The 288,358-nt window shown below is 37.3% G+C and overlaps 6 long non-coding RNA genes across 11 annotated transcripts in view; 2 read left to right on the top strand and 4 right to left on the bottom strand.

The window, feature by feature from the left end:
- LOC147654139 (uncharacterized) overlaps positions 1-3,180 on the bottom strand; it is a 4,356-nt gene extending 1,176 nt beyond the window's left edge. Inside the window, exons 1-3 of the long non-coding RNA XR_015284523.1 lie at positions 2,892-3,180; positions 2,058-2,182; positions 1-1,133 (exon numbers count right to left, since the gene is read on the bottom strand). The exon at positions 1-1,133 is cut by the window's left edge and continues 1,176 nt beyond it. This is a non-coding gene — a long non-coding RNA (uncharacterized LOC147654139). The remainder of the gene's footprint in view (positions 1,134-2,057; positions 2,183-2,891) is intronic.
- Positions 3,181-27,307: 24,127 nt separating this feature from the next.
- LOC147654138 (uncharacterized) lies at positions 27,308-29,375 on the bottom strand. The gene is made up of 2 exons (XR_015284519.1): positions 29,023-29,375; positions 27,308-28,082 (listed from the first exon to the last, which is right to left on the bottom strand). It is a non-coding gene; the product is annotated as an uncharacterized LOC147654138 (long non-coding RNA).
- LOC147654137 (uncharacterized) lies at positions 29,320-36,622 on the top strand. The gene is made up of 4 exons (XR_015284522.1): positions 29,320-29,407; positions 32,266-32,523; positions 35,506-35,573; positions 36,200-36,622. It is a non-coding gene; the product is annotated as an uncharacterized LOC147654137 (long non-coding RNA).
- Positions 36,623-59,036: 22,414 nt separating this feature from the next.
- LOC111926885 (uncharacterized) lies at positions 59,037-127,467 on the bottom strand. Of its 3 annotated transcripts, none has more exons than XR_015284520.1 (3): positions 127,257-127,467; positions 122,285-122,396; positions 59,037-59,096 (listed from the first exon to the last, which is right to left on the bottom strand). It is a non-coding gene; the product is annotated as an uncharacterized LOC111926885 (long non-coding RNA). The 3 variants fall into 3 exon arrangements; XR_015284521.1 differs by lacking the exon at positions 59,037-59,096 and adding an exon at positions 69,415-69,520 and having other exon boundaries at positions 127,257-127,465; XR_002863260.2 differs by lacking the exon at positions 59,037-59,096 and adding an exon at positions 117,830-118,386 and having other exon boundaries at positions 127,257-127,455.
- Positions 127,468-127,488: 21 nt separating this feature from the next.
- On the top strand, positions 127,489-194,412 carry LOC111926283 (uncharacterized). 3 transcript variants are annotated; one of them, XR_015284518.1, is made up of 15 exons: positions 127,505-127,635; positions 138,018-138,060; positions 158,880-158,937; positions 160,716-160,866; positions 162,164-162,319; positions 163,613-163,738; positions 174,836-174,917; positions 175,336-175,396; positions 183,976-184,103; positions 186,047-186,301; positions 186,534-186,794; positions 187,585-187,784; positions 189,589-189,761; positions 192,756-192,880; positions 194,225-194,412. It is a non-coding gene; the product is annotated as an uncharacterized LOC111926283 (long non-coding RNA). The 3 variants fall into 3 exon arrangements; XR_015284517.1 differs by lacking the exons at positions 138,018-138,060; positions 158,880-158,937 and having other exon boundaries at positions 127,489-127,635; XR_002862828.2 differs by lacking the exons at positions 138,018-138,060; positions 158,880-158,937; positions 192,756-192,880; positions 194,225-194,412 and adding an exon at positions 191,248-192,486 and having other exon boundaries at positions 127,489-127,635.
- A 49,326-nt stretch (positions 194,413-243,738) lies between these two features.
- Positions 243,739-263,588, bottom strand: LOC111926268 (uncharacterized). 2 transcript variants are annotated; one of them, XR_015284516.1, is made up of 4 exons: positions 261,311-263,297; positions 251,654-251,819; positions 249,613-250,509; positions 247,900-249,444 (listed from the first exon to the last, which is right to left on the bottom strand). It is a non-coding gene; the product is annotated as an uncharacterized LOC111926268 (long non-coding RNA). The 2 variants fall into 2 exon arrangements; XR_015284515.1 differs by lacking the exons at positions 249,613-250,509; positions 251,654-251,819 and having other exon boundaries at positions 243,739-249,444; positions 261,311-263,588.
- Between the last annotated feature and the right edge of the window lie 24,770 nt (positions 263,589-288,358).

The raw sequence follows: 288,358 nt of genomic DNA, 5'->3' as shown, positions 1-288,358 counted from the left end.
GCACTTCATGCTGAGAATGACAAATTTCTTGGTTGGCTTCTGCAGTACATGTGGTTTTTTGTCCTTTGCTCTGGTATAAAAAGCATGTCAAAGTCAATGTTCCCTAAAATCTCACTTGTCTGAGGACTTTGGAGTAATGGGATCATGTAGCAGCTATTATCTTTTACAGCTTTGAAAAATTCTGTGATTCATCTTTAATGTCTGTCATCAAAACTGGTTGCCCATTGTTGTCACTCCACAACTCTTATTTATTCTGGCACAGCTCTTCTGAGAGGCTCTGAAATACAGCTTCAAATCATGAGCAGCAGAGTGTCCTGGTGTGTTCTTCAGCATTAGTCTGGAGTCATGAGGACCCCTGTTAACATTCCTTTTTTTTGCTGATGGAGAATGGATCATTTTTGTGACTATCCATTTATCTAAAGTTGCAGAAAGCTGATGTAATTTCCAGAGTCCTATTCCCCAATCAAATATACCACTCATTTACCATAAAAAATTAAATAACACTGCAGCAAGTTATCAGACCCCTTCCTTTAAATCTGTCACACACAGTGCTTTTCTGCACTTTCAGAAAAGTCAGCCTGTAAGGATCGTGTCAGAAGCATGTGTAGAGGGCATTCAGATAACCCATTTGTTTTATGAATAGCTGTGAAGATTTAAGATATTTTCATCTCTGAGGTGTTTGCTACTTTATGTTTGCTACAAAGTCAGACTCATTTTTTGTTTTCATTATTCTTGGACTATAAACATGCTGGACATAATTAGTTTGTTTTGCATTATGGCAAATCTAGAAGGGCACTGTCTGCTATGGCACAGCCATTTCCAGCAGAGAAATGCTAGCAATAGTACGCAATCGGGAACATGTTAAATTGCTCCAGCTGTAACTTTAAAAAATGCTTGTCTATTCTCTGTGTTGTGTAATCAGAAGTGGATTCTGAGGCCAGTTGCAGCTAACATCTTCAAACAGGAGGGATACCAAGGAGATCCAGGAAATATGTCACCCTCTGACCAGTTCTTTGCAATAGTGTGATGGCTGGAACCAGGTTATCCAGTTTATCCAGTGGTTTTACAGATGTTACTGTGAATTTGAGCAGTGTTTGTGTTGTATTGAGTTTGGTAATTCCAGGCAATCTTTCCTGGCAGAAAAAAAGAAAAAGAAAAGCTGCAAAGCAATAGAGATGATTGTAACAGTGCCCCAACTTTTCCTGGCTTTTTGCTGCAGACACCTGCAAAATGGCCCAACTGTTGTTTTCCCACTGAAGTATTTTGTCACTAATTCACCACTCAACAACTTCAGCACTTCTGAGAATGAATATGGTAGTTTAATATAAGGTACTAGCTTATGAAAATGATATTTTATTTTTTATTTTTTACTTCAGTCTTTCCCTAAACATGCAGAGTTCTTTAAGTCCAGAATTTGCAAAACTGTATTTTAATGAATTTTTTTGAACTTCAGAATAATGTAAGAGAAAAACAATGCATTTCCTGTGAGTATATGCAGCAGATACATCTGTTTCTTTCAGGTTTGCATTAACTGCATTGAATTGATTAAATTCAGCTGACATTTGAAAACCTTTTTTGTTAGAAATGTGAAAAAGAGTAATTTTGCATTCTGTTAAAATATATATATATATATATATATATATATATATGTATGGTATCCTTGGCTCAAAATCAGAGACCTCTGGAGTGAAGTAGCAACCAAGGCATTGTACATGGCTCCTTGCAGGACCAGGTATTTGTCAGAAAGATAGAAAAGATCCTATAGATCTAAATCAGTCCCAGATCTTTCTTGATTTACCTCTGAAATCTGTAATCCCAGTTTCTCCAGCTCTTCATTGCAAGAATATCTAACAAAGATGTCAATAATCAAGTAATTTTTCTTCTTGTCTGTCATTGTAATGTCATCAGATTAAAACAAAAGCCTCCCACCCTGTTTTAGTACTTTATAATAGCTTGTCAGATGTGACTTCAGTGACTTTAGAGTGCTTCTGGGTATTAGAAAGCTGAGTGAGGAAACATCTGTTTCAATTCAATTGACAAAAAAAGTGAAGTCCTACCAGTAAATAAAGATCTTGATTTCAGCAAAATTCCTGCAATTGCATCCTGAAGGCAGCAGGTTTTAGATCCAGCCTTCTATTTTCTGGGGTGACACTAAGGCAGACTTACTTACAATTCTGTTTTCCTGAAAGGAACCAGAGTCTTGCTTACTGACAAGTCTATAAATGAATCATTTTGTCAGATATCCTGTTAACTTTTCTTTTGGTAACTGTAAAGAGTATAATAAAGTTAGGAATAGTTGAGGAATACATTAATTTGTTTAAAGTTCTTGTAGGAAAGCTGGACTGCTGTATCATCTGTGCTGAAATATATGGGTAATTAATTTGCCAAGTGCAATGAAGAAAAATCAAGGACTATTTATATCTGGCCTTGGTTTTGATTTACTTGTAAATGTTCATTGTAGAAAGTGAAGTAAGAACTTTGATCTTACAGTGTTCTCCTGAATAAAAAAAAAAAAAAAAATAAAAATCCCAGCTTTCACTGGATTTGAAGACTAAGGAGGCAGCCTCCAGTGTCAGTATCTGAAGACCTCTGTGCTCAGAGCTGCTACTGACTTCAGTGGGAATTTTTCCTAAGTACAAAGAGATGAACAGGAGCTAAGAGTAGGAGCAGAGGCAATGTTGCAGTTTTACCTGAAAATAAAGCTTATAGCGGCTATAAAGTGTTGTAGGTTTATTTTTGTTTGGTTGCGTGTTTTCATTTTTTTTTTTAATGTAATAGACTACAGGTATTTTAGATTCAAATTATACACTTTTAAGCTGAAAGGAGAACTGCACTTAATAACTGATAACTTAATAACACATCTAAATGTGTTTTAAAAGACTTCAGTTTACCTATTAAGACCAAATAGACTGTCTGTTAATTTGACAGAATATCCATGTTCCGGGAACTTAGGGCTATAAAAATTGTTCATCTGCTCAGTCACAGGCCATTTAATTTTGGATGCATCATTGCCAGTTGGTTACAGTAATTAGCATCCTCTCTATTGTAGCAGCTTCCCTGAAGCTATGCTAAGTAGGGTTACACTTCTGTATGGAAACATAAGCAGCCTTGTGCAAATGAGCCCAGCCACCCATCTTAGAGACAGAAGCCCTAGCTACAGCTTCTTGGCTCAGGGTGCCCTATATGCCCACCTGCAGATCTTATTTACTGGTTATTAATGACATGAAGTGTAGGCAGCTGTGAAAGGCACAGCATGGCAGCTTAAAGCCTCTGCTCCAAACTATTCTCTCAGCCTTGTCATTTCTTTGAGTGACACTTAATTTCCTTTTTTTTTAAAAAAAAATTTTCCCCTTTATACTCTCTTTTAATGAAGTTATAGGACAGAAATAAATTCTCTGTGTGTAAATATACATATATATATATATATATGTGTATATATATATATAAACAAACCCGTGAACTGAGACATAGCATTTGCTAACGCACTTACTTGCCACTTATAATGTGGGTTCTCAGATAAAAATGTCTTGATAAATCCTCTGTTATTATGAACATATGCTGCAAATATTTTGGTTCAGTATGTTTTTCCATATCTCCTAATGCCTAAAGTAGTGTTTTTATTGTATTTGTAATAGAGGCACCAACTGCCAGCACCAGATTATGAGTAGTGCTGAAATTGTTCTTTTGTAAAGGCGAGAATAAACACTAAAACTGCTAAAACCATAAATAAATTAAAAAGAAGTCAAGAATTTTTCCAGTTGTTCTTCAGCCTATGCACATTTTCTTGTTCTGTGTGAAATGTCTACACTTTCTTTTGGTTTCCTGGGAAACAAGTGAGGGGTGGTATGCACTGCAAGATGTACTCTAAGAATAATTCTTCCCGTTTAATCCACTCTGATTTTTACTTCTTAATATACTGGAAGGTAACTAATATTTAATACCATGAAATGTATCTGTGCATGTTTAATGATTCAATTAATCAGAGAGAAACCTTCTTTATAATTAAATATGGATAGGCTATAGTCTTTTCTTCTCATTGACTGATGCTTCTGAGAATAAGGGATAAGAATAATTTTATACCATTATTCTGTGTGCCTTTTATTAGAACTCTGAACTGTTTGGGTGTAAAATCAATGATAGAAGCACTTTTTTTTTAGACTTATGCACTCTGCAGGTTCTGTATTCCATAAAAGTCTAACCATATGAATTTAGATACCAATACCACAAAGACTTTCATGTGTTTAAGCACAAGAGAAGTTCAACTGATGCTAATGTGATTACTCACATTAAGTTTAAAGACTGTGCTCGAGCCTTTGTAGGACTGTCTCATTCGATTTCTGGAAGAGGCCTGATGTGAGCTTGGAAGAGATTGCATATGCTTGCTCTGTAATTCTTGATTTGATGGTGACTTTCAGCCATGGCTCATTTCCTTATAAGCAGCCATTCTGTTAATCTGGTCATGGACCCCTCCTGACTTGATTACTTAAAGAAAGGTTACAAACCCCAGTGTAACTTATGCTTCCACACTTCCATACAAAATTCTATAAGTGTAGGCTAAAAAAAGCCAAGTGTTGTTAATACAGTATGCAGATGGAGGACATCTATTGGTAAATTAATAAAATAATGATGTACATACAGGCAGATTTAAATATGGAAATGGAGATTTCCTGATTCTTGATTTTATATAAATTGTTGAATATATTTGTTTAATGATTTATACAGAGCTTCAAGCCATAGCAACTAGGTGCTGTTTACAAAAGTTGAAGCATAAGTTACATGCACAGCCTACAATGGGCTTCATTAAATGACCACTTATGCTGCCAAGGGTACCATATGTTAATAGCCATGTTGTGAGACCACTTTTCAAGTTTGTCAGTGCTCATATTTCACATAGTCATTTTTTCCAACATATGTACCTACCTTTTTACTAAGAGGATATTTTTCATTATCATTTTAACAGGGAAAAAATTAGCGAAAAAATCAAATGACAAAATTTTCCCTTATAAGTAGGCTAGGTTTACAATGGGTAATAGGGAACCTAATCTGAAGAATAAAGAAGTGGTTATACTATTTCTATAGCACTTCAGTCAAGAAAGACCCATTCATTTGTTTTTAGGGTGAACTTATGCAAGAAAAATTAGTATTTTGCTCAGTTAGGGTTCAGGTGTCTGGTGTGTATTATTTGAATGATTCTGTTGAGACTTTAGAAACTCTGGGCAAAACCCTGGCAACCATGGAATATCACCAAGATTAGACTTTCTTTCTTAGGGACAGTAGCATGCTGTATTCAGGTGTTCATTAGGAAGGTGATATTCATTGAAAAGAAAACCTCTGGAACAAGAAAACTTCTCCGGAAAAATAATCCAGTCAGTATATAGTAGGAACTGATGCCAGCTATTACATTTAGAACACCTTTGTGCCTGATCAGTGCTCAAGGATTAAAGCACCTCTTCATTGCTGATGTCCCAGTTTCCTTGACTGGAATGAACAGCTGAAATGTGCCATTGGACAGTAAAGGGCTGTTGATTTTAAGGGAATTCACTTGTACAATATATTATACAGTATATTATACAATTCATTTATAGTGTTTTAAGCAACATTATTTACAGTATGTTTGAACCTTCTTGTGTTGTGAGGTCACCTTCAATAGCTCTTCTTTGAGTGAATGTGTATCATTGCATGACCTTGAACTATGACACCTCATCACACTCCACGGTAAAAAACATGTAAAATATTCCCTTGAAAAGTCAAGGTTCTCCTCTTAAAACTCCCATTTCTAGCATGAGCATGTTGGGAAACTGTGCTTAACACCCTAACATTTGTATGCACAAAAATGTTGTCACTTTAAGATGAATTTTTCACATTTTACTCATGGACATTTGCAATTGTGGTACAAGTCTACTTTTGGTGAAATTTTTTTTAAAGGCAAATATTACACGATTGACTATTGCCTGTCACATGGTTGTGCAAGTTAATACTGCCATATATTTGACATAGGGTATACAAATACCTTTTTGTTAATGAATATGAAATGAAATGTGAAGGGTAATCAAGTTAATTTCTTTCTGGGTCCCAACCTCAGGGTACTCTTGCTCCAGGTTTTCAGAAAAAAAATGGAGTTGTAGGTAATTGGGTACAGTGGAGAGAGAGAAGTAGTTGAGATCCAATATTAGGTAACATTGAGTGCGAGATCTTTGGACTGTGGAAGAGTTCTAGAAAGAAGACTAAGTTTCATGGTCTTGCACTTGGGTCACAACAGCCCCATGCAGCACTACAGGCTTCGGGGAAAGCGACTGGATGTCTCTCTGACAGAAAAAGACCTGGGGGTCCTGACTGACAGCTCTCTGGACAGGAGCCATCAGTGTGCTCAGGTGGCCAAGAAGGTCAGTGTTATCCTGGCCTGTATCAGGAGTAGCGTGGCCAGCAGGGCCAGGGCAGGGATTGTCCCCCTGTACTCGGCACTGCTGAGGCCACACCTTGAATGTGTCCAGTTCTGGGTCCTTCACTGCAAATAAGATATTGAGGCACTGGAGAGTGTCCACAGAAGGGCAGTGAAGCTGGTAAATGGTCTGGAGCACAAGTCTAATGAGGAGCAGCTGAGGGAGCTGGAGTTGTTTAGCCTGGAGGAAAAGGAGGTTCATCCAGGAAAAGGACATCACTCTCTACAACCCTGGAAAGGAGGTTGCAGTGCAGTGAGGTGGGGGTTGGTCTCCTCTCTCGGTAACAAAGGACAGCTCAACAGGAAACAGCCTCAAGGAGTGTCTTAGATTGGATAATTCTTCAATGAAAGGGTTGTCAATGATTGGAACAGGCTGCCCAGGGAAGCGGTTGAGTCACCTGAAGGTATTTAAAAGATGTGTAGATATGGCACTTAGGGACATGGTTTAGTGGTGCTCTCACCAGTGCTGGGTTAATGGTTGGACCTGAAGATCTTAATGGTCTTTGTGAACCTGAATGATTCAATGATTCTATGATTATAGTTTGGATCCAACTACATCCTGCCGGGGCAGCAGTCTGGGATTCCTTATATTGAACTGAAAGTAATAATAGCAGCATAAAAATGTGTGAGACTGATGCATGCAATGGCCTAGTGCTCCCAGTGTGTAGCTGAGATACAGCCAGAACATGTCCCTGGACTTTAATAATGGACAATGCTATTATGGGTAGTGATTTCTTGCTGTAAGTTCTGGCTTAAGCAGTGTAAGGGCAAACAACCTGAGCATGCTTTTTTCTGTGGCTCCAACTCCCTTATGCTACTTGCTGTCTTTGCACACTGCTTTGTAAGGGGCTCTAAAGCACGGAAATTGAAACTGAAAACCCTTACACTTTCTTGTCTACAACATGAATCCCAGTGACTCGCAGTTCTGGCATTTTCACAACAGCAATATTTTGAACTTGATGCTTCAGCCTTTGAATTTGGGATTCAAGGTTGTCCAAATTAATTAATGATTATGAAGGATTTTAATTCAGTGTTGGTTGTCACAGGGTTCCTACAGTCTCTTTCTGGATGTAACTCTGTAGCCATGGTTTCCTAACCTTTCCTTCACCGTAGGAGCACTGTTCCATACACCAAAAGAACAGCTCTAATTTGAGTTCCTGGATTCTGCAAACTTGTGTTTGGGTTGCTGTAAATTCAGCTGTTTGGATCAGCCTTTTGTGCCCTTACAAATTATTTTATTGATAACTTACCTAGGACCTGCCACTGTTTTTGTTGTCTGTCTGAAAGTAGTAAATTGGCTCCATGTGGTTCCACTTCCAAATTTGACACTTTTTATTTCTGAGTTATGGTTGTATGAGTTGCATTCCTATGTTTCCTCTTTGGAAAGACTTATATTTCCATTCCTGTGGAATGTTATTAGTTTTGGCCCTCCAGTGAATGACATTTCCATCACTAGCTTCTCCTCTGCCTTTGAGTCTCCAGAAGTAAATTAGACTTGCCCCCTAGAGCTTTCTGAGACAGAGGTAATCCTCTGGTATATTTCAAAGTGAGGTTCTTATATCTGATGGAAGGCTTTAGTTGTGACAACAAAACAAATAGTGAATAAATATGCTTTTAGGCTTGTAAGTGGATGTCAAGGAAAACAACTAAGAAGCAAAATCACCTGTGATGGCAGTGTCCCTTTCATTTTCACTGGGAGACAGGGAATCAGAGGAGGGAAAACTCTGGAAGCAAAAAAGAGAGCTGAGCATCTGTAAAGACCTGCATCTGTGTTAACAGCTTGCCAAGAAAACCAATGCCTGTACATTAATCTGAATTATCACAGTCAGTTTTCCTTTTGTAACCAGCTCAATCACAGCATCACGATATCATTCTTGAACTGGAGGTGAACTGAGCACAGCATGCTGACAGCATTAGGAAACCTAGAGAAGGAGAGAATAAAATTTACTGATACTAGACAATTCAGAAACAGAAAAGATGGTGAGACCTGACACAGCTTTCTTTTCACCTAGGTATTAACATCATAATCCTGCTTTCTTAAATTCTCCAAGTTCTCTTTTTTCCAAAAAAAAATATGCATCTTTGGAATATCTCTTATGTCAGTTTTTCCTGGCAATAATGCTTATTTTCCTCTTTATGTGATCAGTTCTTTTAAAATGTTATCACTAACTTTCTATCTTGTGAGTAGCAACTCACAAATCTTATCTTCCTAGACATGTGTGTGAATGGTGTGTTATGTTCAGAAAATATAATCCCTTGGTTATATTCAGAATCATCCAAAAGTTTTCAAGAAGACAGAAGACTATTCGACAGTGCAAATACTGAAGATAATAATTGTATTTTGTTGTTTTTTTTTAATTTTTAACCTGCTAAGACTCATTGATTGGTCCTGAGCTATATCCAAAATAATGTAGGGATTTTATTCTTCCAGGATGAATATGTACTTGTCTACTACTTTCTTTCTGAGTAAAAGTGGTAAGCTGGCTATCCCCAAAGTAGTAACAGGATTTGTTGGACAACTATGTTGAATGGCTGAGCCCATTGGGAAAAGTAGCAGATCCCAGATTCTTTCTCAATGCGGAGTAGAAATATTTATTCCTACTTCCAGAAATGTTTGAGTTTTTTGTCTTTTTGTTTGTGTGTGGATGTTCAGGTCTCCTTTCCTTAGGAAGACACCTGGAAAAGCTGGAGAAGCGGGCCCATGGAAATCTCATGAGGCTCAAGTCCAAGTGCAAGGTGCTGCACCTGGCTCTGGGGCAATCCCTGGTATCAGCCCAGGCTGGGGATGAACAGATGGAGACAAACCCTGCTGAGAAGGGTTTGGGGGTGCTGGTGCTGAGAGGCTGGACATGAGCCAGCCATGGGCACTCCCAGCCCAGAGAGCCAAATGTGTCCTGGGCTGCATCCAGAGCAGCGTGGGCAGCAGGGCCAGGGAGGGGATTCTGTCCCTCTGCTCTGCTCTGCTGAGACCCCACCTGGAACCCTGCATCCAGCTCTGGGGTGCCAGCACAGGAAGGACATGGACCTGTTGGAGTGAGTCCAGAGGAGAGACACCAAAATGATCAGAGGGCTGAATGAAGCAGCTCTCCTATGAGGAAAGGCTGAGAGAGTTGGGGTTGTTCAGCCTGGAAAAGGAAAGGCTTCGTGGTGACTCAATTGAAGTCTTCTGGTACTTAAAGGGAGCCTACAAGAAAGATGGAGAGGGACAACTTACAAGGGCATGTATAGGACAAGGGGAAATGGATCCAAACTGAAAGACTGTAGGTTTAAATGAGATATTAGGAAAAAATTGTTTACTGTGACGTGGTAAGACAGTGTTTTCCAGAGAAACTGTGAATGTCCTATCCTTGGAGGTGTTTGAGGGCAGGCTGGGTGGAGCTCTGAGCAACCTTATCTAATGAAAGATGTCGCTGCTCTAGTCTAGGGACTAGATGATCTTTATAGTCTCTTGCAACTCATAAAATTCCATGATTCTATGACACTCAACAAAAAAGTTTTCAGCATCAGGTCTGCAGCCACTATGGAGTATCCAATCTCCAAATGTGCTAGGAAAGCTTTAGAGGTATGCTCCCTTCATCTCATGGCTATTGAGTAACTCTTGGCTGCATATGTACATGTTTTTGCTTTTCGTTTTTTGTCAGTGTCCTGTACTATTGTGCCATCTAACTTCCTCCTGCAGGAGTGAGCCAGCATCTCAGCAGCATCTGCAGTTTTGAACCATTTGGATTGGTGGCAAATATTTTCTGCTGACTTGAGGCAATGGACTTCATTACGCATGGAAAAATACTTGCAAAAAGGCACTTGCGGACAGCTCATAATACAGGTGGTTGGAATTTTGCAGAGATTTGGAGCTGGATTTTTGAAGGCACTTTGCACACCTCATTCCTACAGAGATTTTCCAAATCAACTGGAAGTAACAGAAACAGGCCATTTGTTTTACCTAAGTTTACCTACTTTACCTAACTTTACCCTCCTGTCTAATCAGCTGGCTGACTAGACTTTCTCTGCAGAGACATGTGAGGGCTTAAAGAGAACAGTTGCATGTCTCAAACACTGTTAAGGCTGCAGAAGGAGTTTGCCATGAGACAGGCACAGAAGGGAGTGACAGGATGGTGCTGATTCCAGGCCTGGCAGAGGTGAGATCTGGTTAGCACTGCCTGGGTACTGCAGCCAGACAAACATCCCCACTGTGACAAAATTTGTAAAGAAGCAGCTGCTCGCATCACAACACACATCACCAGTCAAACAAAGATCAACACAAGTTATGGGACAGATAGCATCTACCTGGTGAGTACCACCAACCTTTGAACTGTGCCCCCATCTCCTGACCCCTTCAAGTATGCCTCTGTGGATACCTGGAACTTCGACTGTAAGATACCACAGATAACATAAAGGTGATAAAATTCTCTGAGTGTTATCTCAGACCTAGGAGGAGGGTAACAAAACTCGGGGAGAATGCATGGCTGATAATGGACACAAAGAATGTGGAACTTATGGGCCACAAGGAAAATCAGTTCAGCAACCCTGCTGAAATTTGATCAGGATGGGTAAAAGTTAATTTGCAGGGGGAGACCATGATCACCAACTCTCAATCCATCTACTCAAGAAATCCACCAACTCAAAAGAAGGGAAAGGCTGAACATGCAAACTGATTAACATTAGAGTAAAGGAAATGATTTAACCAATAGTGTGAAGAGAACTGTGTAGGCAATGAGCATTAATTTCTTTGTGTGCTGAAATGTATAAATAGTGAGAAGTTTTGAACAGCCTTGGGACCCCCATCACTGAGAAGCCCAGAGTGAAGAAGAGCCAATGGAACACTGCTGGATCCATGTGTGGTGACAGTCTTCTGCTAAATCTTTCTGTCTCTCCCACTCTATCTCCTCTCTTTTCTATTTCTTTCTCTCTACCTCCCATTCATGGTTAAATTAAATCCATACTATTGACTTTGGCCTATAGTCTTGTTCGCAGTTTAATTCAGGCAGAGGCATCTCTCAATAATTCTATCTTAACAAGAGACAAGACCTTCCAGATTTCATCCCAAGCAAAAGTAGCTGCCTAAAAGAAATGGATTAGACCAGTCTCTAGTCCCACTGGATGACAAAAATGAGACAAAGTTAATTTGCAAAAACCCCACTAGTATTACTGCTATCAAGACAAAACTATGGAATTATGGAATTGTGCCATGCCTAATATCAATGAGTATTTCTAGTTGAAGGAAAATGCAAACACATGTAAATTCAAGTTCTATGGGTTTTTTAGGTTGGATTCATAAAACTATCTGACATAAACCACATTTTTTTAAAGCTAGCATATATTTAAGTTACATTTTGTGAAAACTCATCTTTTTCTGTTATTTCACAATGACATATCATAAAATTTTATTTTTTTTTAGGTGAGTGAACAGCAAATAAAGCATGAATGCTTTGCCAAGAGCTGTAACCCGGTTTTAGACTACTGTTTTGAACTACTTACAGTAGCTTTGCAGGATGATAACTATTTTTAATATTTTTATGGAGGTCTCACTAACCTGAAAAAAATCCATTACATTTATTTCAAATATGAGCAAATTGTGTTAGTCCTACATCTGTACTGGTAAATGTCATTGGAAATATTTCTGCCCATAGTTCTGGCCCATGGTGAGTTATGCTTTCTAAAATTGCTCCTGGGGATGATATGGGAGTTTATGAAGGGCATCTCTGATTCCCAGCAGACAGCTTGGATAAGAAGGCCACCTTGTTACAGTGAATAGTAAGGTTTGGATTTAAACTTGGTTACCTGGGCTGTGTGAGGCAGCTTGACCACAGTGCTAGTGAGTGCACCACAGAGTATCTGATTTACTGATGGACCTTTGGCTTCACAGCAGTAAGTAGTTAACACAAGCCAGAGAACAGAGAAGGAAAACCTCCCTAAAATGATATTCAGTCTTGTAAGAGCACAGATGAATACACAGATGAATCTGGTGGCAAGGTTATATACTTAGCTACAGTGGAATAGCTGAAACTTAACCAGGTTTCCAGCTCATTCTATTGTAATAAGTAGGGTTTATTTAATTTTTGCTGCCATGTCTTATTACAGATAACATAATGTAAAGAGGCATTTTAGAAACCTAGGTCTCAAGCTGCACTACATGAAAACTTCTCCTGATGGTGAGTGCCTTGGACTCCAAAAGCGCATTCTTTCTGGAGTTTCATGTTCTTCAGTTTCAGTGGTTTTGTGAGGGGATATTGCTCAGGTCTGTCTAAATGTGCTTTGGCTGTGATTCCTTCTTTCTCTTCCATTTGTGTGGAATATTCTCTACACTGTTTAATCTTGGCTAGTAGTTTCAATATATATTTGATTTTGTTTAAATTTTCTCCTCATTTGAAATTTTCCAGTGTCTTCAGTTAAGGTCCACACGGCTGGCAGACTTAATGAATTACCTCGTTCATGTGACAGACAGACAGGGACTCTCACAAGCCCACCCAGTCTAAGTAATGACTTCTACTTTCAGACAACAAATTGAACTCTTTAACTTACTACTGTACACACCCTTCAAGAGCAGTTATTGAGCTAAACATGCTCTTGTTACTTCTAAATGACTTTAAGAAAGGAGGCAAAGGAGATTAAAACAGATTTTGTAGCATTAAATAATCCTCCCCATATTTGCATATAGGTATGTAGGTGAAAAGTACTTTGAAATTAACAGGATTGTGTTTGCATAAACAAAAACTTTGTTTTGGAGCAGGAAGGAAGGAAGGAGTGAGATGGTGACTGCATTAAAAATTCTCCTGGTTGGAGCAGCTTCTGTCTCTGGGTGTCTCCCACGCCTGTGTCCTCTGAGCCTAGAGCTCATCTCTCTTCTGTGAACTTGCCACAGTCATTTTCACTCTGCTTACATAATGGTTTATGGTTACACAAATCTGCTCTGTCCAAAGTATGTTAGATTAAGAAATATACCATATCTCTTTGGTGGATGGTATATTCTGAATTCAGGCAGGAGGTATGACATTTTCAGTTTGAATACTGTTTTAATACCAAAGATCTTCCATCTTGAGCACAGCCTGCAAAATCTATGATCTTATTGTGGGATCAAATACTATGCATTTGAGTGGGAATATATCCTCTAGTAGGAAAAGAAAGTAAAAGAAAAACTTGTTTTGTTGTTAATAGAATTAAAATGGTAAATAACTCTTTGTCCTACTTTGATAACCCTGTTTTGAAAATGCAACTCTGACCCATGACTGGTGCACACAGGTATTTTCTTTCTTTAGAGAAGGCTATTTTTAACATTTTAGAAATCTATCACAACATGGGACTTGTTTTGAGCTCTGTGGTGTGGGTGTGACTCTTCTGTTTGAATTTAATCCGAAGGGGTTCTTGGGTACAAACTGAGTTTGAAACTGAAGGGCAAAAGCATATATTAGGTCTTTGATCTTTTACATGTGTCTTCCAACTACTTTTTCCCTTTATTTGTTTTAAAGTCATGCTTTTTTTTTTTTTTTTTCTTGGAAAGTTTGCTGTGCCAATTGCATGCCTTTCACAGAGATGGGCATTTACTTCCCAATTAGTCCCACTGAGCCAGCAGGACTGTTTGCCTGAGAGCCCTCATCACCATGAAAAAACCCCAACCACCCAACAGGAAACAATGAGATCACAATCTGGCCCTTTGCAATTAGCTCAACACTGTCAGGGTTTCACTTTCCTGCTTAAATCCCATAATGAGCAGCCATCAGAAGAGGAGGTAAATAAAGCTGTCATGCATATTGACAGTAATACAATATCGCTGCTCATTTTTTCCCCCAAAGTTAAAATTGCAGAATTAGAGTGGCATGTGATGTTCTCCCCTCTCCAGCAAAACACATACCAGCTGCAGTCTTTTAAAGTCTCCTATCATTTTGTTAGCACAACTGCCTACGTGAGCAAAAAAACATGGAAACTGCATCCTACCACAGTTGACAAGATTTTTTATTTTCATGATTACTTCTCTGCCTTTTTTTATTTTGCCTGCAGGCAAAGGTTGGCATACATGTCAAGAGAACATTCTCCAGCTGGGGCCTGCAGTATAGAGAATTGTATACTCCAGAGGGCTCATGGGACCTTAGGCAGATTATTATGGTAATATTGGAGACTGCTGTCCTTTCCCTCCCACAGCTGGGCCGCCTCTCTCATTGTAAGTATTGAAGCAATATGTTTTGCAAATTATACATTGGGAACAACAGGGACTTGGGAAAGTGAGGGAGAAAGAGAAACATGGCAAAATGTTGCTTTTAATATGATATTTTTCTTGTTCATCAAGCAAAAATAAATTAGAGCTTTAATTTTTTTTAATTAAATGAGGATCATATATTGGGAAAAACCAGCTATAATAGTAAAAAGTTAATATTGATTTTATTGAGTGAGAGTTTTAAGAAAACATTGTTTATTATAGGGAAATTTCACACAGTAACCTGATGCAAGAGAACTGGAGTAAGATTACATAATAGCTTTTATTACAGATTTCAGAAATCCTTTTGAGTCCAATGAAGCTGGATTAACAAAAACTGCACAAAAAAAAAATATCATTTTAATTAGTGCTAATGTGATCTCGTCATGGTCCAGCTGTTTCACACAGGATGAAATCTGTGTTGCTTTATTAGCAATTCACCCTCCAAAATAATGTCACTTCTGATTTTTAACATTTCTTATTGATGTATATTTTAATAAAATAGCCAAATGATTTGGTGACTCCTGTCATAAGGCAACTGAGGGGGTTCTTGACTTGCTTGTTTTTAAGTAAAAAAGAGTTGAAAACATTACTGGTAGATAAAGAAATAATTATTTTTTTTACTTTTTTCCAAATCATTACTATAAAAATCACATTAAAGTTTTTATGGTTGCATTTTAAAGAGTACTTTTTATTTATAAAACTAATAAGAAAAGGAAAGATTGCTAACTTGGTAACAAGTTGAAATTATGTCTTAGATGGGCCAGATGCTTTTCCTTAAAGATTTGGTTTTGTATCTTTTTTAAGTAATCATGAGCTTCAAATCACAGTCTTTAACCAATATTCCACTATTCTGCTAACCAATAGTAACTTTAAATTTAGATCTCAGTTCATTTTTGACAGGACTATTTCGCAACTCAATTCCATTTGGAACTAACTTAAATTTTAATCTAAATTACTTTCATGTTAGTGAAACTTACTTCTTTGTTTACACGTGAAGCTGTAGTATGTTGTCTTATATACTTGCCCGAATTCTACATTAAAAATAATCAAATGTAAAAACCTTCAGTACTCACAGCTCAATTTTCTTCTCCATTATTTTTATATGCTTTATTACAGTGGGGACCCCTTGCATATACCATTGTAGAAAAAATAATTATATTTTAGTAAGTTTATTCCTTTTCCCTATGTTACTTAAAATATTTCTTTATGCACTGTTGGTGATAATATATTTATCAGCTCTCTAATTTACCTTAGACTTTGCTAATGTGTACAAGGATTATGACCAGTTCTTGTAATTTTTCTTAAACATTGTACAATTTCTTTTTTTATTCTTAGATAGTGATTTTATATTAAACACTTTGTACATGGAAACAGTTTGCAATCTGGTGGCAATTGTTGTAAATTAAAGTCAGATTAATATATATCAGTAGCGGTTTTTTAATTATAATTTTCAATTATTATAATAATAGAAGAGGTTACTAAAGAAAGTGGCATAAGAATTGTGTTGCACTATATTGGTTGCTTGCCTTGTAGAGTCTCAAAAAGCCCTTGATGATACCATGACAGCATTTCTCTTTCTCCCCTCTGTAGGCTAAAACAGCATTAGCAAAGCCAACCTTTGCAAAGAGGGAAGAGCCTCCAAATAACAATGAGTTGGTTCTACGTGTCTCTGGGAGCCAGACACTTGCTACTCTTGAGCTCATACAAAGGCTTGTATTTCACAACATTTGATGCAAGGTTATGTGCAGCAGGATGAGGTGAAAAGCAAATTCTGAGTAAAGGATGTTGTTTTGCAGGATAGAGAACTCAGTGGATTAATGTACTTCAGATTTTTTGAAAGACAGAAGACTCTTAGACCTGAACTACCTTCCACATTTCCTTCTCTTTCCTACCCTTCTTTTTCCTTCCTCTTTCCAGGCAGCATATATTGACTCCTACTTTTCTGGATTATGGTAACTCAGTGTTAGAGGTATATTGCTCCTGAAAATTGCAGCCTTCTCTTTCTTCCTCATTATCTTTGTGTTGGATAGTTTTGCCCAATATACTTGAGGTTTCTCAGCTGTTTTCAATAGCTGTTCTTGCATTCAGCATTGTCAACGATAGACTGCGTTTTGCAACCCAGTGTACACAGTTTGCCTCACACCTCTCTAACAGAGAATTTTTCTCCCTAACAGAGAATTTGTCACATGTGACCAAAGTGTGGCATTTAAAAAAACAATCCAAACTATCTGGCTTATTCCTATCTTGTCTATGATGAAAAGCCCCAGTGGAATGAAGAATTGAAGAAATTCTTATTTTCTCCATTGGAACTAATATCTAAGACTAAATCTCCACTGCCTGTGCAGTTGTTGGATAGAATACAAGAGACTTTGATGTTGTCAAGGGTTGCTCTAAAAAGGCAAAATAGAAATAATTATTTAAGGGTAATATTAAACTGTGTTGTGGGGTGAAGTAAATTCTGCATATTTCAGCAGATCCCATGATTTAAACATATTGAAAAATTAATCAGTGCATAACTCCTTTTGTCAAAGTGTCAAGACTTAACCAATATAAAATGAGAAATCCTTCTACAATAACACCAAAGTCCAGATTAGTATTTTCATCCAGGATTTAAGTGGTGAAACCCTAACTCTCTTCAGGTGAACAGTATTTTTCTTTTCTATATTTGCCTCAGAGACAAGACTTGGTGAATGTTCTGCAGAAGTTCACTAGGCAGTGATGGATACACATGCTTTTCTGCTTGTGGTGTCCAGTGCATGTTCAGTATTTGTTGCAATTACCTTCTCCCTTGAATCTCTTTGACTTTATTGGCAACCAGGCCCTGGCCAGTGAGATATGATGGGGAAGACTCATTATAATACACTGGTTTTGATGGCAAACACATGTATATTTTTTACCATGATATTTTTATTCTTATGCAGCTGAATAACCCCAAATCAATTCTGTATCTCCAGACTTTTAATCTCTTATGAAATTAGAGTTATCTTGCTTATTAGCATGTGGGAAGCTGGAGGTACACAAACACTTTGACAGCAGATGCTGAGATGTCATCATCATCAGAATGTGAAGGGACACTGTCTCTAACTCTTGTGAGCCCACATGTATTGCATTCATCAGTTCATTAAGAGCACACAGGAGCCAATGTATAATGGACAGTCAGGGAGGAACCATTTGTTCTGGAACAGGATTATCTGCCTTGTCCATGTCAGCTTTGTGATCAATTTATTTTTATTTCCAAATTCTCTTCCACCCAAGGAAAGACAATGGAGTACTTGAAAGCTTCTCTCCCACAGATAGTTTTTATTAGGAGGTTAGTAAGCATTTATAGTAAGGAATTCCCTCTGCTGTCACGTGCACTTTTCCTCTGAAATTTACTTCTTTAGTCCTCAAGCTTTGTGAAGGTCATTCCGAGAAAAATTTTGTCACTTTTTTTGATAAGATTCAGAGTCTTACTGTCTTATCTTACATCATTTAGAATGATGATATTTGATTGGAGTTGCTCTTTCTTGTATTTGAAGGCAGACTATTAGGATAATCCAAAGTGCATTATGTGGTTAAATTTATTAGCAGAATTTCTTACATATTTAGGGATTTTGTGATGAAATTTCTAGCTACTTTTACATACACATTTTTTTTTCAGAGAGAAAGGGTATGTAGGATTCATTTCATCTGATTTTAGGGGAAAAAAAACAACATTAAAATATTATTCAGAGTTTTAAGAAATCTTAATTTAGAAAAAGAGAAGACCAAAAAGCAACTTGAACCCTTTTAATGGGTGTTGCTGCTGATAGAATGTAGCTTCATTTTATTGACTTCTAGTTCACAGTAAAAGGGTTGATCATATTTCTGTTTCTTTGTGCTGGTTACTTCATTAATTATATTTAAAATGTAGATCTGAAAGCTGTCATTACCCTTTTATGCTTTGAAAGTGGGTACTGGTACCTTATCTTCTTCAACCAATAGTCTATTTTAAGGATTTCATCAACAGATATGAAGACCTACTAAATTAAACATGAAAATGCTGCTGTAGGTAGTTTGCAAAATTTTATTTTTTGTATAGATTGGAACCTCCATTGGAATATATATGAGGGATTTTCAGTAGGGTAAAAAAGTCTGGAAACTGCTGCTGTAGAAAACCACATTCTCTAGATATTAATCTTTAAACTAAAGACAGGCCCATCTGTGTGTACCACTAAATTGGAATTGGGAGATATAACTCACGGGTAGGCCTCATGATACTCATCCAAAGTGTAAATGTCACTTGTTTCCACATTGTGAAAACAACATTTTGAACATTAAAGGAAAAAAGTGCTTTGTTCTATTGAAAGTCCTTCACAGGCACTAAATAAAATAGAAGTCAAAATATTGAGTTTGAAGAGCTTAATAACTAACATTCCATTTGTAGTATTTTAAATAATATTTAGGATGAAATGCATGATAATTCTAATACGTTTGTCTGTATAAAAATGCTTAAAGTTACATTTGTAGATAAATATTCACTTACTATAGTGATGCATTTTATTTATAGTGAGTAGTCACTTATTAGAAATCTTGCATTCCTGGACACAGGAAATATAATTTTCAGAGGACAGTTAATCTCAGTCACCTTTGACATCTACTTAGTAAGGAATGAATATCACCTGAAGGTGCTTGTGTTTCTCCACTGATAATAGACAAAGCCTGGAAAAGCATCTTAGATAAACAATGTTTTAGGTGAGATTCTAGTCTGTTGCTATGGGCTCAAGTTGGTCATCCAGGTATAGGTGCCTGTGACCATTGTGAGTGCCCCAAAGTATCTCAAACCTGTACAGGGGGCTGGCAGATGTGACACAGGGATTATGAGAGACTGGTGACCCTCTGTAGTAGTAGCAGAAATGCAGGTAGAGTGCCCTGCAACATCTCTTCAGGTGCAAATGGATGTCTTCAGGTGCCTGTGGAGGGTAACTGACTCAAACTAAAGGGATCACCTCAATTTCAGTGACGTAAACTGATAACTGGCCATTCACTGAAGTCCTGAACAAATAGAGGTACTTTCTGGAATTCTGAGAGCACCAGTACTGTTGCTCACTGGTTCTTCAAGTTAGTCTTTCCTGACATGCAATAAACCGGATTATATATTTAAGATTTCTTTAAGTAATTCTAAATATGTAAATGCTACCCCATATTCCCTATCATCCCAAGCTTGTGCCAGCAGCAATGGCTCCAAGGTCTGCATGCAATCCTACGGGCAATGTCTCTTACCTGACAGTTGGCATCCTAACCAAAACAACAGGATGGTGTAACCACATTACAACACCTCTGTAAAGCTATGAAACATGTTTGGGTGAGCACCTGTTTAGAACCCAAAATCTGTCTGAGAAATGATCTTGTTAAAGTTTCTTTTATGGTCTTTAACATAATTTTACTGATGCTGGATCTGAGTTAATGGTGCTTCATAAGAAGTGCTGATCGTTAACTTGTTCTGTAAAAATCTGAAACTGTTTCATATCAGTCTGTCTTGTAATTGCAGAAGAAAGTGAATTCTTGTTTCCTGATTCTGAGGCTTGGTGATCTTGGAGGCAAGCTGGAAAGTAACTTTCACAGTGCATCTGCCAGCAATATTCTGGAAATCACAGAGACATAAGATATTAATAATGGATAATGAGGGAATCTTCATGCTGTATGGAGTCAAGTTCTTTCCACTGCTAACTAGCAGATTGTTTTGCAAGTCCTTATGTTTGGTAAGTGTCAGAAATAGTGGACATGTTCAGCTTTGCTCACCTATCATTACTGTGAGGGTGTATTTAAACCTATCTGTGTTTAAATTTGCAGCTTTAATGTTACATTCATGTTGCATTTCATTATGGATGCAGCAATGACTGAGGAAACAGAAAGGAAACTGAAGAGGCCACACTTCTTGGTAGCAGCCTAGGAATTAAGATGACAGCATTAATTATTTATGCTGTAAAACATCTTCGTTGGTAGGTGGTGGTGTGAGGAAAGGGGGGAGGTCAAAAAACACATCTACTTATATTATAGTGAAAAAGCAGAAGAAATAAGTAGCAAGCAGTTAACCATTGCATGTGTTTGAAATCAAGGAATGGAGTTGCAAATTGGTTACTGCAGTTTGCTTGTGCCACACATAACAAAGTACTGTGGTCCTAAATCTAAAATGGTTGTATTTGAGAACAACTTTTAAGGCAAAAAAAAAATTAAAATAAAAAGACCTAGTAAGGACCTCCAGGGAACATCTTAGTGTTTAATAGGTAAAAAACACAGGATGTCACTGAAGGTGGCTGGACTTTCATGGATTGCTTTTGTCCTTTGAACACTGCCATAATCTTCCAAGCAAGATGGAACAATGCCATGAAGGTGGATTTTTCAAACTGTCCTGTGAAATAATGATGAAAATACATACAGATAATATATTCCATCTGTTATTACAGCTTTTGTTTCTTTGTAAGAGAGTCTCTGCTTTGTGCAACTTAAAAATAAGACAGTGAAAATATGTTTTTTAAGATATTTGAATACATCCTTGGTAGATAAATAGATAGAAAATGTCATATAGATAGAGACAATAAAAATATATGCTGTCAGTGCTAATACAAATACTGCATTTCAGGGGGAGAATTATAATGTTATAAATTGTTTGAGAATAACACCTAATTTAAGGAATAACTGTGAAGAATAGAAATACTTCAGAATACTATTATTTGCTCTTTGTATCACAATCGTGTCTAGTGGTTCCAGCTGAAGATACTATATCATACCAGATGTTGAATAATATAGGCAAAAGATAATCTCATCCCAGAAAACTTAGTTTTCAAGCAGACAGGCTAGAAATTGGTGGGAAGACAGCTAGCTGCAGCTAGTCTAGGGCTACACAGCAGCAGTTTGTTCATTGCTGGCCTTGTCAAGCATTCATAAAATTACATTGCCAGCAAGTTGAACATACCTGAGTTGTCTCAGTCTCAGCATTGTGTGCAATGATCTCTAAACAGCTTTTGACCTGAAAATGTAATATTCTTTTCCTTAATGACAGAGGAGCTGGCTGTTGAATTATTTGTTATTTTTATGGAGTCATAGAATGGCTTGGGCTGAAAAGGACATTTAAGGAGCATCTAGTCCTAACTCCTGGTCACTCACATCCTTGTCCCCTGGCAGGGATGTCTTTCACTAGATCAAATTCCTCAAAGTCCCATTCAATCTGGCCTTGAGAACTTCCTGTGATGGGCCATGTACAACTTTTACTGGCTAATCTGTTCCAGAGTCTCACCAATATCATCCTAAAATTTTTCTTCTACCGTCTTTCAATTTAAAACTGTTGCTTGTCCTGTTACAACAGACCTTGGTAAAAAGTCTCTTTTATAAGCCCCTTTAAGTTTTGAAATGCATTAATTAAGATCTTCCCAGAGCCTTCTCTTCTCCAGGGTGAGCAACCCCAACTGTCTCAGACTGTCTTCATAGGAGAGGTGCTTCAGCCCTTTGATAATTTTTCTGGCCCTGGCCCTCTTCCAGACCTGCTCAAATAGGTCCATATCTTTCTCATGCTTGAATCCCTGAGGCTGATTGCAGCTCTCTGGGTGAGTCTCACAAGGGTGGAGAAGAGGGGCAGAATTACCACCCCTGACCCACTGGCTACACTGCTTCTGAAACATCCCAGGCTACGGCTGCCTTTCTGGGCTGCAAGTGCACTTTGCTGGCTCATGTCAAGCTTCTGCCTCTCCAGAGAGTGATCCATAGTATTCTAAGCCATGTCCTTGTGTTGGGTGTCCACAGCAATGTTCTGGAAGCGGTGTTTTTTTCTGAGAATGCACCAGAAGCTGCCTTCAGTGTCAGACAGAGCCAGTCCCAGCTGGCTCCAAGGGAAACATGTTGCTGGCCAAAGCTGAGCTGATCAGTTGATGTTGGTGCCTCTGTAATAACATATTTAAGAAAGGGTAAAAAAAGTGCTGCAGAACAGCAACTGTGAGAGTGGAGGGAGAAAATGTGAAGCAGTTCTGCAGACATCAAAGTCACTGAAGGATTAGGGGAAGGAGGTGCTCCATGGTGGGGCAGATAGCTGCTGCAGCCCATAGAGAGAGCCATGGTGGACCAGATACCAAACTGCAGCGTGTGAAGATCCTGGGCCAGAACAATCTCTTGGCAGGAGCTGCACCTCATGGAGAGGAGCCCAGACAAGAGCAGGTTTTCTGGCAGGACCTGTGCCTTTTTGGTGGGACCCACAGTGGAGCAGTGTGTTCTTGAAGTACTGTACCTCATGGAAAGTACTCAGACTGGAGCAGTCCTCAAAGCAGTGTAGCCTAAAGGAAGGGCCCAAGCTGGAGCAGAGCAACAGAGCGAGGAAGGGGAAGAAAAGAGAAGATGTTTTGGACTGAGCACAATCCCCCTTCCCCATCACCCTACTTGGAGTGGGTGGAGTGGAGCAGTTGGGAACGAAGGTGAAAACTTAAGCCTGGGAAGAGGGGAAAGGAGCAGGGTGGTTTTTTTTAATCTTCCAACTCAATGTTTATTTTTATTTTCCATAATTGAGTCTGTAATGCCCATTAAGGTACTTTGCAAGTGATCTCCCTACCTTTATCTCAATCCATGAGGTTCTCATCCTGTTTTCTCACCCATTCTGTTGAGGGGGGCTATGGAGAGAGCCAAAAGACCAAGGTAAACTAGTGTTGAAGATACCAGTGCAGTTAGAACAGGAAATCAAATTCCCTTTTTATGATGTTCATCTCTCCATCCTCTATAGTACTCAGGTGGAATGTAAAATCCAGTTTTATAAGGTGTTTTTAATTTATTAATGAGCTCACCTGAGACATGAAAAATAACTAAATTTCTTTAAAAAATATTTTGAAATCTCTTCCCTTTTTTGCACAATTGGAAATATACCTGTCCATGTACACATATGTCTGAATTTAACTTATATCCTTATCAATGTCAGCTGTGAATGTGCATCCTCATCTGCAGACACACCTATAAAGAAGTCTTTCATGTTCACATAGAAGTTAACAGTCATGCATAGTTAACCAGAAGAAACAAAGAATTTTCTTGTTTAAAGAAAAGCTCGGCTTATGAGGATTCTGAGCATTGTTTGCCCAGGCTTGAATTATATTGACCTCTTCTCCATTTGAATAGCCTTCCATTCCATGGAAACTACTTCTGGTACCATCAAGCTGTACAGTTTACAGATTCTGTAGCAACCTATAAATGCCATGTTTTCTAAGAAGTAACCTTACTTAATTTCTGTTTCTCTCCAGTTGTACTGTTTGTGCACAATTACCTATATAGAGGACAATTCAAAATAATTTGTCCATAGCATAAGCCAGTTTCTTACTGGCAAGGTAATAAATAACTTCTCCATTTTATCATCCCAGTAAAAAATGGTATCATATTGTCTCATTTTGCAAATGAAAATTAATGGCCCATTAGTCACAGTCAGTCTTATAGTCACACACTGCCTATCTTCAGAGATGAGTGAGCTCTAAGGAGAAAAGTTTTATGTCTTATTCACTCCCCTGGGAGGTGTAAGGCTATTTTTTCCCTTTCTGTGCTAGGGAATGCTCCAGCTGTTCCAGTTGTGCTCCCCTTCCATTCCATGATGCAGATTGAGGTGTTTGCACTTTTAGTTTTATGCAGTCAAAAACATCTTCACCAGTAGATTGAACAGGGCCAAATTGCAGGCTCAAACACTGGCATAGGCTGAGCCCTGCAATTAGTCACTGGTTGATACATGTAATTTCGAAGCTGTGCAAACTAGCCCTCTGCTAGATGATGACTGGGTGCTATTCAGGAGACAGACTTAGGAATGGTTACTAGTAGGTGTTTTGGAAGGAAGAAAAAGATGAGTTTGGAATACAGGTACCCGCTCTGCTCTACCACTTGAATCACAGTCTTCATTTTCTAATATAAGTATAATCTTAGCCAATTCTACTCTCCAGTGCTAGACTGAGGTTGTCAGTGGTATGTTCCAACCTTCTCATACCTGCCTCAAAAGGCTAAGATGGACAGCATTGTCCATTAGTCTTCTTCTTGGAAATTATGTAATCTGATTAATAGAAAGTGATTTACTGTCCATCTAAAATATTTTGAATGAAGGTGCTAAGAAAATTTTGTCAAAGAAAGGGACTGTAGCATAAAACCAAAGAAATAGTAGAGATTCCAAAACACATAGTGGTGAGTAAATTCAATAATTTTACAGGCCTGAGTTTCCCTACCATACAAGTCAGGGTGCAAAGGAAATTCATCATTCAAGAGGTGTTTAAGATGATTGCTATTTTATAAAAAGATGATTGAATTACTTACCTTAGGAGATTTTTTAGCAGCAATTGGAAACTATTTATCTACATTCTGACTGAATCATATGCTAGGAATCAGCCCAGGCCTTATGAAAATGTTAAATACTTTTAAAGAGCAGGATTATATCTTCAAGCAAAGGCACATCTCTTCTACCTGCTGTGTACAATCTGAGTATTTTAGAGTTTTCTATCACAAACCGATTTTTACTTCCTCAAGGAGATGACAATAATAGGTGAGACCTTTTATTTCTACCTCCTGTTCCTAATGAAATATATGTCACAGAATGTTAACAGTCTCACACTGCCATATTTTGTAGATCTGCCATTCATATTAGGCACAGGACAAATTATTACCGGAAATAAGAAAGCCACACCTGCAAAAAACATGTATGGAAAATTCATTTAAATCCCTTAACTATATTAATTTTCAGTAGAAAGGAAGTATGGAAGATTGAACTGCTAAACAATCTTGTATTTTGTGTGTCAGATGCCTGTCTAAATAACAAGACAGAATCAGGTAGAACAACTGCATTTCAGAAATCATGAAGAGAAATTAAAGAAATGAGTGTTGAAGTGTGACAGAAAGACTGGATTTAGAGAAGGAGAAGTTAGAGAATATAATTTCTAGTTGAAACAAGAGGAGAAAAGGAAGAAAAATAATCACAAGTTTCATAAGTAGAGTAGAAGCAAGAAAATAGACAATAGAAATTAACTTAATGATAATAACTAAATCAGTAAATAATTATGTTAATTGATTTGGGAGATGAGTAATGTAATGGAATTAGATTGGTTTGGGTTGAAGGGGAGGGACCTTAAAAATCATCTAATTCTAAACCCTTGATGTGGGCAGGGACACTTTCCGCTGGAGAAGTGACAGTGGTTTTAAATTGGAGAGCAGAAAAATAAAGAGAAAAGTTCTGAGAGTAAGGAACGTGAGGGAAAAGAATTTAGAGGGATAGTTGTCAAGAGGGAAAAAGTGGTACACTAAAGAGTAATGTAATTTAGGTGACACAAAGCTGCTGAACTTGTAAAAGAGTCAAGATCTTTAAGTCAGAAATTATTGTAGGAAATATAATTCTCCATACATTGTAAATGCAATCTGTATATGAAGTGTGAAGCTGGCTAAGATATCTAAACCTAGGGTGTTTTCTTCAGTCATTGTGGATGATGTAGCTGCTGCACCACTGGTACAGTTACCAGTTTCTATTCTGCAGTGCACTGCTAATCATTCCATGCTTGGTTGGCAGACTGAACGAACCAGCTGCCAAAGAGACATCTTTGCATTCCCTGTGCTTCCTGAGCAATGGTAGAGAGGGGAGTTTCTCCAGTGCAGGAGCTGTTTAACCCAAGCACTCCCAGTTCTGCTAAACTTTGGATAAAACAAATTGAGAGCTAGGAATTAGAAGCTGAGGTTGTTAAATATGCTGGCAGTTGTGTTAAGAGCCATTTCCTCAGCTGGTTTTTAAACATTTTTAAAGGAAGGCATAAAAATGAGCTTGTTTTTACTGCCATCAGGTGTGCAAGAATGCAAATATAAGCTGTTCTCACCTGCATCCTAGAAAAGTCAATGGCAAGATTCCCTTTGCTCCCAGGGCCAAGGACCCATTGAGTTACCTGGTGTGCTTTGTCTGTGCATTATACAGCCTGCCCTCTCTCCAGGAAATCCTACATAAATAGGTGGGCAAAGCAGAATAATCCTAGTAAACACCTACTGAATCCCATACATCCTGTATAGCAGCAAAATGTGTTTCCCTTTTCATTTGCATGCTCTAGTAGTCCATAGCTGACTTGGGTTTTAACAACAAAAATTAAAATAGTGAGAAAGATGACCACACGTTTGTGAAATTAATTTGTTCCAACAGTGTTGAACTTTTCTGGTGGACACTGACAGAGAAATACCTGAGAGAGAAAATGATGCAGATATAGCTTCATAAAGGAGTGTGAAACATCATACCAAACCCAGGACTGGTAACCGCACTTCTTCCAGTGTAAGATGTCCAGCTTTGAGGAGTGTCTTGTGTTCCTAAGCTACCAAAAGCTCAGGGTGATGGCATCCCTTAAATCTGATGCTATGTTTGCATGTATTTCACTGTATTAGCTGTGTCAGTCCTAAGACTGCTGAATCTTCCCTAAATAACCTAAGAGAGCAGCAGTAGAGGCATCTCTCTTGCATGTTTCCAGCGATGCACAATAAAAAGCTCGATAAATTAGAAGCTTTTGTTAACTAATCATAAAAAATACTGATGCCTATATATTTATTAAAAGATCTAAATATATTTGAACAGGTTGGTTTTACCAGAATAATATTTGAAAAAGCATGCATATCTCCTAAACAATTGTATTCTGGGTAGATGATGGAGAAAAAATAATTGTTTCTATAAACTAAATAAATCTGTTCTTGTGCCAAAGCTACAGAAGACAAATCTTTATTCAAATATGTAGTGAAATAATAAACCTGTTTCAGAGATAAATTTAATGGGGTTTTGGTGACTATATATTTTCAATAATTGTTTATATTTTTATTTTAGTAGCAGTTTTACAAAAAGAATTTTGTCCCTTAAAAAAATCTCGTTAATTCCAGCAATAGAGTAAAGAATTACAGTAGCATTCCTTGTGGAACTGTTCTTCATATTTGTTTTTGTTTCAGAATCAAGAACAACACAGCATGAAATTATGCGGCAAGGACCATAAGCAGCACATAGAAGAAGAAAGAAATAGAAGAACTATTTAATTTGATCCAGGCATGAATTTCTAGAAATAATGGTAAAAGTCATACCATTTGCTGTCATTTGCAAAAAGAGAACCAGGGCTATCCTATTATGTTATCTTTGTACCACACTGAACATAATAACAGCTTGATTAATAGCTGTCTCTTGTAGGCACAGTCACAATGCAATTAAGCATGAAACATCTTATTATTAACTTTCAAAAATAATTAGCCACCTTAGTCCCAGTTAGAAAAAAATTACTTTAGTAGTTGGACAGTAAAACATTAATTCTGTAACTTGTGTTCTCTGAACCACCACACAGTGTGCAGAAAATGATCACAGTCTGTTAATTCTGGGTGCTCAGAATCCTATCTGGTTAGGTGCTTTATGGTGCCTAAAGTAGTTTGTTATGGACTGACACCTGCATTCCTTCAGGAGCCTTCCTGGACACAGGGTAGAAGCATCATTCTTTGTTCCCTCTGCAGACAGTAGGAAAGAGATATATTACTTAATAATTAATAATAATTATTTATTAATTAGTTTATACTAATAATATGTTCTCTCTGTATCAGATACAAAACTGAAATGTGCTAATCAAAAGCATATGTCAGCAGATGACCTCTCTTCTACAGAAAGCACATATCAAACAAATCATGTTATAAATCAGTGAACTTACGGATTTTTATCTCATCACCAAACTTGGCACTAAATGTTATATGTATTGGTGTATTTGAACATTGTCAGTATTCAAGTTTTGTAGTTTGAGTTATGGTGAGGTAGTGAGTGATGTCAAACCTCTTCAAGCAACTACAGTTATATAGCAGTTTTTATGACAGTATAGCTTATGTTACAGTAAAACACCCCAATACCTTGCAGTAAAAAGGGTTTCTCAACAGATATAACTCAGCTACACTTCTGTTTTACCAGCTTAGTGAAAGAAAAAAAATGGACTTTTTTTTTTTAATATTGTTTTATATATTAAAAAAATCTAAAAATGTGTAAACTTGCATTTTATGCCTCTGTATCTGACCAATCACTATGAAAATAAAATAAAAGTTCTTCAATGGAGCAGTTTGATTGAGCAAATCTATGTATCTGTTTCAAGATGAGATGAACACAGAATACCAATGCCTATTTCTCTCTGCTGACCAAAAAAGCACTTCAGCATGTGCACTTGCTGTCAGATTCCTGTATTGTACCTGAGGAATACCATGTTAGTTATGTAAAAATTAGATAAACTGTCATCTAGGCATAATCATGTCATCTCCATAATGAGGAGAGGTGGTCACCTCCAAACACTGCATGTGTTCCTCATGTCAAAGAAAAGCAGGGAGAATGAAGAAAAAAGAGAGAGAGACACAAAGGGAGGGAGGGAGGGATATGCTTTTGGTCAAACATGAGATATACATCTTCAAATACCTCTATGCTGATTAATCCAAATCTTCCTTCAGCTCTTCATGTTTTTGGAAGTAGTTTCCAGGTAGATTCCATTACTTTTAACAGGAAAGATTTGAATCTTATCAGCCTGTTGTTCCCTAAATCCTCCTTCCTGAGGTTAGAAGAAATTCTACCTTTCTCCTAGTTGTCAATAATCTCCCATGACTTCCATGACCTGTTTTAAGAGGCTAATCAGCTACTTCATCACGGGTGTATCCCATCAAATCTGATGGAGTTGGGTGTCCAGCTCGTTTAAATGTTCTCTGATCCTCCTCCAGCGATGCTAAGTCTTTCTTACTGCATATCTTCCCACTGCCTTTGGGACCCTGGGATTGCTAAAGATAAGTAAAGAGTAAAGAAATAGAAGGTATTGTGTATCTCACCCTTTTCCCCATCTCTGCCCCAGTCAGTAGTGGGCCCTCATTTTTCCTGGTCTTACTTTTGAATCCCTTCTGGCTGCCTTTCATATCACTGCCAGATTCAGTTCCAGATAAGCTTTTGCTTTCCTTGTTCCATACACCCCTGCCACCCTAGCTGGCCCTACCTAAAGAGCTTTTATTTATTCATTGCAGTACTGCAGCAGTGTGTGCTATCCCACATATCTGTATTTCAATAAGATTGTTACTCTACAACTGCACACAGCTCTTTCTGGTTTTTTTCCCCATGCTATGCACACTGTGTATACATATTGCAGGAACACACAGTTGTACTGATGTCCCAGAAAAGGCCTGGGGATTTCTCCCATGATGCTGTCCTGTAGTCACTCCTGTATTTATGTACATGTGGTTGAGGTGGTCACCCTAAAGCCCTATTTTGATGACTGAAGTTTCTTCTGCTCATCCTTTGCTTGCCATGCCCCTCACTTGATTGTGAAATTATTTTTTTTTCTATTTGTCAAAATAATTTCCTATTTTCTCCTCATTTTTCAATGAATCAAAAAATATCATTCTAACAGCTTCAGAAGGAAAAAGTAAAATACAAACCCTGCAGTTGCCTATAGGGAATTTTCTGGGAATGATGGCTTGGTGACTCCCTTTCTCTTGTTTCCCTTTCCTCACTGTTGCCTATCTTTCTTCACATTTTGTACCTTACCCACTTCCTTTTTTCTCTTTTTTTAACATATCTGAACTTTTTCTGTGAGTATTAAAAACAGTATTTTTCTGAGCAATATGCAGTCTGAGGTTTTGATTTCTTAAAATATTTGTCCTGGAGTGGTAATTAACAAAATAATGCTTCTCTGGCTAGTATGGAAAGAGACTTGAGACAATCATGCTAATATGCATGGGGAAAACAACAGCATTAGGAACTGGAATGAGCAGGGGTTCAACAAACTCACAGTTTTCCAAATATTTAATGTAGGAAGTTTCCTCAAAGTCGATCAGCACTCCATAGGCAAGGAAGCAAAAGACTGTCTCTTGAAATTACAAATGCAGTTGATTAATGCCATTGATTTTTGATTTAAACTGATTCAGTAATTTGTGAGAAAAAATGAATTGCTTCCTTGGTGTTACTTTCATGCATAATGCTGTAGATAGCACGATATCTGAGTAATAGGCACCAGAAACAGATATCACTGATGGCATAATTATGCATTTACTGTAGTTTCAGATTTATCAGCCTATAAAATACATGGATTACTGCATGCTCCACAGTGTTAACGCAGTTAGGGCAATTTGATTTCATCTAAACATATTAAAATCAATGCTTAGTGTTTGGTTTAATTTCAAGCATAAATACTACCCAGGGTTCTCAAGATGTGGAAAGCAGTTTCTTAGTGAAATGCATATTTCATAGCATGTGTCACTTATCCATTATTTGGCTGCAAAGAGATGTATCAATTGAGAAAGCCAGTAACGAACCACAAGTCACTCAATGAAGCATCAAATAACGGTAAATGAGAATTTTTTTGCTGTCAATTCAAATTCAATCAAAAGCATCTCACTTTATTATTTTGCACAAAGTTGTGAAACAGCATTTGGAATTTATTCTCTTTCCTATGACCTTTTGTGTTATTTTTTTCTTTTAAAATGTAAATGACTGTAAATGCTGCTTCCAGTTTCAGGACTGTTTAACTGAATACTACTATTCTAGCTACATCAGAAGATTTTTTTTTAATGCAAATGCTTAATATCTTCCATGATTATGGCTTTTAGTGCAAGTTCTATCTATCGCTGATCTTTCCTGTTCTGATTTTTGTTATTTCCACAACAACTATATTTTTCTTTCCCTGTTTTTTCTAATTACTTTTCTGGTAATCTCCATGCCTTTCTTCTATTTTTATAATTTTCAGCTCTTGTGTGTCATTGACCAATCTTACTTTCCATCTTTTATGTCACTATCAATACGTGTACCTACCCTTCTGCTCCTTGAAACAGTTGCAATGACATACATTTTTGCCTACTCAAATATTGCCCATACATAAAAAGCATTTTATAGGTCCCTCATCTGTTATGTCCTTCTGGCTCAGGTGTGTGTGATATACATTAATCTTTTTTACATTATTTCACATCTATATATGTTGAGTGTGAGTGGATTTCCACTGTCTATAATGTGAAGAAGCAAAGTGCATGATGTTCCTACTGTTCCTAGAAGCAGAAGTAGCTCCGATCTCTAAAAAGAGTTGAAGCTTGGAGGAGAAATGAACAGTGGCAGTTAGAATTAAAATGTTTGGGATTAGGCCATATATTTGTGATATTTAGCCCTTTATAAAATAATTGTTCTATAAAGACTACCTCCTTCAAAACATTTTCATTTCTAGGATATTTTGGTGACTATGGCTGTTGTGACTTGGAAATTACTGATAATTTTTGGTATTAAAAATACTTTAAGCAAATAACATTTGAATAGGTCAGAGCAAGTAGAACAGAACTACTGTATATAGCAGTTTAATATCTTACTTTGTAATGATTGGTTTGGCATTCATGAAGGTCTCTGTTCAGAGAGAGAAGAAATTTTGTAGTTGTTTTGAAGTTTTTGATGCAATTAACATTCTCTAAATGAAATTCAAAGTGACTAATGAAAAAAATGGCAGTGTTAAGAGTTGCATGGGCAGAAGGACTGTAAGGAACTGATGGCACTAATTCACCCACCACCTCTCAAGTTTAAAATGTGGGGAACCAGGGAATTTACATGTCATGGTTTAAGAATTTTCTGGATATACTATGGTTTTATGTCTAGAATATGTCATGACATTTTTCATGATACTCTTCTCGTTTCTGTTCACAGAACAGTGGAGTAACCCAAGTTGGAGGAGGTGCTCTGGTCCCCACTCAACGCAGTTTAGCTACACCAGGCTGCTTGGGGCTGTGCTCACTCAGCCTGGGTAAACTGTCTCGGCCTCCTCTTTGTATTTACATCATCTCCAAGCCTTCAGCTATCTTGCTGGTCCCTCACTCGACTTGGGCCAACATGCCAATATCTTTCTTTTACTGGGAAGTCCAAGGCTGAAGATTACTCCAGGTGCAGGCGGAGAGGTGTCTAAAGGTGCGCAATAATCATGTCTTTTGACTTGCTGGCTATAATTTTGTCAATACATCTCAGTATGCATTTAGTCCACATCTCTGCAAGAGCACGGTGCTTGACAAATGATCAACACATTTTCTTCCAGAATCTAGGTAATCTTTTGCAAAGCCACTTTCTAGCAGCGCTTTCTAGCACTATGTACAGATCCATGGAGTTATTCTGACACAGGAATGGGACTTAGGAGTTTTGTTTACTGAATTTTGTGACATTTCCTTAGGCTCCTCTCTCTAGCCTGTTGAGATCCCTCTGAATGCTGCCTTCCAGCAAAATGACTGTGCTTCCAGTCTTGAGATCATTCATGAACTTGCTGAGGATGTTTTCCACCTCATTGTCTGGGATGACAATCAAGATGTTATTGGGCCTTAAACACAAAGCCTTAAGGAATGCTTCTTGTAACCAGATACTCCTTGGCTATTGCACTCCTGGCCACTGCTCTTTGAGTCAGGCCACGCTTAATGTCCAGTTATATTTTCATGACCAAGTCAGTACTGTACTTCACACTTCTGATTTGGAAATATTTGCATTCAGAATTAGGCATGTGTAGGCTTTAGGATGAGATTCGTCAAAGCTTTCCCATAATAATGGAAGGGAAAGAAACCTATTTATGAATAGCAGCCCCAACTCAGAATAAGGCAAATTCACTCTATAGCACTGGAAATGTGGCGTAATTCCAATGAATGACCATGATGTGGGGGAATTAAAGAGGAAAAAGTATTTTGTTTGCACTTCTGCCACAATATGCTGTGCATCACAACAGTCATTTTCTGCACATTAGCAGTGATAAAGTTGTCACTGCTTTTATTACTCTGAAAATTACTGTCTGATTTTTCTTTATTTGTGTAAAGCTTTTCTGAAAATGGTGTTAATGTTAGAAGCACTTCTGTAACACTCTATAATGCTGAGCTGTTTTCTGCACAGCAACTGTTTACAGCACTTAAGCTTTTTCCCTTATTTTTGATGTAGGAAGTAGCCATATTTAAAGTGTTTGTGTCAATGATAGATTATTTTTTGTTTATTTTGCAGTTTTGGCCATGTACATATTCTGCAGTGTTTCAGCATACACGGTTGTAACTCAGATTTGTTAAAAACAAAAAAAAGTTGCTACAAGACAAGGAAGCACAGGACTTCTACATCAGTGTCAGGCTGAGCACCAGGATTGCCTTTTGAGCTCTCTCTCAAACCGTGTATGCAGCACATTCATGCAGTGAATCTGAGGGCAGGGTGCTGAAGCCCAGGTGCAAAAAGCACAGGCAGTGCTCCTGCCTGGGAGGAGCTTGGGAAGGGGTAAGGCACCAGTGGCTGGTTTTATATCTGCTCTGCCAGCTGAGGGCATCTGGGGAAGCACCCAGTCCATCACTGTGCTTGAGAGTCCCTGTGGATGGCCCTATAGCAAAAGACCATAGGAGAAACTCAAAATTGCAATGGCCTCACAGTTCTTCCTTGCAGAGATTGTCATCTACCTTTAGTAGGGAGAAAAAAAAGCAATATTATGTATTTTCAGTTTCTGAGCTACATACTCTGCATTTTTCTTATTTTTCAATGGGCAACAGTTCACATCCTGCCAGGGATGTGTTGGCTAAATACTATATTTAAAACCAATTTTGTGGAGATTTTTCCTTTCACGTTAATGAGGGAAACAAGAGCGAGATCCAGATTCTACCATTTTTAAAGTACTAGTGCTTAGAAGAGACAGTACGTCTGTGGCGTGTTATTTATCAAAATATATTTTATGATTCTTTTGTGTGAACAAATCAAAATTGACTGTTTTGCCAATATTAATCCCCCACTGGTGCATCTCAGTGCAGTGTCTTCCAGGGACAGGCCCAGTTCCTCAGGGAAGTAAATAACTCAGTGATTTACTGATAAAGCCACCCAGTACATATATCACCTATGTCTCATACATCACTGTCACAGGCAACAGCTTGCTTTGCTAAGTGATTCTGTGTTGCTCTTTTTGGACTACTTTCTCATGTAATCAGGCCATTCTACAAACTCCACATGGTTTTGCTCCTGCTTATATGAGAGGATTTAAAGTGAAATTCTATAAACTTGACTATAACAGTGGTTGTGAATTTATAGATGGACTATCTATGTAAAAAATGTTGATAACCACCAATAACTGTGACATGGATTCTTCTCATGTATTTCAGGGTGGTTCTCCAAATCCTTTAGAACATTTTAAGGTTTCTACTCTGATAAGACAGTTTCAAATACAAGGAGTAGGATTTACATTTTAAAGATTAGGAATAAAGCATGGATGAACTAAGTCTATATATAAACTACAGATAAAAAAGGGTCAGGTAATTACAAACACATAAACAGCTTCAGTTTTGAGACTACTCTTGAAAAACTCCATGGACCAGCCAAAGATGGTTAGCATCTTGTCAATAGCTCTTGCAGTAAAAATTATAATCAAGTTCAGAGAGATTTCCACATTATTTATAGTTCAGACTTGCTTCAAAGAAATGCTGCCCTAAATTTGAAAGGGATTACAATTGCTGATCTCAGCAATAAGGCTTGGATTCATAACACCTGAAGGCATTACACTGACCTACAGCAAGAGCAACCTAATCAAAATCCAGGATCTGAACCTACTTATCTTGAATTCTGCCCTCTGAAAACAGCAAGGATGAAGGGGGAGTGTTTTCTACTTAATTGAATGCATTCAGCATTCTTAATTCATTGCATCCAGGAGTGGTATCCTATCTAATTCCAAGTATTCCCTTAAAATGACTCAATTGAGAGTGTAGTCAGAGGCTTTTTACATTGTGAGGTGGGAAGTTGAGCCCCCCCAGAAGGAAATTCAGATAATTTGGTCTATGGTTACGGCCATAAGAGCTCAGAGAATTGGTGTAAGGGCCTCTTCAAGACTTGCACACTCTTGTCTTCATTGGGAGTAACAATACCTGGATTGCCTAAATGAATTTGGATTTGTTTTTACAGCCCCAAGGAACAGTGCTGGTAATCTGGGAGGAACACTACAAAGGATGGTTCAAGGCCTGTCTTTTCAGGTAAACATATCAAACATCCTAAATAATTTGTGTTTACCTGATTTTACCTCTTGTTATCCTCATATATCATTGCTTGAAACTTGAAGAGGGAAAGTTTTACTTTTACACTGTAGTAGATCCTTTATGCTGCCTTCCCCATCCCTTGAGGAACCCTTTAAAGAACCGGAATTGCTTGACAGTTCTCCTGAACTGCTTAAATTCTAGGGCTGCTTTAGGTCTTTAATACCAGATGTTTTGGCACCTCTTTGGATATCAGGGTAATAAAAGATAAATGAAGGCTGAGAGACCAGGCTAAGGGTGGTGCCCCCCTTGTCTACCCTGCTGAATTGCTGGTATGTTCCACAGCTGTATTTTGTGCTCCATGGGTGAGGTCTCTCCAGCCACCTCTGTTCCAAGGCAGTGTGTGTGAGCAGCATGGGATGCAATCTCTCGGTGTCATTTGACCTTGAACCAGGGATTGCTCCTTGGTCTCCTTTTTTTAGCAGTAGCAGTGATATGTGTGTAGCTACTTATGACCCCAAAACATTAAACATACATGAAATTCAGGCTTTCTTCCTTCCCTAGCCCTGATAAGTATGCTCAGAATGGCAACACTTTATCTGTACATGCATCAATGTTCTTTACAGGGGAACATGTAGCACCCAGGTGACCTGTCACATGCTGTGCTGGCTCAGAGCCACCTAGACCTTCAGTGGAGTAACATCCCCATAATGCTGAGAGTCAACAGAGTGGAAAATGAGAACGTTTGGTGGGGGAATATATTTGTCCTTAAGTTGACATTTAACCTGCTTTTAAGGAGGAAATGCTTGATTTTGTTATTTTTAAAAGATAATCAGCTGAAACGCAGAGGTTCCTACAGGGTGGTAGACATTTTCTGAGTGTAGCTCGTGTTTTGAAGTCACTTATTAAACTGTTTGTGACTCGTTTATGGTGCTTTCTCTTGTGCAGGGACATGTTCTCTGTGGATGATTTCACTGATGTCAGAATGAAATAAGGTGCAAGTGAGAGCAAATAACAGAGCAGTATTTGTTCCCAGTCAGAAACTTCTACATACTTTGCTGTCTAAAATCGATGATACCTCTAAATCGGCAACAACAAAAAAGGGAGCAAAACTGATTTCTTGCTTTGTTGAAGATTACACAGAGAAAGTAGTAAATCCTATAGGGATGCTTCTCATTTGACTGACTGTTAGATAAATAGAAAGCTTTCAGTCTTCATTAAAAAACCAAAAATAATTAAAAAAAAAAATAAAAAAACAACAAAAAAACCCCCACCACCAAAAAAGCCGCAATGTAAAAAGCCCCAGACAGTTTCAACTGAGTGGGTGAGTATAGCTTGGTGTCAGATGTAAGCTGATACTGGAAATGTGTTTAGAAGGACAAACAGAAGGGCACATCTCTCCAAATAGGAAAAGGAGCTGAAGTTGGGTTTTTCTTCAAAAGATATCTTTTTAAAAGCAAGATATCTAGAGATGCTTAAAAAATATATTTATAGCTTGAGTTCATGTGAAATCCATTCCTGAACATGTCTGAAAATGTATTTTTTTCAAGGTATGTATCTTTCAGATAGGCAAAAAATTCTTTTTGCAGCATATTTTTCTTTAAAGGGTTTTTCATTTCTGCATAAAAAGCTTATTAATTATTTGTAACTGCTTGCCATCGTATTCTGATAATAGAGGCCTGGTTATGGATAACAACTACCACATCCCTATTTTGGGTCATATAGATTATATATATATATGCATGTATATATACATATATACATATACAATTCCTGGTGCAATATTACCCAAAGCATCTCCTTTCTCCCTGTACACAGGACCAAAAGTGCAGGCACATCATTTATTGATAAGACAAAAAGAATGTAATGAAATTATCAATGTTCTTGAATTAATTATGAACATGATTAAGAAAGCTAAAATCTCAGGAGCCAGGATCTCATTACCCATTCAGTCTTAGGGATTGCTTTCATTCAGCAAGGCAAAAAGGCTTTGAGCAGTCCCACAATTGCCTTAGTCTCATTTATTTGTGGTAGTATTAAGGTTTATTTGTTTTCTGGTTTGCACTTCTTCTGAAATTATTTCTCTTAGTTTATTCATTTAACAAAATGCTCCTTCCTGTGCCACAGAAGAGAGTGCCTATAAGGCCTACACAGGTTCTTCAGTCTGCAAACCTCCCTTTGAGAACATTTCTTTCAACTCACATTGCTGGAGCTCCTAAATATCTTTCAAGGTAAGTCTGAGAATGTAGCCAAAAAAGTTCTTTCAGATTTATGTCTGCAGCTGTACTATGGTACTGTCTGATTCCCATTCAGCTCGGAGCCTTAATGACATCATTATTACGCTGTCTGAACCAGATTTAACTTGGAGCCTGCACTATATTGTTACTTATCTTCCTTCCTATGTGGAAGATTCAGGGTTACTTTGCTTGAAAAAATAATAATAAGCAGGCGATGGTGTTGCAGTGTTTCAGATTCCAAACTTTCAAAAACTGAGGAGACAGAATCAGTGTTGGGTACATGCAAGCATGTCTATTTTAAATTAATTTCTGAGCCTAAATGATTATAAAAAGGTAATGCTTTTCTTGCACAATTGTCTGAATGAGAAATGTGATGAGCACCTGCTTTATTTAGGGAGTTATAATGCACTGTGTTACTTAGCAATTTTGTCTTTTTCTTTTTACAAGGCCCTTCTGAATTTCTTGTTATTGCAGGGTTTGCCCCCAAATAAATGTCGGAATGATGGGGCATAGTGATTAAATCCTGGCAGTAGCCCTGTAAAAATAATGCACTTAGGATTTTTGAGAATGGAAATAAAATCTAGTTGGCTAAGAAGCAGAGATCTAACAGACTACAGGGTTTTGGTGGGGCTTTTTTGTTGTTGTTGCTCTGTTATTAGAAGTTTGAGATATCTTTTTCTTTTTTTTTATTGTTTCTGGTTTTTTATGTTCAAAAAGAAGAGAGGATTCTGTAGCCCTATATTTGGTACAAGCTATTATTTACCAGAATAGACCAAGGACAGCAAAGAATATATTTTAGATTTAAATAAGTGGTGTCTGTGACAAACGAAAAAGATTGATCCTGGTTGTTTTCTCCATAATGCTTTGATATAGTGTTTTACTGCCTTTCCTAATCTCAGTTAATAAATATAAGTAAAATTCAAAGCAATTAATTTGCCCAGAGTATGTACATCACCTAAATGGGACAGTCAGACCGAAAAAACAATGATAATGCCTTCCCTCCCTCTTGGTAACCTTGAAATGCAGGATTACATTTACAGCCTGGAACAAAAAGCCTGTACAAATACTGCTGTTCTTCTGTACCTGTAGGTCTGCAGACAAATGGCAGTGTCTTTAAAGAAATAAATGTAGAGGAACTTTAGTTAAAACTGACAGCTGAAAGTCATTCACACTACTGACATATGCATTCTATGGCAATTAGAAAACAATATTCCTGTGCTTTTTTAAGATTCAAGGATGTGGTTTCTTTAAATTTATGTCTAAGTGAAAGTTTTTGCCCTCAATACAGTTCTTTGCTGTCTGCTTCAAGATTTTATATTTTATTTGAAAATGGCTATTGAAGATAATTTGACACTCTTAAAACTATACTCTATTGCTCTGGGCCTGCTTTTAGCTTTCGTTTTGAAAATGTTAAAGCAATATACGATGTAAAGAGCATAAATTTTTCCCTGAATCAGATAGAAGAAAAAAAGGATTTTTCTCCTTTTCAAGATTTTTTTTTGAAAGGTACTGAAGGTAGAGCTTTTTAATTTAATCTTTTTCTGAAGAACTGAAAATATCTCAGCCTGTTTTGATATTTCTCTTCCATACCAGCCTTAAAAAGCAATATTCTGTAGATGCAAGAAATTGATCAAGTTGCAGAACAGCTTCCAGTGTTATCAAGAGAGAGAACTTCAGCAACATATTTTAGGTGCCATTTCTCCCTTTAGTACTAGGATATTTTCTGATGCTCAAGCAAAATAGTTTGGAAGATCAAATTTATTGTCTAATAAGAAATACACAGCTACCAGTAAAAGCAGGAGTAAATAAATAGTTTGTCACCTGTATGGTATGAATCTTGGAAAAAACCTTATTTCTTTAAACTATATTACCATAAGAAAATACACTGTTTTGTTTTATTAATGTTGCAATATATTTCTAATACAAAATTCATGCTGATTTTGTTATCTCAAAGAGTTCGCGTTTGCATAAAGTACTGCAAAAGCACATACTGAACTAAAATTACACAGTTTAATAGGAATTGTTTAAATCAAAGAATCAGTAAGTGTGTAACCTTTTGCATTTGTGGAGAATACTAAATTACACTAATTAAAATAGTTCATATGTGTAAGGGTTTTCATTTGGTCTGTGAACCTTTGTAATTCAGACAGGAACAGAAATGCTGACTTTTTGTGTGTGTTTACCCTATACAATATTTTTAAAAAAAATTCTGGTAGGGAATGGATTTAGACTAAGGGTAGGAAAGTATGTCACTGGGGAAGGGTTATGGGAAGATTACAAGGTCATGCTTTAAACAAGCTCCAAGAAAACTGGGATAAGAATCAAAAGGCTTGTTTGGTAGAATCCGAATTTCTTTTTCTTTCTTATTATTATTCAGAGGGATAGTTCAGAAATAAAGGCGATGTCTCCAAAATAAGTCACGAGGGAATCCAAGAAGTTCGAGCTCCTCAAATTACGCATGCTGATTATATGTCACTTCGATCCCATTAACTCCTAAGACACGAGGGACTGACTGTTGCAATCAATAATTTAGCTCAGACTGACTTTGGAAAGAGCGGGATCAGGCCCGGGATAACGGTGAAGGTGACCATTTAGTGTGTCCAGCTGCTTGAGCTGAAGTTAGCAAACAGTGAGAGGGTGTGGGCAATGTGTGTTTGTGTGCCCTCGCAATCTCTGCGAGCGCCGTGTTTGTCTGGTGGGCCTCGCCCGGCCGGGAGCGCATTGGCATTTCCCAGCTGGCTCAAACTGAGTGCAGTGGGATTTTTGTCTTTCCAAACACTAATCAAAAGGTAATGCTTAGAGACCTCAGTTATCGAATTACTGGCCAAATTAGCAAATCACCGTTTAAACGAATTACGTTTGGAATGTTTAAAACCTGTGTTTAACCCCTTACTTCATAAGAGATATGAAAAAATATAAACAATGCTTTTAAAGATTTTTTAATTAAAACTTGGGAGGGAATCTCCATTGACATTAACTGAAAACACTAGAAATTAAAATAGCTGTGACTTGCTAACTGCTGTCTGATAGCAATATTTTATTTTCATTTTACTTTAGGAAAGTCAAGAAAAATTACAATTACATTTTCCATTGCAAAGAATAAAAATATCTTTACAGGCAAATAGAATCTCAAGACTGCCTTCCAATAAATGTTTTACCAGAAAATGGTGCTGAACAGTGTTTCAATGTTAACTTTTATAAAAAAAAATAGATTTTCAGACAAATTGACAGCAAGATGATTTTAGATAGGCTCAGCCAAATTAATTCCTTCTGCATACAGTATCCTAGTTTAGTTCAAATCAGAATTTTCAAGAACATCAAATTTTGCTACTGCAAAGTACTATATCTTTGCAGAGTGACAAGGGTTTAATACAAGTTGTTTGTTTTTTTTTTAAGTGGCTTATGCTGCAACTACTTCTTAGATTCAGTGTGTGTCACATCTGGTAGCATAGAAACAGTTTGCATTACTTTCAGAAGAAATAATCTTGCGAGGAGGTCAGCTTTGTTCTGAATGGGTTAATCAGAACTACCTGCTTTGGATTGATTTAAATCAGTAATGGATCTGCTCATAAAGCTGCTGTTACTAGATATTACACTGCTATCTTAGTCCTTTGATAGCCCTGATAAGAAGTGCTTACCACAGAGGATGCTCCTAAAGGACAGATATTGTTTCCTGTACCTCAGGGAGTAAAACGCCATACTGCTGGATCAGGAACTTTTACTAACAGCAAGTAAATTCAGGCCTTATCAAGTTACAGCACAAACTGCACTCATGTTTTATTATTCTCATTAGAGATTTAAGGACTAATTCCAGTTGTTAGCACTTAGCAGTTTAATGTTTTCCATAGATAAGAATTAAGATTCTTCTGGGGGATTTTTTTTTGTTGTTGTTTGCTAAAGCTTGCAAAATATAATGCAGAAATGCACTTAATTTGAGGTAATACAACTGGATTTCCTAACGTTTTTAGGACAGGTTTAAAAAAAAAATAAATCTCATAACTGAATTTTTCAACTCCAAAATACATTCCTTTTCAATCAAACAGGGGTTTAGAGAGCTAAAAAAGGGCAAATTTTGCTTTGAAAAAAATACGATACCAGTATTTTTAGTACTTCAGCTTTTCTATGCATTACTAATGCCGATGCAGATCAACAAAGTTTAGAACTTCAGTGTGCAAAAAATTATGAATTGAAACAACTTACTACAATCCCTTCTTCACAAGCAATGAGGTTGTATTATTGAGTCAGAAAAGGAGAAAATAAGGGTTAACTAGGTTCCTAATGAAATTACATGTTCAAAGAGTTAGTAAATCTTAAATTTTCCATTCATTAATTTCTCAAGAAATTAATGAAGACATGAAATTGAATTATGTGAAACAAACTGTGATATATTTGCATTAGGTCCATGAAGGTAATGATATCAGAGGAATGAATCTGTATTTTTGCCCCATAAGGTGACTTGAAACTGAAGCTGGAGCTTAATTACCTCAACTTTCTAAGTTTAATTTGGTTTGAGAAATTAAGATTTGGGATTTTTCAGGGGTTTTTCAGAGTAGTGCAGTGCCACTAATCCCAGCCATAGCAATGGCAAACAGTTTTTGCTCACAAAACTCTGACGTGTCTGGTCAGTGTTTAGAAATTAGGCATTGGCTCCCCCATGACTTGTCAGTCTCCATATCTCCCAGTAACTCTCTCAAATCATGGATATTGCAAGTACTGCAGGCAAAGTTAGAATAATACTACATTTTAGGAAGTTCTGTTTGGGTAATTAAGTCTACTTATCTAAATAATGAGTATAATTTACTATAATCCTCCTGCATCCAATAATCATAATTTCCACTCCTCACATGTTATGAAATTTTGGTGTGGGTTCTTCCATTTGTTGTATTCTGTCTGGGCATGGTTCTGTTTGATTCCTTTTTAAATTTCCTCTCTAACTCATTGGACACATTCTATTTAAAATGTTTTCCTTGGTTGATATTACCTCATAAAGGCAGGTCCTATAAGAGCATCACAGTTAATCAATAATAACTGTTGTTAGTAATTGATTAGCTATGACATTGCATTTGGAAGACATTTTTTCATGGAGTAGCAATACCAGGAATAATAGCAAAAATCCCATTGACTCAGAGGTGTGTTTCTAGAAAAGCTTCTAAGTAGGAGTATTTCAGTATTGCTTTCAGCTGGGCTATACAAAAGCTAATTTCATGAACAGCTTACCTTCTATAGCAAAGTGAAACTTGCTATTGGTACACTTCACTACCATGCAAAATCGTTTTCCTCTGGTAGCTTCCTTTTGAAGTTTAAGGTTGTACTTCTCGCAGTCATGTTATTGGGTGTAATCCTTCCCCATATAAAAAATAAATTTATTATGAGGATTTCCCACTAGATATCTTGGAAAACTTACATATAGCTGTTCTGTGTCCAAAATGCTGTTCAGTAGATTTTCCAAAGCACCCAGGTAACAGCTGGCGCAGGCCATGTGCCAGCCTTGACAGCCCATATGCTCTCTTTAGTGCTGTAATTATCTCAACACAAAACTCTGATAACCCAGTCTACAGGGTCCAGTTTCACTAGGTTAAATTGACTCAGTGGCTTTGTTAGTAAGTTCCTTTGGCACAGTAAGAACTTCATCAAGACTTTAAGTATTGTGGCAGGCTTGGAAAACCAATATGACTGCTAGTTTCAAGACAGGTGTCTTATTAACCCTAGGAGATTGTAGGTTTGAGTTTATTATAGCGGCACCCAGCAGCACTGCTACAGTTAAAGGTCTGTTGTCATTCCCATTATATGCCCTCCTTTTCCAGAAGACTTCCCGATTCCTTTGGTTTAACCTGCTTTGGGCTATACTTTGGCATATGACTCCTCAGCCTAAAGGCATTTTTCTTTATCAACAACATTTGATCACATTTGCTTTATTTGTTGGGTTATTTTGTTGGTTGTTCAGTTTGTTTGTTTTGTAATTAGGATAAGAGGAAAAAAACCCCACTTTTTTTAGTTTTTATGCTGTTTAAAACTTGAGAAGGTTATGAATATTTCGCTTTCTAAAATAAGCACACTGAGTGTCATGACTTTGTGCAAATTTCTTAGGCCAAAAAGGACCATAAATAAAATAAATTAGGTTCTACTGTATTACAAGTTGTATATGAAGAAAATTGTGTGAAGATCAACTCAACAACTCTTTTTCTCTTCAATCATTCTGTATGGACCAGAGGAGAGTATGTTCAGTTGCATAAAGTTATCCAAAGTTCCTTTTGCAATGCCTAAGCCAAAGTGCATGAAGAGACAGTAACAGACCTATGATTTATGTCTGACTTGTGTGCTACCTGTATTGGTTCAGTTCCTTGTGGACAGATCCTAATGCCACAACTGGATCTTGGATAGTCCCCTCGTAGGGGCTGATACATGTGGGTTTCGTACAAAGCCAACATAAATCAATGAATTCTTTGCATTAGGCTTTTGGGTTGGCATTTAGTGCAAGTGATTAACTAGGTATGGTCCCTGTGATTCAAACAGGCGAGGGGTGAGCATGAAGAAAAGTAAACTATTGCCTGCATAGTGAAAAGTTGGGTCAAAAGCTGCTTGCCTTGTATACTCAGAGCCCTCACTGATTCTCCCAGGGTGAAGAATCTTCTTCTTCTTTACACTGGTGAGGTACATTTACAGCTCATAGCTTGGTAAGATGATAGCTGTCTGCAGTCCTCTGCTGAGCAGTCTAGCCTTTTTCATTAGTGCAGAAGTATAGAACAACTTTAAAAGCTCTATGAATTGTTTGCTACCAGTTGATGAAAGGAGGCTGTTGAAGTTAGGAAGTGGTCAGACTCCAGCTTCACTCTGCTGGAAAAGAAACATAAGGAGTCTCCTTATCAGGCTATCTTCCACAGGTAGTCAGGCAACTAAAGTCATCATTTACATGTTGTCAGGAGAACTTACCAAATTTATTGACTTGAACATTATTCTCTGAAAATAAGTTCTAGCTGCTCTCTTCATATTATAATTAAAACGGCAAAGATTTTAATCATTCATGAAATTTTAAACTACATACTGAATATAAATGTATCATTCAATGTGATAGAATGAATTAAATTCATCATTGTCAAATAAATGTATGAAGGATGAAATATCTCTCATCCCACATCATTATCCTATGGAAAGGTCTGTTTTCCAAAGCCGTAGTAGAGCATGTGGTTTGTATCATATTCAGTGCATTTGCAGCAAATGAGACTTCCAAAATACCTTTAAAAAGTACATTTTTCAAGATTTGTGTTTTTAATAACAGCTAGGTTAGGCCAAAATCTGATATTAGAATACGGCCAGATAAGGAAGCATTTGTTCTTTATAAGTACTGAGAGCAGTGTCAACCACCAAGTGAGTTGGGTGGAGCCTTTCATTTATTACCTAATGGAGAGGTTTCTGCCACTCCCATGTCTTTTATGTGGAAAAAGAGATGGTCTGTTCTTTGTCTTTTGCTCTGCTGTCCCACTGAAATTATGTTATACAGCAGAAACTTTGAAGCTGTTGCAAGTGGAGGACAGGTTTGGCTTGAGGGGAAGCTCCACCATCAATGATGGAAAAGAGGACCCAGCACAGCAGCTCCCATGAAGTCACATTGCTGTAACAATAGGAAAAACATCTCTCTCTGAGAGAAGTTCCCTCTGCTTTCTGTTGCTTTTATGTGGTCATAAGATTTGAAAGTGAGTCTAGAGATCATTCCATGAGGTCATACTCTTGTCAGAAAGACTCAATCTGAGGAATACATTATGGCAAAATATCTCATTTGCCTCATGGAGCTGTCCCTGAAAAAAAACCTCATCCAGCTTCTATTAGCCTTTCTACATTTCACAAAAACACCTGAAGACCAAACACAAGAAAAATCTTTCTAAAGACCTGACTGATACTGTTTTTGAAACTGTCATTCCTGCCTGGAACTTTTTGTTTCCTGAGATGTTAAATTCATAATTTTTCTTGGAATCAGTTTATTGCTCTGCATCTGACTCCTGTAAACTCCTGTGAGTGTGTCCTGTCTTCTCTGTTTTCCCAGTGACTCCTGCAAATAGTCTTGTCATTACAGACAACCAAAGGGTGAGGTACAGTCTTGAAAACTGAAGCAGCACTTCTGGAATCTTGGGTTCCAAAAGTGCATAAAGTACCAATATCAGAGAGCCCGTGCCTACTCCAGCATCCTTCAATAGATGGGCAGTTCTCTTGGGGAGATGGAATGTGACAGTGCCTTTTTTTCCCAGTCAATTACTTACAGATTTAAACTTATGCATGCTGGATGCCCATCTTTATAGAGGAACTCAAGATGTAGAGATCACTGAACAATCATCAGATGGTGTAATTTGGACCCCTGATTGAAACACTAAATTGCCAAAATGATTCTGCAGAGGGGGCTGGATACAGTCTTAGTTCATTTCAGATGTAGATTGTATTCAAATCAGTGACCTACAATTTATTCTGAGTTGACAAATACTTAAATTAATGAAGCAATCAGTCTCTTGAATAACACCAACAATATATTCTGAATTCATGGTTAATATGCCAGTAGAAAGAAACTAAGAAAATAGAATGTATTTAATGTTTCTCATTTGTGTTAGAGTCATCGCCCTCCTTTTCCACAAGTAGCATAAATTAGATGCTTTTCACTGTACATATTATTTGTATAGTATTTGGCCATATATCAGGATGAAATACAGTTCTCTAATTAGCTCCTTCCAAGTACTTACAGTTACCCCAGGCTGGTGATCATCCATGAAAGCAAATGCGGTGCTGGCAATTGTTTGTACACGCAATTGTATGGCCACAGTAAAAATCTTTCTAAAGCTTTGTTGTGGCTCACAACCACAGTGTGAACAGTAATTGTGGGAGAAAATTTGTAAGGATCAGGCAGTTTGCTTGTTTTGGTGAAGAACATATAATGAAAAAAGGCATTTGAGGTCTAGTCCTATCTTTCTGATAGCTTTATGGTATGGTTCCCTTATACTGAAAGATTTTACTGGCTTGGAGATATAATTTTTATGAAGCCTTAAAATAAAGAGTAGAAGTAAAGTACATTTTCTAAACACTTTAAATTATTTTTTCTCTTGCTCCCTAGTATTGTTTCAAAGACTAGAAGGTGATGTTGTATTTAGTGTGCTGTTTAAAGTCAGGATCGGCAATATTTAGCACATGCTTGGGCAGCCGTGTTTGAAATCCGTGCTTCCTCTCTCTGGTGTTCTGATGTGCCTTTAGGGGATGCTTGCCTGTTTGTAGTTTGTTTTCTTTTGTTTAAGGTTTCAGCTACTGCATTGACTAATGATTATATAGCAGTAAACTCTCATCCCTGCTAAATTCAGAGGTAATGCCTCAAAAGCATTTTTCCCCTGTGTGACATAAAACAATAGAAGAACTTGACAATCCCCTTTTTGAGAAAAAATAATCCTTTGTTTAAAAAAAAAAAGAAACAAGCATCTTCTTGATGCCAGAGGGCATAGAACTCATATCAAAGATTAAGTTAATTGATAAAAATAAAACAAATGTCTCACAGTATAATCCTCTTTAGGCAGAGCTAACATTTTTTGCATTAACCAGCCTCCAATGTTAATCACCTATGCTATATTAGTATTACAGTATACTTGATTTTGAACTGTGCAATATCTATTTGATACAGAAATAGCATGGAACACACTGAATCTGAATTTCAGCTTATCTGTAACTCAAAAGTAAATTTCTGTCCTTCTGAGTAATATGACCTCAGTAAAGAACTGATGTGACCTTGGAATTCACAGAAAAAAATCAACTCATTGATCAACTCTTTGCTAATAATTTATCTATATATGTTTCATATATTTAATATAGTAGAAATATATATTTAAATTTTTAATAAGATTTTGTAAAAAAACTGAAATACCCCTATTGAGGCATTAATTTCTGCATTCTGTTGACTTATTGAGGAATTTATAGGAAAGTTCTAATTGTTCTGATTAGCTAGTCCCTTAAAGTGGGAAAGAAAGAAAGAAAGAAAGAAAGAAAGAAAGAAAGAAAGAAAGAAAGAAAGAAAGAAAGAAAGAAAGAAAGAAAGAAAGAAAGAAAGAAAGAAAGAAAGAAAGAAAGAAAGAAAGAAAGAAAGAAAGAAAGAAAGAAAGAAAGAAAGAAAGAAAGAAAGAAAGAAAGAAAGAAAGAAAGAAAGAAAGAAAGAGAGAAAGAGAGAAAGAGAGAGAGAGAGAGAGAGAGAGAAAGAGAGAAAGAGAGAAAGAGAGAGAGAGAGAAGAGAGAGAAAGAGAGAGAGAAAGAGAAGAGAGAAAGAGAGAAAGAGAGAGAAAGAGAGAAAGAGAGAAAGAAAGAGAGAAAGAGAGAAAGAGAGAAAGAAAGAAAGAAAGAAAGAAAGAAAGAAAGAAAGAAAGAAAGAAAGAAAGAAAGAAAGAAAGAAAGAAAGAAAGAAAGAAAAAGAAAAGAAAGAAAGAAAGAAAGAAAGAAAGAAAGAAAGAAAGAAAGAAAGAAAGAAAGAAAGAAAGAAAGAAAGAAAGAAAGAAAGAAAGAAAGAAAGAAAGAAAGAAAGAAAGAAAGAAAGAAAAGAAAGAAAGAAAGAAAGAAAGAAAGAAAGAAAGAAAGAAAGAAAGAAAGAAAGAAAGAAGGAGGGAGGGAGGGAGGGAGGGAGGGAGGGAGGGAGGGAGGGAGGGAGGGAGGGAGGGAGGAAGGAAGGAAGGAAGGAAGGAAGGAAGGAAGGAAGGAAGGAAGGAAGGAAGGAAGGAAGGAAGGAAGGAAGGAAGGAAGGAAGGAAGGAAGGAAGGAAGGAAGGAAGGAAGGAAGGAAGGAAGGAAGGAAGGAAGGAAGGAAGGAAGGAAGGAAGGAAGGAAGGAAGGAAGGAAGGAAGGAAGGGAGGGAGGGAGGGAGGGAGGGAGGGAGGGAGGGAGGGAGGGGAGGGAGGGAGGGAGAGGTCAATGTGGTGTTTAATTATGTACTGCAAAGAGGTTCTGAGATTTTGTATAACGTGTAATAAATTCAGTACTGACAATTGAGTTCAGTTGTTTGCCTAAAATATTAGCAGCTAAGTATAAATGAAGAGTTCGATTTGAAAGAAAAGCTTACAGCAAAGAGAGGAAAGAGCAACATGATTACACTTTGACTCCAGCCATGGTCTGCAGTTGTTGAATACATTTTTAGTGGACATTACTTTCATTAGTAGAATTTTGACAGCAATAATTATTCATAGCTTCATTTTTAGCTAAGTAATACTAGAGCTTTCAGAGAGAAATTTTATATTTAGGTTTCAGTAGACTTTTTTTCCTACCTCTTTTCCTTTCCTTCTGCCTGCACTTCTGGGTTGCAGTCAATTACTAGCATAAAACTGAAGGTGCAATTAGCCCCTGATGCAGATGCTATTGCTGACATATCTAAATAAATACAAAGTAATTATAGACTAGATATCTAGGACTGCAGTCTGTCACTTTTTTTATTCAGACAGCTTTGTTGAAGTGGCATCACTGCCACTGTGGTAAATGTGAACCCTAATAAAAAGTAGACAGTTTGTGTTTGCAGGCTGGAGTGCTCTTGTGTGCTCTTTTGCAATTGATTATGTCCTGGGTTGACAATGAACGCAAATACAATGTCTGGATTGAGTCTCATGGTAATCTGAGCCATTACATGAGCCTAATCCAAGAGGCAGACCAGGCACCAGCCAAAAAATGGCACCAAAATCAGATATTCCCAGTTTGGGCATCATGTTTAGCCTTGTTCACAGTGAAACAAAATGAACTGCTTCAGACACAGGTGCAAAATTATAGCACTGCTAAGGGCAAGTGCTTCAGTGTGTGCTGTGTGTTCTGCCTAAAACCACGGCTTCCCTGTCTGCTTTCAGCATATAAACCCTGCTCTCAATGGGGGCACCTGTGTCAGGACCAATGGGGAAGAGGGATGCATGTTGCAAACACCATCTGCTGTTTCTTGCTCACTGTAAGCATCACCCAGGTTGACCCAAACATGCAAGAATGACTGACCATAAAGTTACTTAAGAAGAATTGCCCAACTTCCATTAGCTTAATGTTTTGGTGGGGAGGCTGAAGCCTATAAAATGTTCATATTCATAGAAATTAAGCATCAGAGTGGCCACTACATTTTCTCTGCAATGAGTTTTTAACATTTTGGAGGTTTGCTCTTTTGCAAAACCACATACTCCACAAAGGTATAAAATATAGCACTTAATGGCAATAGTACATTTACTCAAGTGCATTAGACAGTTCTTCCTTCTCCTCCTCTTCCTGCTTGATTGGCAGCCAGAGATCCTAGATGCAGCACTACAGGAGAAATTGTTTATAGCCAAAGCAGCAGGATCTGGCACCAGAGAGGACTCCACAGGCATTTGTATTGACGGTGGCTTTGCAGTTGCCTCTGGGTCTTTCATGTGGCTGGTCTGATGAAAGTTATCTGGGCAGTTATATGCTCTTGGAAACCATTTCTTTTTCCACTGACATTTTAAATGGTTGTGGTGATTAACTGTTTGTATGCAGAGAATTTTAAAACCTTCACCATGGTAAGCCTCTGCAGAGGTTGCTGGCACATGGTGTATGTCTATATTTCTCTTTTCTGCCTAAAACTCCTTTCAACTATTGGTGTGAACAATTGTTTAACTGCAATAGTGCATGTTGGCAGTGGAACTCAGTGGGAGGAAATCTGAGGCTCTAGATACAGCATGGTGTGACGTTTCAGTCCTGGCTTCAGGACCCCTCCCCTGAAATTGATTGGAGGCTCCATTCTGCACATCTCAAGATGAAAAAGGTGTAGTATGAGAACATTCCAAGAGCAAATTGTATATTTTGTAGCAGATAAGTAAAGCTGTGGATAGGCCCTGAGCTTTTTCCCTCAGCCTCTTCTTGTATCTTGTTACACAGATTGCTTAGTGGGGGGGAGAAAAAGGCCCACAGTGGTGTTCCATTGGGTAGTCCATCCAAAAAGCTGGGAACATGGTGCTTCATGGTCTTACCTGAGATCCAAGCACGTGCACTGTCCTGGGAAAAAAGTACAAGGGGTTTCATATTTGGAAATTTAAAAAAAAATCCCAGACCCAGAGCTTTTATTACTCTTCAAAGCACCAGGAGTTCCAGCCTGTGCTGTACCTTTGATCTCAGGGAATGTATTTCTCTGCTTTGGTGTTAACATATGCATAAGTTTGTGTAGAATTAAAGCGTACATCTGTTAAATAAAATGGTCAGATAGCAAAACAATGTCATATAAATCAAATGTTTTGCTTTTCATTAGACAAAAAACTGTTTTGTGTGTGATTGTATTTGAAAGGATGACTTCAATAATTCACAGACATTTACAATATTCTGGGACTGTTACAGAATGCGTGACCAAATCTCTACTCTACAGCTTTTTCTTCAGATAAGTATTTAGCTTATGGACATTGGATTTTACAGTCATGTGAGCCAAACTTTAGGGCAATATTTAGCCACATTTTCTGCTTTTGCCCAAGTGACATCAAAACTATCAGAGACAAGAATTTAATCTTTAAGAGGCTGAAGATTTACTTATACAAATGTAAGTTTTGTTTTGAAACTATATTTTATATTTTAATGCTAACTTGTGCATCATTAAAATTAAACTATGTTTAGTGTTATTATTTCTAATTGTTTTGGTTTTTAACAATTAAAAATATTTTTATAAAATGTAAAATACGTGAGATCTCAAATCCACAAATCAAACCTGTGAAAATATGTTTGCAGTTCACTGGTGTTTCTGGAGCTTTGGACAAGCTATGTAACTCTTGAAGCTAAGCTTTTGAAACTGTAGTCATACAATATATACATTGTGATTTCACTAGAATCATGTTGTAGGCTTATATCATGTCTAAATTTTTCATAAAGCATTCTGTACTTGTCAATAATGAGCAGTTATTAAGGTATTCTTAGCTGGATAATCTGCAAATTTTTTAACAGTTAAGTTCCTCTAAGAAAACTGAGGAAAAGATTTAAAGAAAAAAAAAAAATCAAAAAAAAAGAACAAAGAGGGGTGTTCCAAATACTTGTGAACAACTGTCCCTCAATTAAAATCACCATAGGGTGTTCAAGACAAACATTTCACTGTATGTTATGGGATTGCATTGGCTCTGAATAATCCTGGAAAAAATCCTGGTTTGCTCTATGTGGTAGATGGTTTATGGCAAGCATCTTGAATTCTTCCTGTGGCCCTGCTGCCTTCCTTCCATCTCACTGGAAACCAAGGCTGCTTCATCTCCGTTACAAGGGATATAATGGAAGGAAAGGGAGAGGAAAACACTGGCAGACAAACACATTGAGAAGAAAATACAGGAAAATCACATTTAATGATACAATTATTTCTCCATACAGAATCACATTTTGCTGGGGCAGGTCTCTTAACTTCCGCATGAGCAGACTTAAATGCAATTAAAGTGTGGGCTGTATACTGATCTATGAAGAAAGGTTGGAGATCTGCAAGGGACAGATTTACTTTACAAATATAGTGGTCATTTACCTTGCTGGCATTTTGCTAAGTTCCCTCACTGTTATTCTTTTTTAAAAGTGCTTCCTTTTAAAGTGAGCAGCTTTTCCACCTCTTAAGTATTATGGTGACATTTAACAGCAACAAACTAACTGACAAATTTTTTTGTTAGTTTTTATTAGGACTCTTTTGCAAATTCTATTGAATCATTAAAACTTCATTATGTTGGATCAGGCTTCTCATCTCAATTTGAGCAGAACTCCTGCAAACTTGATTGGGAATTATGACTGAGAAAAGTTTTGCACTTTGGCTTACTAAAACTCAATCAACACCTCATAAATTATCCTGATACCAAAATATCAACCATATGACTCCCATGAAAGACCTATATGAGAGAATAACCTTGCAGAAAAAAGTCTGAATTCGTCAAAGTGTATTGGTTCCAGTGATAGCTTGCTTTGAAAAACAGTAGGAAAGACCTAATATTAAAAAATAATCAAAGTCTATATATGTTTTAGGTGAAATATAGTCAAATTTTTGTTTGTTTCCACACTTTGTTTTAGAGGTGTTGCACTTTATATTTTGCCATTAATTTCTATTGTGTTGTATTATGTGAAGGTCTATATATTTTATTTTGCTATTCAAATTACTCTTAAATAATATAAACTATATAAAATCTTGTTTTTCAAAACCTAAGCTGTCAAAACTTGCTCAATTTCCTACCTCTCACAGTGGGAAAAGCAAAGCATTGAAACATTCTTTTTAAGCTGCTAATTTTTAATTTAGTTTTTTAGTTTAGTTTAAGGTAAGTTTAAACTTTTAAATTTAAAATTCAGAGATTCAGTCATGTATATTTTTATCTGGGATATAAGGTCAATCCACCTAGACAGTGTAATCCATCATGGAAGAGAAGAGACACAGGAAAGCACTAAGGCTTCTGAGCATTTCTTCAGCTGTCCAAGTCTTAATAAATAGCTCTTCTTACTGAGATATTTTTATGACTTTGCCTTAACTTTTCCTTTGGTGGTAACAAAGTCTAACTCCAAGCAAACTTCCACTATCCATCCAAGCTATGATTTCCTGATTTTAAGCGGAGCCCTTTGATCTGAGGTGATCTTTAAATTTTCTTTACTACTGAATATTTTGTCTGTATAACTTCATTTAAAAGTGGTGGAGAGCTGAATTTTTTTCTGTTGTACCAGTTTCTTCTGAATTAAGTTCAGGTCTGAATTTTTTTTTAATTTCTTACCAGTTTCTACTGAATTAAGCTCAAGAATTTCTCCTTGTTTGCAAATATGTGCTGGGAGTGGCTTTTCATGCTTTGTGGTGATTTGAACATGTTTTTGAAGTTCTGTGTTCATGAAATACAGTGATACTGAAGTTCAGCTATATATATATTTTTTTCTATCTCCAGGAAAACAGAGGTTTGCATCCAGACAGGATAGAGATGTAGCTAAATGATTCTTTAATGGAAGTCATATACTGACTTCAGTATATATCTAATTTTTTTAAACCTAAAATTTTAACATGAGATGTTCCAAACCTACCTAGACTTTGTCAAATTCTGCTTTTGTATAAGACACTGGAATGTGGTCAAAGCTTGTATACAATCTTAGTTCAAGTGTCTCCTGGTGCCATGGAAGCTACTACTGTGTTACAAGTTGTGAAGTATGCATTGAGTGAGTAACTCTGGGGGAAATTAATATTGGGTACGCACACAAATGTGGTAACTCTTTTCAGCAAAAAAATCACAGAGTTCCAGAATCAAATAATGGCTGAGGCTGGAATGGACTTCTGGAGGACATGTGGTTTAAGGCTCCTGCTCCACCCTGGTGTCCAGAACCATGTCCAGACAGTCCTTGAGTATCTCCAAGGATGGAGATGACTCCACAGACATTCTGAGGAACCCCTGCCAGTGCTCAGTCACCCTCACAGTAAAAAAATGTTTCCTGATGTTTGGAGGGAACCTCCTGTGTTTCAGTTTGTGCCCATTGCCTCTGGCCCCGTCACTGGGCACTACTGAGAAGAGTTTGGCTTCGTCTTTAATATCGTCTTTCAAATATTTATACATATTAATTAGAATCTCCTGAGCCTTTTCTTCTCTACTCTGAACACTCCTGACTCTTTCAGCCTGTCCTTATATGAGAGATGCTCCAGTCTCTTCATAATCCCTGTGGCTCCCCACTGAACCCTCTCCACTATGTCCACGTCTCTCCTCTTCTGAGGAACCCAGAACCGAACACAGCACTGAGTTATGGTCACACCAGTGCTGAATAAAGGGGAAGGACCTGCTGGTAACACTTTTTTCTAATGCAGTTAAGGACACATTTACCCTTTTTGCAGCAGGTGCACATGGTTGCTTCATGTTCAGCCTAGTGCCTATTAGGACCTTCAGGTTGTACTTTTGCCAGTCAGCTTTCCAACAGCTATGCCCAATGTGGTACAAATAAATAGGTAATAACTCTCTTTTTGGTGGAAATACATTGTTACTAAAAACACACTGTGACATAAAATGTTAGGTTTGTGGTTTGTTCTTTGTGAGTTTTTTACGAGATTAAAGGACATTCCTGTCCCTTTCACTTGCAGTTTTGAAAATGTTATTCAGATATGGTGTAGTTCGATTTTCCTGATCTTTCAAATGGAGGGGATAATATGAAAAAAAAAGCAGTCACCTCAAATTCCTAAAAAGAAAGAAAAGCTAAACTCTCACACTCTGGAACATTACAAGAGGCTCAGGTATCTCTACAGGTGATATGGTTGAACATGTTATCATTGGTCTTAACTAGCTTAACTAGGCTCCTGTCATAGACATTATTTCAAAGAGGTCCAGCTGAAATGTACATGCAAGGCACCATCCAGATCTACTTTAGAAAGTTCATCTTTTGTTAGTTGTGACTAGTGAGCCATTATAGAGACACAAAGGGGATTTCTGATCATGATTTAATTTATAGTTGATGAAAAATGGCACAAGCTCAATGTTAGAACAAAAAATAATCAGTCTCAGCACAGGCGTTTTCCTTTTCACTGGTGTAATTTTGCTAATTAGAACTGGGCTGCAGAACTGGGTAGATCCTTTTACATACACAAATATTTTGGTCATAGGTAGTGACCAGATGATCCTAAATAGGGTAGAAAACAATGTGAATTTATTGTATATTTATTTAAAGTGTTTATGACATATTCATTTAAAAAACAGGGTGAACTGACTGTATCTAGCCACATGGGTCTGAACTTGTTTGCCTTATCTCTAAGCTGAAGTTCACACGCTTACCTAATTAAATCTATAGCTGACCTAAAAATGACTAAAGATGTTATTGCAGATTCACCCCATGTTTAGAGGGCTAACTCAGAAAAGCACACTAGTTGAAGTCAATTAAGCTGTATGATATTTCAAAGTGTTCCTGCCTAGAAAATGCCAAATTAAAATAAACTTTTGAACATTGTTTTCAGACACTATTGCACGATAGTTATTCTTCCACCATGCTTTTTCTCTTTGTAATGTTTTCTGACATGATCTCACAAATATTTCTTGGATTTGCTGCAGTCAAACCAGAGTTGGAAAACAGGAACTCAGATTTACCTGTGGAGAACCAAATCTCACTGTTAGGGAAATAAAGTGAGAAGTCAATGTGTGACAGAAGGAGGAGACCAGGGCTGAGTTTCTGATTTGCACTCTTGATGTTGCATTGTCCAAACAGCCAAAAAGTCACAGAAGTAGAACTCAATTTTGCCTACTTTAGCCATCTAAAATCTAAGGCTGATCTCATCTTTCTGGGCTTTATGGATTACCAACAAGGAGAAGCAACACCCTCAGAGAACAATTAACCTCCTCATAAGAGGCAAACCTGAGCTGGGTTTGCTTTTGGAAGTCGATTAATTTTTCCCTGATGGTTCTAAAGTACCATACCTCACTGGTTTGACTTAGACATTCAACATGTAGACATCCTGCCTGAAAAGTTCATCAGAAGTAGTTTTACTGTACATGACATTGACATATATATATATATACATATATATATAATCACATACCACTGTGAAGATATATATTCCACACACACACACACACACATATATATTTATATATATTCTGAGTGTATATATATATTCTGAGTGTATATATATATATTCTGAGTGTATATATATATATATATATATTCTGAATTCAATTTTGGAGAACAAGAAAGACATTGAGATGTTGGAGAGAGAGTCCAGAGAAGGGATACAGAGCTGGTGAAGGGTGTGGAACACAAGTCTGTTGAGGAACAGCTGTGGGAGCTGGGGTTGTTTAGCCTGGAGAAAAGAGGCTCAGGGGACACCTAATCACTCTCTAGAACTACCTCCTGCAACTAACTCCTCTGTAAGGAGGTTGTAGCAAAGTGGAGGTTTGTCTCTTCTCCAAAGTAACAAGAAACAAGATAAGAGAAAATGGTCTCAAGGTGCACTAGGGGAGATTTAGACTGGATATTAGGACAAAAACTGTTTTTGGAAGGGGTTATCAAACATCAGGCTGCTCAGGGAAGTGGTTGAGTCACCATCCCTGGATGTGTTTAAAAGATTAAAAGATGTGTAGATGTGGCACTTAGAGACATGGGTTAGTAGTGGTGGACTTGACAGTGTTAGGTTTATGGTTGGACTGGCCAATACTTCAGGTCTTTTACAGCATAAAGGATTTTATGAATTTTATAATTTTTGGCCCCTGTGGCATCTGTACATGCTGTATTTTAGACTACATCAGCTTTAGGAACAAGGAACCTAAAGTCTAAAGTAGTAAGCTTAGTGAATCAGTGGCTCTCCAGTCCCTTGAATGAGTGGCAGAGCACAGTTAGTTCCTCTTACAACAGGGAGAGAGCAGTCTTGGGCTGCAGCTGTTCCTCAAATTGTGTTCAGACATTGCACTGGCAGGCCCATGCATTAGCCATACCAGGAAGCACAGCATCAACTGTACAGCACCAGTGCTTGAACCAATGATCCAGACACCCGCAATTTTATGGTATATAGGCTGTGTTGTTTTCCAGAAAGGCCCTGTTGTATGTAGGCTCTGCTGTATTCCAGTAGCTTGGAATTTCCTGAAATTTTGAAGGTCTAAACATCTCACAAGAGAGATTAAGGAAAAAGTGTCCTTAATCTTCTTTCACAAGACTGAGGTTAGACACTTCTTTTGTATTCTCCAGCTGCAGATAAAAGAGCTGTTAAGTCCCCAGATCCTCAGCCAAGCTTTAACTATTTTAGCTATGCTCATTTCTGATTCTCTAATGGGGTTTGATTTCTCAGTGGAGAACAAGAATAATTGATTGCACTCCTCAAAGTATAAACTGCTGAAACTCTCTCCTGTTTTTTCAAACCATCAGTATTTCACAGTGGCTGCTCTGGCCCTTTCAGAGAAGAAGGGAACACTCTGCTTTGTGGTCACCTGGCAGTTCTTACTTTGGCTCTTCTCTTTCAGTATCATGATGCTTTGGCTCTGCAAAGTAGCCCAGCTGTAGATTCTGGCTACTGAATACTGATGATCACTCAGTAGCTGTGTGATCACCTCCCTCTCGCATCTTTCTTTTGCAAGCTCCTCTCTGCTCATACAAATATTAATTTTCAATACCCAGAGCTCTTGTTTAACACTGCTTATTTCCAATTTCAAATTTATTTGTCTCCTTATTTTTCTCTTTCACCTTCTCAAGGATGATCTTATTCCCCCTGCCCTAAATACTTCTCTAAGTCTTGCTTCTCCTGATTTTATTCTGAAGCAGTATAATTTTTAATTTGGCTAATTTTATTCTAGGGTTGCAAAGTAGAAGGTTCTTTACTGCTGTCTCTATTCTCATCCTACCTTTACAGGGCTTTTGATGCTGCTGAATAATTAATATTTGCTAAAGTCCACATTGGTAATGCTGAAAAAAGGTTAAAATATGTTAATAAACCTGGGAAAAGTACAGAGGAAAGCATACTAAAATGAGCTATGCTAAAATGCCATTCATATATCATGAAGTAGTCTCCTAAAGAAAGTAGATATAAATGGAGATAGATACATAAAACTGTCAGTTTTATGCCTAAATAGTCTGTGATTGTGGTCTCTCATTCATTCCAGTTTAAAAATATGTTATAAGTTTTCTTAGAAGGTGTAAAAAGATTACAGATTATTTTTGAATGCTGTTTTTTATTAGATCTACTGATTTATAGCTAAATGAACAGGATTATAATCTTCTGTAGGAATAAAATTAAATTTTTATTCTGTATGCTGGTGATGCAGATGGTGATATCATCTACCACTAATTTGGTAATTAAGAGTTTTACACTGTTAACCCAGGACTTTCTATCCCTGTAAAACCATTTTTTTCTATGTAAAACTATTTCTTTCCATTTCCAATTCAGGCACAGTTTGCTAAGGTACTGCCAGAATCCGTGGTCTCTGTGACTGATTAAATGAGCTTCCTAAATATAATTTAGGGCATTAATGATAAATGAGTGCTATTTCTATCTGCTCCTTCAGAAGTTTAAGTTTTTTTTTAAACAACTAAGGTGCCAAAAAGGTCTACCTGGATCCTCTTAGGATCAAGATATTTAGAGAAAAGTCTCTAAATCGCCAAGAGAGTTTTTCATTTCTAATGTTGCACATATCCTAATTACCTTCCCTGAGTCTTTTTAAACTAATTTCTCTCTAAAAGACAGGCTCTTTCTCAGAACATTTCAATATGAATAGGCAGCTATCAAGCAGCATCTGTGCTATATCAAAAGTTATATCCTTTGTAATTTTTCAAGTGCTATGATTTTTTTTAGGCAGTCCTTAATCACAGGTTCTCACCTGGATTAGCAGGCATTATGGCATGGATTTGGGATTGTGCTGGTCCCTTGTAGAGTTTCACTGTGAAATGAGAATAGTGAGAAACATGTCATTTTCTACAAAGATATCATTTAAGGATATTGTTTGACAGCTCCTTCTGTGGAAAATCTCTTTAGCTTTAGCGTCCCATTTACCAAAAGCATCTTCTCAGCCAGTAACAATTTGACTAACACCTACTTTTTAATTAAATGTTGTAGCATTTAGGAAGATGCATGCTAATCTGGGCCCCAGATCTGCAGCCCTCAGCTTTACAAGATGCTGCTCCAGCAGGGGCCGTAAAGCTCTCGATAAGAGGGGTAAGGAGCAAGGTGCAGGTCCCACAGCGATAACCTCCTGACTCCAACATTATAGGTCTTTCTGCTGGAATTGAGTTCTACATCTTCCTCGATTGGTTATTGTCACAAATGAGTAATGGATGCACCCTGCCTGCGTCCCCAGGTACAGGAGCCAGTCCATCAGGCCATCGGGAAGCGCAGCTGCTGGCCGTGGGGGCAGGCAGATAACAGGCAGACCCCGGGAGGGATGTTAAAGGCACCGACAGCACCGGGACAGCGGCCGAGTGGCTGCCCCTCCTCGGGTACCCACCCGCCTGTGACCGCCCCATCCCCTGCTCCATGTAGGCATTAATCAACCTGCTCCCTGGGACCGTGGAGGGGAACAGATAAAGTGCAGCAAACAAATCAAGAGCAGGGAGGCGGCTGGAAAACGCACAGTGTTCAGGCCATGCTCAGTTAATTTTGGTCTATTATTCCGGGGGGGAGCGTGTTCAGGATGCCTTGTTCACACCGGGAATTACTGTTAGAAATGTACATACACACATGCATATGTATATCTATATATACACACTAAAATATAGTATATACTTACCATGTATTATAGTATTATATTTCTTCTTATTAATTATTATTACATGAGAAGATATAATAATACATAACATATATATATATATATATAAATTAAACTTTGCAAAATTGTCTAGCTACCTGCTGAGCTGCAAAATGCACTTGTCTTTTTTTTTTTTTCCTCCTGTCAGTGATGATAGCAAAACAAGTAAGTGGTATTTTAGTAAACCTGTCAGGGAATCGACTCATGCTGACTGAGAAGTGAGTAAGTAGGTAAATAAGACTTGTGTTTTAATTTATTAAGCATGTTGCTTTGAAAGTGGTGTGATTTGCATTACTATCACTTGCATAAACGCTTGACTGGAGGTTTCCTAGAGCATACATGATAAAGAGGGTTTTTGTTTAACATATCAGGTAAATTTGAAGGTCAGCTCAGTTTCTAAATGCATCTAACCTAGACAAATGATCCACATGTCCCTCCAGAGGAGGACATTTGTAGTATTACCCCACTTAGCATAATAGTAACTTTATCTGTAATTCAGGAAATTCCATTTTGTTGTCATGTTATTTGGTGGAATAATAACAATTTGTAATGAAAAGCTCCAGAAATATCCTTCCAAACTGAATTATTAGAACCCACATTGAGGACAGATTTTCTAAAGTACTTAACTTCTGATTAACCAAATCAGTAGATGCTGGTACAGTTTCCAAGACTGGCTGGAAGCCAGTGTCACAGAGAAAAGCAGTAAATAGAACCTGTGCTGTACTGAGCTCCTTTAATATCTAGTCATAACTATTACTGTGACTATATTTGTAACTATATATGCAATTCTATATTTCTGTAGGATTTGATTCATCCCATTTGGCAATGCCCAGATTTAATAGAAAGTCTTGTACTTTGTCACACAAGAAAACAGATACATTGTATCACAGAAAACACATCTGGTATTCCTCTGGATGAAAATGGCAGAAAGATTTTTTGAATACAAGGAGGAAACTCCCAAATTTTCAGGGCTGTATACATCACAGATTTAGGAGCTATATATTCTGTGGGGGAGAAAGGCTAGTGAGAGAGAAGGTGGAATGACAACCAGAAATTGCAAAAGTTACATAGTAGAAAAATATTGGTATTAGAAATTTCAGAATCACAAAATAGTTTATTTATGTCTTTTTTCTTTCTGTGGTGGCTCAGAGAAATTCTGCACTTAGATATTTCCTTGAAGCATTGTTTCAGAATAGCTAAATGAAAATAAAGTAATTTTCAAAGCTCCATAGCTCTTTCAAAGCAGAGTAATTCAGGGTGGAGCTCTCATGATCATATACATCAAGTTCTGTGCAATTTTCACTCATGAAAGTCTTTGTTCAGTGCATTTTAATTCATCTGCTCTTTGACTATTTAGACTGTTATTTTCTATGCCATATTTTTGCCTGAAACAGAACTGGTTTAGAAAAAAATAATTGGAAAATATTGCTCAGCATTTTTGTGACTAGGTTTGATGATAAAAAAGTAGTATTTTGCTAGAAACAATATATTTTCAACCTTGTATTTAAAAGGTCAAGCATCTCAGAAAAGAGAGATGCTGCTGAAACTACAAATAATATTTTTCACCATCCCTATTCAAACCTACCCAGTCTCAGCCAAATTATAAATCCATGGCTTGCATTCTTTTCACTTGCTTGGTAGAGATTGGTTTGGCCTCACAGAATTGCTGGGAAAGGGGACTGATGTTTGAAGTCAGCACCAAGGGTCTAGATCCTCCTCCTCCTCCTCACTGAGAACCTATAGGAGGCATAGAGAGAAGCTTTGTCCCCCCAGCGCTCTCTAAGCCTTTAACAAAGCTTTTCCATTTTATCAGCCAAGGAACCACAGAGAAGCTTGCTCACATTTGTTTTCATCCTTTTTCCTAGTGACACCAAGACTGCAAGAAAAGAAGGAGCAGTTTATCTAGGAACATGAGTGAGGAGAAGGTAGTAGTCCACAGTGCCAGGTGGAATTTTAGAAGAGAGGCTGGATATAGGCTGTAGGAAGGCAGAAAAACAGGATGAATACACAGCAAGGGAAACCAACATACCAGAGGCCAAGAATATAAACCCCCATTACCTTGAGTTTCCACCTTGGAGTGTCAAGTGCAAACATTAACAGATACACCATGGTGACAATGGGTATGGATCGTACTGAGTTAATGGACTATCTCACCTTCTAAACTTTTCTTTCTTAAGCACCTGGGTGCATCAAGCCTCAGGCATGCTGAGGTGAGCAAACTGAAACAAGCACTGACACTTAGTCCCAGAGGTGTCCATCTCCCCATTGGTCCACCTGCAGTGACTGTGCTTCTTTTCAAGGTGAAAAAATGAGAATTCCAGAATAAAGTATGTTCTCAGATGTGGTTGGTATCTCCATGGCAGCAGCGGAGAGAAAACCCAGTGTGCTACTCATCTGTACCTTCGCACTGGAACAATATGAATTCTTTCTCACCATCCCTTGAGTCATTTCCTGCCCATGTCCCTTCCCACTTCTGCATCATGAGACAGAGGATCTCTGTGAATAGCACCTTCCTGCAGGGAACATTCGTGTTTTGAACACCAGCTGTTGTTGGGCATTAAAAAGTCTGGCTGGTCCAAGCTTGGTAAAGTAGACTCGAAATTTGTGTATCAAATTTAGCCTAACTCAAATTTTCAGCTGTTTACTCTTTTCAGGATGCTGCTGGGTGTCCTTCACTCTGGCCCTTGTCCCCAGTAAGTCACAATACTGGGGAAAATAAGATCAAGGCTGTTAAGGATATAGGCTTGGGGCTTGATCTGGCTCCCAGGGGATCCACAGGAATAGTACTTTAAAATTACTAGGCTGGTGGTCAAAGTACAGGAGGAAAAAGAGCATGACAAATTATTTAGAGGGACACCTACTATTTTTAAAGAGTAGTTAAGCACATTTAAGACAAAAGATATTACAATAGACCATGGTTAAGGGAAATAAATAAAGAAAAGAACCAATCGTGTCATATCCAGCTTTATTTTCTAGGAGCTGTATGATCATACTGAGATTGATCCAAAACTTTCTGAGGGTGTTTCCCTTAATGCAGCTATTTTTTAGTCCGTGTTTTAAACAAAAAAAACAAACACCCCAGCACCACCCCCACACCCCACCCCTCCAAAACAAATTCATCTAAAATCAATCCAGTGAACTGAGTCTTTGGAAAAGAAACTCCAGAAAAGCAGCACTAGGCCTTTAAAAACTTGAACTACTTTCCATCTTTTCCACATAGTGGGAGCTGACCATTTCCTGGACCTAAGACTTGATTTGTGGCGAAGGCTTAGATTCATTAGAATATGTTACCTTTCAAACAGAGGGGAAAACAATCACAAGGGGAAAACACAGAATGAACCCTGTTTTGCAAGAATTTTTGCCAATCACACCACCTTCCTCATTGGAAAGGTATTAACAGATGAAATGTTGTTTTCTGCAGAAGGCTGCAGAAATTATTTTTTCTCAGCATATGGAATTTTGTTCTGTGTATTGTCTCTTCAAAGTGTGTTTGCTTTAGTGTTTGACATACGCGAAATTCAGCCTTGGTGGTTATATTACAATCTTAAAATAATAATAATGTTTACCCCTACCATGAATTCACTTTTTAGAGTTTGCAATTGCCTGGGTACTAACCTCTCTGCTGTGCTTGAAGTGCAGCCCCAAAGAAAGTTCTTGTTAGAATTTAAGATGTGAAGATCCATTTCTGCCTAACAATCTCCTACTCCTGCATTCCCTGAAGTGTATCCCATCTGCTTTTGGGAGCTCTCATTGCAATATGCAGTGATTGCAGGATAAGCACACCATTTTCCTGTCAATACTTTCCTATTAGCCTCCTGGATCCATACATCATCGTCTTGCTGGCCTGCAGTTTGCTTATCTTTGTCTCTGAGGCTGCCTTTGATTTATCTAACACCCAGGTTAATGAGGCATGGAGCCCAGGGTGGCTCCAAGGATAATGCACTCCTGTATAAAAATGCTTAAGGAAGGATCAAGTGATAATCCATTCCAGACTAAAAGGCCTAGCTCTTCAACAAATGTTGTATTTCTTAATCACTAAGCTAAGACTATAATAGCTCCCTGTTAAGCTACTGCCATCAGTAAAACTAAACCCGCTAACTATATGAATTTACAAAAGAACTGAAAATTAGATTTTAATTTGTGTTCCAAAAAATACAAAAAAAAAAAGTTCATTTCTTAGGAATAGTTATCACCATTATTTGACAGTGTTCTTATGCAAAAATAAGTTAGCTTTAATATTTAATTTACAGTAATAGTTTTATATTCCCTCACTGGGACCTATGTTTTTCTAAAGACAAAAATAACAGAAGCTAGAATGTTACTGTGGCAAGGATAAATCAAACTAGCTATTTCAATAATGGAGGTAATTACAAAGTGTATATATCTGAGATGTACTGAGTGGTTAGGGGTTGTTTAATTAACATAAAAATTTCAATATCATCAGCAAGAGTGTTGGTATCACAAAAGCATTGTTAAAAATGCATCTTAAAATAGTTATGCCTTTCTCTCTTCCTAGCTTGTACATAAGACTAATATACATTAACTTCCTATTTCTGCTAATTACCAACTTACACAGAAACACTTTAATGAAAGCAAGGTAAAGATCCAAATAAACTTTCAAAGCTTTATTATCTGTTTATTTTAAAACGCTCTACTGCATATTACTTTGATGTCTGTTTTGGCTTCCATTTTTGGTTGTTGTTTTGTTTTGTTATGCTTGGTTGACCTTCATATTACAAATCTGCTGCAGGCTCCTGAAATATGTGTAACGTATAGCCATTTAGAAGATGACATAGCACCAAATAATGGGATCATTCCTATGGGATGACATGCTCATGTTTTGAAGCAAAAGCCACACACAAGGAAGGCGTTCACCAATTGGCCCTCCATAGCCCCCAAGGACTTGACCCAGGTAATAAGTCCTTTACTGGTCACTAACCTACATTATTGAGATTTAGTTTGGATTTTGATGACATGACATTGTAAAGGGTTGTTATTGAGATGCAAATGATCTTCCATTGGGTTATTTAAGACACGTGAAGGACCTAGTTTAGAATGAAAATTGGTTATTGATTATTCCGACAATTAACCAAATAAATTTTAGCACTTATATTAACATTTTTAGAAGCCTTAAATTATTTTTTGTTCAAACTGACCTAAGCAGCTAGATTGATTACTTAGCAATCTTTAATATGTTTATAAAAAGGAAAACAAAAAGGTAAACAAATATTGTTGTGTTCTTTGTGTAATTCTGTTTTAAGTCTATTTTTTTCTCTTATATCTACTAGAGATCAGTAATATGCGATGTAGTTGCCTATACAGTTGTGCTCCATAATGGTCTAGCATTAAAGACAAGCTTTGAGCACATACAAAAGTCATCATCTTTGTTCCATCTTCTTTTTATGAAACTTCTATCATTAGATTAACATAATTTGTCAGTTTCAGAGTTCATTTTCTCTACTCCCATTTTTTCATAAGAACTTTGATTCTCCTGATGTAAAACATCCTGAGATAGGGGCCAGTCCTTTCAGATGCCTGTTATTATTTGTAAGCACCTTGTAATGGTATTGATAGCACAATTGTATGAACAAAAAACATTTCCCCATCTCACTTAAAAGTGGAGAGTGTATTACTTTAACCCTAGATATTTTAACTGGAGAATGGGTTTCTTGCATTTTTCAGATGGAGTAGTGCTGGGAAGGCTTTAGAGGCTGTTACACCCGACACAAGGTCACATGGCATGTGCCATTACGTATCTGGTTTAGTGGCAAAAATCAGAGAATATATCATATGAATATATAACTAACTCAGCTTAGTCTTGTCTCTTTCTGTGCTGTGAGATCCAGCAAATGAAAGACATTAGGCACTAAAGAGAGACGCATGCTTTCTTTTTATAATTTCACTGTTGGCGTCCCAGTGATACTTTTATATATAAAATATTTAGGTGGGGAAATGGCACAAGCAGCTTGACTGGACTGCTAGAACTCATTACTTAATGTGCTGTCTGTAGATGGTACTACTGAACTCAGTGAAACTAATACTGTGGTCATGTGCTCTCTTTTGTGTTGCTGTATCGTCTCAGGATCCTCCACACCTCAGATAATATTACATGGAAAATAAGCTGCCTCCCCACTGCAGTTTGAACGAGGCTTTCAGAAAACTCTTCCACACAGAGACACTTCAGTTTAAAAGTCCCTTTCAAAATTAGCAGCTAATAGCAGAGGGTTGGCATTTTCCAACATTGACTTTCCTTAATGAATTCTCTCTGTCTTATTACACACTTTTTTCCTGCTCTCTCAGTTCTGCTGGTCAGATACAGGCAAAGTACCCACAAATTAAAATTAGTTTTATGTCCTCTTTTGGTCCCTGTCATCATTTCAATGTCAATGTTGTATCATCAGAAATTATACTCAGCTACTACTCTTTGACATGACAGACTGCATTACCTCTGATCATAGTGGAGAATTTCATGAATGTGTATTTACAACAGCTTTCACATCAGTGTCTACACCCACTAAACATATAATGCCAACTTGGGCATTTTTGGTTCATTTGGTTTTATGTTGGCTGACCACTTGCATTAGAGATAAGCAGCAAGTCCTAGCATATGACTCTTTTAAGCTTTTCTAGCATAGGGGTTAAATATTAGTTTCCAGTCTTAGTATTTTGATACACAGAGAAAATGTAATGGTGCCAATAGATGTTAAAACACAACAATAATCAAAATACAAGCATGGAAACTTTGCCTTTGTTGTATTTGAAGAGTATTTGTCTTTTAGATCTAAAAAAGGAAGATATATCTGCCAAAACATACTAACAGATATTTACCATTAAAAAGGCTTTAAAGAATAAGATATACAGCTATAGCTGCCATGAAATAAAGTAATGAAAAGAAAACAAATATCTTCTGTTTTCACTATTGATTTCTTCAGATGTTCTCTTTCATATAGAACTCTTCTAGTATATCTTCTGAACAGCAACAGAGCTGTGTTCTGATTTAGTTTCCATCCAGCTACTGGTGAGTTTTTCAATAAACCAGCTGGGTGAGAAGCAATCACCTGTATGGTGAGTGCAGACAGACATCCAGCTTAAGAGGTGAATGATCCTTTGGAAGTGACTATTTTTGTCCATTAATTCACAGGACTATGTACTCCCAGGTACTGATGTAAAGGTGAGATTTCTGTGTCTTTCAGATGATCTTCCCAGCAAGCCCATCACTGCTTTACTTATAGAGGTCTCAGCTCAAGTGTCTGTGGCAAGTGCAACTAGGGCAGTATTCTGAAGAAATAATATCTTGAAACCAAATGCAGTTAATCAAGAAAAGAACATAAAAGGTGTCTAAACCAATTCTATAACACATCCAGAAAGACAGCAGCCACTTAAATTCACCAACCTTGTTTCCCTTATGTCATTGTACCTGGGGTCACATTTCATAAGCGAGGATCACTTTAAGGGCATTTTTTTTTCCAGTGGGGGTTTTCTCCTGATTTAGGAGGAAACCTTTACATTTCTCTAGACAGATTTCCTAATGGGGCCAGGAGAAGCAGCTAGGCAGCACAGCTAGGCAGCACAGCATCCCAGCTCCATCAGGCTCCCTTTCTTTCCAGACATGCATTACCAGCACCAGCAGAACCACATAACCTGTCTTCAAAAACACACTCCAGTGTGTTTACTGACCTCCGATTGCAAGCAAAGATTATTCCCCTCAGATATTCCCATAATGGGGTTGTGTATGATTTGCTGTTTGCATATAGAAATGTGTGAAGCTGGAAATAGGAATATGCTCATGCACTTTGGTGGCACTGGAGACAGGGTGCTGTGGAACAGCACATAGATGAGCACATAGTATGAAACACAAGTTTGTGTCCATCTTCCTGTTGAGATACCAACCTGTGGACTGTGAGGGCAACATTATCTGTGTCCCTTTCTTGAAATAACATGTGCTAAACAAAACAATTGCACCTGCAAATATCACCTGATACAACAGTTTTAAGAGAGATCGGTGTATCTTGCATTAATAATAAATGTGAAGTAAAGCCTGATATTTTATTTTATAAAGATAAAACACAAGACTGTATACTCAAGAAACATTCATAATAAATGTCAGTTTTAGGGGAAAAAAAAGCTGTAATATTGTTTAAAGTATTAAAGGCGTGTTTTGCTTTAGGAATTGCAAAAAAAATTTCTAACCACTTTTGATCCGTGGTTGTTCCTATGGACATTCTTAGCTTAAAATCTAGCAAATCTATAGAATTCACAGCATGCTTTACTATTTACAAATATGATTGGTAGGATGTGGATAACTGGCTGTCATGACTGAAGACATTCAGGAAAGTGTCTGAGGAGAAAGGTTGTGGAATAGATCTATTCCTATATATCTAACCCTGGCTTCTTGTGGGCAGTGGCTCAGGTGGCTACGCAGGCAGGTAATTAATATACGTGCATGATACACCTCTCCTCTCTTACCTATCCTTAAAGCAAGAGGTGCTGTCATCATTGTTTACATTGCTGTGCTCTGTTGTGCTTTGTGCACAACACAGTCACAAAACCTCACCAGATTTCTTTTGCAAATATAACTGTGCAGGTTTAGATAAAATATTGCTAGTGAGTAATTGTACATTTGTGTATCCATTCCACACAGTGTGCAAGCAGATGAGATTCTTCATGCAAAGCAGTGAAATGCAGTGCACAATCAAGTATTTAATTAGAATTTGGCCTAAATTAAATACACTGAAAATAACAGACAAATCCTTACAAGAAGAGAGTCTATCTAGCAGTAATCTAATACAACTTCTTGTAGCTCTTATTGCTCCATTTATAAAGTAGTTTGGAAGCAAGGGCACCACTTGGAAAAGGAGAAAGTAATTTAAGAAGTCCAGATCTTTAGTAGGCCATTTCAAAGAGAAATTGCTTGGTTCCCTAGGCAGTTCAAGTCCTGCTTTTAGGGAAAAGTGCTGAACTCTGTTCTGCCAACTGTCATACATTTGGATTACCTCTGATACTCTATTGCTTGGCTTAGTGAGCTCCTAGGCAGACACAGTCAAATGCTAAGTGTCAACCATGCAGGAGTAAAGGCTGAAGAATTGCACTTTCTTCACTAGCTAGTAAAGCCCATGGGATCATGGAAGAGGAACAGGAAACAATCTGTGCACCATAGCCTTACTTGGGTCAGTCTTTTTCTTGTCTAACAACACAGCAAGCAGTACTGTGGTGAGAAAAGGGTTAAAGACATGTTTTTTTTTGGTTTTTTTGTTTTTTTTTTTTTTTGTTAATGTGAATAGATACATTTGCTGACATCTACAGCTGAGCTCTGTGAAGGGAAGTGTGAGTCTAAATGATGGGATTTGGATGTGCACACAGATTTTGTGGTAGCTCAACAGTTTCTGAAGTGAGGGTACAGGGTTTTGGTGAATTCTTCCTTGGAAAACACAGTAACTTTCTTTTCTTGTCTCACCTTTCCTGTTTTCCGCTTCTCTGGTTTGGCCCTTCTTTAGCCACAGTTATCTGCACCTTAAGTATAGAAGGGTGGAAGCTACTGTGTTAAAGCCTGAGTTCTCCACCTACACAGAAAGATATATAAATCTAAATTACTGAAAATACTCTTTAGCCAAAAACATAAAGTCACACAATAGATGAAATCCTGAAACCTTTACTCAGTCCTTTCTCAAAAGCAACCAGTATGCAAGTCATCAAGAAATTTCAGTGAGGTATGACTTACATTTGTTTTGTTTGAGCGAGACAAGGCGGAAGAGATAGTGGGAAGAGAAAAGCTAGGTCACTTTTCTCATTCCTCTTTAATCAGTTAAACCTGACAAATAAACTGAACAGCTGAACCAAAAGAGTTCCAAAGCACTTTCATGGCAATGAAAACAACTGTTTTTCACAAATGGTGATGTTTGAAATTATTTTTAATTTTCTAGTGAAAACAAAAAATGAACATAGGCACTTTTGTTAAATGAAAGTTATATACAAGACCTTCAGGTGATTGGTCATAAAATACATTTGTACTTCCTCATAATTTTTTCTTTCTCCCTCTTTGACAAAATCAAGAGCAAGAAAGAGTGATGAGATTTCAGGGATGAGGAGGGAATGAGAACAAAAAGCAAAAGATCTTTTACAGTTTGTTCATTAAAAATATTTTCACAACATTTTTGGCTGAATGCAATTTGAGTGCATTTTTTATTTACTAGTTAGATGGAATCCCTTCCCAGAAGGGATTCCTTCAGTCTTAAGGACTGAAATGGAAAATGTGTAGTCAAAGCACTAGGGAAGCTTTTTTCTTCTGTTGAATACACTGTGCCCCTGTGTGCCAATGGTAGACCCAATGTGTACGAAATAGGGTTTTCTAAGCTGACAAAAGCACATTGATGTGGCTTGCTGTTACCCTGGTTCTGAATCTCTCTCTCTTTAGACACCAGGCAGCTTCTAAGGGTTTCTTGTCTTCAGCTCTGCCACAGTATGGAACTGTATCAACTCAGCTGCTGTAAATCAGAGCACTAAACCTCTGTTGTGTCATCAGACTCTGTTGATTCAAAGACTGACTGTGTCATGGAGTTATGCTGGGCAACTCTGTTAGCTTGGTGCACAGGGGTCTGAGCAATCAGGTGAAAATACCATTGTAGAAAACATTGGGTTCAGCAGTCATAAATGTGTATTATGGTGTGAAAGCAAAGCAATTCCCTGATTCTGATAAATTTGATCTCTCCTTCTCCAATGTCAGGAAAAAAGAAAATTCAATTTTCCCCCAGTTTGAGAGTGCCTGGCTTTCTTGAAACCACAGAATTTGATAAGCACACATTTGAATTTTTTTGAAAGCAGCTCTGCTAAACTATTCTTTATTTTATTTTCCCTTTTCCCTTTTTATATAGCAGAGCATCACTAAATGGGTGTTCTCTTCCTTTTTCCCTTCTGATCCTTTTCTCCACTTCCTTTATAAGACCTTAGAACAAGTATTTTAAAGGTGATAATAGTCTGGTTTTAATTATTAAGAACAACAAAAATAGGACACATCAAATTTATCTTTTTTAGGATGTTTCTAACTGATTTAAGCATTATTTCTTTCAGCTAAAAGTAGATCTATATAGCAAAATATTTAAGCAGTCAGAGCTGTTTTTTTGGTTTTTTTTCCCTAGGAGCTATTTGAACTAAAATGTTAAGATCCACGGTAGGCATAATGTAAAATAACAAAATCTGTGTCTAGATTAAATGGGCTGCATCCTGGCAAGTTTTATAGTTAGAACAGGTTAGGAGCTGGAGTCATGATGCAGAAACTATTATGCAGGCTAGCATAATGCAAAGGATGTTATCTGTAGCACTGTATTATCTTCATATTCCCACCAGTTAAGTTATCCATCTGATTAGTCTGAAGATGCCACATTACCCAGAAATGACAAATATACATTAAAATGGGGAAAGCTGTGGGCGTGATTGAACTGTGATAGCATATGGTTTGTACAGTCATTGGCCTCCTAAGAACTTACCTTCCAGCTGGGATCTGTGTAACATAAGAAACAAGGATATCACATTTCCCCCTCTCTGCTTCTGGCAGGTGTGTGCTAGAGACTGACTGCTAAATACTTTGTAATTAGTATGCCTTGGAGCAGTGGCTGTCATCTTACATCTGTAACTGGAGTGAGGGCACTGTTAGCATGACTGTGTTCATTTCTTTAGTGTCCCAAGCCTATAGACCTATACAAGGCAGCCTGAAGGATCAGTGTTTGATGCATGAACCATAGGCAGACCTCAGAAATGTATCTAATTATACCAGTATCTGACTTCACTATTGTAGCAAGATGTATTATTCATAGGTAAAGATGAACTGCTATTCAGGGATAGAAAATCTTGTATATTCTGCCAGTTCTAAAGTTCAGTGTCTAATTGAAGATTAAATAGTTTGAGACAATCAATAGCTGTATTTTAGATTTTCAAAACTATTCCTGCACATGAACCATTGTCATATTTCCCAGGGTACATTAAATTGTTGGTATCATCTTTCAGAGTGGGTGGGAAAGAGAGAGAAAGGCAAATTTTCTGCTAAGGTATAAAGTCAAACAATTTTCTGAAATGTGTAGGAGTAAAAACATTTGAAATGTTTACAGGTAAACATTTCAGCTGGATCCTCGGCTTCTTTTATTTTTCTTTTTTTTTTCTTTTTCTTTTTTTTCTTTTTATGTGTGTGTTGCTCATAGTTTTAGTTTATTAAAAAAGACCATTGTCCCTTGTGGTGGGAGGACAACTCAAAGCCACAATAACTGCTTTTGGCAAATTGATAGGCTTTATTTTCTCTCAGTTAATTCACAGTACCTATTTTTAAACCACCTGTACCAATCAGAAGTTATATGCCACAAATACATATGAGCACTTAGCAGCCATCCCTCATGCAAAATCCAGAGGACAAAACCAAGTGTTTTTCAGAATATTTGAAGGACTCGCCTAATGGTTTGTAAAATTTAATCGCTTTGTTTAGACTTAAAAACGCCTCAATTTGATATCTAACTTGGATAAGATTTTTTTGTTTTTGTTTTTTTTTTTTTTAACAGGTAGGCTAAGTTTCCATTAGGTGTATCAGTTTGCTAGCTATCTCAAATCTGATAACTGGAATAGTGTACATGTAATTCCTGAGCTTTAGTTAGTTGAATAGACCAGGTCTATTCTTTTACTCCAGAACATACTTACCTCTAGCTCTGAGAAATTGGTACACTTCAGTTTACATATAAAGGACTTTGTCCTATGCTTGAAATCTTTTGCAGAAGTCTTTTCCCTATGCTTGCACTTTTATACTTGTCAAACAACTTCTTAAGATTCACCTTGATATACTAAATAAAAGGAGTATCTTGGGTCTCTAGGGCAGGTTTTCCAGGCCCTGGATGTCTGCTGCTGAGACAAGATGAGTGCTTTAACATGGGAGTTGGAAATACTCACCATGTCTCAAGAGGCAGCTTTTATCAAAAAGATTCCTTTAATGGTTCTTAAATGTTTCACATCTCAGAGTTCATTAGCCTTCTTAAGAGGAGCTGGCACATGTGCCTGTATATTTAAAGAATGCTTTGCATTAAATAGTCAATATTTATGTAAATGTCTGAGACAATATCTGATAGCAAATTGACTGTTGGGCTGGTAAAATTGAGGTGGGTGACAGACTATTTTTGAAGTTCCAAAAGAAACATCTAGTAAACACAATAAATGATAAAATAGTTCCAATAAATCTCTGAATGTGGTGTGCAATATCCTTCAAAAAATTATGGATTGGATATTTCCATATTCCATATGGCATATGGAATAGGGAAAGATAAAAGCAAACAGGGTTTTAGCCACCGCAATTTTACTGTACAGCTGCTTGAAGATATTTTTTGTAGAAGAAAGACAGTATCTCTCCTCCAGGCTGGACTGAATTTACTAATCAAAGGTCTGGCTTAGGGAAGTATTCCCACAAGTTTGTGGGAGAGGTGAAGAGCCAAAGGAGGAACCTGCCCCAAAGCTTCTCTGCATTGCCCTGTCAGGAACCTTGTCTGTCTGTACTGGCTATAGAAATAAGCTATGGAGATGCATCTGCTCTGAATAATCATAAAGAAAAGAATAATCTTTTTATTCATTAGTGACTAGGCTGGTGATTGACCACCAGTCTATGTAAAGGACATTACAGAGTTGTGCTGCCTGAGGCTACACTAAAAGACACTGCATCCACTAGACTGAATCCCTCTCATATTTTCTTCCTAGCTGAGTTGTCAAGGTGCTGTTTCAGCCTGGATTCATCCCAGGTTTTTTAGGGGGGAAGCTATGCTCCCCTCTAGTCATCCCTCTGTACTTCATGGTAGGAGGCAGACAGTGCTGGAGGGGACACAGAACTTGTCTGTCCCAGGAGAATGGGGTGACTTGATTCTATCTGTCTCTCTATTCTATCCTTTCCAACTAAGTGAGGATCCTGCTCTGAAACACCTTCTTAAGGAGATCACTCTGGCAAAGTAGCATCAAAACAGCTGATAGAACATGGAATAGCAAACACTGAAGTGCTTATAATTTTCAGAATCACATTTCCACTCAAGTACTGACACTTTCACTGTTTGCATATCTGATCCCCAAATTAACCCTATCATTTAGCTGGGGGAAAAAAATAAAAATCATGCATGGGATACACAAGCCCTTAAAGAAAAATGTCTTATGCAGCAAAGTTTGTTGATGGTATCATGGCCATGTTCACCAAGCAACATTTTTATCTGGGAGATAAATGATAATACGTGGCAAGTTCATATTAGTTATTCTTTCATTTCTTCTTTCTTTCATTTCTTGCTATTATTTTCTTTCTTTGCTTGTAGCTCCTGCTTTAAAACTGTTTTTAATTCCTGACACTTTGTGCTCATGGGAGTCCCTGCATTTTGAGAATACTTGACATTCAGGAAAATACACTTTATATGTTAAAAATCAATGGTGACACAATATTTACAGCCCAAAGGCCAAACATTTGTGCTTCTTTATAGATAGTAAGTGCTTGGAGACCAGCTTTGTACTGCTAAGCTATAGACATCAAAGAATAATAATACCACAGTCTTAAACTCAATGTCTTGAGTGGGTTCCAGCACAGTTAAGAGAGGGACTAGCTGTTTTTAATGGATTTTCTTAATACAGAGATGGATATAAACTTTATTATTTTTTTCCTGAACTGTGAACCAACTCTCTTTGTCTAAGAGGTCATCAGTTCTCTGCTAAAATATTCATATAAAATCTAAAATTATAGGACAATACTTTCGCCTTCTTATGAAAAGGATGGATTCTCAAAAAAGGGTATTTTTGTTGAAGTCTCAGTTAATTCCTTGAAAAAAAATCCTCTTGAAAAAAAAGGTAATAATGTGATAATGCTTCCTCTTTTTCCCACTGTTTATATAATAAATATGTAACATTTCTCAAACCTTGATTTTTGAGCTGAAATAAAAGTTATTTTAGAGATTCAGCTTTTCTAACACAGGAGGTAGTTTGTCATTTTAGAGCTTTTTATGAAGATTTGTTTTATATTACAGGCAAGATTTGCAATGTTTTCAATTGGCATATTTTACTCTAATAGGCTTAATTTTGGTGCATGAGACATAAACACTGCAAGGCATTTATGACATCATTAGAAACTGCACTATGTACCTAGGGAACGCAGTGTCATTTGGTTTGTACATTTGACCCCGGCTTGTTATTAGGTGCACTTTACTAAATCAGCAGAAGGAGATAGGTCACTAACGACTATTACCAAGCTAATAATAATTATAAGGGGAAAAAACTGTTATTTATGTTCCAGACATTGTTCCATATATGCTGTTCCTGAGACACTGAATTGTGATTTGCATTGCTAGGAATGAACTTTCTTTGACCTGAACCTTTCATTTGACATAAGTTAGACTTTTCTGACAGTTACATACCATCCTTTCTATAGGTGAAATTATTGTATTTAAATGTTTTAATGGATTTTTGAATTATTTTGATTTTTTGATATCTCTAGAATCAAATAAAAATAGAGGAGAATTAGAAATAATACACATAAAAAACCCATCTTGATAAATAATAGGGGTGTCCAACAGAATTTAGACCATATTTTGAACCATTGAAAAGCTGTGTTAATCCTGAGCAATACACATCAAAGAAGTTTATCTATCATCATCTCCCTCTCACTCTGAACATTATACTCCATGTGTGTAAGCATATGAGGAAATGCAATGACCTCAGCAGGGCTTGTGCTTAAGGTCAGGTTCTCTGACCTGTGCAACTAGAGGCTGTTTTACTGATTGTGATGGTCTCAATAAACCTGATTACCCTGAATTGTGTGAAAGGAAATAGATTGGACAGGTTTGTACTTTGGTACATACAAAGTTGTTTCATTCTACCTTGTGGTACTATTAAGTCAATGAAAGCACATCTTTTCTGAAAGGGATTTGCAATATGGACTTTCTTGTTAATTTTTCTGTATCTGGAAATATTTAAACTTTCAGTCAGAGGTCAATCCTTCAGGTTCGTGACATAAGTGAAGCAGAAAGTTTATGTTTGCTTTATACAACAATGTGAGTTTCTATTTGCTCAGTAGCAAAGAGTAGGTTTAAAAGAGAGAAAAGAGGTGCTTATTAGCTGTGGAACTACTCAGTGAATGTTGTATAAATATAATTTGTTTAAAAAAATGCATGAAAGAATGGGAAAAAAATCTACCCCGGGCCATCAGAAAGACCTCCATTAAGAAATCCAGTGGTGACTGAGACACTGTTCTGGAGAAGTTCTACCAGCTATTGATCCTGTCATAACATGGTTATCCACTTCTTAGATCACCACTACTGGCCATCTTGGAAAACAAGATATTGGGCTAAGTGGGAGTTTTGATCCAGCAGATGCTGCAATTCTCTTGTTCTTATGATTATTTGTGTCATAAAATAAAACCTTACAAAGCCATTTATTTCTATAAATTTTCAAATTTCCATTGTGTTGACTTCTTCCTTCTGTCTTTCCCCACATCCCCTGAATTTCTTTGAAGGCCCCAGTGCCTTTCATTCTGGTGTAACACCACATGCAAGTGTATATTTCTGAATATATCACGCTGGTTTCTCATGGCTTGTCTTCTCTAGGAAAAAAGCAGACAAGCAGGGCTTTTCCCACATGTTTATAGTTGTGAAAGTCCAATGACAATGAATGAGATTTCAGAGAACAGCAGTGTTTCTGTTGCCATACCAAGAAAAAAGGATGTATTCTCAGCATGTTAGTGAATATGTGGTAAAATCCTAGGGAGACAAAGGCAAATCTCAGCAGAATCGAAGTAAAAACTGTTTATCTATTCCTGCTTAATACTTTTCATGCTTGCACATTTTCAATCCAGAGGTGACTGTGGATTTCACAACATTTCAATGGGAATATGATGAGAAGACAGAGGAATGCAGTCCCCAGTATACAGATAAGGGATCTTGGCATAGCTGTGACTTACCATGCTGGATATAAAAGATAATGCAGATAAAGAATCATAATGCACAACACAGGTTGATGGTGACTAGGGAGGGGAAAAGAGAAATGCCAGAACTGACTGAAATTTCACTTCATTTACACAGCAAAACTCCACAGACAAGTATAATTTTTTGCTTGTTTTGTATCACCATCCTAGATTTGATATTGCTCTCTGTGACAGGTTGCATCATTATAGTGTACCTTTAAAGCTCACATCAGAGGGAACATGTGAAAGGGAAGAGTGTTGTGTTTCACACACACAGCAGATTTTTTTTTTCCATTCTCATGTGTGAAAAATGCATCTTTCTGCTGAGAGGGAAAGGAAATATTAGTTAATTTACTAATTCCCATTCCTCCGGGCATGGACCAACATTTTGTATCTTCTCAGTCTCAGGTGAACATGCTGCCACTGAGCCCCACATACTCATCTGCTTGTTTTCCTTCTGCCTTCTTGCCATTTCCATGTGTTCCATTTCCTTCTCTCTTCCCTGCCCATGGTTCATTGATGAGCAGAAAATATGCTCCCTAGAAATACACTGGCACTCTCTTCCCACAGGATTCCTCTGCAGCAGGGCAGTATAGGACTGCAGCCACCTGAAGCTGGGTGTTTCTTTCTGGCAGGAGACCTCTAACCACAAGGCTATTATGCAAGACAGGTGCTATACCACAGTCAGTTAGAAATGGTTGACGCAAGCCTAGAAAATGAGGTTTCCCCAGAGGTATGAGTGCAGCAGTACACACACTGGTACTGAAGGAGCCACAGGTAGGTTATAGACAGACACCTCCCTTAGTCATCCTAGAGGAAAGGATGCTACTCAGCATTTCAAGAAACTCAGGTGCCCCAGGTCAGGCAGGAATTACACAAATGCTTCTCCTCTGTTTAGCCATTATCAAATGATTAATTGTTTGTTGCCAGGATCAATTAAGCTTGTTGCATAGAGTGTTTGCTCATTTTGAAGTATTTTTAAATTATTTCCTTTTTTTCTTAATTCAACCTGCCTTTTATCCATTTTCAGGTGCCTGCTAATGTTATCTCTCTTCTTTCAGTTAATTTGGGGCCCAATGGACTAATTTCTAAACCCTGGCTTCTCTTTCCTCCCCACAGCAAGTGAAGGAGCTGGCTGAGGCTTTGAGTATGCCAGAACTGAAACTTGGCTGATGTGCAATTAATGTTGGGAACCTGATTAAAATTCACAAGAGCCAGGGGCATAAAAGGCCAACTTTCCAGCTGCCTCCAAGCCTGCTTCTGAATTCACCCACTTTAACTTCATATTTACAAGGTGAAAAGGAATTTGTGTACAACAGGCAGACAGATGCAGCATTAAGAAAATAGTTGCTGAGTATATAGTTAATATATTCCTTTACCAAAGTTGTTTTGCATATTGTTGATTGCAGACTGATTGTGCTCTGGGTTATACATAAAACCTCCCTCCCAAATACACACACGTTTTAGTATTTTTTGTAATAGAAAACTTAGTACTCTGCTTCTTAATGAGTGGTGCTGATGGGAAATGACCCCTGCTTTCCTAAACACACAGCAATCTAATTTGAACCTGTGTGCCAATTACTGGCCTCTGTGGAGCACTTTGCTGTGAAACAATCAAGTCACAATAGGATTAGAAAGCGTTGCAGGGAGACCACAAGGGAAAGCAAACACAGGCCTAACTGCAGGTTTATTCCTTTAAATTGTCTGTAAATAGCACTGATAGCTTCCTCAGTGCCACCTAGGTATTGTTTCTATAAATCCTCTGTAGGTACAATCTAAAATGAGTATAGACAAGGAGTCTTTTATAGCATACATACCTTACTCACTGAGCTGGTCTGTCCTTAGGAAGATTGTGGGTGTTTACCTAAGCACCCCCTTAGCAGAAAAAGCTGGACAGATATCTTAGCTGCCTCAAAGACATATTTTTTTTTTTTTAATTCAGAGAATATGTTGTATTATTCTTGTTGCTAAATGAAAATTGTAATTCCTGTGAGAGCCCCCATACTTCTATCTAGATGTGCATGTATAGACCTGGCAGATAGACAATATGCCTTTAGTTCACCTAAATTAATAGTTCACCTAAATTAATACCTTGTTCCAATCATGAGCCAAAGTTTAATAAGTGTGGCCAATCCTGCACAGCTCAGTGGAGGCAATGTCCTGCCCAGTGTCATGAACTTACCCTGACTTACCTTGCTAAAATGGGAATGAAGCTGCATCCCCTCTCTTGTGATGTGCATGAGCTCCTTGGTGCTACTTCTCTTGTGCAGTGGCTTTAAGCTTATTTTTTGTAGAGACCTTTTCTCGAAAATTGTGCTAACAAACATGGGATGTACCCACATAACACTACTTACAGTTATTTCTAAATAGCCTCTGTAGGTGAGGCAACTTGATATGAAGATATGAGGCCACCTAACTCTGCAGACTGTTATGTCCCAGTTTCAGGTGACAGTCAGTAGGATCAAGCCAACTAGTAGTTGCCAATATTGTCTATGAATAATAATCACTGTGTAGGTGGCATGGATTGTGGCTTTCTCTGTGGGGAGGTTTATTCAGTCCAGGTATACATAACCAGATGTGTGACTTGATATGTGCCAAAATAATGATAATGTGTCCCCAGAACTTATCCTTCATCATCCTTCCACCACTGCACTTTAGGTCTTACACCAAACTACTTTCTACTGTATGTCCACAGCAACTGTCTTTTAATGCTTCATAGTTCTGTGTTCAATCAGAAGCACAGGCTGTAGCCCTGGCTGAATCCTGTGAAAAACCTTTCCAATTGCAGGTGAGTCAGGGAAAGAAGCTGTGACAGATATAGCAACTAGCTATTTTTGTGCTGACTTCCAAAACTTCGAAGGATGCTATGAAGAAAACAGAGCAAAACTTTTCATGGTGTTGCGTGATGAAAGGACAAAATAAAGTGGGCATCAGCTGAAGAAAAAGAGCTGCTCAGTCTTCATATAAGGAAGTTCTTGTTTCCCATGGGGACAGTGGGGCAGTGGAGCAGATCTCCCAGAGAGAGAGAGATTTTTATGATTTGTCCTTGGAGGTTCTCAAGACCTGACTGGACATAGCCCTGAACAACCTGGTGTTCAGACCTTGGAGCTGCTCCTGCTTTGAGCAGGAATTCAGAAAAAAAAGCCTCTGAGGTCTCTTCCAATATGAATATGTCTGTGATTCTGTGCCTGGTACTTATTATATTGACTGTCTGCAAAGTAGTAATTCCAGGTTAGTCTGTGATTCCATATGGTTCATAATATGTACATGTCAATACCAGACTGAACCTCAATTAACCTATCTGTTCAGAGTGGTGTGTACTAATTTCCTGTCTATCTTTGCAAATAATAATATTATTGAAATAAAGACAGCTCAGCTTGGAAAAAGTCAGCACAAAATTGATCATACACAAAAGTGATCTTGCTGGGTTGAGTCTTCTAAAACTATGAATATTTGATCTCTTAATTGTAGCTGTGCCTTGAATGACACTTAAAACCTCTGATTTTATTAAGTTTCATCTTAATAATTTAATTAGATAAAACTAAGATAAGAGGTTTAGTAACATACATTTTGAAATTAATGAGCTGAGTGCCAGAGGATGAACTATATTACCCACTTCAAGTGCACATACAACATTAATTAATGTAGTCTAGCTTTGTTTTAAGAGCATTTGATAGTCTGCTATGTGCAGTACTTACTGCTAGTTTAAAAAGAGGAGCCAAAAAAAGAAATAAAGAAGTCAAGTTCATGCAGTCAGGATTTTTTCATAAACATTTCAGGAACAGAAGTAATATAAGCCTCAGAAGTTTAGGAGCAATTTTAATTTTAACCTGAAAAGTAAGTTATGACTTTTCTGTGGAATATCACTCCTCTTTGAGGGGAGACACAGAAGAAAAAGAGCAGGAAAGGCATTTTTGTAAAAGATAAGAGAAAAATTATTTCAAACTGTTTAACAAAAAAATAAGAAAAGAGGAAAATTATTAAGGCAATTTTAATGAAAGAAAATTAAGTACTAAACATTTGGGTAAACTTTGTAGGAACTCTAATGAGAATGTCTATATTTCCTCATTATTTTATGCTGTGAACAACTAGTTACATCATTATGACAGCTTTTTTTTTGCCCAAAACTGTTTTTAGAAGCCCCTCTGGTATCTAATTTTCACCAAATGAAAATATATAGCTTTATTCCTATTATCAGTAGTAGCTATGTTAATAGGAATTGTTACAGTACTGTTTAAATTCAGTAGCACAGAGGATGATGGAAAATATAAGGCTTGTAATTTTGTCATACAGTTCTGGAGATGTGAGTATTGGAGAAAGGATTGTGGATTTATTGTAATTCTGAGATGGACTGAGATCCTGTATAGTGAACCTTCCTTCTCTCTAATATATGGATCTTTTAAAAAGTACTTATTCTTCATCTTTTTATAAATGACGTATTTTTATACATATATACACACACATACAAATACTTCTCTTAAGACTGTTTTACAGTTGATTTCCAGATCCTACTGGTGTCATTGATTATATAGTGGCAACATCATAACTCAGCTGAGAAACTTGGCTGGGAGGAGTATAATTTCATCAGAACTATGGTAACAGTGTTAACAATAAGGCTCTGCTCAATTGAACTGAGGTCATCTTTTCCACCAAAGTAAACAAGGAGTCAGAAGTCAAAAAAGGAAGACAGAGTGAGGATACAGTTAATGAGGAAGTTTGTGAACATTCACACCGAGCCTGTCTGAAACCTCCTTACCTTTCTCACTCTGCATTCAGTAATGCAGGTTTTACTGCTCATCTCATAATGTTTCCCCCACAAATGAATAAAATAGCAGCTTTCATAAGAGAACAAAACCCCTTGAATGCTCAGAATTAATGCCAGGATTATGTAAACTATGGCCTTTGTTCCTGTCCTTTTTTGATGTTATTGGTTATAATCTAACCTGTCAATTAAAGCCATCTGTCAACAGGGCACCACCATTCAGTGAACTGACTCCAGAGGAGGAAACAGTGTAGATGTATCCTTGCAATAAAGAGTCCAAACTCATTAAGAGGTCACACTCATCAGTCTAATTTCCCAAATGTGTGGAAATGTGGCTACCCAGCTTGCAGGCCCTGGTACATATCTACAAGTGCCCACTGTGTGCCTGGACATCTATCTGGGCCAGCTTGGCATCCCATTGTGTCATGTGTATACAGCTTTTGATTTTATGCTCCACAGAGTACAGATGCCTCTTTTTATGTTTTCAGTGAAGGACTAAAAATGCTTGTGGGTGCCTTGAAATCAATATTTATGATGGTAATATAGTATCAAGTCTACAAGTTTGAAAATTGAGCCCTGGATTGCATGAATAATATATCACTTTATAACAACAGTACTGGAACTGGAGATGATAGAACAACCAAATGTTAAAAACTTGCAGATGGATAGCCAACATGATGCAAATGTTGGTAAACTGTGGGGCAAGAATGAGGAAATCAGAGAGAATGAGATGTTCTGAAGTGTTATCTCACTCAGATATTATGGGTGTGCAGCAACAGGGGAAGGAGAAATAAAAAACTGATCAGCATGGCATGAACCTTCTGAGACCATGAAGAAGCATATCAGCTTCTGATAGAAGAGTATCACTGGAGGTCACGTAGTGACAGTCCCTTTTTCCTTCCCACACTCCCTGGATTATGACTCAGAACCCAAAGTGGTTCTTAATTTGAACAGAATCAATCACAGAATCATTGAATCATTGAATCATAGAATTGCCTGGGTGGGAAGAGACAATAAAGATCATTTCCAGTAGGTCCACGTCCTTCCTTTGCTGGCACCCCAGAGCTGGATGCAGGGTTCCAGGTGGGGTCTCAGCAGAGCAGAGCAGAGGGGCAGAATCCCCTTCCTGGCCCTGCTGCCCACGCTGCTCTGGATGCAGCTCAGGACACGTTTGGCTCTCTGGGCTGGGAGTGTCCATGGCTGGCTCATGTCCAGCCTCTCAGACACAGCACCCCAAAGCCCTTCTTGACAGGGCTGCTCTCCATCTGTTCAGCACCAGCCTGTGTTGATACTGGGGATTGCCCTGACTCAAGTGCAGCACCTTTCACTTGGCCTTGTTAAACATGAGATTCCCATGGGTACTTCTTGAACATGAATACATGTCCCTCTGGGTGCCATCTCATGCTTTAGGTGTGTCAACCATCCCACTCAGCTTGGTGCCATTTGGAAATTTGCAGATGGTGCACTCTATCCCTTCATCTAAGTCATAAATGAGATATTAAATAGCACTGGTCCCAATATGAAACCTTGAGGGACACCAGTTGTCACTGATGCCCATTGGGACACTGAGCCATTGACCACCACCCCCTTGATCTGACTATCCAACCAATTCCTTATCCACTTAACAGTCCCCCTATCGAACCCATGTCTCCAAATTGAAGAGAAAGGTCTTGTGGGGGAGTGTGTGAAAGACATTTCAGAAGTCCAGATTGATGGCATCTGTAGTTCTCCCCTTGTCCACTGATGGAGTCACTCCATCACAGAAGGAGACCAATAAATTGGTCAGGCAGAACTTGCCCATGGTGCAGTCTTGCTGGTTGTCTCAAATTCCCTTTCTATTCCCCATGTGCCTTAGCAGAACTTTAGGAGAATCTGTTCTGTGATCTTCCCTGGCATAGAGGTGAAGATTAAAAAAGGTAGAAAAGAGGACTCTAGGCACCACTGACTTTAAAGATGGGTACAAGGTTTCTTTTTTCCAGTCATCAGGAACTTCACCTGACTGCCATAACTTTTCAGGCATCATGGAGATGGTCTTGGCAACTACATGGGCCAACTTCCTTATGACTCTGGGATGCATGTCATGGGGTCCTGTAGACTTATGTACATTTAGGTTCCTCAGGTGGTCATGAACGTGACCTTTAGGTACAGTGAGGGATTTGCTTCTCCCCTCCTCATCCTGCTATTCATCTACTCAAGAGGTGGCAAGAGAAGTGGCCATTGAAGAATAATGCAAAATTTCTGATGAGTACCTGAGAATTCTCCTCATTCGTTGTTGCCATTTTTCCAGCATTGTTTATGGATGGGGGGAATACACCTATTTGCACCATTCCAAGCAGGATCTGAAAAATGCATCAGACCTCTCATTCTTGTGTGGACTTTTCCACAAAAAAGTAATGCCCAGTAGTTAAGGACAGCCTGTCATTTGCTTACAAGCATCTTCCATGGCATGATATTCCAATAGGCAGTCGATTTACTTTTTATTGCTTTGCATACTTATGAGAGAACATTTAATTGCACAATTTGGCACACATTCTTCAAATCCTCCAGTATATGATCCATGAGCTCTTGTCTGTGTTTGACTTGCATAGGAAAAGAAAGACAAACTCATATTTTTTCCCCCCAACTGTCTGAACAATAGGAAAGAACACTCCTCAGTAATGTGAATTTCAAGATGAGGGGAAAACTCTGTGTTAAAGGTTGTTAATAGAAAATTACAGTTCACTGTTCCAAATTAGCACCACATTATCATTTTTCTAATTTTCTAATTTGGTTTTAGATGGAAAAGATGGAACCAGCTATGAACAAACTTATGACTCCCCAAATATGGGGAGTGCTAGTTTTCAGCAGGATTGCAAAACATTTTCTCCTCCTCAAGTAATGAGGTATTTAAAACACTAAAATCAACTTCTATAGAAAATTATAGTCATAATAATAATAATAGTAATACTACCAATAACAACAATAACAAGAACAATAATAACAATAAAAACAGCAGCAAAAATAATACATTGGAAAAAAGAAAACATCATCATAATGAAAAAAAAACCTAAGCTGATAGAATGTATTTTATATTTTATAAATTTTTACAACAATTTGGAAACCCCAAAAAGCTAGGCTTGTAATGGAAGTGCTGGCAAACCTGTAACTGTACTGGTGTGAATGGAGCTGCTGTAATGAGAGAAACTATTGCTTGGAACGAGGACAAGTATATTCTTCTCTGAGCTTCTACAGTCCCTACACCCCTGGAGTACCATTCAAGACAATGATGAACCGTGGTCTCAATTCCCTTATTAGCTGTAAGACCTAAAAATTATATGTGCAATTAAAAGGCAAAATGCTGATATTACTCATAAGAAGCACTTTGTACATTAGCAAGGTACAAAAGTCTGCTGACACTTTGCAACAGAGAGAGTCAGCAGGGCAGAAGATTAATAGAGCCTCATAAATTTGCAGGGTGAAAACAGTGGATGGGGCAGAATAAGCATGTTGTGTTAGAGATAAATAAAGGGCATGGTCATCATGACAAAACATTTAACAAGGAATACACTCCCTTCTTTTAGACAATTTGCTGGCCTAGCATTAGGCTGCTTTATGTAACTACATATAATTACCTCACAGCAGTTCCAGCTAGTATCACAAAGACCTTCTAGCATTTCAGGCAGCATAGTGTTGGGAAAAATCATTTTAAAATTAAATGTGTTGCCTTGTTTCTTTATTTTCTTTTCAGCAAAACATTTCTGTCATCTCTTTCTGGTCACAGGTTTGTCCAAGGAAATACCAGTCCTTTCATATATTTTTGACTGTTTGAAGCAAAAAATCCTTTTGGCTTTGCATGTGCGAAATGAGAAAACAAGCAAATTATAATAATTTATGTGTAGACTGTATCTCTCCTCGAGTCTAAGAAGGCCCGTTTTATTTTGAAAGAAATACTGGACTGAGAAATCTGTGACACTACTTTACCTCAAGCTATCCTGCTTTCATTCCCAGAAATGGAGGGACAGTCTTCATTACATGAAGGTGTAAGCATTCATAAATGAGCACAATAGGAATTAAAAAACAAAGTATGAACCAAATGTCACTAGTCAGCTAAACCTTTTTATGTCAAAAATGTGTTCTGGGTTTTGGTAGCAACTCAACCTGAATATGTTCAAATTTATGTGAAATATCTGAAATATAATATTCACAGTGCTTTTTGCTTTCAGACTGACTGAACTGCAGCATTGAATATATGCATAGGGATGAGGAAACAACAAGGGAGAAGCATTAAAGAAATCAGATTAAATACAAAAACATAAGCAAACATAATAATAAATAAAGATTGTGTTGTAATGACAGATACATCTCCAGTGAGATGTCAGCTGTTCTGCACCAGTAAGTCTAATGGGGAAAGAGAGTAAATGCCCCTTGTGCTTTTGGTAGATTGCTGTAAGTGGGATAACTCATGGAGAGATACTTGTTTTTCTTCTTTCCTTTTTTATTTTTTTTTTCAATGAACATGGATGCAGTTTGCCCATTCCTTATGTGTTGCTAGAAATCTGGAACTAAAATCAAAAAGGCAAAATGAAAAAGAGGGACAGTCTTATTTTTCTCGTATTTTCATATGTGTAGTTTGTATATTCTAACACACACACACACAAACACATACATCTGTTTGTCTCATTATGTCAAATACTACCCTTGATAGCAAGATGTTTCACACCTAAACTTAATATACATGTAGGAGCCACCTATAGCTTTTATGGTATCTGTAAGTGACAGGAGATTTGTACCACAAACTATGATTTCTCCACAATATAGATGTTAAAAGTGTACTTTATAATATTGTAATTTTGGTCCAATCCAAAGGAAATTTTAATATTCTACTTCACCTCTACTTCCTTGTGAGGTATTATGTTAGTAACTGTATGAGAAAAAGAAGGTCACACATGGGATAGGAAGTCATCCACAGGATTGTGTGAACACCCACTGAACTCAGTTCCCTGCTTGTTCACATTTTCAGGAAAAAGTTCATGATGAATTGTGTTGATAACCTGTCTTGATAAGTTATGATGGGGGGGTAAGAGAAACTTGAAAAATGCTTGATTGTGTGTGAAATTTAAAGGAATTGTGAACCTGAGTTCCATGGGCTCTGTAAAATGAAGGTTGGCCTAATATAGAGAGCTTCCTCCTTGCAGAAGGGATCCTACTGCTAATCTTAAAATAAGTTTATCCCATTGATAATAGGGTAGAATTCAATCTCAGAAAAATGCATTGGCATTCTCAAAGGAATCTACAGTCTCACAAATTTGCAAAGCCCTTCCATACAAGAATTATAATGATCACAGTTTATTATAGCAAAATGCCCATTTTGCAAAACATAAAAAAGTGAAAAGTGCTGTCCTGAAACAAGAGAATAGGGCATATTTTTATTGTATGACAGCTTCTGTTCCTTAGTGATGCCCTTTCTCAAGGTTTTGAGGAAGCAGCCAAAATATTCTCTGACTCCTCTTTTATAGAGTTTTTGCCTTAAGAGATGTTTAAAACCACCCATCCCGTCTGCATTTACATAAGGAGGAGAGCATTGACTGTAATCAAATATACGGAATTCACTATTAATGAGACCTGCTAAACACCTATGGAGAGGAAAAGCTAGACATGGCAAAGTCTGTCTGGTTTTAGGTATTTGATGTTATTTCTTTAAAAGGAGGAAATCCAGTAAAAAATTTGCAAGAAATTCTGAAATCACAAAAATAAAAATAATATTGTCTATTAACCAAGCCAGAAAAAAACCTTCCTGTTTTGTAAATTTGCTCTGTACCTGTATTTACCATTATTAATAAAGAGTAAACATTTTTAACGACTTTTTTTTTAAAAAAAATTATGCACTAAATAATGCACCCTTTCTTGGGGAATTAATGTAGTGTAGATTTATTACAAGTAACATTAAAGGAAAACTATAACGATTTACATTTTAAATAAGGTTGTTATGCTAAATATAATTAGAGCAAATGTTGATCTACTTTTTCTAAACACTGCCAGCAAAAAGCCTCCCTGAAAAGTAATAGGACGTTCCATTTTAGACAACTGAGTGCTTTTCTTTCAGACAGAGGATGTTAATCAGGAAAAAAAATTAGCACTAGATCTCCTGAGATGCTTCAGCTTCAATTGTTAAGTGGATAAAACATTTGAATAACCAGATGATGTTTGGGAGCATACAACTAGGATTCTAGGAAATGTCACCAGGAAACTTCCTAGCTTGGTACAGCCCTCAGATTATTATCCATTACTGCTCTTCCATGTGGGTGGTGATGAAGACACAACACCCTACACAAACTTGCAGTTGTTCAAGGAATTAGTCAATAGGTCTTCCTGAGAAAAAGCCCTCAGGAACAAGGGAGAAGAACAGAGCTGGCAGATCTTTAAGAATAATTTCCAGGAAGTGCAGAAGCTCTTGATCCCTAGATGTAGGAAATCAGAAAAGAGAAGTAAGAGATCAGTATGGCTGAGTTGAGACGCGCATCAAACTAAGGTGAAAAAAGGGCACAGCTGAGCTGAACTTGGCAAGCGATGCAGAGAATAACTAGATGGTGTGTCAGGCAGAAAAGGAAGGTCAGAGAAAGTCTACCTCCCTCCCTCATGAGCAAGGCTGGCAAACTGGTAACAACAGGCAAGGGGAAGGCTGAGGTGCTCAACAACTTTTTCATGCGTCAGTCTTCAATGGCAACCTCTCTTTCCACTTATCTTGGGTGGATGGACTACAAGGCAGGGACTGGGGAAGAAAAGTCCCTCCCACTGTACAGAAACATCAGGCTCATGAGCATCCAAGGAACCTGAATGTATGTAAGTCTGTGAAATCCAATGAGGATGCAATCAATGCATCCTGAAGTCCTAAGGAAATTGGCTGATGTAGTTGCCAAGCCAGTCTCCATGTTGTCTGAAAAGTGATGGCAGCCAGGTAAAACCCATGGTAGTTAGGTGAAGTTCCTGATGACTGGAAAAAGGGAAAAATTTTCACCCATTTTTAAAAAGGATAGAAAGGGTGAACTCAGCTCCTGGAAGATCATGGAACAGCTCCTCCAAAAGTTCTGCTAAGGCATATGGAGGACATGGAGGTGATTCAGGACAGCCAGGACAGCTTCATCAAGGGCAAGTCCTTGGTGAAGTCCTGCCTGACCAACTCAGTGTCCTTCTGTGATGGGTTGAGACAAACCCTGCTGAGAAGGGTTTGGGGGTGCTGGTGCCTGAGAGGCTGGACATGACCTATCCATGGGCACTCCCAGCCCAGAGAGCCAAACGTGTCCTGGGCTGCATCCAGAGCAGCGTGGGCAGCAGGGCCAGGGAGGGGATTCTGCCCCTCTGCTCTGCTCTGCTGAGACCCCACCTGGAACCCTGCATCCAGCTCTGGGGTGCCAGCACAGGAAGGACATGGACCTGTTGGAGCAAGTCCAGAGGAGGGCCACAAGAACAATCAGAGGGATGGAGCAGCTCTCCTGTGAAGACAGGCTGAGAGAGCTGGGGTTGTTCAGCCTGGAGAAGAGAAAGCTCCAACAAGACCTAATAGCAGCTTTTCAATAACTGAATGGGCCCTATGAGAAAGCTTGTGACAGTCTTTTTAACAGGACCTGCAGCGGCAGAATAAGAAGTAATGTTTTTAAATGAAAAGAGGAGAGATTTAGACTAGATATAAGGAATAAATGTTTTGCAAAGAGGGTAGTGAGGCAGCGGCACAGGTTTCTCAGAGAAGCTGTAGAGGCCCTGTTCCTGGCAGTGTTCATGACCAGGCTGGATGGAGCATTGAGCAGCTCAACCTAGTGGAAGGTGTTTCTTCCCATGGCACATGGGGTGCACTAGATGACCCCTAAGGCTCCTTCCAATCCACACTATTATTCTATGATTCTAACTAAACATCAAAGCTGAGTGCCAACTTCACTCAACTTTTCAGTGTTTAGGAGGTAAAGAACAGGTCAATACTGGCTATACTTGAGTTATCACTAAAAGAGGATTCTCAGATTTTCCTGTCCTGTATTCCAAAGTGTAGATTAAAAAACAATTCAAAAATTAGAACAGAAACACCTATTTTTTAGAATTCCCTCTACTTTTTTTTTACTTAGTCTCATCCCAATTATTATTAAAACACTTAGATCTTTTTACTCATATAAACAACACTATATAACTAATTTCCAAAGCAAGGGAAATGTTTTTCCTTATAGATGTTTGTTGTAAAAAAATGTAACTGATAAACACTTTTTCTTGGGTGAACTGTTTCTGAATATATTTTTAAATTCAGCTATTACCAAATAACTAAATTCAGCTATTTCTTGTGCTACTTAATGTACACATTATTTACATATATTTACTGTTTCTTGATCAGCTCTAACTGTAAGAATTTTGTGCCAACTCTCACTTAAGAGAATTGGAATAATAAGTAAATAAGTTTAATTGCTGAAAGGACTTCAAAGAAATAAAACAAAATTTTCAGTCTAGCAGGGAAAAAGATCTGTCTGTATCACACACTCAGCTCTGCAATAAGCATTCCCTCTGATACTAGAAAGAATTAACTTTGCAGTCTAGTTACAGTTGTCTGAAGTGACCGTAGTGATATCAGTTGAAGACACCAGATTTTTTTCGGGAAGCACAAATTTAGATTAAGTGAAACTTAGTCACAGGTGGAAGTCAGACTTAAGTGGCAGGATTTCAGGATTTTCTTTTTACTCTTATGTTTGGAAGAAAATCCAAACTATTTTACGGGTCACTGTCAAAGTTTTGTCAGTGTTGCTGGATAGTAGCAGCAAACGTGAGAACAACCTTTGCTGGATGTTGCTTCCTGATCTTTTTGGCAGATCAATTTTACATTCAGATGAAACAGGAATAACTGTTACTAATATCAGTGCAAACAATTCCAGGTTATGCCAGGGCTGTTACTTGATGCTCACCATTTGGTAAAGTACTCAGACATTGTTTACTTTTCCAGTTTACACTTATTGCCAAATCAACAGAAGTTATATTATTTGTACACCCCTTTGACCAGCTACCAACACCATTTACATGATTGCTATATTTGCCACTGTGACTTCACTTCTGGGTCAGTTTTCACTTCTCTGCCTTTACTGAACAATGCAAGAATAGTAGTTACCTTACTATCTATTTGCATATAGATTTATCCATTGATTTGCCAGAGGTAGCTGGCAGGAGGCAATCTCACTGACAGGTTAATTGAATTAGTCCTCTATAACTCAACCACACAAACTTCTTATGTGGCAGGTGTTGTCACTTTAGGCAGTTAGGGATTTTATTGCCTTTTGCCATACTTTGCAGATTTCTTGTATACCTGTAGTTTATCCTTTATTGCATGAATGAAGTTTTCAGTGTGTATCATCAAAGTATACTAGTATAATACAAAAGCATGATAACTACAAAAAACCTAAACAGACAAAAAAGAAATGTAACACTTACAGACTGGTTAGCAAAGCCTTAATAATACCTGATTACAAGATATCTCTGTACAAATACTGGGCCAAATTTCAATATTTGCATCCTTTTCTAGGTTCAGCTCTCATTGAACAAAGTGTGTTTTCCTTGAAAAAGTCTTTATGGCTAATTGAATCAGTGCCTTCCAGCAAGTGATCAAGGGCTGACAAATTGGTTCTAAAGAAATTAATGGCTTACCTTCATAGGGAAAGAAATCTCTTCCCTCTGTCTCTCATTGTCTGTTGTGATTAACCAGGCTCAATATGTAAATGGGAAAAAGGTGAAGCACTTGAAGATATTAAGGTGATACAGCTGGGTCACAGCCGTAGCAGTACCAACACAGGCTGAGGATTGAACAGATTGAGAACAGCCCTGCAGAGAAGGCCTTGGATGAAGGAAGGAGGTGGATGAGAGGCTGGACATGACCCAGCTATGGGCACTCACAGCCTGGAAAGCCAAACACTACACTGTTGAAACTAAGAGATAATGTACTTTTTGGTGAAACTGGAGGTTCTCATTCAGAATTTATCAAAATTAAATTGCTATGTGGAACATATTGGTGCAAACCCATGCAGACCTAATTCCCATTGAATTTAGAGATGTCGTCAGGACCACTACATTGAACTTGGTCACAGGCATTCCCATCTCCATCCTCGTATTTTGTGAAACAGACTCTGTCTCATGTCTTTTAGCATCTTTAGTTGACACTTGTGGGGATGACCCAAAGCTCAATGAAGCTGATGAAAATAACGTAATAACTTTACTCAGCTCTGTGTTGAAACTTTGAAGCTGATATTTGTTCATAGTTCCTTTTCAAGGTGGGAGACAGCTATATTCCAGACAGCTGTGATCATGTTTTTTAAGGCAGACATAGATTGATTGATTTGAATCTACTAGAGATAGAAATTATCAGAAAGAACCAGAGGCAAAAAATTAGAAAGTCCTGAATTCACTCCGAAAGTGAAAAAAAACTCATAGTTTTTAAAAGATTCTAAAAAGCAGTAGATATGTGTTCTTAATGGTTTGATAATTTTGAAAAGAAATTAGTTATTTCTGTAAGCATAAGTGCCCACAAGGTATGTGACTTAGAACGGTTCAGAACAGTCAAAGCTCCTCCCAACTTTGTAATGAGGCTATGAATCCCACATCCCAAGGAATCCTCATCACCTCAATTTTGAACCTTCTAAAGTAGGACTCACTAATCTCTTTGATAAAGTTAGAGTATTCTGCTTTATAAAACTAATAAATTGTTTGGTGAACCAGAGGCTTCAATGCTTGTCTCCCATAACCCACCTGAGTTCTGTAAATTCTGGATTGTAGATCCATGCTTTGGCTCAATTAACTTTTAATTATTTTTTGAACAAAACAAACCATTTTGCAACCAGTGATCAACCTGACTCTGCAATACTTTCATCAATATTTTCATATTGCTCTTACTGATCGAAGAAGTCAGGTAGAGAACAAGCTATAATTTTTGGTTGTTTTGTGGAGGATTCTAAGCAAAGAAACTCCAGTTTTTAATAAGCTTCTTTTACAGGAGCATTTATACCTAGTGAAACACTGCTAATAACATTTGGGCTTCAATCCTGCAAAGACCTGGCTATTTGCCAAGTCCTGAAGACATGAAACAGGGCTAGTATGGAAGAAAGTCTGTCTGTTTTTTCCAATTATATCTGCAGTTCTAATGAAAGATAAGACATCACATTACAAACTTTTCCTTGTTTAACTTTAGGCTTTGAAAGTAGTCTCCTTGGGTTTAATTACAGCATGTAAATTTGAGCACATATCGCTCTTTACAGGATCAAGGCCTTGGCACTTACCAGGGCAGGTCAGGTATTAAGAATTGTTGTGATTCCTTAGAACAGCTCTGAAAATGTGTTGACGTGTTCTCTAGTATTTTCACGTGTAGGTATCCAACATCTTGTGAGAAAAGGAAGTATTCTCTTTAGATGGATTAATGGGGAGCAGGAAAATTAATCCCAGGCTGACACAAGTGGAGTACAGGTGCCAGACTGCCAGTCTGAGCCCCACCCACTGTGGGTGGGTGCTGCTTTTTCAGACCCATCCTCTGCTCTTCCAGTCTTCCTTCAGAAACACTGGCAGTCCTTAGACTCAGCCTTAAATGTAGGCTTTCAACAGCTGGCACTTCTCCAGCTTAGCACTCTTTTTCACACAACAACTCTTATTTTTAAGTATTGATGTGCAGAGTTAGCCTCTCTGGTGCCAGCTCAATTCCTACTCAATTCCAGCTATTGTATTTAAAGCTTTGATTATAGTCAAGGGCTATTGAGGGTTTCCGGTGAACCTGTAAAAATCCTCTTAATCAATCTGCTCTGGCTGTACATTGTTCACAGCTCTGATTAAATGCACTGCATGTGTATTGTTTGAGTACATAGCTGCCAATCCATTTGTCTGTCTACAAAGTACACCTGTAAGCATATTTTTACATACATACATGGGCATATGAAGCACACAAAGCATATAAAGGCTCATTTATGACCTCAAGGAACATCACCTTATTGCAATAGAAGTAACAGTGTAGCTGGTTCTGTTAAAACAGTCAAAACCACAATGGTCATCAAAATTAACCTGATGGTTCCATTCTATTTCTATTGAATAATTGTCTAATAATAGGATTCATCCAAAACATTTGTCAGACTGCTGGCCCAATTCCACTGCTCCTAGCAGTCATCCTTCTGTATTAGGACACATTTGAATTAGTTTGCAGACAGTCAATACTTACGTTATATGATTTTAAATTGTGATAATTTCATTTTGGGCTCACTTGCAGATCTGGCAGTACAGATCAATATATTTGACCATTAGTTCTCATCAAAGCACTCTAATTCCTTTCTATCTTGGAGAGACTAAAATAAATAATTAGCAAAAGATAGTTCAGCTAGTATTATATATACTATTTTGAGGTTAGGATTGTTTCACATTGAAAAGTTCAGATGTTTTAGGCCAGGAAGAGCACACAAAAATTGAAATTAAAACTTCCAATTTCTTAGTTGTTGCATTTCTCAGTTGTGACATTTCCACAAGTCTTTCTTTTATACTGTGGACATTTCTTTCACAGAAAAATAGGGAGTACATAATGTGTTTTATACTGGCACTTATTAGAACAAAGGGACAGAATTTAAATGCCTGGAACCCACAGAAGAATAATTTCAGCTGGATTTCTGGACTGTGGGTGTCTATTTTTGCCTCTATGTCTCCTTGTCTTAACACTCTGGGTGCACACTGATAGACTGGTACATGGCAAGAGAGATCACTGGTAAAAACTGCTATTGCTTTCAGCCATGTGAGGCTGATTGTTAACAATACAGTGGTAACACTGATAACATGCTACAAAGCACCCTGAAAATCTGATTTATGGTGTTTATCATTATTGTTTCTAGACACTAATTTAACTGTAATATTCAGAAAATCTCCAGGTTCAAAACTGCTTGTTGGTAACCAGATGAAGTTCTTTTAGAGAATAAATTTTAAAATATTTAGCTGCTATAATTTTCATAGATGTATAAAATATTATATTTATAGTTGATAGTAAAAGAAAAATACTACATATATATATTCTTATCATATTGGCCTTATGTTCAGTATATAAACCACATAAATGAAAATATATCTTGTACATTTCACAGGCAATGTGCTTTGAATTTTTTTATTCTTCTTAATGAAGAATATTTTTAAAGATTTTATGGAACCTGTATTTGAGATTTCAATGCTAATTAGTAAAAGACACTTTGCACAAGGTAGATATTTACTGAGGGTTGATGGGTTGAAGATTTTAGGAGTTTTACAATTATTGATCCTAACTGATAACTGATAAGGATTTTCCTCTGAAAAATGAATATAGGGTTGTAACTTTATTCTTAGAATGTAGGTGTAAAACACACAGGGTGCCTCTACAGAAAATCTGCACATAAACCCAACTATGTAAAGTGTCACATTTTGAGGGCATAGTTGTGTACATGGGTAGGAAAACATCACCTTCCGCTGAAGAGTTTGCAGTTCATTAGTTGTATGATCATTTTAGAGTGATACAAAGTATCTCAATTTCACATTAGGCCACTTTATTGAACCATTTTTTTTGGCATGATGTTAATAGCTTCCATTTTCTTAATAGCTTTTAGCAATCCAGTAAACTCTTAGCAGCAATATTTTGTCCTTCAGTTTGCAGTCTTATGGTTTTTGCTGTCATCATGTAAAAACATAAAAGATTCTTGCTCTTTTGAATGTCTGTTTCTTTCCTGCAGCTTACAGATGGGTGTGCTCTGTACATCAGGGCAACTCACCACGATGGGGCCAGCACTGGTGCTCGCAGGGCTGGGAAGAACTCGAAAATCTTGCACCATTTTCACACCACAGGTCCCTCTCTAGCCAGTGGCAGACAGTTTAGCTGTTTTGCTGGCCTATTTAATAATCACATCAATAATTCCTTGAAAAAAATTACACCAATTTTCTGGCTAGGATGACAAGCCTGACTGTGACAATGACACAGATTTAGGGCTATTAACACTTTAAGCTTCTTTAACTTTAAACTGGAATAACCACTGGACTATGACCCAGTTCTTCTTCAACACTTCTTTAAAATCAAGGCTAGCATGGTGAAAATTCCACAGATATTGTTAAGATAAGGTAGTTAGGTCCAATAAAATATTTTAGCAGTCATTTCTATCCTAAAATTTAGTGTAAATACAATTATTAAATTACAAATTTCCTGTTGAATGGCAGTTTTGCTTCTGACTCTCATTCCTCTATGAAGTTAGGGGTATGGCCCTCTGCAGTGATACACTGTTAGTGGTACACCAGAGAGAAAATTTTCATCAGGTTTAAGAGAAGCCAGTTATGCAGAAAAAACCTTCCAGTTTTGTTCCATGATAATTAGTGTATTTTCAAGTTCTCCATATATTCTGTACTTTCATCAAACATCAGTTATTTGTGCAGTAAATTGCTTTCATATCTTGGCAAACTAAGATTTATTTTTTGTTTAATATGATGTTTAGGATTTAGTTCCATAATATATATATTTTTTTTTAGCCATTACCAGAATTCATATTCTGGATTAAAAAGAATGGAATTTATTGTATTGGAACTGAAGACTCAAAAACGTGGTGGCTTTCACTTTGGTTAATTATTTTAGGGAGGAAACTTAGTTACACAGGAATATTTGATTTAATTTGACAGGGAAGATCTAATCAGATTGTGCATTTGCGTATTTAGTTTTTATTTTCCTATATTTAAAAAACCTTAAAGCAGAAGCAGGGTTTTTAGGCACAGAACACCCTCAGGTGAATTTCAAGTGTTTGATGCATGGTGAGAATTATTAAATTTTTCAGTGTTTGTTACAGTTCTTGAAATTTCCTGCTATAGACATAGTATTTTTTCAGTAGAGTTTTGCAATCTGTGTAGTCTCTGAGCTGTATTGGCTTAACCCACTGAATAAAAATAGTTTAAACAGCTTTTGTCTCTCCCTATTAGCAATTCAGATTCCAAATCCCAAGTATATACATTTAACTTGAGTTTCCAGCTTAAATGTACATTTGGCTGTCACAAAACCTTCTCTTTACTTTTAGAAAAAATAATTTATCTGTCTAGGATCACCTCTCTCATCTACCTCCTTTCATTTACCTTTCAAGTAATTATGAAATTGATATAGTTGTAGGATATGATCTTCAGCATAATAGTCTAGCTACTGTTATTTTTATTGCTAAAATTAATCATTATTGTCCTCAGAAGTCAAAATATGTCCTTCTTTTGATTTTTCTTTCAACTTCAGGATAACACTGGTTGATACTGGAATTCTTTGGGTTCCTGCAGTTGGGTTTCTGTAGTTGGAGAAGAATATCTACCCGAGTGTAAATTTCTTTTAAAATGAAGACATTTCTCTTATTCTCCACAGTTGTAGGTTCTTTTTTTGGGTTTTTTTGTTGGTTTTTTTTCAATCAAAATATCAGTGGAGTGGAATTTCAGAAGTCCTACAGTGGAGGTGCAAGTTGCACTTACCTGACACTTCTACTTGGGATAAAAAAAAAAGTAGTAATTTTAGAAAATTTTGGTTAGAAAGATCTATCTTACTTCTTTTGCAAAGGATAATTCCTTTACAATGACTTCTCTGATAGACATCTCAGAGCTTATTCAGTTGAACTTTTTCAGAGCATCAAATTCCAGTATGTAAAATCAAAGGGCTCATCACTGTCATTTTTCATGACAGTTGTACTCTATGGTTTACAGCAACTTGCCATAGTTAGTTTTTTTTTCTCCTTAGAGCTCAAGTGTTGGAGAAAAGTAAAGTATTGTAACAAGAAACAATTCATATATCTATGCAGACTAAGCCAACAGCAAGGATTAGGCTATTTTCTCTCACTTTGTGAAAATATGAGAGACTGCAGAAGTGTCTGTCCACACAAAGATTCTCTCTCCTTGCTGCATCTTGGAGTTCAAGGACACAATTGCAACAGAACTGGATGAAGGAAACCAAGCTAAAATGGCATATGAAAAAACTGGACAATTTTAATATTTTAGGGTGTTTCCTTTGAGACATTGTCAGTTGATGGAATATCTGCACCTACAAATTGGAAAAGTCACTTTACAGTGCTCACACTGCACACTCTGAACTCATTCTGGCCATGAGATTGGATTCCATATATGTAGAGGATACGACTTTCACAACATATTGTGGATTTTTTCTGGTTTAAAATATGTTTGAACTGTTCAAGTAGTTAGAAAATTCTGTGCTTTGAAGAAATTTACACTTGTTCAAACTTCACCAGAAGTTTCCAGGTGTCAACTCCAAAAATGCATAACCTCAGAGATATAGAGCCCTCTCTAATATCCTGAGCAAGTCCTGCCTGTCACATGCCATGCTTGCCCTTCTGAACAGTAATGTTTATATTCATGCTTTATTTTCTCATTTTCAAAGCTTGTAATGCTCTGACTGCAAGTGTTTCACACTTGAACCATGGCAAGAAGTTTCTATTGCAATGCTTGGCATACTGGGATTGTCTGCAAACTTCTGTGCAAAAGTCTAGCACTTTCATTTTCAGCTTTCAGTTCCAAATACAAGTTTTTAAAAAAATGTCTTTATTTCTAAAATAAATACACACAGTATAGCACATTTACCTAGGAATGTGACATATCATTGTATGCAGTCTTCAAAACAAGAGTAGATGTCTTGCTAAAAAATAAGCTACAGTTTAACTTGCTGGGTTTCCTGAAGGAATCACTATGTGTGCAAAAGGTCACATTAGATGATTATAATAGTCCCTTGTGTAGTTAAAAATCTATGACTCTAAAAATATACAAATATAAATAATAGATACACATATGTATGCAAATAATTTTCAAAATCTTTTCCACTGAGGAAAGGAACGAGGAAATAATTACACATAAGAGAGACACTTGTGATGTTGTGCAACAGATCACCAAGGTACCGTAAGCCATAGTGAGGATTGTTGCATGTGTTCTCAGCATGACAGAGTAATAAATGACTATCCTAATCATAAAACAGACCAAATGCAGAGAACAAGTCAAGAAGCCTTCAAAATAAATAGTGCTTCTTACTCATGTTAAAAGACAAATTTTGTCTGAGGAAATCACAAAGATTTTTTTTTAATGTTAACCATCACTGTGTAATGAGCTTAGTGCCTGTTAGGGAAATCTTTGTTTCTTGTGACAACATCACTGTGGGAAGACTACAGGATGTAATACAATTGTGGAGTAATTTAGTATTGCAAATCCTGTGTTCCTGAAGAGGACAAAGGGACACTTATTTTAACAGGAAACAGAAAACTAGTCAGAAATAGACCTTGAAATGAAGTTTCTTACACTTTTATGGGTATTTGAGAATTTGATTCTTCAGCATTTCCATGGCAGGTGTGTCAGTAACAAAAAATTATCTTCTTCATTAATTTATGCTTCAAGATTTTAATGCATGAACACATTGTAGCTAACAAAAAGATCATTCTTGTAAATGCAGTTAATTTCACATCTTTACATTATCCATGCTATTAATGAAATACAGGTTACTGATTTCCACCCAAGTACTTCTGAGGAAGACTTTTCCTTTTAAGTTCCAGAGGCACAAAGTTGCTGTTATTAGTGTGTGGTGACCTTGTGCACCAGTGGCTCTGTTTTTGTAAAGTGCAATAGGTTTTCCTAATTGTGGCATCCAGAGCTCTGGGGTGTGCCCCTTGACACATCTTGTGCTAACTTGATACTGTGCAGAGGCACTGGAGATTGATGAAACTGGAGATTGATGATTTGTTTTAGGCAGTTCTTTTAAGCAACCTAAAACATTCATTCACAACAGAGAAAAAACAGTAGTATCTAAATCTTACACTTGTGATCTCCACAAATTTAGATTAAATAGGTAGGAAACTTTTTTTTGCAAATCATTAAATCTTTCTCTCTTTCTCTCCTTCTTCCCCTCTCTCATGGAAGTAGACACAGTTTGACCTTAAACTGATGACTTCTGGAAGGCTAAATTTGGGTCAAGGTTAATACTACCCTGGCAGCATCTGCCCCTATGTCTTAAGCACTTTCAAACAAGCATGCATAGCTTCCATGACCCACCTGCAGCAACAACCTGTCCTTGATGAACCAAATACATTTCATACTTGGTCTTAGGTCACTTGAGCCCCCCACATTCTGCAAAGCTGTAACTTTCAATTCATGGTCTGATGGTTTTTCTCACTAATGGAAGCTCTCTCTGACTTTCACGTTAACTTTTATTTTTTGCATTTATATTCACTTACTGAATTCTCTGAGTGCCTAATTTATAGTTTGGCCTTCTCAAAAAGCCCACCATTTTCCAATTCTTTCTTGGCCATTTAAATAGTCTGTTATTTTAGCTCATTTTTCTTTGTTTCATTTCAAGCTATTTTGCTTCATTAAAGGGGAAGGTTGGATTGTTCAAAAGCACCAGCTTGGACCTTAATTACCATTCCTATTTCAAATAACATGTTAGATCAAAGATTGAGGTTCATCTTGTCTATCTTGCCTGTCCCCTAGTTACTCATGAAGGTCTGTACTAATTGGACACACTCCTTTTATAGTCAATGAAGAAAGATATGAACTTCTAGACAATCTAAAGACAGGAAAAATGAATCATAAAACATTAAATGCTATCTGTCTTAAACACCTATTTTAGGCTGGGAGGACAAAGAAGTCTCTCTCCATTGATTATAGAATCAGCCTAGAAAACCATCTAGGATAACACAAATAGGTTTTAAATGGCTAAAGTTAGAGGAGATGAATCACACAAGATATTTGTGATTTATTTGGAATTGTACTAAGAAAAAAAGAATGAAACAAAACCAGAATTTTTTCTCAATAACTTTGTTTTCAGCCATTTCTCTTAATCTAATTCTTGCAATCCCAAATCTTCGGACTTATTCTGCTACATTAAGAATATATGCAGGTTAGCTCATCTCAGACAGATTTAATGAACAAAATATTGCCTCTGAAACTTTCTAGAGGTTTCTTATGCAGATTTTTACTTATGATTTGGAAAGCAGACATCTGAAGAAATAAAGACAAGCAATGTTCCAACTGGTGAAAAAAATAGCTATACATTGTACTTGGGTTTAGAGGATAGAATTCTAAATTATGACTTGAAGCATAAAGAGAGTTGGTTCTTTTTTCTTTATGGAAGCCAGCATCTGAGTACCTAGAAATTGTTAGGCTTTAGTCCAGATGAGCTCATCAGAGATCACACTAATTTCCTTACTAAAATATAGATTTTAATGCCTATCCTGAAACACACAGGTTAAAAATATTGCATTTAAGTTTCAGAGTTCTTCAGCTCAATGGAGCAAAACAGAGCAATTCATGGAGGAGACTGATAAGAAGAACTTCAACTACAAGCTGTGAGCTCACCACATGGGAGAGACTGAGAATAAAGATCCGTGTGCTGCTGACTGATCGCTCAATGTCTGTGAGTCACCAGCTGGCCCTCCCTGGGACAAAGCCAAGCAAGTATGTGGCAGAGATATTCCCCACAGGGAAAAAGAACTGTTGGGTCATCTATACAAGGTACTTGTGAGACAAATGAAATATCAAATGCAATTCTGGTTCCCCCAGTTTTAAGAAAGAAGAATTCAGCCAGTTAGAAGTGCAAGGTAGTCGGTTAGTGCAATGAGGAGAGTAAAGAAGGGAAAAAATATTAAAAAATACGGACAAAGACTAGGGAGATGAAAGGGGAAATTACTGTTCTGGTTGTATCAGGAGGGCTGGTAAGGGAGATCTTTTTGATGTAAAGGACAGTGTTTTCTAAAGAAGGTGTGCACTGAGAGTCACTCAGACTAAACTTAGTCAGAAATTAGAGAAAGTTCACACATTAAAACAAGACACTGGTACAGCTTTTCAGCACAAATACTGGTGGGGAAAGCTTTAGCAGTTATAAAACAGAAACTTGATCCACTTATCAAAAGGCTGATATCAAAAGTATCTGTGCTGACCCAGGAAGTGTATTCCTCTCATACTCATTTTTTTATCCTTCTAAATTGAGCCTACATATGTGTCAGCTGTTCACTCTCCTGGCATTTTAGGACTGGTTTCCATGCTTTTCTTATCTGCTTTTTCTTTTTTTTTTTTTTTTTAAGTCAAGCCTTTTACATTTGGCATACTGATCCTGTTCCATTTGGGAAATAAAGATATACCTGAATTATGGAAATATTTTAAAAGTATTTTTAGTTTTATTTATTTTCCTTATAACTTTTTTTCCTTGCAATTAGAGCAGTATTTTAATTAAAGAAAGCTTAACAGTTATAAATGTGAGTTTAAAGATGCCAAGAAACACTCTCCATCCCAGAGAAAAGGCTGAACCGTATCTTATGAAAAAGACTGAGGAGTGGGGTGAAGAGAGAAAACTATAGAAACCACTTTAGCTAGGAGCTATTAAAAATCTTTAGCAAAGAAGTGCATCCTTGTAGTTGGAAATTACTACATCCTGTTCTAACAGAACAAATGTTATTTTTCAAGAATTCACACGAGGTATCCAATAACATGTGTTACATGACTGCCACCTCTAATTCGAATTAGTATAATTTTAGTGGTAATTAAACTGTGATAAATTAACGTAACTTGAAGAACTGAATTAGCTCTCTAGAAAATAGCTAATTTGTCTGTATTGAAAGATTGTCATTGCATTTGCAATAATGGCTAACCCTCAAGGGGTATTGAAGCTCTAGGGATAAACTCTACTTTTAGATCAGTGTATGTTTCTCAGCAAAGCCTTTTCTCTCACCAAGACAAAACTGCTGCATCACTGTATCCCTCTCTCTCTGTCTGGTGTAATTTTAAAAAAATGTGAATAATACCAAATGGATGTATTAAATACTCATTGGCAGACTACCAGCAGGCTGCTTGTTGACCTCTCACCTCATATTGATTTATTCCTCAGTCATTTTTCTTGGTGTTTTTTACTTTTCCTTCATGCCTTTTAGGACAAGAGATATTCCCTGGCTATTGCTATTGCTATTCCCTAGCAATAGGGAATCTCTGCCATTCCTGCAGAAAAGCACACTAATTGTACTCAACCGTAAGGAATATATCACATGAGATATTTCTTTCCCTTTCAGGATTTTGTTGGTTCAGTATTCTCCCATGAAATAAAAAATTTTGTCTGTTCCCCAGACACATATACTCCTTAGTTCCTCCTTCTTCTGATAGATAAGTTCCTAGGAGGATATCTTTAACCTAAAGAAACACAAAAATATGCTCCCAAGATGTTAAACATGCCAGAAACAGTCTTGAATAGATAGCAAGGATTTCCCTGTCTAATCACCTCGAAGGGCTCAGCATAAAAAGAAGCATCTTACCATATTATCTAAATATCTTAATAGGATTTGTACTTAGATGGGTCTCTAGAGAGGACAGGTTCTTGATATGTGAGAGCAGAGGTGATGGAGCGCCCTACCTCCAGGGCTGACGGACAGCCTCACGGGGTGGAAATGTGCCCTACTTGCATGAGGGTGATAGAGCTTCTCCCATTTCCTGTGGGGTGTTATGGTGCCCAGTGTCATATGCTAGGCCTGAGGGATTTGAACCTATTTCATGCCTATTCATAGCCCCAGACATTTTCCAGGAAAGAATTCAAAGTTGTCTTTACTGTTAAATAAACAGTATCTCTGGTTTCCTTCTTACAGTAGTTAGACTTACAAAATAGGTAAAAATAACAGAAATAATCATAAAAACCTCTGCCATGATCAGACTTACAAAAGTCCTTTGAAAAAGTACATTAGCTGTCTTTCTTTCTGATACGTTCCCAAATTTGCTTTTTAACTGCCAGTGTGTACCTATCAAAGGAGACTTGTCTTTCAAGTATCATCCTCACAGGATCATAGAATCGTCATAAAATGGTTTGGGCTGAAAGGCATCTAGTTTCAACCCCCCTGATGTGGGTGGGAACATCTTCCACTGGATTGGGTCGCAGCTCTAATGCTCTAGTGACATTCCACTTTGGACAATTATGTACTGACCAGATCAAAACAATTCACTGGTTTCACAGATCAGTTTAATTCACTGACATGGGAAGATCTTGCATCCCTAACTTGCCTGCTTATGTTCCTAACTGCTAAATGCTTATCCACCATTTTATTCTACAAAAACTGTTTCCTGTCTCACATAAACAGCCTGTTTACATGGTCAGGGGTGTGCTAGAAAGGTTTTACTGCACCTCTGAAGGAAGTATTATGTTTCATCCATCATGGGCAAATATAAAACCAGAAGAGAGGTGTTAAACATTAAATATGTTTTTTATGTGACTATCACAAATCTTAAGAGTACAAAGAAATTCAAATTGCAGTTCACTTTTGTTTGAATTGTAGATATTCAAACCTGAGGTGATTTAATTTTTTAAAGCTTTCATAGCTGAGCTTGTTTGACAAACCCAAATGGATTAGGGTTTATAGAACTTGAGAAATTTGGACAAATACATTCCCGAAGGCCTTCATTTAACAGAAAGGAGGAACACTGAAAGGCCACAGAGTGAATTACTCCACCTTGCTGGCCATGCTTTCTTTTCAAATTACTAAAGGTCTGAAAGCCTGTATCATTTTACAAAATTGTGCCAAACAAACTTATTTAATAACAGTGTATGAGCACTTAGCAAACACCCATCTGAGAGAGTGATTCCAAGTGGCTATTTCTAGATTCATACTGGTATAATCAGAGTGCAGCAGAATCTGTGAACAAGCCCTAGGGGGTTTGTTGAGCTGATGCTACAGCTGATATCTCAGGCCATTTTTTAATTAAGCCTGCTAATTATGCAGAGTAATGATCTCTCCTTCCCATCCTTTTTTTCCATAATGCAAACTACACGAGTCCAGTCTGAGACCATTGTTTCATGACCTATCATAGATTGTGTCTCAGAGCCTGCTAAGTGTATAGAAATCATTACTTTCAAATTAGTGTTATAGTAATTACATTATTATTTCTTTAAAAAACAAAACAAGAACTAGGGAAAGAAAAATGGTAAAGCAAGCAAAGGATGGTAAATTGTGAAGATAATTACTCAAGTCGGCTATGTCAAGTGGTGCAGGCCACATTATTTATTTTATTTTGCTTGCCAGCTGATTTGCATCTAATTCATCTAAACATGGAAAATACTGTTTTTGTTTAAGTGTTCTGTGGTGCTGGGCTAAAGCCTGTCCTACCGCCCTTCTGTGCTGGAAGACAAAAACCTCTGATTAAGAATGACAGACACTTTCAGTGAAACAGTTTTTTAAATAGCTCTCTTCCCTCAGCCAGGGCTGGTATAATTTCAGGGTATTTTATTTCCCCATTCACAGAGTCGCTAAGAACAGGAAGAAATATCAAGTTACGCAGCAGCCAAAGGGACAGATCTGTTTACTTGACAAAGCTAATTGATTATGCTGAGTTCACTCCAATACAGGGTCATTGAATAGTTCTCTTATTGATGAAATGATACTGTCTGCTGAGGATATTAACCTCTTTAGCTTTCTGCATTAGCATTGCTGTAAGGCCTTGCTTCAATGTAATATAAATTCCTTGTGCTAAAGAGGAAAGCAACCAAAAGATTTAATTATCATATATGAGCCTAGACCTTCATACATGACTACTGATGCACATGTGTATATACACACACATTTTTATATCCAGAAAATGCTACTGAACATGAGGGGCTGAATTTCTTAGACTGAAAGTAGCTAACATTTGAGTTGTCTTAAATTTTCTACATTTTCCATATTTTTGTCAATGTTTTTGGGATTTTTTTCCTTTTCTTAAAATGGTTTTTGGACATTACAATTAGGCAAGCATATATTATACTTTCACTATGAGACTATTAATAAACCTTCTCAGTACTACTTAAACTTTTCAACTATCTAATGTTCAAAATCCCATATGAAGAACTCTTTCCTTGTTTTAAACATTGCCAAGCATCTTCCTCATAAATGTCGAGTATGTTCTAGAATTTATAAAGCCAGTCCAAACATTCAGTGTAAGGAAATTATTTTGGCATCTATATTTGTTGCTACTTAGTTAGATATGAGTAAGAGCGAGCCATTAATTTTGCAGAAAATGGTATTTAAAAACACTGAAATTCAGTTCAAAAATTATACTCCATTTCAGAATCATGTATTGTAAAAATAAAAAAAAAGTACAGCAGTCTAAAGAAGATACAAAATGAGATTTAGGGAATCTCATATAAAAGCTGAAGTTAATCTTCTCCAGTACAGTTTCAGTGCCTTTAATTTTGTAATTGGAAAGGAATTCTCTTTAAAATAAAAATACATGAGATAAATTCCAAACTGGAACCGGAACAAAATGGCCCACCTCTGTTGAAATAAAATATTTCCATTCGTGCACATTGAATCACTGGGATGAAATGCTCTTATCTAACTTCAGCTTTTAACAATTCCAGTTTATGTTTGTCACTGAAATATCCTACTGCAGGGACAGAGAAATGTGGGCAGCTCCAAAAGCAATTCCAGATAATATGTGGACTGAATTGCCCTCTGACACCTGCAGAAGGAAATTCATTTCTGCTACTTTCTCAGGTGCAATAAATGTCCCTCAGAAGATGCTAGTGTCTCTCCATTTTCTAAAGAAGGATTGCAGATAATTTAGCACTGAGACCCATGGGGTGGATATACTTGCAGTAAGGATTTGTGCAGTATAATCTGAATTCACACCCTCCTGTACTGAGCTTTTTCCCCATGCTGAGATGTTTTGGGTCTGACACAGAGCTATAAACAGACACTCAGGCAGAGGGAATTGTATGCTTAGCTGGAAGTACAGATTCAGTATGTTTGGCTTGGTAGTCAACAGTGTAGGAATGAGGGAAACCACTTTTTTTTAAATTATTTGTTACTTGTTCTAGTTTTGATATGAGAAAGAACTTCTTCACTGTGAGGATAACCAAGTACTGGAACAGATTGCCGAGAGAAGTTGTGGAGTGTCTTTCACTGGAGATATTCAAGACCTGCCTGGTCCCAATCCTGTCCAATGTGCTTTGGGATGACCCTGCTTGAGACGGGAGGTTGGACCAGATGACCCACTGTGATCCCTTTCAACTTTATCTATTCTATGATTCCGTATTATGCCTGAAATCTGCTCCAGAAATTGCTTCTGATTTGTGGAACCCTTCCCAGACTTCTGCAAAATATATTAAGGGCATTAGGTTTACTTTTCAATTGTCATTAACTGGATAATTTTGTAAGTCTATTTCAGTAATTATAAATTTAAAATATATAACTTTTTAAATATATCTATTTGTGTGGGTTTGGCCTTTCTTTTTTTTCCTGATTTTTCTTTTAGTTCTTTTGTCTCGTCTCATCGATATTAAATCTATAATACAGAGTAAAGTTAACTGTGTGCATTTCCATCCAGACTTTATGTCTTATATTCTCAGTGATCTAGTTTTATTGTTAGGACCAGGAAAAAAAAAAAAAAAAAAAAAAAGAGGAAAAAAAGGAAAGAGTGAATGATGCAGTGAAAGTTTCTGGCATGCATAGACTTTGACCTCTCGCTATGGGGTCCATATGAAACCCAGGACCATTATCATGCCACAGGAGACAGTAATTCAGTATCACATTTTAACTGGCAGTGCCACGTGTCACACACATGCTGCATTGTGTTGTGATAACTCTCCTTCTTGCAGACAGAGCTACTGGCAACAGCTACACAGTATGTTTACCCTTTGTCATCATGCCACACTGTGCATATTTAATTGGACACACTTCCATCCTTCATGGGTGCATGCCATGTCTTTGACAAAGCATTTTTTTCCTATCTGCATTGGAAATTGCATGACGTTTGGTGACAAATTCCCTGGGGAGGATGAGCATTAGCAGCCCTGTACTCTCCCCTAGAGACTCTGTCTGTGTGACAAGAAGAGCTCTGAGATGTGAGTGAGTAGGAAGAGCTGATTTCAGTTGCTTAATCTCCTCAGCCCCGGGCAAGTTTCTCATTGAGAATATGCCTTGGAGTTACTTTTGGCTAGTCTGTAAGCAGCTGCTTGTATGTGAACTGGAACTTTCTCCTTGGCCCAAGGGGAACACTGCTGGAACAATTGGTGTTGGTGTAAGCTGCACAACAGCCAGGCAAGGAGGCAAAAGGACTGTAGAGAAACGATGTCTGCTGTCTCTGTACAGGTTTTCTGTCCCCTGTTTCTGCAGCCTAGACAGTTGGGATCCTCTCTTTGCCTAATGTCATGGATGGTAAAAGCCAAAAATCGAAATTCCTGAGAATGAGGCAGTAGATGGCAGTTGACAGAACTGTCCACAAGAAAATCTGCCCATAACTCGTAGATGTCAGGGCTATGAATGCATTATAAATTATTATACTACATCATTCCATTTACAAATTAATGGCTGAACAGAGCTTGAAGTGTCTCAAGTTCAGAACTATCAAAAATATTTTGTGGTAAAGCCAGTCACTACAAAGTTCTTTCTAGCTAAACTCTTCCTAGAGAGTGACTAACATACAGTAAATATTTCAACATACTGCATCTGTCAGAGCAGTCAAGTCCCAGGATTTTTCTGTATGTGATGGATTAGTTCTGTCTGACACTGAGTTGTTTAAATACAAAATTCTGTAACCCCATGACTTTTGATTGTGTAGAGTAGGTACAGCTGCTTGAAATGGACTGATGAGGACAAAACTCTAATGTGGTTGAATACCCTGGTGCACAGGAAAATCAGTGTAATGCATTGCAATAGGGTGCTGTCCTCATTTAAATCTAACCGTAAGTACTCTTCGGGTGGCTGTCATTTCACTGTCTTCCGAAACACCGCATTAGTGAAATGTCACTTTGTGTTAAGCTCATCAGTGGCCTTTGCCATGTACATTCTTCCATGTTTCTGCACAGATAGTGAAGCACACCGGAGCCTCAGCTCTAGAGATCGATTTCTCTTCATGTCTGGTATTAACTTACATCGCCAGGGCCAGGGTGGGGTGTGAAAGAGGTGGGAAGAAATGGTGTTTATTCACTGAACCTTGAGGTAGAACTTTAGCAAATGGCTGAGCTGCTTTGAGTTGCTGAAATGACTGCAGTTTTGGTACCTTTTTAGGGTTTGCAATGATAAGAGCAGATCTCTAAGGAGTTGAATGTCTGAGTGATCTAAAACCAGGGCAGTCAAGCTGAAGAGGATGTGTGCACTAACCTGTTTGCACTGAATAGTCTCCATAAATAATTTACAACTATGACTGCTAGCTATTATTACAAAAATACCGGATTGCATTTTGACACATGCAGCCAGCTTGTAAGTCAATAGATACATTGTGTATTTATTAGTACCTGCCTGGGAATAGTGATCATCCAAGGATTTGATCTGATTAGCTGACTGCTCTTGTTTGACATCAATCATGAATTTATGAATTGCCAATCCAGCCCTCACATTTTCATTAAGGAAAACCTTTTTCTTTCTTCCTCATTATGACTATTGTGTCATGTTGTTATACAGTGAAACATAGCAGAGGGAGTATGGGAGAATGGGAAAGAAGCGAGAATAACTGAGGGGATAGAAATCTGGAGGACCAGACATCCCCATTTTATTTTGTCCATGTAGAACATGTCCACTGTGAATACACAGGGTTGCTCACACAATAAGTGACCACAGCAAACTAGATGGACTGTTACCTGAACAGCATGTGCAACAGGCAGATTTAAGCATCAGGTCACAATTTCATGAATTCAAAGTTTATGGCCACTCCTCTCATTTCAAGCATTTAACACACCCAGCATGGGTTAACTCTGCCATTTACCTAGACAATTTTTGCTTCATTGCTGATGAATTAATTTGCCTTTGTTTAAAGAGTTATAGAAATAGAGATGCTTGAAGGGCAAGATCCAGCTCACAAACTAAGTCACCTAAGGTCCATAATGTAGGCGTCTGTGTATCTGACTGTCTAGGTGTTTAAGTCCTTACTGATCTCAATGGCAATTTAGTCAATTCAGTCAATGGAGTTAAAGAAGCTCTCTGGCTCATCCAAAATACACATACATAAAGTCATGAGATCAGCACACTAATACTATTAAGTTACCTTAAAAACTTACATTTTAAGTAAAGTGTCACTAAAATATGTGTCTACTGTTTTACGGAGGCTCTAGAGTGTCTCTTGGCCACCAGATAACTTCCCAGACTATGTTTTCCTCCTCTCAGTTCTGTTCAACATCTGTCAACTTCATGAAGTTGTTTAGGATACTCAAGTACATCTGAAATAGTAGTGTTGTGTCTGTGTTTGTGCAGCTGAATTGAAATCTCCGAACACACCCTTACCTAGATGTGAGCATTTTTAGTAATATTTTAATTTTGTAAGGTTCGTTTAACTTGTATTTTGTATCTTTTATATTGTGTATCTTTTTTCCAAAACACACTTCAACTTCTCCTGGAAATAGCTCTTTCAGTCTTTCACAGCCTGAAAACAGCTAACAGTTAATATTTTAAAGGACCTATTATTATTCTGGAAAAAGGTTATTACCGTTTTCTGGATTAAACCTTCCTGAAGTCGTAAGAAATCTGAGAAACTAGCGGAGTTTATCAGCTTGTATTTTGACAGTATACTTCTGTGTGACAGCCCTTTGTTTCATGTTGTCTCCCCTGTACTCAGCTGCCCAATCTTAAAGAAATTTAAGTGCCAAAAGCGGTTAAAAACGGGCGCAAAATTATCAAAGCCGGAGTTAAGACAGATGCAGGCACACAGTATGTGCACATGAGTTTCGTTGCCTTAGGAACACAACAGACTTCTAGTGCTCATTTAGTTCAATAGGAAAAATTCCTTCCTAATTCATAATGGAATGCCAACCAGATCCACAGTACAATGCAGGATACTGTTCCCTTGAATAACTGGTTGGGAGCAAGAGGTTTCTGAAAACCCTATTCTGGATACCCCAACATCCACACTGACTGAAAATTGAGAAATCATTTCATTGCTATTTGCATTCCACTGCTTTCTCCAGAATGTTAGCTCTATCTTGATTCTTTATCTTCTTCTGCATGGGTATTTGGACTCTATGACTTCTCAAAGCAGGAACTTAGCAAATTGGGGCGTGCTTTTGACTTCTGCCTAGATCCCTTTGCACAGTCCAGGTAATGTAAATGACAATCAAATTTATGGTAAAAAATAGTGTCAACTTATTGGAAGTAAGGCAATGAATTCAATCAATCATCAATAAAATATGAAAAAAAGTACTTTTATATCTAAGTCACCATAAGACCAATAAAAAACCTGAAATCCTTAACCTTGCCCATTAACTCCTACTTACTACAGTCTTCTTCTAAATGTCTGTTTTTTCTTGGGATCAACAACTATATTTGACATGTTTGATAAATGACTACAAATAGTAATGCATAAGGAACAGTAAACTGAGGCAACCAAGGGAAAAAAACATCCCTTTTTTATAGTTTAAACTATAAAAATAAAAAAAACTATACTAATACTAACCTCTAACTGGCCAGATACTTATGAGAATTTGAAATTTTAGTTTCATGCATCCCAAGAGTATTGGCTTGCAAGGCTGAAGAAGGGACTTTATAGAAGAAAAGTTTCAGGAAAAGGCACTTTTATAGTATGACTCTGCTTCTTTAAAGGTAAAGAAGTTCCTGAAGCAGCTCTGCAGCCTCCAGTCCATACCAAAACAATATTGCTTGGCTCTCAGTAAAATTACACAGTTCTGTAAAGAACAGATCCCACAGTATCTCATTTGCTCTTGGCTTCTGGGTCGTCTTTTTCAAGCAGAGCCTTCAGCATGAGTAGGTTGGAAGGGGATCAATAATCTATAATAATCAGGAAATTGTTCAGGTTCTTTGATTCTCTCTAAGTGGCAAAACAAGACTCTGCAGCTGGCAGAGATACAAACTTAATTGGGAAAAGAACAGATCAGAGACAAGGCCGTGGTCATCCATAGGCATACCTGATGGATAACGACCAGTGCAGCATTTTCAGCTATCAATCTTTAGTGGGAAAAGACTGTGATAGCTGGATAACATGTCTTGCATCAGCAAAAAACAACCACACAGCAAGGAAGGAGAGAATGGTTCAGTTTGTAAACTCAGAGGTTTTTTTCTGATTTCATATTACCTCTATCCTAATTTTAAACTCAGTCCAGCACATGAATGATAAAATTAATAAAACTGTAAAGAAACCTTTTACTAAGATGGTATGTGAGGGGGAAAAAACCCACTATCCTATTTACCACAAAAGATACATGGCAAAGAGAACTTAATGATTAACTCTATTTCAGAAAGGCTATCCAAAATATTATTTAATTTTTTTAAGAAATACTTACACTAAAGACATTTCTGATTATATTTAACTATGGTCCTCATTATTAATTAATTTTGAGTGATTGCTTTTACTGAAAAAGAAAGAAAATTTTTTATCTTTCAAGAGGGTCTTTGAACCTTCCCTCTTCCATCTGTCAAAAAATACCGGAGAACAGACACATGGTCTGTGGTTGACTCTGGAGACAGAAAATAGGCAAATTCCAGTGGTTTATTGGTAAGGAGTGACTGCTTAAAGCTATAAGGAACGAGCTCATTAAATAGATGTATTCTAACACACTATTTTGCTCACTCTTGCACAATCAAAATTTATAATAAAGCCTAGCTTTGGATAAAAAAGAAATGTAGATCCTTTGCTGTTTTAGGACAGTCATTCAACTAATTTTTATCCTCTAGGACACCAAGATACACATACACCGGTGACCTAAGTGGATTTCCTTTATTAGATCATCATTACTACTATTATTCATTGGTGAACTTACAGCACCTCTTGGGAGATGTTCTATGATGCTTGTCAAGAAGTGGCAGGAGATGAAGATAATTTCTGTATTATTACTGTCATGAGATGCCAAATATAATAATAGAAATAATAGAGATAATAGAATAATAAAATATGAATAATAGAAACAATACAATAATAGAAAGAATAGAAAAGGTCAGCTAGAGAGATTTTTGTTCAGGTTAGGGTCAGAATTGCTTTTACTCTGCCACTAAAAAATGTTTGGGGAAAGGAATAGGAAAATCTCACATAGATATTATTGCATTTTTAACATTAGAATGCCTTTCTAAAACAGGCATCTATAACTCCTTGGTCAAATGTACTTTTTTTTAAAATTCATACATACAGTCTGTTTCTTCATTATTCCTAAGAGCAGGACTCCCATTCAAATAAATGGTGTTAACCCTAAAGGATTTGTGTGGAACAGATATGATTTCACAGAATAAAGTATTTCCAGAGCTGAAAAATACTGTTTGCAACAGGTGATCTTATCCTTATTTGTGAAGTGGCTTCTATTAGAAATTAATGTCCACGTGACATTATGTTGTAACGTGAACACATTCATGATGCCACATGATCATGAGTATACTCCTAAATCCCTGTGGTTATGTTCCACATGTAAGAGATTCTGAGACCCTTCAGAGCATGCTGTTCAGCTCCTAACCAGCGTCCAGTTAGAGCAGGGTTTTACCAAATAGTTTAAATTATTAAATGACTTTCTGCTAAGAAAGGAAAGTCTGCTTTGTCCCATCTTCCATCATGAGCCATAGGTTCATCTCCTCCTTTCTTTGCTACCAGGTCCGGTGAACATGTGGCTATGGTATTTCAGTTCAGGAAGCTTACCCACTGTGATGGACTTTAAGTGAAAATACTTAATATCTTCAGCATAAACTCATTATTCTAGAAATCCTTCCCTGTATGCTTTGACTATAAAAAGAAGTCTAAGGTAAGGAGATGAAGTGATGAGCGTACACATAATTCCTGCAATATATGTTCAAAGATTAATGATTTGAATACTGCCCTGTTGTGACCAGATGGAGAATTACTGAAAATTGTTTTGATTACGTAGATATCTCACCAAATTTCTGCTCTTCCTTACATGACCATGGCTTCAAAATTCGAAGAGACTACTCATATGTCTTGGTAATCTGCAAATTGTTAGTGCTATCAACAGTGACAGAGGAAGTTTGCCAAAAATTGTTTTCTTCCTAAACCTAAATTAAAGTTATGCTGAGAAATTCGAAAGGAGGAGAAAGTTCTGCTTGCAGATGAATGTGGCTCGTTAAAGACAAGATCAAATAGCAAAAAGGAATTGTGACCTGAGACACTAAATGCTTATGTGGGTTTTGTCCATTCAGAGCCATTCAGAGCCATTCAGCAGCCTATGAGAGCAGGAGGGCAGGAGTGTTCCTTATGGAAACTGAAAAATTTCTATTGCTTTCTTGAAACAGACTGTAAAACTTAGTAGAAAACTATATTCCTGCTACAGAATTTTGATGGGTGTTTCATATGGACTAGAAAAGCCTATTATTTGCTATTAGTGTTCTTTCTATGTAAGAATCTCAGTAGAATTCATTCTGTTCAATCCTAAATTTCATAGGGTTTTTCCTTGAAATATTACTAAAATACCTTCAGTAAAGAGACACATGCAAATATTGCTCTCAAACTGCTCTCCTGCCCTCAGGTGAGCTACTCTCTTAGGTCTGTTACATGAAATAATATTTTGCGTGTTGCTTTTTATAATGTTTACTGCATGATCTGTTACTCACTTTCATGAAAGGCAGCCTAGTTGCATGAACTTGCAAAATGCCAGCTGAAATAAAAATACATCACATTATTTACTCCATTCATAGATTTAAAATGGAGGAGTCAGGGGTATAATAAAATAAATGACAGAAAGAAATGTATCCTATTTAATGTAAAGACCGACAACCAATTGCTTCTTTGGTATTTTTGTCAGAATAACAATTCTTTTTTCTCCTCTCCTCTAAATAGACAGTGTCCTTGATACATAATAAGATATAAGTGGGGCTTATTCTGTTGACTTTTAAAAACAATTCTTAATATTGCTTATAAAATTCTGCCAGAAAGTACTCATTTTAATCATCAGTCAGCATTTTTATTATATTATAATCCTTAATTGATTGACGTTTAATCACAGTCTTTGTATTTTACTATCCCTTGTCTCATAAGAGGCAATTTTCTCTTTACTGTAGTTTAACAGCTGATGAAAAAGATTTAAGGAAACCTATAAACTTAAGATTGGTTAATGGTCCCTTATAAAAGAATATTACACTTCTAGGATCCATTGCACAGATGTGATACTCAATTGTAGAAATGTGCATGGGGTTTATTAAATTACAGCACAAATCTTCGGTCTTCTGAATTATTGTTCATGTTGGTATTGTTAGGCAAATGGGGAGACACATTATTGCTTCCAGTTGTTCGCATTACTGTGGTGGAATACAGTCAGAGACAGCTGGCACATTGCTCTAGGCAAATGCAGAGCTAGAGCAGCTGCAGAGTTCTGGGCCCCCAGTGAAGGTCCAGCACCGCTGAGTCAGTACTGGGTGGCTCATCAAAAGATGGCCAGAAATTAAAAGAAAAAGTTGCTCTTTCTCGGAGCTAGTGTGTGGAATTTTGCGCAGCTAATTAACATTTTGCTGTATGGAAACCAACGGGCCTGTAAAAGTGCTAGCAAACCCATTTCTCCTAGTTGTATTGCAGGGGGTGGGCTGCAGATAGTATTTGCTTTACTTATGAAAGCACAACCACATTTCTCAGCTGTGGCACGAAGAGTCAGTGTTTTCACCAGTTTTGAGTCCTACTGACTGATGTTCAAAAAAGAATACACAGGTGTAGGTTACATAGGGCCATGTGAGAATGTCACCTAAAATCAAAGATTTTATTAATTAGGTCATAGACATTAGATTGTGAGACAATATATCCCCATTCTTCATGGATTTAAAGATCACAAAAAAATCCTTTAAATAACTAAAATAATCTACTCTGAATTCTTTCATATCTCAGCTTCATGTATTTTACACAGCCGATCCAAATTCCATTGATTAAAAATATCTTCCAGGAAGGCAATGAAGACTTCCATTGTTTCACAATTTCACAAGTCCATTAGTAACTTGTTAAAATAGCTGCTACTGAAAATATTCATCTTTTCCACTTTAAATTGCTGTTGACCCAAACCTTAGTGTTACTTGCTGGAATGGCAAGAGCTATCAGGAGCTCTGAGACTTTTGCTCCTTTTTAGGCAACTAACTGGAGTGCATTTGTCTTCTGAGTGGAATCTGAAACTTCAGCCTAAACTACTGCAGACAAGGAAGAAACTGCCACAGAGCCATCCAGGTTGCTGGACCAGAGCTAGCACTACTAGACTTCCATTTCCAACCTGAAATTCCTTTTGCAGGACCAGATATTAGAGTTCCTAAACCAGGAGGACAGGCTTTGATCAATGCAGTGTATGCTCCAATTTTAACTCAGATCTGTTCTCATAAAGCAATTATTACTAAAAGACCATATAAATGTGTATGTTCTTAATTTTAAACTGGTGCCTATCTCATAAGCCACTTGGATATTTTGCTATACTCCATAATTTTGCTTAGAAACACAGGATATTTGATTTCTTCCTAATCTGGATTATGTGAGCAAACATCTAGAATGGTGCCTTGGGAAAAAAGGAGCTACCACCAAGAGCTTGCCAAATCGGGCAAGATGTAAATAATGATGGTGCACTCAAGAAGAGGCAAAGAACTATTAGAATCTTTACAAGAACTTGGTGTGCCTTTGCTTCCATTTAGAATACAAAATTAAGTGATTGGTTGGATCCTCCATCAATTTTTGAAAATCATTTTGTATACACAATTTGCCAATCCTTCTTGTCAGCTGTGACTGGCTAAGAGACTGCAGCTTTTCCTTTAGACTGATACTCTGGAAATTATTAACCAAGCTTTGGATGCTCTGAGAGCTTTTGCTGCTGCCTGGTTTAGACTGTATTATTACACTGAAGTTGCACGAAAGCTAAAGATAAGGCAGCTTTGGAGACAAAATGTAGCAGTTAGATTTCTGGGTAAAACTTCTCACTAAAAATATTGTACCAGGACTTTGGAATTGCACAGTCCTCCATAGCTTAACACATTAAAAATTGCCAAGCCTTTAGTACTGAAAATTATCCCGAATATGATGGGTTTTTTATTTTATTTTTTTTTATTTTTTATTTTTTCTGTGTTTACTAGGGTTGCTGCCTCTGGTCAGCAGTTGATGCCTGAATTGATTTCCCACTTATTCCACCATGGAGGGGCAATTGGGTACTTTCAGGGTGTCCCTAAGACTCTAACACTTCAGCGTCCTTTTTGGCACAAAAGAACTCCAGAGTTATCTCCAAATCACACCTGTTTAATAGCATTCTTTAACAGGGCTGAAGGTATACTTCCCACAATGATAAAAGGTTGGAAAGGAGTCTCTGTAGGATGCTATTTGGCTGGGTTCCTGTTGGTGTGATTATTTTCATTCTTCTGGGATTTTATTGTATTATTAATGGTATGTGAGGGAGTTCAGATCCTTAGACAGGCATCTTTTTAATTATTTTAATCTAAATAAATTAATTGTGGCTACCCTTAGGAAACCATGTCAACTCACTACAAGCTTACATGTTGGTAAAAGCCTGTGTTCAGATCTCATTTAAATTATTTCCAAACTTTGCATTCTGCAGTGACCACAAGAAATACAGAATCATAGGAATAAAAGAAGATAGGCTAGCGTGTCTGCAGGGTCCTGTCTTCTCTATATTTCAGACCATAAAGTCAGGGCAGGAACTGTCTCTTTTGGCATCTTTTAGGTCAATAGGTCAGATTATCACCACGTGGGACAGTAAGATATTGCCTGGTTGTTAGTATAAGTTTTATATTCCTAGGTCATGCACTCGGTGAATATCCACATCCTTTTGCGGCAAAGCAAACGTGAGCAGCTCTGAAATACTGCTGAAGCAAATCTGCAGATTTTGTTCTCACAAATGTTCTCAAAAACCCCTTTCTCCTATGCTTTGCTCCCTACCCTGCAACAAAACATTAAACTCTGTGAACAAAGACAAAGAGCCAGAGCAGTGGGGTCGGTATTTGGCATGCAGGCTATTCAGCAGGTGCGTGCTAAATTGCATTAGACTTAACACCAGGAATCAGATCACTAATTGGGCACCAATGTGAAGAATTTTTCTCATTTGGGACCTGAATTGCAACACTTATATCCCTTTAGGCAAGACATCACAACCTTCCTATCCCAAAGCAACAGCGCTACCGCTTGAGCTAAAGCAGAATCTCCATTAGCTAACAGTAGCAGCACTTACTATATATCCTGTTTCTAGGCTGCAAGCCACAATAGAGGAAAGTCATTTTAATCCTTTAGTGATTTGTAATCATTGGGATTTTAGGGCTCCATTTTTTTTCTAACTTTCCATTTATTTTTAATTCTATGTGAGATTCTTTGGAAGAAATAAGCAAAGATGGCACTGGTTCTCAAAATTCAGACAAAAGAGATTTTCACTTTTTAAGGAGGGTACAGAAATTAGGAATGTTCTGCAGTTTTTGTTTTTTGTAATTTCTTAGCTCCCTCATTCCTACTATTTCAGAACTGTGAAATCTTTTCCCACCGTTTCTTTACTTCAAGGCACTAAATATTGTGAAAAGAACCTAATCTTACTTTTTTAAAAACTGAAAAATAAGTTTCCCCCTCAGGAATAACAGTGCCTGGGGGTGCAGCTCTTTCTCAAGGCTTTCTGTGATGGGTTGTAGGCACAATACCTTGGTCCGAGGACAAGTGTTGTGCTCCTTATGAAATCAAACCACCCAGTTCTCCAGTTCTGAGAGACTTCCTGACAGGAAGCACACACAGCTGAAGGATCCCATCTGTTGCATGCCAGCTGTGAGAAGTAGATGGTTATAGATTCCTCCTCTCTGCTGAGATTTAAGTGTCCTGAGCCTCAAACTGCACATGGTCCTCAAGTACTTAATGATCTGTGCATAATGACACAATGAGATTATATACAATCCGTAACATTAAAATCACCTCTATTTCTATTAAAATCACAGTGCTAGACACAACATTTTCCTTTCCACACAGACTGTTGATACTATTGTGGAAACATTCATGGAGTGTTCAGATTTTAATTTTTAAAGGCAGCTTGTCATGTGGGACTGTTTCCATAGCCCTATACACTTGTCTAATATTGCTTCATTTCCTATTAATTTATGTTTTGCTAGGTTAGCTGTTTTCTTTCCTTGGATATTTTTACAGAAAGAATTCTATGATATAGTGTTTATGCTATCTGGAACATAAGAAAACACTTCAGATAGAAGGAACTTTATTTATTTAAAGTATTTTACATAGTCTTAATTTAAAATGCTACAAGAGGATCCCCAGCATGATTGCACGTGCTCTTTTGAAACAAGATCATAAAAAGCAGCAGAGAAAAATCATTTTATGATCATTATTTCCTCATCAATTAAAAACTGTATTCTAAATAAATGTTATTATTACTAGACCTTCCCCTGACTACAAATATATTTTTCTCCTAAAACACTTCCAGATATAATTCCTAAGAAGTCCTGCCACTGATCAGTAATAGTTGAAATTACAGAATTATCCTGTAAGGAATTATTATATTTCATTATCTTTCTCTTTCCAATTCAAATGAAAAGATGGAATTTAAATAATTTCCTAGGAAATCAGACACTCAGGAAAATGCAGTCTGAAATTCTATGGAAACATATAATTTGAAAGTCAAAATTATAAAGATCAAAATGAAGTGATTTTGCTCTGCTGAAGCAAGTACTTTAATTAGCTCACTTCCAGGAAAGGTTTTGGGGGTTGGAAGGAATGGTTGAGGGTTTTCTTGGGTCAGCCAACTAGTCCTTTATGATAGAAAACTCTTCTAACAGGATGATTTTTTTCTTATTTGTAGTTCCAACTGTATTAGCCAGGACAAGGGAAGAAAAAAATGGACAGAATCAGAACACAAATGTCTTTCAAATCTAAACATATTTTCACCTCCTCCAAAGAAAACTCCTATGCTGATCCAATTCTATAGATTCAGGTTATTTCTATGGGGTTTATTTGTCACTCACTGGCAGCCAAAACTTAAGCTAACCAGGAGGGAGTCTGTTAAAAAAAGAATGTGTAGGATGGTATTAGTCCCTCCTGGTGACTGCAAAGTCCTTCACAGAAACTTCCTTAGCTCTGAATGCCCAGACGTTGCTCTTCGTAACACATTCATCATCAAATACTATTGCATAAACAGAACATAGAAGTCGTTCTCTGAATACATCATTTCTCACACTCATTATTGATGAGTTAAAGGTTATCAATAACTCCGGGAAATACAATAAATGGCCTATCTTTTGTCAGACTGCTAGATATCTTTTGCGTGTCCTGTAGCTGCAACTAATTTCTGAGGCTTGCTTGCCTTGATCTTAGCTTTTATTATAACATTGTTATATACCATGCATTGAAAAAAAAAGGCTACAATCAGCCCAAATTCAGTCATGGCACTCTTCATAAAAAATAGCTAACCTCACAATGACTTTTAATTTAAAACCAGTAATTCTGAATTCTCATTTTTGCCAGATTGAAAAACTAGGGTTACTGAATACATTTAATGTAAAGATGCCTACAGTGGATGCCTACATATAAGCACCACCAATGGAAGGAATGCACACTCCTAAACTGCAGTTCATGCATGCTGTTGTGTTTGTTTCTGTTAGGAAGAATTGCTTCACTGAAAGAGTGCTTAAGCATTGGAATGGACTGCCTGGGGAAGTGGTGGAGTCACCCTCCCTCAGAGAGTTCAATGAATGACATAGAAGTGGCACTTAGTGATATAGTTGTTATGGTGGTAAAAGGTTGGACTTGAAGATCTTGGAGGTCTTTTCCAACTATAACAATTCTGTAATTCAGAGGAGAGGAGCTACATGTCAGACCCACCCTGTGTTCCACAGGTTTACCCTTAGGACAGTGTCCTGGGAGGTCTGGCTTGAGACAGCCCATGTCTGATGAGATGAGTCCCAGATGTAGTCAGTGCAAGCAGTAGGTGGAATCTCCCCTTTCAGAGCACAAATTTTCAGTTGGTGTAACTTTTTCTTTATCATATTCACTTAGCAAAATAAAACCTGACATATTTTGAAAAGCTGCTCAGTGTTTCTCTTCTGCTGCGGTATTATGTGGAATAAGTTCTTCTCAGAGACACTCATTTCATTTCTTAACATAAAGATTTCTAGTTTTTGTATGTGTCTTTCTTATCAGATCTCTCCATGCCCTTCTTTGGTACTTTCTTTGATATCAGAAGGAGGTGGTAGTAGATGCTCTTTGAATGATGAAAGAAGAGGATGTGATTTTATAACAGCCTATGTTCATTCAACATGCAAAGCCTGGACATGTCTAGCATAGGCACTATCTGCTGATTATAGTTGTACACTGCTGAATCCTTTGAGAGTCTGTTTAAGTGCTTAAATAGAAGTAACTCTTATGCACAATGACCCTGCATGCTTTGCCCTGCACATCTGTCCCAGCTGTCTAAAGAATTAAGCACAGAAAATGTACTTTCACCTGCCCACATTCTGAGCTGAAATCACCAACCATCTTAGACTTTTTTTCCTGTGCCTCTTAGAAGAAAAGCAGCATTTAAATCAAGGAGCAGGCACATGCAGTAAGGAGATGCATTTATTACAGAGGGGGAACAGAGACAGAGTAAAATCCCGCTGTGCTTGTCCTTTTTGTGGTACACGTGGAGAAGCAATGTTAAATCAGAAGAGTGAGGAATAATTAATGCTAGTTTGTAGGGGATAACTAAAGCAATATCACTGAAATCTCAAATTGCACAGAAAACTAACTGTGTAGTTGGGAGGTAAATAAATGTCTTCCTATGCTCTTCTCAAAGAATAGAGCAGTTTTGACAACTCATCCTGTCTTTCAAATGTCACTAATTATTTAGGTGGAGGTAATGTTTGTTTTTTGTGGGCCAAGAAAATCTGGTTTGCAAGTCTCAGATGCTGGAAGCACTGTAAAAATGTGAAATGTGAATCCCACTTTATAATACATCAAAACATGCCTTCCAAAACATCACTTCTATTTGTGAGGGGTCTGAATCACATACATAATAAGTGTTTTCTGGATATATCAGGTGGAATTGCACATCAAAATTTATGTTTCCAAAATTAATTTATATATCTGTTGTACATGTTTGAACACTTATCTTCCATGGAAAAAGACAGTTTTGTCTGATGATTATCTTCTTATATATTTTGTCTCAGTCAAAGCCTCTTAAAACCAACTGTGAACAGCCAAAAATGTTAATGTGGAAGTCAGCAGTATTACACAAAAGTCATTGTTTCATAAGAGAAAAGAGATATTAACTTTAATAATTTAAGACAGTCTCTAAATTAACAAAGAGGAAGTGGACAGTGTAACCATGCTGTACCTTGATGGATGCCTTTTCTCCTTTTTTTTTTTTTTTTTTTTTTTGCTTTCCAGATTCATAGTGGTGTCACTCAAGTTTCAAAATCCAGCATTACCAATTGCCATCATTACATACAACCCCACATGCCCAGAGCAAGACACTAAGGCTCATAGCTGCAGCTTTGAGGATGAAGAGCTTTTGTGTCAGTCTACACTAGATAATTGGACCCCTGTACAACTCAGATCAAACCCTGACTTTTGGAAACTAATACTGTTTTAACCAGGAGTCTTGGGGTTGAGGAGGCATACAGGTAGGTGATTACTAAGCACCAAATCCGAATATGGTTTTATTATCCTAATGGGACAAAGTAATAAAGAACAGATGTCAGATGTCGTCAGATGAGAATTTTTTTGTGTATGAGTTTGTTCTTAACCTGTTAACTTGCAGAGCTGTATCCATACCTCCATACTTTCTGCAGTCCGCAATGGAGGTGCAGGGGTCTGGGAAGCAAAACACCATGACAGGGATCTTAGAATCATCTTGATTTTTCTTTTTTGTCATCAATTGATTCATCTATGAAGAAGCAGCAATATGGGAAATTACACAGTCAGTGAGTACCTCAGTACTAAAATAAGCTTTTAGTTTGTTGTGTACAAGCGCATTCTGAAAACTGATATTTTGTTTTAACTTGAAAAAGACGTTTGGGCTATTGACTATAAGGCACATATACAGATCAAAATTAATATTCCTTACAAATAGTACTGTTGCTGTACTGAAAATAACTTGGCATTCCTGATTGACTGACAAGATGCTGTGACTTCACATTATAGTTCCTTTAGCTAAGGGAAGCACAGGCTGTCTAGTGCCAGAATGGAATATTTTGCCTAGTCATCCAGATAAGTCATACAGACACAGCTATAATGGCTTAGGAGAAAAAAAAGTTTTTTTCCTTGTTCAAAAACATTATGGACCAGAGATTTGTTCTTGGAGAGGAAGATATGAATGGCTCACATTTTGGGGAGCCAGCCATATCCCCACTTTCTGAAATGGAATCTCAGTGGTGACTGACTGTCTGTGTCAAGAAGACAAATTTAGGAAAAAAAAAAGCAGGCAGGATGGCAGCCTCCCCTGATAGTTTTCTTCTCTTCGAGGACACGTACTTGGAAACTCGGAGGCAGTGAGCCAGTTTTCCGTTTCAGCTTTATGTGCTGCTCAATCAGTGCACATACAGTTTTTAAATGCAGGTCTCCACCTTGTCTGAAGGGCAGTAATTAAGTGGGGTTTTGGTTGCCCCAGGCAGCCAGATAATAGGAACTTTCCTATCTTGATGAGCAGTCCCAGAGGATCTGTGCTTTTGGTACCTCCTGACTTGACTTCTGCAATGCACTTGATACGCGGTAACCTTGAAAACTGCTCAGGAATGCCAGCGTCTGTGGCATGTGGCAGTCTGCTCACTCAGCCATGTGCCACGGGCAGGGGATTTCTAGCTGGCTTTGGGCTGAGTTATTCAAGTGACTTCCTGCATCTTTTGTCCCAGCAGCAGCAACTGGCTAAGGACGCTCCTGTCTTCAGATTTGGCTTTAGAGGTGGTAAGTGGAAGAGAAAACACATCTCTGTTGAGAGCTGGTTTGGGGCTGGTCCAGGGACAAGACTTGCCCTGCTGTATGACAATCATTATTTCACTGGCTCATCATAGCTCAATAATTTTGTAATGGGCATAATGTTTTAACTCCAGATTTCTAAAAGCAAGTTGTTTGACAACTATGCATTTACAAGGAGCAATTATTTTCTGTATTGATTTTATTTTTAATTCAGTTAAATTGTGTTAACTCACCCTGGAATTATGAGATTATACTAATTGCACAGTGCATTGTTACAATCAAAATAAAAGTTCTAGTTTGCAAACAAATGGAGAACACAGCTGGAAATAATGGTCAGCCAGCTTTAAGGAGGCACTGTCATGAAGAGGATTTGCTGATCTATAAGGCTTAAATTAGTTTAACTTTGTAATGCATTGGGATCTTGCCTAAGCATCTTAAGTTAAAAAGAAATGGTAAAATAGTATTTTAAAAAATTATTTCTTCCTTGTCACACTTAATCCAGCATCTGATATTAAAGAAAACTTTATCAGCTATCAAGGTTGTCATCCCTCTCATGCTAGTAATCTGACACAAATGGTAGGGTAATGAGAAGAAAGAGACATGTCAGTAATATTCAATACCTTATTAACTGTAAAATCTAGTTCATTTTCCAGGAATAAGACCAAACAGCATCTAGGTGGTCAGAAGTTTGTGTTTAACAGGGATTGCAGAGAATTTGGAGATGCTACTGTGAGACATTGGCAGTCCTGATATTTATTCATTGCAACATTTTTAAAAACCCATTTAACTTAAGCCTATGTATTTCACAGAAATTCTTGTCCAATAATTTCAGTGAGCAGTTTGAATTTTGTATTAAAATAAAAGGTAGGAACCTGAGTTGTCCAAGAGACAGAGACAGGAAAGACAGCTCAGTTCATTACCCAGCTTAATTTAGTTAATCTGGTTTCTTATATAGAGGTTTTTTCACTCCTTTTTTTAAATAAAAAATGTCCAATTGCTTCCACTTCACAGTATGAACCCTCAAGATTTATTCACAAAGCACAAGAGATGTTTTCCACATGGAGTTGCTTGAGGGATTATAGGGGAAAAAAATGGTACTTTACTCCAATTAAGCCAAGCAGAGCTGAAGATAAAGGACTTCTGAATATCTGACTTAGTGCCTCATACTTTTAAACAGTTCTTCTCAACAGGCTGTAGAGCGAAACTTTTACACGGTATAAATGTAAGACTTTCTTAATCTGAGTGAAACAGTCTGAAAGTGCATAACTCAGGCTTTTACTTGATGTAGATACTCATGCTTTTTTTTTTTTTTCCTAAAGAGCTCATATGGCAAGCATTGCAATTTCAAAATAAGAATTTCAGACTGTTTATTTTGAATTTACAATGAAGTTTTATTTAACTTTTCCTTTCTTAGGTCTCTAATAGAGCCAGTAATTGTGAAAATAGGTGTGTAGCATAATTTTGCAAGACAACTTTTTTAAGTCATTCTATCACAGAGCCATAGAATCATTTATGTTTTAAATGACATTTAGGGTGAATCCAGCTGTTAACCCAGCACTGCCAAATGCACCACTAAATCATGTCCCCAAGGGCCCCAAATACACCTTTAAATACCACCTGGGATGGTGACTTCCCAGGTCAGTCTGTTCCAATCTTTGACAAAGTATTTCAGTGAAATACTTTTCGTAATACCCAGTTAAAACCTCCACTGGTCCAACTTGAGATCACTTCCTCTTGTCCTATTGCTTGTTACGAGGGAGAAGAGACTGACCCTCACGTCACAACAACCTCCTATCAGGGAGCTGTAGAGACTGATAAGGTTCCTAATGAGCCTCCTCCTCTCCAGGCTAAACCCCCCCAACTCCCTCAGCTGCTCTCAAAGGACTTGTGCTCCAGACCCTCCACCAGCTCCATCGCCCTTCTCTGAGCACTCTCCAGCACCCCAATGTCCTTCTTGCAGTGAGGGGCCCACAACTGGACACAGCACTTGAGCTGTGGCCTCAGCAGTGCCGAGTACAGGGGGACAATCCCTGCCCTGGCCCTGCTGGCCACGCTACTCCTGATACAGGCCAGGATAACACTGACCTTCTTGGCCAGCTGGGCACACTGTTGGCTCTGTTGAGTACTTCAATCTGATCTAAGATCTAATGTAAATCACCTGTGTTTTATCTGCTATTTTCCAAGGTTAAATTTTGCCTTTGAGGCTATCTGAAGAATAAAACAAATTTTTCACTGTCTTTCAGCACTCTATTAGCAGAGTGGGTAATATACAGCATATATGTAGCTGCCAGCTGTTTTGATGGTTATATTACCTAAAATTTCAACATTTAAATTTAAAATTAGGCCATGCGCTTTTAGTTCAGTGGAAGAAAAAAAAAATGCTGACAAAATCTCTAATTTTTTTATTTATCCCTCTCTATTTTGACAAAAAACTGAAGGAAAGAAAGTCAATACCAGAAATTCTTAGAAACATCTATTTAAATAGTTTGGGGGGGCAGTTTAAAAGGGGACTTCACTCTCCCATGTTTCTACACAAAACTGGAAGGTTCAGGGCAGTTCAAGAACTAGTGAAATGTGGTTTGGATTTCCAGTGTAAGCCCTTTCAAGTACTCTCTGCTTGGTTAATTTCTGTGATTACTGTGTGCTAGGTCTGCATCCAGTCCGTACAGAAAATAAATGACAGTACTGGTGACTACTGCCTCTGGTACCTGCTAGCCAAGCAAAGAAAAAGCAAGACAGACATTACTACAAAACTCTTGGGTAACTTTTTCCCATTGTTATGAATACTGATAATGAATTACAATTATTTCCTACATTTAAAGGCCTTTCCTTGGCAGATTTTGGCTCCATGCTGAACTCAGTGCAGGGAAGTCCTCCAGCAGCAGTTCTTCTGTGCAGCTCTTAGTAAAGTCAAGGAGGCTACATAGAAATGCTGGGTCCCTGAGCTTCCTCTGCTGTCTGCCCCTTGTGCCGCCTTTCCCCTGTCCCCACAGGTGTGAGAACCTGTCTTCTTTCAGGCAGACCTGGGCTATGCCAACAGCCAGGGCAGAAAGCATCAGTGAAAGGCACAGAAGTGTCTCTTGTTGATCTAGAGACACAATTATTAAATTAAAATGGTGACACTCAAAGAGTTCTTCCTGTAAATCTTCTAATGGATTTACAAAAAAAAAAAAAAAAAGAAAATAAAAAAAGAGAAAAATCTAGAGGAATGATCCACAGTCCTCTTGTTGTAGATTAACTCTGTAAATGCATTATCACATTGCATTTTCTTTCCTTTTAGATGGTCTATGCTAAAGCATACAGGCTTATCAAATTACTTAAGTGCAGTTAAAGAAATCAAATTCAGAGACAAAATGAAGTAGCCATTCCCTGCACTATACTCCTCTTACATAAAGGTAATATTTCATTGAAAGGCAATTTAAGAGCAAATTAAAAGATCCCTGTTTCTGTAGGAAATAGAGTGGGCCATTGAACACTCAGCTTGATTTGTTTTTAAACAGCATACTTTACGTAAAATTCCAAAGGTAAGAGAAGAAAGAACTACAAATGTAACTTTTTACACCCTAGTCATTGCAGGGAGAGAAAAGGGAAAAATGTGAATGTAACTGATGACAGATTTCAGGAATCAGTCCTTAAATTTTCTGGGAATACATGAGACTGACAAAAGGTAACAGCCTTATTACCCCCAAGTGAGCCCTCTTAGATCAACAACATAACATAGCATAACATAACATAAATAGCTTGGCAGTTCCCTCACAAAACAGTCCCGAATTTGAAGCGTACAAAGTAAAATAGATTAGTACGATGTGACTCTAAGACTGCACCTAACCACCTTGGGACAGCTGTGCAAAATTCCTGCTGACTCCAGAGGCCCAGGATCAGGTCCATAATGACTGAAAGGCAGCGTGGCTCAATTAACGATGAAAGACAATGCTGATTATTTTGCTCTGCGACGAAAAATAGAAATGACTAAGCTCCGAGCAGGAAATTAAGGAGAGAGCGCGCCCGCCGCCTCAGAGGCCTGCTCGGGCAGCTCAATCCGCGCAGGCACCGCGCCACCTGCTGGCGGCTCCGCTGCCGCCGGCCCGGCCCGGCCCGGCCCGGCCCTGTCCGGGCCCGAAACCGGCCCTGCTCTCCCTTCCTCCTGCTCGGAAACGACCGTCAGCGACCGCTTCCCACTGAATGCCTTCCCACACCGTGACAGACAGACAGTGTAAGGCGTTTTGTCTCGGCCGAGGGATGGAGAGATGGAGTATTTATTTTCTCGGTCGCGGAAGTTTGCAGAGCTGAACGTTGCCCCAACATCCCCAACATCTGTTTCTTGTATTCAAGTCAACTAAACTGGAAGAACTTGGCGTGGCTCTGAATAACGCGACAGTCCTGCTGTGCTAATCCGCCGGACAAATGTTAAATATACATTTCTCCTCAAATTCCAAGTCGAGTAAATTGCATTTGAGCTTCCTCTCCTCAGATTCCAAGTTGGGTAAATTCCATTTTAGCTGCCTAATTTTCCATAGCTATTCTCTAATAACAAGTATTGTTTTGTAGAAGCAGCAGGGAAGAACAGATGCTGTGTTTTTTCCTAGAAATAAATGCATTTTTTCTCGCAGAGGCAAATTACTTAAAAAAAAAAAAATCACATCGGCCTCAACTATTTGTTCTGGTAAGTGATCCTAAGACACGGTAGAATGAGGTACAGATTTTGTTCCCAAAGCAGAAATTCTAAGCTGAATTATTTGGAAAATGTCTTAGGGACAAATGCACTTTTTTCTGATTTCAGTCGAGAGGATTCTAAGGCAAGAGAGATACTTTATGCATCATTTCAAATGGGAGCCAGACCAGACCTAACCTTTCTTTCTCTTGAGTTCCTTTTGTTTTCATGCTGCCAGGCTCCTCAAATCCTAGTTATTATTATGCTTATATCAACCAATCAGTTAAGAAAGTTCTTCTGTCGGTCTTGATCACCTTTCTCAGCTCTCATTGCTGCATTTTGAGATGTTAGGAACCCCTGGGGAAACACAGTACCTGTGCATGTTACCACTAATTGACTTCCACATTGCTGTCTAGTGGTGCTGCCTACTCTTATGTGTAAGGACTGCATGAATGGATTGTTATTAACTCTCCTCCTAGCCAATATAGGCAGGAGATCTAAATAAAACTCAAATATTTAAATCCACTTGGGTAATTTGGGTTGCAGACTCTCGATGTAAGTTCCCAAAACACATCTTTGCAATACTTATTTCCCATTTATTTACCATCCTTCTTCTCTGGACCTTAATGATGCAAGACAAACCATTGATCTGATTTGTACAGTGCTAAAACATAGCCATTGTTTTCAATTATTTTTCACGTTTTACTCTCTAATAATTTATTTTTTTTATGCTTAGTTATGCTAATTAGGATAAAGACCTCTAGTTGTAAGCTGTATTTTTCTTTCACAGTGTTTGAAATTTATTTAGTGTAGGCTGTGACAATCCATGTGTTTATAAATTAATGGGGTATAATCTAAATGGTCTAGCCAGCAGAGAATAAAACAATAATGGTAGGTATTTTTTTGAATTAAATTTTAGTGGGAAAAAAATTCCTGTAAGTACAGAATGGAATTTGCATAACTAACAATTAATTAAGTAGGGTAGCAAACAAAATACTGAAAAGATGTTTAAATAACACATCCCTTTCATTAGACTTTCAAAATTGTTCTTAGTCACATAAAGATGAACAATTCTTTCAGCTATTGTCCCAAAAATATATCAATGAAGCTAGTTCTTATCAAAATTTAAGTGATATTTGCATACAAAAAGATATTTCCTGCTCAGGAAAATGTTGGATCCAGTAATGAACATACAAAATTGTAGAAAGTTTGATAACAGAGACAATTACATATGAATAATTGTAAGTCAGTATTATGCATTTTTGTAGTGTCCTTAGCCAAGGTAAAGAGGTTTGCTGAGGTAACTGTATTGCTGCATAGGTGTATGCAATTCTAAGTTGTATTTAGAGCTAAGACTTACATTTATACAAAGCCATGAAGATCCGCCTAGAATTTGCTTGAAACAAGAGTTCGTGTCCATCATTTAAGATGGAAATGACTCTCCATCATTTAAGATAAAGAATCATAACAAAAGTCAGAACATTCTAGCAAATACACCTCTGTTATAATTTTGAATATGGAATCAGGCTTTGCAGACTTGCCCTGAAATGCTTTGTTTCCAGTTACGTGAGATCCTACAAAAGCTGGAGATGTCTGTAGCTCTCCTAAACTCACCAGTATCATGGATCATAATGTATGCACTTTAAAGACAAGTAATCAGGGTGAAATGCAAAGAATGAAAGATAAACACAGGGACAAAATGTGTCAATTCTGCTCACGCAGCGAATCATTAGATCAAGTATGTTCATTTAACCTCACACTCTTTGATCTGCATCTTAAAAATAGCCGTGGAGGCCTGGTCTCTCTACAAGAAAAGAATAAAATAAATTAAACAAAGTTTTTGAAATTATTTAGTTTGTAGTCTCCCCAGATTTTTAAATCTCAGACATTTTGTGCCTCTCCATGTGGTGCCAGTGGCTACAGCTTTCATTTCCATCAGTACATCTCTCCTTGTACATGGGACTGGCTTTTTTCTTTATATATACTTTGAAGTCCAAGTGTCCCTGAATGAGACTTCAAAGTGTTACTGTGCCAAGTGGGTTAGGCTGGGTTGCACATTTGCTGGGAGTGATGGAAGGCTGCCCAGTGATGCTCACGATACTGGGAGAAAGCCTTCAGCAATCTGCCTAAAGAAAAGCTGCAGGATGCATCTTCAAACATTGCAGGACTTCTCTTAAGGTAACAGGTAAAATCTTTTCAGGAGGAAAAGCGGAAATCAGCTCATGAATCTTGGGTCATTGAGGATACCAATGGAGGTGACAAAAGAACTCAATTTTCCCCATTTAACCAGTCTTGTATTTGTTAAATACGCAGCAGAAAACAAATATTAAACCCCCAGCATGACAAAATGCTTTATCATGTTTTTCACATCACAACATAGTGCAGTATTATACAAAGCTAAAACATGCTTACATGGATTATCTTTGTTTTATCTTTTTTCATAGGTTTTTTTTTTTTCCTTTTTTTCTTTTTTCTTAAAACGGAAACAGTTCACTCCCCCTCCTGTCCCCCCCACCATTAAAGAAAGAAACCCCAGCTCTGTCATGACTTTTTGATTTCCAGGTGATCTGTGACATTTGACAGAGCACTGTAAGAAAAGGCCAGAAAGCAGGCAGGGATTAATGACACTTTTGCCAAGTGATGAATTCTGCGGTCCTGGAAATCTGGCATTTTGCATTCCGTCAAGATCAGAGCCGTTTTTAAGCTGTTTAAGTTGTGATTATTTTCTCACATCTGTTTCCTTGAAAACTAATTGTAGATCTGAAGTTGCCTTTTTTAAATAATTCATAAAAACATAAATCCAAAGGAGAGTGGCAAAGGTATACAGAAACCCAGTGAAGTACAAAGAAAAGGGTCAAGTCAGCTGTAGTTATCTGAGCACTTCTCTGACTCCTGAAGTACTTAATTAGGCCCGTCTGACTGTTTGGCCCTGGGTTGATTTTTTCTTTCAAGAGAGCTGTTGACCTGATGGTATATTAAAACACACTCAGCTGTAGCTTCAAAATGGTTACAGAAAACATTTGTAAATGCTGCTGTTTTGGCAATAGGGAAAAAAATGTAGGCTAGCTAGTGACATTCATGCATTTATAATTTATTTTTTTTCATGTTACTGAATAGCCTTTTAGCTCTACCAATTACACAGATCAGCTAGACAACATCATTTAATGTAGGCAACAAAATGCCCAGAAGATCCTTATCTATGAAAACAAGAGCTTCCCCAAGTTTTGGAGGGTCTCCCAACCAGGCAATTAATTGAACTAATTCAAACAAGCCTGTATAAAGTTTATAGCTTCTGGAATTATTGCTGAGCTTACAGAAGCATTTTAAAGATTACATCCTCAAAACTTTTAGATCAATTATTTTACAGTAGTAGTAGATCTCTTGTTTTAAAATGCCTCTTTGTGCTGATCCATCATTTTTCCTAATATAGGCTATTTTTGCAGAACTAATTAGTAACTTATGCCCTGGAGAAAATTCTGTCTGTTGGTTTGTCCTCTTCTTAGAAAAGAGAATTTTTATACTTTTATTCATTGGAAGAAAATCCCCTTCTGTGAAGATGGAAGAAATTAAAAAGAAGAATTAAAAAGAGAAAAAAAATCCCCAAACCTAAAAAACAACCCAGACTCAACAGAGCTGTAGCCACAGCTGTTTTCAGAGGGAAAAGGGTTTTATCTTTTGCTTATTTGCCAGTCCAAGGCTTTCCCACTAAGAGCTGTTCAAATGAGCAATCCTGTGATTACTAACACCCTTCTCTTAATAATTTGGATGTGACTTTTCCCTTCTTCCCCACAGCATGGTACCAAGCAGGCTCCCGTTTTATATTTTGTTGTTGAAAGGGAGGCTGTCAGGGTTGACATTCTGAAATATCCATCTGGCTCCTTAAATGCTATCATGTCTCTTTTGTTTTCCCAAGTCTCCGATGAGAAGATGTTTGTCACTTAATTGCTGCTGAGGATCACAGATGATGGTTTATAGGTTTAGGCAAATTGCAGGCAGCACTTTGTTAACAAACGGTAGAGCACAATGGTACTTCATAATTATCCTATAGAGCTCAATTGGCCCTTAACGGCACCTGCATGTACAGCATCAGGGAGCCTTGTTTCAACACAAAAGCTCCTTCTTGTTAATTAACCTGTGTGCACTTGTTACAAATGAAACCTATTTGTTTCCACTTAATATATTTGCAGCTAGTTTAAATATTCATTTATTATTATGCTTGTTAAGTGAGGAGTGGAGAAAAATAGTTTGGATCACTTTCATTAGTATGCATTGAGCTTAAAAGAGGTAGCAAATAGACCAATATGTCAAGTGTGTTCCTTTGTGCTTTCCTTCTTCCTGCTTTGTAGGTCCCCAAATTAGGCTAACAAAGATGTATATCCATTGCTGATTGAAATAATACAAAAGGAATGAAAAGTATAGGAGCCTCTGTGAAAAAATCAACAATTTCTCTGAAAGAGGCTTTGTACCAAATGACAAATGCAACTCATTCTAGCTGAAAAATGCCTTTAATGGCACATTTTATGTGTATGTACACATACAGTTTTTATTTGTGTGTGAAAAGCTGTGAAATAAAACTGGATCCAGTGTATTTGACTGTTAAGTCTTTATTCATGCAGTTCTAGCACAGATGCCCTTTAATCTTTAACCAAAGATTAATTCTTCTATATTATCCTTATCAGCAAAGCAACCTTTTCTTTTTAACTGATAGAAATTAGAGAGAAGCTGATAAAAACAGTCGTGTGCTTAATAGAGACTATAAGTACTTATAAAAGACCATTAATTCAACTGTATAAATAGATTAATAAACAGTGATTGTTATTGCTACCTTGCATTTTTATATAGAATATGTCAAATGCTTTTATTCCTGTTACTGGCAAAACAAATAAATTGATTGTGATTATTTGTTTCTGTTTTTGAGCAGCTTTGTGGTCTGAAGATTTTCAATGATTTTTCAATGTGAGTAGTCACACAAATAGTACAGACTGCAGAGGAGGTGCAGCTGAGCACCTCAGTCAGGAAAAGCTTAAGTTTCCTCCTTCTTTTTGCTTGACTTTTTAAAGTTATTTCTAAAGGATATTATTACAAGAGAATCTTATGCAATACAGCAGAGTTCCTTCTGACACGAAGCACAAAGGACAGTCATCATTTCTTGATTAACCAGTCTGAATCCTGAATATTCCTGTTTCCTTCTGAGTAATTTCCACTATCAGCACTGATAGTAGAATCAAGTCGAGAGAATTGAAATTTCCCTTTGCATGTCAGTATCAGCAGATAAACATATTAAAGTTAGGTGGAGGAGGGAGGAGCAAAATTTTGGCTGCAAATTATTTCTTGTAACAGCACAATGAGCAATATCAAAAATACACTTATATATTGATGTGAGATGTGTTCTAACAGCTGCTGATCTATTTCTGTGATACTTCTGTTTAAAATTAGTTGAATAATGCATTTTAGAATAGGCTAGTACTGCCTCTTATCTAGAGCAGTATATCTAATTTCTATCAGTTCATCATGATCATGTATTCTGGCCATTTTATTCAAAATTTCAACTTGACAAGGGGAATTATTAACACAGAGAAAATTATAAGTTACGTGTATGCTGCACTTACTAGAGATAGGAGTCAGTGCAGCTCAATAGTGCAACACCTAAATGGGGAAAGGAAAACTATAAATTTAGTTTTGTATGTGTGTGTGTGTTTGTGCATAGTCATTTTATATATGTGTTTATATTTTAATTTGTTTAGAAGGGAACTCAGTATTTATATGACAGGTTGAGGATCAAAATGGTATAAATACTCTATAATCACAGAATAAGCATGAGGGATTTTGTAGCAGAGGAAGCTTCAGCATATCATTCTCTGAAACATATTGTTTTTTCCCATAGTGAGAATATATTTAAGATTCAAATGTTATTATTCTCTTCTTTTAACCATGGCTTCAGTGCTGAGGTTCCCAATATGTAAATGCAGAAAAGGCCCCTGTGATGCACATGTATCTTGTAGGCTATAGATGGCACTAAATCAGCAGCCACTTTTGGTTATTATTGATTTGCAATGGATTTCAATAGTTGTTTAGAAGTGAAGGTGCTTATCAGGTCAATGAACATTCAAAGCCCTAATGAACTCTCATTAAAACATCTTTCATTTTCCAGGGCCCCCAAATCATTGCAAGTCTCCAGCATGACTTCTTCACTTATTTCCAAAGCAGTTGGGAAACCAAGGCATTATTTTTGCTGCTTCTGTGTTTTTGTGATATTCTTGTATCTCCTGGCAATTTGTAGAGTTACAAAAGCATGCAAGATGCCGCTGCTACCAGCTTATATGGCATCTGTTCCTCTCAGCTCCACAACAGAATCTGAGAGAAGCAAAACAGCACAACTTTCAGCAGTTAAAAGTGTGTCTACTGCTGTTACAGCAAGCTGCATTTTAGACTCTTTTCATCTCTCCAAAATGCATCCAGCTAGTGAGAGCTTTCTCAGTCCCTCTTTAGATATACTTTTGCACAGTCCCTAGACTAGATCACTGGGCTACAACCCTCTGTTTTTCACCTGTGAAAAAGCAGCAAATCCAGCTGTACTTCGCTCCTGCAAGGTTGCTTCTTCAAAACAGGGCATTATTTATTCATTGCAGAGTACACAGCTTTCTGAGAAGGGAGATAAAACAGTGTGAGGCCTATTTCTGAATCTTGCTTATTCCTGGGAGTTTTGTTGACTTTTTCTTTCATAGTGGACACCCCTTTCCTTGCCTAGGAGATACAGGCAGTTGCAGTGTCCCCTACTTTCATTACCTCCCTGATGCATTTTGTTATAAACACTTCCTTCTTTAGCCAGGGATTTATTTTTTTTCTAAACAATTTGGTTTTCTTTTTCTCTGAAGCTTTGGTCAGGCAAAACACACCTGTTAGCCTGGTTGGAGACAAGCAGGTGCCTGTCTTGCAGTTAATATCTCCCTGCCTTCTTCGTTGTTACTTGGTTTTTCTCTGGAGATAGATCATCTTTGCTGTTGTTTTGTTTCTAGCTTGCTTTTACCCTAGAAGCCTCTTTGATTTAATTCTCTATAGTCAGATGGAATAACACTAAGTTAGAAAATGTAGGTACCTACTGCATACAGAGAAAATAATACTTCTATCTCCCTCATTAATCTCAGAGGAGTTTATGACTCAGAAGATAAAAGAAGTGGAAAGCACTTACAATAAACTGTGTTCCAGAAGGGGATTGCAAGGCAGATTTTTTGCTAAAATGAGGGCCTGCTGTCCCCTACATAGGTCACTAGTATGTATTCCACTACCAGGGGGGCATGTGAGTCTTCATCTCTCTCTTGCTTCTGATTCTTCTGTCCATAGCAAGTTGTTTTCTACAGTGATGACTGGTATTTTGCTCACCTGCATGTTGTGATTTCACACCTTCAGCATGTGCAGCTGTTTACATCATGTTCACTGCTATAATCAGTGATAAAACCTTTCTAGGTGTCTGCCACACCAATCCCAACATGTCCACAGTCTCATGTGTGCTTCCTCTGTCCACCAGCCTTGTTTTCACATTAGGAATGATATGTACTGCACTGTCTGTTTTAAGCATTTTCTAGCCTGTAAGGGCTGCCCAGCTGACACTGACCAAGGAGGAATCTCTTGACAGGTGGTGATGCAGTATGAGTCATTGAGAGGCTGGAAGAGAGCTAAAATGCTGCATATCCTGTTATGTACCAGCTTATTTTATGACATGCACAGCCCCTATTCTTTTTTGTTGCTGCATCTCCCATAAGAGCACACACCACTGAACTGTGCAGTCACTGAGGTTAGAATTTGAGTGGGCACTGGGAAGTGTGCTCTACCTTCTTGCAGAACTTCTTGGAGTCACTAGATGCTGGATGGAACAGTGCCCCTTAGATTTTCTTCTGCTACCCAACAAGCACACAAACAATTGTATTACTAAAATTGACATCTCACTCTGCTCCAGATGGACTTTCTTTACTCTAATGCAGGTCTTGGCTCTTAAAATCTTTATATGTTCTGTTGGTATGGGGATGCCCATACACACACAATATGTACTGATAAAAGCGAGTGCTTCCAGAGCTGGATTCACTGCTGGTGATCTTTCCCATAGTATAGAATTAATTTTGGAAATGTAAAATTCAGATATATAAGAGCTTTAAGTGAAATCCATAGAGCTGTTTTCTGAATTTAAACCCCTCCAAAGTACCTGAACAACGTAAGGTATTTCATGTCAACAGTGTGTTCAGAACAAAAACCTCCAGATCCATTTTGCAGGGGATCACACTTCTCTGGCTGGCTAAACTGAAACATGTAGAAGAGAAATATGTTTTATGTCCCAAAAGCTCAAGGCCCTACTCAATGAAGAGCCAACATCACCCTGAACTCGTAAGATAACTGCATGATATCACATTCAAAAATCAGTCTTTCTTGTAAAATGTCTTCACAGTGCAGGATTCCTGTTCAGTTGCTAGAAGACCCACTTTAAAGAAGATGAGGATTTAATTCCCCTTTCACTGGCAGAGGTTCAAACCCACCGTTCCCACCTCTCAAGGGACACCCTAATCAATGAGCAACCATCTGTTCAGGGTAAGCAGAGGAGGGCTTTCTCCACTTCCCTTCCTGGTGTCTTCCCACTACAGTGGAAGAGGATGTCATGACTAATCGGGCTCAGTAGCTAAATCACCCACCTGAGAACAGGGGAGACTCTGGTTCCTCCTCCTGGTTCAAAGGCTGCTTCTGAAGTAAGCAAGATGCACTTCATGTGAATCCATTCCTACACTTTAGGTACTTGAAGAGCTGTAAGCAGAGTGAAGTCTGGGTGAACACCCACAGATCCATATTTATGCATGCAAGGGTGTTAATTTAATGTCTGTATATATATATATATATATATATATATATATATATATATATATATATACCCTTGAATTTTTTTACATATAGTAATTATGACAATAGACCACTAGACAATAATCCTATTAAAAATCACAGTAAAAAGATTTGTGAGAAAAAAAGCTATCTGTTTTTTAAGACATCACTTTTTCACAGAAGAAAAAAAAAGAGAAAATATCAGGTTTTGATTACTAAAAACAGGAACAAGATCTTGTTTTTCAGTTGACATTACAAAAAAAAAATCTGAATATTTTGAAAAAAGTAAATAAAAGTATATATTTTTAGGGAAAAATGTACATGGGTGCAGATTATATTTTTGTTAGAAATGGCATTACTCATTGAAGGTAAGGTAATGTAATTAAATTAGCTGTGGTGTATCTTAGGAGAAGATAGAAAATGTGACATACTGAAAGCTGGGACATGGTTTTCTTTGCGAGAGACAGCTGCTGTGTTGTTGTTTTGCCTATAAAGTGCCATAGATAAAACACTGGGAGTTGGACAGAATAGGCTTTAAGCCATGATATGTGACTCACTATTGTGTAATTTGGTAATTTCCCCTACCCCCCCACCCACAAAACACAAGAGGTGAAACACTTTTGTAAGAATTTTGAAACAATTATATATATTACAATTGAGGGAAGTGGTTCTAACTTTTCTAGTGTCTCTTGGTGATCACATACCTCATTTCTGTTTATTAACCTACCATAATGAGGTTTTGTTAACCCTTTGTACTGCTGAGTACCATGACTTTTTACATATCAGCTTGGACTGTCACATGGTTGACTTAGCACCACTGAACACTTCACAACCACAGATTCATTTTCCTCAATTTGTTAAGTGGCTAATTATAAAGGTTCACAAAAGAACTGACACAAGGGAAGGAGACAGCCACACTTCTGTCAGCAGCCCCATGAGGCCTGTACAAGTGTCACTTGTAAAACAGAGCACAAATTAAACAATGGCTATAATAAGATCTAGGGGCTGGTTGATAATGAAAGAAAACTTCCTGTGTAGATGCAAAACAGACACTAAATGGGTTGTTTTTATGTTTGACAACAGGGCCCTTATGTAACTCTTCATGAATTCCAAGTCTGCCGTTAAGGTAATGCTCTTGGACTAGACTAGATGGTAACAAGCTAAATAAAATGACTGCTATTTTTTTTTGTGTCTGTGACTGTGATTTCCAATTTAATTTCCATACCGTAGTATATCACTAAGATTTTTTTTTTTTTTTAAAGCAGAGTGCAGCACATGAACTCTTTCCCAAATAAGTAGATATTTAAGAATTTGTTAGCAGATACAACTGCAAAATGAACAGTGCTGTATTTTAAGAACAAATGCAATCAATGCGTTAACAAATCATTCACTCTATCTACACTCATAAGCTCCTTATTACAAATAGCTGAATTTAACCTAAAGTATAAATTAAAGCAGCAACCTTTTCCACAACTGCAAGATTTCTATACAGTAAATTTGACTTTATTTTGTTGGTTTAGTATTTAATGAAATGGAATGAAAGTCTTTTTGTGCATGTGCTGTTTCTGCCTTCCACACTATAATACTGCTACTCTCTATGCATAGTGTTTGCATCATTATGTAAGACATTTGCAAATATGGTATGGTGTGTTTGCCTATGGGAAAACCCTCTCTTCTAATGTATTCATGAAAGATAAATTAACAGTGCTTTAGGTATGATAGAGAGATTCATAGCATAGTCTATTATAATGCTGATATTAAAAAGCAAGCTCATCATTTAATAAGAAAAATGTTAATCTTTCACAATCATGGCAGTATGTTTTATTTCTGAGAGTGTCTTCCCTCCACTATTGTCTTTTTATCAGTTATAATTTTAGTTTACCATTTGTATTAGGCTGATATCTAGATAATAGTCAGGACAGCATTGTGCTGACACTGTACAATGACTGCATCCCTACCAGAAATATCTTCGTTTCTATTTTCTTTTTTCTTCTGAGTTTCTTTCTTCCCTTGATCTTCCCCTTTTTTTCACAGTATAGACCCCAAGCATATCTCCTCCAGGATGCTGATACGATGCCTTTTCCAGTCTCAATTTAAAAAACAAAAACAAAAAAAAACAAACCCACGACAACAGGTATGAAGCAATTTTCTGCAGGATGATGCAGTTCCTGATTTTCCGCAGATGCCTGATTTTCAGGTGACAAAATATAGGCATTCTCTGGCCACCTGGTCAGAAACGCTAGAAACTTGCCTGCGGGAAGCTGTGTGCCACAGTTACATCCTGCATTTATGCTTCTCTGGCAGAGACTCTGGCAGATACACTGATTTCCTTGGCTCTGTCTGTGCTCTTGTATCAGCTGAGGTCTCAAAGTTTCACTGTAGCCCAGACTACCCAGATGTCACCAGCAGCTTGATTCCTGTGCCCACCCTAGTCCAGAGCAAGCCAACTGCCCTCTCCAGAAAGGATGCCGAGACACAAGCTCCCAAATCTTACATTCAAAAACCCAGAAGCCATTTGTTTCATCTACTTCATTCTGAAGAGTAGAAACCCAAAACAGCAGAGCTATCAAACTACAGCTTTTGCATTTCATGGAGACATACAGTGGAATAAAGGAAAAAGACTACAAAGGAGGATTATACTGGGCAAGAACAAACAGAAATTGAAGAAACTGAATCCTTTGTCTGTCCTTAGTTATGTAGGGTTCCTATCTATTTATCTTCCTTTTTCCATATGTATCTCGCTGCCACCTTCTGAATGTTTGCTTGTACCACTATATCTCTATATCCATTCTGTCTCATACCAGCTCTCCAAATTTCTCATTCAGTTATTTTCAGTTTCATGTTATCTGCACCAATTTCCTACATGTAATCCCCCGGGTTATGTACAACAGTCAGCAAGAACATCCTCTGTGGAAGTACCCTGCAGTTAAATAGATTTTCTTATTGAAACAGAAAGAATTAGCAGAAACTGCTGGTATCCATATTTTTGTCATTAGTAGATTTGGACTCACAATGTGTATCTGAGGAGAGAACCAGATTCAGGACCCTTACAAGTATAGTCAGAGCAAAGTGTTTCACCACACATGCTTTGGAGTCAGCATGTGGAAGGACCTAAGTGTTCTCATAGCACAAGTGGGTTATTATACATCCTGACCTAGGAAGTGTACTAACACACTTTCTCAATTCAAAAATGTTTGAATCATGAAGAACTTCAGCTTTTTTTTTTTTTTCTGAGATCCTGAACACCTTTGCAAGTGTGTTTTCTTCCTTATGACTGTTGTTTCAGAAAAGCGTGTTTCATCATGCTTCATAAACACATTGGCCCAAACATAATAGTTAAGAAAATACAGAAAGGCATAGCAAAGAGTCATCATTGATTTTTTTCATCTTCATATTGTACCTGTTTCTCCCTGTCTTCTGCTGGTTCCTTTTGCTGAAGTGTCTCAGCCACATCATTCTCCTGCCAGTAACAATCCTGAGTAATAAAAGTAGAAAATTCCTAGAGTTTGCCTTTTGGCTCCTCATCCTGTCACCTTTTCTGATGTCATACTGATGACTTTTTGGACTCATTTTGTAAACCTTCCTCTCTTGCCAAAGAAGGATACAGTGTCAAAAATCTATGCAACGTAATGTGTGACTCTGATTTTTAAGGATCCAAGTTATCTTAACTCCTTCTAGAGCATGCTTTAAAGTGAAGGTCATCTTTCCTTTAGAAGTCAAGGTCAGCATGATATCTCAGCCTGGGTTTACATATAGCTAACAAAGTCTTAAATCTTTGGGTACACGGAAGGTTTTTCACCTGATGCTTGTCAAATATTGAAAGAGCTTTTTGAAATAATGGAATTACTGCCATAACCTAGTGTGGCAATTTTTCTTTTTATGCTAGGGCAAAAAGGGTTTAAGGAAAGTAGGATGATAGCAAGTCTTGATTAAAAACCTACACTAAAAAGATTTCCAGATTTATTCTGCAAATTAAAGTAACAATCAGTATATTTTTGACAGAAAATGGCACTAACCCTCAGCTTCCAATTTTTCAAGATAGATTAGTAATAACTGGAATTTTTAATGAAATGTATAGCTGGATAAGTGTAGACTGCATGTAAATATAGAGGCCTGATTTGTGCAATTAAAATGCTAGTTAGAGGAAGGACAAATTTTTTATTATATAGAAAAGCCTATATGATAAAATCAATGTTCTGCTTTAAAAAAAAATCTTTGAATATGATTTGGCATATAAACTGAACTCCAGTGAGACTAAGAGGATCGCTGTACAGAACTGCTGGTGGAAGCACCTGGCATTCCACAGCTATCAAAGGAAGAAATTCATAGACAACCTCACTATCACAGTTTCATAAGCACGTGATACATAAAACAGTTTCATTTCTGCCCAACCATTTATAATTGTGGTCACTTGCATGATCATCAACATGCATGATCACTCTAAATGGATACACAAATAATTGCAATCACTTCTGCACATTGTCCTGAACCTTTATAACATTAGGAATTGGGACTATGTGTTTTTTGTCTAAGTGAATGTTCACTGCCCTAAGTTACGTGAATTTATTTCAGCTTTGTATTTACATTCAAAATAAATGAATTTGCATTTTTAAAAGGTAAAATATTCACCATCCAAATTAATAATGCTTTCATTAAAAATATATTCTAAATATTCTCTGGGTAACATTTGAATTTGAAGCCATCATTAGTGGATTCATTTCAGCTCGGAGTCTTTTTTTTTTGTAATGTCTATCCTATTCATTTTAAATTTTGAGCATAAAAGTGTTTCCCCCACTATTTGAACCGAGCTATTATTAAGGGATTGAAGTTTTCTGGTGAATGAAGAAGTCCAACTGCTTTTCATGACAAAGTTGGTAATTAGAAGGCCAATTTAATGGTGAATCAGGCAGAAATATTCAAACCATGACAAATTACTTTAATAATACAGCTTGCAATGCTTGAACAGAAATAAATTTCACTTCAGAAACTCTCGCCTTTTTCTGCCTGCCTGGAAGATGAAACTGTCCAGGAGGTATTTTGTACCCTTTATTCAGTAAAGCTTTTACTAGAACTTAAGCAGGCCAAATAGCTTGCAAATGCAGAAACATTATTCAAGTTCTTATGATTTTTTTTACCTGAAGGTAAGCTGTGTTGAGAATTCTATATAAGTCGAAGATTTATTTTTTTTACATCCTGCTTAAACACTGCAATAGTGTTTTATTGTTTTATCTCTGACTTGAAGCATTAGCAATAGTCTGCATTGGCTTCAAAACTGAAAGCTAATTTCAGTGTTTGTCATAAGTTTGTTAAGGCCACATGCATTCCACAGTTTGAAAAATTTCATTATTCTGTCCATGCTGGGGCTTCGTAATTGGATAGTAAGGATGTTCAAAGACTAATTTAGTGAATTGCACAATATTTTAAATGGAATTATGCAGGTTTATGGGGCCTCAGGGGATTGAGCTAGGAGCCTCTTGAGAAAATCTGTTTATCAGTAAATGATATTAGCAGCTTTCACCTAGCTTTTGTCTTCATTAAATTGCTGCTCTTCCAATTGAGGGTCACATCTGAGGACTGCTTTGATAATTTGTCATTATTGTCTTGTTTATTGGAGCATAAAGTTGATACAGCAAAGGTTGTGCAGTTTATATACAATGTGCAAAGAAGTTTTACCTACCAGCTCTGCCAATCTTTTATCATAGAAAAACATGTCAGGACACAAGAAATTGTAACTTGTGCAGTATTCTAATATATTCTAAATCATCACATCCCCTGTATTTAATTTCCTAATATTTTCTAATTGCGTGCAACATTTTATATTCCAGGTTATATAAGATTGTGTTTTCTTTCCTTCTGTCATTTTTAAATGATGGTCTGAAATACTTCTTTTTTTAAAAGGAGCTTTTTTTTTTCCTGTTCACTGCCCCATTTTCAATACTCTGGATTTACCATGATGTAAATATGGCCAAGGTTTGTCCCATCTATTGAATTTAATTTCCCATAAAATAGTGTATTCAGCAGACTCGGTCCATATTTTAAAGCACCAAGGCCCCATTTACATTATTTTTTACAGTATAGAATTTAAGTAAAAAGCCATTTCAATGCTTCTATTTATGGGAAGAATAATTGTAGATACTGGCTGTATCATCCAATCATTTGTTTCCTTTCATGTTACCAGCACCAGAGAAAAATTGTAATTTCTCTGGCAGTAACTATAGGTGAGATGCATCAATGCTATAGTCTATATAGATTGAGAGACTATTGCTCAGCCTCAGACATGTGTCTTCAGGCCTACTGTCAGTGAATTATACACCCTTTCAAATTTTATTTATGTGTAGGCATCATATACATTTTATAACATGTATGAATTAGGCTTATTTAAAGCACTTGAAAAGGCTTGGCAGTATTGCTGCATTTTTTACGATTAAATTATTCTGCTGCCTAATGTGAGAGTGCAAGAGCCCTCTTCATGTTATATTTTATACTAGTTTCACAAGAAAAACTGAAACTTCTGAACTGAAAATTATGCAAGTTTCTACCTAAAGCACTTAAATGTGGGATAATTTAGGGTTTTTTTTTTCCTTGTTTTTAGAACCAGTCATTACAAAAACAACAAAAGAAATATGTATTTTTTAATTGTTTTTCTTTTTAATTACAAAGAAGGTACAATCTTGACAAGGAATAATCTTCATTAGTAGTTGCCTACACCCACATCAAATGAAACCCTTCATACTAATTTTTTTTTCTTCTTAGGAACTTGTGCCTGGAAATTTATTTCAATATCTAAACAGATTTTATTGATTCATGAGATTTAACGGTTCAAAGCAAAAGGCTTCAGCCTCAGTTTTACATTGTTGTGAAGGGGATTCGGATACTGAAGATCAGGGCAAAACCTTAGGCCTTACTCGTGATCCAAGTAGATCCTTCAGCTTTAAAGGTTAAGCTCAACTGGTCTGGAGACATTATGGAAAAATATCCTATGAGATTTCCTAGACAGAGTATCCCAAAGTACCACACCAGTCTGTAGGTCACACTTGTCATACACAAGTACACCCTGGCCACAAGCCACCACTTCATCCTTTCATCCTTTCTCTTTTTCTCTTATTTTTCCGTGCACTATTTTGCTTTTCTGCAGAATCACTGTTCCTTGAGACACTCACATTTTATATACCCATTTACCCTCTCAAATTCAATATGTTTTCCCAGCTTAATTTATCATACCTGTCAACCCTCTGCTATCTTTACCCTATTGGTTCCCTTCCCCCACCTACTCTGGATATTGGCCAGAAACCCCAACAACTTCCACAGAGTCAATGTGCAAATTTTAATACAGCCATAAAGGTGAAGATTGCAGCTCAGTGGTTGGACTCAATGGTTCAGAGGTCTTTTCTAATCCCAATTATTCTATGATTCTGCTCAAACCCTGCTACCTGGATTATATCAGTATAATCCAGTATAATCAGTATAAAAATTAATAATTTTAATTGTTTTATGTGCTCCTGTGCATGATTTTATGTCTTTAAACATTTGCTGATTTTGGCTCCTTGCTTGATCTTTTCATGTCCTGTTCTCGTGCTGCTACAGAATGAGCCTGAGAAAGTGAGGGTTTAAACTACAGCTACAAGTTCTATCTTCCTTTTCTGAGTAGGAAAACCTCTTGTTATTGACAAAACGTAAATAGCAACCCTACTGTGGATGTGAGATCCTGAAGATGTAATCTGGTACCAATTCAATAAAAAAAACTTATGGGAAAATGCAATGGTTCCATTGTTCTTTTATTTGGAGGAGAGTAAAACCAGTTCAGGCAGCTCACAATTTTATGTTTTCAAAGAGAACTGTCTCTCTCCGGTGACTACAAGAGGAACTGCATTGCATGCACTTTTACTAAGTAGCCTCTATAAAACCTTTAGTAAGGGGTTATCTGGTCCAGATCCTGTTTATTGTTTCTGCAGCTTTTCCTTTCTTCTGAGATCAGAAGAGCTCCTTCTCTAGTTTTCTGTCTTAGTGAGGAATCAGCTTTAGAAAATGCAAAAACAAAACAGTCCTGTTGCTCAATGACTGTTTACGTGCTATGCAGCAAGAGTCGTATAAATGACTTCAAGCATGACAACCTAGAGAAAGGTAATCTCCCTCCATCTACTTTGATTTTTTGTTATCACTGGCAACAGGTTTCTTCTGCCTTATGTCTGAAGTGTGAAGTCATCAATTTTAAATGTTTCTGAATTTTGCACACTTGACTACAGCTGGGAAGGTCACAGAACCTGTTTGGTGTGAGTTCCCCAACCATCACAGTTTGAAGGTTTCTCCAGTTTGCTCTTAGAAGAAAAAAGACAGCCAGCTATTGTTCCCCTAAGGGACATATGGAATTCAGGGTAAAGAGTAAGATGGTGGTCTCAGGTAGTCTCAGTCACTTCTTGGTGAAGATGCCTAACTCTAGGAAAGGACAGGATTTCAAATATTTCTTTCCGTTTCATGCTTCCCATTGGTTATTTCAGGCATTAAACAATTTTCCTTTTTCCACTTAGCAATATGCCGCTCTTGTGCATCCTAATCTTGGATGCTAAGCTTTTCCCACCCCATTGTGAAAAAAACATTGGACCATAATTTGATTTTGTGACTCTTATGCAGGGAGACAACATATAAAAAGTAAGGATGGCATCACTGAACATCATGGCTTTGCAATTCTTTTCCAGATCTGCTCCTCACTGAACACATGGCATGCCAGGGACTCCCGCAGATTCAGAAACTGAGTCAAATCTTTGTTACCACAAGGGATATTTGTCACCTATGATGCTTTAAATAACACCTAAGGCATCCATACATAAACAAAAACCATGACTAAAGTTTCTGTAGGAACTCCCTGAGTGGCCTTGAGACAGCTGGCACTTATGCCAGGAGTAATGTAGTTATGGCAGAAGGGAGTCCAAATCAACCTGGGGCAAATTTCTATCATGTAGGTTGTCCTGAGCCCTGTGCTGCTGCAGAAATCAATGTAAGCCTGTCTTCTTTGCCTGCAGCTTTTTTGAGAGGATGCTCACGCAATTTTGGTAATGCATATGCATATGTTTTGTAAGGGTCAGAAACACGTGTGGGGCTTCAATGCAAATAATTTTCTTGTCTTATTATACAACTAAGCTGAAGTATACATTATGTTTGTTCTGCATGGGTGAAAACCATTTTGATATGAGGAATAAAGATTTTTAATAAAAAAGGAAGAAATATTAGACTGTCTGCAAATATTCTAAGCACCTGAATGTGAGGCATTGTAGTAATATGTTAGAAAAAACCCATAAAACCTCAACAACTGGTTTGAAAGAAAATTAAAATATTAAATAATTTAAATATGAGAGTGAGACTAAATATGTGTGACTATCATGGAATACAATGAAAAAGTATAAACTGATGGCTCCCAACTGCAGAGAGGGCAGCTAAGCCATTGCGAATACAAGGACACACACTCGTTTTCTGTGTTAATCTGCTCTGTGTTTACATACGTGTTTTTCAATTCTCGTGGGACATCAAAATGTTAATGATTTCCTATTTTTGTAAACAAATGGAAATACAGCCTTTCATGACAGCTGTTACTTCGAAAATGATCTAAAATATTTATGCATATTACAGATTTAAAAATATTCTCAGTGAAGGTGTTTCCCATTCTTGAGAAGGACTCTGACAATTAAATATAAAACCAAAAAGGCATCAGAACTATGCCTGTTATTGTTTAGTCCATAACAAAGACAGCTGTACATACCCTTACTGTGAGTGGCTTTTATCTGAGCAACCTTGCTTAGTAAAATTGGCCAATTTATCACCCCAGTGCCTGCAGCAGTGTGCACTACATGCAAGTGATTAGTTTGCCACTTCAGCTACCAGCTTCAATACACCTCAGAAACTTGCAGTCTGAATGAAATGGGTCAGCATGGAGCTTAAACTAACTCTCAGGCACCAGGTGGCCCAGGGGGACTGGTGCCTCCAGCCTATCTCAGCAGGAGTTGAGGCCTTTAACAAGGTTGAAGGTTGCTCTGCCCAACAACCCAGAAAAGAAGCTCTGATGCACTCTGGCATAAGAGGTAGAAGATATGAAGTTAGGCCCCTACATGAGATTCCACATGGTCCGCTGACCTCCTGCATTTATCTGTTTTCTCCTCCTATAACTAATGAAAAGAGCCATGTCTCTAAGTTAAACATTGCCTAGAAGAATGAATACAAGCTACTGATTGTGATTTTTGCACTTAATCCCACAAACCCCAGGAATTTGATAGATCTGAAGACCACAGTTGCTTTTGAGTCTTGCCCACTGTTCAGGCTGGCTGGGGAAACTTGCACTTCCAACACTTGCTGAGTCAATATGAGCTGAAGATTTCAATCTCCAAGGCTTTAACACCCAATTCAATTACATAATGCAAAACAATGTATAACCATAATTTTTAGGATGCAGCCAGTCTTATCTGAGCTGAATAAATTCTTTACAAGTCATTGTACTTTTACAAGCCCAAGACAAAAGTTCAAAGAAGGCTTTGCTCTTCCAGAGTACAAAAAAACTAAATACTTGGAATAATAATTCTGGTTGCCTTTGAGGGGTAACAGTGGAAGGTCTCCTTGAATCTGATAGCACCAGTAGTTAGACTGTACACAGCTGGAAAGAAAAGATAGAAAAACAGAATTTTGATCTCTAGCTTCTAAATAAACAGAAATGAAAAAAGTATTGTGTGTAATTTTGGCCAGTGAGTCAATAGAAGAAAAAGGGAACCTCACTTTATCTGAAACTGCGATAGGCTTAGAGTTAATAACCATTTAATTTCAATTTTAAGCCCCAAACAAACAGCAGAATATAAATCTTTTGACTGTAGCTTGAATGCTTATCCAACATGCTGTAGCCACACCCATATTTTGCTGGCAGCATAGGAAACTTGGACTTGGATCTTCAGATGCTCTGCTGGGCTCCTAAATTCTAGGCACTGCTCAGATGTTTGCTTGGCATCTTGTGCAAGCTTCCTGCCTGTTCACGATCAAGTGCTCTGAGTTTCACAGCATCTTTCTTACAGACACAATTTCAGTGAGGGGGTTTCCCAGCTGGTAATTGCAAGGTGCTTTGCAGCTTAGATTTCTGTTTGTAAGGGCACTCCTTTCTGTTCTTGGTGTGTGCGCATGTTGCTTAATTTGATTTCTTTCCATAGCAGCTGCCTGGATAATTTTTGGATAGTAAGCTAATACTGCAGGTTTGAATTTAGCCAGAAATTTCTGATACTGAAAGCTTTATATATATTTTTTTTTTTTTTTGTCATCATAAACAATAAATCTTACAACGAATTTCCTTAGATTCAAAGTTTCTTTGTGAGATGTTATATGTAAAATACTTGATTCTGTTGCAGATCTTTAATGTTTCCATGCTTAATTTCATTACAGTAGGAAATTTCTTTTGAATTCTGCTCTTTAGAAAAAGGAAGTTTTAGCCCCTTGAAGACCCAATAAATTACTAAAACAGGGCAATTTATGATCTTCATGCATCTCTGCAAAGAAAATTCTCCCTCCAGGTAGACTCAGTCTGTCTAAGATTCAAAGATATTAGAGGCAATTTTATGAAAGGGATCATTAATTATAAGACATGAAATTTTAATAGGAGGCTTCTTTTTCCTGATATCTTGCATGAGCCAAGATCAAAGTAACCTCCTGTATGTTGACCTAGTAAGCATGATAACTGAGCAGATCAGCTTCTCCGTCTGTCCTTTTTAACCTCAGAAAAATTACAAAAGTGATGTGTTTTAGGAAAAAGTGCATTTCAGTATCATACATGTAATCATAGGAGATAGAAAAATGCTGCTACGTGTTCCTGACAGTAGAGACCTGGGTCCAGCCAGGGATGTTTAAGTGCACTTGTCATGACCAGAACGAGTGTTCCGGGTGCCTTATCAAAGATGACCAAGACTTGCATGTTGTGTGGTGAGCTTGACAAGATGCCCGTCTGTATCTACTCCTTTATAACAAGGTCACTGGAAATGTTTTCCTTCTGTATAACATCAGATATAAGCCATGCTCTAGTCATCAATTAACCCCATTGTGATAATCCAAACTTAGCTGCTTTTTCTGAATCCTTGTGCTCAAATACATGGTTGTTTTACATCAAGGCTGAGGCCAGAAGGGATTCATATCACTCTGCATCAATGATCTCTCTTCATTATTGGCTGCTCCTTCCATCTTTATGTCATCTGAAAACTTTATTAGTGATGATTTAATATTTTATTCCAGGTCATTGATAAAAATGTTAAGTAGAAATAAACCCACTGGAATTTAGCTAAAAATGCACCCAATCAACAATGATTAGTCATTTACAATTACATCTGGAGAGCTAGCAATTAAACTGGTTTTAATCTATTTAAATGGTGCTATATAACATCCTGTTCTAATTTCATTATCAAAATGTCACAAGTCACCAAGTCAAATGTCTCACAGGAGTTTTAGTGTATTATATTCACCCAATTACCTTTAGTAACTAAACTTCTAATCACATTACAGAATCAAGACCAAATTTCCAAGAGCTTGTATTGATTTGCATTAATTGTATTATTGTGCTTTAACTCTTTTTTAATAAAGTTGAATATAATCTGTTACTTTGCACAGAACAATAAGTCTGTTATTATCTTAGACTTTTATTTTAGGTTTTCATCTATGAATTTTTATTTTCAAAGTAGTTTAAGAACTACTGAAAAGAAAGCACCTATGTCTCAGGGAGATGCTCCTTTAGAAATACTCTATTTTTTGCATGCCAGTCACCTGTTGATTTATTGTTGATTAATACTGGTATCTTTGTTTTAATGGATTTGCTGTAGCACTTGAAGCTGTTTCATCATCCTCTAAAGAGGCTCTATCACCTGTTTTTTTGTGGATGCTAGCTTTGGAGCAGGCAGCAGGGAGCCTGCAGAAATTGCAGGCCGCATAGCTTTCTCAAGTCCAGCCTGAGAAAGTAGCCTGGGAAGTTTTAAGGAGGTTTCAAAACTATTCTCAGAGACAGAAAACAGCCTTACCAGGTGTTGTTTTCTGTCTCTTGTTTTCTTTGCAGGAGAAAGTCAGGGGGTGGTGTGCCCCACTGACTGATGGGGCAGTAGTAATACTGCAGCAGTAGATACTACTGATGGCAATGTAGTAATTTGCTAACCAATGAGTTTCCTTTCTGTACTTTTCACGTATCAGTCTATAAAACAGAGCAGAAGTAATAAACTAAGAGATATTCTCCTAATCGACTCCTTAGATAGTCTATGTCACTTACTCCCAGCCATTCCTAATAGAGCAACATTTTTTTCTCATCTATAAAAAGACTTGCTTGTTAAATGTTTCTGCCTTTTCTGTGTTACTACTCACAATGTATAGTACCAGTCAAGTACTTTGTTAGAATTTCTATTGTTGGTTCATTTCAAGAGTTGCTTTCTGTTATATTTAATTCTACTTGTCACAGTTTTTCATTGTGTTCTTTTACTTTCCTTATCCAGTTCCTTGAGTTTCTAAATTTTCATGTACATTCAGCTAATATCAAATTCTTTTTACTTGTGTTATACAGTGATAATCTGTACCTTGAAGTTAGTATATCTCACAAGCACTTAATATTTTGATACTGGTAAACAAAGTTTATGGAGAAACACTAACATTCATATTTAAAACTGCAACTCATTTCCACCATGGATGTTTGATTTTGGTATTCATTCTCAAATGTAAAATAAATATAAATATATTCTATATTCTATATTCTATATTCTATATTCTATATTCTATATTCTGTATTCTATATTCTATATTCTATAATCTATATTCTATTTCATATTTTATATTCTATATTCCATATTCTATATTCTATATTCTATATATATATATATTATATATATGCTTCCTGGTGCTGAATGCAGTCTTCATCTGAAGTAGAATTTCCAATCAGATTTTAAGAAAAATAAACACATGGTTAATAAATCATGAGATCTTAAATATCTGTCTTCTTCAGAATAATAATAAAAAAGCTAAGATTTGCTTTTCCTGAGAAGGAAAAGAATGGGAAAGAGAGAATGCAGGATTCATATGTATGATATCAAAGCACAAGACTGATATTCCTCTGAGGAAATGTTGACTTGTCTATAAATTGACAATTCCTCAGGACACAGAAGTCCTCTCTTGCTGAGGTCGGCATGAGGTGAAGGAAACTAAAGCACTAAAGGCAGCACTTCAGGGATCTATTTAATTTGGAATGAGTATCTGGATTGTTAGTATGGAGGTGGGACTGAGCAGGCTGAGGTACACCTTGGGGAGGGCTTGCAGGGATGCAGGAGCTGAGTACTGGAGGCTGAAGAACATTTTGCTTCTGCAAGCCACCTGTACTCCAGTACTGGTCAGGACAGCTGCTGTCATGCATATGATACCATATTCCAGATGGCAATAAGGGGCAAGACAAAAGCAAGGACCCTTTGTTCTATTTATTCATTTATCTTTGAAAGCGACTTATTTCTTCAACAGCAATGATCCCTCAAATAGAAACGTCTAATAAGAATAGCAGGATAAACCCAGGAACAGGCTCATAGACAAGAAGTTACTCATGCCAGAATTACCTCAGGTTGCCCAGCCTGGTAACTCTCTTGCTTAGCCTAACTGGGATAAAGGGAGTTGGGTTGGCATCTCCTACAATCTGCATCCTCCAGGAGGATGAAATAATGTCAGGGAGAGTGCTTAGATAATAGCATTCTGCTCTCACAACTTGGTTTCTTTCTTCTCTCCTTTTATTGCTTTTCATAAAAACACTGAACACTTTTCTGCAGAGCAGCAGTGCATCTGAAGAAGGCCAGTTGTTTCCCTTCCCACATACACCTGGCACATACAGGGTGTGAGCCTGCACACTGTAAGGCCAAACATGTTAAATCGTGGTCTACCAGTTTCTGTACAAGTACTGTAAGAACTAAATAATTAATTAATTAAAGGGATAAACTACTTTTTACGAAACACAATGACTGTGGATTTCAGTGTTGCTACTGCAACACATCAGATGTGATCCAATATTTAACATGTCAAGCCTAGCATGGGACTTAAGCAGAGGAAACTCAGCTGGTTATGTCTCAATTGGCTTTATGATGCCTGGAGGTGTAGCCATGTCCAGGCAACAGACTTTAGTCACTCAAATAAATTTTATAGCCAAACCAGAGGCACACTTAGTGCCTCTAAAATATGTGATGATCTCTAAGATGTGTGATGCACAAAAGCCTACAGACTTCTGTGGTGTCTCTAGGCTTTTGTGCATCACACTCCACTTCTGAGACCAGGCACCCAAGCCTTTATTTGTCTTCCAGTGCTGCTAATACTGCATCCAGTGTATCCCCAGCCATGCTCAGCCTCTAAAAGAAAAGCTGCCAGCATTTGCTCAGCAGATGCTTTTGCTGAGTTTGCTGTAAGTGGGTCCTCCAGAGTATTGTACAGCTTTTTCCAAGTGTAATAATTAGGATTCTTTGGACCAGTAGGACAAGCTGATTGCCATTAGCAGTGCCTTTTTCTATTACCACATGTGCACTAGTGTTTGTTTTTGTTATTGTAAAAGTAAAGTATGACTGCATTTTCCTCTTTTCCTTTTGATCCTAACGCTCAGTTTGCCCCTGAACTTGTGATATCTCCCCTCCATTTCACAGTGTTTGATCTAGCTATCTAAAATCAGGGAACAGATAGGATATCAGCATCCATGTTAAGAATCTAAATGGGAGAGCAAAGACTTCTCCTTTGCCTCAGTTTCACCACTTCAGCAGAATAACAAGTGAGTTCATAGTGAAGGATGTGATTCAAGCTATAGCAGATCTTAGTTTCCATAAATCCCTTATGGTCCTGCCTTGTGTTGAATTTCCATCCCTTGGAAGCAAAGGTGCAATTGAGGCTGCTGTAGCTCCTTAGGCTTCCTCTTGATACACAGCAGTGCTACACAGCCAGGTGTGCAGCAAGAATCCTTGGGAACCAATTCTTTCAACCTTTACCACAGGTTCAAGCTCACCTGGGCTTTAGATACCCCATACTTTCATAATTTCTACATTTATACACAAATCACATAGGAACTAGAATAAAAGACTACTTTGTAATCTTCTCATCTATCTGGCAGCATGGTGCACAATTCATCACTACAGCATCCTCCTCCTGTTGCCTCATTCTGTGTTCAGAAAGTGCTTGAAGGCCTTTCATGTCTAGGTGACTTAATATGATATTGATTTCTATTTTCCATAGAATTTACTAAACTTATTGTTGTTTTTCTTTGTCAGTGTTATTAACAGCAACAAAGGAATGTTACCTCCTGGTTACCATCTGTCAGAGAAAATAAGCTATTCACACTTCTTGTTAAGCATGACACGATAATAATATTTTTAAAAACTATTATTTTTTCTGGTTTTATTTTTTTATATTTCTGAGAACATCTGCCCTTCCCCATACTTTATATTACTGTATCTTTCTCATGCTTATTTTTTTACAGCAAATAAGTTCTTTATAATCTGAAGTATTTGCATCAAGTAAAAAGATAAGCTGTTATTAACTTTCTATTCAAATAAAACTCATGAAATCAACACAACGCTAATCAAAAGAGGTGAAGGTAAACAGATAATTTTGTTAGATGGTCAAAAAGATATTTTTTAGTAAGTACTAGGAAAGAACATTTAGAGATCTCTCTAGACATCTTTGAAGAGAGATAAATGAACAGATTTCCTTCTTATATAGAAAATTTTTAAAAAGGATGGATTTAATAAAATACTAGTACGTACAAGTATGATTACATGATATAAACTGTAAATGATGACAAAGCAAATTACCTCATTCCCAAAGAGATGGTCATCACTATATTGATATTTTTCTTATATGACTATGTCTCAAAGAGCAGGAAAATTAACACTGAAGAATTTTTTTTCTCACAGGTGTTGAATTTAAAGGTGATTCCTTCCACACAGTGATGAACTGAGCAAAAGGTTTAAATACAGTGTAAGAGTCAGGCCTTTCTTCTGACTTTGCCTGGGCAGAAAATGGACTGGTGCAGCCTAAGCACATGGTTTACAGGGAATTCACATAACCTGAACTGCTGCAGACGTCTATGCTGGAGCTTATTGTCTGACCTCCTTTTCTGTTCCTGAAAAGGAAGAGGTGTTTCTAAGGAGAGAATGATTCATACCCTCACAAAGTAGGCCATGGAGATAGGGGAGAGAAACCGTATCCCAAACCAAGTCATTTTCCATTAACTCCATGACTATGGTGGATACAGATATTTCTGCTGCAGATGTACAGAGCCAGCGGACCTTCATGCCCCTCATGTTTAGGGGAGGGTGACACTAATAATTTTTTAAGAAAACCAGGTGAAAACCCATGTGTGTTCCTTTGAGTGTATATCTCTGCCTCATAGGTAAGTTCTGACACCATTTCTATGCCTCCACACTCCTTCCACATTTTCCATTCTGACAAGTTTCCATGCTTATCCATTGTTCTTATTCTCATTTGGGTATTTCTCTGACCTTTCTGAAGACATCTACTCCTCTGCTTTGCAGTGGCCAATTTATACTTCCACAATTCATAGGACAGAATTCATCTCACAAAATTTCACTGGTGTCTGTTTTACTCACTGTTTTTCTTTTTATATCCTATTTTTTCTCCTTAACTGTTAATATCTTGTAGCAACATGAGGGGAAAACTGAATGGTGAAGTAGAAAGAAAAGTGAAGAGACATGTAGTAATATTTTTAAACTGCATAAAGATGTTGAAAGAGGTCAGGATTAATGGGCTTAAATTAATGAGGTTCCAGTTAGACATCTGGGAAACATTCCTAGCAGTAAAGTTGTAGATTAAGTTGCTTGGGGAGGCCGCAAGAGCTCCATCAATGGAAGTTTTTAAGAACAGGTTGAGCAAAGCTCTGCCGAGATTGGTGCTCTTATAACTGAACCTGCCCTGAGGAGTCTATTAAATTTTCATGAATTATGGTCACCACTCACAAGAGTTATATTAATACCACAAGAGTGTCATGATGCAAAAGACACACTGTGGCAGAAGGCAGCAGAGGCTTATCACGAGGTGATACTACTGCACTGCTGAAGTAAGGCTTTGCTTTCTCCTCCTTGCCTTCCACCTACTTTCTCTCTTTTTCCAAAAAGAAATGGGAGCGCAGTGCCACCCCTGAGAGTGTGGGGTTGGGGAGGAGGGATGTGCTGCCCAGAAGGGTGAGGGATGAAGCTCATCAGTGTTTTACACATGCTCTTCCTTACTGGCTTCTTTCTTCCCCTCTGTTCACTCCGGCCATATTTCAGTCAGAAGTCTTACCAGATAGAGATGCATGTTCCTGCCAAATCCTTTATTTGCTGACAGGATGAGAACTTTGCTATCTCTGCCACAGGAATCCTGAGCCTAAGGTTTACAAGAAAGAGTGAGACTTTGAAAAACTTCCTCTCTCTGAACACAGATGGTACCAGGACCTTGGTACCCTTCAGTAGAATCCTTGCTTTTTGTTTCCTCCTCCTTCCCATCTGATTTGCACTCCTTCAGGTTTTTTCTTGATTCACTTCTTCTGCCCCTCCTTCTTCTTGTTTACCTCCTCATTTGCTAGTTACAATTTTTCTTGATCCATTTTTCCTCTTTGAATATCTCTTCTTATATCCAAAGCTAGGTTTTTTTCCTACTTTTATGTTTCCTCTTTGAGAAGTAAATTCTCTCATTCCAAATTAGACTAATCCAGAATAATTGAATTAAAGTAAGACCTATGTAAAACTGCACAGGTTTACTTTTGTTTATAAAAATAATTAAGAAAAAGGATCTTTGACTAAATTAAGTTTCACTGCCTGAATCATCTTCTTCGTCTGTCTACCATATCACTCTGGGACAAAAAATAACAGGCTTTATGTTTGCTTGTGTCATGTTGAAGTTCCAAAGCTGTCTTAGTTTTTTTCTAGGAAAACCTTTTCATTCAAAGTATGCAATATACTTAGTTCAATATCTGCCACCTCTTACATGGAATGATTATTCTATAATCAGAAGATGCATATCTAAGCTAAAATGTTCTTTCATAGAAAATATCTATGTCCATTGCCCTCTAAATTATTTTGTAGAACATGAAATAAATGATGCACAGGTAAACAAATGCATACACATACATTTGTATAATCTTTTTAATAAATGTACCTGTAGCTTGATGACTAATTAGAAGAAACAGAAGAAAAAGAATAAAGGCAAACACACATTATGAGAAAATACTGCAAGGTGGTCAGCTATCACTGGGCCTGTAAAACTGGGAGAAGGGGTAAATTAAATAGTGTGGAACCTGGGGATACTTATTAGGCCATCAGCAGGGAGCAAGATGGTGATGTCACACCTAGCAGAAGGAGGAAGACTCATGTAAAGTTGGATGAGATCCAGTTTGTGCTGTAGATTTATGCAGTTAATTTTGTCCCTTGGCTGCATTCTGATGAGCATTTCTCCCAGACATACACCAAGAAAATTGCTTGATTATAGCTGTGTTAATGGTAATCAGCATGCTAATGAGCACCAGAAGGTCGTTACAGAAAAGAGAGGTTCAAAGATGTATAACCTAGAGGAGAAGATGAAGTAAATCTTTAGGGAATGCAAGTGTCTTGTTTGTAGGTCATAGATTATTTGTTTTGGTCATTGTAGAGCACAGGGAGTTTAATTTAAAGACAGAAAAAGATTAAGCTTTTTGAAATTTAGGGGCAGCATAACTTAATTAAGTATATGCCTGTGAAGTAGACAGCAAACAGCACTGGATTGTTTTTGTTCTATTCTAATGTGTTCCTTGATAGAGATTATACAAGTGCAGTTTATGTCTTTCATGACGTGACTCTAACATTTATTCATGCTTAATATAAAATCAGAATAACACTTACAGCATTTTGTATTTTGCTAATGACACAGAGTAAAAGAGGAAAGGGTTTGCAGGAAGAAATCCAGAGCAAGCACGTCAAAATATAAAGTGAACATTAAAAGGCAGTGAAATCAGAGGAAAATGAAAATCTATCAATGTGTAAGAGATGCCAGTGAGATAAAAGAAACCATGCAAAATAGTAGTTATAAAATTAGTAAAAAAAGTTGAATATCAGTTGCATAAATATCATAGGGAGCATGTAAAATGCTAAGCTGGTAAATATCTTACTATTTAATTCAAGTTTCTAGTTCTGTTTCAAAAGGTTAATGTTCTCCCTATTAGAAAAGAACATTTGGATGGTTTTTCCAGAGAGAAAATGACACTAAGTAAGGATTACATATGTTTTAGGGGAAGTTTCAGGAAGAGGGAAATCTTACAGAAATACTGAAAGAGTAAGTTTAGGAGGTTTAACACCTCCTAGATTCTAGGCAGCCCAGATTTAGATGGAGATATAAAACAAAACAAAACAAAACAAACAAACAAAAAAACCCCAAACAACTATCCCCTGTATTAGCAATTAGTTGAAGTTCAAAGGAGAGCTGCAGCTCTCAGCTCCAGCAGGAAAAGTAGGACCAAAAATTTTAAAAGGACATTTGCATGTAGGTAGTTGAAAAGGACACACGAAGATTTTCTAGACCTCTAGAAGGAAAACACAACTCAAGCAAGCACTTCCACTCCAACCCTTTCTTCTTGGAGTTTCTTTGGACCCTTTATTTATGGGTCTCAGAAAGAAAAGGTCAATTATATGTTGAATCACAAACCAATCCTATCTTGAGCTGTGGGGAAAAATTCCCACAATTGCCACAGAAATTGGTAAACTGTTTTGGACAGCTAGAAACTGGCCACACCTCTGCAGAGAATCTGCATCTGTAATATCCAGTGCCTAAAGCTCAGATGCTACAACAAAAAGGCTTTAATCCCTTCCAAGAGCCATGTGTGGTTTAAAGGCTGTGAAATAATTCTAATCCTTATTCTAAAAATTATGTTTGCCTTGGAAGTCTCATGCTTATCTGTGCCACTAGTTAAAAGCACATATCAGCCTTACTAGATTATACCATTTCAAAGACCTGATGTGGTTATTTAGGTCTCCTTATAGTAAGCAGAGAGTAATTAGTACTTCCAGGGGGTGGACTCACCTAAAGTGAGACAACAAGGTTACCAACACATGCAATCCATGTTTGAAATGCTCTGCTGCACTGAATCACCTGCAACAGGTTGGTAAAATAGGAGATGAGGGAGGTACAAGTCCTTTTGAAATGCTGTCTGGAGTCCTGGTGAGCACCCCTAGGCATCTGATTTTCACATGGGCAACTGAATTGAGGTGCAACTGCTCAAGACAAGTTGTCTTCTAGGAACAACTATCTCCAATTTTAGATTGTAGAAGGTATTTTGCACCAGCTGTTTTCCTCTTAGGCCATTTAAAATAAAAGGGAAAATGCTTGAAGTGCATATTGTTTAAAAAAAAAATCTTCCCCAGAGTACTCTGGGCTCTGTTCCTGTGAGTACTTCTGAGTAAAAAACTGTGAGAAGGCTGAGTTTCCTCCATGTTTTCTTAAAATGCTTCCCTTCTGCTCAAACCAGAACAAAAATGGTGCAATAAAAAATTGCTCCAAAAACCCATGCAATATTGACTGTGGCATTTGTATAACCAGACATGTGGAACAGCAATGCCATTGATGACAAAATCTACAGAGTCAAGTGTGATGGCAAAATAATGTAAGAAATTTTGATACCAAAGCCATAGAATATAGAACAGGTGGGGGGTGATGGATATGGCATGTATATCTGGGTATGATCCCCAGACTGTTCTCAGAGAAAGGGACAAACAAAAAATGTGAATATATAGAGTGTGCCAAATAAGCAGAAAGTTGCATAAAATCAAGATGACTGATTGCAGTAATTGTTGGAGAATACTCACCCCACCTGGGGGGAAGTGCCTTGTGTCAAAGAGCTTAGTAAGGAGAGGTACAGACTCAACACAGAGGTGGATTCATGTGCATAAACTTGATCTGCTGGTGGTATTTTATCTCCCTTAGGGTATTTATGGCACTGCATCTATGTAGTTGCAGATAAGGCATGACAACTGTGGCAAAGGTAAGTCTGAGTGAGGCGCAGGTAAGGTGGTGATACATGACTGTGCTTCAGCTCTGGTACCTTATCTTGTAGAATAAAGAGTACTCTTAAGAAGGTGGAAGTCTGACACAGAGAACAGCTAAGGGCTAGGAGGAACTAAAACTAAGCAGCATTTTGTGAAGTTGAACCACAAATCTCAAAAGCTAGATTAGTTAATTAAATTGCATCGGTTTCATACATACAGACTACTCAGAAAAGCCCAAGTATCAGCACTCCCAACACAGGCATTTCAGGGAAGTGTCTGCATTTATAAGTTATTTTTAATTGTTCTGAACATAGCCAAGCCTAAAAAAAAAAAAAAAGAAGCCAAGGGGTTGAATTATTTCTTTAACAACTTTCTCAGATAATTTTCCTTTTTTACGCATAGTGTGTCCCCAAAGGAAAGTGTGAAGTTGAAATGTTGCACCTTCCTTCTAAAGACAGAATAATGGCTGAGTTTTTAATGTTTACTTCCTTTGGGAAATTGGACATGCTGGTAGGATTTGGCAATTTTCCACATACACAGGAAAACCTATTGTTACCTTTTAACAGTTGCCTTTTGGAATATAAGCTAATCAGCTCCTGAAGTATTCCATCATACACTGAATGCCTTATTAAGGGGTTTTCCAGAAAGGAAAATATCCAAAGACATGGAATTTGCAACAGGCAAAGTACTATTCTCTGAGTGGTCTTGGTGAATGCTACATGATGTAAATAGGAGTCCAAAAGAAAATTAAAGTGTGGAACTTCTTACGGGACTCTAATTAATTACGGATTACAAATTTAAAATGTTAATACAAATTTCAAAATTCAGTTTCTTTTCTCACTAGTCCCTAAGGAATTAGATAATTACTTTGAGCTAATGACCAAATTATTATTATTTAAACTGAAATGATATAGCTAAAAGAAGCAGTCTACAAAAAATACCCAAACTCGCCAAACCTAAAATTCAAGTCCAGTCAAAACACCTAAAGGATACATAGCATTTTAAAAGACAAAAATATTGACTCACTAAGAAATTACGAATCTAAATGGACTGTTAAAATATTTCCCAGAAGAAATATTTCCTTCCAGATTATGTGTATCAAAGCTGTAATTGTTTCTTGCAATAAACAAGGATAAAAATAGAAATAAAAACCTTCAAGACCAAGCTGCCCCTGGACACTGAAAGAACATTAATAATAGAGTAAAATGCCTGTGTGTACAAATTCTTCATCTAGACAGCACAAGCTGAGTATTATGAGATACTGTTTAAAGTAATTATTAAGGCATTTCATGCTTCCCACAAAAAACCCTAACTTTGCCCACTGTGATCTTCTCTATATTTTGATCAATTTCTCATAAAGATTTTATGGTCAGTTTCATGCATTTATAGTCATGAAGAGAAGGAAGCAGAAGATTAACTTTTCTGATGGCAAAAATATTAGCAGAATTCTATGTTGAGAAGAAAAGCACATAGAAAGGAAATGAAATGAAATTAAATTAAATTAAAACACTCAGAATTTACCTGATTTTAAATTAGGGCATAGGATTCTGGGCTCAGTTTAGTTGTCAATACACTGATATTCAATGCTGTTTGGGAGGCTCAGTGTTTTCCACCTTACCTCAAGCTGCTGCTCCACAGGACTACACACCTACTGCAAACACCTGTCACATCTGCCAGGACTATGCAGAAATGTGAGATAAATTTCTGATATCCAAAATACAGATAGATAGGTTCCTGTGAGATGGAAAAACTGGTTTTAACCTCTATATTTCAGGTTCAATTACTCAAACAAGGACATCTATTTTCATTTGAGGTGCTCCTGTGTAACTTATCCAACCTCCCAGTTCCTGTATGGACATTCCATAAGTCCTTGGTCAAATCTACCCAGTCCTGTGCAGACAGGAAGTTTCTGGAAGCAGCAGAAGGTAGGACCTTAGAAAAGGTTCAGAAAAGGACCTTTTTGATGATAAGAACATGGGGGGGAAAAGGTGTAAATATGTAAAATATTATTTAGAAAATATGAGATTATGACAATAAAAGTCAATAAAATAAGGAAAGGTAGAGAGAAAAAATATGGCCCATATCTGTTTGCTCAATGTCATAATGCAAGTGACAGAGGATGGTCAAAGGCATTAATAGGGATAGATCCCAAAACCTGACGGGAGGAGATGTACATGAAGAAACACTGTCCAAAAGTAAGACTGCTCAGGAGGGGATTTGATATCAAAAATATTTGGGCTTTGTACAGTAAAAATAGGAAAACACTTTCAGCTTGATGTGAATTCTGGGGGTTCAGGTGTTCTTCACTTGTCAAATGTAAGTTTGCAAACATATTTATCAATTCCCTCCTCCTCCAGACACACTGCTCATGCTCCTTCACAGAATTGTTACCTGGCAGTATAAGGTCAGCAGTTACTTCCTTTATCACATTCCTCAGGGAGGATCACTTGGCATATTTGAAAAGCTCACTTTAGATTAAGTTAATCTGGAAGATTTTCATTATTTTCATTAGTTTTAAAGTCATCCTAAAACAGTAACTGACATGTAGACTTCTTCTGAGCAGATAATTCTTGGAGGGCCCATCATGTGCTGCTGTTATGTGCCTTAAACCTACAGGCCAATAAAACTGGGGACAATTCTAAAAGCAGTAGTAATAAGCATGGGAGCTTATGTTAGAAGTAGCTTAAGTTGCATTTGGCATACAGCCATTCTCACATTTCTTCCTTTTTTGGCTGTTCTTACAGGCACTAGATATGGGAATAGGTGTGCATTTAGCCCCATAGAGTGTAGAATTGACTGTAGCAAGCTGTTTGTATTTGGTATTGTGTTTGGAAGTAATATTTTTGTGACATTATATACCACTGTATATTGCTGTGTTATTAAATGTAGTATACCATATAAATATGGTGTATTGCTTAGTAATAGCATTCTTATTGACCAAATATCTAAATTCAGCAGAAGTGTTGGTCTGTGCTGCAGGTTGTGTAGTGAAAAATTTGTTTGCCTGCTCTTATGAATCAGTCAGTTTCCATGTAAGTTTAAGTCTTCTGTTAGCAAGCCCCAGTGTTGCATATACAATGTCACTCTATTCCATTTCCAAGTTTCCTGGGAACTTAGCAGCAAATACATTCTCTCGTAGGATTTATGTGTGGCATGGGAAAATCTGCCCTTTCTTCCAAATAAATACGATATTTTCCTCTCCTTTTGTGCACTTCTTTTAAGCATTGTGGAAGTATGAACTTAAAGAAGAAAAGTTGACCCAACTTCTGAAATTTTAACCTCCATTTGCTACTTGTTTTCCATCTTTCAATGACAATAATTCACTTCATCAGTGAATCCCAATTCAGAAAAGTGCATGGAAGTCGTCTCCTGTGTCAGGTAAATACCTAACCTAAGAATTGAGAAGTCACTGTGAAATAGGACTCAGAACTAGAATATAAGGTTTCACCACCTAGCAAATGGTGCAAGGTTTTCTCTTCTGTTTTGGTTCCAGCCTTTCACTCTAAAAATACAGTTTATCCATTTCTTTGATCAAATGTCCCCAAGAATTCCAGGGACATCACAGACTTTATTTCTACACAACTACAAAAAGCACCTGCAAATCCAAGAAAATAAAATATAACCAGGAGCACTTTTCTCCTTTTTTATTCTTTCATTGTGTGCAGTGCCCTTAGGTTTTTTATCACTATATATGTAGATGTGGAAAGAAAAGCAGCTACTTTTGCACAGGTTCAGAGACCAGTTAAATTAAAATTGTTAGAGGTAATTTGTTGATCTTTTTTTACATTGTGTTTATATACTAGAAGCATGATCTCAGATCAGATATTTTAACATAATGTAATTCTGCAAAATATTGGTTTAGTCACAAAAAATTCTATAGAAGGAAGCGTATTGGATAAAATATCGCTTATGGTGTAATTTTAATTCTGAAATACCTTGCTAAGAGGGCTTATTTAAATAGGTTCTCCCTGAGATGAATATTTAGAAAAAATTCCTACAGGATGATTTATAGAAAAATTATATGAACAGAATGAAGGACAGAAGAATTTTATTAGAAAAGAGACTCATTTCCACAAAATATAAATTATACCTTTTAGAAACTATATTGAATTTTATTAATATTCTGCAGACAGCCTGCAGTGTTAATCTCCACCCCTACCTATAAGATTTTCATTATGAGGTACAAGGTGTATTTACCCTTTAACCAAATAATTTTTGAGTACTTCAATGCAGCCTTCACTGCAGTTTACATATCTTACAAAATATTTTCCTTTTGGAAGCACAGCTTATTTTATGGCATGATTCTACATAAAATCTTTGGTGAAACATTTACATGTATGTGAATATATATATATATGCTGTTACACATATGCATATGCATCTATGTAAATACAAGGTTTACACATATTGGTATTCAATTAACACTTATCACATATTTCTACCACGGGTATAAATTTTACTGTTTGTGCATTGCACATAGGATCTTTGGCACTTGTACATGTATTTTCTGACCTCAATTATTTAACCAGCCTGCCTGACACTGAATTCCTTTCTGCCTGTTTGGGACTCAATATATTGAGAAACATACTAACAAATAATTAAGTGGAGAGATTTAGATAATCAGTAATTTGTTTACAATTATTTATTCTTACTACTTTTCTCCCCCTACAGAACTCTTCCTTCCTTTGAAGCTCAAGAAATTATTTTAATTGTGGTGTTTTTTTTAGCAAGTAAGGCTAATCTCTGCATCAGTCATTCCAGAAATATGAAGATGTATTGTTTGCAAGGAAAAAGAAGGTATAGGGAGTTCCAATTGTATGTTCTGGGAGATTTCTTAGAAACAGTGATCCACAGCGGTAACCGTGTGAATGCGGAAGACAGTCTCCACTCCACAAAAGCCAGAAACTTTACATTTTTGTACAGGCAATATGTCTCCCTTCTAAAAGCTAAATATTTAGAATTCGTGTATCAATTGGAACTATTTTTTCAAAACTCCAGACCAAAACAAAATAAAATTAAGGGTGTGTAAAAATTGAATCAAATACAGAATGTGTCAGAAATTATTTTGTTTTGTCTGCATAATAAATTTGTAAATGTGGCTAATAAAACCTCTCTATGGAAAAATATAACATAAATATACTTAGAAAGTTCTAGATATACTTCCTCAATGACATACATAAATTATTTCCCTTTCTTCTTCAGCATATGCATTTTATTATAGCATCCCTAATCAGCCCATTATACCAACATGTATACATTGATTTTCTGTACATTATAACTTGCTTCTAGCTCTCTAGAACTGCTTTGTCCTACTATGGTGAAACTATTTGTTCAGTTTTATATGCTGTTAGCCATAAAATGAATTAATCCTGAAAAGAGAATCCTTGCAATAAACCATGAATCATTTAATAGCCCTGTTTGTTGTACAGTGGGGATCTGATTCTGGCCTCATTGCCAAGCTTGAGTAAATGCTCAAGGGAGTTCTGGAGACAACAGAGCACTACAGAACTGTCCTCTCCTGGACCATGACCTCCTTGGAGGTCTCAATTAGTCCTTAGAACAAAAGGAGTTTATGTGGTTGTTGACCTACATGCTTCATGTGGTTTGTTTTGATGTTCATCCTCTCAAAACAGCCGGCAATGTCAAACACAGTGTGAGGGATTTTATGCCAGTCCCTCTGGAAGTTAGCTCTACAATACATAAAAGCACAATTTCCCCCTTGCCATGTTGTCCCTGTATTGCAGCCCTGTGGCCACTGAGACTGTTCACAGCAAGGGAGATGAGTACAGTGCTTTTCTGCAATAAAACAACCAGATAATATTGTCCTCATATCTTCTTGTTGTCCTTGAGATCTCAGTCCAACAGTTCCTCCAACAAATCTAATTGCAGTTGAAACAAATGATTGCTGTAAGAACTTTCCAGGCTAACTGTTCGGTTCTGTTCTGTTCTACTCCTATTCTATTCTATTCTATTCTATTCTATTCTATTCTATTCTATTCTATTCTATTCTATTCTATTCTATTCTATTCTATTCTATTCTATTCTATTCTATTCTATTCTATTCTATTCTATTCTATTCTATTCTATTCTATTCTATTCTATTCTGTTCTGTTCTGTTCTGTTCTGTTCTATTCTATTCTATTCTATTCTATTCTATTCTATTCTATTCTATTCTATTCTCCCACTCTAGACTCACAGTTTTTCCGAATTTTAATCCCTGAGCTGGGATCTAACAGTGATTGTAGTCATGGACGGTTGAGCCTAAAATGGGAAATTTACTTCACATTTCTTGCAAAGGCTCATTCGTTTTTAGCAAAACATTTGTGAGTATTTCACTGTTCACTCACTGTATAGCCTAATGTGTTGGTAAAGAGTGAACAGATTTAGACTGAGCCCAGAGTTGTGTTGGTTTTTGGCTGGCTGGTTGTTTTTTTTTTTTTTTTTGCTGAGGGCTTTAAGAGTTTCTAAAAGCACAGCTAGGAAAGTTACATGTTTTAGGCAATGTTAATGAGCTTTGGCTGCCTTTGTGAGCATCTATTCCCATCTGGGCATTTTATAAACTTCTGGAAAGCTGCAGTAAAAATTCCCAGCTCATACGTCTTCAGAGTTTGTTTGAAGACCTCCTACCAGTGCGGCAAGCTCTACTAACATACACCAAACAAAGGATGCAGAGGTTATAAAGAACTGCTTTGCAAATTTACTCAAGAGCTGGACAAGTGAAGCTGAAGTTGTTCAGGAAAAACATGTAGACATTTACAGGAAACCAAAGTGTCAAAACAAAGGGATGTGTGTGACCAGGTTGGCTGAGAGCTGGAGGCAGGTGGAAGCTGACAAACTGGGGACAATGAGTGGAACAAAAGGAGTGTGGGAGCACATCTGAGAAGGAGCCAGCACTCCCAGATTCAACCAGGGAAAGTGACAAAGAAAAGAAACTGAGGAAAGGGAGAACAGGATGCTGAAGTTTGGGTGAAAATATGAAGAAGGAATTAAAGGTTCTGGAGTAAGGAAAAGAGAAAAGGAAAGAAACACAATATAAGTAACATCTGATTATTCACTGATACAATTAAATACCATTATGCTTATAAAATATAGCATGGTAAAAGGCTAAAAGTTTAAAACAGAAGATCCTAGTCATCTGAGATTACTGGGAAGTTTAGTCATGTCTCCACTGATAAAACATCTCTCAATTCTGATAAATATTGCAAATAAAAAATTAAAAAAATTTTCAAAGTGTGCTACCATGTGTCGATAAGCAACATAAGAAAGCCCACAAGAAAATTTGGATTATCTTCTGAGCTGTGGTTGTGGTATAAGGAGAAGGAAAAGTACCAACTAGATGTTCATTAATGGAGTATTGTTGCACTATGCACAGGATGAGTCCAGGTTTCTTTGAAAATACAGTAAGTGGTCAAGTCCTTAAGCTTGTCTTGTTTAAAAATATGCACAAGTGAATTCAATGACATTGTGTGGGCCACTAGTTCTCAGGTGTTTGGAATATCTATCAAGTTTTATTTTGTGATGTTCGTAGTAAAGGAAGTTTTCCATATAATCACACTTTATTTTTATTTTTATTTTTATTTTTATTTTTATTTTTATTTTTATTTTTATTTTTATTTTTATTTTTATTTTTATTTTTATTTTTATTTTTATTTTTATTTTTATTTTTATTTTTATTTTTATTTTTTTATTTTTATTTGTGGTAACGTGACAGAACCCTGCTCATGACTTCTAAACCCCAACATACCAGTCAAGGTATATGGAAGATAGAGATTTTTCCCTCACAAACAAATTTATTTCTTGCTTAGCACAGAGAAAAAAAAGTATTCATATGCAAAGGGAAAACACATAACTTACCTTTCATAAATTGAAGGCATGGATTTGGCTCTGAGTCACATTTGGATCTGCACGTACCAAAGAGGAGTTAGAAGCCAAAAAGGAGATGAAGAATGAGACAAAAAAGTAAAATTGAAAAGATAGAACACAAGTACTGACTCATAAAAGAAAGCAATAGAATTGTTTTGGAAATTTGAATGTTCAAGATAGACAAGCCCTCAGGCAGAGCTGACTTGCATAATGGCACCTTACTGAATTTGGCAGATACAGAAAACAAGTGTGACAGTCCTACACCTCAGAGTTTTACCAGACTGAATCATTCCTCAGCAGTCACTCTGGTATACTGAACTAGGCACAAACTAGTGTTCCTCCATCCTCTAGTGAGCATGTTTGTCTTATTAGCCAGCATTTCTGTCTCTCAGACATGGAAATGAATGTTACTGACTTTGGCAAGTGAGGATCCTCTGTGGGCTTTTTTCCAGACCTCTCAAAAGTGTATGTTGGCACTATCAAAAGATCAAAGAAAGACAAGATCTATCTTGCCAAAGACAGTCATTTAGTGCAATCTAATTTGAAGAATTTCTTTACTTTAGAACTGACAGTTTTTCATTATGTCATGGAATATTTTTATTCTGTGATTGAAAACATTTGAGAGCATCTTCTTCATTAGTGGTGTCCATGTGGTCTAAATGACTTTTGAGTTTTTTCCTTCTTTTATTATTATATTTAATAACATGTTTTATTTAGCTACTTTTGGCAAGGTAATTTAAGACCTCAGTGATTTTATTCTACTAATTTCTTAAATAAGGGGAGTTATAAGCTCAAAAGTGGATTGTAATTTTAAATCATCTGGTCTGTAGCTTTTTAGATTAAAACAGTGATAAAGATATGCCAATTAGACAGACGTTTGTCCTTCAGTTACCTGGTCTGAAAGTCCCATGATAATTTTCAAAGTTCTCAGAAATTAGATACTGTGACACAGTATCTAAGAAAGAAAAAGCTACACCATGAATTAATACTAATCATTGAATAAACTTTCTAAAGGTTTGGCATATCCCATACTGATAGTGGATTCTTTATCTGGGAACAAACTACAGAGCAGAGGTCAGGGGGCTTTTCTGCAGAAATATGCAGTTCTTCTCGCTAAATGTATTTTCCCTTCAGCTGTGTAGTTTTCACATGTGTTTGTAAATTAAATCTCTTGATGAAGTACTCCAGAATAGCCTTAGTATACCTATATGTTGATTATCATTATAGCTTTAAGGGAATCATGACACTGTCAAGGCCTAACCTGAAGAACATCATGGCAATTTCCGTTGTGGCTTCACTAACTTAAGAGCAGTTTATTTGACACATGGTTCTGCTATCTAGGTTATGAACATTTCAAGCCTATTTATAATACATAGTTTATGGCTTTTACTGCCCTATTAACAGTAGTGTGTTAGGTTTTTTTAATTCTAATGAGTTTTGACATGTTTCATTCTTATGTCCAAGTTCCAGATAGTCTTAGACACACAAAAGGGGTAATCAAAACTTTCAGTAAACCTCTACCAAACTTCTGTTTATATATGCTATTGCAAAATGCCACAATAAAAATAACAAATACCCCAATATAATCAGCAAGCCTATTTCTCCTGCTTCTGCCTGTTTTTTCTCACATTTAACAAATAACTGGAGCTGCCAAATGCTAATCTTGACATTTTACTTTTCCCTTTTCACCCTGGTGGATTTTGAATCTCAGCAGTGATGTTTTGAACTCTGGTCCCAGGGCACCATCCACTAGTACATGCAGAAAGCCAAAAGCATTAAGTTCTGGCAGGAACTCTTAGTGCTAAGCTGTTTATAAGGTGGGATAAAAGCAGCAGAACAGGTTTTGTGCCTACTGGGGAGATCTGACCAATTCCTTTTCTTTTGTACTACATGAGTCCATAAATGGCATAACGAAGCATCTTTTTGAAAGATGCAATTTAAAGCTGTTTAGAGAAGATGCTGGCTTTTGTTTTGTTTTGGTTTTGGTTTTGTTTTGTTTTGTTTTGTTTTGTTTTGTTTTTACAGACAAAACACAAAGCCTACTGAGTATCATTTAAGCCAGGAGCTAGAAAGAAAACATTCATCATTATATTTTATTTTAATTACAATGATGTAAAAAAATCAAATCAAAAAAGAATATTGAAAATATTTGAAAATGTTACAAGTCTTTTTTTTCATTGTTTATGACACCTGAAATTCAAGTTAAACTCTCTTCAGAGATTTTATTCACTCATTCTTCTCAAATACATACCAAGAAACAGGGCTTGGTTTAATTGTGTAAATATAGAAATTTTTTGTCACTTCACAGAAACTCTTTGCCACCTCACACAGCCTGAGATACAAAACCTTAAGTCATTTGCAGTGAGATAGTAAACCTGACACACAATTTATGGCAGACCTTGAAACATGCCAAGTGAAATCTGAAGACCAAATAGAATATCCTGGGTTACAGCCATTGGAAGCCAGCTTGAAATATCTTTACTTAGAAGCCTATATTGAAGCAGCTGAAGTAGATGTGAGGGGCAAGGTTGAAATTAAGAGCTCTGCATTTAGTAGTCTGTGTAGGCGAATTGTGAGCTAAGCATGGAAGTCTAATCTGTGCAATTGATAAAGCCTGGAGAGGGGCTTTGCAGGGCAGATATAGATTGCATGGCCTTCAGCTGCTGATCCAGGAAGTTGCAAGCCTACCATGGGCCTGCCTGGTAGTAAACTCCTCTATTCAGGCAGCTGAATCCAGCACTGAATGTCCTCTGGCTGTCATGGGAGCCAACACTAAACTCGCAGGCCAGGCTAACATCTTCATGTAGACACCTAGACTCAGCAGAAAAGAGCTGAATCCCCAGCCTTGTGGCAAAACTGACTTACCTCAACCATGGAATAGTACAATTTGTATAATTCAGGAGACAGGATGCCCAGCTGGTCTGAATGTAGTTCCCATTGCAGAAACCAGTGCTCAGAGCTCACACAGGAGCTGGAAGTTCCTACTGCTCCCAGCCTGCACAGGAAAGAAGAGTGAGTGCTTGCTCTATTTCAAAAAAATTCTCTATGTCAAATTTCAGGATCAAACACATATTTTTCTCCTTTCCCATTGCTATCTTGTGAGGGAAAAAAAAAAATCATTAAATAAATAAATAAATAAATAAATAAATAAATAAATCATAGCATATCCTGAATTGGGAGACCTCACAAGATATCATCAAAGTCCAACTCCTGACCCTGCACAGAACAATCTATTTTCAATAATGTAGCATTGAAAATACATCTAGTGCAAATAACTAAAATTATTTCAAAATACATAAACTACAATACTCAGCTAGATTTAACCTTCTTAGATGCAAACAGCTGAGGAGAAGGGGCTTGCTGTCTGGAGATGTCTCTTCAAGCAAGTAAGTGTAAAGTCTTCAAATGAAGTACATAAGATTCAAGCTATTATTTTTTTATTTTTTTTTAATATTTCCCAATCAAAGCTATCAGAAAATTAAATTGTATATATTTTGTTTAATGCTGGCGATCTTCTTTAATCCCAGATACTTGCAACAAGCTTGTCTGCTTCAATGTCTCATTCATTTTAAGTGATGCTTAAAAATATATTTATATGTAAGAGCAAATTTTTAAACAAATACTGAAGAAATTGATCTGGATGAGGACATGTGGATCAATGAGTCCCATTACTAGGTGTCCATGACATCAAAAAATCGTTTTGTACAGCTTCTACCCACTACTCTTTTTCAGCCAATTTTGTTTCTTTATGAATGTGTTTTGGTTTTTTTTCCTATGAAACATTTTAGGATTACAAATTCAGGACAAGCCATTTGACCTAGAAGTGATAATATGGATAAGCTCTGTAAGACAAAAGAGGGACTGCAGCATAAGAGAGGTTACAGTTTCCTGGCTGGGAAGTAACATGATTCGGGAAACAAGGAATGTTGTTACTCGTGATACGATGCAACCCCAATGACAGCTGGACCTAGGAGCAAGGTGGAAGAAGAATTGAGATTACCACCAGTCACCTCCCACCAGGACCTCACTTCAAGGAGTGGGGGTTCCCCCCAAACAGGGCTGGAATTCTTGTTTCCCTTCTTATCTACTTTTTCTTTGCTGAAATTAGGGTGATGACATTTTTGAGGAAATGTTATGCTTCCATTTAAAAATTGTTGGCTAGCCTCTAGTGGACCCCAAAAGTAATACAAAGTAGGCTTGCCTCTGCCATAGCTACTCTTTGTTACACCCCTTCCAGTCTGAACTTACACTTTCCAGAAAATGGATAATGAAAGCAGCTCAGACTACTGCACACAAAATTTAACTTACCTTTTGTACAAAGGCATTGCTGCCCTTTTATCTGTTTTGAGGAGTACCACAACAGACATACCTAAGGACTGCACTTTTTTTCATGGCCACATCATCTTTGCAGCTCATAGTTCCCTCAGATGAAATTAATCTCACACAGATATATCTAAGTAGGCAACATAGGGTTCTGTTCTGGTCAATTTACAGAAGCAGACACTGAGGGATCACTAATCTTGCCAAAATTCTATTTCAGAGTCAAATGGACTATGCCATAAAAGTGCTGCCTATTTCTCTCAGTTGACTGTAATGGTATACATCTGTCTTTGGTTTCTTTTCTTGCAATCAGTGATTAGGTCTTTCCCATCTCTGTCATACCTAGTGAATAAGCTCTAGGAAAAATTCTCCTTATACATCTTTAGTCTGTGTGATTAAATTTTATCTGATTTTTTTTCCTTCAGTTCTCAATGTCACCTCATTCTCCCTTTATGATATCCCTGTTCAAACTCTTTGCACTGCATCTTTCTTGTGTGTGTCTGCTCATTTTTAAGTTTGTCAGATAACTGTCCACTAATAAAGGTGGAAATCAGTATTCCCCATCAGAAATGTAGGCCAAAGTCCTGTCTCATTTCCAGCATATCCAGGGAAAAACCTCTGAAAATGGAAAGCTGTATTCAAGTCAAATGCCAACAAATCTGAACATCCTCAGCTGAAGCCATTATAGCCAGGAAAATGATTCTGACAGTAACTGGAAATTCTCTTTTAAAATGTGTAGCTTTTAAACAAAATTGATCTTTGCAGTTTTTTCCAGAAAATTATGTTTTGGGTCAATTTTTTCCCTACATCTTTGATGTACTACTTCAGTTTCCAAAAGTACAAATACAGTGTGAATCACTGATTATACAATCACTTACCATGGCCCCAAAAAAATTAAAAAAGGAAATATAACACACCCAAAAAATAATTCTTATCTTTATGAGAGTTGTTTTTATCTTGGCAATTATCTTAGAAATAAATGTTTCACTTGTCAGAAATTATATTTCAGGACTCTAAAGTCTGAACAATAATATTTTAGTAAATTTAAACTTTTATGGAGAAGAAAAGTCTACTGAAAAATACATCCATGGAGAAATAAAAGTAAATAAAGTAAACTGGAAATGCAGTTTTGTGTCAAATATATATTTTTTTCCTATATATAAAATATTACAAATTTTAATCTTTGGGACATTATATTTAAGCATCTTTTGGAAGTATAGGTTTATGTTATATCCTTACATACCCAGTGACAATAGATTGAGTATTGTTTAAGTTATCTCAGATTTAATGAAGTGTCCCTTAGTCAGTAAAATACCTAAATTTGTACTCACCTACCTTGAAACAACAGATTATTTTAAAAGTCTTGAATAAATGTATTCATTTTTTGCATTATCAGGAGCAGCATGCTCAGTATTTTGCAAAACTGAACTCTAAATTGATTATGTAAAATCATTCTGTGACATTTCATTTCTTTTCTTGAATTTATTTTGCAAACAAAACCCAGGATCAACATTTAACCTAGGTTTGGTGAGACAACACCCAAAAATCATAGAAGGAAGCTACACTGTTAAATTTACTGAAAAAAAAAAAAAAAGTAGACAAAGTTGTGACACCTGATCTCATATTATATTGGTTTCTTACATCTGAAAATTATAAAGGTTAGCCATAAACTAGAATGCAGTTTGAAACCAGAATTTAAACTTGTCTTGCTTTCTTTTTCTTTTAGTGCTAGAAGTACTCTATTGAAAAAATGTGCAAGTATCTTAAAAATAAAAAGTCTAAATATCAATTCTGTGTAAGTCCAAAGACACAGACTAAGATCAACCATTTCAACTGGTCTGAATCACGTTCATGAGTTCCACTGATTTATACTTCTGTTGGCCCTTCTAGGAAAGTGCCTTTTTTCCCTTTTGCCCCCTGTCTTCTATATTTCATTTCATGTGTCTATCGAGGCTATGAAAGATAAAGCTATCTGCTTTCTCCTGTAGTAAAGAACTATATGGAATCAGTTCACCTGTCTGTCACTCCTCATTAAATTCTTACCCTCTTCATTCACATTCTGATCTTTGCAAATGAACATTTGCTTAATAAATGTTCCCAAGACTAACAGTGCAGAGTGAAAATCCCACACAGCAGTAAATTATTAACTCAGTCACAGGGGGAGTGCCATATATGACTTTTCAGAATGAGTTATTATGTGGATCATCATGTAATTATGAATTTTTCAAGCCATGATAGAGGAAAATTGAATATTTAATATTTTATGGACATATTCTGCACTGAGGACATCTTTCAAAATTTTATGATAATTTTTGGAGTGAGCAAAGAGCAGAACAAAAGTTACAAAATAATTACAAAGTGGAATATTTAATCACCATGGACATTGTTGGCGATTTTTCAAATTGCATAATATAATCAAGGTCATGAACTTTTAATCAAGATGTATTCAAACGGAAAAAATATATGCATTAAATTTGATCTACAAGTATGTTTTGATTGTTTAAGAAAGGAGAATATGAGGCTTCATGTTTTATTGTACAATGGGTAGAAGGATGTAAATATTCATGACTATTCAAACACTCCTGATGATTCGTGGCTTGCCCCTACATGGGGCATTTAGAAACACAGAAACATAAACCTGTGCTGCCTGCTCCGGGAATGCTTGCAGAGAGCAGGGAGGATGAGGAGGAGCAGCGCAGGTGCATCAGCACCGTCATTCCCTACAGTTTTAAACATCCTGGGGTATTCACAGCGTCTGCATGAGCCTGAGAGAGACAACACAAGATCTGTGGGAAACCAGAGCCCTGCTGAAGCTGCAGCTGGATGCCAGGCAGGATATCCTCAGGCATTTAAATGGTATTAGGCACCTATGTTTAGCCTTTTGAATCATTCCCCAGGAAGCTGAAACCAAGTGTGTTTTAAGTGGCACTAAATACCCACATATGTGAAACAGACTTGAGCTGTGAATTGCAAGAATCACTAAGGAGTGGAATATGTTTACTTTGTGTTCTGATCAAGAAGAAACTGAACAGAAAAGACATATTTCTAAAACACTGTTTCCACAGGAATAGTAAAAGTTTATCAAGCACTTGATTGTAAGCCAAATCAGATACTGTTTGATAACCATTCAACTTAGCACAAATCTATAACAAAAAAACCCCAAAAAACCAAATAAATAGTGCTCTTTTCCTTAACAGTCATTTACCTTCCCAGAAAATCTGATGAAAAGCAAGGGAGGGGAAGCTTAAAGGACTGAGGAACCATAGATCAAAACAAAGTGTATATACAGTAGGTACACATTAGTCTGGAACTCTGGTCTCACGTATATATACAAATTCCTTCATTTTATTTAATTTATTTGCTTAAATAATTTACTGCATGGCCATTACTGAAAAGCGTTTTGATGCTACACATAAAATAATTCACAGTTAAAATATAACTTGTGTCCACTATTCCAGATGCCAAGGCATCAGCCTGACTTCATTTGCCCAGAGGGGTAAATGATGGAAATTAAAATGTTTGGACCAGAATGACCCTGCATACACTGGCAGTGTGCTCAAGCCTTAGTCACAAAAGGCATACTAAAATACACATCAGAGAAGGGGACCAGTAGGTGCCATCCAGATGCAGGGAGATTCCAGACCACTCAATATTCAAAATTATATAATTGAGTCAAAATACTCAAAAGTAATATTTTGCTTCCTTTTACAGAGAAATTCCACTCTGCCTAGATTCATGACTGCCTGCTTCAAGACAAAACTACTTCATGTCCTTGCAAAGTGAGTGGATGAAGGTGGGTCCAGCAAAGTGGTGGTCTGAGAAGAGCTACTCAAATAGTTTAGTGTAATATATCTTAATAACATTGTACATATATCTTTTGGGTTGTATATGGATCTCTATATGCATTTATATACACTGTATCATATAATTTTCAATGTGACATATTTATTGAACTGCTACCTGGCCGTTGCTGTGTTTCTTACACCAAGGACATCTCTCAATGCCCTTCAGAATGAGACACTTGTAAAATTTGAATAATCTTTTGATTTTGGAAAAAAGTTAAATGTGTGTGCATCTAGGTGAAAAAAGAAAGCATTTTTCTGTTAAGGTAGGAATAAACCTAGACTTTTTAAAATGCTAGGACTCAGTGACTGAATGTCAAGTGCATGAATATACCATACAGTAAGAAATTTTTTTTCTTTTGCTTGCAGGAACACCTTTGATAAGTGATCTGGCTCAAATCCTGGGATGATAATAACAATGTCACTCCTGGTAATTATAGTTTTTCTACCTGTGGTTACAGTGGGAGTTTCAAATATGGGTGATCCCTTTAGTTGTTTCAAGTTTCAATTTTGTGTTTGGGTTATTACATGAAGTAACTGTTCTCTCCCAAAACAACAGAGCATCAGAGAGAAGTTAAATGTACGAAGGACTTGGGAAGGAATGTCATGGAGAAGTGCTATTTCTATTAACATTTTTAAATAGTGTGTGCCTGCTTAATATTTACCAAAGAAACTTTTTCATATCTTTGCTCACAAAATAAAGTAACTGGTATTGGGGTCCAGAAAAGCATGCTATCTATCTACCAGCCAGTGCAGGGTTTTCATGCCTGTCCCAGTGATATTACTTAGACATTTCTCTCTTCATATTGATCTACAAAATAAGTGTCTTGGCATTCATCTCTGCAATTTCTTTGCAGAAGTTCAAGTTTTCTTCAGTATTCTCTGGCCCTGACAGTCCTGGTGTGGACATTTGGTAGGTCATATTGACACCCTGCCCCACTCATGAATGTCACAGAACCATCTCTGTCATTTCAGTAGCACTTCAGGGACTTTTATATGTTACTGAGCATTTCTAACTATAATAGCAGAACAGCAATCACAGACAAATGCCCAGGTGGATTTTCTTGCTTGCCTAGGCATCTGCCTTCATGATTTTATATAGCAAAACATGATGTACTTTTCAGGATGCCTCTGGTGATAAATCTTCTCCAGTCTGTTCAGAAATGTAGATTCCATGAGCCTAGGAAGTGTGAAGTGGCTCCTATTGAGATCAAAGCAAAAACATTTACTGGAGATGTAAAACACCAGCACTAGGTCCCAAGCCAGCCTCAGTCACCAAAGAAAATGGTTTATACTAAATTAAAGAGCATTGTAGAGTACCACATAAAATACTATAGAAAATGGATAACCTTAGTAAGTGGGATCTGACTGAGAGTCATGTCGTAACAAAGAAAAATAGATGTCCTAATTTCACAAAGGCACAAAACCCAAAAGCATTATTTTTAGTTTTAAAACTCACTGCTTCCAATCACAATGTATGGAACAAAGTTCTGAGTGACAAGGGACATCCACAATACCCCCCACTACATCAGTGTTTTCTATGAATAGTAAACAAAAGCCGTATTTAGCACTTCCATAGCACTTTATATACTCAAAGGACTTCACTAACCATTACTGGCATATCTAGATGCTTCTTATATGCAAATGAATGCAAATATGAGAGTAGGCATTAGGAGGCAGGGTATTAGAATACATTAGCAAACGGACAATAGAAAACAGCTGGTTTGACTGAGTGTGGAGATGTGAGTAGGGAGTAGCAGAGAGCACAATTCACTGCTCAGAATTACAGAAAGAATTGTGCTGATTGCCATCATGGCTTAGAAACTCATCACTTAATTAACAATATAAATATTTTAAAATTTAACATTTCATAAAACCACAATAAGAGGTTCCATTGTGAGAATGGGAAAGGATTAATTCACAGTTGGCTGGACCGATGGCACCCAGCCCTCATCCTCTTGGCTTCTGACAACACGCTTGGCGAGAATTAATACAACACAATTCATGCCCTGTCATGTCTTATTACTTAATTATGAAATGTCTGCAGTACTTTGGACATTACTGAGCCTGTTTGATTGGCTGTGACTGATGTCATACCCACTTTAATACTAGCCAGTACATGCATGGATAGGCCTGTCCCCCTCCTCACCATTTTCCTTCTTTCTATTCATGAATTCTACTTCATAACAGTAATAATATACTCCAGGCAGTGCATTTCCAGGGAATTATTGCATTTCTCAAGTGGGTAAAGTCATTTGGCCTTTCAGCCTTATGCCTTGCAACACCTTCCTAGGCATGTTATAATTGCTCAGAAATACTCTATGCCTTGTGTATTATGATTCTTACATGCCACTCTTGCTTTTTCACTTGACTAGCCCAAATAGAATCCAGTAGGAAAAGAGGAGTTGTCAGGTGTGGTTTTTTTCAAACGAGCCTCTCATATATATTTGCAAGGCTTTGAGTGTCTCATGCACATACAATTTAAATGCATTAATTTACAAATATTAATCATTTAGCATGTTGTATAAAATATAATGGCCACATTCTCCTGTCCCTTGACAATTCCAGAGCACTGCCTCCTGTGTCTCTAAGGTGGCAGGAGCACAAGATGACACATTTGATTTAATAAGAGCACAGAGCTGCATGTACTGATACAATTGAATGCTTAGATATTTTTAAGTGAGGTGCTAAAGTAAATGTTTATGAAAGCTTAAATCATTCTTGTCATTTAATCATTTAATCATTCTTGTAGAGCAATCTTTGAGTCTAATGACTTAAGAAAGTACAAGGCATTATTCTCAGTTTATGGTAAACTACTGCAGTCAAAATTTAATTTAGGTAGGAAGAGAAAATAGTTTAGGCATCAAAAATATCTTCAGATTTAACCAAATGAAAAAAATACAAGACATTTCTACTTCCTACAGCACAGAAGTTTAACATGCACACTTATGGATAGAAGTGGGTTGAAATCTGAGTCAACATTATCGCCTCTGAGCTGCTAAGGTTCACTTCTGAAGTAATGATTCAGCCTGCCATGACTGCTTTTTATTCCTGAAGTAATTTTCAACCAAATATCTCTAATAACTCAATGAGCTTTAATGAATCAAGCCTTCTGGCAAAGTCCAAAAGGAAGGTCAAATTAGTAGAAACTAAATTACCGCAGTTTGCAGTGTTAGCACTTTTATAAATGCAATTATATAATTGGAAACCACACTCCTACCAGAGTCAAATGTTCTTCCTGTTCTTGCCTTACCTTACTTTTTGATTCCTCTGGAGGTGACACCTCCCAGTGCCTGAACTAGGGTTGCCCTAGACTTAACCATAGCAAATGTGAGGGGGGTGAGGAACTGGGACCAGTTGCCCAGAGAAGCTGTGGATGCCCCATCCCTGGCACTGTTCAAGACCAGACTGGATGGGGCTCTGAGCAACCCAGTCTAGTGGCGTCTGTCCCTGCCCATGGCAGGAGGGTTGGAACTGGATGATAAAGTCCCTTTCAAACCAAGCCATTCTATAATTCTCTAAATGTAAGATTAGAGGATGTCTGGGTAGCCATGCTCCTTCCTGGCCTGGACTTCCCATATCTGTTACAGCCATATTTCAGATGTGAAACACTCCTGCACACAGTGCCTTCTCTGAAACTCATCCAACTAGAGGTGGTGACTTTCTCTCTACTGGAGTGGGGTGATAGATAAAATGAAGGCCATAGTCAAAAATGAGCATATTTCATCAGCTGGAAAGAGCATGCATTTCTGCCACCTATGGCAAAGGGCTGTTAAAACCCTGAAGAGAATGTTCTCAAAATAACTGGGGCAAGAACAAGCTGGAGATTTTAATTTTGCATGATTTGTAATGTCAAGTTTATAATTAAATAACAAATGAGAGTATCCCATGCTTCCCCTCTTCAGTTTCGGTGTACCTGCTGTAGACCATCATGGTCATAGAGAAAAAAAGGTGAAAGGCTAACCAAGTTCACAGCCCTGCTTTGTGGGAAACAAACAAGTGGAAGTGAACTAGAACAGATAATTGGGATGTATAACATAAGAATTCTTCTTCAGTCTGTATATTTAAGACCTATTAAAAATGGCAATGATTCAAAGGTGGAGGTGAAGATGGGTCCAAACCACGTTGTCAAATCCTATGTGCCTCTTAAAAGAAGGAAAAGTGAAAAAAGGTTAGCATTAAATTCCAGAATAAATGTGGATTTAGGAAGACTGACATTTCAATCACCCACAATCTCTAACCTAGCTGCTTCTTCTGTAGGCAATGATTTCAACACTATTTATCAGAAAAACAGAAAGTCTTGGTCCATGGTGGTGTCTTTTTTCCTCTTATAGGTATTAAATTTGGCTCAGATACTTAAAAGACTTGCTATCCTTTGGGACCAGCTCCTGAGTGATTGGAGCATTAACAGCACTGAGTTAAATTCCCCTGCTGTCTGCCCGAGGGAGAGTAATCCATGCTTCCCACCCGCATGAGGAATGCCTTCATCAGCAAACAACAGTATTCTGGAGCTGGAAGCTCTCAGTCTTCTTGTTAAGCTATTTCCCTTTGAATAAAACAAACACTCTTTCAACACAAAGAAGGAGCTAGTACTGCCTTCTACCTGAGTTTCCTAACCATTCATCTATATATCCATCTTCATCTGTTTTCTGACAAAACAGGATCCTCTGCAACAGGACAGCCTCCATACAGCAAAACTGTGGTGAGAGGAAAAGGTAGAAAAGTTCTTCCTCATGTCTGTGGATGTGGTGGGGCCAGAGGCTTAGCTGGGTACTCAAGCACTTCAAGCAAAGAAATTCTTCTTTTATGCCTCCCACAAGGGCCTAGGAGGTGTCTAGGAAGGTGAAAGAAGGGGACCAGTACAGCATGAAAGTGCCAAGGCTTATACAGATGGATATATCCAGAGACAGAATATTCAGTTTTCTTTGCTTTTAGGATCAGGCCTGAGTGTCATTATTGGCAGTGCTCTCCCACACTGGATTTACTCTCAAAATGGCATGTGAGTGCCTCATTTTACCTCAAGAATCTGTACTTTAATGTACAGAGTGTTAAACAGTGAAGCAGCTTGGGAAGTACTGGGATTGATTGCAGGTGAGTAACAAATACTGGCTCACCACCAGCTGTGATGTGGCACACCTCCCTGGAATTCAACAGTGACTGGCACCACTCACGCTCAGTCACTGCCATGAAGGCAATGCCTTGTTACAAGTGTGCAGTACTGGCCTCTAAGATCATTTTACTGTTTTCTTTAAATTTATCAATCAGGCTTTGGAAAAGGTCATATGAATATCTGGTTTCATACAGAGAGATTTCCTAACAATTGCTATCAATTAATTGATAGCAATTAAACCCTGGAAACCTACCAAGTGGCAGTAATAAGGAAAAAACCAACCAGATATCAGGTCATAGTAGATTATTTTACTGGTAGTAAAGCAAGATCTGACAAGTAAAGGTAACTGTAAAAGCATCCATAACCTTGCTGGCCTTCTATGATACAAATTCCTTCTCTCTCTTCAGAACTACACTTAACACTTTTTGGTCTTGCTTATTATCAAAGTCTCTCATCTGAGAGAACAACAGTGTATCAGTGACTGTTCACACAGCAGTATGAATAAATAATGAGTGGCAAAATCATAGGTGAATGTATTTTGTAAAATACCAATGAAATTACAATGGGTTTCAAGATTTTTTTTTTTAAGATTCATTACTACAGATAAATACTTTGTAAAATTACAAGCTGCTTTAAAAATATTGTGTGAAAAAACAATTATCCAACATAATTTATCAAATTGATTTTACTACAAATAATGTTGTAATAATGATAAAAATTCATTAGAACCTGGAACTCAAGAGTGACCAAGTGCATTGAAATGTTACTGGTGCTACTCAAGGCAAGTTAAAAAGTTAATGGGCTAATGAATAGAATAAGAATGAAAAATATATTCATACATTATATTTTAAATAATGGATTATCTCCATACTTTGTTTTCAGGATGAGCTCATAGATACATTTTTTCATCAAAGAGTAAAAGTTTCAATAGTTTGTGAGTTTGAAGATATGATCACTTTAATCACTATATCACTTTTTGAAAAGACTGAAGTGATAAACAATTGCACAAATAAGTAATACTGCCATGTAAGTCTTAAAATGTGATAGGTATTTTTTCCCTGCAATGATAATAGGGCCATGAGTTATATGAATTTAGAGAGGATACAATCTATTTCTGTTGAAGGCATCTACTTTCATTGTTGGCACATACATTTGCAATAGAAACATCATTTATGTTTACCAGAAGAGCTGTCATTTAACTGACAGATGGCTCCAGTGGTTGGGCATAAAGCAACTCACTGAAATTGTTCAGTGATTCCCAAACTACTCTAACAGTGTATTCCAAATTCCCATCTTTTTTATGCAAAACTATAATTTATTTATTGGTGCCACATCTTATACAACCCCTATCACTCCAGCCTGAGTAACCCCCAGTATTATAAAACATATATAGAAGATATATTACTTCTCCTTCTCCCTCTTCATTCCAGTCAGCGCTAACATTTCAGAATTATTTTATTTTACCATATATATATATATGTTTATTTGGGAAGAAAGAACAAATCTCACTTCTCCATCATGACTTTTACTATATGTGCACACACATATACACATATTTAAAAATTTAAATATACCTTTTCTGTATACATATATCATATTTATACCACATACACACTTAAATCGTAGAAGTTGTGATGGAGAAGTGGGATTTGTTCTTTCTTCACAAATAGATAGATTTCATTTCCTGGGAAGACTTAATTTTCTTTTCTATCCCCATTACTGTCAATGTTTTCTCTTCATGAGAGAGGTTTTGGATTGCCTGTCTTGTTCTCTGTGTGTGCATGGAAGATTAACTGAAAAGTCACCCCTTGTCCTCAGTACCTGTGCTGCATCTTGAGGCAAGGCACATGTCAGTGTTGCACATTTTATTCCCAAAGTCCTGAATATGACCCCAAATCATCTCTTTGTTCTAGAGGTCTCTGATTTCAAATGACTACAGGCAACAGGGAAGAAAATCTTGGATTATTCTGAAATCCACATTCTCATCTCATCATGGTGATATCCTTTTCAGTGGTGATATTGGAATACTTAAGCCAGATAAAACTAAACAGGAATTACTTTGTACTTTTTGAACTCAAGTTCATTTTTCACCAGAAATGAAGATGAGGTTGAAGTCTGAGATAACATTGCAAAAATTCCTTTATAGGATGGCAGTAATAATATACAATAGGCAGAGTGATTTATTTCCTGGAAGAACCATCCTGCTGGGCTTCCTTCTGGGGTGTCAGCGCCCACACAGAAAAACATACAGAATCATAGAATGATGTGGATTGGAAGGGACCTTATGTATCATCTAATACCAAGCCCAGTGTCATGGACAGGGGCACCTTCCAATCAACCAGCTTGCTCAGAATCACATCCAACCTGGACATGAACCCTTCCAGGAAGGTGACACCCACAATTTCTCTGGTCACACAGCACACTGAGGTTCTCAGTCTAAAACTAGTGTCAAAACCATATACTTTGCTCTGCTTCACCTTCAATCAGCTTGCCTGATCATGCCACAGAGAAGAGAGAAGAAAAAACAAAGAGAAACCCTTGATCAAAGGGCACTGTTCCATGCAAAGAAATGTCACTTTCCAGCCCAGGAAGTAGGCCTTCCCATCTCAGCTGTTGAGCTGTAGGAGCCTGTGACAGTTTTCTACCAAAATATGTCAGTACTCAATGACTGACAGAGCTGGGAGATGAATAAATTATTTTGGTCTTATGGGACATGGATTATTCCCACAGGAAAGCCAACAGTTCCAGGGTAATCCAGAAGTGTCTGTGTAGTGTTTCTTTCATGTTCATGAACCAGAACTAAACAGAGTTCTTAAGGCACTGGCAGATACCATAGCAGGACCCCTTCCAATCATCTACCAGAGGTCTTGGGAGCCTGGAGTGGTCCTTACTGACTGGAAACTGATCAGTGTTGTTCCCATATATAAAAGGGTATGAGGACAGACCCAAGGAATTACAGATCTATTAGTCTAGCCTCAATTTCTGGAAAAAAAATCTGTATAATATTATACCTGATACTACTGGAAGGTATTTAAAAAATAATGTGATCATCAGGCACAATCAATATGGGCTCACAAAGGAAAAGTGTTTAATTAATTTGATGTCCTCTGATAAGACGAGGAATCTTGATAGACCAGAGCACTGGGCTATGATTAAAAGGATTATATTGAACAAGTCTAAATACTGGACTTGGAACTGGGATGGAGTAAATTATTTGGAAGAATGGCTGGAGAGCAAGCTGCAGAAAAGGGTTCAAGGTTGCTGCTCACAGCAGGCTCTGTGGGACCTAGCTGTGCTCCCTGGGAGCTGAGAGCAAACTGCATCCAGGGATGCATCAAACAGCATCACCAGCCAGTCAAAACAGGTGATTATCCCATTGTATTCACCATTGATGCAGCCTCACCTGGAGTATGGTGGGCAGTTCTGGGCCCTACAACTTAAGCATGTGGAGGTTCTGGAATCCATCCAGAGGAAACCAACAAGCTGGTGAGCAGGCCACAAGGAATGTCCTATGAGGAATGGCTAAGAACTTTGGGCTAGTCTTAACTGGAAAAAAATATGGAGGGATGGCTTCATTGCCTTCTGCATCTTCCTGAGGAGAGGAAGTAAAGAGGGAGGTGCTAATCTCATCTACCTTGTATCCAACTGTAGGATGTATGGGAGCAGGTCAAAGTTGTGTCAAGGGAAGTTTAGAGTGGATATTAGGAAGAATTCCTTTAACAGAAAGGTGGTAAAACCCTGGAACAGACTTCATAGACTGGCAGTCTGTGTTTAAGAGGGATTTGGACAATGCTCTAAAAATATGCTTTAGTTTTTGGCCAGCCCCAATTTGATCAATCAGTTGTACTAAATGATCCTTTTAGGCCCCTTCCAACTGAAATTCTCCTTTTTTATTCTAGGTTATGTAGAATGACACGTCAATATAACCACTCATTAAAAGAAGCATTATTTAATGCGATTTGGAGCACATGATGTCCAAGCAGCAACTGTTTCTACCACTGGTATCTGGTGAGATGCATGACTTTGGGTAAGCCAGCTTCCTGAGCTTTCCTACACCCACAGAGGCTATGATATATGACAGAGGCTACTCTTAGGTCAAAATAGTGCAATGAAAATAAATCATTATTTCAAAGTCCTATGGGACAATGAAACAAGAGAGATTATATAACTGAAATGAAAGCATTAATTTTATTTTTTTTTAAATTAAGAATCATATTCTCTTATCATGTGCATTAAGATTATTTTCACATTGATTTAAGCTTATGTAGGCTGAAGTGAGGGAATATTGCGGGACTCTTTCCATACTACAAAGTGAAATTTACTCTCCCTGCACCTTATATTTACTTTAGGGACACAACTGCTAAACAGCTGCAATCCATTTTTCTTTTATTTTTAGATCAACACAAATTGCAACAAATTTGGTGTCCACTGACCATTTGTTTAAGACAGATGCTTTTACTGATCTTTCAAGCACTAACATTCATGGCAATGCTTGAATTATTCAAGCCCACTTTGCTTAAAAACAATTTATGAAGCTCCATAAATGTATGGAGTCATTAGTAACAAATTGTAATATATTGAAGACCTAACCCCATTAGATGAGATAATTAATGACAAAATCAAGTATATAAATATGGCCTTAATTTTTTCAGACATATGAACTTACATTCATGCTTTTTGAATATGGGTATTTCCCCAAAAAAGAAATTCTCTCAGAAGTAGAGTTGGTGGGAAGATTTTTCTCTTCATAAAAATTCTATACCAAGGGACAGGACTAAACACTAAAATGTATTAATTTTCTGACAAGAAAATTGGCTTGTAAAAACATAAAAATTTAAAAACTCTTCTTGGTTGGGTTGTCCCCAGCAATTTCTACAATTTTTTTCAGTGCGTAAAACCATTTTGAGGCCTTATATGTGTGTACGTGTTTGCATTGAAACCACAAACCTTTTAAACTATAGAAAGATTGTTTTGGAGGAAGAAAGAAACAATCAACAATTTATCTCATGGATATCTAGATATACAGGAGTTTGTTACTGGATCAGTGAAGATGATGAACATCTAACAATGAGACCTTTACTCTTTTCTGTAGAGCCAGTGGAAAGTCAGAAAAAAGTTTTCGGGGAGGAGTTTGCAGAAATCAAAAGAGCTGTGCAGAATGTAGAGCAGTATCTTCATGCAGTATCTTTAGTATGAAGATAGGAAAGCACTGATTAAAGTTAGCATAAAAACATTGCCTTTTACAGTTACGAAGCAAAGTTGAATCTTTTTGTCTTTTACATTACATCCTAAATAATTCTGCTACTTTTCCACCATAATTATTTAAGTTTATTTTCCACAAGGTTTCCCACTTGGTCTGTGTGCAAACCTACGTATTCAGGGTACAACTGCATAGTGCAGATTGGCTTTCTCTCTCTGCCTATCAAGAACTACAGGAGCAGGTTTTTAGGGTGAATCATTGAAACCTTGATATTCATACTGCACGTTTCAGGGGTTACCTCAGACACCTTTCAAAACTTTGATTTGCTTCATCCAAGAAGAACATAGTTCATGTGCTCTAAGATTTCCCTATAAACAAAAGCGTGCTATGTGGGAATGACTGGTAAATTTCCTCCAGTATATTTGCGATCCAGCCTAAAATAATAATACAAACATATCTCTTAGAGGTCAGAGGATGGGTGGCCAATTCCTCACCTTTTTGTTGGACAGCATTGCCTGCAAAGAGGACTCCTTAACTAATAAGAAAATAAAACACATAATTTCTCATGTATATCACAGACAGAAAAGGAAAAAGAAAATTCCAGAAATTATTTTTTTTCTTTTTTAGGGAAAAAAGTAATCAGATATTTGCAGACCTTGTTAGTCCATTGTATCTCAAAAATGTCATAATATAAAATAGTAGTGTAAATATTTCTAGTGCCACAAAGGTAAAATCTTTTTCTCAATTAATTTTCTGGTCTCCAAATATAGTGTAGATGCTGCTGCTTACAGGATTCTTTGATTGATGACATAACAACATCTTTCAAAACAAAGAAGCATTCAGACATGAATACATGGCTGGCAAAGGAATGAAGATGCACATCATTGTGAGAACATTAACTTGAAGGCATATTTTGAAGCTCTGATCAAAACAAGCACAGCGTTTGTAAAAGAATATTTGACATTTTTACAACTATACATTGGTGTCACTGAGGTAAACTCTGAAAGACCAAACAACTGCCCTATGTAAGTTTTGACCCCCATCACATCCTCAAGTAGGACTCATTTCAGAGGGTGGTAGTGGAAAGAGAGTTGAGCAGTCAAAATGAAGAAGTAGGACTTGAAAACTTTTTGTTCCTGCTTCTCTAATGACAGGAGCTTCTCACTGATGAGAGCTGAAATAGGAACTGTAGGATTGATCTTCACCTTAAAATCACCCTCATCAGAAAACTAAACAGCCTGTCTTCTCTCTTTTCAGGGAATTTTATTCATAGTCATTGACAGAACTGAAAGCCAGAAGCTTTATTAGACCTACAGACTGAAAAATTGGCTTCTTTTAATTTGTCTCAAAGCCCAGAGCTGTCAGCAAGTACCTTACTGTCTGAAGAGGTAGCCTTAGGACATTTTTTGTCTGGGCAGTGGGGAGGATGTGCATATATCAGGAAGAATGTACACGTACCTAAGAAGTGCACAGTACACTCCTTAACTTGGATTATATAAATCCTCTTGTTTAAAATAGGTGAACTATATGATTTTTCCCTTGCAATAGAAATGTGGGAAGACAATAAAATTTTTAGGCTTTATTTTGGGGGGGTGGGGGGGGTGGGGAAAGTATAATTTTAAGAATGTTTCTACCATGCTCTTTAAATTATAACTTAAAGGGAGTGGGGGTTGTGTTCCAGATAACACTCAGAGATTGCAAGTTCACAATTGTCTCTAAACCTCTCGAGTTCTTGTTCTTCAGTTTTTGAAGCACAGTCATCCCTGGAAGTTGCCATTTTTCCAGTTCTCAGGGTAACTCACATGAAGTTCTCTAAAATTTTCCTTTTCTGATAGTCTTCATTTAGAAGAGAGATGGGAACGATAGATTTCTTTCAACTCACTTTTGAAAGATCTGCAGTCAGGATGGTTTTCATTCTGCTGAAACTTAAAGGTTGAAGAACCATCTCACTTCTGTCATATTTGAAGCTTATCCCATTCTTCTAAGGAAAAAAAATCTGGTCAGAATTATTAGCAATGAGCAGACATGAATTTCTGCCAATTTCAGAAATCTTGTTTCTGTGACAGGATGCACATTGACATAGATTACAGCCTGGAAATTCAGAGCACCTAAGCAAGGTGTCTCCATTCCTGTAAGTTGAATAGACTGGAAGAGGCATTTGTAGAAATTGTCCAAAAGATACTCCTTTTTGTTTCTTTCTGTCTCATTCTATATAGACTTCTATGTTCTGGTACAGTTTGGACTGTCTTCAAACTCTTGTCGCCCTCTCAAAATAGAACAGTTAATTCTGGATCTTTTATTTGCACAGGACTCAGCAAACCAAACCATACTCAGAGTGCTGCTTCATTTTCCATGACTGCACATGATGACAGAACTTACTCAGGAGAAGTTTCAGAGCTGCAGATTGCATATGGGGCCTGAGTGAGATGAACAGCTCAAGGACAAGACAGGCCACTTGTGGGATCTGCTGGGACCTCTACCATGGAAGCTGAGATGCTGTGCAAATAGGTGTGTATAGAAGAGACAAACATCTGGAGGAAGCCTGACTCTGTCATCTGCTTCCTTAGATATGTCTGAAGATCATATTTACCTTCTCTCAGTGTTGTTTATGCGTTTCCCCTGCTGATTCTTCAGTGCAAGAAGGAGGATTTAACCTCTAGCAGCAGAGTGCTGCTGTCATAGGGCCACAGAATCTTGAGATGTTCACCTCTGACACAACTATTTCCTACTTTCATACCCTTCTGCTGGGTAGTTTCATTGGTAGCTTATATAGAATAGCTGATTGTAAAGTCTCTCCATTCAGTTTTCCACACATGTGTTTTAATATGAATCCGTCACAGAAAATGAGGCATTTTCAAAAATATTTTGCAATGCATGCCAAAAAGATTGGACAGACATAAGTATATACAGAGACTGGAAAGAGGAGCTAGGATTTTATGTTCTTCATCTTGGAAAAGAATGTGTTCTACTCAAAACTAATTAAAAATCTCCACTGCAAGAAGTGACATATTTCATCATCACTCAAATGCAGCTCTAGCCTTTGCTTTTAAACTTACACTGGCAGCTGCATCCTAGACACAGTTTATGAAAGGTTTTGAGGTATCTTGCAAATTTTCAAAGGATCTAATATCTGCTACAATTTCATAGAAATAATAATAGAAGTCTATGCAATAGTTTTTTGTTTGTTTGTTTTTTTTTTTGGTGCCTGATGTATTCAGATATACTATTAATATAATGAAAATAAGAGCTGATTCATTCTTTCAAAATATTTAGGACACACAACTACATTCAAAGTGCTATTCCACTGTGAAACAGTGTATCTTTCCTGTGAAGAGCATGTCTTAGGTTAAGTATAGTTCTGAAGTAATGTTAGCTCCCATTATAACCACAATTGAGTCATACCTGAGATTGCTGACATGGAAAAAGCCTCTAACAGTTATGGAATTGAGACTCAGTAGACAGAGGTCTTTCTTAGCATCTAATATGATGTTGCTGCCCTTGACTCTGGCAGATTTCAAAACAGAATCATCCTTCAACAGCAGTAATTGATAGGAAATACACCCCTGACTACAACTTAAATTGTTTCCTTAAATTCCAGTCTCACTTCTGCTCAATTAGTAACTCAGTTTCAAGACAATTTAACATAAACAACTACCCTGATTTTGTTTGAATATGTGCCTATGCATATATATCAATATTTATTATAGGAAAAATACTATTGGAAGTTTAATTATTGCCATCAATAGTGATGTTTCCCATGTATGTATTTTACATCAATGATGTAAAATTTTCTAGTACCTCAATCTCCAGAGAAAAGAATTATCTCACTTTTAAAAATTATGAGACCACCAGGCTTTATCCAAGATATCTCAACAACCCTTCTTGAGACTGTTTTTTTGTACCATATCAGGAAGTCTAAAGAGATTTCTTGATGCCATAATTTTTCATCCATTGCTTTATACCCATTTTGCTATAGAGGAAAAACTCAGTTTCTTACTATCTTGGTTCTCCGTTACTCCATTGAGGAGAAGTTGATACATGGTGGGTATGCAGGATATAAAGGCACTAGGTAAAATCACAGGTTATTTTTCATTCTGTTGACCTGTAGGTCTTGAGGTATCCTCCCATTTTTGATGAATTTATTGAATTCATTTATATAATTATTTATATGAATTTGGATTTCCTCATCCAGCCCTTGTTTGTTAGTTTTTTGTGATTTTTTTTTTTCAATCAAAGGAAAACAGCAGAATATGACAGGGTCCTCCTATCAAAATACACATCTTTGATAAGATTCATATTTTTATCTCACCAGAACAGCAGATAGGAGACATGGAGAGAAGTTCATCTGAATAGAGAGGATTGACTTTGAGATTTTTATTGGAGTGAAATTCGGATGCAAGTCAAGCTTAACCCCCTAGTAGAAGCTGCTTCAGGAGAGAAAAAAAAAAATCTGATTAGACAGGAATAGAAAGACAGACCACTCCTGTAAGTCTATTCTTATTTGAAAATACTCAAATGTTTGTGGGAAGACTTAATATTTGTCATGTCTTTGACCAAAGTCCATACAGTGTATTTAGATATGGAGAAATTATTTGATTCATATAGTGATCTCTCTAATCTCTCTATCTGTCCATATTCCATGGTACCCTGAAAATATCATATGAAATAAAAATGGTTTAGAAAGCAGAAACTATCAGCAGGTTTTGTTCACACAGCTTGTATGATGTATAAAAGACTGTATACGAATCCATAAAAAATCATAGTCTGAGAATGGACAGACTAAGAAGAGAGGATTTCCCCTCCTAAGATGGGACCATGCCAAAGTTGTTTTCCTTTCTAACCACCCTGGATCTAGAGTTTGGAGGCTGGGGCTAAAGCCTGCAACAAACTTGAAACATTACGGAGTGAAATAAATGGGTCTCTTCCAAATGAATCCCAGATGATGCCAAGTGGAAGAAGATTTATGTATATGTTGTATAAATATTTAATGATATGGCCAAAAACCTACTGCCACTTAGCAAAAAGACATTTATCATTCCTGTGAATTATGACTTTTTGGCCAATAAGACTAAAGTATGTTAATGACCTCAAGTGAATTGTGTTGTTATTCATTAAACATTTTCTGACTTCTGATTTGCTGAGTTACCTCTGAGATCATAGTCCCATCATCAGCCATAAGTTATTCTGTAACAGACAAGAAATAGGTCTGAAATAATTTTTTGATGTATAAAATTTACTATGGACATGAAACAGAGCAAAGGTATATTTTACACATGAATTTCAGAAGAGCTATTCTCTTGAAGTTTTGATGAAAGCAAAGAGTGCTTCATATAGCCGTGTGGGAACTTAACAGAAAACTTCACAAACACTCTTAGACTAAAGTTTGAAGAAAATTCCAATTTATTTTATGTTTAAAAGGTAATTTATTTTTTTTTCGGAACCGACCTTAGCCTTATAGCATGTTAAACTGTTGATAAATGTTCTTTTTATAAAGTGTTTGAAATCAATGCCTTCTCAGGTCCATTGAAGCCTGTGAATAATGTATAAGCCTCTAAATGAGAAAAAAATACATATAAGCCTCTAAATAAGAAAAAAATTACAACTATTTCGTTAAATCCATACAGTTAGAGTGGACAGGCTGTGTCCTCTAAATTGCAACTTAGAGCAGAAACTACTTCTAGTGATTCAGCTGGTTCCTCAAACACTAAATTATGCAAAGTCTCATATCTGTACTGACTTTGTTTTATTGGGGTGTGTGTTCAAGGCACATGGTAAAGCAGAGGAAAAGAGTCTTGCATTTCCTATCCTCTGTGGGAGATGATGTGCAGATACATCAGCCTCTGCATGACTGAGCCCCACTGGGCAGAGGCTGGTGATAACATGCATTCCTTGTATACTGGGTGGTGCTGAGTCCATCAGGGCTGCTGGCTCAGCTTGCTGCACTCAGTGCACATCCCCTCACCTTTTTCAGGATGCTGTGCTCTCCTCCTCGCCCATCTCCACATGACAGGCAGCATCAGAGAATTTGTCCCAGGGAAAACTAATTAATTACTGGAGTGCTACTGGAATTCCTCAGACTTGGATCTCCTTGGTCCCAAGCAAGTTTTTCATCATTTCTATAATACAGACGTTTGTCAAAAGAAGTGTTCACTTGTGGTATAGGTGACACCTTAATATGCCATGTGATTTTGTGGTCTGTCCTTCAGAAAGGTCTGCTTTCTTTTGTTAACTTTCCAGCTCGTTGCCAATGATCATCAGACAATAGATTGGCTTGCAAGTTGTCTCAAACATTCGGGACATTATCAAATTCTAATTGGCTATGTAATAGGAGCAGACAGCATGTACAATGTTAAACCACTTCTGAACCACCTATTTTCCATATGCAAATCAGACAGAAACAAATGTTTGGCCCCAGCTGGGTGAAATGTCCCATTTAGAATTCTTTTTCTCTTCTTTGTTCTTTGATGTTCTGCAAATGAGCTTTAGAACTCCGCTCTTCACACAATTCAATTTTACAGGCCCATTATCTGAGATATAATGTGGAGGTTAAATATATCAGGGCAGCCATTATGTGAAAATAATTAACAGTAATGAATAATGCACTAATTCCACTGATGAGAGATGGTTATATGTGTAATGAAGTGTTGGGGCAGCCCTGACAAATGAAATTAAAATATTTAAACACTGTTTTATGATATTACTTTGCTCATATAATTTCCTTTACCTACAATGAGCCACTTCGATTATCGTCATTATCTTGACAGCTCTGAAGGATGAAATAGTGCAGGTTAATGTGACAGCGATTAGTCAGAGAGAAAATCCATCACATAAAGCAGAACAGAGTGAGGGAGAAAGGTCTCTATACTTTCCCGTTTCAAACATGAGAAGAATGATACTATCAACATCACTTCAATATTAAATGGATAGAATTATCTTGTCATTCATTTACAGCCTCTGAAGAAGTACCTATTTGTACCTGCAAAGGAAAGGTCAGCCTTTCTTAATCATCCATAAAAATATGTTGATGGATTCCTTATATCAATAATAGTGACAGAACCAGAGGCAGGAAACAAGCTAGGAAATTTAAAAGGAAAGCACTCTAGGTCCTGTATTAAAATTTTCATGGGTTTTTATTTTTAAGTTTTGCTTCACACACTGGTTTGCTCTTCAAAAAAGGCACAGTATGAAATAAAGTCAGACCTCTGGCATACATTTTGTGGAAGTTGTTTCAAATACTGTTTAAATAGCAAAAAGGCCTGCCTATTGTACTCATAGTTTTGCTTTGTTTTTTTTACTTTCAATGAATACCTGCAAAACCTAGAAATATTCATACCTAGATGTCAAAAGTTAGGGTAAAGTCAGATTCAATGTTAGAGTCACCTTATTTACAAAAGTTGTGAGCACACAATTCTTCCAGATGCATTGATAGAGCAGCAGACAAGTCAGTCAGAAATAAGTTTACTTTTATGCAACATCCAGGCAGGTGGGCATCAAGGATCCTCAGAAGAAAACTGAGCAGAGGGATATCCAATCTAACCTGGAAGAAGGGCAAAGTAGAATGTGGAGATCAGGAACTTCATCAGTCACTGACAGATCAGAGGCATGTATGTCCAGACCACCACAACACCTAAAAAAACCTGTTTTTCCTTTCCCAGATCAGCAAGAGATTTGTAGCTCCAATGGTTTACACACTCAATTGGGATGCTGTTTCACAGTTTTGTTCAAATTGAAAATATCAGAGACTTATCCCTTATTCTCAAATTATACCTGAGATTTAATTTTTCATATGATCCTTTGTAGAAGTTCAGAGAAACAACCAGCTCTCACTAGTGCTGGCATTTCCCTCAGGTCCAAATTGCTCAGATTCAATTTCTATCTGTAAAACTCTTGGGCATCAGTTTTCTGTTTGAGCAGAATTATGCTGGCTTGGGAGACAGGTGAACAAAAAACTGTAGCAGGATTCTAAGAGGACCCTCTCTTCTAAAGTGTCATATAAAGGTCTCAGAGGCACCTGACCAAGAAAACATTTAAACTGTTAACAGCATCTTTGCCATTAACTGCAAAAACTTAGTAGTTAGAGCACTCAGGACCCTGTCTGAATAAAAGGCACTGTGAATGCTGACGCGATATTTTTATTTGGGTGTCTAAACACAACTTTTACAAGACTGACTTTTGCAGTCTGCCTTGAGAAATGTAAAATCATCTTACAATTAAACAAAAATATGAAAATTTAGAAAAGGGATGCCTTTCTTATTCATGCAAATCATTATAATTGCAGCCATTCTTACCGTATTTATTATTATTATTATTATTATTATTATTATTATTATTATTATTATTATTATTGCTATTACTATTAAGAATAATGTTATATCCTGGTAGTGCACACACAAAAAAATTGCAAGCTGTCCCTTCACTTTTTGTGTCCAGCATTTTAAACACTGCACAGATACAGATTAGCGACAATCCTTGTGCTAAAGAGCTTGCAATTTAAATGAACAAGGCAGATAAAAGCTATGTTTACACCAGTTTTACTAAGTGACGTGAATGATACGGTGGCAGCAAGTGTCATAAGTAAGTCCCACAGTGCGGAGGTGGGAGTGGGAGGGAGGTGTTAGTCTGGAGTGCAGGATGTGCCAGTACTGCTCAGCACCATTGCACATCCTGCAGGGCTGCAATCATGTCTTGAAGGCAGAGCTCTTCACTGGGACAGCACAGAGAGGCTGTCCCTCAGAAGGAATTCTTGAAAATGTACTTTTCTTAGTACAGTATAGTGTGGCCATTCTTTCAATGCACAAAAGGGCCTGAAAAATGAAGTGCACACAAAACAACAAATCCTTTTGTTTTACTCTAAATACAATGGAAACTTATGTCACATTCAGCTAAAAATCTTACTGTAAACTGCACTGAGAGGTAGAGGGGATAATCTATAATTTACTGTTCTCCAGGATGGATTGCAGCATCTTTATGCAGAGCAATTGAAACATTACAGAGAGCAGATGTAAAAGGTGAGCAAGTCACAAATCCTACTCCCAACTGCAGCTGGTTAGAACAGAGTAAGCAAGAGGTTTAAAAACTGAGGAAGACAGCCAATAAAAAGAGAAATACATCAATAAATTAAAAGTCTCATTTTCAATATCTTTCTTTGTAGTGAATATCGGTCCCATTGAGCTGGGTGAATTCACACAGTACCAGTGGAGTGAGCAGGGAGGGCACAATCTCTGAGTCACTACTGCACCCAGGTCTGCTTCTGTGTGGTTTAGGCTTGTGCTTTTGGGAGCCCATACAAGCCCAGAATAAAATCTCTTGTGTGCAAACAGGGGTCCACACAAGAGATGCATAAGGGACCTTTTGAACTAATGTGCTAGTAAAAAACTCATTCAAATTTCAGTGGTTCTTTAATTTTGCTACTTTTAAAATACAATTTACTTCATTTATCGGACAATGAAGTGCCTCTGTAATAAATCTAACATTAAAAAATCATTTCCAGCAAATTACTCCAATAAAATCAATGGCAGTCAGGCTCAGCTGTAAAAACAAATAAATTACCTGCTATTGATAGGGTAGGCAGAGTTAATTGTCATTTAGAAAGGCTAAAAGGGATAAAGAAATCTAATAGAAGGAACACATTTATACAGCAAAAATGAGAAAACTGTGAAAGTTTTACCTTGACAGCTCCCGTACATAGGATTGACTTGGTCCCTGAGCAGCACAGGCAGTTGTTTTAAGCCTCTGTTGGACACTGGTGTGTGCTTTGGATCTGTCAATATTTACCTGCCTCAGTGTTGCCTCGTGATCTTTTTACCTTTCATATATTGAAACCCCCAAACAGGATTTCTGGTAATAGGAAATGAAGAATTGATAGAATTGAACAATCCCATCTTTAGATTTTTTTCAGCCAGGTTAAAAGCACTCTGACCCAATTCAGGCTTTTCAGTAGTTCCAGCTATTAAAGAAATATAAAGCTGGGCATTTGCTAGGGGTATTTGTCATTCTCTGATAACACAGTGATGATTTTATAGTTAAGATCCTCTTTCTAAAACAAAGTTCTGTTTATTTATTTTTAAAGCTGTCCAGCTTTTTTCTTTGAAAACTCTAAAAATGACATTAACCTGATGCATTTCCATTACTGCAGTGTGCTCTTTCTGTTTTCAGCAGTTCTCTGTGAAAAGTATTTTCATATAATTCTTATTTGTGTTTATGCCTCCTAGTGGGGGAAAACAAAGGAAAACCAAAATGATGGAACATCCATAGGTTCAATGATCAATTGTCCCTGAACTCTTATGGGAGGAAAATTAATTTAATCTTCTGCAAATTGTAAATCTTGCTCTGGACTGCAGAGTATATCCAGTGACACAACAGGATATCAGGGCTTATTCACCAGAGAAGGCTTTTAACTCCCCTATGATGAATGCGAAATCCTCTGGGAATGAGCAGTTTCCAAGGTTTTGCAGAACTGAACCCTTACTCTTTTGGTGTGGGTGCATCTTCAGTGACCTCAGGAGAGCAGATGACATAACAGTCATGAATTCTACATATCAACACTTTAACAGGACAGGAATTTCTACCATGTTACTCTATAAACAAACAAGTGCAAAGTAAACTTAATATTTAGTAATTCCTAGCTACAATAGGGAATGAAAAATTAACAAATGTCAGACACAAGGAAATACAACAAAAAGTTCAGGATTCTTCGACTGAAGCTCTTTGGTCCAGAGATGAGTGCAGTGACAGCTGCTACAATGCTTGCAGTAAGTAACAGATTTAAACCTGCATTTACTGGCTGATAACTGGGCTGGACACATCTTGGTAATAATTTACCACTGGGAACACTGCAATTTGTGGCCACATGAAGAACAGGCAGTCCAGAAGCTTCATTCCAAAAGGAACCCTGGATCCAGGACACACAGACATATCCTTAGGAAGGAGGCACACCTGTTTCTTTGCATCATCAAAACCACCTTCTGAAGCCACATGCTGATGAAACACACATGGCCAGGCTCTGGATGGAAGCCTAAGGTCTTGGAACTACCACTCTTTCTCTCATTTGGAGTGAATGGCCCAAATTTGGAAGTGTTCAAGGCCAGGTTGGATGGGCTTTGAGCAACCTGGTCTAATTAAAGGTGTCCCTGGCCATGACAGGGGGCTTAGAACTAGATGATCTTTATGGCTTCTTCCAACCCAAACTATTCTGTGATTCTATGATTCTCTCACATTTAGGTCATCACACATATATTTTTTGGATTCAATGACACTGTGAATTTCTTTGTCTCAGGGAATTCTGTTAATGCTTTCTCACTCTTTTTAGCAGCAAATTCTAAAACTTGGAGCCAATAATAAACAGATACCTGCTGCTTTTTTGCATTTCCTGTAAAAACAAAAAACAGATTAAGTTCCTTTATTTCCTTTTAGCCCCCAACTTAATTACAATTTAAGATCTCCTAACATAATGTTAGATGTTAGACTAACACACGTTTGCTGTGATGGTGGTCAAACACTAGCACAAGATCCCCAGAGATATTGAAGTCTCCACCTGAGGAGATACACAGTCCTGGGAAAGATGGTCTTGTGAATCTGCTTGAGCAGTGCGTTTTACTCAGATTTTCCCATGAGCTCTCTTCCTACCTAAATGACTGTGTGATTATGTGATTCTGCTCCTCAGGAATGTTTTCAAGGTAAGAGATGGTACCTGGCCAGTACTAGTCAGAAAAATTGGCTTGAAGTTTCTTCCTAGGAGTTCTTCTGCATTGCCTGCCACAAAGAAAAACAAGACTCTTATGTTGCCTGGGGCTTGGACTCAGTTTATACAAAAATTGAAGACAGCCAGAATTGAATTCCTGCTAGCTAAATTTGCAAGGGACTCTTAGAGGCACCTCAGAGCCAGTAATATAAAAAAAGCTCTCCCAGACTTCTGTATATAGATAATTTTTGGTGCTGGCATTAGAATAATTACACTGATTTATTTCCATATGTGGGAGGCCTACAGTCACTGTCTCATATTTATGTATCTTGAGGTAGGTATCTACTTCTGCTCAGATGAATCTCATTATGAGCATACTTGACTTCATAGAGCCTCCATAACACCACAGACAAAATGGAATATAGCCCTAATGACTGCTTCTTGAAGTTGCTGTACTCAGCATCTTAAGGAAACCATTGAATGGTCTGTCAGCCCATGGAAAGCTGTTTTTTTTGAGTTGATGACTGGGAAGATACAGGCAGAGAGTGGCTCTGCTGAAGAGAATGATAAGAAAAGATGAAAAGGTGGTAACCAGACATCCCACAGAACTCTCTTGATGACCTGCCCATTCTCCCAGGAGAACACTGCCATGCGTTAATCTAAAATGTGTCCTTCAGCTGGCCTCTGACATTTGAATCTAAGTTCAAGTATGTAAAAACATGTAATTAATATGCTGGGTTTCATACAGTGAGGAAAGAGAGATAGAAATAATGGAGGAGTCCACCCTCAAAGGAACAGGGAGAGCCATATGTACCTTAGTTTTTGATCAGTGAACAAGCATGAATGTACAATGCAGACAAAGCTGAGATGAATCTTATGCTTCTGCAGCAGGACTTAAGAGACAATCCACAGAATGATTTGGCAAAGAGGCTGAGCACAATGTGAACTGAGGTTACTCTGGAGCTGTCACTGTATGTGGGACAGGTAAGGTATTATGGTCAGAGTGTCACCTGGACAGAAGATTATTGCAGTAGAAAGGTATGAAGTATACAGAGAACAACCCAATGGAAAACAAACTTATTAATTCCACTATTGATGGAACCATTTGTTTTTTTCTATCTGGGAATGCTTGGAGTGGAAATTCTTTGATTTTACCAGAAGTATGTTGTATTAGAGCAGAAAGTTGTTCCTGCTGTGAATTAGTTCTAAACCACTTTTAAACCACTCACAGAGGTTCAAAATACAAGCAGTGTAATAAAATTTGCTGTGCAAGCAGAAATAGTGTGTATATTGATTTGTGTATTCACTGCCAATACCTGTGTGTGACCAGTAACTCTTCATCAATGTGCAAATGCCTTCCACTTACTGAACATGAACAACCAACGCCACTTTAGTCCTTGGCCCACGGCACAGCCTCTCTGGCCAGCTGACTTCATGGTGGAGCCTGCTTTCTCAGCAGTGCACTGCTGGAAGAGAAATGAGCTACAGGGGCTATTGCACAAAATCCAAAATACAGGAGACACCCACCCCTCCTTCGTAAGAGGGTGGAGTTTCCTCTGTCCCAGCAAAGATTTTCCCTGCAGCTGGTCTCACTTGTATTTCCAGATGTGAATGGTTGTGAGAGAGTCTGTCTTTCCTTTTTTCAAGAAAATACGTAAAAATATTGAACAAAATGAAGATGTTTCTATCCTGTATGAAGAGAAAGCAGGATATTGTTTCCATCTGGCTCTACATGTCTGTTATATAAGTGTCTACAGGGAAGTGTCTGAATAAGTTACTCTGGGGCATTGCTCATTTGACCTAAAATAGATGTCTCTTTAAGAAAAATTAAATGCACTCTGGAAGTGCCTTTTTTTTTTCCCCTCTCTTTTTTTCCACTGGATCTAGAAAGGACTATTAAGATGTAGACATCTATAGTCAGGTAGAGGAATCCCAACTTCTTTTGCCAAATTTTACTTGCTGTCTGCCTAACTTCCAACTGCTGCACACCTTCTCCATCTATAAGCAGATATTAAAAGCTAAACACCATTTGGAGAAGGAGCAGTCATTATTCACCATGTATTTCAGTGTCATTTTAGTATTTTGAGCTATTCTTTGCTGTGCTGGTTCTTAATTACAATTTCCCATGCAGTTAGGTTAAAGAGTGTAGGAAAGAAATTAAACATCAAATATTATTTTTCTTTAGACTAGTACTGGAAGAATATAAATGGGAAAACAGCAAGAATTAAGTAGATCTGCTAATCTGACAGTCATATTAAAGGTGAAATATATTGTGTGCCTAGTTTTACTCAGAATATTGCACATTTTAAAAGTTCATTTTTCTGCCTAAGTTTCCAGGTAGCACAATGATGAATTTAACAGATAAGTAGGATCTGATTCTTCACGTATCATATTTGTGTCAAAAACCAGAACCGTTAGATATTGTAAAACAGAAGTTCTGAGATAAAAGAATTTTCAAAATATGTAAGTAAATCAGTATGCAAAGTCAATTCCTGAAGTCATAAATAGTAGTTTGAATTAATAATTCTGCCTTACTCATATTCAGTAAAATAACACTGTATTTTCAGTTCTACTGCTAAGGAGATAGCTTGATATAAGAGATCAAATTCTTACATTTATTTCACAATGAAAACTTGGACTGTAGGGACACCTGAAGTAGGATGTCTCTTCTAAACCAGGGCAAAAATCAATAGAAAGAAAAATCTTTGATGGGTGTGATTAGAATGGCCTTGGTTCTTTGTGATATCATGTATATTATACTTTTGATAGAAAAGTAACATTTTTACTGCTTTGGAAAAGTCTGAAGTTTCTACACTAATTTAAACAATGACAAATCAAGCATAAAGTAGGTTTGGATTCTTTACAGAACATATATAATTAATTGAACTTTTTTTTGTTTGCTTGTTTAACCAATATCCCCAAATATAGCACAAACATTTGCAAATTGATCCAATTTTTAATTTATGCACTGCTACTAAAGGAGTGATTTGGATTTTTTTGCGGGTGATCTGTGAATGGGAAATGTGTAATTTCTGTACTCTAACCAAGTCCATTTTGAAGACTGTTTTTTGCAGAAAGTAAAAATCAAGAAGGAGGTTTGCTTTTCAACATCTATGAGAACAAAATACAAAAATAAATGTCCATGAAAGATTTATTTTAAAATTTCCTGAAAAGGTGTTAGCATGTGATTATAATCTTCACCATCCTTGAGCACCCATGAGAGATCAACTTAATCATTCAAACACAGAAACACAGAAAGGATAGGAACTAATATGACACATTAAATGTCTCTTGAATTTAGAGTAAGAATGTTAGAATATATATTTAAGAATATTATGTGGGGGATATGGTATTTATGCAGTGTATTATGTATAAATGTAATGCCTTCTGTGTTTTGCCTTTAAACAAGTCAGTTGAGAAAACATGTAAGTATTTTATATTTTTTTACAAAATTTGGTAATGTTAATATACTAGTGTAGTGTACACACTTATATAGCAAATATGTATCATTTTAACACCACTTCTGATTGTGATTAATCTGCACCACAGTTTCAAATTTCCAAGACTGTGTCTTGCTTTCTTACTGTGTGACTCCCTGCAGCAAAGAACAATTTGCCACTAACAAATCAAATTGGTTTCTCTGGAATACGTTTTGTCTTTGGGATGACTGTAATTCTATAATACTTTATCCACATAGAGAATGTATTCTGTCCTTTTATTTATGGAAATAAATGTTTGACCAGAGATCCACCAGTCAGCACTGCTATTCTTAAAATGTTACTGTCATTCTTATGAGTCTTTCTTAAAGCCCCTGTTTCAGAAGTCATTAGATAGTAACCTTGACTTTCCTTTTTTAAATAAAGGTTCTTCTAAGTATATATTTGTGTACAAATGTTTGAATATGAGACCCGTTGATGGAAACACTCAAGGTCAGGTTAGATGTGGCTCTGAGAAAACTGATCTGCCTGAATGTCCCTGCTCATAGCAGGGAGTGGGAAAAAGATGATCTTTAAAGGACCTATCCAGCCCAAACCATTCTATAGTTCTATAACTGTGCGGCAAAGGCTTTAGAATACAAATAATTTTTCTGTTCTTGTCTCTCAAATTTGGTTTTTCTGCAAACATTTACATTTGTTTCTCCAATTTTTTAAATTTGAAGCTAAATTGAGATAAAACTGGAATCCTCTGTCCTGTAGTTTTCATGAGTTCTTTGGAGGTTGGTTTCATGACAGAGCTGTAGTTTCCTCTCTGGAGACATCTCAGAGATTTTCCTGTATTTTTTCTCATCTGTCAAAGTGTTATGTACACCTGTAATCTCCAGGAAACTTACTGGTGTGCAGCGATTTCAGTAATATGTGATGCAATTAAATACCATAGATTCCAACAGACCTGTGCAGAATAGGGTGATTCTTCACAGCCAAAAAAAGAGAGTAAGCTGAATATAAAATATAGAAATTCTTCCTTTTATTCCCTTCATCACTGCTTCCTCTCTGGCAAATTTACATAAGACTTTCACATCTGCAATTTTTTATCACAATTGAATGATACGTTTAATTACATTTTACCCATTTCTTAGGGAAGATATCCTCTCAGACTCCCACTAGCCACACTTCCATTAAGATTATAAAATAGCTTAGAAGTTAAAAATTAAAAATTAAACTCTTAAAAGTAGTTAATAAGCTTGTTGCTGCCAAAAGCTTCATTAGACACAAACAGCCACAGTTATGCAGAATTCAGTGGTATTCAGGATAAAATGAAGCTGAGAGTGTTATTGATCCTTTACCAACAGGTACAGTACCACCACAGCTACCAATATATCTACATACCAACCATTAGAGGAGATCCAGGGAAATTCACCAGGAATTGGAAGATAAATTCAGTGAACAGGGCACTGTAACATCTATGGCATCACAAGATTTGAAATAAAACAATAATCTGACACTTATTCAGTGAAGATGGATATAATAGAGACATAATAATATAATCTGTGCAACAAGCAGAGTTTTATAAATAGGAACATTTTATTGCATTTTGCTGATATGTAGGGTTCCCTCTGTAGCAAAAATTTGAAGCCAATTTCATACGTAAATGTGACTTTGTCTTAGAAAACTCTTAAATCTCTTTTCAGTAACTTGAACATCTTGAAGTCATGAGCAGTACAAACCTTATCCCAGGATTACCTTGATTAAGGCACAAAACATTAAAAGCAAATTACTGTGAAAGTATCAAACAATTTGCCCTTAATGTTTCAGTCATATCTGTAAAAAATATGACTTAAATCTAGTTTTATTAATAATACATATTTTAATTAAACGGCTAGAGGTGCATCTAGCAGGAAAAATTGAATCTTCACTGGATTTCACATACTTGTATGATTCATGGGCAGTAAATATGCAAAGCTTTATGCCCATAAGGCAATCACACAGCAAAGCTGATATGCATGTTTTTGTCTGAAAGAATGAAGTCTAGTAAGCCTTAGAAATAAATATAATAGCAATAAAAATAATAGCAATAAATGGTCTAAAATTAATCTATTTTTGTAGGTTTAATGCATTTCTAGATACAATCCTCATTTTTTGCCAGCTGAATGATGTAAAAAACATATTTATTGTTGTTTTCATTAATCTCATTACACAGATTTTGCCTGTATGGGAATGCATAAATGCACACACACTATCACAGCTTCAGCAATAAAACCATAGGATAAAAATTATCATGCTACAGTAGCATAGCATGAAAGGCTTTCATTGCAAACTGGGGATTGAACAGTTCTGCAGTCTGCTGATCTACTAACAAAGCCTCTCCTCATTTACATCAAGATTGTTTTTAAAGGTCTGACTGCATGCCTAGTTTGCTTTATCTTTTGTTCACTTCATCAAACATTCAGCTCGGTTATATTTAATGACAACTATGCCATGCACGCCACCAACACCTCTCACCTGGTGGTGTCACAACACAAAAGCAAACATGAAGTAATTACAGTCTACAATGCTTCTCTGAGGTAACTCTGTGGTGCCAAATTGCCACCTCTCATTGAGTGGAGCACAGCAACTGCTCGTAACACCCTGCAATAGCAAGGAGCAGTAAATGCATGCACGTTAAGTTCCATATGAACTTTGCTGAAAGTACTAACGGGGTGAAACTGTGCTTAAAAATTTGCTTTTCAAATTTCAAACACTGATCTAAAGATATAACTATCATTGTCATCAGGTTTTTCATCTCTGCAGTGATCAAATGTTGATGAATGCCATCTTACAATGCCCTTACAAGAATATGAAGACCCCCCAGTCATGCTCCCAATTCAGAGACAGAAGACTGATGAACCAAAAAAAACTTAGTTCCAAATTTATCCTTATTTAGAAGGACCACTCTGATATGCACAAGTAATGGATTTAGGGTTTGGGTTGTTGGTTTTTTTTTTTTCCCCTGGGATTAGTATTTTGATGTTGGATAAGCCCAAAGCACAGCTCCTATTTTCCTAGAAGTAACTGGGAGTTTCCAGTCTCTGCAACCTGTTGCATAGTGGCTGAGATAGCACATCCATTAAAAGAAAAAAATAAACAATTGAAAACTCCATCTGCAATCTCTTTTTTAGCTACCACTTACAGAAAGTTCGATCATCAGAGGGATGGATGAAGTTTCTTTTTTTCTGAACAGAAATTCCTCCTAGAAGTCTTGAGATTTTCCTAGACAGTATTTTGTGTGCTAACAGTTTTCTTGAATCCTGCTCTCCATCTGAAAAAATAGTGAGGCAGGGGCTAACTCCATGTGGGCATTTACTGGCTTTTACACCAGTTGATATTTGCACCTCTGAATTGGGCCACTCTGCTTGACATACAAAGAGTTTAAAGCAAAATATGAGGAAGGTTGTTGTATGAAGAAAGGGGAGGACTGAAGTAGTTGAGAACTAGTGAAGAGAAGGATGCATTAGGCCTGAAAAATTTATGCCTAATTCTAAGATGAAGAGAGATCTATTTCTATCTCTTACCTGTGATCCTGAGCTCTCAATTTGGTTAAGGCATGAAGCCAGTCATTTTTGAAAGTAAACTGAGGTGAAATGCTACTATCTTTTTCAGTATTTCAGGGATAGTGAAGTCCATATTCTTCCTCTGATCAGAAGGAGTGATTTTGATCCAAATACCATCTCCTTTCTAAGGGAGAACACTGTGCACTGCTACAGCAGATTTTCAGGTATTTTCTCTCAATTTTATCTCTTCAAATTGTCCTATCTCATGTTATTTTTATAAATATATACATATATATACACATACATATATATATACATATATATACATATACATACGTATATATATAAGCTCACTGGACTAGGAAGTAGATCACAGATCCTGATGTTAAATGTTTGAACCAACAATTACATTTAAAAAAAAAACCCATGAACCTCCTGCATGAAGGCTATGTTTTAAAACAGGATCTGGAAAATGATGGGTGAACTGGACATGAAGGCAGAATCAACTGAAAACTGGGTCTTCAGCCAACATCCTTGGCATTTCAGGCTTTTTCATCTTCCTTTTACTTTCACATGTGTGCATCTCAGGACTTGCTCTTAAAGCACTTTGAATCCCTAGACCCCATGATTCCTCTAAAATATGATCATCTTAATCTGAAGAAGGGAGAGTGTTGCTTAATTCTACATTAGAGAAATTCTGCCATAACCTATATGATTTCCTCCTTAGCTGGACCAGTCCAAAGAGCTTGGTGATTCCATCCATGAGAACTGAATCTCTGTTCTTACCTGGGACAAGGCAATGCTGTCTCCCTGATCTAGCTGACCATTCTATCAGATAAATAGAAAAGAATTTGACTTGGGGTCTGTCAGCTCATCTCCTGCAAATCACAGAAAAAAATTGTGTCTTGTGACACTAAGGTGCCAGATGCCAGATGTCAGCATAGTAGAGAAGGTTGAGTCCTGGGGGCACATGGAGTCTGAAGTGAGCACACCACCCCAAGACATCAAAGACCTTCTGCCTTGATTTCACCATCCAGACAGATTCAGCTATAGTGAGATACTTACAACATGTTGAGTAATGTATTAAATATATTAAGTAATTAATCCAATTATTTTTCAGTTAAATTGCAGCAGCTGTAACCCCCATAACAATAAAACATCTGAACTTTAACAGCTTAACCATGAGGCATGAGCTGCAAGGATGGTGAAGAGGAGAAAGCTTGTGTACCCACCGTGGGCACAAACTCAACTATTTCATTCTCATTCCACAATCTGACCAACAGACAGCAGCACTTACAAGATTTCCCTGGCAGTTTAGCTCTGGCTTTATTCAGGATGTTCTTATTGATTCTCAGGAGACCAATAAAAAAACCTTATAGGCTATGACATAACATTTTCTTTGGGAGGAAGAAATGTGAATGTACCTGAACTGTGTTAGCTATTTATCAATTAACACAAAAAGTAACACTGCTTTCAGCCATATTATTTTAATCACTAGTGCCACTAATGTGTCAGTGTTACACTTTTATTTACATCAGAAGAAAATGAATGCTGCGTGTCATCTTGCTTTTAATATGATGGTACTAGACAAGTGAATGAGTTTTGCAGGGCTAGTATTTTAGTGTATCAAGAATTGTTCTTAAATAGTTGATTCATTCTGATTTTATACTGGTTTCTTTTACAAATAGCTCAGTAGTAAGCACTCCAAAGTATGAAGTTCATTATATACATATGTATATACATACATACATATATATATATATACACACACGTTTATACATTCAGGAAAGTGACAAAATGAACCAATGGCAAGACATAACATTATGAGACAGTACAGATTTCAAGCAATAGTAGAAATGATTTATAAATTGTAGTAGTGATAAAAGAACACAGACAGAATTTATTTTTTAAATTATTTTGTTATAATGTTTCGTGGACATAGTAAGCATGTCTTCCCAATTGAAAAGTAAAACTATTATGAAAATCAAGTTCATGAAGAAGGAGTGGAGGGATTTAAATATGTAGGGTATTTCAAAAGCACTTTGATTTGAGCCCTCTTTCAAGTGAAGTCAGCTGTGAAACTGTCATTGACTTCCACAGAAGCAGAGCCACTCCCTCATCCATGCAGCCAGCAATTCCATCTCTGAATCCTGAAACACATTTAAGTCTCAGTGAGTCATACCCAGTAGATCTGACATGAGTGGAACATAATGGAGAAACTTGTAAACAAGAACCAGAAGAAAGAAAACAGAACTAGCATCTGTGATTAGGAAGCGATTCCCAATAAACACCATCCCCAAAATCTATTGATCTGTGACTGAATTGCTGATTTTGGACACAATGAACATAACCAGTATTCTCCAATGTCTGCTAGGAATGACCAGACCTTTTCCAGTCATGCAGAGTGGATGGCAGAAGATGAAGGAGGAACACAAGGATGTCTGAGTTCCTTGTCTGAATTGCCTTCGAAGAGATCCGTTGCTCTACATGGATTGCAGAATGGAGAGGTTTGGCTTCTTTCTTCCCCTACAGCCTTACAGCATGACCCCAGCAAATTTTGCAGTCGTAGACCTCTCACATGATATTACACCCTACCCAATCCCAGGATATGTGGTTTCACACTCCTCCTGAAAACTGCAACTCAACACTCTCTCACCTGCAAAAAAAGACACACCGCACACTATTTATAGAAGTGACACCACAGAACTCCAAAAGAGATCCAGGAAAAACACAATGGGATGCAGATGTTCAGATTAGTTCCAGAGGTAGCTGGCTCTCAGCACTGGAACACAAATCAATCTCTGTTACCCATGCTTTGGGCAAGGGTACAGTAATATAAATCTACCTACACTATCTGCTACAGTTTCTGCATAAAAAGAATAACAAAATCGCTTTCATACATCCACAAAGTGCTACTTTATTTTTCAATCTCTTTCACAAATATAATGCTAACTCCCCAAGTCAAGCTTTAGGTTACCCAGGCTGCAATTTATTTTACTATTAATAAGAGACAGGTTTTAGAAAGAACTCCAACATAGTGAGTCAATGCATTTATAGATGCACAGATATGACTGAAGGCAGGGCTGAATGAATTTTACTCAATCCCTCCTGACAGTCATTAGTCCAGCCAGCTTTTAGAAATGTCAGAGTTGAAGATTTCATTAATTCCCCAAACGATATATACCAGTTAACAACTATGCTGGTTCTTCCATACTTTCTAATGGTCTTATCACCATCAAAACCAACTAGCTGTATGAAACTATTGTGTGACCTTGTATCCCTTTAAATCTTACTGGTTAATAGCACGTAGCAGGACACAAACACTGTGCAACTCATGAACAACCCTGCTTGCACAAATCATCCTGAATCAGTTTAACCTTCCAAACATCTATTTTCAAAGACCACTTCAGACAACATCTCAGCAACTCACTTTAGGAAGAAAAGAATTGGTTTTCTCGAGAGTTGTTCAAGACTGTACAGTGTTGCACAAAGCCAGAGTATTTAGTTCTATCACTAAAAGGAAGAGGTAGACCAGCTCCTAGCTGCCCTCCAAAGATGACAATTCATTTCTCTTTGACAGGAATTATTTAAGGACACTGCGGTGATTAGAAACACAAGTATTTCACCTGATTGCCTAAAGTTTGGTATAATGAATCCCACACAATACTCTTTACTAGAGGTATATGTAGCAGGATTGTTACAATATTGTCACAGTACAGCTGGCCTGGACTGGACACAGTGAATCCAATTCAACTAGCCTAGTTCATGCCAGAACAAGTCCCCAGATAAGTTACAGCCATCCCCATGTGAACTTAGCAGCAAGCACACCACTGGCCAGACATCTGGGCAGAGAGAGATCCCAGCCAATGAGCTATCTAAGCCCAGGAGTTTTGAATCAAGCATTATAAGTTCTGAACAATAAACCAAACTGTTTTGTCTAATGAGCAGTAGACTCGAGTCGTGGATTTCTGTCTCCCCACCTATGACCAGCACTTAACACAGGATATATGATTTTTGTTCTCTCATAGGAGTCCTGGTGGCTGGACTTGTTCAAAACATTTGGTACTGAGGACAGTGTCAAACCTACATTCTAGTCGTATGCATAACATTCTAGTCTCTACATTGGAGATACATGGATTTGATGGATGGAGGAAACACTCAGTGGATAAGGTACTGGCTGAAGGTCATACTTAAAGAACTGCAGCCAATGACTTATGTCCAGGTGGAGACCAGAAACTACTATCATTCCCCAGGGATTGGTATTGGGGCCATCTCTGTAAAGCATCTTTGCCAGTAACAAGGACAGTGGGATTGAGTTCACTGCCAGCAAATTTTCCAACAACTTTGCCAAAATATGTGGTGTGGTTGACACGCTGGAGGGAAGGGATGACGCCCAGAAAGACCTTAGCAGGCCTGACACAGTCCTTTCCAACCCAAAGAAGATCATAAAGTATGGCAATGCAAGTAAATAATAGACTGAAATTGCAGAGCATGAGGCTTTTATCTCAGAAAAAAATCCAACCCCACAACACATTTACTTTCAGCATATTTCTCAAATGTGTCATGTGCCTTGAATGTGTCAAGTCCTATTATATCCAGTCACAGTAACCTAATGTGACCAACTGACTCTAAACAGGATGGAGAAATAGCCTGATCTTCAGCCAGATGCAAAATAAAAAGATGATGCATGAAGAAGACTGTATGTCATATGGTTAACTGATGGAGTTCTAGAAAAGAAATATTATTCACTCACAGAAATAAGCAAAAAAAGTGCTCAGAGTAAAAGAATATTCCCCTAGCACACATGTAAAAAAATTTATTGGAGCACCTAGGAGTTGTGCAAATCTGATTTATAGAGAAGTATTACATCTTACAAAATCTTTACTCTTCAAAATAAATTACTTTTTAAAATAGTATGGAGAAACAAGGACATGTGTGCACAAGAACTGATGTGCACAAAGGTCATTAAGGCAGAGCACTGAAAGAAGGAATAACTATGCCTGTTGTGAAGATTTTTACACTTCCCTATAGTATAGGATTCATTCACTATTTAAAATCTATTTATTGACTTCTAAGTCAGTTGTATAAGATTCTGTCCAAGAAGGAAAATGAGCACCTCTGGGGTTTAGTGCATGCCACCCATGCTAGAAACCTTATGTTAGCTGATGTTAATTTCACCATACAATTTAGTTCTGTGCCATTACAACTAACTTTGCTTTTTTACTAAATGTGGACTCAGATCTCTCTGAGCTGTCAGCAACACTTAAAACTGGGATATATGCCGACCACTGTTCCTCATAATGCTTTCTTTTCTTTGCAATTTCCTGCAGAAAAGGAAAAATACATAATCATGTGAATATGGGGAACCCTTACTCTTGTTATAAGACTCTGCTCTTCACTCTGAAAATAAATAGATGGATACTTTTTTCTGTGAAAGTATGAAGAAGGTTGTAAAAAAACACCCAACACCTTTGTTCTTTAGGAAGATTACATGGTATGTGGTTAACAATGTAATTCAAAGGAGTTTTAAGAAATTCATGGTAGTATTTATCAAGCTCATCTATTTTACCCTGTTTGACATCAGAGCAGGAATGTATTGTTGAAGTGAACTCCCTGGTCATCCTCACCTGCTGTCTTGATTCACACTGTGGTGTGACTGCAGGGAGCCACATCATTTTCAGAAGGAGCTGTTCTTCAGGAGCCACCTTACATCCTTTGACAGCTGAGGTGGGCAATCTTCAGAATGAGAACAGAACCATTCCAAAGTCAACTCCAACCACAAAAGGGTCAGAGTGGCTGTCACTGCAGGTGAGGCACTCGCAACCATTTTTCCTGTTGGTCTGCTCTGACTGCTCCACACCTCTTCTAAACTAGGCATAGTTCCAAAGAATCCAAAAGGGACAAAGTACTGGTTTTGTCAAAGTAAATTATGATTAATGATTTGTAGAGGAATGCAGAAGTTTGTATGATTTTATGGTTCAAAATTTTCAGCAGACTTGATCAGTGTTTCTCTAACAGCAGAAATTAAAACATCACATTGGTAATTTTTACTGTTTTAACTTGTGGATTAGGGTAAATTTCAGTTGCTTTCTTCCATTTGATTTGGGGGTTCAGTTGAAACCCCCAAAGGAGAGAGGATTCAATGCCCACAACAGCAGAATTGTGTATGTCTGCTGCTGGCAAGGAGAAGTGCTGAGCTGCTGACAGCTCTAAGTAAATGGGATAATTTAAAAGATTGCACATACTCTGTGCATTTCTGCTCTTTATCGCTCTTATCTCACCATGAGCAGAGATAGTTACACTGATTCATGGTTGGTGGCACAATGCCACAAACTGACATCTCACAGAAGTAAAAACAAATCAATAATCCTTCTGTAGGAACTAGAAGAGCACTGCCCACGATCAAATTTACTCCAAGTTTACAGATAGCTTATTAAGTACCCAAATCAAGTGCATATTTTAAATAATGCATAGCAATGTGATCAAGATGAGAAGGTTGGTGAAATGATGCCATTTGTTTGCTTCATACAAAAATTGGGTTCCATCAACTTAATGCCTTTTTTCCTCCATCTAAATTTAATATGTTTAATTTCAGAGTGAGTTTTGATCAATGTGTCCAAATGACTTTTAAATGCTTAGATAAGGTTTTATCAGTCTTCATTTTTCTCACTGGATTCTGGGTAATATGCTCAGTGTTATAAAAAATCAGTATCTCATTCCTGGTTTTAAAAGAAATAAATAAAAAAAAAAAAAGAGAGAGAGGATGAATGGAACAAAAAGAAAGGTTTTGTTTCAATTATCTGCTGTTTACAGATTTTAAAAGTGACCTAAATGTAATACAGCATAGACATTCTTTCCTTATTTCACTTATGACTACTTCCTAGATTAATTCTCTTACCCATCAGTGTAGTCACTTCCAGTTTATTATGCATCTTTCTTATTGAATAGTCCTTTGTTTCTCAACAGATTGTTTAGGTTTTTAATATTGTTAGTGTTGAGAGATAAACGTTTTGGTACATATTGGAGAGTAATAAATTGTGTTGAACATTGATAAACTAACGCAATTACTAGCAAGGTCACAGAGTCAGCTAATTTAGAAATATCAGTACTCGGATTTTGAGTTGTCCCCTGGAGAACTGCAGCCACTTTATTAAAGCAGGAGGGTGAGGAGAAAATGGTACATTAGGATTGATCTTTTGATCTAATTGTGGACCTCTGCCATTCCTTGTTTGACCAAAAGTGCTTAGCAAGCAAGAGGAAACACAGTTCAACTAATTGAGGAACATCCCTTAAAAGCCAAAGGGATTGTGGGAAAAAGAAACAAATTGCAATTTGTACAGTTTTATGGTGTTAGTTATCAATGAAAAAGTGTAAATACTGTACAATTAATCTTTGCTTTTCACATGGGAATTTTTGAGGTTTGCAGACATATCCCAACCATGCTTTCAATGTGTTCAAAAACCTAAATTCCTTATATTGCTGAAGTCCCAATTAGGCTATATTGAAAAAGACTAATATTTTCTATGTTGTGACTTATTTTTAAAGAATTAATACAAGACCCCTGAAATAGCACTCAGTCACAAGAGAACAGGCTGCACTTTTGGACAACATCAGAAATGCCATGGAATGTTCCTGTCGCAAGAGAAAGGTCCATCTGCTTCAGAGAATTAAAATGAGGCACACATTCAAAATTAAATGCATGAAAGATGATTTCATTTGCCTTTTCTGATCTCTCTCTAACTGCTGTGTATCTGTTTGTATTTCCATACTGGAATCACTAGTATGACTCTGTGGTGGTAAATTGTCCCCTCCGCCCCCCAGCCTGCACATGATTTGAGGAGTGACCTTAAAACACTCATTTGTGACAAATACAGCTTTAAAAGGTATGTATTAATTTGTGGGTTTTCATGCTAGAACTAAGGGCAGTGATAATGGGAGATGTACCATTATCTCTGTAGAACTCTTTTTATTTGATTCTAGACAGTAAGAGGGAATCATCCTTTTCTGAAAGGCAGTTGGCTGCCTAACTCAAATAAACAGAGAAAGTTATTTATTAAATACATAAAACACATAGTAACTACACCAAAACAATGTAATCATTATAGATAGTGCATACTCATCATACATGTTGGAAAAATTGTGTTGGTATTCTCTGCTTCTTTCCTTCTTTCTTTCCTCTTTCCCTCCCTCTCCAGGTTCCCCTCGCCCCCCTCTTTTTTTCCTAAGTTGTTTCAGCATAAACAGATGCAGGAACAAAGCACTCATATTGATGCTAAAAACTGTAGGAGGAGAATGCTTCAGACCTAGTTCAGTTTGGAGATTTTTGCCTTTATCTCATTTTCATGTCGACATTATTTCATGGACAGTCAGAGACATTGGGACGCAGCTGCAGATCTTGACATCTACATTTAGACACATCTAGGCACTACAAAGCACCTGCTCAAAGAGAGATGGGTATCTGAGCTCTTATTGGAGTCAGCTGGGAACAAGTCACAGTCAGAGGGGTCTGGAAACCTCTTCAGCAGCTCCTATGAAGATGAGCACAGACTGCATTGACTACTTCACTGCCTGTGTGAGTGCAGTTTGAAAGTACATAACGCCACAGCAGTGTGGAGCTACACATGATTTACCTGACATTTTAGCCATTCAATTCTCCCGTCTGTCTTGGAGTCAAGCAGAGGAACCACTGACTAAGTATTACTAAAATATCATGGAAGAGTTTAAATTTAATCAAATAGAAAAATAAATGAAAATATATGAAACTCTAAGTAAAATTTTGGGGTTCTGTCATGGAGTAAGTACCAAAATCACTTTGTTTTTTTCTTCATATGATCTTGATACTGATGTGAAAGAAATCAGATTTTAGAAGTTTAAATTTTATGATTTTTTTTTTCTTCCATAAACAGAAAATTACTCTCTTCAGTAGGCAAGTGGTGGTCAGTCATCCTTACAGATTAGAATTCAGTTTTTCATCTTTGAAAAACATAACCCTTAGTTTAAAGCATTCTTATTTTAAAAAGTAATGTTTTGTATTACAGGTCTTAAGAAAATCTCTGTGGCTCAGGTATTAATATGATCCTGTCACAGACAGTCCCTCTTACTGCCACAGGCTTGTGCAGAGGTGTGAGCCACCAGGGCTTAATATGCATTCCGACGGAAACACATCTCCTTTCAGTTCCCATGAGAAACACTTTTGTCCTTATGAAACCTACAAAAAATTCCCAATTTACATTTGTTAATTAGGAAACTTTATTCTAAATAGACTAATTAATTACAGACACATTTACATTTTAAATTTAAGTGATTATTTTAGAGGATTTTGTAGACTCCTAATTACAAGTGTTGTTGTTCTCATTAGGATTTCAAGTGCTGTCCCAAATGAAAATGGCAATTGATCTACTAAGCCCCGCAGAGTCATCCAGTTTAACTAGTTCTGTGTACTGCTTCATGCACACACACAGCTGCTGCTGTGTGACCTGGTGCATTCCAGAGCCAACAACTGTGGAAAAAATGCCTCTTTCTGACAGAATGCAAGGCAGACACCCCAGTTCCTGTGGAATGCAAGTGGAGTATGAGTTGTCCAAGAAAAAACAGGTCTTGGTACTTACGCTGCTCAGCTTGAACAGCAGTACAGACATCTCAATCAAAAAAGGACTTCTGGTTGAAGATCAGACCTACTAAAATATATATAAGGCTATTCAGAGATTTCTATAGAAGTTATGACGTACAGAAACAAGCTTCCAATGTGAGCACATCAACTATGGATAATTATTTCTAATTCTAATAAAGAATTAGGAAAAAAAGTCACAAAATAAAGAAAAATTATACAGCAGTATATTTATGAAGTATAAAACTTCATTGGAAAGCTTTTTACCTTATACTATTCTTCAGGTGCTTTTTCCTGAAATGGAATTCAGTTATTCAGTTAGTATAAATATAAGCAATAGTAATAATTATATTAATAGTAGTAGTGTAGTAAAAATCATAATCATCACCATCATCTATTAATGCAGTGAAATGGAAGTTAAAATTGCTTCTTGTTATAGGGAACCTGCTATCTGTGTATTGGTTAAGGAATGTAAAAATATCATCCACATCCTTTCAAAATGATGAGTCAAAACACAATAAAAAAAGTTTTCCAGAGGGAGGATGTTCTTATCCTGTTACCCAACAGTCTGAGTGAGAGATCTGAAAAAATAAGAATGAACCTGTCAGACTGATTTTTGGGGTGCCTGTGAGGAAGGCTGGGTGCCTCAGCTCCTCCCTGGTGAATGACTAATTAGCCATCAGAAAAGAACTGCCTCTGCAGGAAAGACTCTTTCTCCCCATCACAGTATTTTTACAACTTGGTTAATGAGGCCAGGTCACCAGGAACCCATTGGGAATCTCATCTCCTGCTGGCAGTACTGTTTCTGTCCAAGAAGAAATTGAGTGAGGAGATTCCTTAAAATTACCCAAGCCCTTCATTTAGAGATGCTTTTATTTTGAGGAAAACTACTGCAGCAGAGGGCTTCCTCTGGCCACAAAAAAAAGTTGATTATATATTAAGTTGATACAGTACAGACCCAAAAATATATTTTAAATTTCTCATTTTTTTTTTTTCTACTAAGCTCTAGAAACAAAGTTTCATACAGCTCTAACAGCATTGCAACTGCTTCAAATACTGTGCTTTCCTGCAACCTTTTGGCTGATGCCTGCCTTTGAACACTTTGGCTCATACCAAGGAAGAGACATTCATAAAATAAAGCTGAAAATGCAGAAATATCTTACTTTCCTTGGGCCAGGGGGAATAGACACAGGACAGAAAAGGAGATTTGACTCTGGAGTCAAGGACATGAGAATGACTAGTCTCCTCCTAAAGAAGACAACACTGGCCAGTTGTGAATGTGTTTTCACAGCAGAATTAACTCACATCTTCCTTACTCTTGGTGCCCATTCACAGTTAACCTATGCAGTTTGGCTATCAACTTGTATTGCAGCTATCTCCCATGGTTCTGGACATCTTAGGTGGACTTGGAAATGAAGCTATAGCCAGGGGTTCTTCTCTTTGGATTCAGACTTCAGTGAGGAAGCTGATTCCACTGTCCACAATGGCTCCTTTTTTCCAGGTCAGTTGGAGCTTTGTACATTAACATTGCAGATTAACATTGTACAGCATTGCATTAGAGACGAATCTTTGCTTTTCTCATTTTACACAGGACCCACAAGACTAGTGTGTGGGGGTCAAGGAAGATACCCTACCCTTTGTACATATTGTGTCACTGAACATCTATATTTAGGCAGCTAAATCCCATTTTGATAGTCACAAATTCCTGTCATGATCAGAACTTCATTTGTATTGTGCATGAAAACATTCTGTGATGTGATACAAACAACGATGGTAAGAACTGCAGGGAAAACAATCATAATATTATTACTTGCAACACTTTCCAAAGATGCAGAATGGAAGTTCTAATAACCTCAAACCCCATCATTACTCAACTCCAGAAAAATATTAGAGAGAAAGGGAAAAAAACCCAACAACCCAAAACATAACTACTAAGCCATTCCTTCAAAACATTAATTTGCAGAGAGAAACTAATTATCAACATCCATCCTAGATGTTTTGTCTTCATCCTGGGTTTTATTTACTGTTTAATGAAGTTGGTTTTCTGTTTCCTTTCATGAGGCAAATGATGAGGTACAGCAAATGACACCAGAAAATTGAAAACAAATTCCTTCAAGATATACAAGGAGACAGAGAATCCATTCCACATGATCAGAAAGTACAAAGTGATAATAATAGCAGGCTTGATGGAGGTTATGTCTCACAGCTCTTTAGGTCAGATAATAATGTGCTATGTCATTAAGCTGCAGTATCACTTTCCTGACAATTGTAATTGATGGTTCATTATATGGATATACTATAAAGAAAGTATCATGTTTTGAAATCCTCATCTATAAAATTGAGATGTGTTTTCTGTAAGCTCTGCATTTCTCTTTGCTCTTCCTTAGGCTATTTCTTTGCCTTTCTGAGTCATGAATAATAAACACAAGCACCTTTATTTGACAGTTCAAAGTAATCTAGCAAATTACACGTGTGTGCATGCATATACATCAACACTTACATACACAGTAGCATGCACATAGATGTTATTCCTTACAAACACCACACAACATAGTTATATATATATGTACACACATACTGTCATGTATGTATATTCAAAGACAGCAATAGAGTAAAGCAAGTGAAGAGAATTGTTTTTTTTTGTTTTGGAAATCTTGACTACTGTGCTGATAAGCTTTTCCAGTACAGCTAAATAAAAGAGGCCTCAGGAACAGAGGAATGGGGCACTTTGCTCTAGCTGACCACACAGCTTAAGTGCCACCTCCCAGTAATTGTCTAGTTCAGCTGTCTGCCTCCAGAGACATTTTCAACTACTCAAACTACTTCCTTTCCAACCACAGTTTGGGAAATAGTCTATCTAGAAATCAAGACATAAAGAAAATATTCTGCCCAAGGGGCAGGATGTGAAGCCAAGGGAATACACAGGTAGGTATAACATGGACATAGCCAGTCTGCTCTAGAGAGTGCTGTTGGTGAACACTGAGTGACATTCAGTTCCAACATCTAACTCAGCTTTATGAGCGATGTCCAGCTCATGTCACTTGGCTTTAGGGCTGGGGAGAGGTCTTTGTTGCTGTTGTTTTTTGGGGTTTTTTTAGCAGCATAGACAAATTACAGAATGATATTTAGACAACTTTTTTCTGAATGTGTACCAAAAGAGCCCAGTTCATGGCTCTGCACTAGCAGTGTCCTCAGTAAAAATGAAATAGATTTGACACATTCAGATGTGGCTTTCCATAAATGACTTGCCTATTCATAGGAACCATTTTTTCTAGCTTCAATCCTCCTGAGCTGACAGGCATCCCAATAGTATGTCTACCATAAGCATGGGAAGAGGTGTGTGCCATCTCTTTTCACACAATTTCACCCTGAATGTTCCAACCAGCTTTAGGAGTGTCTACATACTCTGGATCTTTTTCATGTTTTGCTTCTGGATACATCTTTTACAACGGTGTTATCTGCAACTCACAAAATTACTGTACTGCTTGACATCAGAGATTCAGACAAAGACTACAGAGCATCTAGTGTGGATTTCAGTAGCATATGACTTAATGATGTCTCTTTTCATTTGGTACCTTAGGCCAAGTCTGCGTTAAGGTTTCTTTGGCAGCTCACAGGACCAGGATCCCTACCTGGGAACAATTGGACTGTGAATATTATTTAAACCAGTGAAACCAGCTTAACATCTGGTTAAGTCTTGCATTAAGAAAGTGAACTACATCAAACTGGAATATGAGCAGTTGTGTTGCTACTACTGTAGGTATTTTAAAGGCATTTTTCAACTCACAGGATTTTAAGAAAGGATTCTTACCTAGAGAGGGAAGCTGGGACTTTTTCATCTTTATGAAGAGTTACTAAAATTCCAAAAGGCCAACATCTCTTCTGAATATTTATGTACATATTCAACAAAAATCCTAAATTTTAACAGTGACTGATCTACATAAAAGTTTTAGACCATCATGTATTGCAGGTATATATGTGTTTATGTATATGTTAAGTGTTATTTACCCTATTAAATGTTTCCAGCATTTATAAGCCACTTATTAGACATTCAAAATTAAAAATGCAACTTCTAAAACTATTCACTTTAATAATTAGTGTTACTATAAGAGGCTACAATAATTGTACAGAACTGTTGCATTTCAAAGAGGAGAAGTTATAAGTGGCAGTAACCCTTTATCAATTCATTCCAAGTCAGTTAATTAAACCTGGAATTATTTAAATAAGGTGACAGTCAAAGGAAAAGGTCAATGTTCCCAACATTTCAATAGGTCTTCCTCATCTCTGGAGTTTAATTAACTCATTTTGAACAGAATGGTCAAAAAGTATGCTGAAACTCATCATTCCTTCCCTGTTTTTTAAATGCAAAATCCAATTCTCCTTAGGTCTGCACAGTGGCTCTTCGAACCACCAGCAAGTGAGGGAAGTTCTGTCCTCTCTCACTAAACCCACATACTTACCACTTACTTACTTACACCTGGAATCCAAAGGAGCTGAAATGGTGCCTCACTAGTCCATGGCTACCATCTACTGCTGCTGCATCGTGTCCATGGCAGTGGGTATGCTTGCCTTTAGGTCAGGAGAACATCTGCACATCCCTTCAGTCTGGTGCTGAAGGAGCTGCTGGCCTCTCCACTGACCTGCTCTCACTCTGACATTTTGGGGTCATGAAGACCAAGCTTCCTTGAACATAGCTGCTGGAGACAGATTCATGTCACTGATTATTTCCCTTTCTCACCTGCCCACGCTCCATTTCACCAGGTCTGCTCAAGAATTCTGCCCCTCGGTGTGAAATTGTGCTGGGAGTCACATGCTGAAACATACAAGAAGAGCTTGATTTGGGTGCTGAAAGACAGCACGGGTCCAGAGAGAGTTGGAGAAGACCCTAGAAGAAAAAACCTGCAGAGAAAAGATTTTGGAGGCTGCTAACCAAAATAAATTGAAAATCATGAGCGAGTTTTTGCTGTTTCTTTCTTCAAAAATTGAAAGAAAAGACTTGTGCTAAAGAGAAACAAGACTCTGAGATTAACAGCCTTCTTACAAGAGCAGTCTGAAAGACCCTGGATATTTGGTTAGTCCCCTTCAAAGGAGCAATAGCAGCGATGCTGGCACTGGAAGTGCTTGCATGTAACAAACCAGTGAAAAATGATAGAATGCAAATGCTTCTCCATGCACCAGCTACTTCATGGTAACTTTTTGTGCCTATGCTTTCTCTCAACAGTAAGCACAGCCTAGTGAGCTAAAGGTATAGAACCTTATCTATGACATAATTTGCATAACCTGTGCATCAGGAAAAGTGGAGTTGTCATAAATGCATTTGTAACACTGTGATAATTTCCTTATCTGTTCATACCCTCAAAATTGTGGCAAGGTAAAGGTAAGAACTTGAAATGAAAAAAAATAAAAAAATAAAAAAAAATAAAGCCTGAATTCTTCATTCTTCTCTCTACTGCTGCTTCCTCTGAGGAAGATCAGTTTGTCTAGAGAGAATGGAATTGGAGATTTTAGGTGCTACACCAAGGCTGTGCAGAAGGATGTCATGAGGAATTAGTATTGAAGGCACTTATCTCTCATTATTGCTGTGGTTTTCAGAGAATAAGGAATTTTATGCCAACAAAATATTTTTCCTAATTTTCAGACAATGTACAATCTTAAGTATTTAATATTGACTTGAAAAGAGCTGTAAAATATTTTACAAAAATCCAAGAAATCTGACTCCTTACACTACTGTATATTTTAATTATTTTGTTGTGAAATGCAATGCAAAGCTGTACAATCATGGTGACTGAATAATGCCAGTGTGATTTTCCTAACTGAAAAGCAAATTTGTAAATAAGGTCTTATTTAATTATATCTGTGAATTTTTACATTAAATCCTTGGTCTTGTTGCATTCTGGAATCCAACAGTTTCACGAGAGGTAACTCTCACATGGAGAGTTATCTTTTGGTTTAAGGAAAAATATATTTGTTTTGAAAAAATTTATGTGTGATGAAAGCTGATTCCTCTCTATAAAGTGTTTACTTGTTTGAAAAAATTACCTGAGCCCTTCTCTTTTGTGTGATAACTTGTACCTTATATTTTCCTTTGAATTTTTATGCTTTTTTCCTTTGTTTTCTCTTGAAAACATTCTCTTACTCCTTTATTACTCCTTTTTTTTAATCCAGGCACAGAGTCTCTCTCCAGACAACTTTGCTTTTCCTTGTGCTTTTTGCCTCTTTATGTCTTAGCAAACTGTGAGCAGCTTCATTAGTAAGCCAAACCTTATGCTTCACGGCAGTTTACAATAAAAATTGCAGATGCAGTTTTCTATAGTCTCAGAAAAATGCAGCCACATCTATGAAGCTATGAAGCACTCTCTGTCAGAGAGTAATTTAAGTGAACAAATGAAGGGTAAAAATTAGGCTGGTGAAAATAAACCCCTTTTAATTTCTGGAAACATAAAAGAAACTACTCAGTTGCTTATTCATTACTGGTGTTGTATTGTGGGCCTTACAATGCCTTGCCATGACGTAAAGGCAAACAAAACAAGTTGGTTGATTATTTTCCATCGTGGAGTTAGAACAACAAATGTTGTTTATTGTTTCTAGTAACAGTGCTAAAATTCATCATGTCCTTTTTTGTTGAGTGTTATCATAAATGTCATTTGAAAAAACAAATCACTTCAGAGGATATATAAAGAAAACATCTCAGTTTATTATCTCTTACCTTGTCTTATCTGGAAAATCTCAAAAACTTTGTTAATTACTAAACATCTAATCCAGAATCATGATCACAGTGATCTTTTGGACACACACACTGGTAAGACACAATGCCATCATGGTGATAAAATCAGTGTAAATGATTGCATGGAAACTATGAACAGCTGCATGATTTAAGAGCACTTAACGGTTATTTGGGAATCAAGCAGCATTCCAGTTTCCCACACTGCACAGGATCAGCAGAAATAAAATATTAGAAGCACAGTACTACAAACTGTATTCTCTAGAAAAATTCTAATCACAATAAATTTCTATACAGAGCATATAAACTCATGCCCTAATTGTGACTGGTTTACTTACAGAAATGTCATAATATCAGAGCCTCTTCAGCCACATGCAAAGTACAGATACAAAAGGACTAAAAGGGATAAGGTAAATGGATGTTCTTCTACTGACCATATGTGCCCACACAAAAGGCACAGCTGACTAAAGAGCTTTGAGCAAACAGAATTTATCTCAGTTGGTAACTTTGTGTTCTCAGCTCTTGTGAGCTCTATTCATTTGTCCCCAACAGCTCAAAGAGAGCCAAAACAGGAGAACCAAAAACTTTATTCTTTTTCCTATTTCTTGAAAAACCAGAGCCCTTGACTTCATGTTGATCTAGTAATTCTTTGCTACAGAAAGAATAAAGTTAACAGTCACAACTTTAGCCCAGCTTTTCTCCACCCACAGGAGGGCCAAGAGTCCAGATGGTCATCACACAGCCATGGCAAAGACATTTTTAATGTGGGTAAGAGCTGAATTTGGATCCAAGCCTGAAAATTAAATTCTTAGCCTCATTGCCTGCTCCCTGCAAAACAACTTGCTGTTGTATTTCCTAGTAAATGAAGATTGTGCTGTGAAAATACAGATATGAGAAAAGACAGCATGGGAGAAATATAACATTTACTGGCTACCAGCTACTTTCCTTCAAATACAAAAGCCTCATAAAATAAAAGAGAGCTTCTCCTGCTAGGTTTTGTATGAGCTGGCATGTCCTTGTCTTACTGTGTATTTTATCTCATAGGAGACAAATGTTTAGATCTTTGCTGAAGTAAAAAGACTGGATAGAGCTGAGCTCTGGGTCACTTTGATGTGCATTATTCTAGTTTAACACACTTATATTTGCAAGTAACGGAAAAACTAGTTGCAACAATAATATGTGCACAATCATTTGATCATTTCTTTCATGTTACTCCTCTTTCCACTATTTGTATGAGAGGGATTCAAAATTACTAAAGCAGAATCAATTCTTATAAGAAAAAGATATTAGATTTACATTAGATTTACATTTCTTCAAATCATTTATTACACTGAAAATGCAAGGTCTAACATTTCATAAAGGTTAAAAGGCAAACAGATTAAACCCTCAAATTCTATTACATGTCTTGTATTTTTTCACTTGTATAAAATTACTGCTAAACTAGATCCTCTTGAGACTCTTGGAAGAGTTGTCTCTGAGTACTTCTACTGAAATCAATCTAAAAATATTTAACATTGTATAAATCCTGTAATAGGAGCATGCATCTTTGTTAGATCTTGCCAATATGAAAGAGATTTACAAAAATCCAATGTGTTTGGTGTAGTACATTCCTTACACTACTGTGGTGATTATTAAGTTATTTTCAGATCACAAAATTAATCTATCCATCGAATAAAATTACATAGTTTTTAACAAATATTTATGATTGCAACTGGTTTTCTAAGGATACATTAAAAAGTATAATTGTTTAGAAGGCTGTGCATTTGTATGTGTTTATATTTATACGTATATAAATTTATTTAAAAACTGAAACTAAATTGCTTCCTTCCCCTCAAAAAAAGCTCTCTTTTTAGATATTTCAGAAATGGTTGCTTTAACACATTTCCAATGCATTTTCATTAATATTTTATTCCACCATCTTATGAACCCACTTCAAGTCACAAACAATAACAAGCACAGTTAGAATGCCTACAAATGTAGCCTCTTTTCAGTGACTTCCAAATACATGGGGATTTAGTTCAATAAGGCAATGCACCTGAATGACAAAGGAACTCAAGTGAACCAAAGTGAAAAGCACAACAGCTGTAGGCTTCTGAGCAGACAATGTGCCGATGTGTTTTGGCACTGGGCTGCACTAGACCAAAAGCAACACTTTGCATTCAACTTTTCTTTCACAAAAGTAGGACGCTGAACTTTTCTTGATTGCATATTTTATTTGAGATTTAGCAAGCATTAGTTCTAACTGGCCTGACCGTCTCTCTGACTCATTTTCACTCCTTACTATTTTATGGTGCTTGCCTTTTCATCTCTTGCATCTGTTTCTCGTACCAGTGCTACTCCTCAGCTAATTTGGGCTCCACATACAAGCCTAGCTCAAGTTCTTATTCGGGAATGTCAGGTATCTTTGGGTTCTAACAGAATATTCTAAAATTTTCCAGAGATAATTTTTACTGCAACACACTATGTACTTGACTTTGGCCAGTAAGTTAAATTGGTAAAAATACCCTGACTTGCAGTGCAAGAAAATTTAGGTGTTCTTTTGCAGACAAGTAGTCTTCTCATTTTAGTCTGTAGTTTTAGTCAAAGTTGTAGGTCTGTATTAAATCTAAGACAGTCATAAAAAAGAAACATGATAACATTTCATTTAGTTTGACTGAGTTTTTCCTTTTCAAGTCTGCCACAGCATAAACAAACTCTGAGGCAAAGTATGCTCCAAAGTACATGTGTATAAGCATGTAAGTGGATATCAAGGAGCATTCACAAATACAAATATTTATATATATTCACACACCAAAAAAAGGGTATTTTTCTTTCTTTTATAGTGTTAAAATTTACGTTTACAGAGATAGCTGTGAATCCTTGTTCATTGACGTGTCTCAGATTGTGTCTCTGGACATGCTGCCTAGAATGGGGTTCAGAGCACCAGAACTCAGAATGACTGGCATGCCAAGAGAAGCCAATTAGACACCAGAGAAAAATATAGTTTCTAAATCTGTATATGTGATAATATATTGCAGATTTAGTGAGAGATTTTTAGTTGTGGAACTGATCTCCACACTGAGAGGTCCTTTCTTTTAAGATCCCAAAGTCTGAGTAGTCACTCAGAATGGGTTGACCCAAGTTCTCCTATTTCTGAGGTCTTTAGTCCCATAAATCACCTCCAGTTCCAGACATATACTCTGGTCACAAGCCTAGACTGGAGAAGAAGAGAAGCTGAAGTACATTTGTTGTTCAGAAATGTAATATTCATGGACCCAGAATGTAAGAGAGCAAGAAATTGTGATGCAATATTTTTTTATTAGAGCATTAATTGTTTTAGAGTCTGTGAAGGAGCTCAAACCTAAAAGAAAATGAACAAGCTTCATCTCCAAGAAACTGGGAAACTCCAGTGCCTTTTATCTATGATATTCTACAACAACTTGATAAGTGGACATCAGTAAAATTATAAGATCATCAAACTGTTGATAGCTGTTTTATTTCTGGTCTAGGTCAGTTCCAAGGTACTCTGCATGAGGCACTTCAGTTTTGAAGATACTGAAGATCAAGAATTGTCATTCTTATCTAGAAATACAACTTGCAATATAATGTCAAAGATGATATGGCAGAGTGGTGCTTAACAGCTCTGGACTTGCCCCAGGCTGAGGAATTCATTAATGAGGGTATCTGCTAATTTCTTCCAGAGCCCTTCTTCCCTTTAATCAATGGTTTAGCAAATGCAGTCTAGTGTTTAGAAGTGAAGATGGGAATGGTAGATGTGTGATATACTGCTTTATGGATTAACTTTGCTTTCCACATCCTAGCAGATGCAGTCTGAAGGAGTCTGGGGATCTAACCTGAAGTCAGCAGTTTTCAACGTGGGTAGAAGCTGCACCCAACCTATAGCCTAAAACAAGGAAAAAGGAAACTCCATCATTCTCTTTGTGCATTCCAAAGTTAGGACATATTTCTGTCTTGATTTGTGTAAGATGAGACAGGACAGTGTGAGAGACTTTGGGAGGGGATCTTATCAGAAATGCTCTTGCAATCTGTAACAATAAAAACTTTATGAATTGAAAATATTTTTGAAGGTAGGAGGGATTTGCATTCATGCTGACAGCTTCTGTATCAAGTTTAGCCCAGTGGGAATTGAAACCGCTGAGATATTAAACCTTGAAAAGAGGGATTTATAATGGAAAGGCTGACAGAACTTTAATTATAGCCAGTAGCACTTTAAGCTTACTTAAATGTATTATGTTTTTATAAGGACATTATAAAAACCAAAGGGATAGAGGTCACAGATTAGATTGTGCTGGAGTAACCACTGGAACATCTAAGCCTTTAGGCCACTTTTGGCTCATGTTGACTGACTGGGAGATAAAAAGTCAAGTACCTAAGAATCCAGGCAATATTAGACAACAAGATCTCTGGTTTTTAGAATTATTTCACTAAGAATATTAATGTAATTTTTTTTCCTCAGGAATGTATAATTGGTAGTCTGTTGCCTTATACAAATAGAAGAAAAAATGAAAATAAGGATAAAGGATCCTTTCCATATTCAGACAGTTTTATGCCCAACCCATCTAGTACATAATAATCCTAGCAGGAATATACAATGTCACTAAGAATTTTCTATACTGTACATTTGTCATGTGTTCATTGTCATGGCTCACATATTTTGGGGCTCTCAGTGTTAAATACCACACTATATTAAAAAACAAACTGCCTATAAACATCTGATGTTTAAAGAAAAAAATCTAACACTAGAGACAGGAGTGAGACTGACACCCTGGTAAATGAACTTGATTGGTAAATGAACCTTTGTATTGAGCAGCACTGTGCCAAACATCTCAGTCACGAGAGTGCGTTTAGGATAGACCTAAAATCTGAAGCCAGCAAAATTTTTTCCTTAAGAGGTAGGTCACAGTGATCAAAGTCTCATTAGAAAAGATTAATTTCAAATCTCAAATGACCGAGTAACTTACTGGTCATAAAGGAACAAAAGGACTGTAAAAATTAGCTTGCATTTATCAGTAAATGTCAACAAATCCGTGTCTCCCAAGTAAGCACCAACAAGGAGTCTTATAAATAAACATTTATACTATGTGTTGCATTAAAAAGGTTAAAATAATGTAATGCAAGTGATGATTGCTGATAGGTTCAACTCTTCTACTTTAGCAAAGAATATCACAGGACAGTTGTTGAATGGGATCACAGTCTTTTTAAGAAGTCAGTTTATGGGAAACTGCTGTGAGACAGAAGAAGAGTTTGTTTAGGCTTCACCCAGGGCATTCTGAAGTTAAAAGACGGTTATCAATAATACCAAAATTTAGCATACCCAGTATAATACAAGAAGACTCACTATGAAACACAGGTTGTCTTTTTCATAGTCTTGGCTGCTATTGCCAGCCAGGACCAAACCAAGAGTAAGTGATTTCTCAGCTGCCTCCTTTCTAAAACAAAGGGAAGACAACTGAGTAGCTCATAAAAAGGCTTAGTTTATACAAGTAGTGTAGTTAACAAAAAGCATTTTATAAAAGAAAGGGTGTTCATGCTGTTTGCTACTCTAATCTCTGGTTATAAATATCTTCAGTAAGTCAAAATGCATATTAGAGAGGAGAGTATGTTCCATTCTTTCAGTGTCTATAATGCCTCTTCCTTGATATACTTTCCAGATTAATCTAGCAGGAAAACATAAGCTGAATTTTGTGAAGTATTTCTAGAATTAAATGTTTAAAAATTTATACAGAATGAAATCCAGATCTGTTCACAAACATTTGTGAAATCACATGAGACAAAAAAATCCTCTGCAATCCAAAGACCTTAAGAGATGACATGCAAAATCACCATGTAAATCCCTGCTTTGACAAATGCAGATTAAGGATTTCCTGTGATCTAGATAAACAATTTACCACTGTTCATGGGTAGTGATTGATAGTTAGTTGTGAGTTATAACTCACATCATTAATATTTGCTAGTCTGCAAGTGCTAAGCTACTGTATAGTCTCAAATTCCACCTTGGTACCTTTCCAACAAAAGCCATGTCACAATAATTGTTCATATGAATAGTTTTGATTTCAGAAAAATAACCACATAAAAATCAGTGCTTATAAATAAAAAATATTCCATGCTAAGCAGTTTTAATGACTCAGCTTCAAAAAGCAGGAATGCTAATTTACAACACCAAGGTATTCATCATTTCACTTTGTACATGGGTTGTGTCTACCATTGTTTCTAACCATTTAGAGATGCCAACTGGATAACATAAAAAGCATAGAAATAGAGTCAGGAGAGAAGGGATCTAATGAGCAATGCATCAAAGACCAATTCTTATTTCTTTATTCATTTGTTTATCCATTATTATTACCTTGGGATGGTTGAAAGACAGTCATTTTTCAGCTCTCCTTTATTGCCAGTCAAATTTGAGGTCTTTGCAATTTGTTTAGTGTTAGAAACACAGAAAATAGAGAATGGATCTTAAATTTTGACTCCAACAACACTTGCAATACTACCTAACCTCTCTCTTTCACTGAGCATTGCAGATCACTCCTCCTGTCTCTAGACCATACCAGGAAAACACATGCACAGATGTATTGCATTTTGTAAAAAGTGTGAGCCTGAATATGTGCAAGATTTTTATTCAGGGCTGTGTTGCAAGGAGAGGGGAAATGCAAGCATTTGTGAATGTCTATCATTTGTGAAAGACTGCAAAATGGAAGAGGGAGAGTATAGTCATGGACCATCTCTACCAGGGGAACCAGAGATTAATAAGAACTTACCATATACAAAAAGGTCCAAAGGAATATATAGGTGTTTCATTCCAGGTGTACATAAAAGAATCACACAGTTTAACCTTCACAGGTAGGTGAAGCTGGTCCTGTCACTTAAGAGTAGCAGCCAGTCACTGACCATATCTGTAGAAGCATGACAGTGAAGAGATTTACTGCATGCTCCTGCTGCACAGCCACAGCCATTCTCCAACCCAATCTGAAAAGAGTACTGCTTTTAAAATAGTAAAAATAGTCTCTCTCTTATCTTTTTTTTTTCTTCTTAAAAATACCCATTAACCAACTTTGCAGATATCAAATAACTGTGGCCCACTGTTGTGCTGATGTAGATACAGGAAAAGCAGTAAGCATAATGTATAGACCATGCAGAGTGATTTATTGAACTGGTTGTTTGGTGAAAAACTAAGCAAGGGGCTAATCTGATTTATGGTTCTAATTTTGTTTGGTCACAGTATTACTTGCCTTTTTTGCAGTATGAAAAGATTACTATGAGCGATAAACTTCAAAGAATCATTACCTCTGGCACTTGTAAGTGTGCTCAAATTGAGTACTTAATTACAAAATCTCAAATGCATGTTTTTTACAACTTTTACCTTATTAGGGAAGAGCTGTTAGAATATCTGCCTCATAGAAACAAGCATAATATTCTAAGGCAGCAAACAAAAATAGAAAATCAATTTTTTCTTTAAAAAATAATTAAAATTATTTGTTAAGTATTTCTCAACCTTACAAAATGTGATGACTCAAGAGTGTAAGCAAATGTGTATTCTGCTGGCAACAAATAAAACTCATTGAGAGCTCACTTAAATAAGATAAATATTAATTTATTTTTCTGCAAAATTCAATGATGTCTACTGATGCCACCAAAATCTATTAAGATATTTTTGGTTTCAAAATATCTACAATGCCAGTACTCTTAGGGAGGGACTGAGACAAAACTCACAATGCTATTACTAATACAAATATTGAGATTCAGTTATATGAGTGACTGAAATTGCAAGGAAGAAACAATGGATTTCACATTTCAATTGCTACTAATTTTGTTTTTAAAATATATTGGGTATATCTGTGTGTGTAAGTCTCATTAAACAGCATTAGACCTGCTACACTAACCTTCTTGCAGCAAACAGAAAACTTCTTCATTATTGCAGAATAAACACCAAATAAAGTACTTATTTCTTTTTGCTTTCTGTAATTTTGAATCACAATAAACAAGATTACATGTTAATGAGATTAATACTTTTCACCCATAGGTTTAAAATACCTGTGTTTGGAATAAGTAATCAAACCCTGTAAGGCTACCCCTCTGTATCTGAAATTGTATTTATAAATAGAGCAGATAGACCAAGGGGAGCAAAGTTTTGTCCTCTGTCATAACTCATCCTACACCTATTGCAAGATTCCAGCTGCCTGCAGTGGAGTTAGAACTAGGCACAGAGTGGTCTTTGGAGGAACTTTGTGTTCCTACCCACAGATCACTGGGGAAGTCTGACCATCTTAAAGAAGTGGGATATTTCACTGAGTCACATCCTTATCAATTGCTCTACATGTAACAGTAAATGCCACTCTTAAAAAAAAAATTCTGCCATATGTGAGATATGAGTAGGGCCTTCAGCTTTCAAGGTCAAATGTCCTGATTGAAAAAGGAGTTTCACTCTTCTTTGTGAGTTCAGCCTTGCCTACAGGAAAACATTTTGCTTGTTTTTTCCCTGTGCCAGACTCACATAATTGGCCAAAGAGTGTAGAGGACCTACCTGAAATTCAAGGAGAAGGAGCATATGTATTAAAAGCAGATGAGAAGATAAGGAGAAGGTCAGATAAGTAGAGAGGCTGAAGGATTAATCAGGAGTGGAGCAGAAAACTTTACAATGAGTCTATTTATGAGTCTGGAACCAGCAAGCAGCTGGTTGGCATTAGGCCTAGAATATTGCAAGTATCAAATAATATTGAATGAATGGGCTTTGAATAAATGTGCTAGTCACCAATGCTGAAAAATCAGCTTTGGCATTGTGCCCCATTCTTTTGGAAGGCTTGTAAAACATGGGTTCACTACAGTGACCCGTTTTAGGTCATAACTTCACTAGCAGCTGAAAAAATACTACTGCATACCCAATAACTCATGGCAAGTGCAGAAGAAGAGCAAATGGATTGCCTCTGGAAACTCTGTGCCTACCAGAGAAATCAAGAAGAAAAGCTGCACCTTCAGTGATTTCTGGTAAGAAGGCTGAAATTTTTAGGAAATTTTTTGACTGGGAAGCAGAATTATAAATCTTATCTACAAGTCAACACATGGATTACACTGAAAATGTGGGAGAACTCCTAGTGCTACAGAAAAATACTACTGTTTCTAGAAAGAAAGAGAGATGATGTTGTCTTCTAGACATTGCATTTCCGGTTCCCTGTGTTGGTGCATTTCAGAACCACTTTTAGATGTTACTGAACTACAAAGATAGCAGCTTGCCTTCAAGCACAGCCTGTGTGACCCCTGATGCCATGTGTTACTTGTTGCTGGACACCCTGCAGAGAGCTAGTGTGGGAGGCTCACAGGACCATCTCCTGCTTTAGGAAAGGAAATGGATCTCACAGGCATCATATGCTGCAGGCCTGTTCCATGGCATTTGGGTTCTGTTTTGGACATTCCCACAGCAAAGTGAGGAGCTGACTTATCACAGAACCACAGAATGAGTAGGGTTGGAAGGGATCACAGTGAGACATCTGGTCCATCCTCTCTGCTCAAGGAGGGCTGCCCTAGAGCACAAGGCACCAGAAGGTTCTTGAATATCTCCAGTGAGGGAGATTCCATTACCTCTCTTGGCAATGTCTTCCAGAGCAGGTTCAACTGCACAGTAAAGAAGTTCCTCCTCACCTTCAGGTGGAACTTGCTGTTTTTCAGTTTCTCCCTGTTGCTTGGCACCACTGAGAAGAGCCTGGGTCAATTGTCTTAGCAGCCTCCCTTCAGATACTTGCATAAATTGATGAGGTCCTCTCAATCATCCCTTCTTGAGGCTGAACAGGCTCAGTCCCCTCAGCTTTTCCTCTTAAAAGAGATGCTCAAGTCCCTTGATCAGCTTCATACCTCTGTTGGAGCTCCATGTCTGGCTTACGCAGTCTCACAAAGTTACAATTTTAATGGCTAACTACAAGTCCTGAAATAAATGATAAGTGTGTTATAGGTTTGTGTGATCATGCAGCAGATTAAATCAAGCACAGCTCTTGATGTGCTATTGATCATCCTTCCTCAGTGGTCTGAGAAAGATGAAAGCATTCTGTACAGTAGATCGAAAAAGTTGGGCTGGTCTTTTCGTTTCCATGGAATCATAGACTCATTAAAGTTGTAAAAGACTTTTAAGATCATAGGATCCAACTATTAACCTAACACTGACAGGTCTGACATGAAACCATGGTACATCCACAACTTCTGAATGCTTCCAGGGGTTGTGACTTCACCATTTCTCTGTGCTGCCTCTTCCAATGCTTGACCACCATTTCAGTGAAGAATTTCTCCTTAACAGTCTAAATACCCTCTGATGCAACATGGGGCCATTTCTTCTTGTCCTATAACTGGTTACCCAGGAGAAAAGACCAGTCTTCACCTCACTATGGCCTCCTTTCAGGTGGCTGTAGAGAGCAATAAGGTCTCCCCTTTTCTCCAGGCTAAACAACCTCAGCTACTCATCATAAGACTTGTGCCCTGTTTTGATATGCAAAACCTAGGAAAGGTGTTCACAGACTCCATTGTTTTAAAATTAATGGTGTCTGGGATGCCCTTGGAGAGGACAATCTCCCATTTTAGCCATCAGGAGAGGAAGCAGTGAGTGGGAAGGAAAACAGTGAAAAGACGAAGGTTGAAGGGAGTCAAAAAGCCAAAGCAAAAGGATGGTATATAGAATCAACAGAGTCAAAGTAGATTGAGGACATCCAGAAAAGTTCCACAACCCTTTCTGAAAAGATGATGCACTGGAACTGAAAATGAAACTGAAGGATGCAGCAAACTTTGCTGATAAAAACAAAACTCATTATACTTCTTGCTTATGGCATCAGCAGTTCTCTCTCTGATGCTGTATGAACTAACATCCTCCTTTACAACTGCTCATTAGAATGGAAACTAGTTTCCCATTCTTCAAGGCAGGGCACTACAATAAATGGTGACTATCTCAACTGGTTTTCTACTCATGTGCTGTAAGTTACCTTGGCCAAAAAACACCCCTTACTTAATAATTGTGCCTAGCTTTTTTCCCCTGAACAGCAGCATATGGTTTGACTTAGAGGATTGCTCTCTGGAAACTTGTGAGCAAGTAGGCTATGTTTAGAGCTAGTGTCCTTCCCCTTTAGAAGTTCTCTATGGAGCTTGAATGCTAAGGGCTTCTTTAACGTGATGTACACTTTCTCATTTTAAAAAATTTAAATATGCAATCTACAATTCTGTTTTTATGTTTCAATATATATCATAAAATTAATTATTCCACAATCCTTTTTGAATTCTTCTAGTTTGCATATCAAGTGTTTCTCCTACTGGAAAAAAAAATCCTTGAATTTTGTTCCAATAAAAACAAAGGAATCCTTAATATTGACTGCTCATACCTTTGCACATTTCAAAGCAGCACCTTCCTTTGCAGTGCCTGAACATCCTTCCTTCAGGATTTTGCTTTTTAAAATGTTAATGACTTCCTCCTCCTAGGAGATGACTGTTTCTAGGCAAGTTTGTCAATCAGCATTTTATTTGTATAGATACAGTATTAAACATTATACATTTACATGGCAAATACAAACCATATCAATCAGTCAGTCTAGAGACTTCTCAGTAATCTGTGTCTGTACTCTCCATGGCCCAAGGGAATAATATGAAAGAGATCTGAGAATATTCATTCAAATGCAAATCTGAATTCCACATCACCCTTTCTCATGACCCATTTGTTTTTGCTTTCCTTGAACGTTAAAGCACTCAAGCAAACACATGTGAAATTGTATCCACCAAAGACCAAGCAGATACATGTCCGACCCAATCCAGTATTGACCATATTCCCATTTCAAGCAGGGAGCTGGCCCAGATCATCATCCACCCAACATTTTTATGGTTGCATGATTCTCTGTTTCTGAAGCTGACTTCCACACAAAAAAAGTATGCAAATCCACATCCACAAAACCCAGCACCGATCTCTGTGTTACATTCTAGTCAATGATCAAAGCCAACACCGAGGGAATATGCATAGCTGAGTTTCTCAGAACTGCACACTTAGTTTGACCACTAGCAAGTCACTCTGAGCTGACAAGTTACCTACATAAGTTGTGCCATCAGAACAATATTTTTCCCTGAATTTGTCAATTAAAGAAGTTGCCATGCTTGAAAGAAAAGCAATACAAATTCTTGCATTTTAAGAGGAAAATTTATCATTGAGTAGTTATTTATTTTTGTACTATGTTCATTACTAGGGGAAAAAAATTGACAAAAGAGTAAGTTTTCACAGAAAACAAAAAAATACGTATTTGATAAAATACTGACAACTCAAGGATTGTGCTACAAGGACTTTTGCTGGAATAGAAGGGGGATCTTTCTAGGCTTTCCCAGAATTCTGAGACCAAACTTATTTAACATTTTAATGTCTGAGTTAAGCAAAAGATGTATCTGCTTTGAGAAGACATTTGCTGGTGACATAAGGTCACATCGCACATCAATAAAAAGAAATGTTGAAATATTTTATAGAAATAGGTAAATTACTCTAGAGATTTTAGTAAAGAAAATTGTTTAAAAATTAATTCTACAAAGTGAAAAGTGAGGCACTGAGAGATGAATGCTAAGAACTGCTCTAGCACTTATAAGTCTGCTTGCTAGAAACAGCAGAACTGAGACCTGTGTGTAGCAATAGCCTGCATTGTGACTATATCATTCTATTACCTACAAATATCAAATGTATTATTTCAGATTAACCTCTGTTTATTTTTTAAGGAAGTTTTAGTTTCAGTTCACATGACAAAGGAATGACTGTTTGAGCTTAGGTAAGCAGTCAAAAGTATAATTTAGAAACTGCAAATATTCATAACAAATCCATTTCTTCTGACAATAAGTGTAGCTATCATAAACTACAATATTACTACAGAAAAATGCATAAAATAAAATTTTAAATTGGATAAATCAATGAATATGCACTGTATTGGAAAAAATTTAATATAGTTCTCTAGTTTTAATATCCTTCATGAAGGTGATCTCATCCCCTTAAAGAAACACTATGCCTAATCTGTGGACAAAAATACAGCCAGGAGATAATATTCATATTCTAGGCTGGGAGTATGTGATGTGCCTAGCTCTCCCTTGCATAGATGAATTCTAAAGTCACACAATACTGAAAAACATACATTTGGGTCTTGATGAGAAGTAATCTTTTGGAAAAGACACGGAAAGAAAACGACCTGAAGGTAGAAGTTTGATATTTTGTTGTGAATACTTTCCCCAGGATATTTCACTTTCTCACTATTTCCACCTGGCAATGCATATTCACTACCTTTCCCAAAATTAGGAAAATGTTGGATGATAGAGAAGAGGGAAGGGACAGAAGAAATGACAAAATATATTATCCTTCTTTCCACAGTGTGCTGTTCCGTCTGTGACCATTGTTATACACAGGCCCCTTGGCTCATTTCAGCGCTTTAGGGTATTTCACCTTGGTGTACAGCTGCAGAAGGCTCCCAAAAATCCTGTGTCAGAGCTACCAGCCCTGTGCAGATATTTTTTATTCCTTGAGGTATCTTCTACAGCCCCATGTGTGACAAAACCTTGTCACACATCTACTTTCAGGTGAACTGAATGGCTCTCTAAGCTCCACTGACTCTATTGTGTCAAGCTGGGATTCAGCATCTTCAGTTAATCTATGCCACACTAGATCTCTACACCACATGTACTAGCTGACAGAACAGGAGTCCTGGAGGCTTGGGGTGTCCAAAAACGGAACAAAATTAGGTCATCAGTTTCCACTTACTTTAGTGCAACATAAACAACAAGCTTACAAATATACACAGATGCCTATGTTTATATATTTAAGGGCCTGGATAGTCACTGGCGGCTGGAGCAGACAACATGTATGTCTGGGGTACATCTTTCAGACATGTTTCAGTCTGAAAAGAATTGTAATTCATGTACAATCATGTCTGTGATTATATTTTCATTTTTTGTGATGGAAACAGAAGCATGGAAAGTGGGGGTTTCTGTATCTGAATCAAGTTTTGATTCAGTAGGATGCTCCTGCTCCCAACTAAAATGTTACTGTAGACACCCATGTGGTCTATCTCAAGTTCCAAAAAAGATGTAGTTGCAGCAGCCAAAGGCTTTCTCTTTTCTAATTTGTCCCTTTCCTCCAGAGGTAAAAGAGGGTGAAAATGAAAAGAAAGATCTTGTCCTTACTGTGTTGAATTAATAAAAATGAGGGTTTTCACTAAAAAGAAAGCATTGTCAGTGCAACCTTCTTTTTCTAGGGGGAAAAACATATCTTCAACCAGTTTTAGGTATTTGCTATATTGCCCTTCTCTGCAGCATTGGAACTGAATTGTTCCCGGTAGCACAGCACTGAACTTCCATAGGGCAATAGTCCAATCCTCTCTGATAAATGCTCTTCTCCACTGTGGTATATAGCTAAATTCTCCCTGCTCTTAATTAGCTGCACATATCTCATTAATGAGCTTTAAATCAAAGCCAGTCAGAAAGTGGCTACTATCTCCACTTGCAGGAGGGAATATTTCCTCCCTGTTACCCTTAGAGAATCACTAAACAATCAGCAAAGGAGATTTCAGAATAATGTGTCTCCTTGTCCCCTAAAGCTATGCAAATGATCTTTTTTATAACACTTTTCAATCTAATTGACACTTGTAATAAAATTCTGCCTGTACTGATCAATCTTACCTTAGAGTCATCCCACACCATCCCTTTAAGTAGTGCCCTTCAATTAAAACTTCCACAAGGCTGTGAAGACTCTAATAATCCACTTGTAGGGAGAGGGAGTTACTTGTTGCTCTGAGGATTTCATTAAAGAGGTTTAAGACTACACATTTTAGGGCAATGGCTTTGTGAAGGGAGCTTTGTGAGCTAACGAATTCCACATGTTTAATTATGTCCAGGAGTCCATTGCGTGAGCTCAATGAAAACCATCTCATCGTTTCAACAGAATACAGTTCTTTTTTTCCTATTGTCTGTAAAAGGCAGCTTCAGCTATATTTATTTGGAGCATTCTGCCACTACAAATCAAAATAATGACAGAAACCACACACTGTCAATAAGTGAAATACTATTTTAAGCAAATAATCCCAATCACATCATTCTAGATTGATCATCACTTGAAAATGCCAATTAATTATTCTCTACAAGATGAATCACCACCAGCCACATATATTTTGAAGTATTCGATAGAGCATTAGAAAGCCCTTTATATAGCCAAAATAAACTTTGCAAGGGAGATAAATAATTTGTTTTTAGCAAAAAGCTACAGCAGTTCTCTAGAACTGTGGCACAGCTGTCTATATCACAGAACATTTTGTATATCAAATGAGCAGTCCTACACACTGCCAGTCTCGATCTATGTGGTCTCTTCCCACAGAGAAACTAAGGCAGGTTAAAGCTGTTGCCACTTTTACTACTGCTACTGAGGGCAGAACTGGAAGAAAAAATGAGCAGTGTGGTTCACCTTATATTTAAGATAGTTTTAAGAATTTTTACATGTTCTTGAAAAAGGTTGTTCATGCTCAGTAATGGCTGCAGCTGGGAAGAGGGAAACTCCACTTGACATGAGGGTTTGATTCCTTCAGTGTAATCAGGTTCTGTGTAAATTAGTGAAATAGCACTATGTTGATCTCAAAAAGCAAACCACTGCTATGGTTCACTTTTTATTCCTGTCCAGGGGATTTTTTTCAGACCTTGTCTCTGCATACCAGGACCACACCTCACTCATCAAGCTACACACGACTGCAGGACAAGGAGGATACATCCACCTTAGATGGATGTATCCTCAATGTTCCTTCTGATTCTGATGTCTAGAATGGCATATAGGATTTACAAAGGTAGATGAGAAGACAAAAACCAGAGAGACTACAGCTTGATAAGCAAGTGACTCCCTTGGAGAGCACTGAGCTGGCCACTTCTTCTAGAATCAAAAATTGAAGCAGGAGAAACAAGCCTATTTTCTGGGAATGAATTTTATGAGGAGGAAAGAACCTCTTCTCTCCATCCTGAGAGGACTCTTCCATCAAATATCTGCATCCCAGCAGGTGAGAATGCCTCTGTGAGATGCATCCAGCTCAGCCTTCAATTTGCTCACACCTAGAAGTTACATCCAGGCTGTTCCAGGCTCAGTTTCCTGGCACTGAGTCCCTCTTACAGAGGTGCTTTACATCCCTCTGTGGTTGATGCAAAGGAGTAGAGTCCTGGCTTGCTCCCCTTAATTTGTTTTCAGAAACATTAACTCTCTCTTTTAACCCTGTAAGCTACCTAGACTTTCTATTCAGGAGGTCTGAATCAGTACAATGACCAGAAATCCACTCTTGAAGTTTTGTAATGTGATTCATATGTTTCTACACAGGCTGCTGAAGATGTCCCTCTGCCCCCAACTCAAGGATTTGTTTGATTTCTTTTAAAGCATATCTACCCTAATTGACTGGAGTAGTCAACAAATTAGAATGATCACAGCTTACTGCTATTTTATGGGTGAAAAAAGGCTGTAGAAAATGAAACTCCAAGTCTGTACATTTCCACAGACCTCAGCTTTTGGTAAGCCTGGTGTAATTTAAACAAAAGTTGCATATGAGAGTAAACCACTCTCCTTAGAAGCTCCTGTTCTTCAATTCCTAATGAGAAGACAGAACAATCAGGAAAATTCAGAGATGTTTAGTGGCTAAATATCACAATGAAGACACTGAATATTGCACTCACTTATTTCAGTCTAAGTTTGGCTCAGAACTAGCTGAGATTTTGCAGTCCTGAACAGTTCCTTGCCATTTTCGCCACCTACATTAGAGACATTTCCTAAAAGCATCTCGTTTCTAGCTAACACCAGTTTGGGTCCCCTGGGGCAAGCAATAATTTAAAATATATTTATCTGCTTAGGAAGAGAAAGATCAAAGAGCAGCTGGGCTGGGGGGTGGGGTGGGGGGAGGACAGCAACAGCCAAAACTTGAGGGGATTCTTAGGTTTCAAAATAGAAAAGGTTGCTTTTATACTTTTTTTTTTTTGTTTTATATTATACATTTTTCTAACATATCCACAAATATGCTGATAGAACAAATGAATGCATTCTGTGTGAAAAAAAGAAATCTGTGACAGTTTGAAGGGCACAGGATTCTTCTGTTCCGAGATCTCTCTGTGGACACTGCCCAGAAGTGATGGGAATTCCTAGACTCCAAGTGCATACCACTTACATTAATTATTGAAATAAACTTCATATCAGGTTCAGCATTTTAAAATATATTTATTTGCACAGAAGAAGAAAGAACTAGGATGCCTCCAATGCTTTTGCCATCTGCTCCTTTGAAAAGAAGGGTTGTCTCCTTGTCTCTTGGCATAGATAATTTCTTATTTACAGAGCTGAAAAAGCAGCTCCAGAAGCCTGTGTTAAGCTGAAGACTTTAGTATCTTAAAACAACATCTCTCAGTTTTATTTTCCATTTTAGAGTTCAGAAATCCTCATCATGTATGTTCAGTCTTGAAAGGCTGTGTCATAAACAACTAAAGGTAAAGCTGACATTCAAAACTCATCCTGGCTTATCTTCTCTGCTCACCTAACACTGTCTACAGCAGCCAGATCCCAAAGTGCCATATTTAATAAAATAGTTATTAAATTAAAATCAAGTTAAAAGTTAAAAACCACTCATTTTGGTGCTCCAGATCATCCCTATCCACCACACCAGGCTTTCATCTTCCTTAATTTTGCAGTGTTCTTTAGTATGCAGTTGCTATACAGTTCACCTCTAAAAAGTTGTTATGATTCTGGTGTCATTCTCACGAGTAGAAAACTGACTCTTTCTACAGATTTGTCTGCCATGGTTAAATCAGAGGCTGGCATCTTAAGAGCCAAAAGGATTCAAGGTCCAAAATATATTCTTTCCATAAGCTTGTACTCAAAACCATTTTGAGAGGAAGTATTGTAAGTTTTGTGTTCAGACAGAAACCATTTCCAGTTAGCTACCACCCACCAAACCCTGAAAACCAGAAGACAGTAGCAGCTGGCCTTTTTCTTAACAGCTGATTGATTTTCCTCTAAAAACTCTAAGATACCAGAGATATGCCAATACCAGGAATATTTTCACTGCAGAGCTCATAGCAACCTTCCCAAAACCAAAAACAAAGAATGGAATTTGCATAATGGTGGTTTGGAGGAGGTGCCAGGAACACCGTGTACCCTCACCTGCAATGGAAATCCCTGCAAGCTAGTCACTTATATGTCCTCTATATGCATGCCAGACTTTTTCCTTTATCTTTGACTGCTAAATTCAGTCTTTCCAGTGTCTTCCACAGTGCTTCTGTCCTCTCACAAACAGATTGGGACTTACGTACTGAAGACTATGATTGTGTTCCTCCTACATCTCAAAATCCCTTTTGATTCCCTTTCTTCTCATAGACCATTCAGATTAATTTCCTTGTTCCCTGCTACAAAGTCTACATGGTTTTAGAGAGGTATCAGTGAAGCAGGACATTCCCCCTCTGCAATTAAATCTCTATTGTTCATTCTGCCTGATTTTCCTCTCTGTGTTCACTGTGTAATTAACATTTTGCCCCAAAATTTACAGCACTCAGGCAATATCTTAGGTCTGTTCAAAATACTATACTTTACTGTGTGCTTCTCACCTAAAACAGCAGCAATGTTTGTGAATAACATGAATTGATTGTGAATCAACTTGGGAGTAACTGTGAACTAATTAGCACAGGGTATTTTAACATAAATTGGATGGATGAAAAAACCTATTCAATTAAACACCTGTTTGTTGAATGAGGTTTGTCCTTCTTGATTAATGAGCCTGCAAAGTTAAATAACCACCCAGGTAAATGCTCTTTTATCTACTGAACTCTTCATCACTGTCTATTGATGTTCAAACCAGATGTAGAAATTCAGACTTATTAAAAAGTGATTTTGCATTAAATAGAAGAAACAGCCATACTTTAAATGTTTGACAACACCTTTCTGGGGTCACTTTCATCTATTATTGAGTCATGGAGATAAGGATGAAAACCTATGGTCTAGACTCACCTGCTGATGCAGACTGCACTGCTAGACTTGTTTTGGTAAAACTGAGGCAAAATCAGCCTGAGAGTAAAGACTGAGAGAGGTCTTTTTTGCTACTGAAAATTAAACTGCACACCTTTAAAACTAAAAAAAAAAAAAAAAAAAAGACTATATAATGATGTAATGGAATTTGGATTAACACAGGCTTGACTGCTTTACTCAAACTCTATAAAGAGTAGATGACTCCTGAGGGGGGGTAGCACGTCCCTTATGAAGACATCCGGATCTGATTTTTAAAAGAGGGAGAAAGATGCTAGAAGAAAATTCTCTGTCTTGCTGCTGACCTCTGCTTGGAAAGTGATCTTTTAAAATCTAGAGTAATGGTACATTTAATCAGGAGAAGACAGATAAACAAAGTGCCTGGGGAGTTACTTGTGACAGGAATTCATGAACCAAAACAAGGGAAAAGACAACTGAAATCAAATACCTACTGTCAGCACAAGAGCAATACCAATAAAAGCAAACTGAACATTTAGTTTGAAATCAATTCTGCTGAGCCAGAACTAACAATGGCTGCAATGCAAGAATTCCCTAAAATAATTAATTTTAAGACTTGCATATATTTTATTTGTTTGTTTGATTTCTGCGGAATTCAGAAGTTACCTTCTAAAGCCATATGGTCATTGGTGATATTTTCTTTCCAAAACTAGTCTAAGTTGCTGTTATTCTTTTTCCCCTGAAAAACAGGATTCTGAAAGATGCTTGATCAACAAAATATTTCTAGGATATAGCAATAACATGTTCTAAAATAATTCTGCCACTGTTATTGCAGTGGGACCTCGCATGCTAAGGTAAAATTATGACCACTGGTGACACACTTCTCAGTGGAAAGGATGTAAAACTGTGAAGAATTTCTTTAAGCATTTAAAGATAAATAGATAAGAAGTCTGTGGGGGACCACTCTGAGGTAAAAATCATTGTGGACTTGATGTGCTTGCTAAGCAGTTATCTCTGATAGTATATAACATTGTTATAAACTAGTTTGGCAGTTTTTTACTTTTAAAATCATAATAGCCTTAGCTTTCTTTCTCTGTCATTTGTTTCCAGCCCTGAGAATAGTAAACTGAGGATAGAATTTTTTTTAACACTCTAAAATTATTGGCGTACACAGAGGGCCATATCTTAACCTTACTCATACCTAAAATCAGTTTACTTGCAGAGAGAGAAAGGCATAAAAAAATTGCAAGAGACCTCCTGAAACATCCAAATATTTTTACTTTCCCCAGAAATTAGGGTCTGGTCTAGAAATGTGCTAGGAGGAGTTTGAACTTTAGGTTTCAGGGAAAAAAAACTGAGAATGATCTGTACCTCTTCTCAATGAAGCCACACAAAAGTCTTCTTCAGTACTGCAACTTAGGCAAAGCAAATTATTTTGTCTTTCATTTAATCAAATTAAGAAGTAGCATGAGAAATGATCAATGACATTGTGCTGGCAGTCCAAGTTTTTTAAGCAAGCAGATAAAACCGTAACACAGGCATACAGATTGTCAGCATTTTCTCACAAAAAAAAGACAAAAAAAAAAAAGACAAAAAGGTGTCTTTTTGTTTCCTTCATGTCTTTTTAGCTTTCAGCCTTAGTTCTTCAAACTTTTCTTTGCATGCATAATAAGTCAATTAATTTTTAAACTTATTTATAAGAAAAAATAATCATCTTTTCTATGGCGACTCCTTAAAAAGAAAGCCAGGCTTACTATCTAATGGGGCAGTAGATTTGAAGCCAGGTATTTTGCTAAAAATAATGCCATTTTAGAGTCTTCTCACTGTTGGCTGGTCAGGACATCTCTCCTCTGCAGGGGACCATGGGTAATTCAGTAAGTCATAAGATCAACCTTGACTCTTCCTCTCTGGGTTACTTTGGTTTTGGAAGCCTTTTCTGTGCACAAAGAAAAACTGATTTTCCACTTGTGGAGTAAGGCTGTAAAGCCAAGTGCATGTGATACAGCTGAGCAGTACAAGTGATGGGAGAGTGGGCACAAAGATGCTAAATGTTGGCAGCTGTGAGGTTAGTAGCTCTGGGGTACAATCAAGGTTATGACACTCTCTCAGTGAGAAATGTTAGACAACTGATCCATCTGCTCTTTCACGAATCACCTGACTCAAGGAATGATGATTAGCTGCTTCAAAAGTACAACATAATGTGTAAGTGGTGTTTGAATAGTGTTTTAATTGAGTTTTAAAGGCAATCTTTTTTGAAAGAAATTTAATTTAACTAGAATGCTAGACTGGGATTTCTATTAACTGGAGAAACAGGCCTTGGAAGGCTGTCCTCAAATCAAAAGAAGAATCAGCAAGTTGCCAGCACAGATGACATTTGGGTTGGCAGTCAGTCCTGGTAAGGTCTCCTGCTTTTTATTGCACTTGGCAGTGACAGGTCCCAAACTGTTTCATACATGCTGCAAGAAGCAAAGTACATGACCTAGTCTCCCTGGATGAACTGGGATACCTGATTTGCATCTCAGTTGTTCCTACTCAGAGAAGCAGGACTTCTGAGATGAAGACATTCCATATCTAGTCCATCCATGAATGCAGCTGAAAGTTCCACAAGGAGAACTTGCCTTTAGTGCCCAAGCCAAATGCATATTCATCTAGAAGGCCCCAAATCACCAGCTTTTGGTGGGACAACACTACTCTTCATCTTTGCAGCATCCAATGTACAGATCACAGAATCATAGAATCACAGAATGTTTTGGTTTGGAAGTGACCTTAAAGATCATCTAGTTCTACCCCCTATGACATAAGCAGGGACACCTTCCACTATCCATCCAGCCTGGCCTTGAACACCTTGGGGGATGAGGCATCCACAATTTCTGCAGAGAATCTGTGCCAGTGTTTCACCACTTTCACAGTAAAGAACTTCCTCTTAATATCTAATCTAAACCTACTTTCTTTTAATTTGAATCCATTTCCCCTTGTCCTGTCACTAAAGGCTCTTGTAAAAAGTGCCTCCCTGCCTTCCTGTGGGCTCTCTTCAGGTACTGAAGGCTGCAATTAGGTCACCCTGAAGCCTTCTGTTTTCCAGGCTGAACAATCCCAATTCTCTCTGTCTTATGAGAGGTGTTCCATCCCTCTAATCATCTTGGTGGTTTGCTATAATTTCTATGTCCCCTGCCTCTCTGTCACCACTGTCTGCCCAGCAGCAGCCAGGGAAACAGGGGAGATAGTTTAGCTTAGAAAAGAAGAACCTAAAAACAAGGCCTTTTCCCTTAGCTGAGGTGGAAGTGCAGCTTTATTTCTTGGCGTCCTGTGGAGAAGAGCAGGAGGGAAAGAGGGAGAGGTATCGATAAGTGCTCCTTTTTGAAGGCAGGGGAAAAAGGGTGGATTACATTCACACAACCAATAAGGGGAACTGGGGAGAAAGAGATAAGGGAAAGAAACTTACAGTTCTACATTTTCGGGGGTACATTCTTTGGGTCATACCATCTTTTCTAAATGCTTTATAACAGTGGTCCTCCTCCAGACTTGCTCCAACAGGTCCATGGCTTTCTTGTGCTGAAGGCCCCAGAGCTGGACATACTAGGTGCAGCTAAGGTGATCACTTCTTTCCTGTGATAATGAGGAGAACCTTTCTACATCTGTCCCCTCAGTTTAACAGGCAGTACTATACTTCCTCCTGTGGAGAGACTGATTTTAGAAAGTCTTATCAAATCCCTGTACAGTTAAAGCTCTACACTTCTCCCTTCTGGGAACATACAGCCTGCTCAAACAAGATGATTTTAACTTCTTAGGCTGAAAGAATGTGTCTTCTGTATAACATTTCATTAATGATTTACTTTTGTGATTGCACTTGTAACACAAAAATCTTGTCATGCTTTCAAAGTTTGGAGTATAAACACATTTCTGAGCAAACTCCTTCATTTCAAAGAGGCCAGACTTATTTTGGGGATGCATAGTTTTGGTTTTACTGAAACCATTAGCTTTAAATCTGTAGACCCTATGGGCAAAGTGGGATTAGATGCTGGTGTAACAGGCTTCCTTTTGCTGCGCTGCCTTCAAGAAGCTATACAAAGAAAACTGGTTCGCCAGACCTTGTCAGAGAAGAGCAACTGTGAAAAGTTGGTTGCTCACAGACAACTCTACATTTCACCTTCCCACAGACCATTTTAAACAGATAATAAAATTCATTTGTATTATCACATTAGTCACTACACAGCATCCTCAATTGCACAAACTTTTATTAAGCAAATTAAACAGCACATATTAGCTTAACTGCAGTAAACTCCCACTATGTGCACCAAGCAGTTTTACATCTGGTAGTATCGGTTTTGAATGTACAACTCAGTGTTTGCAGTTACTGAAATGGTTTTCTTTGCATCAGAGAGAGACAGGTTTCTTTTTCTCTTAAAAAGACATATAACCATGTAAAATTAAATACAGTGTTTCAGCAAAAAATAAGTCTTATATAAAGTGCCTTGTAGCATCAGTTTTAAGTGGCAGGGATATACTTGTTTTTCTTGATTTCTTTCCTAAAATTTTTAAGGATATGTTCATATGAAAACTGTAAGTTTTAATGCGGTGGGGTTTTATTGGCCATTACCACAACCTCACAGGCAGCACCACTGAATGCTCATCCTATACTGCCCACTGGCATAAATATCATATATGTATTTCTGTACTTTCTTTGCACATCCCATTGAAAGGCATTGAAAAATTCCATTAGCATTTTCACTTACATAATCTCAGGCTTCTGGAGTTTCTTTTGGGGCTGCCTGCAGAGAAATGTGTTTGTTATTATGGGAGCTGTAGTTTTGTCATCATTCTTATGTGCAGCTTTCTGTCTCACACATCTGTTGCTTTGTCATTAAGCTGAAGAGTAAACTTTTCATAGCACCAACTGTTTTTGTGAGATTTTGCAGAGGATTTGTTAGATATTGTCATCACATCAGGTTCTGTTACAGAGTTGGAGACATATGAGGCATAAAATGTTGAGAAGCTGGTGAGTGACAAGGGAAGCTCACCTGAGTATGAGAGGGTTGATGTTCCAGCACATGCTTCTTACAAGGACCCTAAGCCAAAATCCTGACCTTGTCCCCCACATACTCTGCTAGAGGGTGAAAAGGCATAGGCTGTTCCTGCAGCACAGGATAGAGTGAATAAGTCCTTAAAATACTTTGCATTTTGCTGCTTGGAGTTGAACAAGGTCTTTCAGAGCCTGCTGAGGTGATAATGGATCTGTGCTGAGTGAGGGCACCCTCTCTGGCACAGCTCCTCAAGTTTCTGGGTTTATCTTCTTCTGCCTATCCAGCCAAGGACCCTGCATTTCCTAGAGCAATACGTTGAAAGCTATTACATACAGGTTCATTTTTAAAATATGAGCTGAGCAAAGTCATCTCTGTGTGCTATCTTCCTGTTGCTCAGACCATGTGATAGTGTCTTGCGTGAGAGCTGCAGTCCCTGTGATTGAAATTCAACACAAAAGTCCTCCTCTGACATTTGGCTGTGCTAGAAATATGCTGAGACCTGATGTGGCTTTGCCTCAATATCTCTGCTGCCTACCATGGGCCTGAAGATGATTTTGCTGGTGTGAGAATGGAAGAAGAGGACAAAGACTGGATGAAAGTGGACCCTTTCATCCCCACTTCAAACAAAAGGTGTGCTGAAAGAAGGAACTTGGGAAATAACTCATGCTTGAGCTTGAGAAACATCACACACCTTGCTGCACTAGTCATGTGAATCTCCCATAGAAGAAAATACCTTAGGAAAATGTGTGATTCTATAAGCAGAGCAGCAAAAAGGCATCATGCTCTTCCCAAGTGATCCTCTGCTCTGTGGAGATTATCAGACTTATCTAACAATAATACATCTCCCCTCACACCCTGTAGTGGAACTCCCCATATCAACCATGTGTGCTGCATTTTCCTCCATGTTTTTGTCATCCAAAACCCCACCATTATTAGTGGAAAGGAAGACAGAAGTGAAAGGTTCTTTAAATTTAGGAGGTACCAACAGCTTTCACACAGTTACAGGACTGGATATTCCAATTGCCCTATGCAGGGAAAGATCAGAACAGTGAAACCAGTGGCACAGCACTTTTCTGCAGACACTGAGGAATTGCTTTACAGATTTAAGTGAAGGGTGGGGAAATGGTGCAAGCCTTTCTCTTTCAAGCAACCTATTTGGTGCCGGTAATTTAAATGATAGGGTTTGGGTGCAAACTCCAAGTGCCTGAAAGCCTCACTCAGCATGAAACAGTCCTTTAATCTTGGGACAAAGATGATCCTTTGGTTGCCTCCAGCCATTAATCAGAAGTTTGGAAATTTTGCTTCTTACACATCTCTATCCCAAGAGCAAAATTAACTTACACCTCTTTCTCACAGAGATAAAACAGCAGAAAATGTAAAAAGCGAGTGATGCTGTGCTAGGGGAATAAGGCAAAGGAAATGTTAAAAACTGATAGCTTATTCCCAAAGAAACAGTATGAGCTCAGCCAAGCAGAAAAATGTGCAAATACTACTCTTAATTCACTCTAGACAATTTGTCGTTTATAATATTTTCTTTAGAGTTTGTGAAATCACAAACTCGGTGGGTAAACTGCTGCTATTTCTCTTGTTTAGTTGCTTGCCTGGGGAGGAGAATGGAAACATGGGCAGGGGGTTGTAGAGAGCTGATTAAAAATTATCTGGAACCCTAAAAGTTAACACTGAGGAACTTGTGGTAGCAGCTTCCTCTCATTTGTGTATTTAATTCCTTTTAAACCTCATATATATAATAGGTAAATCTCAGAATTCTGTCTAATTTTTTCCATAATGCTGTTTTAATATTAATTCATTTATGATAAATTCAGTATAGAGAAATCTGTACACACATGTTTGTGTAGGAGTTCAGAGGGCAATTTACTAAAATGATGAAGTGACATAGACTGTTTAAGTGTTATTTACTTTCAGGGGAGCTATATTTTAAGCTATTTTTTTCCAAGGAAATTGATGGATAAAGGGTTTTTTTTGGGAGGTAATGAAAGCTGTGCACATCAGAGCTAACAAATACATGGCCAAAAATTTAGGAATAAGTTACCTTAATATGTGGCTTTGTAAAACACCAACAAAAGATGTAGTTCAACAGATAGTATAGCGTCTTGTGAATTTGACAAATAGCTGTGATGCTGTCATGGGGTGGCTTTACCTTTAAAGTGGTTTTAGGAGCTAAGGAAGTTGAAACTGCTGGTGGCTGATGGGAGTCTTCCCTCCTGACCAATTATCAGTCATTTCAAAGAAATGACAGCAGTTTTGACCATTAAAAAGTGGAGTCAACTTGTGAACACTGCCTTAAGATGTACAGTCAAAGCTTTCTTGTTCTCTTTGTGTTTCCGGCCTCTGACAAGGTAACAAGGCTCTGTCTCGGCCCCCTCCCCGCCTCCAGGCCGGAAAAGGCCGCAGAGGGCAGGGGGGGAGAAACAGAGCCAGCCAGCTTGGTTTAGTTTGTAGTTTCTGCTGCTGGACTGAAACCTGACACCATGAACTCTTGCAGCTTTTCTAAGACTTCAATTCTTTTACTACCTGGATAAAACGTACAGATTACTCCTTTTTCCCAGAAAGACAGAGAGAGAGACAATCAATGTGAAGAAGACATCATAAAACCACCAAAAGCAGTGAAGAAAAGAGTTAAGTTTTAGATGGGGAGAGAATAAGGAGATGCGTTATAAGCTGAAATATCTTTCTGTTAAAGCTATGGAGATGGACAATAGTGTTCTGAAAAAACTCCTTTAATTCATGACAAAGTATATTGGGAGGAATGGAGTGTTCAAAGTGTGGATTTTTGAGCAAAGAGAGAGTAATTGTGATACAGTGAGTTGCTGGAACAGAGTGAAGCGAAGATTTGAGGCCTTGAGGGCAATGAGAAAACTGTTTTCCAGGAAAGCTCACAGAGACAAATGAAGAGGACTTTTGCCTTTGAATAACTCATCCTTAAAATGACATCCCTAGACTCATGGCCCATAACACACCTCAGAGTGATGTGAAATGGGAGGAGTGAATTGATGGCAGATTTCCGGGCAGCTGGCATCAGAGAAATAGAAAATTATAACAAAAATAGTTTTCTTGTGAGAAACTCCATAGATTAGCAGAGGAAAACTTCTGTTTCTCTGCAAAGACTGATGAAAAGACTTTAGCAAGAATTGGGATTGTTTTAAACACCAGGTTTAAAGGTTCTAAGGTTTTTCTGTCTCTATGTTGTCACATGTACAAAAGAATGGTCAGGTAGTGGGGGATAAAAGAGTATTCTGAAAGTATATTCTGGTGTTTTTATTCTTGTAGTTTTGTTAATAAACTTCCTTTATTCCTTTTAAGTTTTAAGCCTGTTTTGCTCTTGTTCTAATCCATAACTCACAGCAAGAAATAAGTAATTTTTTTTTAGTTACTGCTTTAAAACCACAACAGATGCAAATAAACAGAAAAATGAGGCAGTCAGTAAACAAATTATCTAGTGAGAAGTTTTCATTTCAGTGTATTTAGGATGAAATATTTTGGTTTCTTAATTTGAATCTTATAAGTGAAAGATCTTTTTAAGTCATTACCTGAAAGGAAATGTCTTGGTTTTATTTCTTAGCCTCAAGAAAAATGAAAGGTTTGTTATTGCTTTTTTTTCCCCCCTCCCCACTTATTTGGCATAATAAAACCCTGTCATTCACACTTATTCCATTAATTTTGCTATGATTTTATTTTTTAAATCCCTTCTCTTTTTCCCAATATTTGTACATCCAATGCTGAAACTATAATCACTGCAGCAACAGTTATTCCAAGTAGTTATGTGAGTCTGTTTCCTCATGAAAAATGACCCCTCAGGCATGTAAAAGTTAACTGTGGGCCCTTAAATTTCATTATGTACTTCTTGTCATACTGTCAATTTGAAGGTAAAATTAACAACAGAAATAGATCGCCTAAGTCCTAACTACAATACCAAATTCTTTTCCATAAGCAAAACACTTGATCACCCCTCTGAGTCTTAATCTAGTTGATATAAAGTATGGCCCCATGAACTAATAAGCTGAGACTGTTTTTTTAAATTATTGCTTCACTGCACTTGAAGATGAGAGTTTGACTCCTAAATCATCTAGGTATCTTGGCAAAATTGTCTAATTATTGGAAAACAATCCAACATATTTTTGTGTATAATTTTTAATGGAAGAAAAACCCCCACCAAAAACATTCTACAGCTCCAAATCATATTTTTAATGGTATTAGTTCAATGAAAGCTCTGATGTTCTGTTTATTTCAGTGTTTTCAGTCTTCCACTGAGATAATAGAAGTCAAAAAAGTATCATCTTTTAGGGACTTCCCAAAGATTAATTGGTAAAAAAATTTAGGATCTTTTTCAAAATATTCTTCTGTCTTATTTCCTGTGTATTCCTAATATATTCCAGTTGCCACAGAGATCAACATGAGTTGAGCACCTCTTGCCCATACCTACTCAATGCAAGGTTTCAGCCTTAGTTTAGATTGAGTTGTTCCTTTCCTTTATGTCTGGGTCTGGAAGAAATCCATTCATGGACTTCAGCAGAAGCCAAATGGCTGTGCAAGGACAGGCATCTGCCAGAAGAGCACTTTGTCACACAGGGCTTTTAGTTGCTTGATTGCTTCAAGCTACCTGCATGATTTGCTCAAGGCTTTCTGGGTTTTATTAAAAGAAAAATCTAGGCCTTTGTCACTGATCTCTGATTCTTTGCATGTGTTACCTAATGTCTTACTAATAAATGGAAAAAAAATCTTTCTTGGGGAAGCTTTTTATCCATCTGTTATCCAAGGATAATGGTTTTATCCATTAGAGGCCAGGACATAATCTAAGATGCATTTTAGAACAAAGGGCAAAAGAATCTCATCTAAAATACCACTTTAAGCTTTATGACAGACACAATCCTCCGTCACTTTTGACCTGTTCATCTACCCACTGGAAGTGGCTCAATGTAATATTAAACCCTAATATTCACAGTCTGTCTCAGGGACTAATATAATAAGAAATCGACAGGAAGAGGTCCTGTAGACTTTATCTTGTCCACTACATTGCTGAAGTACAGGATCGGCTCTGTTCACATCACTCCTGACCACTTTTCCTCTAATGTGTTCTGCAATGGGAAATAATCCACAAGAGATGCACACAGACCATCCCAATGCTTCTTCTGTTATGAGTGCAGTGCATTCCTTCATTTCCTGGCCACATGAATGTGAAAACAAGTCTCTTTTTTCTTCCTGGAAAATAATTATATGAGAATAAAATTAATAAAATTCCTTTCATGTCCCCCACTTTAGACTGAACAATCCCAATTACAGAAGTCAAAAAGCTCTCTAAATCTCTTCTAATTCTTGAAACTCACTGCACTTCTTGCCTTAGCCCACATCTGCCTTGCAATACAGTACCTGGAAGTAGAAAAAGTTTACAGCAGAGGCTTTATCAAGGCTGTCAAGACCAGAAGGATGTACTGATGCATCTTGAAATCTGTGCTCCTATTGATATATCACATTGTTAACTTTGTCTCTCTGAAAGATATTTTCAGTTACATTTAGATTGTGATCTAGTACAAATCCTATACTAGTTCATATGTAGTTTTTTAGGTCTTATAAAGAATGTTGATCATATTTATCAAAGCAATTCTGATTCCTTACTCATTCCTGAAAGTCTTTCTCTGCAATAAGAGTCACACACAGGGTCTCATAGCAGGATACAATTTTTAATGTCCCTTGACAAGTGCAATTACAGCATGGGGAGTCCATGCAGTCATGTTAAGCCTTCACAACACCTGTGCTCTTGCTGCTCTAACTGCTCCTTTGATGGGTGTATTGTGAGGAGCTCAGCTTGATGGCACATCACTCTCTGCTTTCAAACATGTTTTCAAAGGGGCTGTTTCTGCTGTGCCATCCTGGAAGAGACACTCTTCAGAGCTGTTGCAAAGGCTTCTTGTAAGTGTGGTCACTGTGAGAAAAGCCACGCTGTTGCCTGATGTTAGTTGCGTTGAAAGGGAATGCTGGATGAGCAAGGCTGCTGCTGAGCTTGTCTCCATTCTCTCCATCTTTGATCTGACTAAGAAGCATCATCTAAACCTCACTGGTAATCTGGAAAATAGTGAAGATGCAGTTCATCCTGCTTCAGAGAGCAATAAACAAGAAATGGCAGAGTCTGCCTGTGCTGCACTTCATATCAGCTAGAACAGTGATGATGTAGGTTCAGGGAAGCAGCTGCAGCATAGAAAACATATTAGCTTCCCCATTGCTTTTCTTTCCGTTTCATCTCCGCTTCACAGAGGTGAAAAGTGGCTCCTGGTAATACCAGGGAGAGAAAAACGAAATAAATTCACATAAATACAGATTTGGGGTTGGACACAGTTTAAAAAACTACAATTCTGGACTTGTCTTAGGACAAAATAAGAGATAAGGATCGTATTCCCAGATAGTCAAAAAGTTGAGAAAAATGTAAAGTTCAGTTAGAAAGTCAATGTTTCATTTCTAAACATTTTACAACTTTGAAGTTAAAATAAAAGTCAATTTTAGGGAGAAGTGCACGGAACTGAACCATTTTAAGCTTTTAGAGACCAAGGAGGATTCCTCTCAAATTAAATCATTTGTTGAAAATGAGACACATTGCAAACAATGTTAGTATCTTCAAATTGTCCTTCATCACCCTCATCCAAATTGCCCATCATAAAACTTCACTCACATCTTACAAAGAAGATAGCAAGTATAAGGACTTAAACACAATAAAAAGCAAAAATCTTTAGCAAATGGAAAGAAGAGTGGTGTTTCAACTTTTACTCCCCAAATAAGGAAGGATGTAGGGTCCTTTGGGAAAATGACTAATGTAGAAGGAGCAAAAGACTCTCTTTCCTGGAATAACAAAAATGCACATATATTTTAATCTCTCTTCTGGCTTTCATAATGCAACTACATGCTTTTGACTCTGTGGTGCTGTCAGCAAAAATTAATTTTAAAAGTAGTACACATGAGTGACTTCAGCCTTTGCCTTAATTTAGTTTCTCACTAAGAGCCGAGATAAGACACAGCCGCACAGAAGCAGGATGGACGGCTGTACACTATATTGTAGGAGACGATAGTGCTAAATTAATCATGTTCTATCTGGAATTTGCAATTCTTTCAGAGATGCTCAAGACAATATAAAAAATTTAGTGGTAACAGTGAAAGTAGGCAGGAGGTTGTGAGGCAGAAAGCTTCAGAGGGCACTTTAAATGTGAAAGATGCATTACAGTTTCTCACACATGAACAAGATAGCATGCCTTACTAAAAATATAATAAATACGGAGTGTATTCTGCCAGATGCAGCTGTGAAGGGAGCGCTCTCCCAGTCAGATGTACCAAGTGTGATTGACACCCCCTTAGCTTTGCTGTGATATGACTAAATATGAAAACGAACAGTCTCGGAATGATGTTTGCATTAGGAACAACATACCATTCTGTTCCTCTCAGAAGCCCAGCAAATATATCAGAAGTTTTGGTACACATACTAGAGGAGTCAGTCTGTTCCTCAGTCAGGATTTCACTTCCATTTGCTTTCCTGCTTCTCCCCTGCTTTTCTTCTTTTCTTTTTCATTGCATTGTCTCAACCCTTTCTCCTGCTACAAACATCAGGGGAATGAAGGGAGACGTAAATTACTCCATTAGTAGCTCACTGCTGATCTTCTGCTGTAATTTGAATAAATCAGTGCATGCCTGGCTGCAGCAGCAACAGGAGGAGACAGACGCGCAGGTTCCCCCCTCCATCCTTGTGAGGCTTTTCAACTCAAACACAAGCCTGCACAGCTCACAGCTGTAACAAGAGCCCTTACCTTGCAGAAACTAAAATGTAAAAGAAAAACTCCCCTTTAAGTTTGGAAATAAATAACTAGTGAATTTTCTTTTCCTTGCAAACCTATCCACTGCAGTCAGTGGATTACAATCAGGTGTTGAAAGCTGCTGTGGGAGTTTCCACAGCAATCAAAAGTTCTACTGAAAGATTATGACTGACTTGATCAAGATTAGTGAACAAAGTTGTCCCCTTCCTATCTGAATGTACTAATGATGCTTTTGCCGTCACCAGGGCCTCTGGTGAGGGTCTGTATAAGCTTCTGATTGCAAGGAAGGACCTTTCTTTCTCTTTCGCATTAAGGGTTCAGAGACCTGGGAGAAACAACAACCTTTCACAGGGAAACCCTGCACATAACTTTTAATCTTGACTCTAAAGTGGACTGTGGTTATATAGGTGAATCTAAGAACTGTGGTAAAAGCAGCCAAAAATATATGTCAGGAAAGCTTCTAGAGATTTTTAATTTAACATAGAGGATGAGTATACAGTTAATGCAAAGGAGCACTGAGAGACAGTGACAGTGATGGTGTGAGTGAGACACACCATGCAGTATAAGGAAGCAATTTCTGAAATCATTCCCTCATGATTTTGGTTATTCCTGAATGTCCAGCAGTATCTTCCTATTTCTGCTTGTAAGACCTTCTTCTGCAATTGAATTCTCCTGAGAGATCACAACAAAAATTACACCTTACACTTCAGCTTGAGGTCTGGGAAACAAGCAGTGCCTGAAAGGATTCCTATGGATCTCAAAATATCATCAACAAGCATCTGGAGCATACTGGCCAGTTAAAAAGCACCTGTGACACTGCATTGGTGCAATCCACCCAAAAAGCAATACCTCTAGGCTTTGTTTTTCACTGTACTGTTTTTTTCTGGAAGAATAAGTTCCAAAACCAATACTCTTAGAAATGACAGGCTAAAAAAATGCTAATCTTTTCACAGTTATCTCTTTTGGCTCTTTCTCTTTTCACCCACCTGTGCTGCTGCCTGCAAAAAAAACAAAACTACATGAGAGTCCACAGGTGCCCTAAATGTATCTTTAATTCCCAGTAGGCCTGTAAGCAGATCATTTAAAGAGCCGAAAGAGGTGAGCAAATGAAACTTAGGGCAAAAAAGTTGAGTCTGTTCTGAGTTTAGTAAAATACTTCTATGTTAATTACAAAAGACAATATTTTATTGTGTTACTGCTCGTGTCTCAAAAGATTCACTTTTGAGTTACCTGAATCTGGTGACTGTAACTACTTAATACAATGGGTATCAGTAACTGTTTCATTATAATTGACTCATAATTTTTCAAGTTCAATTTATGTATGAAATTTCATTTAAGTAATGGAATTCATTTAATTATAGATTATGTGAGGCATATATGTTATTCTAAAAAAATCTAATAATTTGTAACAAAGATTGATAAGATTCAAAAGATCTCACTGGATACATTTTCATTATAGTGTTCACAAAGTAACTAATAAATCATAAAAATTCTTTAAAACTCTTTCTTTTCTTGGAGTATGCACATCTTTAAGTATTGCAAAGTCAATCTTGTCTAGAAGGTTTTTGCCTCTTCCAAAAGGGACCCATTTCTGTGGAAAATCAAACATATTCTCAGCTTCTGAACTGTTATTTGTGTCTCAATAGCTTTGAAATACTTTGAGTGTTTAAAAATATTAATCTGGGTTGAAGTATATTAGTGTTACTTTACAAGTTCTCATTTTGTAACAGATAAAGTGCATCCCAACCTAGCAAATTCATGATGTAGACCAGATGGTGGTAGTTTGTTGAAGCAAGTTTTATCACCTGTACATTATTTCCTAATTTCATATTATTATTACTAACTATACATATTAAGGGAGGATTGTTCTGGGTTTGGGTTTTTTTGCTCCATAGATAATTCACACTGATGCATGAGCTGATCCCTTTGTTTACCATGAACTGCAGAAGCAATTTTTTAAGCTGGCTTCCTTAGGTCTCTCCTTGTGCAATAAGTGAAGGTGTGACGGCAGCATGAATAAGCAGCTGCTGTTTATTAGAGCTTTCACCTGGTTGGTGTGGACATATTAAAAGGAGGAAGCAAAGCTCTGTGCAAATTGTCTTATAAAATGATGTAAAAGGCTGAGTGAGCTCCAAAGCCAGGCAGCTATAACAGGTTTTTTTCTTGAAAATGCTCCGTTTGAAAGTAACTCTCCAATGTTGCCAATGCTTATAAGGAACAGAGGAAAAGTTATCTTTATCCACTGAGGTGGCTAGAAAGGCAGAAGTATTAGGTCTGACCAAATAGGCAATACTTCAGTTGTTTAGTGTGATAGCCGATTTGTGTGTGTGTATATGAGAGATATTTCATGTTAAAATAATTGTAAAATAAAGTATTATGATGCGGTAGCAAATCTTCTGAAGAGCCATTTTAAAATAAAACATTCTAGCTTGTGAATATTTCAGAATTTCTTTGCAAGTTGCCTGAATTTTTCTTCACATAGGTAAATACAATCTTATAGGTGGTTCTATTTTTTCTAATCAATATTTTGAGGTTCCTTCTATAAGAGTCAGTAGTTGAATCCACTTCTTACCTGAACTATCAAGCAACCCCTAGAGCTCCCTCTATAAATTAAGGCCTTCTTCCCATCATTAGGTTGAGAATATTTTAAATTAAATGCTGCAAAGTATGTACATGTCATCTGGACTACAAAAATGTATCAGCTGAGCATATATAGCATAAAACAGGGTTTATTGGGGATGAATATTAATACATTTTCAAAAACAGAGAGTAAGCATTTCCATTAGTTGCTCTTAATACAATTTTGCTTACTGAGTGGTATTAGCTCTGTTCTGTGACTAGGACGGAAAATGTTCCAAGTGGGGAAACAAATTCTTAGTGCTCTTTTCTTGTGTGTGAAGAAATGCAAATCCATGACTAGTCAACACAAGTTAAATTCTTTTCAACTCCAGGAGACCATATATTTTTATTTATAAAATATGTTGTTTGGGAAGAGATCGTAGCTTCTCTGGTCTTTCTCTTGCATGAGAGAAACTGTAAGGGTTCATACAGATCCACTACATTTTCTGTCTTCCCACTGAAACACCTTTCTGAGGAAACAGTTTATATACATGTCCCCCAAAAACTGTGTTGAGCAAAAATTATGTTAACTCTTCAGTTTGGCTGTTGCTCCTGTATTATATCAACTTATATTGCAAATTAAACTTTATATGATTTGGAATTATTGTCAAAATATCTTCAGCCAGGGATGAATACATTTTAAGCCTTCAAAACCTGTTCTAGGGCAGAAAAAGGCCCCAGATGCCTTTCTTTCCAATTTCAGTACTGGTGAGATACAGGATTTCTACTACTGCATTGGACTGAATAGCTACTAGGGACACAGTAGATGAGGAAGAAGCCACTCAGTCCGTAAAGACATTGGTCAGTTTTACCCAGAATGGGGAAAGATTTCATCTGGGGTTGGTGTAGCCAAGTCTGAGAGTCTGAAAATTCTGTTTTCTCTGCCTCACAAAGACAATAAACAGAACTTTGAAACTGTATTGGACTGTGTGACATCCTCCCCTCAACAGCTTATATCTCAATTCAGCTAATTAGAAATCAATCTCTAATGGTGCTTGTACAGTAAGAGTGATTTCAATTAAAGACATCTTGTTGCCACTCATCTGCTCTGGCATTTCAAAAATTCCAGATTTTCCATGAGTTACTAAGTGTAACTATCTCTTTGCCTTTGCTGATTACTATCCAGTAAAGATGGGTGATATGCTCAAGAGCATACCTTGTGGAAAATATCCTTGGCTGAATACATGAAAACATAAAGCAATGGAACAGCAAATAAAGAAATAACCCAGAGAGAATCACTAATCTAGCAGTTATACATGCATATTTTCTATATGAAAATATATGATAATGGCAAAGTTAGTTTGGTGACAGTTCTACCTCTTTTACTGGTGCCCAGGACTCTTTCCACCTGTTTATGGCAGATATTATTTGTGCTTGATTTTGGCTTAAAGAGTAAATGTTTTTTATTAAAGTGGAACAGCCATGTTGACCAAGATAGATTCCAGCCAGAGAGCAGAGTTTACTTGAGAAAAGTATTCAACTGAGGCTGTAGAACTGCCCAAAGGATGCCTCACTCTTCTGACAGTGACAGCAAGCCTTCTCCTGTCAGTTTACATTAGCCAATGGCAGTGTAACATTTCTCTTATTGTGAGTGGCAGAGATGATAGAAACTGTACTTTTTAATTTGGAAATATCATACATGCAGACACAAGTCTGGGCAGGAGCTCTGTTCATGGCTGCTTCATTTATGCTGCTACCCCTCATTTCCCATTCTGTTTGTGTCTACTCTCTAGTCTTGACCCTGATTTGAGGTATGGGAGAAGGTAAGGTTCTTTGTGATGGCAAGAATAAAAGTTTAAATTAAACTAAGCTTGAAGTTTAAGTTTTCCATTAAAAAAAAAAAAAAAGTGTAAGAACTCGATTTTATGGTGAATACAATAAAATACCTTGATTTTAGGAGCTTAGGAGAAAAACAAGGACATGAAAAGATACATTTGCAGAGAAAGAGTCTGTCCTTTTTTGTGGTAACCTATTGATTAGGGCATGCATCCAGAGTGTGAGAGATCTGGACACCAGCTCCTTCTCCCATTAATATTTAATAATTATACAGAAAGAAAAAGCAGCTAAAGAGAAATTAAGAACCTGGCACGGATGCAGCGGCAAGACAGAGCCTGGGGCAACGGGAGACTGACAGTCAAATATTGCCACACAGAAGAGTGAGTTGAACCTAGGGCTCTTATACCCTGGCAGGTCCTAAATGTCAGGTTACTGAGTAAAGGAGGAACATCTTTTCTGCTGATATATCCTACCAAAGTTTAACAACTCTCCTCTCTTTCTTCACCCTTGCTTACTGTAAGGTAACAGGTCAGGAGAATGCTCGAAGAATGAGACCTACACATCTGACAAAGAATTAATGAAAAATAATATACAAGGCTTATAACATTCTTCTGCCATTACTCAGTACTGCTGGGGAGTGGTTTCAGAAGTATGTCGACATATTGTAGCAAAAATAACACCACTGGGATTCAAATTAGTACTGTATGTTTCATGAAAAATGTGTTGAAAAGAGTTGGAAAGCTCTCAGCTAAATTTAAATAAATCTCTTTTTAAAAAACCAACTATACAGATAACAGGCAAAATAACTAAAGGCAATATTAATTCAGAATTTAACAATTATAAGCATTCATCCATTCTTTTATATAAATATGTGTACCTATATGTATATATTTCTATGTATTTTATGGCATATATATGCTTTCAGCTATGCTTATTTTCCTTTTTCTTTTAAGCTTTTCACCAAAATAAAACATTTTTAGTTAGAATGTCTTTCTCCTATATGCAGCATATTCTGTTCTGTATTATCAAGCAGAATTGTTAATGAACAACAAATTAATGTACATATTTAGACTTACAAACAAACAGATGTGATCAATTGGTTTGAGTGTATCCACAGCTATCCTGTTCCTATTTTCTACCTCTCTAATCTAAATTTGACTCCTTGGTCAGTTCCAGACACAGAGACTTCAAAACCAAACAGAAGCAAACTGCTCAGAACCTAACTCAGATCCTGAGGCAGACATCACCTACATTGACTTAATTGTAATTAAGACTTAATTGAAAGGTGCAGAGAAAGCAGTTCCCTTAAGTTAGGTAGCTGTTCCCAGTCTGTTGGAGCAGTCAGGTGCGCTGTTTCCTCAGTGGAAAGCAGTGGCTGTATTGCAAGGTCTCAAAAAGCAGATTATGTCCAAATTTAGATAAATTTGAAGTTCATTCCTTTGGGATCCTTCAAAAACATCTCCACCCTTCCACTGCCATTACTGAGAAATGCAGCTGCTGTGGCTGTAGGTTTAAGCCATTCATACTATGGTTTCAGGCAAAGTCAAGTGTCTGTGTTAAGCAAATTCTTTTTAATATTTTGTTTCTACAGCTTCTGCAGGTAGTCCAGGATACAAATACAAACAATTTTACCACATAATTACTTTTGATTTTGTGGGCTGACAGCTGGAGTCATAGCTGTCCGCATTTTGCTATCACAATACCTTTCAGAGGAAACTATAAATATGCATGAAGATGGAATGAAAATAATCTTCTTAGGTCAAACATTCATCCAAATTACTTCATTTTGAGAAGTGTTCTCAGAAATCCACCATGTAAATCCACTTGTTGTTTATACAACTAAGGATGTCTATGTAAAAGAAAATATACATTTTGTGTATTTAAATTGTAGGGTTGATCTGCCATTCTTTATGGGACTTTGCAACAGAGCTTTTACAAACTGGCAGCCTCCCCTACCTCCTCAATGAGCAGATGTTTAAAGAAAGCTTGGGAAACGAGCAAGAAAAGTGAAATTCTTCAGGAATTTCAGGAATGCTTTACCTGCATTTGGAGGGAGTCCTGATATCTGTAGTTTGGATTTTACCCAAACATGGGCCAAGAGAAAGTAGACTGGAAAGCATCCCAAAAATTGGGAGCATGGAGTACAGGAAATACATTCTGTATTTGGAACAACAGCTCAGAGGAGGGAACCCCACCTCTTATGCTGGTTGAATTCCTAATTTATGAATCTATAGAAATTTGGATCCTGCAAATACGTGTGCTCTTGTCTGCTTGATTTTAGGCACTGGCAGCAGAGCTGAAATCAGCCTACCAGCACTCCTGGGGCTCAGGTGGCAGAAGTCCTTTGCAGAGCTGGGCACACTTGTTGGCTGTGCCTTTTAAGTAAGCCAGTATATAATGGTGATGTCAAGGGGGAGGACGTGGGGCACTAGCAGCAGCAAAGGCTGCAAGTAATAAAAAGTGCTTTTCTAATTGGCTGCAATAATGTTTAAATTTTCTAATAAATAACATCCACACACGTCACAAATAAGCCCTAGGTGAATGTTCCAATGGAGGTATTTATTTGGAGTACTGAACAGATTACATTTACAGAGTTATACTGCACAGCAGGGAAATCACTCTACATGGAGTGACAGGGCAATGGTCTTACAGCAGTCCCCTCCACAGTAAAGCACTTAGGCACGTGAGGATCGATTTCAGGGTCAGAGCTCAAGCTTAGTATTATGAATGTCTATATTGAATGTATATTGAGGTGCAGAAACTGAGCAACTTTTAGGAAAATATTTATAGGATCCAGGTGGGGTGTGACAAGCTCAAGTTCAAGTGAAAGAGGAAGACTGCTTGCTTCCTTAATTTTATGCCCTTACATTACAGGTATAACTGTCAAAATAACTGAGTGTATTTTTTCCATGTGTTAACAATGCATTCTACAGAAGAGAAAATGTGCTTTGTCAAGAGAAATGCACTCACAAGAATTAATTCATTTTTTAATTAAGAGATGCTATACTATTTTGTACCTTAAGCCATGCAGCTGCTAGTGTTTATTGCATCTCCCTGTGTATGTGTGTTTGGTCCTTCCATCAAAACATTCTCCTCTGAGTATTTCTTTTTTTCCTGTTCTGTGTTGGGATGCATGAGGGAACAAGATGAAACCTGACTAATATTGTTTGGTAATACGGTTGTTTGCAGTTTATTTGTTCTCTGGTGGATTTTATTATAGCTGCTGAATTTTTACTCATTAGTTTAATGGTGGTTATTTTGCAGATTTCTTTTATTCTGTATTTTTTATTGAAACCTTATTCACAATACCACAGTGACTTGACTATGCTCTTCATGATGCAAAATTTAATTAGATACTAACTAAGTAAGTGGTCCATTAAAATATTATTCAGATTGTTCAGGGAAATGTTTTGGTAAACATTTTCTTTGGAAGTTGACTTTTTGGTAAGGGAAATGGAAACAGACAAATGAATGCTGCTGTTTATTTTGTCTCTCAGCATGCAAAGGGTGAGATAGTGTGCATCTGAATTACATCTCCATTTGCAGTGGGAGAAAGGACCTTGCCATTAGAGGAATCATAGCATCCATTTATTATGCAGTTCAGGTCTAGACTGCCTATACTGCAGTCCATCAAAAAGTATTTTAGGGGAAAGATGCTCATAATGAAGCAGGGAGCTCCACTGTTTGAATGATGATGATGATGATGCACTGCAGTTGCCAAAGCCACATAATACACATTGCTGGAAAATGTCCCATAAAAAAATTTGAGCTGGAAATAAAGATATACATTGTGTGTATTTAAGTATGGCTCCGTTCACTAACAAGAGAGGCTTTAATTATACATGGGTTTTCACAAACAAGTTAGCTCAGAGAGTGTTCAATTCACAAAGGTCTCTTTCTCTATACTCTGGGCTCTCTGTTCTAAGCAGTTTTGCAGCTATTGAAACAGCTGCACAATTTTTGATTTGGTCATGGATACTTTTAATGTGCACATAAAATGAAGAGGAGAGGGAGGGAACATTTCTTTGCCAGCTCTATGCAGAAGAGTGAGCCAGCGTAGTATCTGAAGAATATTGAACGGGTCTGTGCTGACCTAATGGAGCCAGAAATCAGACCTCTCTAAGTCACATGCACAGCTTTGATGTCAAGCAGTTTGCCAAGTGTCAGTACATCCTTTGATGGCAAAAGGGAGGGAGAGAGACTTGTTAAATAGGGAGGTAAGTGGGAAGAGAAAAGGTCAACTGTTGGAAGGTGAGAACAGCATGTGAAGTAAAGAAATTGGCAGAAATGTCAGAAATACAAGGGAAGAAAATTTCTCTCTCTAGACAGTGTGCTGAAACCTTTCAGACAGAGATCTGTGGTCAATGCTGTCCCTCATCCCCCAAATTAACTATTTATTTCAGTACCACAAATCTCCTTTCTACCCTCAAGGACTCCCTAGTCTGCAGCATCAGCTTCTTTCTGCTGAGACATGGCCACAGGAAAAGACAGTCAATATTGTGGTGTTCATGCACATGTACAGTGTGGAAATATTGCTATCAAGCAAGCACATTTAAACCAATGCTCCCAGATAAAGGGAAACTGAAGTAGGAGGTAGAGCTTCAGCATAGAACTCCACCAGGAACTAATATTCTTTGAAGCTACCATTGAGCAAAATAATAACCCTGCCCTGCAAGAAGTTTATCTGAGAGTTGAACTGGAATAAGGGACAGGGTCTTGAGGGAATATGGAGGGAGTGAGCCCTTCAGAATTACATTCTTTTTTTCCTATGTTAAAGGATGTGTTATTAGTTCTAAAACAAAGCCAAACCCAAGTGTCATTCAGGGCTCTGGATGGGAAAGATGGCCATGTTCAGGAAAGACAAAATGGTCTCAAGATACCTTATAGCAGAAACTTGCTTCTCGAAGAAGTTATCAATTGGTTTTCTTGTCATTCCAAAACCAGCAGAGTAGATGATATCTCATTTGTTAGGAATTCACATCTTCAGGCTCAGCTCCTGTGTGAATTACGTGTAGTGTCAGTAGCAGTGTCATTGCAGCCTTTCAGTCTTCTAGGGAAGGAATAGAGCTCCTGCCGATTTCTACACCCACTTGTAAAAATGTAGCAATTTATCAAATATCATTAAAATTAGGTAACATATTTGTAACTATCATCATGAGGAGTGCAGTTAGGTATGCATACATGCCTGACAATGTGTATATACACAAATGATGACAGAGAACAATCAAGTCAATTTCATATCCTTGGGAAACCAGATGAATTACAGTATTTCATACCAATTAAAATAATTATGTTTGTTGATTTGAAAGGCTGAGAGTTCTAGCTGTTTGAAAAGTAGCAATAAGATTGTAATAAATGAAGAGTTTTGTAAATTAGCTAGATATTTTAATATTTTCAGACTTTTTTTGCCCCAAAATATTTGCAAGACTACCTTAGTATTCTCAGCCAACTTTGTATTCTCAGCCCATTCCAAAACTCCAGTGTAAAAATTAAATGTAAATCTGAAAAAACACACACCCCAAACCCTCCACACTGAAAAAAAGAAAAAAAGAAAAAGGATCTTATCTATGGATAAGGTTTCTAAACAATATTTTCCCTCTCCCATTCCAAGCTGTGGTACTTAGTCTCTTGGAGATCAGGATGCCTTTCTGTCAGAGAGGTGTAAGTGATGATGCAGCCTTCCAATGTCCTCTCAATTAGATGGAAAAAACAGTGTCATTTATGGAGAAAGGATTTTCCCCATTCCTCTCCCCCAAAGTGAGTGTGGAGACAAACAGCATCTGTGGGAATTTGTGCCTGATAGCTGTGGGAGCTGTTGAAACTCCCACTGTTAGGGAGATCCTAGAACACATTCTTCCTGTGAGAGCTAGATTGGACAGGGAAAGACAAAAAAGCATTGCAGGAGATGAGGACGGAATAGGTGACTATTAAGCCCCTGTAATACACGTCAGGGTCAGTTCCTCCCTCCCTCTCATCCATGGAAACATGCTTAGTCAAGTGTCACTTTCACTTGCAAAGAGAAAGTATCAGTTTTCTCTTGTGTTGCAGTTTCAGGTTTCAGCAGTGCTTGGGTTGTGTTGCTTTTAAATGTTTATATTTTATTCACTAAGCCTAACAGGGAGTTTTTCCTATCTTATTGAACCTATGGATAGGAAAGTTCAAAAATGCTAGCAAATTGCCACTAGGAAGTAATTTTTAAAGGCATCAGAACTGTCTTCTGAGGACAAGGACCACTTGCATGGACAGTGATATTGTGTTCTCATCACTACAGTGTCAGAAATAAGGGATACCTGACCTCACCTCGCTCTCTTTTGGTGGAATTAAAGTAGGCAATATCAATCCTTCCATGTTTCTAAGAGTAATGGAGTAATTGATGACACTAGAGATGGTGTCTATTGAAATGTGTTTTGGACAGGACCATATCTAAAATCCAAAAACGGATTTTTGTAAAGTATGTGCTGCTGCAGGTGACATGACTGAAATTCCTGCTCATGATTCATGAATGGCTCAGACAACACTGGGATCCCAATTCTTTCCTTCTCCTTGCGGCTTCCCTCTTCCTTGCTGCCTTGCAAAATTCCTTGCTGAAGACACTGTATCCACTGCACCTGGTATCTAGTGCTGCAGATGAGCATTACTCTGTCAAACTTTCTTACACTGAACTGTATAACAAAAGTGCCTTTCCTTTGAGCTATGGCTCAAACCAAATTGGTTCAAGAAAGGATGTAGCAATAATGATCAAATGAGAAATTGTGGAAAACTCAAAGATGTCTCAATTAGAACTGGACTCCTTTCTTAATAGATAGGGTCAAGTACCTTTACAGGAAAAAAAAAAAATCCATAGTGTGTGACTGCGTACCTATCCCCATACACTTCACCAGTGAAACAATGGCTGTGTGCTGACATGTTTTCTTCAGAGTCTGGAGGAGATGGTTTCTACCACAGGTTGGCCCAAGACTCCTCTGCAGAAGCCATGGCTACACAGATTATGTTGGTCCCTGCTGAGTCTTGCCTGGCTCATCCTACCTGAGTAGCTTGGGATGCTATCATAACATACTCTCCCAGTGAGGTCACTCTGAGTTACAGTTACTTCCAAGAAGTAATTTCAATGCTTTTACTGTTTCAATACTTCCCAGTAATAACCTCTTCCAAAATTTCCTGTGAAAGAAAAGAAAGAAGCATGAATTCATTTGCAAAGACACTGTGCTTCATAGCCAGTTTCTTCTAAATATTTTTAATCACTATTCCTACATCAATAGGTCAGTATTTTTCTGTGGAGTCAGGGAAAGTTGACATTGGCATGTAACCATTTTGGATTATGGGGCTTTACAAGAACATACTTGTGGCATGCCTGTGGAACTCCTTTAACACAGTGCCACTCAGTGATAGGGATGCAGCATGGCGAGGGGAAGAGGAATGCAGATTCCTTGAAAGGGCAGACATCTGCCAAATCCAGTTAATTTATTTTCACTCTGCTGAGGGCAGGAGCACAGGGATTTGTTTGGCTTTCAACTGGATTTGGTTTGGTTTTTTACACAGATAGTTTGGAAATAACTTTTTGCTTCCAGTCATCAGAGTTTATAAGGTTATTACTGGCTGAAGTCAACATGCCTCTAAGGTTAAACCCTTTCACTTGTATATTTACATTTCCTCTGTAATGTTGCAGACATCTCTCTCATGCTTTGCCTGCAGCCTATTTTGTATTTAAGTTGTGTTTGGACCTGAGATAAAGCTTGTTGAATCTGATCTAATAAAATGAAAATTAGTCTAAGCACTAGGGCACAAGAACTGGGCTCCTAAATTTTTCTTGACTGTATCTTGAGTCCCAAGCTACATTCTCTAGATTTTACATTGTGTGAGCTTTCCAAGAGCATGAATATACCTTGTAGGAGGCACTGCTAGTGATAAGGTTTCCCTTGTATAATATTCCCTGACTGTAGGTTTTATTTTCATTACAAAAATTTAGAACTCCAATTCAATATTACTGACAATGACTGGATAGAACATATTGTATCTGTCATGAATTCGACAAACTCTACATTAAAACTGTTCCTTCAGGGGCTTTGCCCCCATTTTTCATGAGGGAAATCTTTCTTATTGTTGCTGTAATCAATAGAAGAAACTATTGTCATCTCACAAGTCCATTATGAGAAAAACTCATTTTATGACATGGCTGAAACTCTTTAATATCCCCCATAAGTGGCCTGATAGGCTTCTAGAAGACAGTCTTGTCCTGTTTTGGACCCTCCTTCACTGCCTTAATTTCCATTCTAAATGTAGGCTTAGACTGTCTAATTGTCTCTTATGATATAAAAATTATCACTTATAAGAAGATTAATATGGAAAGTTACCTAAACTAATACTACAAGTTACATTTATGTTGTCTCACTGGTGAATATAATGAGATCAGCTATCAAGTTTTTGGGTAAGTTCTATCTTTTTTAATAGTTTTAGAAATTATAGTAATTAAAAGATCTCTTCTACTGGTGATTGCTTTGTACTTTCCCACCATTTGCAGTAATAATTGCAAAAGCAAGTGGTAGAATGTGAGGTTTTAACCCATATTTTATGGGTCACAAATGGGCTCTAAACCCACTGCAGTCTTGCAATTTCATCTAGAGATAATTATTATCTAATGCCAGCAGTAAATTATTTGCTGCTCATATACTTCCTAATAGTCACTACCCACAGGTAATTATTTCACCGTTTTAAAGAGAGAGTACATTTGGAACTATTAGCTATCACTTTTAGGAACTATACACACAATGAGCAAGCCATTGTCCCAGCACTGCAATCCAGAAGAGTTCTTACCTGTATGGCATTGCTTCCTCATCCCTGATGCATCTCATTACATTTGCTCTAGGTTTATAAGGTGTAAGACAATTTTTGTCTTAAATGTACCTATGTCTTCATCAAATACCCTTGAGGGTTTTGGTTCAGAAAAACCTATTTTGGTGCATCTGACTTCCTCAATCAGACTATCTTACCTGATATGGTAAGAACTCACACAAGACAGAATTTTCTGTCTTCAGGTAGAACTCAAAGGCTGAAAGACATGTCACGAAGCCATTTTGACAGCACAATTATAAAGAGTTTAAACTCCCTACTTTTTGGAAAATATTGTGAAAATAAGGAGGATTGTCAACTTGTTTTATTAGGAAAAACTAACTCACTTGGTGATGGCTGGTGTTAATAACTTTACTGGAGGATAACCAACCACGTCATCACCTGTAACTTACATGCAAAGTAGACTGCACTTATTCTAATCAAATCCATATTCTATTTGCTTATCTGCTCCAGAGACCTCAAATCCACCTTTTCTCTTTTAAATTACAGTCAATCCAGGCAACTCAAATTGTTTCCACACTACCACAGATCTATCTGTCACACACAGAACTGTTCTCTTATGATCAAGTAATTTAAATTACAAATTTAACAGTAAATTAATCCAAAACACACTCTGTACCTCCATAAAAGTAAGACTGGAAAGAAAAATGCCTGAACAGCAATTTCACTGTTAATGTATTGTGCTGAAAACTATCCATGAAGTTTTTGTCTCTGACAAAATCACTTAGAAATGAACAATATCATTTCAAGGGTAGCCTTGACTGAAACATTCAATATCTCTGTGAGCGAAGGTCTTCTGCAGAAGTTTTTACAATATCCTACCATGTTTAGTAATGGCATCCAAGAGAAGGCTACAGAGATGGTGAAGGGCCTAGGGGGGAAGCCATAGGAGGAATGGCTGAGGTCACTTGTTCTGTTCAGACAGGAGAAAATGAGACTGAAGGAAGACCTCAAAGTTACAACTTCCTTGTGAGGGGAAGAGGAGGAGCAGGCACTGATCTCTTCTCTGTGGTAAGCAGTGACAGGACATAAAGGAATGGCCTGAAGCTGTGCCAGGGGAGGTTTAGGCTGGCTGTCAGGAAGATTCTTTACCCAGAGAGTGGCTAGGTTCCAGAACAGCTTCCCAGGAAAAGGGTCAGAGCACGAACCTGAGTGACAAAGAGTTCCAGAAGCATTTAGACAGTGTGTTCAGGGATGTGATATTATTCTTGGGGTGGTTGCTTACAGGCCTAGGAACCGGACTTGGTGATCCTTGTAGATCCCTTTCTACTCAGGATATCCTATGATTCTATGATCCAGACACCTCTTCTAGGCAAAATTCCTTTCTGTAGATACATCCTACAGCATGATGCCTCCTATGTTTTTGTATTAGGATCTGGAACCCCTCAAAAATAAAATAAAAAATCCTTTAAAAAAATCTGTGGTATGTTTAAAACCTAAAAAAAATACTCCCTCAACCCAATGGAACAGCACCTGTTTCAATTCTGAATACCAGTAACACTGGCTGAGTCACACAAATAAAACTCTACTCATTCCTCCAAACTGAGGCTTAAGGAGTTCCCCTCTGCTCTGACACCACCAGACGGTTCTCTGTTAAGTGTTTTTGGGAGTGTACTTACCATTGCTTGAGACATGAAACAAGTAACTCCCAAATCCAGGGGAACTCTGTATCCGTATCATCTGTTTAGGTTTGAATTCCCCCTTTTTCAACAAGATTCACTGCTCAAGCAGATACCCCATACTAAAACTGCTGCTGGCAGATGGAGGGGACTTGTTTGAGCACTGCCTGGAAGCTCACAAGGCACCCTGGCATGGTATCTGTGTTAGCATCTATTTCATGAGTTCTTAAGTCATCCCAATTTTTTAAAAGACTTGTCATTGTTTCTCAAGTAGATTAAAGCTTCATTACATTTCAGGCTACCAATACTACCTTCTTCATGAGTTAAGGGATGTTAAACACCACTAAAAATTGAAAATGAATCAAATCACTGCCTAATTTACAAAATACAGTCAACTGACACTACATTAAAAGGTTGATCAGCCTTCAAAATTATTGCAGTGTGTTTATTTTTTAGATCATTTTTAGTCTTTGAAATGTCAAACATAGTGATCCATCTGAGCTGCAAATGTGAATGAACATACACAGCACTGTCATCCACTTGGAGAAGAGTTGAAAGCAATTGCACACGGATTCACTACAGAACTTATACCTGTTCTGCATAAAATTCATGAAGAACAATGTAACCAGCCAGCCCCAGTTCTGCGACTTAATTGGTTTAACTTTTGAGAAGAATACACACTTTTTAGCTAACGTTCATTCTGGTGTGCAGTAAAGCCAGTGTCATTGTACCTGCAGCCTCCTGACCCTTTCGTTGCTCAAACTTTTGAGCATACAGCCCTTATCCCACATTTAGAATCACAGAATCATAAAAAGTTTTGCATTGGAAAGGGACTCTAAAGATCATCTAGTTCAATCCACTTGACTTGGGCAGGGACGCCTTCCACTAGACCAGACTGGTCCAAGCCTCATCCAACCTGGACTTGAACATCTCCAGAGATCTGGCATCTACAGCTTCTCTGGAAAACTTGTTTTAGTATCTCACCAGGCTCACAGTAAAAAACTTCTTCCCAGTATCTAATCAAAATCTAAATGGTGCTCTCTCTCCATTCCCTCTTGTCCTGACACTACATGCCCTTGTGAGAAGACCATCTCCAACCTTTTTTGTAAGCCACATTCAGATATTGGAATGTTCTCCTAGGTCTCCCTGGAGACTTCTTTTCTCCAGGCTGAAAAGCCTCAACTCTCTCAGCCTGTTTTAATAGGTGAGGTGCTCCAGCCCTCTGACCAACTCAGCAGCTTTTTCTGGACTCATTTCAGCAGGTCAATTTTTTTGTGTTACATTTCTAATACAGCTCTGAAGCTTTGCATGGGGCCTAGAGCCATGCTTGAGTTCCCTAAAAGAGCTGAGCTTCTGCAGCCAGAGAACCTCACAAATAAGGCAAGTATGCTCACCAGCTTTGTGTACACAAATGCTGGGAAACTGATGAACTCTGGGAATATGCAGGTCAGCATATGGGCTCTGTAGAAGCTGTTACTTTAAAGTGGAATTTTTTGAATGACTCTGATTATTAACCAGTTTTCTTGCCCATGCTTATGCTGTACAGAATCCATGGTTCAGTGCTGCAAGAAGGAAGCAAGCTTGGTATACTTGAAGCAGTGGTTACTTGGGTTTTGTGAGCTCAATTCTGAGAATCTTTTTCTTGCTATAGCTGCCCCAGCCAAGCTTGCTTCCTTCCTGCAATGCTGAATTATGTCAGGAGCAATAAACATAAAAAATACTTAATGCCGTTGAACTAGAAAAAGAAAATTTTCCTGAATTATGGAAACAGAAGAGGGACTCACACAGAAGCTTCCTCATAGCTCAGCTAAAAGTCAATCAACCACATAACACAGTTCTATTGAAAACTAAGCTTCATTAGTTCTGGTGCTCATGGTACTACTTGTTTTTAATTAAATTACTAAATGAGGGATTACGTGCAGAGACTGCCCTGATACTGTAATTGCTTCCAGTGATGAAATTCAAATTTCAGACTGTGAGCTTCTGTATACAAATGGATTCTTTATCTAGCCAGAATGTAGAGCTGCAGCCAGTTAAAAAAAGGCAGTATCTTTATTCACAGCAAAAGAGCTGTTCTGGCATTAGTGCTACAATTATTATGACCTTTTCAAATAAACATGCATTTAAACATGCACTCATATCAGTGCATGAGTAGTAGAGAAACTAGAGCTAAATTTGTATAGTAGTAGCAGCCTTAAGTTTTTTTTTCATTTATTATTTGAATGTGAGATATAAGTATCCATTTTAATAAATTCAGAGTTTGCAAAGCTAGTAAGGAGTGGCATGAGCGTATCTATTCTGACCTCTATATTAACACCAGCTGTAGAATTTCAGTCAGTAGTTTCTGCATCATGCATAGTACTTTATGGCTGAATTAGAACACAACACTTAGGAAAGAGTTGCAGGCAGAAGATGCATCCTGCCCTTTTATGTTCTCAATGCAAAACAGGCAGTGAGGCAGGCTGTTCCAAAGCAGCAGGCTCAGGAGCTGAAAATGCCTGTGTGCAAGATAGAAGCATGGACACAGACATTCACCTGACAGAGAACTGGCTCAATCTTGTTCTTAAGAAGACATCAAATCTTAATTTAAAAATTCTATATAACAGTGAATTATTGTCTAAATTGTCCTTTTAAAAATTTACCCCCACAGTTTGAAGGGCTTTCTGTTTATGCAGAATATGTTAAGTCCCTGCCTCACCTTTTTTAAAATAAATTAAATTAAGAACTACTTACATATGTCCATTAGGATATATTTGTCAGTTTTATCTTTATTTTGGCAGTATATTTATATATATATATGTATAAACATACACTGCATATGCCGTATCTAGTGTGGTGCAACCAAGCATCCACCAGCTCCTCACTCATTTGTCCTGCAGTGGGATGAGGGGAGAATTGGGAAAGCAAAAACTAGAGGACCGCCATGGGTCAAAATAAAGATGATTTACTAAATGAAAGAAAAAAATCACAAAACAAGTGGTGCAAAGGCAATCACCTTCCACCAGCAGATCCATGCTCAGACAGCCTCTGAACAACCTGGAACTACTCCCCAGTTTTACTGGTAAGCATAACACCATGTAGTCCATCAAATACCCCTCTGGTCTTTGGGTCAGCTGTTCTGGCTGTGCCTCTGATGCTTTAAGTTTTAGCTATTATATTTTCCAGATCAGTACTGCTTTAATGTATAATTCTGAAACTCCATAGTCTGTCAGCTACTGTGTTACCATTTTATTCAGAGAAAACAACTTCTCTCTAGGCCCCGACTTCAAGGATACTTTGTTTTTCCAAACCCCAAAAAATGTAAACAACCAAGAAGAACAGCAAAGAGAGAGAGGGATGAACTGGAGAATGGGACTCGATTGCCTGAAGTTGTAATTGGATGATTGGCTTCTGACATGCAGATGGACCAAGCTTATATCTGTCAAAAAAAACCACGTGTTAGTCATCCAGCTTAGGTGTAGTCTCTGTGAGACTCTTGCATTGCCCAAGGTGCACCCTGTGAAGGCCTTTCAGTAAATATCTACCTTACTCCTTTAACTCTGTCTAGCTTCTGTTCTAGGTAGCCTTCTTCAGGCATCACCTCCTCCCAACGTCTCACCCCCTCCCAGCTTCCTCATGGGTGGAGGGGACAGTGAGAAACAGAGGAAGCCTTTGAAGCTGTTCAAGTACTGCTTAGCAAACTCTAAAAAACAGTGAGTTATATACACCATTCTGGTCACTAGTCTAAACCACGGTACTACATGAGCTGCTATGAAGAAAATTATCTCCCTCTCTTATTGAAGAAAAGGAAGCTGGGATTTGATTTCTTTGGTTCACAGGGAACTGATATCCTGATCCATGTATCTGTGCAATAAGGCAAAAAGTTGAAGTACCTATAGCATTAATGCAACTTAAATTGCAACGGATGATGCCGTAGCTGAAGAAGAACCTGCCTCCAAATTTTGACAATTATATTTCCTCTGCAACAGAGAATAAAAAATAATGAAATACCACTACTATTGGAGGAAGAGTATAGATCAAGAAAACATCTAGTCAATTACATCTCAGTAAAGGAAAAAAAAGATATAAATCACTTTTCTGATTGCAACCATATTTTAAGTTGGCTTTAAGACAATTTTGATCCCTTGTCTCTTGTTTTTGGGAGGGACACCAGTTTTGTCTACAAGTCCTTTCTCTATCTCTGCCTGCTTCCTTAAAAATGTCTTTTCAAATTCCTTAAGTATATGGCTCATCAAGGTACTAGCCTGTGCTAGGTTATGTGATAAAAAATCTCATCTCTATAGAATCAGAGGTGCACAAATAAGCAGTGGTAACTGGGGTAACCCAACTAAAGCCCTGCATAGCAACCTCCAGCCCCATCACAGAAGACATGTTAGCCCCAGGGGTGAAGCCCATCACCACCAGTCAAGGGAAACAGATCTCCAGAACACCTTTTGGACTGAGGGAGATCACTTCCTAGGTACATGGGGCATGTTATGGGGCACAAAGGAAGAGTGGTTTGGGATTTCACAGGACCTGCTGTGGGATGGTCAGGGTAGGAACTAGCTGGTAAGTAGGCAAAAGTGGCCCATGAGCCAGAGGGTATCTAAGGATAAGACTATGGGGAAAAGCTGGCCACTGGAAGCACTACAAGAGTCCTATCCAACTGCTGGACAAATCTTGTGGGTTGACTGAGAGCGTGGGTGTACACAAGACACCTGGAGAAAAGAGGATCCAGGTGCAATTTACTGGATAGGCTGCATATCCAAGCCCAGCTACTGAAGTTATCTGTGTTACATACATATCTGTATTTTTCCCACAAGCGAGCCTTCATCTTGATCAGCCAGAGAACAGGATGAAGCCACAAGTTCCATTGTGTCTGCCTGATCTGCATTGATCTTTGTGGTAGGACAGATACGTTTATTTATACATGTGTATTGTACACACACTTTTGTGCATCTGCCTACTTGGAATACATTCCAGCCTCATCACTGGTCAGAGCTCCTGAAGTTGCGTCTCTTTGGGGACCTCAGATCTGGCAACCTATATGAACCTCTGCTAACATTTTGACATGTTTTACAAATATTGAAGACTTCTGGATTAACTTTGGTTTAAAAATACTACGCAAACAGAAGCATAGCAGCAGTGACCTTTGTTTTGTTCAAGTTGAATTGTTCCTTTTCATTTATCCCTTTAGTAATGCATGCCTTTCTGTCATATCTATGCATTTTACTTTGGAAAGGTATCTGTCGACTTACTTTGTTAGAATAGAAGAACTTCTTTCTCTATGTTGGCAAGGCTCATCCAAGTTCAGAGGTATCTTCTGCCAGATAGGTAAGAAATTCCACTTGGTCACTTCTGGTGTCTGTCTCTTTGCAGCACGGTGGTGGCACTGCATGTGGAAGGAAAGCTGTTGAAATCAGCTGTGTACAGCATATGCAGATCTCACCTATTTTATTATTCATATTAGCCTCACTTCATTTTAATTTTATGTGAGCATTTTGATTCAGGTATAAAGTAATTTTTTTATTATATGTTTTATTATTATTCTTCCACCTTACACCCTGAAAGGTCCCAGAGGCCTCCATTTCTACCATTTGACTATTTGCAGTGTTTCAAAGTAACCATGGGGTGCCTGTCCTTTTTAGCATCTAATTACACTTTGTAAGGGCTTGATTACCAAAATGCATTAAACAATAATTAGATAAGGATAATTTGCATCCAAACAATAAAGTTGAAAAGAACAATATAACTGGTAATTGGCCTTGACCAAGGTAAATAATGTCCTCTTTTTTTATTTACATTTGGTTTTCCCCATAAACTGCCTACTGGTGGTACAGAAGTAAGAGGCTAGCAAAAATCTGAATCCCCATCCATCAGTATTAATCTCACACTTTACTCAGGCCCCATCCATTTATCTTTCCGACACAAATTAGAAATTCAAGAGTTTTAACAAATGAGCCTGCAAATGTAAACTTATTAGGCCATATATTTTTACTACACACTGTGCAGTGCCCTCCACAAAGCTGTCCCTTCAGAGAGTGTTTTCCTATTTTGTGTTATTGATGGCAGCTAACTAATCACATTTTTAATGTTGTCTTTGGGGAGGGCTGTTTGAGTGAATGTGCAAACTAAACTACCCAGAATAAATCTACCTTATTAAATGCTTGAAATTATGTGTCTTTTACAATAAAGAAACTCTCGAGCATTGTTACATTTGCTAACCTTCTTTTTTGTAGAAATCAAAAGACTGGGATTAATTAAAATAATACATCAAAACAGGGATTTGTACAGAATGTGTCTGCGCGTGAGAGAAAGGCCAAGAAAAATTGGTTAATTGGTCTCTTCATCCCTTCTCTCTTTCCTTCCATTGAAATATCTTTTAAAATTGCTTTTAAACTAACCTTTGTTAGCTAAATGTTGTCATTATCTATGCTTTTGGAGAATTTACTAGTGAACAGATCAAAATGCAAACCTTGAGACACAGCCTTTCTGCTTGTCACAAGAGTTTTTCAAAGCTCTTGCATAGCAAGGAGATTCTCTGAACAAAGCATTTCAGATTTTACAAAATCTGGTTATTTTACTAATATTTTACTGACTTTCTTGAGATTTCTGTTAAGTGATACATATAGCAATCTATCTCGTCTCGTTTTCTAAGGCATACCTGTTTGTATGCCTTTAAATTTGTATAATTTTAGATTAGACTGGGAGAGGAAGGGACTGATCTGAATGGCATAGGCTTTTCTAGAAGATAATGTTTAAAATCCTTTAATACACACAGATTAACATCTTTGACCAATAACATTCAAGCTGTTTTGTCTCATCATTCTTAGCATTTAACAAAATGATAACATTACTTCGAGAGCCTTAAAAAACTGGTAAAATAATTTTAACCAATGATCAGTAGAAATGCTAATTGCTCTTTCATTACTCTCTTCCCAGCAGCAAATGTAAGTCTGGGTGATATCTGGATTTTACCTTTAAAAATAAGGCCTAATTTCTGTTTCAAAATTTGAGCAATGAAGATGGTTTTGTTTGTTGAGGACCTCTAGGACTGCTCAGTGTAGTACATTTCATTACTGACTTCCACGGAAAAGGCAGAGAACATTTTCTCATTTTTCAGATAGATAGGAAATGAAACTGAGAGCTAATAATGACAGTTTTACAAAGCAAACCAAGGAACTTAGTTCAGTTTACTTTACATGTGTAACAGCCCTGTGCCTACTTCTGCCCTAATCACCATTTAAAATCAGATTTCACTTGTAACAGACATTTTATAGAAGGGTTTCCATGAAAATTGAAATTATGCACCACAGTTCTTGATATCAAACCAAAGAAAAAAGATCTTCAACACAGGATAAGAGAAACCAGACAGATTTAGGCTTAGTTTTCTCTGTTTCTGCTGAAATACTCCAGTTAGTGCAATGGACCAGTCGGTCATTATTTTTCTTTTCTTAATTAGACTTCAGATTCTACAGCACTTGGCAATTAATAAATTATTTGGATTATTTTATATCAACTTTGTTTTTACATTAAATATATGATTTTGCAGCTGTTGTCACAAGCAATTTGCCTATTGGACAAGGTTACATTTTTAGCAAATTGCTTGAAATTTTGTATGGTTTTTTTTTGTTATTAATATATACCAACAGAGAACCCTGTAGATAACACTACAGTAGTAAAATTATCCAGCAGAATTTCAGAGCAATGAATATTCTGCCATTTCAATACAATATATATCCTATAAATAGCACTCTAATGGATATGAAATTACAAATACTGTTATGTTGTCGAAACCCTATGGCTTGTGCTGTAGAGGAGGTCAGGCAAGATGATCATAATGGTCCCATTTGGCCTTGCGATCTATGAATTTCCAAGAGTTATAGGTCTAGTTTAAGTGCACCCTCAGCATGAGTTGCCTTATTATTTAGCAGAAAGGGGGAAAAAGTAACCTTGTTCATGCTTATTCTGTAATGCAGTAGGTCAACACACATTTTACCCATAGGGTAAATAAGTTTACTTTTTTATATTAAAAGAAAAGGCAATTTAATACATGTCTTTCCTTGTATGTACCTCAGACCACAGAGATGTGTATGTGTAACCTCCTAATCATGTCTGTGTGTTAGTGTTTTGCATTTAGCTAGAGTCAAGACCTAAGCTCATGGGAAGGAGGTCATCCTTGTATAATAAAATACATGGGGAAAGATGGACCATTTGTCTCTCTTACATGCTGATGAAGTTACTTGCAATCTAAAGCAAAACAAAAAGCAAGTTAATGGAAGTTTGTTTATTCTAACATCCAACCTAAGAGACTGAGCCAAGGAGAAACCTTTATTTACCCAAGCAGACCTGGGAAAATGAGAAAATCCCCATGAATTACATAAAGGTACTTAAGAAGCAGGGGAGACCGTTTTTAATCAAATCTCAATAGATATCTAGTAGAAGGATAAATGAAAAGTGCACGTTTTATTACAGCTGAGGGAATATGGCACAACATTTTTCACTAGTACTTGTTCAAAATTTTAAACACATCTCACTCACATTTCTCTCACTTGATTAGCAAAACATTTTATGGATAAGGATATTGATGGATATAGAACTTAAAGAAATTCTGCAAATTTGTTTCTGAGATTATAGATCAGACATTTACATCAAGAACCAAATTTGGAGACCTGCATATTCCCATTTACTTAGGAGACAGACTAATTTCATGACGGAAGTTCAGAACCTAACTTCCCTTTTCAGAAACTGCCTTTAAGCCCTGCTGTCAAGGTATTTTGAACATAAAACTCACCCTCAGAGCTGATATTTTGTTTTCTGGCTGTTGAATTTGCTGCCTTCTATTCTCTGTTTCTCACACTACTTCAGAATAAATATAACAATACACATACCTAAATTCAGAGAAAGGCAGAGGTAAAACAAGGGATGAGGATTATTTTTTAATGAATACAAAAATTCTAGGATTTAACAATAAAATTTCCGTGCTTCAAGAAGTTAAGTCAGAAACAAAGCAACACATTATTTTGTATTGTTTTCTGGTTAAAATCTGAGAAACTAATCTTATCCATAAGCCAAGTTTCTTCTATGATATGGCATACAAACCCAAATACTTAATTCAGTTCTACCAGTTTTAACGTATCTATGGGATTTTCAGATCAAATCATTGCATGGTAAAATGAGATAACAGTTTACCAATAAACCTTTGTCCTGCTGTTGAGGAACAGGGGAACAAAATTTTTATTCTTTATGTGAAGAAAATTGATTTTGAAAACACAACCTATTTCCTTGCATAGATAAATCTTCTGCATCCTTAGTCACAAAGATATCTCAGGATATTTTAGGTACTGGGATGTATTTTGTAAATAAACTGGGAGAAACTGGGAGGAAATATTAGATTAACTCTTGAATGTCTTGTTAAAGGTTACTCAGAGTAACTTAAGAGATGTAACAACATTCTGGAAATTTGCAAACAATCTTTTTGTTCTAGACCAGGAGTTGCTACTTCACTGATCTTCAAAGTCAAACCTATTGGTAGAATAGTTGCATTTTTTCAAGTACAGAATGAAGTTTTTTATACATCAACAGAAATTAATTTCTTGAATTTTGCTGCCTTTTAGTTTGATGCTGTGGGCTTGATATGCTTATGAATAGTCTCTTCTAAACATCTGCATCTCTCTATTCCAAACATCTTCTTTTGCAAATATGATTTATATATTTAGTGTAACTCAATGGTAAACTTGAGAAAGGGGGCAGAAAAGGAGGTGAACTTTGAAAAGCTGTTAACAAAGAAGGAGATAAAGCAGCATGATGTGAAGGAGAAAAAGGAAACTGATAGTTATCACAAGCCAAATGTAGGAACACAAGAGTACAACACAAGATATATTCTCTTATGTAATTTTTAATTACAGTATAATTCAGTCTCAAAAATGAGGACAGTGCTCTCCAACATACTGATTTGTGAATGTTACAATCTGATATTGCAGTTAAATACATCAGGCTTTGTCAAAGGCCTTTAAGAGTTCAGTTCCTTTAGCCTTGTGAACTGAAGGCTGTGACAACGTGACAGCTTTTGACAATCAAGGAAGTAAACATCATGAAGGGAGAAAAGCTATTTAAAACAAAGGACACCTAACTATAGATAACCTGGATGAAAAGTCAGTTTAGGCTACAAATTACATAAATGAAAAGAAAACATGGGGGGAGGTTTGGGGGGGTAGGGTTATTTGGTTGGTTTTTGTTTGGTTTAGGGTTTTTTTAGTACAAACTTACCAGAGAAACAGTTAGAAATATCCTACAGTTTTAAGATGCATCTTGATCAGCTTACAAAACAGATAACAAATTACATCCTACTAATACAACTATTTACAGAACTTCACTTGACATGAAAGTCACTTTAGTGACTTCTACCCCTTCACAGACACAATACAATGAAATTTAAAAGGATTTTAAGCAAAATAATTTCAATTTTATTTTTTTCAACAGTATTTCAGCCATAGCTGCTGATGATTAATTTTTTTCATTTGAAAACAATTATTTTGATATTTTAGAACTCCTAGAAAAATAAAGATTTTTTTTATACATCTAAATACCAGTTTTTCTTATCAAATTATTTTTAGAAGCCTTCAATGGTCTTGGTAGATTTGTATTTACTATGCTCATGTTATCATCCACCTCCTTAAAGGATGACAGCTATGGGCATTCAGAGTATAACCAACCAGTGACAATACCAAAGAGATGTATAATTAGGATTTGTAGATGATTCTGGTTTTTTTTAATAGATAATTGTTTGGCTGAACCTCCTCTCCCCTCACAAAAAAAAAAACAACATGATAATCAACTGTTTTAATTGGTGATCTCTTGGTATAAATCATAAGAAGCTTTTATAACTAAATAAAGAGAAAGTATTTTGAATTATAAATACAACAGCAGTTGTAGGTACATTGGGAAAGCAAAATCAAACCCCAGAATTTTGAAAAATCACAATAATTTGAACAATACTTCATCCATGATCTTTCAATGCCAGCTCAAAAATGGGTCTTAATTTCAAATGAATACAGCACCTCTGTAATAAGCTGCCACAAAATACCCAGAAATAAGAATGTGTTTTTATTTACTATTTCCATTTCAGGAAAAAATATTAGCTTTCATTTTGAAATAATATATCCTCCCACCTATATACAATCAAAAGCAAAGACATTTTCTGGGTTTACAGAAGGACAAGATAAAAATGGCAAAATGCAAAGGCATATACCAGTAATAGACTGCAAAATCAATTTAAGAAGTGCAACTGCAGTCGTCTTTCCCAGGTTTTTAATTATGTGTTTGTTTGCCATGGTGGCCTAATTTAGTCAAGTAGATGAGCCAACATTAAAAGCTGGTAGGAGAGGTAAGTAATCCCCAGGGTGGGCTGCTTGTGTAGAGAGTTTAAAAGCTACATGTACAGAAGCAGAAGCCAAGGCAAATTTGAGAAGGGGGTCCACATGATAAACAGTGAAAAGCCAGCAAATCAAATTTTTCACAATTAGTTGAACAACAACTGTGACAGGTTCAGCGCTTAACATTTTCATTTGTGTGCTCAAATTTGGTTATCTGTCCTCTTTTATGCAAATGTGATGTGACAGGAGAAGCTGGGAGCACTCAAGCAGGCCGATCACTCACAACAGGAGCTAGGTCTGTACAGCTGAGAGGTCTGGATTAAATGGACTGAGCGCTGATGGATAAATGACATAACCTAGGCTGAAAGCCTCATGAAGTGATTTAGAACTTCCACAAGATGATGCCCAGAATATAAATTGTACTTTATTCTCAACTGTAAAAATAGAGGAGAGAAAAACATCAGCTTCTGCTTGTAAATAGCCATACTTATAATCTAGCTAAATCCAGCATGCTTGTTGCCCACTACAATAAGGAACTTGGGAAAACTCTAATAGGTATCTCTAATAATTGCTTATACACCAACCTTGTAACTCTACAAGTCACTGTGATGTTTTTGTGCTTGTATGGGAGACTTGGATAGCTGATTAGGCAATTAAATCATTCAGTCTACTTTGGCAGATGAGAGCATAGCTGATGAAATACATGCATAGACACAGAAAATATTTTCACAATGTACTTGTAAGTAATTTGGCAGCAGAAATTATCAGGTCAGAGAATTCTATCCTACTGAAGAAGGTGTAATACTTAAGGTGATATACTGTGCTAAAAGCATACTTACACATGAACAGCTAAGGGATGAATTATATGTGTAGAGCTCCTCCTCTGCCAGTTTATAGGAAACTCAAATTCTAGAGGAAGGTGCGCCAGGAAAGTATCACAGCTTGCTTCTTTGACTACACCACTGCATTATTGTTAGGTTAATTTTCAAGACTGTTTTAGTACTCAGAGATTGTTCAAGAGACCTCCAAACCTTACCAATTATTAGGAAAGCTTAAATAAAATCATTTATTTGAATTTCAGCTTGGAGACTACCATTAATTTTCTTTAATAACATTTCATGTAACTCTGTATCTCAAGACCACCACGTATTTTACAACTTTCATTAAATCCATTAATTACTATGGTCTACAAAATTTTAATTGTTAATTGCCATTTATTTTTCCATTAGCTAAAGTACTAGGACTTTTATTTTTTTAGTACCCATTCCCTCTTTCAGTTAGTAACATCTTCCTCTAGAGAGGATGGATTCCTTGCACAACATTGTTGACAATTGCTTTTGAAAAGAACAGATTTTCCTTAAGGTCCCTTCATCTACCAGTGGAATCAAATCATATCACCTACTGTTGGACTAAGCTTGGCAACTCAGACATCCAAATCGGGGAAGAAACAGGTCCAGCATATATCACAGGTACTGGAACCCTGTTGTGCGTTCCACGCTATTATGCTGTTAGGCCAGAACACCTCAGATCAACTATCCCCAGACAGACCATTTCCACAGAGAATGTGGATATGGTTGTCCTGTTTTGAAGCCTAATAGTGTGTGAGAAACTTGCTCCACGCCAGTTGGCCTCAGCATCAGAGAAAGTCCCAGCCATATTTAATTTACTAGTATTTATGTAGACCAGAAGGCTGAGTACCAACATGCCGACAGGGAACAAGACACTGAAATAAACTATGTCTCTGGTGAGTTCTACTAAAAGCAAAAGCTATGAAGACATGCTGATGTGATAGTGCTGGATACACAACTAAACCACAGCATTACTGCATGACATGAAGTTATTTGGAAGCCACCACAGTCTACCACCTTGCAAGATCTTTAGGCAAGTTGCTACAGGCAGAAGTTGGTGGTGCAAGTACATACATAGGCTTTTCTCACCATTGATTTGGTTGTTGAGGCAGAAGAAAAATTCAGAAGGTCCTAGGATATCCACAACAATCTAAAATACCATTTAAAATTCATACAGAGGGTTCCTAACACATTGTTCCCATAACCACTAAACAATACTAAACAGAGCAGTTAGAGAAGACTATTCATTCTTTGTTCAGACATTTGGAGGAAAACAAACAAAATGCCGAGATCTTCAAAAGCAAATGTGTATTTTTGCAAACAGTATATATGGTATTTGGGAATATTTTAAGAGAGTTGCATGTGCATCCATGGAGATAAAAGTAGATAATTACTTTTCACTGTGATTTTTGGACTCCAGTAAACACCGAAGATTACAGTCTACCTTTCCTTTCATATAAATATTTTAATTTTGAATGGTTCTGACTATCTGATTTTAGAAAGCAGACATCAAAGCAGACACAACTTCTCTCACACAAAACAGTACTAGGGATGGCTCCTAACACTTTTAAGGTTCAGAACAGTAACAAAACAGTTCAGAGAAAGATGGTCATAACAAAACCATTAACTGAGCAGCTGGAAAGAGAAAGGAGTTAGGCACTGAAATTCTTTGCACTGCAAACTGTCCACTTTGAAGGTTTTAATTGACACAAGCTCCTGTTAATGTAACTGTGAGTTTAGACCAGTACCTTTCATCTTTCTACCTTACTCTGTAGCCATGATAATTAAAGAGGATTCCCTCCTTCCACGACAGTAACTTAACATCATGCAATTTCCCATCTGATATGATGATAGTTGCTCATGTAACTGCTTCCTAATTTGTTCACTCAAGCAACAGGTTGAACAGTTTAAAAAACAGGGAAGTTCCATTACCTGACTTGTTGATGTTATCCTACCTAATTTGGACTGAACACAAAAACATCCACTGATTGCAATAGTAGTCTTTCGAAAGAGTAACTGACTGTTAATACAACATACTCCACAGGGACTCATAACAAGGAACACTAAATTCTGCAATCACTAAGCCATGAAAAGGTAATCACTAAAGTGAGGCTTCTCTTTACTTTGAGATATCTTGGATGATACTCTAAAGGTCCAGATGGAAGCCTCTGTGAAAGAACTAGATGGAATCGGTATTTCCTGGCCTTGTTCTCTGGATTTAGCAGAATTTCCTTAATCTTTTACAGCATGGCTTGTCTGCAACAAACTAGGCTACCCACAGGTAGGGTAGATTGCAGGAAAGGAAACCTGTACATAAACAATTGCTTGGCCAAGAACTTGAAACCTCAGCTTTCATCTGCCTCAGCACCTCCTTCTAGAATTTTAATACTGGTAGTTTATTTCACCAACATCCAACAAATTTAAACAAAGCCAGCCTTTCTACCAACTAACCTAATTTCAAGTCCTACAGTGCATCCCTACATCCCTATGCTTACTCTGTTTTCTTCCCACCTGCTGGGTTCCCCAACTAAGGTCCCTAAATGCTGTCAGAATTGCCTTTGTTTCTTGCCAATGGTTTAGCTTTTCTACATAGATCCATTAAAGAAAATGATCTCTTCCTGCTCCAACCTAGCCTCAGGGCTGCTTCATCCAGCTGGCAAAGCTGAGTTCTCCTAGGAAGTGCAAGTGCAAGCACAGTGGCTCTGCTGCACAATGGTGAGTAGAGGAGGAAGCCCTGCTGCTGCTGCATTAGCACTGCACTAGCATATGACAGGCTGTCACTCAGGCTTTGACACAAAGCTACCATACTCACAATAAGCTAAATAAAGGTCCTAAAAGTCAGACAAAAATATTTCAAGGGTTCTCACACCTCTTTTGGAGATGATCCTTGACTGATCTGAGACTGCCTTCCCATCATCAGAATCACTGAGGGATATGCCAAAACGAGTCGTAACTCCTACAGCAAAGTCCCTGTTTGTAAGGTTATTAAGAAAACAAATGGGTCCAGAGAGTCAGCTCAAATGCAGGGCCATGCAGCTTTCAATTTAGTGAGTCGTGGCTGAAGCACATGAAGTAGATTTTGTGCTTGTCCTGAGTCCAGTGCAAACTGCAAGGCTTCTGCTCTCAACTGCTCTCCTGATCTATGGAAGCACTTCAGCTTCCACATTCTGCTCACTAAAGGTTTTAATAAAATGTTTTGTCCAGGCTCCTCTAAATAAGAGGAAGAGAAGAGACAAACTAAGAGTTGAAGCCAAACATACATAACCAAGAAGAGCACTGTGGTGTGGGTTTTATTAGTGAATGTAGCATAGCTTGAAACAGAATCATGGGATGAAGAGGTCTACTGATCTCACCTCCTCACTCCCATCCCAGCATTCCCCACCAGTAACAGCTTTTCAGTCATCTGGTAGATTAGGAAGGTAATTCATTTGTACTATCCCATTTTTAAAGCACAGCCCAGTTCCTCAATTACTACATTATCACTCAAATACCTGCTGTGTCGAGTACAGAGGACGGCAGGAGTGACCAGCCAGGGTCCTCTCTGATGCTGTCATAGAACAAGACTATTTATGAGAACATTTTCCACAACTTAGTCCTGGCCATCAAAGAGTTAATACCACTTTATCTAGAAAATGAATTCTTGAAAAACACTGTAGAATTCAACAGTGGGCAGAAATTATTTCACAGAAATATTCAAATGCTAAAAACTAGCTCAGTATTTGTTAGTTCAGGGTGACTCCAGAGAGCAATTCATAAGCTTCTAAATTAATATTTTTAAGGAGGTCATAAAATGTGAACTTTAGTAACTGCTACAGCCAATCAAGGTGCCATCAATCTTGCCTTAGACTAGTAACACACTAGTAATTACCTACTCAAATTACTTTAAAAGTTTAAAAAAAGCTTATCTACAGATAGTATTGTAGCATGATATACCACCATCTTAAAAATGGTAGCATACTGAATTCTCCTGGTTAATCTTTTAGTTATTTCAGATTCCAATTTCTGTAACTTAATCTCTGTTTTCCTGGTAAGCTGTCTTCAAAAAATTCAATACATAACAGATTTGCAGAGAAGAGCCAGTAAAGAGCAAAGACCTCAGTATTTTTACTAGAGAAAGGATTATAGAAAACAAGGATGGAAAAGAAATAGTACTTACTTTAAATTCCCTTGAAAGGATATTTGAAGACAGTTCAACACAGAAACTGAAGAAATAAATATATTTTAAATTATTTTAATATTCAAGATATTAGAACTTAAGTGAAGACGTGCAAATAATATTATGGGAATTCACCAATATAAAATGGCACATACAGAAAGAACTAACCTATTGAAACTTAACAAGGTATAATAGGACTTACGTTCCTTAATTTTTCCTTATATATTGACAGCAAAAACTGCTCTATATTGTTCTGTTGTACTGCCAATATCCTTATATTACTTCTAGTAGAAAACTTTGTAATTCAGGTCAGGCAGTAAGTCTGCTGACCAACACTTTGCTTATTCCACCACAAGGCTACAGCTATTGCTTTTTGCTCTTTCATCTCACATTTTTCAGTAACAGAATACTATCACATATAAATTTGGCTATATCACATTAATACCTCTGAATACATAATACACAAGATGTTGCTTCTGGGAACAAAGAATTCCAAATCCTAAACAAGAAAAGGTCATTTTGCAAAGTAACTGATGAAATTTTACCACTGGAAAAAAAAAACCCCAACAAAAGCACTACCACCACCCTCCTCACCCCCCCCCAAAAAAAAACCCATACCCAAAACCAAACCAAATAACAAAAAATGAACAAACAAAAACCCCAGCAAAACCAACAAAGAAAGAAAACAAAAATCCAACAGAAGTGCTTGTAGGACCACGAGTCCAAGTGTCTGAACAGTGGAAACAAACATTCACCACTTACTGGCTTAGTATTTTAAAAGTAGACAGATTACCCCACAGATACTGAATGTGTACTCTTGGATGTAACAGAAAAATCAGACTTTTAATCTATGGAAAGATTAACCCATTTAATATGTCTTCAAGTACATAAGCATGTTATGTTATTATTCCATATCCAGGTGCATTTCATTACTAGAACAATGCATGGAAGCAAAGTTTTCAAGTATGAGCAGGTAACATTTGCCTTCATTGTAAGAATTTATTTGAAAGATGGTCAAGATTTCAATTACTCAGGTATAGAAAGTCCACCTTTCTGAACATCTATATAAAATTCTATGCTATAGGAGTTTTCTCAACCTGCTCACTTGCTGCTTACTGGATATTTCAATTTTTGTGTTCTTGATAAAAATTTGAATTCTACTTCACCTTATTTTTTTGCCTAATACATGCAGGATGGTACAACCAATAGGAGAGTTTTGAAAACAGCACCAATGAAGAAGTTGAAGATTGTAGAACGATGCAAATAAGTAAATAGTATCCAAACACTCCTCTCTGTTTTCTAAGGTAAAGTGTTACCACAGAGAAGGTAGACAGAAAAATATAATTAAAAACTGTATTAACATACTCTCTGATTTCCTATTTAATGGGTAGAAAGATCACATGGGGGATGTATCATTTTAAACATCACCTAATACCTCTCTGAGAGCAGCAGTGGATAAATGTTAATAATCGATCAGATCCGAATGCAAAGAAATAATTATGATAAATAAAACCAAGTGATTTTTACAACCAGAATTCTTCTCACAATCACTTCTGGTAAGTAAGGTTTCCATCTTTAGGTGAATTCGAAGATACTGACTCCTTGGAAGACTTGCAGCATTTTGTGATGTTTATCCACAGGTGCTGATCCAGCAGCCCCCTTCAAGAAAAAAGGAGAACATAAAATAATCTCCACATAACTGATATTATGAGGAAGGAGTGTAACAAAATCTGGTGCCTCAGTAGTTTTTGACATTGCACTAATGACTGAAAGGAAATAGAAAACACAATATGAGTCACATACATGTCCTGCATGGCCTATATGATTCATGTGCACGGGCACTGCACTCTCAGAGTTCCAAGTGCTCCACTGCACATTCAGTGTTCAGTGCATGGCCTACCAGCAGCTTCCTGGTGCACCCAGGTAAGATAGTGAGAGACAGTGAATGGGTATACAAGGATGAGCAAGTATTCCACATCATAGCTGAAAAATTGATTCATTTAATTACAGTGCACCAGTTGGTGGAGCTACAGTAGTAACTGAGGTATTTAAGATGAGTCTACCACAAAGCAAATATTATCAGCTACAGCGGTGAAATTTATTCAAATTGTGTTATTCTGGTAATTTCTTTCAGAGTTTGTATGAAAACCCAGTGTTGTGTGCCATTTCTGTCCACCTCCACTTTTCCACAATCAGTTTTAGCTTTCTGTATTCCAGAACACAAACACATGCTTAAAAGATTAATTCTTACAAAAACCTTTGACAAATAGGATGAAGCTACCCAAGTTTTCTGTAAGTTCAAGTGTAATCTATCAAACCTAATTCAACTCCCAGAGCAGAAAAGGCAACAGATACATGCCTCTTGCAACATGGAAACATTCTTCTGTTTTATTCAGATTTAAACACCTAGAGTCATGTTTTATCATTGGTACCTAAATCCAGAGAGATACTTTGTTTCAGTTCACACAAACAGAATTTCTGCTGACATAGTAGAGATGTATACAGGTTTTTGCAAGAAATGCAAATATTAGCATGAGAACTGAAACAGGAAAAATATCACTGAAGTGTTAAAATGGGAGCACTTCCCAGCTTTTGTTTCACTTGTGTAGCCATAGTGCCCTCTAGCAGCCGAAAGAGAAAGTACAAGGCTTTATCTCGAGTTAAAATAAAAAAAAAATAAATAAAACCCACATATGAAATCAGAAGTGCTTTTGGTTGTGGTTTTTTTTTTTAAGCAGAGAAAGGACAGTTTGAAAATGAGAGGAAGAACATTTCTTCATGTTAAAACAAGGTACTTTAATGGAAAGGGTTCTTCTCTTGGCTTTTATGCAGCAGAGCTCTGCAGAACTGGGAAACTATAAAAATGAGGGGTTTTAGTCTAAAGTAAAACCTTTAGTAGATCTCAGCTACACTATACGTGCATTAGCAACATGCACCTGACTTCAGGAAGAGAGCATAGATTTGTACATGTATAGATCAACACACATTTTTGTGAGGTCATTTTTTAAATCTTTGGCTCAAATGTATTGCACATAATTTTGTGCGAAATAAAGAATAAATTATAACCTTAAAAACCTAAAAAACTTTTGTCATTTCCCCAGAGATCAAATTATTGGTTAGAGAAGAGTTCATATGCCTTAGAGCTGGGACATATCTGGTCTGGCTGCAGACCATCACAAAAACAGTTTTGAGAAGCTAGTGGGTTTTTTTAAGAAAATTTTTACCCATCAAATTACTACCAAAAAGTTTATGTGCATCTGCAATGCAGAAAAATAATAGCATAAAAAGAGCAAAAAGGCTATTTTACCCTCTCTGTATCCAAGAGGTCAGAATGAAACAAACAGGTTTCATGCAACTGCAGATGTTTTCCAGAAAAATGGTTTCCTGAAGCATGTATGTCCCAAAATTTTTTCTTCCATTTGCTTATAGTGAATTACTAAAATCCAGTTCATCAACTAGACCAGACAGATTTGCTAAATATGGTATTCCAGTCTTTGGCAGAGACAAGTGAGAAACTCATTTAGTCTGTTCTGCTAACAGAACAGGAAGAATCTTGGAATTTAAGAATTAAAACTATAGTATAAAAATGACTACAGTATACCACAGCGTCAGATGAGATGATTTTCAAAGACATCAACTGGTCTCAGGATTACAAGCTTACTGTAAGAAGAAGAAAAAAACGTTAATCTTCACTCAAACCAAGAACAAAGTACAGTAATTCAGATAAGTTTTAACATGAACACATACAGGGGAATTTTAAAAATAATTAGGAAAAATAGATGGTATGGGTGGTTTAGGTGGTATGCTCTTGAAATTCTTCTCATTAGAGTTCTCATTAGATTTTAAGATAATTCAAATAAAGATTGAAATCACCAAAGTCTATTTTTGTTGCAAGTATTTTTGATGTCCTCAGAGTTAAAACACAGTTCAGAATAAAACATGCAGAGGCATATTTAAATAAAAATTAACTATTTTATAAGACTACAGTATTTAGGTACCTGTGTAACAAGCACACTAGTGCATTTATAAAGGTCTACACTGACCTCTTTACAGTGAGTCCACAAAAACTAAAGCTTCATCTTCCCTAAGGAAAAGTTTACATCTATATTGGCTCATCTGAGAAAGATGAAGCTCTTTCTTTTATCTTGACCAAGAACTTTGTCTGACTTAAAAGGTTTGTTTGAAAGTAACCAAGTGCTATAAACCCATCAACACAGTAAGATACAGCTCCAGTCAGAACAGCATGATGAAGAACAATAAATTTTTTTCAAATTTCACTTGTTTTCCCAGAAAGCCCTCAAACTTCAGGTATTTGTTCCAGTTGCTCTGATCTTTTCATTGTAACTTACCATCCTAGTTGCAATAAAAGGTAAGTAACACAGAATTAAATCTGACTATATCTTCACTAGTTGGAATGTAAAAAAATCCAAGTTGAATTACAGTAAATTGAAGTGTTTCATTGATGGTCTCTACCCTTTTTATATTACTTAGTGCATTTGTACAAGTGTAGTGCACGACTGGTCTTAAGAAAAGGAAAAATATGAACAGAACTGGCCCTAAGTGTTGCTTCAAAGAGATATTCTTGTTAATTTACTGTTTTGCAGAGTTTGCAATAGTCTGAATTACTCATTCTTTAAATGTTTTGAAGTTCAACCCAATATAGTTTTAAACAATATTGCCATTGAACTGCATGTCAGCTCACATCTTACTCCAGCCCTATAGCATTCAAGTGGAAAATAAAATACCTTCTTAAATGTTACTTTTTATTCCATGGAAATTTTGAAAAGCTGTCTTGAAGAAAACCAAGCCAGCAGGATGTTTGGTTTGTTGATTGAAACAAGGATGCAGCTCCAGGTGACAAAAGATTTCATTGTAAGCTATGTTAATAAGGATCTGACTGAAGTGACAAGTGTTGGCTAAGGTAGTAGCAAAATGATGGAGAGGAGAACAGAGCTAGACATGGAAGACAGAGCAAGCCAACAAGAAATCACATGACAAAAATCATTTTAGAATTACAGGAATTTGTACAGAATCCGTACAGACTGCAACTGGGACAGGTTCCTTATGTCGAATGACATACAACCACAGATTGGTTTTGACTGGG

This window comes from Cyanistes caeruleus, chromosome 3, assembly GCF_971803275.1.
Source record: "Cyanistes caeruleus chromosome 3, bCyaCae1.hap1.1, whole genome shotgun sequence".
Classification (NCBI taxonomy): Eukaryota; Metazoa; Chordata; class Aves; order Passeriformes; family Paridae; genus Cyanistes; species Cyanistes caeruleus.
The sequence above is the reverse complement of the archived record's forward strand: the minus strand, read 5'-3'. Positions and strand labels throughout refer to the sequence as shown.